Source organism: Macaca mulatta, chromosome 1 (genome assembly GCF_049350105.2).
Source record: "Macaca mulatta isolate MMU2019108-1 chromosome 1, T2T-MMU8v2.0, whole genome shotgun sequence".
In the NCBI taxonomy this organism is placed as follows: Eukaryota; Metazoa; Chordata; class Mammalia; order Primates; family Cercopithecidae; genus Macaca; species Macaca mulatta.
In genome coordinates this window covers 231,557,788-231,841,446 of record NC_133406.1, presented here as the reverse complement: position 1 = coordinate 231,841,446, position 283,659 = coordinate 231,557,788, and the positions used below count along the sequence as shown (strand labels likewise).

At 49.5% G+C, this 283,659-nt stretch overlaps 5 protein-coding genes, 5 long non-coding RNA genes and 2 other non-coding genes across 58 annotated transcripts; 6 read left to right on the top strand and 6 right to left on the bottom strand.

Annotated features, from left to right (window-relative positions):
* The first annotated feature begins 2,161 nt into the window (after positions 1-2,161).
* LOC144336617 (uncharacterized) lies at positions 2,162-4,845 on the top strand. The gene is made up of 2 exons (XR_013408586.1): positions 2,162-2,595; positions 4,710-4,845. It is a non-coding gene; the product is annotated as an uncharacterized LOC144336617 (long non-coding RNA).
* Positions 4,846-8,371: 3,526 nt separating this feature from the next.
* Positions 8,372-47,517, top strand: CA6 (carbonic anhydrase 6). 14 transcript variants are annotated; one of them, XM_077975864.1, is made up of 11 exons: positions 11,959-12,530; positions 14,028-14,096; positions 14,231-14,371; positions 17,654-17,833; positions 27,653-27,801; positions 29,413-29,505; positions 33,578-33,647; positions 39,249-39,406; positions 43,092-43,206; positions 46,690-46,873; positions 46,963-47,517. In XM_077975864.1, the coding sequence occupies exons 3-10, from the start codon at positions 14,281-14,283 to the stop codon at positions 46,842-46,844; spliced, it is 1,011 nt and encodes a 336-aa protein (XP_077831990.1). In that variant the 5' UTR covers positions 11,959-12,530; positions 14,028-14,096; positions 14,231-14,280; the 3' UTR covers positions 46,845-46,873; positions 46,963-47,517. The 14 variants fall into 14 exon arrangements, with proteins under 14 accessions (XP_077831986.1, XP_077831981.1, XP_077832018.1 ...); XM_077975903.1 differs by having other exon boundaries at positions 46,690-46,877; XM_077975874.1 differs by lacking the exon at positions 11,959-12,530 and adding an exon at positions 13,170-13,342.
* LOC144336611 (uncharacterized) lies at positions 14,251-27,211 on the bottom strand. The gene is made up of 3 exons (XR_013408578.1): positions 27,153-27,211; positions 17,351-18,418; positions 14,251-14,415 (listed from the first exon to the last, which is right to left on the bottom strand). It is a non-coding gene; the product is annotated as an uncharacterized LOC144336611 (long non-coding RNA).
* LOC144336624 (uncharacterized) lies at positions 36,763-37,800 on the top strand. The gene is made up of 2 exons (XR_013408605.1): positions 36,763-36,885; positions 37,664-37,800. It is a non-coding gene; the product is annotated as an uncharacterized LOC144336624 (long non-coding RNA).
* Positions 47,518-52,965: 5,448 nt separating the features above from the next.
* SLC2A7 (solute carrier family 2 member 7) lies at positions 52,966-100,654 on the bottom strand. Of its 7 annotated transcripts, none has more exons than XM_077975698.1 (13): positions 100,494-100,654; positions 99,167-99,265; positions 97,128-97,288; positions 93,395-93,519; positions 92,405-92,557; positions 89,170-89,295; positions 88,733-88,920; positions 87,585-87,695; positions 83,597-83,698; positions 80,772-80,847; positions 77,924-78,051; positions 64,723-64,946; positions 52,969-53,195 (listed from the first exon to the last, which is right to left on the bottom strand). In XM_077975698.1, the coding sequence occupies exons 1-13, from the start codon at positions 100,542-100,544 to the stop codon at positions 53,114-53,116; spliced, it is 1,626 nt and encodes a 541-aa protein (XP_077831824.1). In that variant the 5' UTR covers positions 100,545-100,654; the 3' UTR covers positions 52,969-53,113. The 7 variants fall into 7 exon arrangements, with proteins under 7 accessions (XP_077831875.1, XP_077831824.1, XP_077831834.1 ...); XM_077975708.1 differs by having other exon boundaries at positions 53,031-53,244; XM_077975728.1 differs by lacking the exon at positions 52,969-53,195 and adding an exon at positions 53,665-54,451.
* A 10,538-nt stretch (positions 100,655-111,192) lies between these two features.
* On the bottom strand, positions 111,193-146,524 carry SLC2A5 (solute carrier family 2 member 5). 7 transcript variants are annotated; one of them, XM_077975796.1, is made up of 12 exons: positions 146,390-146,524; positions 132,697-132,799; positions 132,001-132,161; positions 121,761-121,885; positions 116,120-116,272; positions 114,254-114,379; positions 113,990-114,177; positions 113,755-113,865; positions 113,046-113,147; positions 112,648-112,723; positions 112,117-112,244; positions 111,193-112,012 (listed from the first exon to the last, which is right to left on the bottom strand). In XM_077975796.1, the coding sequence occupies exons 3-12, from the start codon at positions 132,156-132,158 to the stop codon at positions 111,809-111,811; spliced, it is 1,371 nt and encodes a 456-aa protein (XP_077831922.1). In that variant the 5' UTR covers positions 132,159-132,161; positions 132,697-132,799; positions 146,390-146,524; the 3' UTR covers positions 111,193-111,808. The 7 variants fall into 7 exon arrangements, with proteins under 7 accessions (XP_077831922.1, XP_015002100.1, XP_077831900.1 ...); XM_015146614.3 differs by having other exon boundaries at positions 132,701-132,799; XM_077975774.1 differs by having other exon boundaries at positions 111,193-112,009; positions 132,701-132,799.
* LOC144336628 (uncharacterized) lies at positions 143,638-146,719 on the top strand. The gene is made up of 2 exons (XR_013408611.1): positions 143,638-144,866; positions 145,573-146,719. It is a non-coding gene; the product is annotated as an uncharacterized LOC144336628 (long non-coding RNA).
* A 13,638-nt stretch (positions 146,720-160,357) lies between these two features.
* Positions 160,358-160,527, top strand: LOC114675118 (small Cajal body-specific RNA 16). Its single transcript, XR_003726215.1, has one exon.
* A 12,525-nt stretch (positions 160,528-173,052) lies between these two features.
* On the bottom strand, positions 173,053-207,089 carry GPR157 (G protein-coupled receptor 157). Of its 21 annotated transcripts, none has more exons than XM_077976023.1 (6): positions 206,453-207,053; positions 189,732-189,945; positions 184,087-184,281; positions 182,043-183,249; positions 180,706-180,812; positions 178,609-179,201 (listed from the first exon to the last, which is right to left on the bottom strand). In XM_077976023.1, the coding sequence occupies exons 1-4, from the start codon at positions 206,833-206,835 to the stop codon at positions 183,034-183,036; spliced, it is 1,008 nt and encodes a 335-aa protein (XP_077832149.1). In that variant the 5' UTR covers positions 206,836-207,053; the 3' UTR covers positions 178,609-179,201; positions 180,706-180,812; positions 182,043-183,033. The 21 variants fall into 21 exon arrangements, with proteins under 21 accessions (XP_077832128.1, XP_077832210.1, XP_077832143.1 ...); XM_077976011.1 differs by having other exon boundaries at positions 180,706-180,802; XM_077976037.1 differs by having other exon boundaries at positions 178,609-179,215; positions 182,056-183,249.
* Positions 207,090-223,038: 15,949 nt separating this feature from the next.
* Positions 223,039-258,749, top strand: LOC144336590 (uncharacterized). Its single transcript, XR_013408488.1, has 3 exons — positions 223,039-224,549; positions 244,662-245,373; positions 257,146-258,749. It is a non-coding gene; the product is annotated as an uncharacterized LOC144336590 (long non-coding RNA).
* On the bottom strand, positions 227,194-227,303 carry MIR34A (microRNA mir-34a). The gene has a single exon (NR_032030.1). It is a non-coding gene; the product is annotated as a microRNA mir-34a (primary transcript).
* On the bottom strand, positions 230,841-276,347 carry LOC114674205 (uncharacterized). Of its 2 annotated transcripts, none has more exons than XM_077975508.1 (4): positions 274,380-276,170; positions 259,985-260,103; positions 258,363-258,651; positions 230,841-231,425 (listed from the first exon to the last, which is right to left on the bottom strand). In XM_077975508.1, the coding sequence occupies exons 1-4, from the start codon at positions 274,447-274,449 to the stop codon at positions 231,397-231,399; spliced, it is 507 nt and encodes a 168-aa protein (XP_077831634.1). In that variant the 5' UTR covers positions 274,450-276,170; the 3' UTR covers positions 230,841-231,396. The 2 variants fall into 2 exon arrangements, with proteins under 2 accessions (XP_077831634.1, XP_077831628.1); XM_077975502.1 differs by lacking the exon at positions 230,841-231,425 and adding an exon at positions 235,386-236,979 and having other exon boundaries at positions 274,380-276,347.
* Between the last annotated feature and the right edge of the window lie 7,312 nt (positions 276,348-283,659).

Genomic DNA, 283,659 nt, shown 5'->3' with positions numbered 1-283,659 from the left:
GTTCAGTTATGCACGTTCACATTGTGGTGAAACCAATCTCCAGAACTCTTCATCTTGTAAAACTAAACATTTAAGCCACTTATTTATTTATTTATTTATTTTTTGAGACCAAGTCTCACTCTGTCGCCCAGGCTGGAGTGCAATGGCACAATTTCAGCTCACTGCAACCAATGCCTTCCCGGTTCAAGCGATTCTCCTGTCTCAGCCTGCCATGTAGCTGGGATTATAGGCGCCCACCATCACACCCGGCTAATTTTTTGTATTTTTAGTAGAGACAGGGTTTCACCATGTTGGACAGGCTGGTGTCGAACTTCTGACCTCAAATGATCCACCTGCCTTGGCCTCCAAAAGTCCTGGGATTACAAGTGTGAGCCACTGCACCTGGCCTTAAAGCCACTTTTAAGTGTACAATTTGATGGCATTAAGTCCAGTCACAATGTTGTGCAACCATCACTGCTATCTAGTTCTAGAACTTTTTCATCATCCCAATCTGAAACCCTGTATCCCTCAAAAAATAACTCCCCATTCCCCTCTGTCTCCAGCACCTGTTAACCACTATTCTACTTCCTGCCTCTATGAATATACCCATTCCAGGAACCTCATATAAGTGGAATTATGTAACGTCTGTTCTTTTGTGCCTGTCTTATTTCACTTAGCGTAATATTTCCAACTTTCGTCTTCATCATGGCATGCACCTCTCCGAATCCCATTAGCTCAAAGTGCATGACATGTCTGCCTTTAGCCACAGAGGGGCTGGGAAGTGAGTGACCACTTTATTTTTTATTTTATGTTTATTTATTTATTTTTTGAGATGGAGTCTCCCTCTGTACCTCAGGCTGGAATGCAATGGCACGATCTCAGCTCACTGCAACCTCCATCTCCCAAGTTCAAGCGATTCTCTTGCCTCAGCCTCCCAAGTAGCTGGGATCATAGGCACCCGCCACCATGCCTGGCACATTATTTTGTATTTTTAGTAGAGACGGGGTTTCACCATGTTGGCCAGGCTGGTTTGAACTCCTGACCTCAGGTAATAAACCTTGGCCTCCCAAAGTGTGGGATTACAGGTGAGAGCCACCATGCTCTGCCATGAGCATTCTTTTTTTTTTTTTTTTTTTTTTTTTTGAGACGGAGTCTTGCTCTGTCGCCCAGGCTAGAGAGTGCAATGGCCGGATCTCCGCTCACTGCAAGCTCTGCCTCCTGGGTTTATGCCATTCTTCTGCCTCAGCCTCCCGAGTAGCTGGGACTACAGGCGCCCGCCACCTCGCCCGGCTAGTTTTTTTTGTAGTTTTTCGTAGAGACAGGGTTTCACCATGTTAGCCAGGATGGTCTCGATCTCCTGACCTCGTGATCCGCCTGTCTCGGCCTCCCAAAGTGCTGGGATTACAGGCTTGAGCCACCGCGCCCAGCCGAGCATTCTTATACATGTCTGTTGGCACCCAAATGTACAGATTCCTGTTGGGTATATACCTATGAGCAGAACTGTTAGGTCATAGGATTTGGATGTATCAACTTTAGCAGATAGTGTTTTCTGAAGTGGCTGAACCTATTTCCTGCACCCTCACTAGCAATGTATGACAGTTCGCATTGCTTTGCAATCTTGCTCACATTTGGTATTGTCAGTGTATTAGTCCATTTTCACACTGCTAATAGACATACCCGAGACTGGGTAATTTATACATGAAAGAGGTTTAATGGACTCGTTCCACCTGGCTGGGGTGGTCTCAAAATCATGGTGGAAGGCAAGGAAGAGCAAGTCATGTTTTACATGGATGGCAGCAGGCAAAGAGAGTTCGTGCAGGGGAACCCCCTCTTATAAAACCATCAGATCTCATGAGACTTATTCACTCTCCTGAAAACAGCACAGGAAAGACCCTCCTCCATGATCAATTACCTTCCACTTGGTCCCTCCCACAACACATGGGAATTGTGGGAGCTACAATTCAAGATGAAATTTGAATGGGGACACAGCCAAATCATTATCAGGTAGCTTTTTAAATTTTTGCCTGCAGGGTGAGGGTGACTTTGTAGTGGTATCACTATGGTTTCAATTTTCATTTCTCTTGTCACTAAAGAGGTTGAACCTCTTCAGATGTTAATTGGCCATCTGGAAATCCTCTTTTGAAAGGTACTATGAGTCTTGGCCTATTTGACTATGAGCTGGATTTTTTTTTCTCATTTATTTGTAAGTGTTCTTTATATGTTCTGGATATGGGTCATTTGTTGGTTATATGTACTGAAAATATCTTCTCCTGCTATAGGGCTTGACATCTCACTTGGTATGATATGTTTTGATGAACTAAAGGTTTTAGTTTTTCTTTTTTGGGGGGTAGAGTTGGGGTCTTGCTATGTTGTCCAGGCTGATCTTGAATTCCTGGCATCAAGTGATCTACCTTGGCCTCCCAAAGTGCTGGGTACAGATAAGAGCTACCATGCCCCTCGAGTTTTTAACTTCTGTGTTGCTCATATAATCTCTCTCTCTCTCTTTTATTTTTTTTAAGACAGAGTCTTGATCTGTCGCCCAGGCTGGAGTACAGTGGCACGATTTCGGCTCACTGCAAGCTCCACCTCCATGGTTCACACCATTCTCCTGCCTCAGCCTCCTGAGTAGCTGGGACTAGAGGTGCCTGCCACCACACCTGGCTAATTTTTTGTATTTTTATTAGAGATGGGGTTTCACCGTGTTAGCCAGGATGGTCTCAATCTCCCGACTTCATGATCCACTGCCTTGGCCTCCCAAAGTGCAGGGATTACAGGCATGAACCACCATGCCCGGCCCATAATCTCTTTTTTTAATATCCTATTTAAGAAATTCTTTTTTTTTTTTTTTTGACAGAGTCTTACTCTGTCTCCCGGGCTGGAGTGCAATGGCATGATTTTGGCTCACTGCAACCTCTGTCTCCTGGGTTCAAGCAGTTCTCCTGTCTCAGCCTCCCAAGTAGCTGAGGTTATAGGCATGCACCACCACACCCGGCTAATTTTTGTATTTGTAGTAGAGATGGGGTTTTGCCATGCTGGCTAGCCTGATCTCAAACTCCTGACTGCAGGTGATCTGCCGCCTTGGCCTCCTAAAGCTCTGGGATTACAGATGTGAGCCACTGCACTCAGCTCTGTTTAAGAAATTCTTTTTTCTTTCTTTTTTTTTTTTTTGAGATGGAATCTCACTCTGTCACCCAGGATGGAGTGCAGTGGCACAATCTCAGCTCACTGCAACCTCCGCCTCCTGGGTTCAAGCGATTCTCCTGCGTCAGCCTCCAAGTAGCTGGGACTACAGGTGCGTGCCACCACACCCTAATTTTTGTATTTTTAGTAGAGACGGGGTTTCACCGTGTTAGCCAGGATGGTCTCGATCTCCTGATTTTGTGATCTGCCCGCCTTGGCCTCCCAAAGTGTGCTGGGATTACAAGCATGAGCCACTGTGCCCAGCCAAGAAATTCTTTAAAAAAAAAAAGAAATTCTTTAGTAGCACAGAGACTGAAGAAAAAAATTCTTGCCAATTTCCTCATTTATTCAGGTATTGAATTTCTCTCAATAATCTTTGGCCAGGTGTGGTGGCTCGCACCTGTAATTTCACACTTTGGGAGGCTAAGACAGGCAGATCACTTGAGCGCAGAAGTTCCAGACCAGTCTGAGCAACATGACAAAAACCCATTTGTACAAAAAATGCCAAAAAATTAGCTGGGTGTGGTGATGCATGACCATAATCCCAGCTTCTCAGGAGGCTGAGGATTGCTGGAGCCGAGGAAGTAGAGGCTGCAGTGAGCCAAGATCATGCCGCTGTATTCCAGCCTGGGCGATAGAGTGAGACCCTAAAATAATAATAATCTTTTATTAGTTATTCATGGGCATCTGATATTTTCTGATGCCATTGTAAAATGGTAGAAGTTTTTAAAGAGAGACTTAATTTTAGTATAGTTTTAGATTTACAGAAAAGTTACAAAGACCGTACAGAGATCCTGTAGTGGTATAATTTTTAAAATTAAAAAACTTTACATTTCATTTTCTAATTGTTGCCGTTTTGTAGAAATACAATTGTATTTTGTATATTGACTCTTTTTTTTTTTTTTTTTGAGACAGAGTCTCTCTCCCTGTTACATCTTTTTTATTTTTAGATCAATATAGTGAAAGTTTGCTGGGTGCAGTGGCTCAGGCCTGTAATCCCAGCACTTTGGGAGGCCAAGGCAGGATGATCACTTGATCTCAGGAGTTTGGAACTAGACTGGGTAGCATAGTGAGACCCCATTTCTACAAACAATTAAAAATTAGTTGGGGATGGTGGTGCAAACCTGCAGTTCCAGCTACTTGGGAGGCTGAGGCAGGAGGATCACTTCAACTTGAGATTTTGAGGCTGCAGTGAGCTTTGATTGCACCACTGTACTCCAGCGTGGTTGATAGAGGAAGACTCTGTCTCTAAGAAAAAAAAGTATGGGGCCAGGCACAGTGGCTCATGCCTGTAATTCCAGCACTTTGGGAGACTGAGGCAGGCGGATCACGAGGTCAGGAGTTCGAGACCAGCCTCGGAAACATAGTGAAATCTCATCTCTACTAAAAATACAAAAAATTAGCCTGGCGTGGTGGCGAGTGCCTGTAATCCCAGTCATTTGGGAGGCTGAGGCAGGAGAGTCGCTTGAACCAGGAGGTGGAGGTTGCAGTGAGCCAAGATCACGCTACTACACTCCAGCCCTGGTGACAGTGCAAGGCTCTGTCCCTAGAATAAATAAATAAATAAATAAAAGAAAAAAATATGGTAGAAGTTTGTGTGGGCACTAAGTAAAAGACTGTATATTTCTTTTTTCTTTTCTTTTTTTCTTCTTCTTTTTTTTTTTTTTTCCTTGAGACGGAGTCTCACTCTGTTGCCCAGGCTGGAGTGCAGCGGTATGATCTTGGCTTACTGCAACCTCTGCCTCCCAGGTTCCAGCGATTCTACTGCCTCAGCCTCCCGAGTAGCCGGGATTACAGGCGCATACCTGGCTAATTTTTGTATTTTCAGTAGAAACGGGGTTTCACCACGTTGGCCAGGCTGGTCTTGAACTCCTGACCTCAGGTGATTTGCCTGCCTCGGCCTCCCAAAGTGCTGGGATTATAGGCCTGAGCCACCGCGCCCGGCCACAAGACTGTATATTTCTGATGCGGAGCTTCCCTCTACATGCCAAACTGTGATTCAGCCAAAAGTTGACTCTTGTATCTTGGGTGAGGGAGGCCACATTCAAGGAGTGCTGGTCCCACTAGCTCCCGGCAGGCTGACCACATTTGGTCTTTTTTTTTTTTTCTTTTTCTTTTTTTGAGACAAGGTCTCACTCTGGTGCCCACACTAGAGTGCAGTGGCGTGATCTTAGCTCACTGCAACCTCTGCCTCCTGGGCTCAAGCGATTCTCCCACCTCAGCCCCACAAGTAGCTGGGACTACAGGTGCAAACCACCACACCTGGCTAGTTTTGTTTGTTTGTTTGGTTGGTTGTTTTTTTGAGACGGAGTCTTGCTCTGTCACCCAGGTTAGAGTGCAGTGGTGGTGATCTTGGCTCACTGCAACCTCCAACTCCTGGGTTCAAGTGATTATTCTGCCTCAGCCTCCCGAGTAGATGGGACTACAGGTGCGTACCACCACGCCCAGCTAATTTTTGTATTTTTAGTAGAGATGGGGTTTCACCATATTGGCCAGGCTGGTCTTGAACTCCTGATCTCATTATCCGCCCGCCTCGGCCTCTCAGAGTGCTGGGATTACAGGCGTGAGCCACCGCGCCCAGCCCCACCTGGCTAATTTTTGTATTTTTTGTAGAGATGGGTTTTCACCATGTTGCCCAGGCTGCTCTTTAACTCCTGAGCTCAAGTGATCCACCCACCTCAGTATCCCGAAGTGGTAGGATTACAGGCATGAGCCACTGAGCCCGGCTCACATTGGGTCTTTGACCCTGCTTCTCTCTTTACTGTTGTGCAGGTTACCAGGACTTTTCCAGTCTGGTCAGCTGACTCTGGTCATATCACTGTGACCATTAAGAGCTCAGAAAGGCCGGGCGCGGTGGCTCACGCGTGTAATCTCAGCGCTTTGGGAGGCCGAGGCAGGTGGATCACGAGGTCAGGAGGTTGAGACCATCCTGGCTAACATGGTGAAACCCTGTCTCTATTAAAAAATACAAAAAATTCGCCAGGCGCAGTGGCGGGTGCCTGTAGTCCCAGCTACTTGGGAGGCCGAGGCAGGAGGATGGTGTGATCCCGGGAGGCGGAGCTTGCAGTGAGCCGAGATCTCACCACTGCACTCCAGCCTGGGCAACAGAGTGAAACTCTGTCTCAAAAATAAAATAAAATAAAATAAAATAAAATAAAAAAGAGCTCAGAAAAGTTCCTGGCAATAGTACATTCTCTGGACAGGCTAACCCTTGTTCATTTGGCTCCTCTATGACCCTCTTCATTCCTGGTATATTTCATGATATTGCTGGGTTATTACTTCGTTCTCTGAAGTCTAAATCCAATTTTCAGCAACTCATGGTTTAATTTATCTTGGTAATTCCCAATATCTTTGTGGCAGGCTGAATAATGACCCCCCAAAAATGTCCACATCCTAATCCCCCGGAACCTGTGTACGTAACATTACAGGGCAAAGGGGACTTGCAGATGTGATTAAGTTAAGGCTCTGGAGACGAGATCATCCTGGGTTATCTGGGTAAACCGTAAACGTAATCACAAGGACTGTAATACGAGGGAGGTCAAGAAGACCAAAGGAGGAAGTGAGGGAGGGGGCAGTTAGGGGCTGGTTAGGCAGATAGAGAGGGAGGGTCTCTGGAGAAGGACAGAGAGAGACAATGTTCACAGGAACAACTGAAGAACAGCTGAGGGGAAGAAATGTGGTTAACAATTTCCCCTTGTGCCAGGATGTTGCTCAAAAGTGACTGTCCCAACTAAGGCGCAGGTGCAATAAATCAACCCAAATGTCCTTCACTTAACCCAGCTCATTATAATGTCATTAACATAACATTAGCATTGTGGTTTTAGCCCCCCTTTGTTTAGGCCCTCATGGATAATAGCCAGGATGGAGTCGCTCTGGCCAACCCCAGGCATAGGTAGATGCAACACTCCTAGGAGGGAATTTTACCCCTCCCATTGGAGCAAAGCCCACGGAAGACTTCCTGGCTGTTGCGGCATAAAAGACACAGAACTCAGTCCTGTTTCTGGCAACCTGCTTTTGTTGCAGTAAACTGAGGAACGGAGAGACCAATAGGAGAGAGACCGGAGGATTGTTTATTTTAGGTATGCACTGGCTCAGCGGACTCACATCCAAAAAGCTGAGCATTGAACAAAGACAGAGCGGGGTTTTTTATAAGTGGCCTTAGAGAAGCAAAACAAAAGCAGTTAATCATATGGCGGCAGATCACGTAATCTATAGCATAACATAACTTGTGACCTTGCATAGCTGCATTGTAGCAGCTTTGAAAGAAAAACAAGAACTGGCTAAATACAGACATTTGTAAAACATAATAATGCTTAAGAAGCCTGAGAAAAGAGTAACAGTAAAAGAATCTTTCTGTCTCTTTTTTTTTTTTTTTTTTTTTTCCTTCAGCCTTGCTCTGGAAGCGGGGGAGTGTCTGGAGCCCATTCCTTTAGCCTTGGCTATTTCAACAGCATTATAACTGTCCTTGAAATGAGCTTGCTAGGCAGAGGAAAACTTGTTCTTTTCTTTTTCTTTTGAAACCTTGCCTTGCCACATTCTGGGCCTTAGCTTTTGCTTTTCTTGGAGTGAATAAGTGCAGTACTTATTATTAATATTATTTTTAAATTTCTGCCTCACTTTCAGGACCCCTCTCTTTGCTGAGAGTTTTCCTTTTGTTTAATAAATCCTGTTCTATTCTACTCCCTCTCCACTGTCTGTGTGCCTTATTCTTCTTGGTTGCAGAGTAAGAACTCAGACCTAGCTGCACTAAGGACTAAGAAAACTACAAAGGAAGCAAGAGATTGGAGTGATTGAAGGAAGAGACCATGAGCCAAGGAATGCAGGTGGCCACTAGAAGCTGAAAAATGCAAGGGAACCAGATGGTCCCCTCAGAACCTCTGAAGGAGCCAGCTCTGCCCACACCTTGACTGTAGCCCAATGAAACTGATTCTGAATTTCTGACCTTTAGATTTGTAAGAGAATGAACTTGTGTTGCTTTAAGCACTGAGTTTTTGGCAATTTGTTACAGCAGCAGGAAACCAATATAGTCCTCTGCTTGCCTAATGGGTCCCTTAGGCATGAGGGGAGGGTGAGGACTCATTATGGATTTGACCAGGAAGGGTAGATTTGACCTGCTTATTGACCAGAGCTGAAAGACATACGAACCTGCCTTGCAGATGTAAACTAGGGGTGGAGCATGCTGAAGAGATATAAGCAAGACTCTGGTCTACTCTAGGAAGTAGAAGGTAGTGCCAGCAGGAGATACAAACAGAACATCCAATTCTCGTGGCAGGAGGACGGTGAGTTTGCACAGAGAAGGGGCACAGGATGTTGATGGCAGGCTGAGCTGTAAATATTTTTAGGTATTTGGTTCCTATTTTGCTTATACCTAAATTAATGATAGAAAAGAGGATTTCCACTAGGGTTTTGGTCTGATTGTTTTTGGATGTGGGTTACTGGTACCCAGTGGGGAAGAGGATTGAGACACAGGAGGAGATGCCTGTTGGGAGACACCCCTACCCGACAGGTGCTGAATTCCAGGAGGATGTGTGAGGCTGGAGATGCTCTCTAAGACTGCGAAATTCATCACCAGAAGGCTAGTGAGAGAAAGCAAGGGTACCCCCATGGAGTTGGACCTGACTGTGGCTGGATATTCTGCAAGTGGGTTAGTTCACACAATGACTTACTCATGTTGATGCTCCATTTATATGGATATAGCTGAAAGTCAGAAAGGAAATAGAAATCTGTGAGTTTAGCATCGAAATGCCGAAGGCATGTCAGAGTGTGTGTACTTTAGGTAGAGGACAGTCTCTGGGCTGTTGACTTAGCTCTCTCCATTCTTCTTGTATATGTAATTCTAAGAAGTGTGGTCATCTGGTTTCTGCCAAACAGATGAGGAAGCCAGGAGATGAGAACGGACAGACAGACAACCCTCAGAGGCAACAGCTGGAAGCCTATGTTAGAAATGCTAACAGTGGGCCGGGCACGGTGCCTCACACCTGTAATCCCAGCACTTTGGGAGGCCAAGGCAGGTGGATTACCTGAGGTCAGGAATTCGAGACCAGCCTGACCAACATGGTGAAACCCTGTCTCTACTAAAAATACAAAAATTAGCCAGGCATGGTGGCAGGCGCCTATAAACCCAGCTACTTGGGAGGTTGAGGTCAGAGAATCACTTGAACCTGGGCAGTGGAGGTTGCGGTGAGCTGAGATCATGCCATTGCACTCCAGCCTGGGCAACAAGAGTGAAACTCCATCTCAAAAGAAAGAAAGAAGGAAAGAAGGAGAGAAGGAAGGAAGGAAGGAAGGAAGGAAGGAAGGAAGGAAGGAAGGAAAGCAAGCAAGCAAGCAAGAAAGAAAGGGAAATGCTAACAATGAAAAAACAAATCAATACACACACAATAGTACCTCCAGCTGCTCCTGCCACTCAGCCCTTCCCAAGAACTTCCCAATCTCCCTACAATCCACCAATCCAGGGTTAACTCCTGGCAGAGCAGGGAGCTTCCAGACTCTCTTCCACACCAAGTCTGGCTTCTGTTGTGATTGGTTATGCCCCGGCTCTATGGATACCCGTGAGCATAGATGTGCATTACTTTAGTAATCAATTAAGTTAGCTAACTTTCCCCTCTCAATACCTGGTAAAAGAAATCCAAAAACATCATAGTTAGGGGTCTTTTCTTTTCTCTCTCTCTCTTTCTTTCTTTCTTTCTTTCTTTCTTTCTCTCTCTCTCTCTCTTTCTTTCTTTCTTTTTGAGACGACAGAGCCTCCTTCCTGAGCCTCCCAAGTAGCTGGAATCACAGGCACATGCCACCATGCCTGGCTAATTTTTGTATTTTTAGTAGAGGCGGGGTTTCACCATGTTGGCCAGGCTGGTCTCGAACTCCTGACCTCAGGTGATATGCCCCCCGCCCCTTGGCCTCTCAAAGTGCTGGGATTACAGGTGTGAGCCACTGTGCCTGACCGGGGTCGTTTCTTGCCCGGAGAATTATATATATATATATGTTATAGGCCCAGCGGACATCAATATATTACAATGCAGGAGAATAACTGATGTTCATATTAGTGGAACTCAGTCATTAAGAAAAGTTTAATAACATTCAGTTTTATCTATTTAAAAATGTACCATGCATTTTAGAGGTTTTAATCATTTTGGTGCTTACAAAGGATTGAGCCTGTAACCATCAGAACTTACTTGTTCAGAGTGACTCATTCTTCAGGATGAGCTCACACTCCTGCATGAAACAGAACAATAGCCTTTGTGTGTTACTTACAGCCAAAATATGCATATTCTTGTGTAGCCAGACTCATTCTTTTTTGTTTGTTTGTTTCTTTGTTTTTATTGTTGTTTTTGAGACAGAGTCTCGCTGTGTTGCCCAGGCTGGAGTGCAATGGCACGATCTCAGTTCACTGCAACCTCTGCCTCCCGGGTTCAAGTGATTCTTGTGACTCGGCCTCCTAAGTAGCTGGAATTACAGGCACACACCATCATGCCCGGCTAATTTTTGTATTTTTAGTAGAGACGGGGTTTCACCATGTTGTCCAGGCTGGTCTTGAACTCCTGACATCAGGTGATTCACCCACCTCGGCCTCCCAAAGTGCTGGGATTACAGGTGTGAGCCACCGCGCCTGGCCCACCAGACTCATTCTTTTATGCTGGTCCTGTGCAGCCTGGGCTAATGGTGCCTCCCTAGTCATTGGTTCATCATCTGTCCTTGCTCACCTGGGCTGACAGTGCTTCCCTGCTCACCTGGGCTGACGGTGCCTTCTTGCCCACCTGGACTGGCCATGCCGCCCTGCCCCCTTCTTTTTCCTTGCCTCAGTGGGCCTTATCAAGGGGCAGTGGTAGAACCAAGGAAGAACAAAGGCTCCTTTCTCCCTTTGACCTTATGTTGTAATAATGATACGCTTGTCAACTCATCTCGGACAGCCAATCCAACCATAGGCCCTAGAAAAATAGGAGTTTAGAATTAAAAAAACAACCTTGATCAGCCAAGGATGTGGTTGGATGAAGGCAGAAGGAAGCTCATAGCATAGAGAGACTCACTAAAAATAAAAGCAACAAAAACAGAGCGGACATAGGGCATGCACCTGTTGTCCCAGCTACTTGGAGAGGACGAAGTGGGGGGAGGTTGCTGAGGCAGGAGGATCACCTGAGTCCTGGGAGGCTGCAGTGAGCCATGATTGCACCACTGCACTCCAGCCTGGGCAACAGAGTGAGACTGTGTCTCAACAAAGAAAACAAAACCCAAAAAACAAAAACAAAAACCCACCACCACCACCACCAACAAAAGCAAACCCGAACAAACAACGTGTCTTCCAAATCCAAGAAGACTCACGTTCAAAGGTGATGGAAAATTTCAGGGTTGAAGTAGACAAGGAGTCAGAAAATAGGCAACCCTACTTACCATACCCGATTCTGGGTCCAGCATGTCCTTGGCAGGGTGCTGCACGGTCAAGGGACGTGAGTGACCCTCTCTCTAGAAATGTGCCCTCGCTGGCAGATGGCCTTGCTACTCCAAGAGTCTATCATCTGATCTGACCCCCTTATTGCCTTAATCACTCACTTTCACACCAATTCTCAACACCAGCCAGGTCAACAGGTTGCCAGCCAGCCCAGGCTCTTGCCTGAGCGAAAGACAGGCAGAACCAGGGCAAAGCGTCAGATGTGATGGGTGGATACGCTGCACAGCAGTTCTGCGGCAGGGCTGCTGTCATCATAGCCACACAGATGCAGTATGTGCACTGTGTTTTAAGGAGCTGTGTGAGGCAAGGAAAGTCCCAGGGCCCTCCTGGGAAGCCAGCCCCAAATGCCTGCGGCAGGGCAGTGAGACCCATGGGGCTGGGAGCTGCCAGGAGTGGTGGGCCCTCTCCATTTCACTGTGCTCTTCCCGGAGCACTCCTCTCTCTGACTCTCCAGGGCCCTTTCCTTCCTCCCTCCCTCTCTGGGCAGTCTTCCCCTCCCCCGTGGCCCAGGCTTTCTCTGAGCTCCTTCCTGCTCCAGTCCCCCTCGCCTGGGCTCATCCAGTCCTCCCAGGCTTCCATGACAGCCTGACATTTCAGTCTCTGCCCGTCTGCTGCTCCCTGATTCTTTCTGGGTCTCCCAATTCAGATTCCCAAGAAAAAATTCAGATGACCGAGTTTGTGTTTTCCTGCCAGTTCGATGTCAAGGGTCCCGCCCGGGCTTGTAAAGGGTCTTGCTCTCCTCAGCAGAGGTGGGGTCTCGTGATTTACAAGGTAGCCCTTTCCCCAGGGCTGGGAGTCAGCAGGTGTGCGTCACTGATTTAGCAAGGACAGGTGAGTGGGTTTCTCATTTTTGCAAAGAAATGGTCCATAAGCTGGAGATTGCAGCATTTTTCCTCCTGTTCCCTCACTAACCAGCTGGGTGGCAATGGTAAGTCACTTCCTTTTCCTGTAAAATGAGGGGTCTGAATAGATGCTAATGCCATTTGCTACACACCAGGCACTGCTCCAACTACTGCAGGCACATTTATTGATGAATTTCCACAAAGGAGGTGCTATCACTAACTCCTTTTAAAGAAAGGAGGCGGGCAGGTGCGGTGGCTCACACCTGTAATCTCAGCACTTTGGGAGCACCAGGCGGAAGAATCGCTTGAGTTCAGGAGTTTGAGGCCAGCCTGAGCAACATGGTGAAAACCTGTATCTACAAAAAATACAAAAATTAGCAGGGCGTAGTGGCATGCGACTCTGGTCCCAGCTACTTGGGAAGCTGAGGCAGGAGGATTGCTTGAGTCCAGGAGAAGTGAGCTGAAATCGTATCACTGCACTCCAGCCTGGGTGACAGAGAGAGACCCTGTCTCAAAAAAGAAAGAAAGAGAGAAAGAAAAGAAAGAGATAAAGGAAGAAAGAAAGAGGAAAAAAAAAAAAAAGAAAAGAAAAGAAAGGAAAGCTGAGGCACAAAGCACTGAGTAACTTGCCCAAGGTCACACAATTAGCAGGTGGCAGAGATCCGGTCTAGTTTCAGAATTCTTGCCCTTGACCATGCTTTGCTCTCTCTCTGAGATTCTTTCAGCTCTTGAGCTTTAGAAATTGAAGTTTCCAGCAAGTTCTTTGCAGCAGCTGATGTTCTCTGTTAAATGACAGCGGGGAGTCTTTGAAATATTCAAGAGAGCCTGGGTTCACTGCTAACATCCTTGTTGTGAAGGCCTGCTGCCGTTTGCCATTCCAGGACCAAGTGGATAATGAGTTAAGCTAGGCTGGGAGGGGGTTCAGCTCCCCACAACAAGGCAGGGGCAGCCCTTTGTGTCCGGCAGCATGGTAGTCCCCGTGCAGGAGCTCCAGCTGCCCTTTGTGTTTGACCTTGTGGAAGGGCATGGGAAACGCTGGCCTGTCAGCAGGCATAAACTCAAAAGTTTCTCCTTCAGCTAGTTTCAGGGACGGTCTAGCCAAGTAGATACACAGGATGAGGTAATCCATGGATCCTGTGAGGGAAGTTGGCTGATTGACTTAGGTGTGCCCAAGTGCCTGTAGGTGTCAGAACAAATCTATGCAGAAACGCGGACGCCCACACCAGCTCGGATGGCCTAAAGGCACGCATTGGAATGTGGCTCATGAGCTGGGACCCGGGATCAACCGCTGGTTTAAGGAGAGGACCGTGAAATGCCCGAACGTGGATTCCAGGCTGTCTCCCCGGGTGCCTGGCTGAGGGCAGCCACGTGTCTGCAGCGGTGGCATGTGTCCACGACTGAGACAGGCAGAGTTTGCAGGCAGCGGTAATCCATCAGCAGTCCCCAGATCTCTAACGTCAGGCGAAAGGGCATAGGAAGTCCCACTGTCCAGGAAAGTCCTTCATCCTGCTTCTCCCTGCCTTGGGCCTTTTCCCATTTCCGCGGTCACCTGTCCACAATGGCTGCACTGTGCGGCCCTGCAGGTGCTTCTGACACTGAACAACCAGACCCATGGACTGACCGGATATGAAACTGACGTGGGAGGAGATCAGGCAGGTGCTGGGGCTGCCTGGCCCAATGCACAGAGCCAGAAGGGCTGTTGTGGGGAGGGTGTTATTGTTTTAGTGGGTGCAGCAACGAGTGGCTTAGCCAGTTGGGCGGATCACTTGTAAATTGTTATTTACAGTTTCTGATCCTTTAAAAGAAGAGCTTCGCGGGAATCAGTCTTCATTCCAGATGTGCAGCACCATGAGGGCCCTGGTGCCTCTGTTGTCCCTGTTCCTGCTGGGTGGCCAGGCCCAGCATGGGTCTGACTGGACCTACTCAGGTAAGCCCCTAGCCCCTGCACGCTCCCTCAGTTACCCTCACACCCTTACAACAGGACAAGCGCCCTTCTTTTTTTTTTTAGACAGAGTCTCACTCTGTTGGCCAGGCTTGAGTACAGTAGCGTGATCTCCACTCACTGCAACCTCCGCCTCCCGGGTTCAAGTGATTCTCCTGCCTCAGCCTCCTGAGTAGCTGGGATTACAGGCACCTGCCATCATGCCTGGCTAATTTTTGTATTTTTAGTAGAGAGAGGGTGCCACCATGTTGCCCAGGCTGGTCTCGAACTCCTGATCTTAGGCGATCTGCCCACCTCCCAAAGTGCTGGGATTACAGGCGTGAACCAGCACGCCCAGCCAAGACTCCTCCTTTAGGGCATTTCCCAGGATGGCCAGGGAGCCCACCTGCCATCTGTTGGGGATCTGCTCATTGTGGCTTCAGATGTTATCTTTGCAGTGTCTCAGAAGGTATGGAGAACAAGCTGAACTGAAACTTCAAATAAGGAAAAGAAGGAAATAGCTTTCCCCTTCACAAACTCCTGATTTATTTACAGGCTTTTTGCTTTTTTTTTCCACTCACAGTGTTGGCTGGTTCGAAAGCACACTCACTGCTTCTCTTCGTAAAGACATTTGCTTTGTTGGTCTGTGTAAGTGGAAAATAAAGTTCTTAGAAAAGACTCTCGCTAACCTCACGGAAGGTGCTGTGGGGTTTACGAGACCTTCTTTCTTGGAAATTTCATGGTAGGCAGTTTACCTAGAACATCTTGACATAAGAACCCAGTTCCCTTTGGTCTGTGGGAGGCCAAAACCAGACTTTTTTTTTTTTTTTTGAGACAGAGTCTTGCTTTGTTGCCCAAGCTGGAGTTCAGTGGTGCCATCTCGGCTCACTGCAACCTCTGCCTCCTGGGTTCAAGCGATTCTCATGTCTCAGCCTCCCAAGTAGCTGGAATTACAGGCACTCATCACCATGCCTGGGTAACTTTTATATTTTTAGTAGAGATGGGGTTTTACCACGTTGGCTAGGCTGGTCTCAAACTTCTGACCTCAAGTGATCTGCCCACCTTGGCCTCCCGGAGTGCTGAGATTACAGGTGTGAGCTACCACACCAGGCCCCAAACCAGACTTTTAAAATGTGAAATGTAAAATCCTGGCATTCAGCATGGGTTCTGGTCCACATGTGAGCCAAAGCTAGAAGGCTGTGTCTGTGGGGTGTGTGGACACTAAATGGCCCTTTCCAGGGGCAGTGAGGAGAGCTTCTTCCCGCGTCCCCCTCCTTTCTGTACAGGACCATGGACTTGGGTCCATGAGGAGGCTGGTGGCCACTGGCCGATGCAGGAAGTGAGACAAACATCTGCTTCCTGCAGAGTCCGCCCCAGCTCAGCTGCTCCAGAAGCATTCCTTCAGGATGAAGGGGATGATCTGCTAAGTCAAGGGCAATGGAATTAGGGACATCCTGGGAGGTTCAGAAAGTCCAGCCAGCTCTGACCAACCGCTGTGTTCCTGAGCACAGTGATCTTACACATGGCAGTGCCTCAGAAGCCTGGGGCATTCTGCTTCACTTGGCCAAGCAGTGCAGGCAGGTGGTTCAGAGGTGAAAGAAGAGAGAATTCAGACAATGAAGTCCTTGTCCTCCCCACGCTCTGCCCAGCCTCTGAGACAGTGGGCTTCCCGGAAAGCTACTAGGGACTCTGGGAGAACCTGAGAGTAGCGTAGCTTTTGTAAATGACTTTCAGGGATACCTGAGAGATGTTCCAGTATTGACAGTGGCCTGGGCCAAAGCATCTTGCTCTGAGAAGGGGTTGTGCTAGAGGCCTCTTGCTTGATTACAAACCAAAAAGCGCTGAGAGGCCCCGGTACAAACACCTTTTTTTTTTTTTTTTTTTTTTTTTGAGAGTTTCACTCTTGTTGCCCAGTCTGGAGTGCAAAGGCACGATCTCGGCTCGCTACAACCTCTGCCTCCTGGGTTCAAGCGATTCTCCTGCCTCAGCCTCTCAGGTAGCTGGGATTAAGGGCTTGTGCCACCACGCCCGGCTGATTGTTTTGGATTTTTAGTAGAGACGGGGTTTCTCCATGTTTGTCAGAGTGGTCTCGAACTTCCGACCTCAGGTGATCCGCCCGCCTCGGCCTCCCAAAGTGCGGGGATTACAGGCGTGAGCCACCGCGCCCAGCCACAAACACCTTTCTTAAAACAAGCTGTGTACTCACCACGCAGCTACCCCCGCACAGGGAGCAGCGGAGAGATTCTCCATGCCACATGGCTGACACCAAGCTCCACAGCTGGTTGGGGGCCAAGTCACCTATGATAATGACTCACCTGTGTTACTCTGTCCCCTATGATTATCAATCCTCTCTGAAAAGATCAACTTTCTCCTTATGAGTTCTAAAAAAGTACTCACTCTGGGTTGTCCTGGAACCTGATGCTTCCCTAGTTTCCCTGAATCCATAAGTGTAGACACCTAGATGGTCTTTACCATACTGGGAATCCATAAAAGGGCTGGAGCAAGAAAATAGTGGTGGGGGGTTCCTGCAGCATGGGGAGGTGCGGGCTATGTTCCTGTTGGGGGCATGGAAGGACAATGGGGCCCTTGAGAGGAAATGAGGAAGAGGCCTCAGGAATAGCACAGGAATGGCAAGCCAAGGATCCCTCCATGCATTCATCAGCTGGAAATAAGTCAAAGGAGAGCAAAACGTTCTGTATAAAAGATTCTCAGGCCGGGCGCAGTGGCTCACGCCTGTGATCCCAGCACTCTGGGAGGCCAAGGTGGGTGGATCACCTGAGGTCAGGAGTTAGAGACCAGCCTGGCCAACATGGCAAAATCCCGTCTCTAATAAAAACACAAAAATTAGCCAGGAGTGGTGATGCATGCCTGTAATCTCAGCTACTTGGGAGGCTGAGGCAGGAGAAGCTCTTGAATCTGGGAGGCAGAGGTTGCAGTGAGCCAAGATCACACCACTGCACTCCAGTCTGGGTGACAGAGCGAGACCCTGTCTCAAAAAAAAAAAAAAAAAAAAAAAAAGACTTTCATTGATTTCAAAACACTGTCTTGCTCCCAGGGCCAGCAGTTGCCACAGGAAAGTTAGAGGTTAGGACCAAAGCCCCTCAAACACCAGAGTCCTTGGAGTTGACCTCGTTGTCTTTTTGGCCTCCTTCTGGGGGCCCTGCTTCCGCTTTCTGGAAGGTGCTGCCGTGGGTCCCTGCCCAGCGGGCCCTGGCCTCTGGCCCGGTGAGGTTCCTGCAGAGTGGGCTCAGCCAGGCAGCCCCTTGAACTGTCTCTCTCCTGTCTCAGAAGGAGCACTGGACGAAGCGCACTGGCCACAGCACTACCCCGCCTGTGGGGGCCAGAGACAGTCGCCCATCAACCTGCAGAGGACGAAGGTGCAGTACAACCCCGCCTTGAAGGGGCTCAAGCTGACGGGCTATGAGACCCAGGAGGGCGAGTTCCCCATGGTCAACAACGGCCACACAGGTAAGGGGAAGCGGTGGCGAGGGGCTCCAATCCACGGGCAGCCCCTGGCAGCCTGCAGGGGAAGGCAGGCGACACGTGTCCCTGCCAGGAGTGGCTTACACAGAGACACAAAGCATGGCCTCAGAACTGGAGGCCTCGAACATGAGGGTCGAACATGAGGGCTGAGCGGCCGGGAAACCTGGTGGCTCTTCCAGAGAGGGCAGCATCTGTCTTTCCACTCAGCTCCCTGCTGGTCCCTTCCTGCCATGTTATCCTCTTACTCGAGCTCACCCAACCCACGCAGCAGGCGACAGGCAGGACAGGCCGTGCTGCTGAAGCCACTTTTCCCACGGGGACTCTCTGTCCATCAGCTGGGGTCAGCTTTTCCACAGTTCCTATTTCAGTCTATTCAGCTCAAAGCACCTGACAGGTAGGACCAGGGTTTCTCAGAGTTTTAAGAAGGAAGCTCTGGTTTTCTGCTCCCTACAAGAAAGAAGGTGAAGGTCAGACAGAAAAAGCAGGGCCGTGGGGATGCCCCACTTCAGGAATCCAATATGAGAAACTGTTAATTTTTTTAATTTTTTTTTTGAGACAGAGTGTCACTATCTTGCCCAGGCTGGAGTGCAGTGGCATGATCTCAGCTCACTGTAGCCTCCACCTCCTGGGTTCAAGCGATTTCCCTGCCTCAGCCTCCTGAGTGGCTGGGATTACAGGCACGCACCACCACGCCCAACTAATTTTTTTTTTGTATTTTTAGTAGAGACAGGGCTTTCACCATGTTGGCCAGGCTGGTCTGGAACTCCTGACCTCAAAGTTATCTGCCCACCTCAGCCTCCCAAAGTGCTGGGATTACAGGCACGAGCTACCACGCCTGGCCTGGAAACTGAAATCTGTGCTTTACTTGTACAGAACATCCTCCTGATTTTCCAAGTTGGCTCGACTCCTCTGAGCCTTATGACCACCCCAGGAGGGGGCATTTTTCAGACAGGAAGTCTGAGGCCTCAGGAGGTCGAGGGACTCACCCAAGGCTACACGGTGTCTGACGGCCAAGATGGGCTCACACCCCCAGATGTCAGGTTTCTTGGCCACATCCTTCTTAGGTATTGCACTCTCTCACTCCTGCCTGGGTTGAGACAGTTCCCTGCCTGCCACACAGCAATACAACAGTCACCGGACTTGGCCAGGCATGGTGGCTCACACCTGCAAACCCAGTACTTTAGGAGGCTGAGGTGGGAGGATCACTTGAGGTCAAAGTTTGAGACGAGCCTGGGCAACTTGGTGAGACTCCATCTCTACAAAAAATCAAAACGTTAGCCAGGAGTGGTGGTGAGTGCCTGTAGTCCCAGCTACTTGGGAGGCTGAGGTGGGAGGATTACTTGAGCCTGGGAGGTTAAGGTTGTGGTGAGCCGAGATCACCACTGTACTTGAACCTGGGCAACAGAGCGAGACCCTGTTTTTTTTTTTTTAAAAAAAAAGGGTCACAGGACTTAGTTTTCTTATCTTGAACCTGGGCAACAGAGCGAGACCCTGTTTCTTTAAATAAATAAATTAAAAAAAGAAAGGTCACAGGACTTAGTTTTCTTATCTTGCACAATCAAGAAAATAAAACTGGCCTGGTGAGATGGCTCATACCTGTAATCTCAGCACTTTGGGAGCCCGAGGTGGGCAGATCACCTGAGGTCAGGAGTTCGAGACTAGCCTGGCCAACATGGTGAAACGTTGTCTCTACTAAAAATACCAAAATTGGTTGGGCGTGGTGGCGTGTGCCTGTAATCCCAGCTACTCGGAAGGCTGAGGCAGGAGAATTGCTTGAACCCAGGAGGCGGAGGTTGCAGTGAGCCAAGATCATGCCATTACACTCCAGCCTGGGCAACAAGAGCAAAACTCCACCTCAGAAAAAAAAAAAAAAAAAGAAAGAAAAAAAGAAAGAAAACCAATTGTCCTTTATAGGACTGGTGAAAGTAGCAAATTGGAGAATGAAGCTTTGTCTGTAAAAGGACTCAGGTTTATGTGGCCAAGAGCCCTGAAATACACAAAGAATGAACAAAAGCTTCATTTTCATTATAACATCAAGCTCTTGTTTCCAAAATTACTCTCGGACGCTTCCAGATTGGCAGGCTGAACTCTTCCTCCTCTCCTTGTCCTCTCCTTTTTTTTTTTTTTTTTTTTTTTTTTTTTTTGAGACGGAGTCTCGCTGTGTCGCCCAGGCTGGAGTGCAGTGGCCGGATCTCAGCTCACTGCAAGCTCTGCCTCCCGGGTTTTTACGCCATTCTCCTGCCTCAGCCTCCCGAGTAGCCGGGACTACAGGCGCCCGCCACCTCGCCCGGCTAGTTTTTTTTTTGCATTTTTTAGTAGAGACGGGGTTTCACCGTGTTAGCCAGGATGGTCTCGAACTCCTGACCTCGTGATCCGCCCGTCTCGGCCTCCCAAAGTGCTGGGATTACAGGCTTGAGCCACCGCGCCCGGCCTGTCCTCTCCTTGTGGAGAAAGGGTGAAGCACAAAGGCCAAAGGCAGTGGCTTTGTTCACCCTCCCTGGACAGCGGGCGGGAAGCAATCAGTGATGGAGGGATCTCCACGGGCAGCCCCTGCTGAGTGCGGGGTTCGTGCTGAGGGCCCGGGAGAGGGAAGGCATAAGGAAGAGAAGAGCCCAGCTTCCCAAGGGGCTTGCAGTGGCTCGCTCCTCCCAATTTCCAGAGGACCCTGTCCTTTCTTCCTTTGGGGCTGTGCTCAAATTTCTGTGGTCTAGAAGCCTGTTCCTTTGGGGTTCTCACCTCACACGACAGCATGCCGGACATTAGAGTGGACCCAAAGTTCACGTTAATTATATATATATTTTTTTAAAATTTTCTTTTGAGACGGTGTCTTGCTCTGTTGCCCCAGCTGGAATGCAGTGGTGCAATCTTGGCTCACTGAAACCTCCACTTCCCAGATTCAAGCGATTCTCCTGCCTCAGCCTCCCCGGTAGCTGGGACTACAGGCGTGTGCCACCATGCCCACCTAATTTTTGTATTTTTAGTAGAGATGGGGTTTTGTCATATTGGCCAGGCTGGTCTCGAACTCCTTACCTCAAGTGATCCGCCCATCTCAGCCTCCCAAAGTGCTAGAATTATAGGCATGAGCCACCGTGACTGGCCATAATTCTATTTTTTGATGTAAAGGGTTTTTTTTTTAGATGGATCTGTCACCCAGGCTGGAATGTAGTGGCATGATCTTGGCTCACTGCAACCTCTGCCTCCTAGGGTCAAGCAATTCTCATGCCTCAGCCTCCTGAGTAGCTGGGATTACAGGTGTGTGCCACCACTCCCAGCTAATTTTTGTATTTTTTGTAGAGATGGGGTTTCAGTATGTTCGCCAGGCTGGTCTTGAACTCCTGGCCTCAAGTGATCCACTAACCTTGGCCTCTCAAAGTGTTGAGATTACAGGCGTGAGCCACTGCACCTGGCCTGATATAAAGTATTTTGAAAGATTTTTATAATTTAGCTTTTGAAGTTATTTGGCTATACTGCCACTGGCTACTTTTCAGCAAGCTCCAAGCACATTCAGGAATTCTACTGAAGGGGAAAAAAAAATAACCTACAAACTTTGATTCTAATGAGAGTTTGATGAATACTAAGCTTAACAATAAAGTTGACGTGATGTATTAAAGATTTGTTGATTTTTGGTTTTGCAAGATTCTTTTATTTGAGACGAAATCTTGCCCTATCGCCCAGGCTGGAGTGGGGTGGCACGACCTCGGCTCACTGCAACCTCTGCCTCCCTGGTTCAATTGATTCCCCTGCCTCAGCCTTCCCAGTAGCTGGGATTACAGGCACGTGCCACCACGCCTGGCTAATTTTTGCATTTCTAGTACAGATGGGGTTTCACCATGTTGGCCAGGCCGGTCTCGAACTCCTGACCTCAAGTGATCCACCTCCCAAAGTGCTGGGATTACAGGTATGAGCCATCACGCCTAGTCAGGTTTTGACAGGTTTCTAATCACATGTATGGAGCAATCGTTTCAGTGTCATGAAAACCCTGTGGTCCACCTGTTTCATCTCTCCCTTCCTTCCTAAACCCTGGCAATCACTGATCTTTTTATTTGACCTATAGTTTTTCTTTTTCCAAAATGTCACATAGTTGGAATCATACAGCATGTAGCCTTTTCACACTGGCTTCTTTCACTGAGTAATATGCATTTAAGGTTCCTCCATGTCTTTTCATGGCTTGATAGCTCATTTCTTTTTAGTGCTGAATATTCTATTGCCTGGAGGAACCACAGTTTATCCATTCCCCTATCCAAAGGCATCTGGGTTGCTTCTCAGTTTTGGCAGTTATGAATAAAGCTGTTATAAAACCTGTGTGCAGGCCAGGCATGGTGGCTCATGCCTCTAACCCTAGCACTTTGAGAGGCTAAGGTGGGAGCATCACTTGAGCCCAGGAATTCGAGACCAGCCTGGGCAATGTAGTGAGACCTACAAAAGTAATCAAAAAATTAGCCTGGCATGGTGGCTCAAACATACAGTCCTAGCTACTTAGGAGGTTGAGGTGCGAGGCTCGCTTGAGCCTGGGAGGTCAAGGCTGCAGTGAGCTATGATTGCACCACTACACTCCAGCCTGGGTGACAGCGAGACCTTCTCTCAATCAATCAATCAGTCAATTCCATGTGCAGGTTTGTGTGTTTTCAATTCATGTGGGTAAATACCAAGAGCTTGCTTGATTGTATAGTAATGTCAGAGGCGTTTGAACCAGACTGACCCATCTTTTACAGGGGGTGGGTAAAATAAGGCTGAGACTTACTGGACTGCACTCCCGGGAGGTTAAGGCATTCTAAGTCACAGGATGAAAGAGGAGGTTGGCACAAGACACAGGTCATAAATCTTGCTGATAAAACAGGTTGCAATAAAGAAGCCCAACAAATCCTACCAAAATCAAGATGGCCACGAGAGTGACCTCTGGTCGTCCTCACTGCTACACTCCAACTAGCACCATGACAGTTTACAGATGACATGGCAACGTCAGGAAGTTACCCTATATGGTCTAAAAAGGGGAGACATGAATAATCCACCTCTTGTTTAGCATATAATTAAGACATAACCATAAAAATGGGCAACCAGCTGCCCTTGGGGCTGCTCTGCCTATGGAGCAGCCATTTTTTATTCCACTACTTCCTTTTTTTTTGGAGACAGAATCTTGCTCTGAGGCTGGAGTACAGTGGTGCTATCTTGGCTCCCTGCAACCTCTGCCTCCGGTTCAAGTGATTCTCGTGCCTCAGCCTCTCAAGTAGCTGGGATTACAGGCGTGCACCATCATGCCCCCGTTAAGTTTTAGTAGAGACGAGGTTTCGCCATGTTGGCCAGGCTGGTCTTGAACCCCTGACCTCGAGTGATCTACCTGCCTCGGCCTCCCAAAGTGCTGGGATTGCAGGCATGAGCCACCGCGCCTGGCCTATTCCTTTACTTTCTTAATAAACTTGCTTTCACTTTATTCTGTGGACTCACCCCAAATTCTTTCTTGTGTGAGATCCAAGAACCTTCTCTTGGGGTCTGGATCGGGACCCCTTTTTGGTACCATATAGACCAAGTTGGAAAGAATGGACGTTGAAATAGTATTAAGTCTTCCTATCTGTGAACATGGAATATTTCTCCACTTATTTAGTTCTTCCTGATTTATTTCATTAGTTTTATGATTTTCTGTATATAGATTTTGTCCATATTTTTGGGCAATTTTTGTATTTTTAGTAGAGACGAGGTTTCTCCATGTTGGCTAGGCTGGTCTTGAACCCTTGACCTCAGGTGCTCTGCCTGCCTTGGCCTTCCAAATTACTAGGATTACAGGCATGAGCTGCTAGGCCTGGCCTCCTCATTTTAAAATTAAATTTAAATTAGATTCAACATTTCAATAAAGAGAAATTCAAATTGAAACACAGGCTGTTGAGACACACAAATTGCTACAAAATTTCTAAAACTAACTCCCAATTGATCTGTTTTGCTGTAGACTAGTAACAGTTGGTGGGCCGGCACTGATCCATTAATACATATTGCCCAGGTGTAGTGGCTCTCCTATAATCCCAGCACTTTGAGAGGCTAAGGCAGGCAGATTGTTTGAGCCCAGGAGTTTGAGACCAGCCTGGGCAACATGGTGAAATTCTGTCTTTACAAATAAACTTAAAAATTAGCTGGACATGGTGGTGTGTGCCTGTAGTCCTATCTACTTGAAGGGCCGAGGCAGGAGGATTGTTTGAGCCTGGGAGGTAGAGGCTGCGGTGAGCTGAGGTCACGCCACTGCACTCCAGCCTGGGTGACAGAGTAAGACCCTGTCTCAACAACAACAAAATATATATTTAAATTTTCCAAAATACATTTGATAGGCTCCAGAAAAGCTTAAATGCCTGAGGTACTGGGCCTCTAGTGTTCAGTGTTTTCTTAATATATACTATTTTCTTAATAATTGCTATTGGCTACTTCTTTTATGAAGTTCCTTGAAGATACAGATAATCGTGTATTCATCTTTTCATCACGGTATTTCCCACAGATCCTGACAGAGCAAATTCAAAATGTTCACTGAATGGTGCATTTGAGCAGAAAAGACCTGAATATAAAAGGATAAGTCCTCAAACAGGCACCCATGAGTGACACAGAATTCTACACAGGTTTTGATTTTTTAATGCTCCACAGGGAGGCAGGAGGCTGGTTGTTCCTTTCTCTTTTTCAATTTTATTTATTTATTTTTGAGATGTAGTCTCACTCTGTCGCCCTGGTTGGAATGCAATGGCCATGATCTTGGCTCACTGTAAGCTCTGCCTCCTGGGTTCAAGCGATTCTCCTGCCTCAGCCTCCCGAGTAGCTGGGATTACAGGTTCGCACCACCATGCCCGACTAATTTTTGTATTTTTAGTAGAGACGGGGTTTCTTCATGTTGGCCAGGCTGGACTCGAACTCTAGACCTCAAGTGATCTGCCCTCCTTGACCGCCCAAAGTGCTGGGATTACAGGTGTGAACCGCTGTGCCCGGCCTCAACTTCTAGTGAAATAGCTTTTCACTAGAAAAATTTCAAAAGTAGTACAGAGATTTTCCACATGCTCTTTGCCCACTTCCCCTAACACTAATATCTTATAACCATAGTACAATTATTATTATTATTATTATTATTATTATTTTGGAGATGGAGTCTCATTCTGTTGCCCAGGCTGGAGTGCAGTGGCACAATCTTGTCTCACTGCAACCTCTGCCTCCCAGGTTCAAGCAATTCTACTGCCTCAGCCTCCTGAGTAGCTGGGATTACAGGCATGCACCACCATGCCTGGCTACTTTTTTTTTTTTTTTAGTAGAGACAGGGTTTCTCCATGTTGGTCAGGCTGGTCTCGAACCCCCAACCTCAGGTGATCTGCCCATCTCGGCCTCCCAAAGTGCTGGGATTACAGGTGTGAGCCACCACGCCTGGCCACCATGGTACAATTATTATTGAATTTAAATGATATAACACAGTTAACTCCAGACCTCATTTGAATGACATGACTTTCTCACTCCTATATTTTTCTGGTCCAGGGTCTAACCCAGGATTCCACATTGCACTTCGCTGTCAGGTCTCTTTAAGTCTCTTCCAATCTCAGTCAGTTTCTCAGTCTTTGACTTCCACGACCTTGACAGTTTGCTGATTGTTTCTTGAGCACAGCAAATTCTTGGATTATGTGGCTTTTCTCTTCTGATAAGAAACTGGTTACATTGGGTTCCCATAAAGGGGAGCAGCCTCTTCTGGAAGTTGAGTTGATTTGCAGATCGGAAAGTTTCAGCCAGTTGACTTTTGGGAACAGCCAGTTAACTTTTGGCCTTGCCTTTTCAAAAGCACAGCGATGGCCAGGTGCGGTGGCTCATGCCTATAATTCCAGCACTTTGGGAGGCTGAGGTAGGTGGATCACCTGAGGTCAGGAATTCAAGACCAGCCTGGCCGACATGGTGGAAACCTGTCTACACTAAAAATACAAAAAGTAGCCAGGCATGGTGGCGGGTGCCTGTAATTCCAGCTATTGGGGAGACTGAGGAAGGAGAATCGCTTGAACCCAGGAAGCAGTGAGCTGAAATCTCACCGTTGCACTCCAGCATGGGCGACAAGAGCAAACTCTGTCTAAAAAAAAAAAAAAAAAGCACAGCAACAGGCTCAGGTTTGTGGCTCTTTTCCAACTGGGCCTGTGTGGGCCTGTCAGTGTAACCAGAAGTAACACATTCTGTCTCCCGGGGGCTGTGTTTTGGGGAAATTGTGAGGACCTCTCTCATTTCTTCTGTGGTGCTGACTGTCCATTTAGGGAGCTCTGCTCGGGTCCTCAGTTCCTCAGCTCCCATCCGCTTTTAGCATTGCTGACCTTGCATGCCTCCTTTTCTTGCAAGCATTGATTTTTGAGGCCAGCCACATCTCAAGCTCTAAATACCAAGCACTTGTTCTGCCAAACGGCCGGTGAAAACCTTTCAGGCCAGATTACTGCGTTACAGCACATTACGTTATGAATTTAATCATAGCTCCCTGCTCCTTTAGACAATTTGGAAAGGAAGAAGGGGGGCATCTGACGGGTTTCAAATACCTCATATTTGCTGTCTTTTAAGAAAATGTTCTTGTTTACAGCCACCACTGATGACTTTAAATAGGAAGATCTTGCCGGGCATGGTGGCTCATGCCTATAATCCCAGCACTTTGGGGGGCTGAGGAGGTCGGATCATTTGAGGTCAGGAGTTCGAGACCAGCCTGGCCAATATGGTGAAACCCCGTCTCTACTAAAAATACAAAAATTGGCCAGGCGTGGTGGCATATTCCTGTAATCTCAGCTACTGGGAAGCCTGAGGCAGGAGAATCGCTTGAACCCAGGAGGCAGAGGTTGCAGCGAGCCTAGATCATGCCACTGCACTCCAGTCTGGGTGACAGAGTAAGATTCTGTCTCTAAATAAATAAATAAATAAATAAATGGGAAGAGCTTGCTCATGAGACACATGCTGCCTGGCCGTTTCCAATGCCAAAGTTCTATCCTCATGGGTATTTTTCTTAGTCACTTTTCTTAGTAACTGAGTCCATTTTTCCTTTTTGTGTAGTTCATTCCAAAAGACAGAGATTTCAGCTGGGTGTGGTGGCTTACGCCTGTAATCCCAACACTTTGGGAGGCCGAGGCAGGTGAATCACTTGAGGTCAGGAATTCGAGACCAGCCTAACCAATATGGTGAAACCCCATCTCTACTAAAAATACAAAAATGAGCCAGGCGTGGTGGCGGGCACCTGTAGTCTCAGCTACTTGGGAGACTGAGGTGGGAGGATCCCTTGAAGCCAGGAGTTGGAGGCTGCAGTGAGTTGCTCCAGTAAGTCATGATCGTGCCACTGCACTCCAGCCTAAGCAGCAGAGTGAGCCTGAAAAAAAAAACACCAGAAAAGAAAACAGTTCTAAGAGGCCCCATTTCCTATTCTTATACCTTCGGCAAATTCCAAAATCGACCAGAGATAGAGAGTAGAATTCTAGTTTCCATGCCCATTGACCGTAATTTTTCAGGACCTTCCCTTTCTCTGGGGCCAGCAAGCCGGACCTGCCACTATGTGGTCGTGTCTTTGGCCTGTTGGTTCTGAGCGGGAAGGTGTGTACTGGGGAGAGGCACTTACCCAGTCTGGTTTACTCGGTGCCTGGCCTCCATCCTGACCTCACCCTGTGCCCTGCGTGCAAACGCCTCTTCTCCTTTGGCGACCCTGCTCATGGCATGCTAAGCCAGTCTATGGTATTGACTTGCCCTAGGCTCAGACAGGTGGGAGGTGAGCAGAGAAGCTACCCAGCCTGTAGGCCTGACCCCTCTGTGTTCACCTACTCTGCTCTCAGCCCCACCTTTTCTCTCCAGTGCAGATCAGCCTGCCCTCCACCATGCGCATGACAGCAGCCGACGGCACTGTGTACATAGCCCAGCAGATGCACTTTCACTGGGGAGGAGCATCCTCGAAGATCAGGGGCTCTGAGCACACTGTGGACGGGATCAGACATGTGATCGAGGTACCTGAGGACTCCCACTGTGTACTCTTTCCTTCAAACCCTGTAGTCACTTTCCTTTTTATTTATTTATTTTGAGACACAGTCTCGCTCTGTTGCCCCGGCTGGAGTGCAGTGGCGCGATCTCAGCTCACTGCAACCTCCACCTTCTGGGTTCAAGCAATTCTCTTGCCTCAGTCCCTTGAGTAAATGGGATTACAGGTACCCACCACCATGCCCGACTAAGTTTTGTATTTTTAGTGGATATGGAGTTTCACCATGTTGGTTAGGCTGGTCTTGAACTCCTGACCTTAGATGATCCATCCGCCTTGGCTTCCCAAAGTGCTGGGATTATAGGCGTGAGCCACAGTGTCGGCCATCACTTTTCTTATTAAAATAGCCAAGGCTGGGTGCACTGGCTCACACCTGTAATTCCAGCACTTTGGGAGGCCAAGGCAGGGGAATTGCTTGAGCCCAAGAGTTCTAGATCAGCCTGGGCAACGTAGCAAGATCCTGTGACTAAAAAAAAAAAAAAAAATTAGCCAGAGTGGTGGCGCACACCTATAGTTCCAGCTTCTGAAGAGGCTAAGGTGGGAGGATGGCTTGAGACCAGGAGGTTGAGGCTGCAGTGAGTCCTGATCATGCTGCTGCACTCCAGTCTGAGTAACAAAACAAACAAAAACAGCCAAAAGACTTTGTGCAAAGGTAGCAGTTAAGTTATCCTGAAGTTGAGTTTATTTTTTATTCACTCAGCAACTGTTGATGGATCACCACTTTGTGGCAGGGGTTCAGGCAAGGTCCTGCCCTTACAGGACTCAGGTGGGCAGGACTTCACAGCCCACAGGGTGTGGCAAGCCCTCCTTTGTTTCAGCTGGATTTTTATGTGTTTGATTTTCTTTTTTTATTTTTTGAGACGGGGTTTTGCTCTTTTGCCCAGGCTGGAGTGAAGTGGTGTGATCTTGGCTCACTGCAACCTCTGTCCCCTGGGTTCGAATGATTCTCCTGCCTCAGCCACCCAAGAAGCTGGGATTACAGGCACCTGCCACCATGGCCGGCTAATTTTTGTATTTTTAGTAGAGACAGGGTTTCACCATGTTGGCCAATCTGGTCTCAAACTCCTGACCTCAAGTGTTCCACCTGCCTCAGCCTCCCAAAGTGCTGGGATTACAGGCATGAGCCACTGCGCCTGGACTGTGTTAGATTTTCTGAGTTCTCTCTTTTGCCGGAATCCATCCAAAGGATGACTACACGTTAACAGTGGTTGCCTGGGACAAGGGGCACAAGCTCACTCTCCCTGCAAAGTCCCCAGACACCCCAGGAGAACCCTATGTCCTCATGTGACCCCTTCAGACTCTGCCAGCTTGTCTGCCTGGAGGGAGGGTGTGGTTGGGAAATGGCCTGAAACTGCCATCTTCCAGAATCCCACTCTTGCTCTTTCCATTCTTTGGGAAGTTTCTGCTCTTGATTCATGGGATTTGCAGCCCAAGTGGAGGGAGATAGAGGTCCAAGTTGCTTGTGTGGAACAGTCTGAGGCCTCAGATGGAGCACCTTCCTTTCTCTTCCTTCTTCCCTGGAAATCTTAAGCATCCAAATTTCTATGAACTGCCCTTGACGCACCCTACCTTGCTCTTACAGATTCACGTTGTTCACTACAATTCTAAATACAAGAGCTATGAGACAGCCCAAGATGCGCCGGATGGTTTGGCTGTACTGGCAGCCTTCGTTGAGGTAAGCAGAAACTACCCACGTGTGTCTGCAAAATCTAGTTGAACAGTCTTCTTCATTATCACTCTCCATCTTTTCCTGAGCTCACAGTTCTTGGAAACATTGACTGGATGGAAGATCACTGTGCTTCTGTGCTGTCAATCTCCAGACCTTAGTTACCATGGACAAGCTGACTTACAAGAGCTGGAATCCCAGAGGGGTTGCGTAGACACAAATTGTTCGAAGGGCAAGGGGAAACCTGCAACCCAATCAGACAAAGGCAACACCTCTGCATTTCCTTTATTTATTTATTTATTTTTTTTGAGAAAAATTTCACTCTTGTCGCCCAGGTTGGAGTGTAGTGGCACGATCTCAGCTTACTGCAACCTCCGCCTCCCAGGTTCAAACGATTCTCCTGCCTCAGCTTCTCAAGTAGCTAGGATTACAGGTGCCTGCCACCATGCTTAGCTAATTTTTGTATTGTTAGTAGAGATGGGTTTCACTATATCGGCTAGGCTGGTCGCGAACTCCTGACCTCAGGTGATCCGCCCACCTCGGCCTCCCAAAGTGCTGGGATTACAGGTGTGAGCTACCATACCCGGTCAACACCTCTGCATTTCTAAGAAAATCTAGACGGTGGGGCTGGGCGCGGTGGCTTACATCTGTAATCCTAGCACTTTGGGAAGCCAAAGTGGGTGGATCACTTGAGGTCAGGAGTTCAAGACCAGGCTGACCAACATGGCAAGACCCCATCTCTACTAAAAATATAAAAATTAGCTGGGCATGATGGCGGGCACCTGTAACTCCAGCTACTTGGGAGGCTGAGGCAGGAGAATCACTTGAACCCAGGAGGCGGAGGTTGCAGTGAGCCAAGATCACACTATTGCATTCCAGCCTGGGCAATAAAGCTAGACTTCGTCTCAAAAAAAAAAAAAAAAAAAAAAAAAAAAAAAAAAAAAGCTGGGCACGGTGGCTCACGCCTGTAATCCCAGCGCTTTGGGAGGCCGAGGCAGGAGAATAACTTGAACCCGGGAGGTAGAGGTTGCAGTGAGCTGAGACTGTGCCATTGCACTGCAGCCTGGGCAACAAGAGTGAAACCAAAACCAAAACAAAACAAAAACGCCAGGCATGGTGGCTCATGCCTGTAATCCTGGCACTTTGGGAGGCCGAGGCAGGCGGATCACCTGAGGTCAGGATTTTGAGACCAGCCTGACCAACACGGAAAAGCCCCATTTCTACTAAAAATGCAAAATTATCAGGGCGTGGTGGCGCATGCCTGTAATCCCAGCTACTGCGGGGGCTGAGGCATGAGAACCACTCAAACCCAAGAGGCAGAGGCTACAGTGAGCCAAGATAATACCACTACACTCCAGCCTGGATGACAAAGCGAGACTCTATCTTAAAAACAAAACAAAACAAAAGTTGGGCATGCAAAGAAACAGGAAAATGTAATCCATATTTAGGAGGAAAAAAATAAATCAATCAACAGAAACTGACCTGAGTGGACCCAGAGCGATTAGGCAGACAGGACTTTAAAACAACTATCAATGCTGTGGCTAAGTTAAAAAAAAAAAACAAAAAAAACCCAAAAACCACCAACTATCATAAATGTTTGAAGAATGAAAGGAAACTATGTTCAAAGAATTGAAGGAAAATATGATGACAATGACTCAAAAAGGGAATCTCAATAGAGAAATAGAAACTTTAAAGATGCACCAAATGGAAAGTCTAGAGTTGAAAAGTATAATAAACAAAATGAAAAAAATCACTAGATGGGCCCAAAGCAGATGTGAGGCAGCAGAAGAAAAAAAGAATCAGTTCATTTGAAGATAGAGCAATGAAGTTATCCAATTTGAAAAACAGAGAAAAAAGACAGAAGAAAAATGAACAGCCTTGTAGACTCATGGGGACAACATCAAGTATAGCATCACACACACACACACACACACACACACACACACACACACATATATATATAATGGGAGTCCCAGAAGGAGAGGAGAGAGAGAAAGTGGAAGTAAAAAACCAAACAAAACAATAGCCAAAAAGCCTCAAATCTGAGGAAAAACATAAATTTACCAATCCAAGAAACTAAAAAAACCCCAAATCTGATAAATAAACCCCAAGTCTAGATACATCAAAAATTAAACTGCTGAAAGCAGCAAGAGAAAAGGGATTTCTTATATGTAGAGAAATGACCGTCCAATTAATGGCTGACTTTTCAAGTCATCAGAACATGGTGGAATGACTGTCAATCAACAATTCTATATCCAATCAACCACCCTTCAACAATGAAGGTGAAACAAAGACATTCCCAGATATACAAGAACCAGTATAATTGCTAGCAGGCCTGTCTTACAAGTCATATATAAGGATGCTCTTCTGGCTGAAAGAAAATGAGGCCGGGCGCGGTGGCTCAAGCCTGTAATCCCAGCACTTTGGGAGGCCGAGACGGGCGGATCACAAGGTCAGGAGATCGAGACCATCCTGGCTAACACAGTGAAACCCCGTCTCTACTAAAAATACAAAAAAAACTTAGCCGGGCGAGGTGGCAGGCGCCTGTAGTCCCAGCTACTCGGGAGGCTGAGGCAGGAGAATGGCGTGAACCCGGGAGGCGGAGCTTGCAGTGAGCTGAGATCCGGCCACTGCACTCCAGCCTGGGTGACAGAGCGAGACTCCGTCTCAAAAAAAAAAAAAAAAAGAAAATGATACCAGACAGTAACTCCGATCCACAGAAAGAAGTGAAGAGTACTGGAAATGGAGAACAGAGAAGACTACACACATATATTTTTTGTGTTTTCTTCTTTCAATTTCTTTTTAAAAACCATCAAGATTATTTAAAGCAATGACTATACCACTATATATACCACTGGCTTATAATATATGTAGATGTAATGCATATGACAAAAATAGAAGAAAGGACAAGGAAGAAATAGAGCTCTTTTGAAGCAAAGTTGCTATATTTTACTGAAATTAAATTAATATTAACCTGACATAGATTGTGATTGAGTTGTATATGGTAATCACTTGAGCAACCACTAAGAAAATAACTAAAAATGATTAAATGGTACATGAAAAGTATTTGCTTAACACAAAAGAAGGCAGTAAAGGTGGACCAATGCAACAATAAAGGCACGAGACATCTAGAAAACAAATAGCAAATGCAGTCAGAAAGCCAAGAAAGCCAAATTCATGCACAGTGAAAGAGATCAACCACTTGACTGAAAAGAACCATTGAAAATAGACCTTTTTCACCCAAAGCAACTTTTCTGACTTTTAAAGCCAATACTCATTCAGAAAGAGTGATCTGGTGTTGGGGGAATTGTAGTCGTTCTGCCTTGGACATTTGGCTCTCTGTCGGAAGTCCTGAGGATGAAGAAGTGAGCTCGTGAGATCAAGCCCTCCTCATCACAAAGAATCTGACTGTGGCTGACACTGCCCAAAACAAGCACACAGGCTGGGTGTGGTGGCTCACACCTGTAATCCCAGCACTTTGGGAGGCCAAGGTGGGCAGATCACGAGGTCAGGAGTTCGAGACCAGCCTGGCCAACATGGTGAAACCCCGTCTCTACTAAAAATACAAAAAAATTAGCCAGGCGTGGTGGTGAGCACCTGTAATCCCAGCTACTCAGGAGGCTGAGGCAGGAGAATAGCTTGAACCCGGAAGGCGGAGGTTGCAGTGAGCTGAGATCACCCCACTGCACTCCAGCCTGGGCAAGAGAGAAAGACGCCCTCTCAAAAAACAAACAAACAAACAAAAAACCCACAAACAAACAAACAAAAACAAGCTTGCAGGGGACTTTTTTAGAGTAAGTGTTGGCCATTTCTGAGGGCATCACCAATGCCTGAGAAGCTTCTTTCCCTGGAAGCTGCCAAAATACTTAAGATAGTGCCTTTCTGGAGGGACTCCTGAACCTGTGTGGTTGGTAGCAAAGAACAGTCAGACTGTCTCTGCCAAAACACAACAGGGCACAGGCTGCCTCTCCTTACTCTCTAGGCTCGGCCCAATCAGCTAGAAAGCTGAGCGGCTGGATGAGTAGAGATGGCGCTGGGGCCTCTTCTTCACTTATGCTCAGTGCTCTGCGCTTCGTTGCAGGTGAAGGATTACCCTGAAAACACTTACTACAGCAGCTTCATTTCTCATCTGGCCAACATCAAGTACCCAGGTAAGGGAAGCCAACTGTGGCTGCAGGAGGGAAAGGGAATGAGTGTGAGTGTGAGAGTGAGGTGTGCCCAGGGGGCAGGGGATTGATGCTGGTGGGGAGGGTGGCCAGTGGGCCCTGCCAAGGGAGTCCACCCCTCCCTGTGCCAGATGACTTGTTCCAGTGATTTCTGCTGTTGGCTTAGGCAGCAAACCTCTCTGAAAAGGCTGTGCATAAATTCGATGTGTCACTTCCTATGATTGGAACTTCTGGCTGGAGTTGCACTAAGTAGGGATATCCTCGCTTCGATGACTGTCACCTCAGCTGGCAGTGACAGTCCTGGCGGCTAGAGAGATGTCCACCTGGCTCCAGGCTGAGATGAATGTCAAGAGGGAAGCCCTCGTCATCCCGCTTGGACATACAGACACTCAGGGTGTTCTTCCGTCCCCTCTGCCTCCAGAAGGCAGCATTCTTGTAAGAGCCATCTCCCGCCCAGGGTCAACCCTTGACTTTGAGCTATAACCACATCAGCTCTGCATTCTCGACTTCACGTGTCCCATTCCGCCCGCACCTCCCAGCCTCCCAGGCTCCCAGTCCTCTGACTTCAGCACCCAGCCCCTCCTGCAACTCACCTGACCCGAGTCCTCCAAACCTGGGGCTTCCACATTCTCGCTCCTAGTGACGCCTGTGTTCTTTCATCTGTCTCCCAGCTGAGATTCCACCCCAACACTCTGAAGTCTCCCTCAACACTCCCATGCAAACACCCTCTATGCCATCACTCCTCTACCCCTCCACAGACTCACTGGCAAAGCTCCAGACCAACTCAGAGCTGGCAGCCAAAGAGCTGGATGCAGTTGGACAGGAATCCATAGACATCTAACTGGTATTATTATCGCTATTATTTTTGAGACATGGTCTCGCTCTGTCGTGCAGGCTGGGGTGCAGTGGTGGGATCATGACACAGTGCAGCCTCGACCTCTGGGGCTCAGTTGATCCTCCCACCTCAGCCTCCTGAGTAGCGGGGACTACAGGTGCACTACCATGCTTGGCTGGTTTTTTGTATTTTTAGTAGAGACAGGGTCTCACCATGTTCTCAGGCTGGTCTTCAACTCCTAGGCTTAAGTGATCCGCCCGCCTCAACTTCCCAGAGTTTTGGGATTATAGGCATGAGCCACTGCACCTGGTCAACTGGTATTATTTTTTTATTTATAGCTACAAATATGAACAGTGCCCAGAAATCCTAAAGTACCACCCTGGGCATTTTCTTTCTGACCTCCCAAATTCTTGTCACATGCTTTCTCCTCTCTCCTGAAGCCCCTGTGCCCGGGCTCCAGCAACTCCCCTGGAGCTGATGCTCCCACGCTCACTCCATTGAGAAGGCAGAAGCCACAGGCCAGAAACACTCCACTCCTTAACCCACGTGCATCTGGACCAAATTCCACGTCCCTTCTTTAGCTGCAATGGATGACAAATCCCTGCTCTTGTCAACACCACCCCTCCCATGTGGGCCCCAACCCCACTCCTCTTCCACGCTCAGGGCCTCCTTTCCTGCCATTCTCTCCCCTCTCTTCTGCATCACTGATTTCTCTTTTTTCTTTTTTGAGATGGAGTCTCGCTCTGTCACCAGGCTGGAGTGCAGTGGCACGATCTCAGCTCCCTGCAACCTCCGCCTCCCGGGTTCAAGTGATTCCCCTGCCTCAGCCTCCTGAGTAGCTGGGATTACAGGCACACACTACCACGCCTGGCTAATTTTTTGTATTTTAGTAGAGACAGGGTTTCACCATGTTGGCCAGGATGATCTCGATCTCCTGACCTCGTGATCTGCCCACCTCAGCCTCCCAAAGTGCTGGGATTACAGGCGCGAGCCACTGTGCCCGGCCTGCATCGTTGATGTCTTACTCTTTATTAAAGCCTACTGTTCAGGCCGGGCGCGGTGGCTCAAGCCTGTAATCCCAGCACTTTGGGAGGCCGAGACGGGCGGATCACAAGGTCAGGAGATCGAGACCATCCTGGCTAACCCGGTGAAACCCCGTCTCTACTAAAAAATACAAAAAACTAGCCGGGCGAGGTGGCGGGCGCCTGTAGTCCCAGCTACTCCGGAGGCTGAGGCAGGAGAATGGCGTGAACCCGGGAGGCGGAGCTTGCAGTGAGCTGAAATCCGGCCACTGCACTCCAGCCTGGGTGACAGAGCGAGACTCCGTCTCAAAAAAAAAAAAAAAAAAAAAAGCCTACTGTTCAGCACACACATCTGCCCTAATGCCTCCCACCTCCAAACACAAGCAAACAAACGTATCTCCTGACTTTACCATTCTCCAGTTGCCCCCCAGTTCTCTGGCTCCCCTTGAAAAGGTCATAGAATAGTCCTGTTCTCCTTTCTCACCCACCCCACCCTGAGCTGCCCCTGCTCCACCGAGCCGGAGTGGTGGGCAGATCTATGGGCCACTCTTCTTCTCTTGTCTTAGTTTACCTTCAAAGGGTGGTCCGCAGCACCCCAGCTCCGCCCTCTCACTCTCTGGCTCCTGCTCTAAGTGTTGGGTGGAGTCAGGCTCTGTCTCATCTCAGTGACTCCACGCAGTCCCACAGCCTGAATTAAAACTTACCACTTAAGGCCGGGAGTGGTGGCTCACAACTCCCAGCACTTTGGGAGGCTGAGGCGGGCCCATCACCTGAGGTCAGGAGTTTGAGACCAGTCTGGCCAACATGGTGAAACCCCGTCTCTACTAAAAATACAAAAATTAGCCAGGCGTGGTGGCGGGTGCCTGTAATCCCAGCTACTTGGGAGGCTGAGGCAGGAGAATCGCTTGAACCTGGGAGGTGGAGTTTGCAGCAAGCTGAGATTGTGCCATTGCACTCCAGCCTGGGTGACAGAGTGAGACAACATCTCAAAGAACAACAACAACAACAAATTTACAACTTAAACCATTTTAAATGTACAGTTTAGTAGCATTAAGTACATTCACATTGTGGTGCAACCATCACACCCCTCCATTGCTGGAACTTTTGTCATCTTCCTAAACTGAAACTCTGTACCCGTTCAACAGTAACTCCCCATCTCCCCTTCCAGCTTCTAGTAACCACAGTTTCTGTCTCTAAGAATTTGACTATTCTAGGTACCTCATATAAGTAGAATCATACAGTATTTATCTTTTTTTTTTTTTTTGGTCTGGATTATTTCACTTAGCATAATGTCTTTTAGGTTCGCCCACATTATAGCATGTTATCAGAATTTCATTCCTTTTTAAGGCTGAAGTGGCCGGGTGAGGTGGCTCACACCTGTAATCCCAGTGCTTTGGGAGGCTAAGGCTGGCGGAGCACTTGAGGTCAGGAGTTTGAGACCAGCCTGGCCAACATGGTGAAACCCCATCTCTACTAAAAATACAAAAATTAGCTGGGTGTTAATGGCAGGTGTCTGTAATCCCAGCTACTTAGGAGGCTGAGGCAGGAGAATCACTTGAACCCAGGAGGCGGAGGTTGCAGTGAGCTGAAATTGCGCCACTGCACTCCAGTCTGGGGGACAGAGTGAGACTCTGCCTCAAAAAAAAAAAAAAAAAAAGGGCTGAAGGGAATATGATATTTTGTTTATCCATTTATCTACCGGTGAGCATTTGGGTGGCTTCCATCTTTTAGCGAGGTGACGCTGCAATGAATATGAATATGGGTGTACAAGTATCTCTTTGAGTTCCTGCTTTCATTTCTTTTGGGTAGATAGGAGTTGAATTGCTGAGTCATGTGGGAACTTATGTTTTTTTAATTTTTTTTTGTTTGTTTTGTTTTGTTTTTTGAGACAGAGTCTCTCTGAGGTGGGAGTGCAGTGGCTCGATCTTGGTTCACTGCAACCTCCGCATCCCAAGTTCAAGCACTCCTCCTGCCTCAGCCTCCTGAGTAGCTGGGATTACAGGCACGTGCCACCATGCTCAGCTAATTTTTGTATTTTTAGTAGAGATGGGATTTCACCATGTTGGCTAGGCTGTTCTCTAACTCCTGACCTCAAGTGATCCGCCCGCCTTGGCCTCCCAGAGTGCTGGGATTACAGGTGTGAGCTACCACACCTGGCCGTATGTTTATTTTTTGAGGAACCATTATACTATTTTCTATAGTGGCTACATCATGATTCTGGAATTCTTGGCTTTCACTTAAATACGTTAGAGTTACAAAAATAAATCTCTACCACAGAGTCCTTTTGGAGGTTATGTCTTGAAATCTTCCAATAATGATAAAACTTAGAACTCTTTTGCCTACTCATGGGCTTGTGCACCCTGAGACATTGTGGCCTTGGTTGAACAGGCCTATCTACATATGTCTCAAAACTATATTCTCTGCCTTTAAGAAGCGCAAAAGCGCTCGGGGAAAGTGAAGCAAAACCCAGCTCAATCCTGTGTTGCCTCGAGAGTCTCGTGCTGAGCTCAGGGGCTCAGCGTCGTTGACATGAATGGAACAAGGGCCACTCTAGAGCAGGAGCAGATGTGGCTCCTGTAGGAGCTTTGCAGGCCCTGGTGGAAGTGGCCCCTCCCTACGCCCCACCTATGGCTGGGCTTGGTTCCCAGCAGGCGTGGCAGGAGGAGCTCAGGACCAAATGCCTACACCTGGACCCTGGCTTGGTTCTGATTCTGCATTTATTATTATTATTATTATTATTTTTTTTTTTTTTGAGACAGAGTCTCACTCTGTCGCCCAGGCTGGAGTGCAGTGGCCGGATCTCAGCTCACTGCAAGCTCCGCCTCCCGGGTTCACGCCATTCTCCTGCCTCAGCCTCCCGAATAGCTGGGACTACAGGCGCCCGCCACCTCGCCCGGCTAGTTTTTTTTGTATTTTGTAGTAGAGACGGGGTTTCACCGTGTTAGCCAGGATGGTCTCGATCTCCTGACCTCGTGATCTGCCCGTCTCGGCCTCCCAAAGTGCTGGGATTACAGGCTTGAGCCACCGCGCCCGGCCGTCTGCATTTATTATTTTAAAAAAAAATGTTTTTTTAAACTTATTGTAGAGATGGGGCCTCCCTGTGTTGCCCAGGCTGGTCTTGAACTCTTGGCCCCAAGCAATCCTCCCCGCCTTGGCCTCCCAGAGTGTTGAGATTCCAGGCGTGAGCCACTGCACCCGGCCTGATTCTGCATTTACAACTGCTGTCTACCCACTTCTCAATGAGCCCAAACCAAGGCATTTTGGTCTTTCTTTGTGGGCACTTACCCAGAAGTCTCCAGGGGCCATATTTATTTCTTTCATTAATCATAAAATGTGTCCTCTGCCTAGCCATGATAATGGTGACCGCAGCAGTTACACTTAGGAGTCCTTCCCTATGTAGTGGTTCAATGCCAGCTGCTTTCCAGACGTTACCTCCTTACCCTCACAGCAATCCTGCCGACTGTTCCACAGATGAGAAAACAGCCGCAGAGCGAGCACGCAGCCAAGAGCACTCAGCCAGGAGGAGGTGTCTGAGTGCATCTATCCCCAAAGTCTCTCCCCTCAATCCCTTCCAGGGAGAAGTAAACTGGGAAATTGTTTCCTAATCATCAGCTTCTATATTCTGCTGAACTCGAGAGATTGGAACCTGGCGAGGCCTGGGCCTGAGCTGTCCTCCTGAGGGGCAGCGGTGGTCCCTGACATTCTGTTACCTTCTGTCTTCTTGGTCAGGACAAACAACAACCCTGACTGGCCTTGACATTCGGGACATGCTGCCCAAGAACCTCCAGCACTACTACAGCTACGACGGCTCACTCACCACGCCTCCCTGTACCGAGAACGTCCACTGGTTTGTGCTGGCGGATTTTGTCAAGCTCTCCAGGACACAGGTAACGTATGGCATCGCTTTGCCGAAGCCTTCCCATTTGACTGCCTGGTTAACAAGGGTGCTCCCCAGCATCTCAACGAACGTCAACAACTGGGGGGTCCTACGGTGTTTTCTGTGTGCAGGGCTACTGTGCCTCATCTATCCAACCTTTTTTTTTTTTTTTTTTGAGACAGAGTTTCACTTTGTCACCCGGGCTGGAGTGCCATGGCACAGTCTTGGTTCACTGCAATCTCCGCCTCCCAGGTTCAAGCAATTCTCCTGCCTCAGACTCCCAAGTAGCTGGGACTACAGGCATGCACCACCACGCCCGGCTAGTTTTTGTGTTTTTTTGTTTTTTTTTTTTTTTGAGACAGAGTCTCGCTCTGTCACCCAGGCTGGAGTGCAGTGGCGCAATCTCGGCTTTTTTACGTCATTCTCCTGCCTCAGCCTCCCGAGTAGCTGGGACTACAGGCGCCCGCCACCTCGCCCGGCTAGTTTTTTTGTACGTTTTAGTAGAGACGGGGTTTCACCGTGTTAGCCAGGATAGTCTCGATCTCCTGACCTTGTGATCCGCCTGTCTCGGCCTCCCAAAGTGCTGGGATTATAGGCTTGAGCCACCGTGCCCGGCCCTAGTTTTTGTTTTCAGTAGGGACAGAGTTTTACCATGTTGCCCAGGCAGGTCTCAAACTCCTGGGTTCAAGCAATCTGCCTGTCTTAGCCTCCCAGAGTGCTGGGATTACAGGTGTGAGCCACTGCGCTTGGCCATCTCCTTTTCTTAAACTTTTCATTTCCTTAGAGAAAGGTGGAAGAGACCCCTGCTCAAGGACACCCACACCCCACAATGTTGCCAGTCAGGCTGGAAGTGCCCCCAGACACCTGACAAGCAAATGGTAAATTATCTCTGGAAAAAATGAGCTTAAATCCAGACCTGGAAGAATTTTCACAAAGCAAGTTACCTGAAATTAGCTCAATTAAGAAAAAAAATACAAAACATATGAGAAAAAAAGACATTATAAATGAGAACCAGCAGAATCAGACCTACAAAGATTTCACTTAGTGGAATTATCAGACAATTAATAGGACATAAGAATGTTTAATATGTATAAATAAATAAGAGGTTTAAATATGAGCAAAGAACAAAAAAGTCTAAAAATGGACATCCAGACTTGGTACAAAAACACAAATAGAATTTCTAGAAATGGAAAATCAGTATCAAAAATTAATAATCCAGGTCACTCGCGGTGGCTCATGCCTATAATCCCAGCACTTTGGGAGGCTAAAGTAGGTAGATCACCTGAGGTCAGGAGTTTGAGATCAGCCTGGCCAACATGGTGGAACCCCATCTCTACTAAAAGTACAAAAAATTATCCAGTCGTGGTGGTGGGCGCCTGTAATCCCAGCTACTCGGGAGGTGGAAGAATCACTTAAACCCAGGAGTTGGAGTTTGCAGTGAGCTGAGATCGCACCACTGCACTCCAGCCTGGGCAACAGAGCAAAACCCTGTCTCAAAACAAAAACAAAAACAAAAACAAAAACAAAACAACAAAAAATTGGCCAGGCATGGTGGCTCAACGCCTGTAATCCCAGCACTTGGGGAGGCCAAAGCAGGCTGATCATGAGGTCAGGGGTTCTAGACCAGCCTGGCCAACATGATGAAACCCTGTCTCTACTAAAGATACAAAAAATCAGCTGGGCGCAGTGGCGCGAGCCTATAATCCCAGCTACTCAGGAGGCTGAGGCAGGAGAATCGCTTGAACCCAGGAGGCAGAGGTTGCAGTGAGCTGAGATCACACCATTGCACTCCAGCCTGGGTGACAGGGCAAGACTCCATCTCAAAAAAACAAAAATACAAAAACAAAAAATAACCCAATGAATGGGTTTGATAGCATGTTAGATACAGTTTGAGAGAATTAGCAAATTGGAGACGGCCAATAACACCATCTAGAATGCAGCACAGAGAGAAAGAGAAGGAACTATGAAAAGAAGTGAAGAGACATAGTGTACTGGAAAGGTCTAGTAAATGTCTAATCGAAATCCTAGAAGGAGAAGAGAGGCAGAACAGGGAAGAGTCGTGATTTGACAAAATATGGACTGCCAATTTTCAGGAAGAGATACCAAGTCATATATTCAAGAATGCCAATTAGTTTCTCTCTCTCTCTCTCTAGGTGTGTGTATATATATATGTGTGTGTTTGTGTACACAACACCCTGTACTAAACACATCACAGTGAAATCATCAAAGACAAAGAAATAATTTAAAAATTAGCCAGAAAGAAAAGACAGATTATCATGAAAAGAGTCTTATTAGACAGAGAGTTGATTCAACATAGCAACAGTGAAAGTCAGAAGGCAGTGGAAACATAATTTCAAAGTGCTGAGGGAAAAAAATAGCCAATATAGAATTGTATGTGCAGCAAAAATGCCTTTCAAGGATATAGACAAAATACGGACATTTTCAGGCCAGGTGAGGTGGCTCACACCTGTAATTCCAGCACGATGGGAGACTGAGGAGGGTGAATGACCTGAGGAGTTTGAGACCAGCCTGGCCAACATGGTGAAACCCCATCTCTACTAAAAATATAAAAATTATCTGGGTGTGGTGGTGGGTGCCTGTAGTCCCAGCTAGTCAGGAGGCTGAGGCAGGAGAGAATAACGTGAACCCGGGAGGTGGAGGTTGTAGTGAGTTGAGATTGTGTCACTGCACTCCAGCCTGGCGACAGAGCGAGACTCCATCTCAAAAACAAACAAACAAACAAAAAAACCCTGATATTTTCAGAAAAACAAAAATTGAGTTTGCCACTTGATATATTTCTGCTTACTTCTTTCTCTCCTTTCTACTATTGGACAAATACTCATATAAAAAGCTGAAAAGAGATTCTGTTGGAAGAATGCACGGATAGATTAGTTCTGGAATAATGCCTGACACAGCACCCAGAACCTCCCCTGGACTTGAGATCTTCTTACAGTTGCTTCATCAGGGTTATATAAATCCGAGTTCTAGCCCAGTTGTTAATTCTTTTTCTTTTTTTTTTGAGACAGAGTTCCGCTCTGTCTCCCAGGCTGGAGCGCGGTTGTGTGATATTGGCTCACTGCAGCCTCTGCCTCCCAGGTTCAAGTGATTCTCCTGCCTCAGCCTCCTGAGTAGCTGGGATTACAGGTGCACATGACCATGATCAGCTAATTTTGGTATTTTTAGTAGAGAAGGGGTTTCACCATGTTGGCCAGGCTGGTCTCTAACTCCTGAGCTCAAGTGATCCACCCACCCTGGCCTCCCAAAGTATTGGGATTACAGGTGTGAGCCACTGTGCCCAGCCAATTGTTATTGCTTTTTTTTGTTTGTTTGTTTGTTTGTTTGTTTTTGAGACAGAGTCTTGCTCTATCGCCCAGGCTGGAGTGCAGTGGTGCGATCTTGGCTCACTGCAAGCTCCGCCTCCCAGGTTCACACCATTCTCCTGCCTCAGCCTTGCCAGCATCTGGGACCACAGGTGCCCGCCACCACGCCTGGCTAATTTTTTTGTATTATTAGTAGAAACGGGGTTTCACCATATTAGCCAGGATGGTCTCCATCTCCTGACCTCGTGATCCGCCCGTCTCGGCCTCCCAAAGTGCTAGGATTACAGGCGTGAGCCACCTCGCCTGGCCAATTGTTATTTCTTTTAAATTACCCAGTGCCTCTTCCCCTCCATCATGCACTCATGTTGCCCCCAGGTTTGGAAGCTGGAGAATTCCTTACTGGATCACCACAACAAGACCATCCAAAACGATTACCGCAGGACCCAGCCCCTGAACCACAGAGTAGTGGAATCCAACTTCCCAAATCAGGGTGAGTGAGACTGATTCTGGATCATGTTCTGCAGTTTAACTCCTGTTTTGCTCCTTCCTCTAGGTGGACCCATCTCTTCCGGCAATAGTAAGGGAAGGAGAGTCATTTCAGTAGCGGGAGGCTCAGGTGGGCCAAGCTGCACGGGGCTTGGGCAGAGGGTGATCACTTTTTCCCAGTCCAGGCAGGGATGCCAGTGAGTAGAACACAAGAGACGATCAGGAGAGACAGCTACGTGATTTATTACCTACATAGCCTTGGCTAGAGACAGCAGGAGAAGCAAAAAGACCACAACATCCAGAAGCTCTCATAAGAGTGTAGGTTCAAGTTAACCTTTTTTTTTTTTTTTTTTTTTTTGAGACAGAGTCTCGCTCCGTCACCCAGGCCGGAGTGCAGGGGTACAATCTCGTCTTACTACAACCTCCGCCCCCTGGGTTCAAGTGATTCTCCTGCCTCAGCCTCCCCAGTAGCTGGGATTACAAGCACCTGCCACCACACCCAGCTTTTTTTTTTTTTTTTTTTTTTTTTTTTTTTTTTTTTAACAGAAATGGGGTTTTTCCATGTTGGCCAGGCTAGTCTCAAACTCCTGACCTCAAGTGATGTGCCCACCTCGGCCTCCCAAAGTCCTGGGATTACAGGCGTGAGCCACTGCACCTGGCCAAGTTAACCTTATTAACCCCACTGAGATTATTTCCTGCACCGCTTGATCGTAGTCTGTGTTATGAACCCACCCCCAACGCCTCCTATACATTCTCTCAAGGTGGAGTTAACTAGACCACATATTGTTCACGGCATCTGCCTGAGGCGCAGGCCCCAGACCCCAGCGTGCTGGAAGTAGGTGCAGGCAGGCCAGCCTCTGCTGCAGCCTCCAGTTCCTTGGATCAGGCTCCAACTGTGTCCTTGGCTCACCTTGTTTCTGTGTTGGCAAGAATGTAAATATTTCACAGCCTCCTCATCTTTATTTTGTCTGCTTTCTGTAAAGTTGTGGTGAATCCATTGTCTTTATAGCCCATTCTGTTAACCATTCCTGATACTTTTATATTTTTCAATACAGTAGAATCAGTATCCTATCAATATTGTTTTCTCAATATTATCCCACTTTTTTTTTTTTCTTTTTTGAGACAAGGTCTTACTCTGTTACCCAGGCTGGTGCTTAGTGGCACAATCACAGCTCACTGCAGCCTCAACCGTCTAGGCTCAAGCGATCCTCCCACCTCTGCCTCCCCAGTAATGGAGACTGCAGGTACACACCACCACAGCCAGCTAATTTTTTTTGTATTTTTTGTAGAGATGAAATCTTACTATGTTGCTCAGCCTGGTCTCAAACCCCTGGCCTCAAGCAATCCTCCCCACTCAGCCTCCCAAAGTGCTGGGATTATAGGCACGAGCCACCTCATTCGGCCTTATCCCACCCTTATATGTACCTTTTAAAACTTAAATTTCCGCCGGCATGGTGGCTCATGCTTGTAATCCCAGCACTTTGGGAGGCTGAGACAGGCGGATCACGAGGTCAGGAGATCGAGACCATCCTGGCTAACACGGTGAAACCCCGTTTCTACTAAAAAATACAAAAAACTAGCCGGGCGAGGTGGCGGGCGCCTGTAGTCCCAGCTACTCGGGAGGCTGAGGCAGGAGAATGGCATGAACCCAGGAGGCGGAGCTGCAGTGAGCTGAGATGGCGCCACTGCACTCCAGCCTGGGCGACAGAGCAAGACTCCGTCTCAAAAAAAAAAAAAACTTAAATTTCCACCCCCCACCCCAATAAGGCCTATTTGTGATTTTCTCCCCACCTTTCCTTCCTGGTTCACTTATTGAATTAACAGGGGATATAGGTGTTTTCTATATTGTTTCCTCCAACACAGTTCACTCCTCCAATACAATTCACTCCTCCAATACAGTACTAGCAGAGGAAAAAAACTGACGTCAGCTATAGTGATCATTTCTCCATACTGTACTATATACAACATTAACAGCAAGAATTCTTTTTTCCAAAGGCAATGTCGTCTTTAACAGGTCCAACTGCAAGCAGGCTGACCAAAGGGAGCTTAGACTCATGCATCTGTCTCCTAATTCTTTTGGAGTCTCTCACTGTGTCGCCCAGGCTGGAGTGCAGTGGCACAATCTCATGGGCTCACTGTAACCTCCGCCTCCCGGATTCAAGCGATTCTCCTGCCTCAGCCTCCTGAGTAGCTGGAATTATAGGCATGCCCCCCGACACCAGGCTAACTTTTGTATTTTTAGTAGAGATGGGATTTCACCATGTTGGTTAGGCTGGTCTTGAACTCCTGACCTCAGGTGATCTGCTTGCCCTGCCTCCCAAAGTGCTGGGATTACAGGTGTGAGTCACTGTGCCTGGCCTGTCTTCTTGTTCTAAATGTTGCCACGTTTCCCCTGCTTTCCCTAAAACAATTTTACGCTATTCTGGCAATAGGCACCAACAGACTGCGTAACTTTCAATATGCCACATCTGAAATGCTTTCTCCATTAGAGGGTCACTCTAGCGTCTCCTCACGAGGGGGCTCAGATGTTCTAGGTACCGGCCCCAGACTGAGGTACTCCATGTGGTGATTTGTCTGTAGGTCCACTGAGAATCGCTGTTCAGGATTTATTACTTCAACTCCCAGTTCAGCATCAGAGGGCTTCCTTACCCCCAGGGAACCTGAATTGTGGCCTCCCTTTGCTCATTATAGAACAGAGAACTGGGCATCATCTTGGCCCACCTTCCCTCAGACCCAGATTTCCTTTCTTCTCTTTTCTTTTCTTTTTTCTCTCTCTCTCTCTTTCTTTCTCTCTTTCTTTCTCTCTCTTTCTTTCTTTCCCTTCCTTCCTTCCTTCCTTCCTTCCTTCCTTCCTTCCTTCCTTCCTCCCTCCCTCCCTCCTTTCCTTCCTTCCTTCCTTCCTTCCTTCCTTCCTTCCTTCCTTCCTTCCTTCCTTCCTTCTCTCTCTCTTACTTTCTTTTTCTTTTTCTTTTTTTTTTAGCAGAGTCTTGCTCTGTTGCCCAGACTGGAGTGCAATGGCTCCATCTTGGCTCACTGCAGCCACGACCTCCAGGGCTCAAGCAGTCCTCCTACCTCAGCCTCCCAAGTAGCTGGGAGTAGCATGTACCACCACACCCAGCTAATTTTTGTATTTTTTTGTAGAGATGGGGTTTGGCCATGTGGCCCAGGCTGGTCTCGAACTCCTGAGCTCAAGCAATCCACCCACTTCAGCCTCCCAAAGTGCTGGGATTACCCGGCATGATCCATCGCGCCTGGCCAGGCCCAGATTTCTATGTAGCGGTGATTGGCTCTGGTCAATCCAGCTGCGTGACTCATGGTATTGCACTGCTCTGTAGAGAACTGTACCCCAGTGGGGTTGATAGGATTCACCCGTCCGGAAGGCATGACCTGAGAAACCAAAGGTCAGCTACAAAAACAAGACGATGGCCAAATACGGACCTCTTGCAATTTATTTACTAGAAAACACCTCTATACTATATCCCCTCAGGCAAGGGCCACCTGGCATCACGGGAGAAAACAAAATCCAAGAGTAAAGCTCACGTCAACACGCCACCCCTTGGCTCCCGGCAGCCTAGAAGCCTGAGTTCAAACACAGTGAAGACGCATAAAGACAATGTACTGGGCACACGGAGAGCATTCTAAGGAATCAAAAGACTTCCCAAAAATACGATGTGGGTATGGTAACTGGCCGTCCCCCTTCTCTGTTTTTGTGAGGACTGTACAAGGTTTAACCATTTCCAACTAACTCTTCTTTTCACAGAATATACTCTAGGCTCCGAATTCCAGTTTTACCTACGTAAGATTGAGGAAATTCTTGAGTACTTAAGAAGAGCATTGAACTGAGGAAAGCTAAGAGGAATATTCAATATTAACTAGCTTGAAGTCCGACCTAACCAGAAGAGGCGCCTGTCCCCTGCAGCCACACCCTGCCCTGTCTAAGAGACCATGTGTGTCTGGAACAGGCTGCTCCCCCTGGGGCAGCTGTTGAGCTTCTGATTAAAAGAGGGGAAACTGTCATCCTGGACAGGAAGTGAGATGCTATCATCCTGGACAGGAAGTGAGATGCTATCGTCCTGGACAGGAAGTGAGATGCTATCATCCTGGACAGGAAGTGAGGTGGCTTCAGTTCACGAGAAGGGATCTGAGTTAGACATCACCAGTGGAAATTGATTGGAATAAAAAGTTAAAGGAAATAGAACCCTAACTATTCTCCTATCAAATCATATATGTTGACCTGTCTAAATTATAAACCAGCCTGACCTTTCCTTTAGCATTAGACGTAATAAAATAATTTTGGAAATTTGTCATTAAAAAATTTCTATTATTTTGTATCACTTCAAATATCCCTTCTTTTGTCCTGCCCACCTCCCACTGCCCCCCTTCTCCCCCCCACTCCCTCCCCACTTCCCCCCCTCCAACACCACACACAGGTGAAGGCATAGAGATCAAGGTGGGAGGGATTAATAAAGATTAATAAATTAATAAGATTAATAAAAAGGAGAGAGGTGTTTTTTGTTGCTGTTGCTTATTTTTTTGAGATGGAGTCTCACTCTATTGCCAGACTGGAGTGCAGTGGCACTATTTCGGCTCACTGCAACCTCCACCTCCTGGGTTCAAGCAATTCTCCTGTCTCAGCCTCCCCGAGTAGCTAGGACTACAGGTGCGCACCACCACGCCCAGCTAATTTTTTGTATTTTTAGTAGAGATGGGGTTTCACCATGTTGCCCAGGATGGTCTTGATCTCTTGATCTTGTGATCCGCCCACCTCAGCCTCCCAAAGTGCTGGGATTACAGGCGTGAGCCACTGCGCCCAGCCTTTTTTTTTCTCCTTTGAGACAGAGTCTTGCTTTGTTGCCCAGGCTGGAATCCAGTGGTACAATCTTACTGCAACCTCTGCCTCCTGGGTTCAAGCAATTCTCCTGCCTTAGCCTCCTGAGTAGTTGGGATTACAGGCGCACACCACCATGTCCAGCTAATTTTTGTATTTTTAGTAGAGATGGGGTTTCACCATGTTGGCCAGGCTGGTCTCAAACTCCTGATCTCAGGTGATCCTCCCGCCTTGGCCTCCCAAAGTGTTGGGATTACAGACATGAGCTACTGCCCCTGGTCTAGGAAGAGATTCTTACATTGAGAATTTATCAGTGGGGGAGTTTGGAGCAGGGGCTGTTAGTCAAAGAGAAACAGGAGATGAGAAAGAAGAAGGGCTCCCAGGACAGAAGGAAGGAAGAGAGGGGACCTCACTGCAAACCACCTTGTTGGTCAAATAGTGCCTGGGCATTGTTACCAGACCCAGGTTCAGGAATCCCATTAGTTATGTGGGATGATAACATGACCCCACAGGGCCCATAGGGCTGTGGCTTCATTAAATAACACTGAGAGTGACCAATATTTTTTATTTTTAGTTTTAGTTTTTTGAGACAGGGTCTAGCTTTGTTGCCCAGGCTGGAGAGCAGTAGTGATCCTAGCTTCATGGTAGTCTCAGCCTCCTGGGCTCAAGCAATCTTCCTACCTTGGTCTACCAAGGTGCTGGAATTATAGGCGTGAGCCACCACACCTGGCTGCTACTATTTTTCTTGGTCACTTATGCATTCCCTTCATCGATGCCCCTTCCTTACCCACGCCCTAGCTTCCTCCTCGCCTCTGATTGAGATCGCTCTGGCTCTTCTGAATTTCTTCTGCTCTTGTTACCACCTTTATTTTTCCATGTCATTATTTATGATATCCTAAGCACTTCCACCACATGTGACTGCCCTCAGCCCCAACGGCCACCCTCAGTGAACTTGCATTATCCCCAGTTTACAGAAAGCAAACCAAGATGTCGACTTGCCCGAGATCTCCTAGGTAGCAGATGAAAAGCCAGGACTTGAACTCAGGTCTTTTGTACCCACATTGTTTTAACTATAGGAAGCCTCCCTTTCATTTTCTCAACAAGCTTTCTTGTGCACCTGCTCTGAGCCCGACATAGCACTAACTGCTGGGGGTTCCAGAGGGGTGAGGACAGCTCCCACACTCCTACAGCTCAAGTCTGGTGAGCAGGACAGACACTGAAATAAGCAATCATCGTATCTCTGTACGGTGGAGGGAACGCCTACGTTTAAAATCCAGGTGCTTGGCCTAGGTTTTGAAGGCTGAAAAAGAGTTCACCTGGGGAACCAAGTCAGAGAGGGGCGGGGTTATTGTAACCCGAGAGTGTAGCATGTGCTGACGGAAAGGGAAGTGGAAGCGATTTGGCGTGGTCAGAGGACCAAGTTCAAGGATGCTGGCACGGAAAGCGGGGGTGTGGCCAGGGGAAGTCAGGCCATCACTAGTATCTTCTGTGCCACTAAAGGGTTTCGGATTTTACCCTGTGGGTGATGGCAGAGACTGCAGGGTTTCTGCAGGGGAATGACATGGCGAGATTCATTCTTTCCACCAGATAATGCGTGTCTATAATGAATGAGAGATGCAAGAGTGGACCGTACAGCCAAAGAGCTTACTTATATTCCTGTGGGGAGGGAGACAAGGAAATGAAGATGAACATGGGATTACACTCACCTGCGCTCAGGGATCCAGCCCTCCCACCCCTGAAAGTCTATCCTTAAGAGAGAATTGTGGCCGGGCGCGGTGACTCACACCTATAATCCCAGCACTTTGGGAGGCCGAGGTGGGTGGATCATGAGATCAGGAGATTGAGGCTATCCTGGCCAACATGGTGAAACCCTGTCTCTACTAAAAATACAAAAAAATTAGCCGGGCATGGTGGCAGACACCTGGCAGTAATCCCAGCTACTCGGGAGGCTGAGGCAGGAGAATCGCTTGAACCTGGGAGGCAGAGGTTGCAGTGAGCCAAGATCGTGCCACTGTACTCCAGCCTGGCGACAGAGCGAGACTCCATCTCAAAAAAAAAAAAAAAAAAAAGAAAGAAAGAAAGAGACTTGCAAAAAAGCCATTCATGCTGACCTTATTTACAGGAAAATACAGGAAACACTGCAAATGTCCATCAGCTGGGGATTGGTTGACTAAACCAGGGCTATTCACACAGCAGAGAACTGCATAGGGAATAATCTCTAGGCTACAATTTTTTTTTTTTTTTTTGAGATGGAGTCTCGCTCTGTCACCCAGGCTGGAGTGCAGTGGCGTGATCTCAGCTCACTGCAACCTCTGCCTCCCAGGCTCAAGTGATTCTTCTGTCTCAGCCTCCTGAGAAGCTGGGATTACAGGTGCATGCCACCAACGCCCTGGCTAATTTTTGTAATTTTAATAGAGAAGGGGTTTTGCCATGTTGGCCATGCTGGTCTCGAACTCCTGACCTCATATGATCTGCACACTTTGGCCTCCCAAAGTGCTGGGATTACAGGCATGAGCCACTGCGCTTGGACTGTAGGCTACATTTTTAAGCCTGCAAAAAGCAATTTTACAGATGGCACAAGAAGAGTTAGGAGTACGAAAATAGTTAAGTATTTGTTTATGTTTTCAAGCACAAACAAGGGAGAAAGAAATCAAAAATAACTTAAAATGGTTTCCTAAAAAGAGAAGGCAGGGGAAGGTGCGGAGGGTGGGGTGGGAAGGTAGAGTTTTCTGGATGTACCCTGTTTGGTAGTTTTGACTTTGGAACATTAGGCTTTATGTAATTGCAAAGCAAAATTAAGTAAGTAAGGAAAAAAGCATTCCTGAAACATAAAACGCGAGTTATGTTTCAACATAAAAATATAGCGGAACAACTGAACAATTGTACTTAGGGCTGGTGACAGAAACACTGAAGGATTTTTTCATGTTATTTTAGACACAGTAGTTTTCATCTACCTACCTGGTGCAGTGTATCCTAAGGACAAGAAGAAGTACCAAGGAATCTTAAACAGTACTTAGGAATCCTCTTTATAATTATATTGGTATTGTTATTTTGAAATTGTGTGTGTGTGCAGTTACTATCCTCTACTACTATATGTGCACAAACAATGATGTTAATGTCCTTACTAACAAGATTTTCAGCATAAAAAACAGAGATCCAAATTTAAAAACCAGGCTGGGCTTCATGGCTGACACCTTTAATTCCAGCACTTTGGGAGGCTGAGGTGGGAGGATCACTGGAGTCCAGGACTTTGAGACCAGCCTGGGTAATACCATGAGACCTCATCTCTACAAAAAATAAAAATTTAGCCAGGCATGGTGGCCCATGCCTGTGGTCCCAGCTCCTCAGGAGGCTGAGGTGGGAGGATTGCTTGAGCCGGGGAGGTGAAGGCTGCCGTGAGCCGTGGTTATATCACTGCCCTCCAGCCTGGATGACAAAACAAGACCCTGTCTCAAAAAGAAAAAAAAAATTGACAAAGCTAGATAAAAAACCCTGTAATCATAAATTTAGGAATATCAGTATAAATATATAAAGTCTTTTTTTTTTTTTTTTTTTAGGGACAGAACCTCGTTATGTTGCCCAGGCTGGAGTGCAGTGGCTATTCACAGGCATGGTCCCATTACTGATCAGCACAGGAGTTTTGACCTGATCCATTTCTAACCTGGGCTGGTTCACCCCTCCTTAGGCAACCTGGTTGTCCCCTGCTCCAGGGAGGTCACCATATTGGTGCCAGACTTAGTGTGGACACCCCATTGGCACAGTGCACTGCAGCCCAGAACTCCTGGGCTCGAGCTGTCCTGCCTCAGCCTTCCAACTACCTGGGACTACAGGCATGCACCATCGCACTTGGCAATAAATTCTTTTTTTCTTTCTAAAAAGCATGTATTTCCTAAGTCTCTTCACTGAAATGTCCTACCAACAAAAACAACCTACAAGCAATGAACACCTTATAACCAGATAACGGCTCCCGTTTTTTTTTTTTTTTTTGAGACAGAGTCTTGCTCTGTTGCCCAGGCTGGAGCGCAGTGGCACGATCTCAGCTCACTACAATCTCCACCTCTCGGATTCAAGTGATTTCTCCTGCCTCACCCTTCCAAGTAGCTGCAGTCACAGGCGTGCGCCACCAAACCCGGCTCATTTTTGTATTTTTAGTGGAGACGGGGTTTCGCCATGTTGGTAAGGCTGGTCTTGAACTCCTGACCTCAAATCATCCACCTGCCTCGGCCTCCCAAAGTGCTGGGATTGCAGGCGTGAGCCACTGTGCCTGGCCCAGATAGTGGCTTCTAAATACCATTTTTCACTATGAGGAATCAGGGAACCTTGGAGAAATGACTGATTCCAGACGTGGAACAAGAATATAAAAGATGGGCTGGGCACAGTGGCTCACTCCTGCAATGCCAGCACTGTGAGGATCATTTAAGACTGGAAGTTTGAGATCAGCCTGTGCAACAGATCAAGACTCCTGTCTCAAACAAACAAACAAAAAAGCATATTTGGAAAGAACCTGGGATATCTTTTTAGGCCGGAAAACAAGAAATCTAAGTACTGGATTTATGTCAAAAAACACTAGGGCCATCCTGAAGGGCCTCCTGGGTCAACTTAAGCAACCGAAAGAACAATATCATAAAAAGAATAATAACTGCAATGGATTGAAAATTGAAACACTAAATATATAGAAATATATGAGTTCATTATGGTCCTAAAAATAAGCGAAAGTAAATGCACTGGTCAACTTTGGAGGTTGCTAGGGAAACCATTTATTTTTCTGTAAATTGGCAAATGAAGGAAAGGGTCAAGTATATGTCCTGCCTTCCCTGTGTGCACTGTAGCTGAGAGAGCTCATAGTTGGTTGCATCAGTTTCCTGTGGCTGCTGTAATAAATGACCACAAACTGCATGGTTTAAAATATCAGAAATTTATTTATTTTCTCACAGTTCTGGACACGAGAAATTTGAAATCAGGGTGCTGGCAGGACCAAGCTGCCCTCAAAGATGCTGGGGGCTTCCCTTGTCTCTTCCAGCTTCTAGTGGTCACGGGCATTCCTTGGCTTGTGGCTGCATCACTCCAGTCTCTGCTGCCATCCTCACGTGGTCTTCCCCCTTTTCTCTGTGCCTTTGTCCATCTGCTTTCCTCTTATAAGGTCATTTGTCATTGGACTTAGGGTCCTTTTGGATAATCCAGAACTTCATCTCAAAATTCTTTACTTGATTACATCTGCAAAGATCCTTTTCTTTGTTTTTTCCTTCCTTCCTTCCTTCCTTCCTTCCTTCCTTCCTTCCTTCCTTCCTTCCTTCTTTCCTTCCTTCTTTGCCCTTCCCTTTCCCTCCCTCCCGTCTTTCTTCCTTGCCTTTCCCTTTATCTCTTTCTTTCTTTTCTCTTTCTTTCTTTCTTTCTTTCTTTCTTTCTTTCTTTCTTTCTTTCTTTCCTTCTCTTTCTTTCTTTCTTTCCCTCCCTCCTTCCCTCCCTCCCTTCCTTCCTTCCCTCCTCCTGCTTTCTCAGTTTTTCTTTTTTTTTCTTTCTTTCAAGATGTGGTCTCCCTCTGTTGCCCAGGCTAGAGGACAGTGACACAATCGTATCTCACTGCATCCTCAACCTCTCAACCTCCCAGGCTCAAGTGAGCCTCCCAAATCAGCCTCCCAGGTGACTGGGACTACAGGCACGCTCCACCACACCCAGCTAATTAAACCAGTTTTTTTTTTCCTTTTTCTTTTTTTTTTTTTTTTAATAGAGACAGGGTTTCACTTTATTGCCCAGGCTGGTCTGGAACTCCTGAGCTCAAGTGATTTGCCCTCCTTGACCTCCCAAAAGCTGGGAGTACAGGCATGAGCCACCCCACCCAGCCCCCTTTTTCCAAATAAGGTCACATGCACAGGTTCTGGGGGGACACTCTTTTGGGGTGGCCCCTCTTCTACCCTATACAGTTGGTGAGGATGAGTTCTTCTCGGAGGAATTCCAGTTAGTGTATTCTGAAGGAGTCATTTTGCAACCTCAATGAAATAATGGACCCAGAAAATGATCATGATTGGTTTCCAACACTGTTAGATGGGAGATTGATGGGATCTTTACACTATATTGCATTCTGTTCTATCCTATCCTATCCTATCCTATCCTATCCTATCCTATCCTATCCTATCCTATCCTATCCTACTCTATTCTATTTTATGGATCAGGGACAACCTTTGGAAACACTGAGCAGCGTTAACATCACTGAACACAAAATACGAGTACACCCTGTGCTTCTGGAAACTCAGGCCACAGAAGAATGTGTAATTTGCCATGAAGCAGTAAGCTCCATGAGGAAGACGGGATTTTTGTTTTCTTTTTCACAATAAACTCCAACACTCTGAGAAGACTATCTGGTACGTACGATGCTCAGTGAAAATGTGCTGAATGAATGAATTAGCATTCATATGAAGAAATGCTAAAAATCAAAAAGAAAACAATTAACAACCCAAGAGAAAAATAATAAGGAGCAGGGAATGGACAATTTACAGGAGGAGAAATAGGAATGACCAATAGTAATTAAGGCAGTGAAAATGAAAACCACAACGAGATACCATTTCACAACCTGGGATTGGCAAAAACTTTAAGGTCTGATGCTACCAAGTGCAACTGAGGATGTGAAAAATGAAGCAATCTTCATCCAGTGCTGGGAGTGTGAACAGGTACAACCAACCACTCTGAAAGCAGTTTGGCAAGACCTCATGAAGTTCAATGGGGCATCTCCTAAGACCCAGAGATTCCACTCCTAGGTATTTACTTTACAGAGACTTGCATGAATGCATAAGAAACAAATATGCTCATCGCAGCATTACTTGTAATGGAATAATACAGGAAACAACCTAAAAGTTTGTCAATAGGTGAATGTAAAATAATGATGTTTTAGAGATCATATTATGCAGCGGTAAAGACAAATGAACTAGAAAATGAAAATTAGAAATATTAGCATGAAGCCGGGCACAGTGACTCAAGCCTGTAATCCCAGCACCAAAGTGGGAGGCTGAGGCGGGTGGATCACGAAGTCAAAAGATCAAGACCATCCTGGCCAACATGGTGAAACCCCGTCTCTACTAAAAATACAAAAATTAGCTGGGCGTGATGGCGCATGCCTGTAGTCCCAGCTACTCGGGAGCCTGAGGCAGGAGAATGACCTGAACCTGGGAGGTGGAGGTTGCAGTGAGCCAAGATCGTGCCACTGCACTCCAGCCTGGCGACAGTGCAAGACTCCATCTCAAAAAATAAAAAAAGAAAAGGAAAGAAATATGAGCATGATAGAAATTTACAAACATGGCCGGGCATCGTAGCTCATGCTTGTAATCCTAGTACTTTGGGAGGCCAAGCTGGGCCGATCTCTTGAGCTCATGAGTTCGATATCAACATGGAGAAACCCTGCCTCTACAAAAAATACAAAAATTAGCTAGGCGTGGTGGAGTACGCCTGTAGTCCCAGCTACTCAGGAGGCTGAGGTGGGAATACAGCTTGAGCTGGGAGGCAGAGGTTGCTGTGAGCCAAAATCGCACCACTGCACTCCAACCTGGGCGATAAAGCCAGACCTTGCCTTGGAAAACAAAACAAGAAAACAAAAAACAAAAAAAGAAAGTTACAAACATGTTGAGCAACAAAAGCAAGTCCAGGAAAAGTAGCATAGCATTTATAAAAAGTTGAATAAAAAAAAATGATGTACATACACAGGTGCCAAATCACAATGTTTCAGTCAATGATGGATAGTGTAGTCGACGGCGGTCCCATAAGATGATAACACTGTATTTTCACTGTGCCTTTTCCATGTTTAGATATGTTTAGATATAGGAATACTTAACATTGTGTTACAGCCGCTTACAGTCTTCAGTAGAGTGACATGCTGTGAAGCTTTGTAACCCAGGAGCAGTAGGCTACACCACAGAGCCTAGTGTGGGGAGGCTATGCCATCTGGGTTTGTGCAAGTACACACTACAGTGTTCACACAGTGACTCATGACACGTTTCTTAGCACATATCCCTATTGTTTACTGACACATGACTGTATAATGTCAAGGAGACACAACACATAGTGAAGGTAATTAATAAGAAAAATGCCAGGCAGGGGGAAGTGACTCACGCCTGTAATCCCAGCACTTTGGGAGGCCAAGGTGGGAGGATCACTTGAGCCCAGGAGTTCAAGACCAGCCTGGGCAACATGGTGAGACTCTGTACAAAAAAATACAAAAATTAGCTGGGTGTGCTGGCAGGCACCTGTAGTCCCAGCTACTTGGGAGGCTGAGGGAGGAGAATCACCTGAGCCTGGAAGGCTGAGGCTGCAGTGAGTGTAGTGAGATCACACTTGGGCTACAGAGTGAGATCCAGTCTCCAAAAAGGAAAGAAAGAAAGAGAGGGAGGGAGGGAGGGGCAGAGAGAGAGAGAGAAGGAAGGAAGGAAGGAAGGAAGGAAGGAAGGAAGGAAGGAAGGAAGGAAGGAAGGAAGGAAGGAAAGAGAGAGAGAGAGAGAAAGAAAGAAAGAAAAAAGAAAGAAAGAAAGAGAAAGAAAGAAAAGAAAAGAAGAAAGGAAAGAAAGAGAAATAAAGGAAGGAAGAAGAAAGAAAGAGATAAAGCAAGCAAGCAAAGAAAGACACGAAATTAAGTGTCATATTACTATTTATCCCTTCAAAATAAAAATCTGATTACATCATTTTCCTACTTCAAAACTTCCGGTGTTTCCCATTACACTTTTTTAAAAAAAATTAATCTTTTATTCAATGTTATAATATAGGTAGTATTAAAAAGTGTGCTATAATTTCTCTCTCTCTTTTTTTTTTGAGACTGAGTCTCACTCTATTGCCCAGGCTGGAGTGCAGCAGCGTGATCTCGGCCCACTGCAACTTCCACCTCCCAGGTTCAAGCAGTTCTTGTGTGTCAGCCTCCCGAGTGGCTGGGATTACAGGCATGCACCACCATGCCTGGCTAATTTTTGTATTTTTAGTAGAGACAGGGTTTCACCATGTTGGTCAGGCTGGTCTTGAACTCCTGACCTCAGATGATCCACCCACCTCGGCCTCCCAAAGTGCTGGGATTAGAGGCGTGAGCCACCACCCTTGGCCCTCATTACACTTTGAATGAATTCTGAAGCCCTAGCTGTGGTCTGCCTCATTGGCCCTGGCCGCTTTCTGGGCATCCTCTGTTTCTGCCCTCCCTTTTCTCACTGAGCTCTGGCTGCAGCGTTCCTCAGAGACACCACGTGTGCTCTGGCCACAGGGCCTTTGCACATGCCATTCTCTGCACTGAACACAGGGCACTGATCTCTCCTCCTTCTTGCTGTGTCCTTCACCCACCTCACAAAGGCCACCCGACCATCTTCTGTTTTACCCCAGGGATGACAATGAGCTCGAGAGGATAGCCTCTTTACTCTTGTGCCCTGAGCTGTGAGCCCAGAGCTGAGCCAACTACTCCCATTATGCTCCTGTTCAGGGACGGCTCGCCTATGGAAGTGGCTGCACCATGGCTCTAGAAAGAGTGTGTCCAGTAGGAGGGAAGGGCTGCCCTCTGGGTGGAATCATGGTGGTCTCCAGAAATCTCCTCCACTGGATTCCTGGGCTGGAGGAGCCACGTGCTCCCTGCAGCCACCTAGGGCCACCGGGAGATTCTGGTCTGAGGCAGGAGTGCAGCTGCAAATGCAGAAAGCGAGGCTGGGTGTCTGGGATGAGGCAGGCGGGAACTGGGCTCGGCACCAAGCTAGCTCTTGGGATGTTTTATTTACCAGGGTCACTCACATTTATGTTGTGCTTCAAAAGTTCCTGAAAGTTCTTGGGCATGGTGGCTCATGCCTGTAATCCCAGCACTTCAGGAGGCCAAGACAGGAGAATTGCTTGAGCCCCGGAGTTCAAGACCACCTTGGGCAACATAATGAGATCTTGTCTCTACGATAATGAAAATAAAAATAATTTAAATAAACATTCCCGAAAATTCCCATGGATCAGCAACGCCATGAGTGGGGATCTCTGATCGCCAAGTTACAGGTAGAGAAACTGGGGCCCAGCTTTCATTAGCAACAGAGCCAGGATTTGAACTCAGGTCTCAGACTCTAAGCCGGTCATCTTTCCACCATTCTATGAGTCCTCCCTTTGCGTTGAAGGAGGAGGACCCAGGCAATACTCCCATATGACTAATGGATCCAGAAAAACCATTACTTTCAGCACTTACAAAAATAACTTTGAGGACAAAAAGCTTGGGTTTCTGAAGCACCCTCAGCCCTGAGCAATCCTAGCACTTTAGGAGCACCGAGCAAGCTGTCATTTTCCCTGCACTTCTCGAAGACCTGGAAGCACAATTGTTCCAACGGTGACAGTTTACAGGGTGTTCACCGGCACTCAGTGTGGTTCTCATGGAGGAATGGCGGGTCTGACGCTTAGCCTGGGAGAGTCTGCTTTCTGGAAAGGCAAATATGAGCCAGGAAGCTGCTGGTTGGACTGAATCATGCAATGTGAATTTCCTGGGGCCAGGCACGGTGGCTCACACTCATAATCCCAGTACTTTGGGAGGCTGAGGCAGTACGACTGCTTGAGCCCAGGAGTTTGAGACCAGTCTGGGCAACATAGCAAGACCCTGTCTCTATAAAAAATAAACAATTAGCTGGGCATGGTGCTGCACACCTGTGGTCCCAGCTACTCTGGAGGCTGGGGTGGAAGGATCACTTGAGCACTGGAGGCGGAGGTTGCAGTGAGCTGAGACTGTACCACTGCACTCCAGCCTGGGTGACAGAGCGAGACCCTGCCACAAACAGACAGACAAACAAACAAACAAACAAACAGTTTCCTGAGGCGCTACTGTGGCAGACACCCCTCCTGCAGGTCAGGGTTGGGCAGGAGGCAGGTGGTCCCTGTTACTGCCGTGTGAGTGCCTCCAGGTGTGCATTCTGGGAGTGGGTCCCACCTGGGGCAGCAAGGAGGGGGAGTCTAGGGGAACAGCAGGTATTTCCCAGATGCGGAGGCTCAAGCAGGATGAGAGAGAGGTGGGGAGGCCAGGGCAGGTGGAGCAACAGGAAGTGAACAAGGGCTTTTTTTTTTTTTTTTTTTTTTTTTGAGATAGGATCTCACTCTGTCTCCCTCACTGGAGTACAATGGTATGATCACAGCTCACTGCTGCCTCAGCCTCCTGTGCTCCAGCAATCCTCCTGCCTCAGCCTCCCGAGCAGCTGGGACCACAGGTGCACACCACCACGCCTGGCTAATTTTTGTATTTTTCATAAAGACAGGATCTTGCTATATTGCCCAAGCTGGTCTGGAACTCCTGGGCTCAAGGAATCCTTCCCACCTCGGCCTCACAAAGTGCTGGGATTATAGGTGTGAGCCACCATGCCTGGCCCTGAATTTAGTTTAAAAACTAAAACTAAGGGACCGGGCATGGTGGGTCACTCCTGTAACCACAGCACTTTGGGAGGCTGAGGTGGGAGGATCACCTAAGTTCAGGAGTTTGAGACCAGACTGGCCAACATGGTGAAGCCCCATCGCCTCTAAAATTACAAAAATCAGCTGGGCGTGGTAGCGCGTGCCTGTAATCCCAGCTAATCGCGAGGCTGAGGCAGGAGAATTGCTTGAACCCGGGAGGTGGAGGCCGCAGTAAGCCAAGATCGCGCCACTGTACTCCAGCCTGGGCGACAGAGAGAGACTCTGACTCAAAAAACAAAAAACAAAAAACTAAAACTAAAAGCAAACCCAAGAAGAAACAGAAGGCCTTCCAGTGCTATTACTTTTGGGCAAACGTTCACTTTAGAAACTACATTGCTGAGGCCAATTTTGTTTTCTACAAACCTCCTAGAAGCTGGAGGGCTCGCGTGGGCCCCCAGCCACAACGGGGCATCCTCTCCTAGGGACAGCAGAAAGAATCGTGTTCTTTAAACAGCCACAAAACCACGTTGTCAGTGGGAAGGAAGTCACTGAGCAACGGCTTCTGGGGGGCAGAAGCTGGGCAGACCCTAGCGGGACCTGGGATCTTGATGCTCCAGTATTGGTTCCTGCAAATTCATGTTGCTCAATAAACGTTTTGAGAAACAAAACATCCCTTAGAAACAGCCGTTAGCTGTTCCATGGTGCCGGCAGTGGGTGTTCCCCTCACTAGTGCCAGAAATTCTCTGAAAGACCTTCTTTGTTGGTGCCATTTTGTAAAGAAAAACAAAAAAACCCCCAAAACCTAAAGCAAGGAAAGTTCTTAAACAGATTGGAGGGGCGGAGCAGAACCCGCAGCCCGGACAGAGGAGGTGCTGCCCTCCAGTGGCCTCTGTGAGGACAGCAGGGGCTGTGCCCAGGAGACCTAGGAGATCCATCCAGTCCACCCCCTCCCATTTTTCATATTGGTAAACTGAGGCACAGAGGATCTATAGAGCTCTCCAGGTAAGTTAATAGCATATCAAGGACAAAGGTCAGATTGCTTGTCCCTGGACTGTTCCAGTGGGATGTGGGGGGCTCTGGACATGGGGATGTTGGTCCCTGTTGCCTCTATGCACTGCTTAAGGAATTTCCAAGCACCCTCACACCTGGATGATGGGGGTCCCCCACCCCACCCACAGCTGAAGGGACGGTGGGCCAGCGGTCACTCAGGTGCCCCCTCTCAGGCCTCAGTAAGTGACATATGAATGCCAGGGCTGTGCAGAGGGGACCACGATTGGCACCTGGCCACCCTAAAACTCACACAAGTGCACGCTGGGGAGCAGGCGCTCAGCCCTTCCCAGGAGCACTGCTGTCCAGGGAGAGGGATGCAGGGCTGGAGAGAAGCAGAGGAGGGCCTCTGGGCTTCAGAGGGGGTCGGCGTCGCGGGGCTGGTGGACGATGACCTGCTGACGAACACTGGACCGGGCTGTACGTCCTGCCCTTGACTTCCACAGAAATTCCCTGCAGCCCTTGCTCGCTTTTCTGCTTTTCCACAAATACACAGTTCCCAACTAAGACAGCACGCCTTTGATTTTGTTGGAGCCTCAGGGACAGGCTTTGCTATCTCCACGTCCTGACAAGGACACTGGGACAAGACGGTGTGCCTGGATACAGCCTCTCAGCGGGGTGCTGGGACCCAGCTCCAATTCCTGCTCTCCCATCCGCCCCTCGGCGCTCTGGAGCTGGACTATGGGACACATCAGCAAGAGGTGGAGGGTGGGGTGCATTTTCCAGGTGGCTCCAGGTAGTCTCAGCTCCACCAAGGCAGGCCCCAGGGCTGAGTTTGAGGGTATCAGGACCCTAGCATCTTCCAAACATGGGGCAAATGCCCCCGCAGTCTCTGTGTCAGAGCTTCCCACCCTCCCCTGACGGCATATTGGGCTTCTGTGGGTGGAGGCTGAGAGAGGCCCCGGACGGCACCGGGCTCAGGGGTGCTGCTCACGCGTTGGCCTGTCTTTGAGAGGGGCCCTGAGAGATGCCTGCTTGTGTGCGTCTTAGAGGCAAAGATCCAGATGGTTGGGCACGCTGGCTCACGCCTGTAATCCTTGGGGGGCCAAGGCAGGTGGATCGCCTGAGCTCAGGAGTTTGAGATCAGCCTGGCCAACATGGTGAAACTGTCTCTACTAAAATACAAAAATTAGCCGGGCGTGGTGGCAGGTGCCTATAATCCCAGCTACTCAGGAGGCTGAGGCAGGAGAATCACTTTAACCTTGGAGGCTGAGGTTGCAGCGAGCTGAGATCCCACCACTACACTCCAGCCTGGGTGACAGAATGAGACTCTGTCTTTAAAAACAAAATCCTTTATGGCCTCTAAGCTTCTCTTTGAAAATAAAAACACTACAGGGAAAGTTAATTGATGAAGCATTATCACTTAATTAAATCTTAGTGTGAATTAAACAACGGATAGCAAGCAGTTTTATTGTGATGCCTTTCTTTTGGGTTTAGGATGGTGGATGTGATAAGGAGGAAAGGAGTATTAGAGGCAGCTGACTGAGGGAGGCCTGAGATTGTTGGCTGAGTCACTGTTTCATCTGGGGTAGGCCAGGACCTCAATGCGAAACCAAGTGTTTGCAGAGCCCAGTGGGCCATGTGGCTGCATCTGAGAACTGCTGGGAGCTGCGAATTTGCTGGGGCATCAGCCCAGCTGTCCCCAGGAGGATGGTGGGGGCGGAGGAGGGACACAGAGGAGTGTCCCTCCATGTAGCAATGACACGGGACATCAAGGTCAGCCAGCTCAGGGACTGTGCTCCTTGGGGAGAGGAAGGGCTGGCTCTGGGACCTCTGGGCTCCCTGGGGAGAGGCAGGGCTGGCTCTGCGACCTCTGGGAGCCTGCGTGCAATGGTCAACCTGTGGGGCCCCCCATCACAGGAGGACGGAGCCATACCAGGGATTCCTAAGTACCAGCAAGGGTCTCCAGGGCTCCGTAGGCAATTATTTTTTTCTTTTTTTCTGAGACAGAGTTTGGCTCTGTCACCCAGGCTGGGGTACGATGGCACGATCTCGGCTCATTGCAACCTCCACCTCACAGGCTCAATCACTTCAAACTCCAGAGTAGCTGGGACTACAGGCACAGCCCAGGCACCATGCCCAGCTAATTTTTGTATTTTTTGTTGAGACAGGGTTTCACCATGTTGCCCAGGCTGGTCTCGAACTCCTGACCTCAAGTGATCCTCCTGCCTTGGCCTCCCAAAGTGTTGCGATGACAGGCGTAAGCCACGATGCCCAGCCTGTAGGTACTATTAATAAAATACAAATAGAATGTAAAACCTCAAATCATGGATATAAAAATTAAGCAAAGTTAATCAATACAGCCAAAGAAAAGAAAAATTAAAAAATAGCAAGAACATATAAGAAAAAAGCATAAAATAAGATGAAGAAGAAAAAACATCAATTTTAAGACATAAAAATGGATTAAACTCTGCTATTCAAGGGCAAATATTCTCAGATGGGATCAAAGAATAAAAAACTAGGGCACAGCTAAAACAAGCTGGGTGTGGTGGCTCATGCCTGTAATCCCAGCACTTTAGGAGGCTGAGGCAGGAGGATCTGTTGAGGCCAGGAGTTTAAGACCAGCCTGGGCAACATAGTGAGACCCTATCCCTACAAAAAATACAACAATTAGGCGGGGATGGTAGTGTGTGCCTGTAATCCCAGCTACTCAGGAGGCTGAGGCAGGAGGATGACTTGAGCGCAGGAGTTGGAGGCTGCAGTGAGTCATGACTGCACCACTCCCCTACCCAGTCTCCAAAACAACTAGTACAATACAACAGAGAGGTTAATGCAAATGAAACTGTCGCCAGGCTGAAGTGCAGTGGCACGACCTCAGCTCACCGCAACCTCCACCTCCTGGGTTCAACCAATTCTCCTGCCTCAGCCTCCTGAGTAGCTGGAACTACAGGTGCATGCTACCACATCTGGCTAATTTTTGTATTTTTGGTAGAGAAGGAGTTTCACCATGTTGGCCATGCTGGTCTCGAACTCCTGACCTCAAGTGATCCACCCGCTTCAGCCTCCCAAGGTGCTGGGGTTACAGGCAAGAGCCCCTGTGTCCAGCCAACATCAACATTAATGCAGAACCCAAGACTAAGAGTAGTAAAGATAGGCTGAAAGAGCAGAAATAGCACACCTTTGGGATGTGGAGGTTTGATCAAGTTGACATTTCAATGGCACTAAGGATGGCAAGAATACCCAAATCCTAACCTGGAACACCCTTTTCTCCCAGATCTCTGTGAGGGACAGCAGCTGCTCTCCATCCTCCCCAGTTCTCAGTCCGTGTGCTTTGAGTGGGATGTGTCAGCGTGCTACAACCTGTTAGCTACAAGGATTGTTTTCAGGGATAGATGTGATCAAGGAGCCCTATCAGGTCCCATCCCAGAATGTGGGAGGACTCAACCACAACATGCACAAAACTAAATGCATGGTTTTCCCAAAAAGCCTGGTACTTTCCCTGTGACCCCAGATTCAGTAAGTGGTACCACCATCCATCCAATGAAGGAAGTAAAAACCAGCAAACATTTGTAACCTCTCCCTCCCCATCACCCACTCTCCAGTCCATTACTGAGCTCCATTGATTTCACCTCCTAAACGTCTCTCAATTATAGTCTTAACAATCTCCAGCAATCTCCATTTTTCACTGATCTCTCTGTCATCAACCCACCAGCATCTCTTCCCTGGTCTATGGAAGTGGCCCACTAACTCATCTCCTTACTTCCACACTTGCTTCTCTCTACATTCTCTACATTTGTCTATTCCAGCCCATTAACCAAGCTGGGGTCACAGTCATCTTTTTTTTTTTTTTTTTTGAGACAGGTCTTGCTCTGTTGCCCAGGCTAACGTGCAGTGGCGTGAACTGCACTCAACCTCCTGGGCTCAGGCGATCCTCCCACCTTAGACTCTTGGGTAGCTGGGAGTACAGGCACATGCCACCACACCGAACTAATTTATATATATATATATATATATATTTTTTTTTTTGTAGAGATGGGGGTCTTGCTATGTTGCCCAGGCTAGTCTCAAACTCCTGGGGTCAAGTGATCCTCCTGCCTTGGCCTCTGAAAGTGTGGGGATTACAGGCTTGAGTCACAGCACCTGGCTCTTTTCTTTTTTCTTTTCTTTTCTTTTCTTTTCTCTCTCTTTCTCTCTCTCCCTCTCTTTCTTTCTTTCTTCCCATTAACCATCCCCACCTTCCTGCTGCTTTGTTCTTTAATGAACTATTTTATTCAAGACCTTTGTTTTCAGAGACAGAAAACCCAGAACACACAGGTTTTAGCAACACAAGGAACCCATTGTTTCACCTACCGGAAGAATCCAGGGGAGGCCTGGCTTCCAGTACAGCCGGAGCCCAGGATCCAGAGCGCAGCGTCAGATGTGCGGTCAGCCTGTCTTGGCTCTGCCTCCTGTCTGCAGGCTTTGCTCTCAGGTGACCAATCCCCTGAGTGGGTCCCTGAAACTCCAGGATTCCAGCCTTGCAGCCCAGCCATCCAAGAGCACTGGCATAGAGATCCCTTCTCTGAGGTGGGACCCTGAAGACAGTACCATGGGTAAAAGATTAGGGAAGAAGCCTACCCAATAAAGGGAGACGGCAAGGAAACCTGACATCAGGTTGCAGATCTGGGTAAAGCGCGCTGCTGATAAAGACGTACCTGAGACTGGGCAACTTACAAAAGAAAGAGGTTTAGTTGGACTTACAGTTCCATGTGGCTGGGGAAGCCTCACAATCATGGTGGAAGGCAAGGAGGAGCAAGTCACATCTTACATGGATGGCAGCAGGCAAAGAGAGAGAGCTTGTGCAGGGCAACTCCTCTTTTTAAAACCATCAGATCTCATGAGACATATTCACTATTATGAGAACAGCTTGGGAAAGACCTGCCCCCATGATTCAATTACCTCTACCAGGTCCCTCCCACAACATGTGGGAATTCAAGATGAGATTTGGGTGGGGACACAGTCAAACCATATCAAGGGAGAAAGGTAGCCTTTGAGCATTTGTAAACACCAGCTGGTCCTTCCCTGGCTTTAGGGTTCAAATCCACATGGCTGCAATTTAAAAAGGGCATAAAAACAAACCCTAAACTAAAACCTCAATGGCACCTCCTGGTGTCTAACAGAAGCAATCACAAAAACATTTTGGGGCTGCTGTAGATATTTGAATATGATGGGGCTATTAGATGATATTAAGGAATTATTTTAACTTTTGGTATGTGAAATGAAAGTATTATATAAAAACATGACTTTTTATTTATTTATTTAGAGACAGAGTCTCACTCTGTTGCCCAAGCTGGAGTGCAGTGGCGTGATCTCAGCTCACTGCAACCTCTGCCTACCGGGTTCAAGTGATTCTCCTGCCTCAGCCTCCTGAGTAGCTGGGATTACAGGCATGCACCACCACGCCCGAATAATTTTTGTATTTTTAGCCTTGTGATCTGCCCACCTCAGCCTCCCAAAGTGCTGGGATTACAGGTGTGAGCCACTGCACCCAGTCCATGACTTTATTTTTTAGAGATCCATAGTAAGATATTTAGGGATAAGATGTCATAATGTCTATGACTCACTTTACAGTATTTGAGCAAAAGAGGAGGATAGGGAGAAGGGGAGGAAATATGGCACATTTCATTTTTTTAATTAAAAATATGTTTTTAAAAAACGAGATGGGATCTTGCTATGTTGGCCAGGCTGGCCTTGAACTCCTGGCTGCAAGCAATCCTTCACCTTGGCCTCCCAAAGTGCTGAGATTATAGGAATGAGCCACTGTGCCCGGCCCAAAATGTTTCTAAGGTTTGGTTTTTAAAGGAACCATTACAAAGAGCAGGTTTTCATGAAAGGGAAGTTTCTAAGAGCTTGAGGAGACTGGGGCCTTTTGAAGCCTGAGAAAAGAGGCCAGCCACAGGTAAAAAAGACCAAGAAATGAAGTCTGGGCTGAGTGTGGTGGCTCATGCCTATAATCCTAGCACTTTGGGAGGCTGAGGTGGGAGGATCGCTTGAGCTCAGGAGTTAAGACTAGCCTGGGCAACATAGTGAGACCTTGTCTCTACAAAAGATACAAAATATTAGCCGGGTGTGGTGGCACGTGCCTGTAGTCCCAGCTACTCAGGAGACTGAGATGCAAGGATGGTTTGAGCCTGAAAGACAGAGGCTGCAGTGAGCTGAGATCGCATGACCGCCTCCAGCCTGGGCCACAGAGCGAGACCTCAAGTGGCGTGTGCCTGTAATCCCAGCTACTCGGGAGGCTGAGGCAGGAGAATTGCTTGAACTGGGAAGGGGGAGGTTGCAGTGAGCTATGGTGGCACCACTGCACTCCAGCTTCGGCAACAGAGCAAGGCTCTGTCAAAAAAAAACAACATATATATATATATATATGTATATGAGAATGTTGAAAGAAGTATTCCTACTGGAGGCAGAAAATAAAAAACAGCTAAGGTCTCTTCCAATGTTGAAACCCAGGATCTTCTGAAGAGGCAGGGGGGAGTATCTGAAAAGTGACTGAGTCAGTCAACCCAGGAGGCTCTGATGCCAGAAGTTTGGGGGAGTTCCCTGAAAGAAACCTCCACTGTGTGGGATCTACCAGTTCCCTGGGCACATTCCCCACAAGCTCCACGGAGGACTCACCAAGCAGCTAACTGACATGCAGACTGGCTTTCTGAGTGGCCTGGCCGCCAGCCAGGGAATGAGGGCTGCCTCATCCAACCTGGAGGGGGCTGCCCATTAGAGCGCAACAGCCCCAAGGCCCTGCTCCCTACCCCTTCCTGACCAGGAGGCCTGTCAGCCTTGGCAAGGCTGGGACTGTCGGAAACCTGCTGGGCAACACGGCTCCATCGAATTCCAGGGCTCAGGCTCTTCATCTGCAAAATGGGGTGGTGATGCCATCGCCCCTAAGGCTCCTCCACCACCCAAGTGCTGTAACTGTGGATTTCAGACAAGGAAGTGGAGGCCAAGCCTAGAACAATCTAATCACTAGAACTGTTCTAGAACAGCCCAATCACTCTGGGTGGAGCTGAAAACAGCACAGTCTGGATGACAAGAAAGCCTGAATTATATCGTAATTACACTCCAGAGAATGTTTTCTTTTTGTTTTTGAGACGGAGTCTTGCTCCGTCATCAGGCTGGAGTGCTCACTCTAACCTCTGCCTCCCAGGTTCAAGTGATTCCCCTGCCTCAGCCTCCCGAGTAGCTGGGACTACAGGTGTACACCACCATGCCCGGCTAATTGTTTGTATTTTATTAGAGATGGGGTTTCACCATGTTGGCCAGGATGGTCTCAATCTCCTGACCTTGTGATCCACCTGCCTCGGCCTCCCAAAGTGCTGGGATTATAGGCACGAGCCACAGTGCCCAGCCACCCAGAGAATGTTCTCTTTATTCAAGGATGCAACTTATGGCAAATTAATTGTTGATCAAGTTATTCGCAAGAAGAGGTCCTATGACTCCTGCATTAATATATACTGAATTTTCAATCAGCACTATTTTCTTCTATGCCTGAAAATGGAATTGCTCTGGTTTTTTGAGTGACGTTTTCACTGGAGGGCCTTCCAGTCACTCCTGCAAACTGCCTAACCTGGCACACCACGCCCAGGTGTAATCGTGAATCCGAATGAGCGGGCTGAACTAAGAGAACGCCACCAGGCCTCGCCCTGAGCCCAGGCTCACGCTTTGCCCTCCTGGGAACCTTGGCCTGTGCATCTTTCCTTATCTGTGGAGTCATGTCTTTGGAGCACCTGCGCTTAGGAAGAACGATTAGTGAATCGGTGTGAGCCATGCTAAGTTCAAAGACCTGCCCAGTCTTCATTTCCAAACAATCTCATATCTATGAGACTGTGGCCGGCAGAGTGACTCAGCCTGACCCCAGCCTCAGTAACAAACTCTGACAAAGACACGTGGAGAGAGGCTGCAGCTCTCAGAACTTGGAGCCATGGCCACCTGACCCCCAAAGGACACCCGATAAACAAGCATTTAGTGAACACCCACTGGAAGTGCTTACAAGGCACTAAGCTGAGCACCGTCAGGAACCTTGATCTCCAAGGCTGCACCACCTCTGTGGTAGGTGACGGAAGGGAATGCTTTTCCCATGCAACGGCCTAGGAAAGAAATCCCAGAGACATTTGGGGACTGGCTTTAAGGTCATGATCACTGTGGCCAAGCGGAGACCAGATTTCGGATCTCCTGATTTTCTTTTCTTTTTGTTTTGTTTTGTTTTGAGATAGAAGTCTTGCTCCATCACCCAGGCTGGAGTGCAGTAGCATGATCTCGGCTCACTGGAGCCTCTGACTCCTGGGTTCAAGCGATTCTCCCCACCTCAGCCTCCCAAGTAGCTGGGGTTACAGGGACTCACCACCACGCCCAGCTAATTTTTACATTTTTAGTAGAGATGAGATTTCACCATGTTGCCCAGACTGGTCTTGAACTCCTGACCTCAGGTGATTCACCGGCCTCAGCCTCCCAAAGTGCTGGGATTACACGTGTGAGCCACCACACCTGGCCAGATCTCCTGATTTTCAAGGTCACATGTCTCCCCACTAGGTGTACAAACGCCAAGAGACAGCGTGGCTTACTAGCATATATTTAAAAAATATTGGCCGGGTGCGGTGGCTCACATCTGTAATCCCAGTACTTTGGGAGGCCCAGATGGGTGGATCACGAGCTCAGGAGATGGAGACCATCCTGGCTAACACTGTGAAACCCCGTCTCTACTAAACATATAAAAAATTAGCCGGGCATGGTGGTGGGCGCCTGTAGTCCCAGCTACTCAGGAGGCTGAGGCAGGAGAATGGCGTGAACGCAGGAGGCGGGGCTTGCAGTGAACCAAGATCGTGCCACTGCACTCCAGCCTGGGCAACAAAGTGAGACTCTGTCTCTAAATAAATAAATTTTTTTGGCCAGGCGCAGTGGCTTATGCCTGTAATCCCAGCACTTTGGGATGCCAAGGCAGGCAGATCACAAGGTCAGGAGTTCGAGATCAGCCTGGCCAACATGGTAAAACCTTGTCTCTACTAAAAATACAAAAATTAGCCAGGCATGGTGGCAGGTGCCTGTAATCCCAGCTACTCAGGAGGCTGAGGCAGGAGAATCGCTTGAAACCAGAAGGTGGAGGTTGCAGTGAGGCGAGATCGTGCCACTGCACTCTAGCCTGGGCAAAAAGAGTGAAACTCTGTCTCAAAAAAATATATTTTTTTGTTTAATTAATTTATTTTTTTAGACACACAGTCTTGCTTTGTGGCCCAGGCTGGAGCACAGGGGTGTGATCATAGCTCACTGCTGCCTCAAATTCCTGAGATCAAGGGATCCTTCAGCCTCAGCCTCCCAAGTAGCTGGGACTACAGGCGTGTGCCATGACACTCTCCCAATTTTTAGATTATTTGCAGAGACAGGGTCTCATCATCTCAGCCAGGCTGGTCTTAAACTCCCAGGCTCAAGTGATCTGCCCGCCTCAGTCTTCCAAAGTGCTGGAGTTACAGGTATGAGCCACCATACTTAGCCTAGAACATATTTTTACAGTTTTTTTCTCTAATTTAAAATGTACGTGTGATATTGACATATACACACGTTCATGAAATGATCACCTCAGCAAGATAATAAACATTTCATTGCCCCCAAAAGTTTCCCCAGAGAAACACTGATTTGTTTTCTGTTACTGCAGATTAGTTTGCATTTCCTGGAATTTTATACAATTGAAATAATATAGTGGGCACTTTCGGGGGTGTTTCTCCTTTCCCTTGGCAGAAGTGCTTTGAGATTCACGCAGGTTGCAGAGCATGTCAATAGTTCATGTCTTTTTATTGCTGAATACAATTCTCCCGTGTGGCTAGACCACTGTTTGTTTATCCATTCACCCTGATGTACTCTGGTGGTGCTTCCAATTCTTTGGCTATTCTAAATGAAGTTGCTACGAGCATTTGTGTACATGTCTTTGTTTAGACATCTGCTTTGGTTTCTTTGGGTTAATACCTAGGATTGGAATGGCTGTGTCATGTGGTAGATGTACACTTAACTGTTTAACAGACTGGCAAGCTGTTTTTGGAAGTGGTTGGACCATTTTACGTTTCTACCAGCCATGGACCCACGTTCCAGTTGCCCCTCATTTTTATCAAAACTTGTAGTCAGTATTTTAAATTTTAGGCATCCTATAAGATATGCAGTGGTGTCTTATTGTGATTTTAATTTACATAATTACATAATTACTAACAATGTTGAGCATCTTTTTTTTTTTTTTTTGAGATGGAGTTTCACTCTTGTTGTCCAGGCTGGAGTGCAATGGCGCAATCTTGGCTCACTGCAACCTTCGCTTCCTGGGTTCAAGTGATTCTCCTGCCTCAGCCTCCCGAGTAGCTGGGATCACGGTTCCCCACCATCAAGCCAGCTAAGTTTTGTATTTTTAGTAGAGATGGAGTTTCACCATGTTGACCAGGCTAGTCTCGAACTCCTGACCCGGTGATCTGCCCGCCTCGGCCTCCCAAAGTGCTGGGATTACAGGCATGAGCCACTGTGCCCGGCCAGCTTTGAGATTTTCTTATGCATTGTACATTTGTACTTCTAGATACTAGTGCTTCCTCAGATATGTGATTTGCAAATTTTTTGTGCCTGTCCGTGGCTTGTCTTTTCATTCTTATAACAACTTTTCAAATAGAAAATTTTATTAATTTTGTTGAAGTCCAATTTATCAACTTTTTCTTTTATGGATTGTGCTTTTTAGTGTGTTGTGTAACCTAAGTTCACAAAGATTTATCTCCTATTTAGAAGTTTTATAATTTAAAGTTTTAATTTGGTCTCTGTTCCAGTTTGTGTTCATTTGTTTGTATGATGTGAGGTAGGAATCACAGTTGATTTTTTTGCATATGACATAATCAATCCAGCACATTTGTTGGATATGCTATCCTTTCACCACTCAGTTGCTTTTGTTGGAAAATCAGTTGTCTGAGGCCGGGTGTGGTGGCTCACACCTGTAATCCCAGCACTTTGGGAGGCCAAGGTGGGTGGATCATTGAGGTCAGGAGTTCAAGACCAGCCTGGCCAACATGGCGAAACTCTGTCTCTACTAAAAATACAAAAAATTAGCCTGGTATAGGGGTGGGCAACTGCAATCCCAGTTACTCAGAAGGCTGAGGCAGGAGAATTGCTTGAACCCAGGAGGTGGAGGTTGCAGTGAGTCAAGATCATACCACTGCGCTCTAGCCTGGGCAACAGAGCAAGAGTTCGTCTCAAAATAAATAAATAAATGAGAAAATCGTTGTCTGTATAGGTGTGGATCTATTTCTGGATTCTTCCTGGCATTCCATTATCTATTCACTATTGTTGCACTAATACCACAAATGGTTTTGATTACTCTAGCTTTACGATAAGCCTTGAGGTCAAGTAATATTATTCCGCCAAATTCAATTCTCTCAAAGTTGTTTTGGTTATTCTAGTTTCTTTGCATTTCCATATAAATAATAGAATCAGTTTGTCAATTTCTAACCCCACCATCCACCACCTCCCCACCCCCTGCCAAAAAAAGCCTGCTGGAATTTTGATGGAACTTGTTTTTAGCTGGAATAGATCAATTTGGGGAGGATTAAGCCAATCTTGCATTCCTGAGATAAACCCTACTTGGTTAAGATATATTATTGTCCTTATATTATTGGAGTCTGCTTGCTAAAATATAGTTACTAATTTTTGTATCTCTGTTCATGAGTGATATTGGGTTGTAGTTTTCTTGTAATGTCTTTAGTGCCATTTTGGTATCAGAGTAATTCTGGCTTCATAGAATGAATTGAGAAGGGTTCCTTCCTCTTTAATTTTCTGGTAGAATTTGTGTTAAATTAGTATTATGTCTTCTTTAAACGTTTGGTAGAATTTACCAGTGAAGCCATATGGGCCTGAAGCTTTCTTCCCTTCTGGGAAGGTTTTTAAATTATAAATTCAATTTCTTTAACTGACTTAAGACTATTCAGGTTATCTATTTATTTTTTGTTTGTTTTTTTGCCCGGCTAATTTTTGTATTTTTTAGTAGAGACAGGGTTTCACCATGTTGGCCAGGCTGGTCTCGAACTCCTGACCTCAAGTGATCCCCAAAGTGCTGTGATTACAGGCACGAGCTACTGCACCCAGCCCAGGTTATCTACTTCTTACTGAGTAAGCTTTGGTCCTCTGTGTTTTTCAAGGAGTTTGTCCATTTCATCTAGATTGTCAAATTTATCGGCATTCCAGTGTTCATAACATCCGCTTACTATCCTGTCCCCTGGCTGTATTCTACTGGGCAGAAGCCAGTTAGCTTTGTCCAGGCCCAGAACCTATTTCTCCACTCACACCAAGTACAAAGACCACCAGATCATCTTGTTTTACTCCAGAGCGCAGCAAATGTATTTGGGTGGCCCTGGGCTCACTCAGCCAACACTCTGGTGGTGACTTCTTCACTGATTTGCTCTCATACCACTCACTGGGTTACTATGAGACCTGGACATTCCCTTCTGTGGACTACAGGAAAGGCTGTGGGAACAGACGTCCAGCAGGGTATGTGACCCAGGAGGGAGGCATCCTCATTCGGGAGAGGAATCACATGGACTCCTGGAATTCCTGGATGAAGACACCTAGGGTGCCTCAGCCACAGGACCTGCTGGGGACTCAGTCATTGGTGCAGGGCTCTGTACAGATCCAGACAGAGAACGGGCCCAGTGGAGACTCTGGAATGATCATGCAGGGGACACAGCTGTCAGATCCATTTCTAACAGCAGCCATGAAGATGAACCCTGACCTTTGTGAAATGCTTCATACTTACCAAGCATTTCCACCTGGTTTATGTGAGGCAAAGATTATTGGCCTCAATGAGAAATGTGCAAAGTGAAATTAAAAGACCTTAAGTAACTTAGGGACTGAATGGGTGAAAAATGTGAGACCCAAAGAAAGATATTGAGATGGTTTCAACTATCTCTGCAAATTCTTTTGACACACTCCTCTATTCAAAAGAGGCCAGGTGTAGGGGCTCACTCCTGTAATCTTCAGTGCTTTGGGAGGCTGAGGTGGGAGGATCGCTTGAGCCCAGAGGGTCGAGGCTGCCGTGAGCCATGACTGTCACTGCACTCCAGCCTGGACAACAGAGTGAGACCCTGTCTCTAAAAGGGGTGGTCTAGGCTGGTCGTGGTGGCTCATGCCTGTAATCCCAGCACTTTGGGAGGCCAAGGTGGATGGATCACCTGAGGTTGGGAGTTCAAAACCAGCCTGGCCAACATGGTGAAACCCCATCTCTACTAAAAATAGAAAAACTAGCTGGGCATGGTGGTGCACACCTGTAATCCCAGCTACTTGGGAGGCTGAGGCAACTGAATCACTTGAATCTGGGAGGTAGAGGTTGCAGTGAGCCGAGATTGTGCCACTGTACTGCAGCCTGGGCAACAGAGCAAGACTCTGTCTCAAAATAAATAAATAAAAATAAAACAAAAGGGGTGGTCTAATTCTCATCACAGCCATCCCCCCTGCCACTATTGTGGGCTGGAGTGACCAACTAGCATCTAGCAAACAGCATGTGACTTTCTTGGTGTGTGCGTGACTCTGTCTCCCCTGCCCCGTCACCCCCAGGAATGCAGCTCCCCAGGTGTGAGGAGCCCAGGCTGAGTGTCAGTTTCGCTGCCCTCCAGCACCAGCGATCAGAAGCAGAAGGAGCCTCTAGACAGCTCTGCTCCTGGGCTTCCAAGTCTTCCAGCTGAAGCCCCAGATGTCAAAGGGCAGAGACAAGCCATTCCCACGGAGTCCTATCTGAATTCCTGACCCACAGGAACCAGGAGACACAACAGTTGTCATGTTTTAAGCCACTAAGTTTGGAGGCTACAGGGCAACAGCTAGACCTACAATATGCAAAGTGACAAGCCCGCCAATGGGAAAAGACGCACAGTGATTCCAGAGCCCAGAGGTGAGAGGACCTCCCACTGGACAGGACAGGAGACGTTCTTAAGGCTCATTCGAGCTGGGGTTTGAAGGCAGGGTAGGGCTGTGATTGTTTGGAGGAAAGGCATATGAAAGCACCCCAGGGAGAAAGGCACAGAGGATTGAAAGTACTTGGGGTGGTGGCGGGAAACCCACGTTATGACAATGGGGTTCCAGCCTTATCATCTCAAGTGACAGAGTCAGCCTAGGATTCCAGCAGAGAGTGACATGGTCAGGCCAGAAGGCAAGTGCTTTTTTATTTTTATTATTATTATTTTTTGAGACAGGGTCTCACTCTGTCACCCAGGCTGGAATGCAGTGGCATTATCATGGCTCACTGCAACCTCTGCCTCTCGGGCTCAAGCAATTCTCCTGCCTCAGCCTCCCCGAGCAGCTGGGACTATAGGTGCACATGACCGCGCTGGTCAATTTTTGTATTTTCAGTAGAGACAGGTTTTCACTGTGTTGCCCAGGCTGGTCTCGAACTCCTGAGCCCGGGTGACCCACCCACTTCGGCCTCCCAAAGCGCTGGGTTTACAGGTGTGAGCCACCGCACCCAGCCCTGCAGCTTGTTTTCAAGGAAGATATCATCTGCCCCGTCGGAGGGAGAGGAGGAGAGAGAGTGGACTGGGAATGGTCTTACTCCCTTGCCTGCGGCCCCCGTTGTGGGGGAAAGAAAGACAGATCAGACTGTTACTGTGTCTATGTAGAAAAAAGAAGACATAAGAAACTCCATTTTGTTCTGTACTGAGAAAAATTATTCTGCCTTGAGATGCTGTTAATCTGTAACCCTAGCCCCAACCCTGTGCTCGCAGAGACATGTGCTGTGTTGACTCAAGGTTTAAAGGATTTAGGGCTGCGCAGGACGTGCTTTGTTAAAAATGTGTTTGCAGGCAGTATGCTTGGTAAAAGTCATCACCATTCTCCAGTCTTGAGTACCCAGGGACACAATGCACTGTGGAAGGCCGCCGGGACCTCTGCCCAAGAAAACCTGGGTGTTGTCCAAGGTTTCTCCCCACTGAGACAGCCTGAGATATGGCCTCGTGGGAAGGGAAAGACCTGACCATCCCCCAACCCGACACGTGTAAAGGGTCTGTGCTGAGGAGGATTAGTGAAAGAGGAAGGCCTCTTTGTAATTGAGATAAGAGGAAGGCATCTGTCTCCTGCTCGTCTCTGGGAATGGAATGTCTTGGTGTAAAACCCGATCGTACATTCTATTTACTGAGATAGGAGAAAACCGCCTTATGGCTGGACATGGAGACGTGCTGGCGGCAATACTGCTCTTTACTGCACTGAGATGTTGGTGTGAAGTCAAACATCAATCTGGCCGATGCGCACATCGAGGCACAGCACCTTTCCTTAAACTTATTTATGACACAGAGCCCTTCGTTCACGTTTTCCTGCTGACCCTCTCCCCACCATTACCCTATAGTCCTGCCACATCTCCCTCACCAAGATAGTAGAGATAGTAATCAGTAAATACTAGAGAACTCAGAGACCAGTGCCTGCGGGTCCTCCGCGGGTCCTCCGTATGCTGAGCGCCAGTCCCCTGGGCCCATTGTTCTTTCTCTATACTTTATCTCTGTGTCTTGTTTCTTTTCTCAGTCTCTTATCCCACCTGACAAGAAATACCCTGCAGGTGTGGAGGGGCTGGCCCCCTTAACCCTGTGATCGACAGGACTGAGCTAGGCACACGGGCTGGGATTCACGGTGCAACCTGCAACCACAGGGTGGAGAAAGGAAGCCACGTCGCCAGGAAGGCAATAGCGTTCAGAGCCTTGGACTCCCTAATCGACGCCACGATGGCAGTTTGGGTCTCCACAGCAATTGGGGAACTTGAAAAGTTTTACTTTAAAAAAGTGCCTCTACACATCATTTAAATTTCGGTGCCAATGTAGAATTGGAAAATCAAGTCTTAACCAATCAAAATTCACATACCTGCCCCTTCCCCCAGGTCATTCGTCAGCGGTTAGCCTTGGAACTTCTCAGCTAAATGTGCATGATTGCGGGTATTTAATAATATCCATAATTAAATTAAATGGGGGCAACAACAAAAGCCTCAGTGCTACTATCCTCCCCAGAGCCTGGGGCTAGGAGGTCCATTCTCATAGAAGGAAGCCTGAAATATGGGCTCCCGTCCGTCAGTCATGCAGGGCCACTAAAAGAGAGTTTCCTTGGCAGGAGAGAGTGTGGGAGGCCCAGCATCAATGGTTTCTTCTTTCTTCTCCTCTGGAAGCTTCACCCTGTTTCTCTTGGCAAAAATGCGGTTTATCTCCACAAATGTTTTGCCCTTGGTCTCAGGAATAACCATGTAGATGTAAACCGCAGTGAGGAGGCAGATGCCGGCAAATATGATGAAACTGTAGGCACCGATGGCCTCCTAGACCAGGAGACGAGAAAGAGAGGAGGGGGCAGAGAAAGACAGGGCTGATCCAGCCGGGCACGGTGGCTCACGCCTGTAATCCCAGCACTTTGGGAGGCCAAGGCAGGTGGATTACCTGAGGTCAGGACTTTGAGACCAACCTGGCCAACATGATGAAACCCTATCTCTATTAAAAATACAAAAATCAGCTGGGCCTGGTGGTATACACCTGTAGTCCCAGCTACTCGGGAGGCTGAGGCAGGAGAATCGCTTGAACCCAGGAGGTAGAGGTTGCTGTGAGCCAAGATTACGCTATTGCACTTCAGCCTGGGCGACAGAGCGTGACTCTGTTCCCAAAAAACAAAAACAAAAACCCTCAAACAAACAATGACAAATAACCAGTGCTGGTCGAGGCCTTTGTGAGTCCATAAAGGAGTTGCTTGGTGGCCAGTTTTGTTTCGCTCCTGGAGGAATGATATTGCTAGAAAATTGTGATAACTAAAGATTGTTTGCAGAAAAAAAAAAAATCTAGAAAATTGGATCCCCCTCACCCTATTATCAAAAAGAAGCTGGTCAGGTGCCATGGCTCACACCCATAATCCCAGTGCTTTGGAAGTTTGAGACCAGCCTGGGCAATATAGCAAGACCCCATCCCTAAAAAAAAATTAAAACAATAGCCATGTGTGGTAGCCCATGCCTGTGGTCCCAGCGACTTGGGAGGCTGAGGTGAGAGGATCACTTAAGCCTGGGAGTCGAGGCTGCTGTGAGCTGCGTTTGCACCACTGCATTCCAGCCTGGGTGACAGAGCAAGGCCCTGTCTAAAAAAAAAAAAAAAAAAAAAAAAAGACTGCTTAACCTTTTGACAATAGGAGTTTAAGGCCTCTGTGCCCTGAAGGTGCTGAGAGCGCAGAGTTTGTGGCCCAGCTTGTCTTTGGAACGAGGAAGGAGGCGGTGGGGGATGTGCTCCCTGGCTCTGGCTTTGTTTGCTTTCTGCTACCTTTGAGCTCCGCGGACCAGAGCCCCTAAGCAACAGCCCTTTACAATTTCAGTGGGGGATCACCCTTCAGTAACTGGGAAACTCGTGTCTTCAAGCGTTTGGAGGCAGTGGGGCCACGTGTGTCTGTGGACCCTTGGATGTGTCTGAGAGCCCGTCCCCACCTTGCTGGATTCCAGATGTGCTTAGCGGAAGGGGAATACAGCTTACTCCCTGGAGGCCGGGTGGAGCGGACTGGGGAAGGGGCCCTCGCTCACCTGGATGGACGGGAACAGGAAGCCCACGATGAAGTTGGTGAGCCAGTGCACCGCCCCGTCCACCATGAACGCTGCCCGCCGGGAGGACTGCAGGAAGATCTCGGTCCTCACCACCGAGGGGACAGGACCTGGAGGTCGGAACAGGTTGGGTGGGGCGGAGAAGGACCCAGGGGTCCCCCAGGGCCGGCGGGGCGCGGCCCACTCTGGCCTCAGACCTAGGTCCCTTAAGAGCCCCAGCTGGGATTGCGGACTGGAAAAGAACTCTGCCTTTACCCACAAAACCAGGGTGTGATCAGGGCAGGAGCTGGAAAGGTCCACTTTGCAAAGGCTGGTTGGAGAGCCTAGAATTGAATTTCCATTGCTGCTGCTTCAAGGCCAATGACCTCCATGAAGGTTTGCAGAAAGTTAATGGATGGGAAGCTTCGTGGGAGCAGCGGGAGTGAGGCGGCTCCAGCTCACAGACAGAGCTTTCTCAAAGAGCTTCCTCTGCGCCGGCGTCACTGTGGCTTCAGACGGCCCGCGCTTGGGAAGTGCCGCCCTCCTATGGCGGATCTGGGTATGGCAGTGCCTGCGGCCTACACCTTTTCTTGGGCAACTGTTTTTCATTATCGCCTCCTTAAAAAGCCTTGTCTAGGCCGGGCGCAGTGACTCACTCCTGTAATCCCAGCACTTTGGGAGGCAGAGGCGGGCGGATCACGAGGTCAGGAGATCGAGACCATCCTGGATAACACGGTGACACCCCGTCTCTACCAAAAAAAAAAAAAAAAAAAAAAACCTAGCCGGGCGTAGTGGCGGGCGCCTGTAGTCCCAGCTACTGGGGAGGCTGAGGCAGGAGAATAGCTTGAACCCGGGAGGTGGAGCTTGCAGTGAGCCGAGATGGCGCCACTGCACTCCAGCCTGGGCGACAGAGTGAGACTCCGTCTCAAAAAAAAAACAAAAAAAGAAGCTTTGTCTAGAATGTCTAAAGCCATTTTTGTTCCCTAATTGCCACTCCCATGACATTTTAATACTGTGTGTCTGTTTAGGTCCTGCATATATACATATCTGTAGCTTTACGCAAAGAAAGAGGAAGATTCTGTCCCTCCTCTTCCAAGCTTCCCACCCACGGTTAGGTGGTGAAATGGCCTCATTGAAAAGGCCAGGTCTCACAGATCACTTGAGGTCAGGAGTTTGAAACCAGCCTGACCAACATGGTGAAATCCTGTCTCTACCAAAAATACAAAAATTAGTACAGCGTGGTGGCGTGCGCCTGTAGTCCCAGCTACTCAGAAGGCTGAGGCAGAAAATCCCTTGAACCCGGGAGATGGAGGTTGTGCTCCAGCCAGGGCAACAGAGTGAGACTCCGACTCTAAAGAAAAAAAAGAAAAGAGAAGAAAAGAAAGAAAAGAAAAGGCCTGATCTCCCTGGATGGCCATGGAGAAGAATTCAAAGCCCCTGAATGAAGCTGGGAAATCAAAAGCAAACTCCTGCAGCCCAGTGAGGTGGGGCCCGGGCCCCTTCTCCAGGGCCCTGCCCCCAAGGGATGCCATCTGTCCTGCCTCCCTCCTGTCCACCACAACAGCAGCAGCCAATAGTCCTTAGGCCTAAGTTGAATGTCAGATCAGCCCATGCTCTGACCTCGTATCTGCTGGCACACCTGATCACCCCTGTTCTTGGAGAAGAATCATGGCTTGCTCCAGGTGACACACAGGCAGTGGGGGCAGAATGGCTTGGAACCCGGCCAGGTCTCCTACACACACTAGCGCTTTTCCTTCGAGGTTCTGCTGCCTCCACGTTTGAGGTACACTGGGAAGGCATCTTGCTCTAAATCCCACCCCCGCAACACTTTTTTTTTAGACGGAGTCTTGCTCTCTTGCCCAACCTGGAGTGCAGTGGTGGATCTCAGCTCACTGCAAACTCTGCCTTCTGGGTTCAAGTGATTCTCCTGCCTCAGGCTGGGACTACAGGCGCCCGCCACCACACCTGGCTAATTTTTGCATTTTTAGTAGAAACAGAGTTTCACCTTGTTGGCCAGGCTGCTCTCGAACTTCTGACCTTAAGTGATCCGCCTGCCTCTACCTCTCAAAATGTTGGGATTACAGGCATGAGCCACCGTGCCAGGCCTAAATCCCACTTCTTAAATACCCTTAAATATAACTATGTGGTCTCGTTCATGTGCCTGACACAGCACAGTGTAAAGAGGTATTCCGCCAATGGGTGTTGAATGAATTAATACCTTCATTTTGGTTTATGGACAGTGCCTTCAAAATGAACATTCTTCAGGGAATGTTATTAGAGTCTTCACAGTCAGGGGTGTCTCTTCCCAGGCAGGGAGAAGGAGGTTCAAGTCTCAGGACACACTGGGGAAGGAGTCTGGAGTCTCAGAGGCTGCCCAAGAGGTGGGCCCAGGTGGAAGCCCGAAGCCACTGGCAACAGGACATTGGGGACAGTGTAATAAGGGACTGTAGCTGGCGGTCAGCAGGGACAGAAGGCAGTTGAGGCTTGGGTGTGCTGTGGGCTTGGAGGCTAAAGTGAGTGTCTGGAGGGTATGGATGTAAACGGAGGTGCCCCAGGGGGGGTCTGGACGGCACAAGCTCCCTCTCTGCAAAAGCTCATCTCCTTGTTGGGTGCCAAACCTGAGTCTGGGCGCCCCTGGGAGCCACAGATGATCAGTGGGGCACTGGCCTGGCTGACGCTGGTTGAATGAATGAACATGGCCTGGAGTGCCATCAAGGCTTAGAGCTAAGAACGGGTGGGATCTGCATGAGCACGTGCATTCACTCAGCAAATATGTGTCGAGCACCGACTGCGTGCCAGGCCCAGGAATGGACCAGGATGGCCGGGGCGAGGGCAGCATGCAGGTACTCACTGGGCCCAATGGAATGTCCCGCGATGTAGGCAAAGACACAGATGATGCCGAGATAGGACAGCTCGGAGAGCTTGTTCTGTGGGGAGAGGTAGGGTTGTCTGGGCTGAGGCCAGGAGCCCCACGTGCGGAGGGGTCCACCTGCAGGTCCCACCTTCCTGCCCCAGGGAAGAGCCGCACCTAGATGTCTGGGCACCTACATGGACCTCAAGGGCTCTGTGGGCAAGAGAGGAAGGCCAGTGAGAACCAGGCCTTCTTGCCTCCCAGAGGGCTCCCTCCAGCCTCACCTGATGAGCGTCATGGAGAACGAGGGACACCTACCTTTGAGTTATTTTCCTGCCAGGTGCTATTCTCTGCACTTTACAAATCACAAATATTAACTCATCTCATCTTTGTGATACTCCTCTGCCCTCTGAGTGACTCTGATTATTTCTTATTTCTTCTTTTTGAGACAGACTCTCACTCTGTCGCCCAGGCTGAAGTGCAGTGGCGCAATCTTGGGTCACTGCAGCCTCAGCCTCCTGTGGCTGGGACTAGAGGCATGCACCACTACGCCCGGCCTATATGATTGCTTCAATCCCACAATCATGGAACCAGAGCACAGAGGGCTCTGAACACAGACTATGAGGAACCTTAGTCCCTCAGGGATCAAGCAACGGCTGAAGTCACCCAGTCAACATAAGTGAGCTGAGGTCCGGACTTTCTCTACCACTCTCTGGAGACTCCTAGGACCCCCGGACCAGTGGAGCCGGCAGATCACCATCTCTGCTCCCAACTGCTGGGAGAACAGCCAATGCAAAACCAGGTCAACGGACTTCAGCCAAACCAACCAGGCGCCCCCAGATGAACTTCCCAGGGAACCCTGTAGTCACAGTTATGAGACAGCCTCAAGGGACAAGCTGGCAACAGAGCTGGATGGTGAGGTGAGAGAGGAGGCCCTGGGAGCTTCCAAGCAGAGAAGCAACACGATCTGATTCATTTTCAACAGAAAGAGAAGGCGGGTGGGTTGGGGGCCATTCAACACATCAAACAAAAGCGAGGCTGGCTGGGTTGGTGGGGCCACCCTGGACCCAGTGTGAAGCCGGCAGCTGCTGGTGCATTTTCAGGCAGAGCCCCTGGTCGGACAGGAGTGAAAGAGCCACTGGGGATGTCCCTAGGTTTCGGAAATGTCACTGACGGTGGTCTCTGCAGGTGGCGCTCAGTCGTGATCACCTCTTTTCACTTCCTAGAATCCCTATCTACTAAGAACTTATATATATATATATATATTTTTTTTTAGATAGAGTCTCGCTCTGTCACCCAGGCTGGAGCAGTGCTGCGATCTCGGCTCATTGCAACCTCTGCCTCCCAGGTTCAAGTGATTCTCCTGCCTCAGCTTCCCGAGTAGCTGGGATTACAGGCACACGCCACCACACCCGACTAATTTTTGTATTTTTAATAGAGATGGAGTTTCACCATGTGGCCAGGCTGCTCTCGAACTCCTGACCTTAGGTGATCCACTTGCTTTGGCCTCCCGAAGTGCTGGGATTACAGGTGTGAGCCACCGTGTCTGGCTGAGAACTTACACTGGTTTTAAAATTAGAGAAGGAAGTTCTTTCCAAGGGAAACTTTAATTAAATTGATTTATGAGCGTCACTAACACTGTTCCTCTCCAGGCCTTGCTTTCCTCACAGGCCCTGGCCTCCTGGTGATTCCCTGAATCCTCCCAGTTCTTTGCTGCATGAAGCTCTCTGCACTCCCTGGTGGTTAAGGACAAAGTCATTGCAGAGAGGGCAGCTTGGAAAAGAAGGAAAAGAGCAAAGATTTTGTCTCTAAATGACAGAATGAGCTCCTCACACATTCTTGTACTCATGTGCAATTGCATTGCTGATATATTTTCCATTTGAAAGGGTTCAGGGCAATGCTGCGGTTCCTGCACAAGCAACAAGAGCAGAGAGGCTGCCTCAGAGACACGGAATGCTGATTGCTTTTTAAAGATTTTGTATCATGCCACACCATGTATTTTCCTCACTTCCGTAGAACGTGGCTAATACATACAGGCTGGGAACACTGCAAATTAAAATGATGTACTTCTTGTTTGGGTGGTCTGCTGTGTTTTAGTCTTACTGAAATATGATCCCCAGTTTTTTGGGTTTTTTTGTTTGTTTCTTTGTTTTTGAGACAAGGTCTCACTGTCTCCCAGGCTGGAGTACAATGCTGTGATCATGGCTCACTGCAGCCTTGACCTCCCAGGCTCAGGTGATCCTCCCACCTCAGCTTCCTGAGTAGCTGGGACTACAGGTGCACACCACCACACCCAGATAACGTTTTGTATTTTTCGTAGAGATGGGGTCTCACCATGTTGCTCAGACTGGTCTTGAACCCTTGGGCTCAATGGATCCTCCTGCCTTGGCCTCCCAAAGTGCTAGGATTGCAGGAGTGAGCCACTGTGCTCAGCCTCCTTCTACCTCTTGAATGGGATGACTTCTGGTCTTACCTCTCCTCAATCCACACCTGTTCACTGCCCACAGATGTTTTCTAATGCAATTGAACCCTTGCATGTATGCATTGAAGCACGTACTTTATTGCACACTGTCCTCCTTGTTTCTCTTTCCCATGACAGCTGGACCATCTATCTAGTTACTTATTTGCATGTGCAGGTGTAGGTGAGTGAAGCCACCTGTGACATTCACTTCAGGATGGGGCATTGCAAAGTACGTTTCCAGGCAGGACGCACGCCATCAGTGGGACTCAGAACCAACCACTTGGTGCAGCGGGCGCAGTTCAGTCAGGGGATCTCCCACCCCCGCCATGACTCCCCACCCAGGGGGCAGGAAATGAGGTCAGACCTGGAATAGGAGCACCACCGTCAGCACCAGGCAGGCAGAGCCGCAGATACCGTAGCCGGCCAGCAGGAGGCGCCGCCGTCCCAGTCGCTCCACCAGGACAGCCTGGAGGGGAAGGGGGGCGGTGAGGAGCTACGTTGGCCTGGCGCCCAGGATTCTTGGGCAGAGCCTCCACTTCCTCTTGCAGGCCCCTCTTAGGTGACCCTTTCTTTTTTCTTTCTTTCTTTTTTTTTAAACGGAGTTTCGCGCTTGCTGCCCAGGCTGGAGTGCAAGCAACAGCACGATCTTGGCTCACTGCAACCTTCGCCTCCGGGGTTCAAGTGATTCTCCTGCCTCAGCCTCCCAAGTGGCTGGGATTACAGGCAACTGCCACCACGCCCAGCTAATTTTTGTATTTTTCGTAGAGACGAGAGTTCACCATTTTGGCCAGGCTGGTCTCGAACTCCTGACCTCAAGTGATCCTCCCGCCTCAGCCTCCCAAAGTGCTGGGATTACAGGAGTGAGCCACCTCGCCCCACCTTTTAGGTGTCCCTTTCTTACCCCTGCTGCCTGCATGTGGGATGGAGGCTGCTCATTTGACACGGGTCAAACATTCATGCTCTTCACCGCCACCCTTCCTTGTTCTGGTCATTTCCAGATCTCCTGGATCGTGACTCCCTGCACCTCTGCCACCCACTGGAATAATCACATTTTCTATTTTCTGTGTTTGATGCTTTGACATCCTGGGACCTTGATGGCCCTGGAGGGACTACCCTTCCCACCGCACCGATAGCAAACAAACCGCTGTCTGGGAGTGCCTCTTTCATCTGCAAACCGACAATGCAGGCCCACACCCCAGGCCCTCCTTTGCTGAACTTTCACACTCAAGGCCAGCACCACTTGCCCTAACACCCTGGGGGCCCGGGGCCAGGCAGCCGGGACAGCCCCTGTGGCCCCAGCCTGAGGAAATTATTCACACCAGCTACTCCTAAACCCGCTCACCCTGCCTCACCCGTTCCTTTCTGTGGGAACCACAGTAAACGTTCATCCTCACACTTCCCCTTCATGCCTCTGCTTCCTGACCAACCCTGGGGCTTCCCCGCAGGCCCTGCATGGCGTGGACTGCGCCCTCCTCATGGGATCTGTGAGGAACAAACTGTCTTTCCAGCAGCAGCCACCTCCTGATCTATTGGCCTCACCACACCTGAATAGGAATAAAATCTACATTTAAAAACAGCCCCTGGGCTGGGCACAGTGGCTCACACCTGTAATCTCAGCACTTCGGGAGGCCAAGACAGGAGGACTGCTTGAGCTCAGGAGTTCGAAACCAGCTGGGTCAATACAGTGAGACCCTGTCTCTCCGTTTAAAGAAATATATAAATAGGCCGGGCGCGGTGGCTCAAGCCTGTAATCCCAGCACTTTGGGAGGCCGAGGCAGGCGGATCACGAGGTCAGGAGATCAAGACCATCCTGGCTAACACGGTGAAACCCCATCTCTATTAAAAAATACAAAAAAACTAGCTGGGCGAGGCGGTGGGCGCCTGTAGTCCCAGCTACTCGGGAGGCTGAGGCAGGAGAATGGCGTAAACCCAGGAGGCGGAGCTTGCAGTGAGCTGAGATCCGGCCACTGCACTCCAGCCTGGGCGACAGAGTGAGACTCCGTCTCAAAAAAAAAAAAAAAATAAATAAATAAATAAAAATAATAAGAATAAAAATAGCCCCCTCCTATTCACTGAGGCTCGACATTGAGGCCATCTAGAATCTGGGCTCACATCATGGGGGGCCCCTCATCTCCCCACTTTTCCTGATGGACTGGCCCCTCCACTCAGCCAGCTCCTTCTCCAACATCCAAGCCCAGGCCACACTCCCTGTGACCAGCATTCTTTCGACTTCTTCCTTCCTTTTCCATTTCTATTTTTTTTTTTTTTTTTTTTGATGGAGTCTCACTTTGTCACCCAGGCTGGAGTGCTGTGGCGCAACCTTGGCTCACCGCAACCTCCACCTCCTGGGTACAAGCAATTCTCCTGCCTCAGTCTCCCGAGTGGCTGGGATTACAGGTGTGTGCTACCACGCCTGGCTAGTTTTTGTATTTTCAGTAGAGATGGGGTTTCACCATGTTGGCCAGGCTGGTCTCGAACTCCTGACCTCAGGTGATCTGCCCACCTCAGCCTCCCAAAGTGCAGGGATTACAGGCATGAGACACCGCACCCAGCTTATTTTCTATTTCTAATACCATTTCCATTCTACTCCATCCCTAATTGCTGACCCAGTGCCAGCCCTGTACAGCCCCTTGACTCATGTTAGCTGACTCATGTTCTCCCACCATCCCAACAGACAAACTATCACTGCCATTCAGGAGGGCCAGATGGGAGCAAAGTGCACCCCCAAAATCGGAGAAATCTGTCAATTTCATGCTCTACGCCTGGTTCCCAGACGCTGTTCCTTCAGGGAGAGGGAAAGTGTATTTTTCTGGCTTGGGTTGCTCCAGGTAGGATGATGGGGAAGCAGGTCCTGGTTATGGTCATTTATCCCCAAGGAGGAGGACTCTGAGGATAAAGGACGAATCCTGCCCCAGAGGACAACCGAGGATGGGGCCACGGAAATCCAGCAGTAGGAAGGGGCTGAGACTTCAGCCTGGGGACCTCCGTCCTCTTCCCTTAATTTTCCTATAGGCCTCTCCTGCTATTTTCCTTAACTTCTCCCTCCCTGCCCTTCTAAATCTTCTGAGAGTTGATTGGAACTTAAACTAGCTCTGGGGAAAATACAAATAATAGATAACTTTATTAAAAATGTTTACCATCACTGGCAACTCAAGAAACAGGAATCAAAATAATCAGAAGATAACTTGAAAATGGTCTAGAGAAAGGAATGCCATGATCATCTCACCCTTTTCTTTCTTTCTTTTTTTTTTTTTTTTTTTTTTTGAGACGGAGTCTCACTCTGTTGCCCAGGCTGGAGTGCAGTGGCACAATTTCAGCTCACTGCCAGCTCCGCCTCCCGGGTTTACGCCATTCTCCTGCCTCAGCTTCCTGAGTAGCTGGGCCTACAGGTGCCCGCCACCTCACCTGGTTCATGTTTTGTATTTTCAGTAGAGACGGGGTTTCACCGTGTTAGCCAGGATGGTGTTGATCTCCTGACCTCGTGATCCACCCACCTCGGCCTCCCAAAGTGCTGGGATTACAGGTGTGAGCCACCGTGCCCGGCCCATCTGACCCCTTTTCATACAACATATATATCAAAGCATGAGTAGCTCAGATTTTAAATACTGAACTCTGAAATAATGATATTGCACCAACAAAAAGTGGTATCTGCATTCGAATACCATGTATTGCAGTCACCATAATGATTTCTACAAAGGAAGAAACTTGGATCTGAAGGTTTGTTGTTGTTGTTATTTTTAAGACAGAGTCTTGCTCTTGTCACCCAGGCTGGAGTGCAGTGGCGCCATCTCAGCTCACTGCAATCTCCACCTCCCGAGTTCAAGTGATTTTCCTGCCTCGGCCTCCCAAGTAGCTGACATTACAGGTGCCTACGACAATGCCTGGCTAATTTTTGTATAGAGATGGGGTTTCACCATGTTGACCAGACTGGTCTAGAACTCCTGACCTCAAGTGATCCACCCACCTCAGTCTCCCAAAGTGCTGGGATTACAAGTGTGTGCCACCACACCCAGATACTTTTTTTTTTTGTATTTTTAGTAGAGACTGGGTTTCACCAGGTTGGCCAGGCTGGTCTCAAACTCCCTGACCTCAAGTGATCCGCTCGCCTTGGCCTTCCAAAGTGCTGGGATTACAGGTGTGAACCGCTGCGCCTGGCCAGATCTGAAGGAATTTTGAGTTTTCTGGTCAAAGTCATGCAGGTAATTAGTATGTGTGCATCCTAAAGTCCATGTCCCTTAAGTGACCCCGGGACCAGGGCCACCGGCACTCAGTTGACTCTGTGGGGCTCCTGTCTGCCGGGGGGCACCTGCCCAGAGACCCTCCTGCAGGAAAGACGCCTCCTGCTCACTCACCGAGGTAAGGGTCATCACTATGTTGACCACGCCAGAGCCCACTGTTACATACTGGGAGTAGGCGGCCTCCACGCCCGCAGATGCATAGATGGTGTCCGCATAGTAGTTGATCTAAGCAAAAACACAGGGCTGTCAGGAGAGGCCTGAAGACCCAGGACACTGGCTTAACTTTCTCAACCCAAGCCACACACAGTTCTGCAAGCCTGGGTTGGGGACCCTGGGACAGGAAGGAGGCAGCAGGTGGTGGGAGAAAGAGGCCTGACCTGGAGTCAGGACACCAGGGTGGAGCCCAGCGCTGCCCCGGCATCCGGAGTCACAGCTCCTCCCTCTCTGAGTCTCAGGTTCCGCATCTATAAAACGGGAGTCGGACCACACGACCTCCAAGAGCACTTGTCCCTCCATCATTCAGTTACTCTAAGAGCTCACATCCCAAAGCATGACTTCTTACCTCTCACTCTGGGCCAAGCCAACTGTAAGTTCCGTCTGTCTTCTGGCTCAGTGCCAAGGACACTGGTATACACAGCCCTTTGAAAAGCCACGTGTGCCATTCCACATCTGGTGGCTCCCACCTGGGCCGTCTACCCTCCCATGATCACGGGTTAAACATCCATGAATCCCTGGGGCCAAGGCCACCTCTTCCTGACACGCCACTGGAGTAACTGGGTCACCCACCCAATCTCCAGTGGTTTAGCTTCTGCCAGATCTCCACCCTTCCCCCACACTATGGTTAGATACAGTTATGGCCAAAGAGCCACAGTCGCAGAAAGCGATGCCACAAACATCACAGCCAAGCGGGCCCAAGGTGGGCTCCTGACCCAGGCTGGGCCTACCAACCCTGGCCTGGTGACCTGAGCTTGGACCCAGGAGACCTCAGCTCATCTCAGTCTAGTTGGTCTCTTGTATATAGGGGAAAGGACTATTGGCAGGAGGCATTCCTTCTGGGGAAACAGAGAAAAATGAAGGTGGCATGTGGGGAGAGGCAGAGCACGGAGGCAGAGAGGACTGAGTTTTCTTCCTGACATCTGGCCCTGCCTGGGCTGATCCTGGCCCTGCTGCCAGGCCAGGCCTCTGTGGGTGGAACTGTGTTGCTATCCAGGAAGCCTGGGTCTGCTTCATCTGTCTCCCCGCCTGGCCACCGTCCCACGTACCGCGTTGATGCCCGACAGCTGCTGGCCGGCCATGAGCACGATGATGGAGAGGAGCTGCCAGCGCAGGGACTGCAGGGCACAGAGACGCAGCACAGACAGGTGGCCCTCAGCGCGCTCAGCCTGGGCCTCCGCACGCATGTCCTCCACCTCGGCCTCCAGGTCCATGTGGCCTCTCAGTCTCCTCAGGGCTGCAGAGAGCAGAACCACCCCATCAGAGGACCGTCTCCCTGCAGACTGGGCCCCAGGCCCCGATGCTGGCCCTGAGCTCACCATTCCCTGACCTGACCTTGGCCATGCCCCCCATTGCCACCCCCATACCCTGTTCAGCTCCCAGCTCTCACCCCTGACCCATGGCGACCCTGCCTCTGGCCCTGACTGTGGCTCTGCCCGGCCCCTGGGGTGGGCAGGGCCTGGGAGAGTGGCCTGCGACTTCATACCTTGTCGTGCTGCGGCTTCATCTCCTTTCTGAATCAAGGAGTAGCGAGGGCTCTCGGGGAAGAAGGGCAGGGTCAGCAGCTGCAGCAGGGCGGGCACCCCTGTGAGTGCCAGAAGCACCGGCCAGCCTGCAAGGAGCCAAGGACTCAGGATCCCGGGGCCTGGGCACCCACTGGCCCACCCACCACTGTGCTTGGAAAGTCACGCTCCTATGTGTGAACCAAGGACTGTGGGGACTTCGTTCCCACCAGGGTCCTCCTACAAACGGGTTCCACATTCAAAACAGAGGAAATCATTATCGTTATAAAAATTTATGTGTCATTAATTATTTTGCAGGAAGAACACCGTTTCTCTAAAGAATAGGCAATGATTTAAACGCTTGAATCCCGGAGAAAATGAGCTCAGTCTTGTTCCTACTTTTATAGCTGGAAAGGGGATAATCTCTGCCTCATTAGGGCCATGGTAGGGCAGGGCCATGGTAGGGCAGGGCCTGGACCCTGCGCTGGGTCTGAGTGAGCTCCTTCTGGATGGCTTGGGCTAAGGAGGGGAACTGAGATTCCACTAAGAGAACAGGGTCTCCATCTGCCTCCCACCTGCTGGTATGGTGGGAAGTGGACAAGTTCTTTTTTTTTTTTTTTTTAGACAGGGTCTAGCTCTATCAGCCAAGCTAGAGTGCAATGCTGCGATCATAGCCCACTGCAGCCTCAATCTCCCAGGCTCATGCGATCCTCTCACCACAGCCTCCTGAGTGGCTGGAACTACAAGCATGCATTACTGCACCTGGCTGGGTTTTTTGTTTGTTTTTTTTTTTTTTAATTTTTAGTAGAGACAGGGTCTTGCTATGTTGCCCAGGCTGGTTGTGAACTCTTGGGCTCAAATGATCCTCCTGCCTTGGCCTCTCAAAATGCTGGGCATGAGCCACTGCACCCAGATGACAAGTTCTTTAACATCTCTGAGCCTCAGGCAAGAAGTGGCGAGGGATAAATGAGACACAGGCACTAAGCGTCGTGCACCATGCCTTCCCCAGCTGTTGTCTCTCTAATTGACAGTTTCATATTCAGTCGCTCTGGGCGGTTTAGGAATCATTTCTGCTAATGATCTTTCATGGAGCACCCACCAGGTTCTGAGTCTCTGAACCTTTTCAGGGTACTGTGGGGATCACAAAGACATAAATCCGCCCATTAAGGAATATGTGCAGAATTTGGGTCACTCAGAAATGTGTATAAAAAACCCCGGCCAGGCACAGTGGCTCACGCCTGTAATCCCTTCACTTTGGGAGGCTGAGGCAGGAGGATTACTTGAGCCCAGGAGTTAGAGACCAGCCTGGACAACATAGTGAGACCCTTGTCTCTACAACAAAAATAGAAAAAAAGAGCTGGGCATGGTGGTGCGTGCCTGTAGTCCCAGCAACTTGGGAAGCTGAGGCGGGAGGATCGCTTGAGCCTGGGAAGTCAAGGCTGCAGTGAGCTATGACTGCACCACTGCAGTCCAGCCCAGGTGATAGTGAGACCAAGAAGGAAGGAAGGAAGAAAGGAGGGAGGGAGGGAAGGAGGGAAGGAGGGAAGGAAGGAAAGAAGGAAAGAAGGAAGGAAGGAAGGAAGGAAGGAAGGAAGGAGGAAGGAAGGAAGAAAGAGAGAGAGAGGAAGAAAGGAAGGAAGAAAGGAAGGAAGGAAGGAAGAAACAAAGAAAGAAAGAAAGAGAGAGAAACAGAGAAAGAAAGAGAAAGAAAGAAAGAAAGGAGAAACCCCACTGGGTTCATGGGGCTTTTATTGCTGGCTGCACTCATTCAGGCCTGCTTGGTGGTCCATCCTCTTATCCTCTTTCTCTCCACCCTCCATGAGTGTCTCTCACTTTCTCCTGGTGGGGCTCTAAAAACAATACCCCAAAATGAAGGCCTCAGCTGCACCCTCAGAAGGAAAATTTTTCTCTGACTTTCTCCTGTCCCCCTGTCTCAGTCCCATTTCCCCTGAGGCTAACCCTAGAAACCAGCATCCCTAGTCAGGATTCCTGGACAGGTCATACAAACCAGATTCCCTTTCCTCAAAACCAGTTCCATAAAACCTAAAAATATTCTATGTAAAAACTGGCCATATGGGTGGATCACCTGAGGTCAAGAGTTCGAGACCATCCTGGCCAACATGGAGAAACCCCATCTTTACTAAAAATACAAAATTAGCCAGGCGTGGTGGCTCATGCTTGTCATCCCAGCTACTCAGGAGGCTGAGGCAGGAGAATTGCTTGAACCCGGGAGGCAGAAGTTGCAGTGAGCTGAGATTGCACCACTGCATTCCAGCCTGGGTGACAGAGTGAGCCTCTGTCTCAAAACAAGAACAAGAACAACAAGAACAACAACAACAACAACAAGAACTGGCCGGAAGGAAGATCTCTGACCAATGCTGTTGGCTGTAGGTCATAAGAGGCCCCCGTTCTGCAGAGGGTCCGGCCCCACACCCAGAAGGAAGGCAGGCTGCACAGAGACCAAGAAGAACCTACACAGACTGGCCCCGAGGGGTCTCCCCACTCGTCCATTCACGTCGGATCAGACCCTTTTTGTCCAATTCTATTTCTACTTGGCTGTCCATACTGTGTTGAGCCTGGACTAAAACAGACAATTTCCCCTCTGTCTCTGGATCTTCACTCTGAAGGCTCCGCGAATCTGGTTAAATACGTTTGCATGCCTTTTCTATTAATCAATCCGCTTCGTGTCAGTGATTTTTCAGCAGACCTTTAGACGGCCACGTACCTCTCTCCTAAATCTCCACCACGACCCCCACTCGCTTTCAGGCATCGGCCTTGCCTCCTAATTCACTGGGAAGATAGAGGGTGCCAGAAGAAAACAGCCACCCAGAGACAGGGATGGCGGCTGCGAACCTGCTTGCCCCCCATTGACGTCCCTCTGTACCGGGCCATTCCTATGGCAGCCGAATTACGCTGACATTTTTCGCGGCTTGAAAGAAACCTGTTCTCTCGACCTCGCTTCCCCAACTTCTCTCCTTCCCTTTATAGCAAAACCTCTACCTGCCTGGAAGCCCCTGATTCCCATTCCCAAGCACCATTCGTCCCTATCACTCACCAAAACAGCCCCGAACAAGATCACCCATCCCGTTGCCCACCACACTACCCAACGCCTGACCCTAAAGTCACCTCTCAGGCCTCATCTGACTCAATCCGTCAGTAACACCCGGCACAGCTGAACGAGGGACTGGACCTAGCGTGACCTCTGCGGCTGCCGGTTACCTTCCGGGTTGCCCAGGATGACCTGGAGGCTGAAGATCTGTGCTAGGAAGACTCCAATGATGACGAAAACCTCGGTCATTGTTCCCAACAGGCCTCTCAGGTTCTTGGGGGCCAGTTCTCCCAGGTACATGGGAAGGGCGCTGTAGGAGATGCCTGGTTTGGGCACAGCAGAAATCAGGGCAGGCAAACCGCAAACACGGGAACCTGAGATGCAATTCAATTCCATTTCCTAATCCCAGGGCTTCTCCGTGCTGTCAGCCTCTCCGTGGAGATGGAGCTAGGCCAACCTTGACTGTTTAGTTTGGTCTTATACCAAAATCCCTCCAGAATCCTCAGCCCCCATGGAGGCATCACCAGGATGTGATGAGGAGACCTTCTCCTTTCTAGCCGCCGGGCTGGGCCGCTTGTTACAGGGGAGGAGCCTAGGCCTCCGTGTGTCCCTGGCACTTAACGATCAAACTTCTGCTTTGGTCTATTTTCTGATTTTTCTAAAGCACAGACTGCTTGTCTAACTTTTATTAATAGAAGAAATTACTGTAGTTAAGAAACTACTGAGTTTAAATTGTCCATCTTGCTTGGAAGATACCTTGTAAAACCTTATTGGTTATTTGTACTTCAAGGTGAAAGTGTGTTTCTAAAGATCCTTAAATAAAGGGAAGGGGCCAGTAAGCATGAGGCTTGTCCAGGTACAGTGTCTCATACCTGTAATCCCAGGACTTTGGGAGGCCGAGGCAGGAGGATCACTTGAGCCCAGGAGTTTGAGATCAGCCTGGGCAACGTAGTGAGGCTCTGTCTCTAAAAAAAAAATTATTTAATTAATTAACAAAAGCAAGCACGAGGCTTGCAAGGTCCTGGGAATGCAGATGGGAGGATGTCTTGAAATGAAAAGAGGCAGACAGAGCCAGCCAGACACCTCGTCTGCTCCTGCTTCCAGCCTTGGCCAAAGAGACCCTTCCCCCAAGGCTGAGCCAGAGCCTGGGCCCCGGGTACCTGCACAGACTCCCAGCACCACTCGGGAAAAGATGATCAGCTCAAAAGCCTTGGCCACTTTGCTGACTCCCATCAGGATGGCGGGGACGATGGCAAAGATGTTGTTGATCAGCAGGGTCCCCTTTCTGCAAAGACAGCGAGCCCAGAGGGCAGGGGTGCGTGGACGCCGTGGAAGCTCTCCCAACACCAGCTCCTATTCCACAGGCGGTCATTACAGAGGCACGGGAATGTGCCCGAGAAAGAGCTGAAGCAGGGGGCTGTAGACTGAAGAGTGTCCCCCAAATTCCTATGTTGAAGGCCTTAACCCCAGTGTGATGGGATCAGGAAGAGGGGCCTCTGGGAGGTGAACGGGTCATGTGGGGCCCTCACCATGGTATAGGAAGAGACATATAAGAAACCACTCTCTTTTTCTGCCCTGTGAAGACACAGCCAGGCTGGGCGTGGTGGATCAAGCCTGTAATCCCAGCACTTTGGAGGCTGAGGCGAGCGAATCACTTGAGGCTAAGAGTTCGAGACCAGCCTGGCCAACATGGTGAAACCCCATTTCTACTAAAAAAACAAAAGTCAGCCAGGCATGGTGGCACATGCCTGTAATCCCAGTTACTTGGGAGGCTGAGGCAGGAGAATCACTTGAATCCAGGAGGCAGAGGTTGCAGCGAGCCGAGATCGTGCCACTGCACTCCATCCAGAGCCACAGAGCAAGACTCCATCTCAAAAAAGAAAAAGAAAAAAGACACAGCGAGAAGAAAGCTGTCTGCAAGCCAGGAAGAATGCCCTCCCCAGGAAACAGATCTGCTGGTACCTTGATCTTGAATTTCTATCCTGCAGAACTGTGAGAAGATAAAAGTCTGTTTACGTCTGTGGTTGTAGCAGCCGGAGCGGATTAAGACAGATTGGGAAGAAAGGGCGAATGGGCAGACGTCCCAGGAAGGAAGACTTGGGGTCAGCGGGGGTGGGAGTTGGGGAGGGGAGCATTCTAACGATTGGAGCTGCCTGAAAAGGGGAGGGCAGGAACAAAGAATGGGGCTGCCCCGGGAGGTAGAGAGCTTCCCGTCACTGGTGGTATTCAAGCTGTCGCTGGTGGTTTCTAGACTAGACACGATGACTGTCAGGAATGTTGAACAGGGAATTCCTACAACGAGTGGGGTGCAGAATGGGACTACGTGATTTCTAAGATCCCCTCCAAGGCTGAAAAACCACAAGCCTGAGAAGGGCAGGGAGTGCCTGAAAAACAGCACTACGCTGGGTGCGTCCTGCTGCCTCCACGATCCACTCATCTGCTGGACTCCATGCTCTAGGTCCTATGCCAACCTGCAGCAATGGCTCCCGTGCCCCCCTCCCTTGCCTTTGGCTTGGGTTTTGCACAGGAGAAGAATGGCAGTGGACCAGAAAGAGGGCAGAGAGCTCCTGAGCTGTGGGGTTGCTGGCTGGTGCATCCTGATATTCTTTTTTTGTTTGTTTGTTTTTGAGATGGTGTCTTGCTCTGTTGCCCAGGCTAGAGTGCAGTGGTGGGATGTTGGCTCACATGATATGGTTTGGCTGTGTCCTCACCCAAATCTCATCTTAAATTCCCACGTGTTGTGGGAGGGACCTGGTGGCAGGTCTTCCCAGTGCTGATCTTGTGGTAGTGAGTAAGTCTCACCAGGTCTGATGGTTTTATAAGGAAGAGTGTTTCTGCACAAGCTCTCTCTTTGCCTGCTGCCATTCATGGAAGATGTGGCTTTGCTCCTCCTCTGCCTTCCACCACGACTATGCCTTCCGCCATGACTATGCCTTCCGCCATGACTCCTCCTCTGACTTCCACCTCCCCAGCGACGTGGAACCGTGAGTCCATTAAACCTCTTTCTTTTGTAAATTGCCCAGTCTTGGGTATGTCTTTATCAGCAGAGTGAAAATGGACTAATACACTCTGCCTCCTGGGTTCAAGCAATTCTCCTGCCTCAGCCTCCCAAGTAGCTGGGATTACTGGCACGTACCACCATGCCCAGCTAATTTTTGTATTTTTTAGTAGAGACGGAGTTTCATCACATTGGCCTGGCTGGTCTCGAACTCTTAGCCTCGAGTGATTTGCTCACCTCAGCCTCCCAAAGTGCTGGAATTACAGGTGCAAGCCCCCGTGCCCAGCCTGGTATTCATTTTTTATTTCCTCTCTCCACCTCCAGGGGGAGGTGCTCCCTCCTTGCACCCCGACAGGTCTGGGGGTGATGAAGCTGTCAGCAACCCCAGGACTATCTTTGTGATTGTGTCACACTTTGCACACATCTTTGAGGGCCGCTGGGACCCTGAGTGAGTGTGCTGAGTGAGCCAGCCAGGAAGGTGGGGTTCTGGTGCCAAGAGGAGGGAGCGGGTGGTGAGGACTCTATGAAAATATCCCAGGTTGGCAACACTGAAGACTGGCCAGGGCGTCCACAGATAAGCAGGCTGCTGTTCTCAGGCCACTTTTCTCTCCCTGGGGCTGCCACAGCCTTCAGGAGCAGCCACCAGAGCCCAGGCCCTGATGGGGGAGAGTCAGCCAGCCAGGAGGCCCAAAAAGACTAAGCAGCCCAGACACGTTCCCACCCTTCTCCGGACTCCCAGCCCTTCCTGGTGACTAGGAGGGGAGGCTGGGGCTGTCAGGACCCCACTGGGCAAGGCTGGCACCACCACATTCCTGGGCTCAGGCTCCTCATCTGGAAAATGGGTTCAGACAAAGAAGTGGAGGCCAAGCCTGGGCTTCCAGAACAGTCCAATCACTCTCGGTCTAGATGAGGACATCACAGTCTGGATGACCAAAAAAAAAAGCTTGAATTATGGTATAATTACATTAGAGTCAACAGTTTCTTCATTCCAGTGCATAATGTATAGCAAATTAATTGTCAATCAAGTATTCGCAAGAAGAGATCCTGTGAGTCTTGCATTAATTAATAGATAATTAATTTTCAATCAGCACTATTTTTTTTCTATGCCCAAAAATGAAATTGCTCTGGTTTTTTGAGTGACTTTTTCACTGGAGGGCCTTCCAGTCACTCCTGCAAACTGCCTAACCTGGCACACCACGCCCAGGTGTAACCGTGAATCCGAATGAGTGGGCTGAACTAAGAGAACGCCCCAGGCCTCGCCCTGAGCCCAGGCTCACGCTTTGCCCTCCTGGGAACCTTGGCCTGTGCATCTTTCCTTATCTGTGGAGTCACGTCTTTGGAGCACCTGGGCTTAGGAAGAACGATTAGTGAATCCGTGTGAGCCAAGCAAAGTTCAAAGACCTGCCCAGTCTTTATTTTCAAACAATCTCATATCTATGAGACTGTGGCCGGCAGAGTGACTCAGCCTGACCCCAGCCTCAGTAACAAACTCTGACAAAGACACGTGGAGAGAGACTGCAGCTCTCAGAACTTGGAGCCATGGCCACCTGACCCCCAAAGGACACCCGATAAACAAGCATTTAGTGAACACCCACTGGAAGTGCTTACAAGGCACTAAGCTGAGCACCGTCAGGAACCTTGATCTCCAAGGCTGCACCACCTCTGTGGTAGGTGACGGAAGGGAATGCTTTTCCCATGCAACGGCCTAGGAAAGAAATCCCAGAGACATTTGGGGACTGGCTTTAAGGTCATGATCACTGTGGCCAAGCAGAGACCAGACTTCAGATCTCCTGATTTTCAGGGTCACACATCTCCCCACCAGGTGCACAAATGCCCAGAGACAGTGTGGCTTACTAGCGTGAATTGTAAGTGGGAGCAGTGAACCTTCTGTTTACCTGCCACAGCTGTCAACCAGCAGGCCCACGACCAATGACCCCAACAAGCCGCCCAGAGGAAACATGGAGACGGTGCAAGACCATAGAAGCAGCATGAGCTTCCCGTCCATGAATGTTGCATGTCGCTCAAAGTAGGTTTCATTGTAAAATGACTTGAAGACCTGCAAAATATTGCCCCATCCACAGCTAAGAATATTGGGCAATTCATGAGAACGAGAAAGTGTTCTCAGTGGCCACCTGTCATTGTACAGAGAGGTTTTTCTGCTAACAACTGTTAAGACACAGTTAAACCCGCTGATTCCCTACTATTACCTGAGAATCAAAAAAGCTACTGTATGGTGGATTGAGATGAGAAACTAGGCTAAACAAAAAGATTGTTACAAATTCACTGTTAAAAAAATTTACTTTTGGCCGGATGCGGTGGCTCACGCCTGTAATCCCAGCACTTTGGAAGGCCAAGGTGGGCGAATCATGAAGTCAGAAGATCGAGACCACCCTGGCAAACACGGTGAAACCCCGTTTCTACTAAAAATACAAAAAATTAGCAGGGCATGGTAGCGGGCGCCTGCAGTCCCAGCTCCTTAGGATGCTGAGGTAGGAGAATGGCGTGAACCTGGGAAGCGGAGCTTGCAGTGAGCCGAGATTGCAGCACTGCACTCCAGCCTGGGCGACAGAGCGAGACTCTGTCTCAAAAAAAAAAAAAAGAAAAAAATTTACTTTTGGCTGGGAATGGTGCCTCACATCTGTAATCCTAGCACTTTGGGAAGCCAAGGCGGGAGGATTGCTTGAGGCCAAGAGTTCAAGATCAACCTGGTCAACATAGGGAGACCCTGTCTCTATTAAAAAAATAGAAAAAAAAAAAAAAGAAAAAAATTTAAATTTACTTTTGAGAGACTTACTCTGCCAGAGGCACCATAGGAAATATTCTTCTTCTTTTCTTTCTTTTTTTTTGAGATGGAGTCTCGCTCTGTCACCCAGGCTAGAGAGAATGGCGTGATCTTGGCTCACTGCAACCTCTGCCTCCTGGGTTCAAGTGATTCTCCTGTCTCAGCCTACTGAGTAGCTGGAATTACAGACACCCGCCATCATACCCAGCTATTTTTTGTATTTTTAGTAGAGATGAGGTTTCCCCATGTTGGCCAGGCTGGTCTTGAACTCCAGATTTCAGGTGATGAGGTGATCTACCCGCCTTGGCCTCCCAAAGTGCTGGGATTACAGATGTAAGCCACCACGCCCAGTCCAGGAAATATTTTTACTAATTGTGTGACTTCAGGCAAGTTATAGAACCTCCAGAAACCTTAATTTCCTCATCAGTTATGGAAATAAGATGTACCTTATACGGAATGTGTTAGCATCAAATGTGATTAAGTCGATGGTACATTGCTTGACTTAGAGGTTCCATCCATGGTAAAAATTGTAAGTACACTAATATATGTATCTATATGTAATACACACATAAATATAATACAGTGTATGTAGACATGCTAATATATGTATGCAAGCTTAAGCATATACACATACCAAGGTTAAGCCTGTGGTCAGTTCTCAGTCCCCATCTGAACTCATCAGCACAGGCTGTCCCTCCCTCCTTAACTCTCATCCTTTACTAGACTTTGGGGACACTCTGCCCTCAGGTTCTTCCACACCTGACAAGGGCCCCTTCTCTTTTTCCTTTTTTCCCCTTTGCCCCAATCCTTAAGTGCCACTGAGTTCAACCTTTGACCCCATTCTCTTTCCAATCAACAAGGGGCCTACCCAAGGTGAGGGCAGTGGGACCTGAGGCCCAAAAAGACTGGGCTGGGAATCCAGGTCCCCCAGCATCCCAATGTGCCTGGAAAGGACTACACTCCAGGGGGAAACACCTCCTGCCACACCCTGGTCTCCAGGGGTGGGCATCCAGGGTACTAGGACAAGATGGCTGCTCCCAAAGGCAAGATGGCACCTCCTAGAGGCAATATGGCGGCCTCCACAGAGGAATATGGTCGCTAGCTTCCACCCACAACCACAGTCAGTTGCTGTCCGGTCCACCTTGTGCCCACCTTGTGCGGAGTGTTGACCACAGAGAGGTTGTAGCCGTACTGGAAGGCTGAGCCAAAGGCGGCGCTCAGTGTCGCCAGCAACAGCGTGGGCTGGAGCCGCTGTGGGAGACAAGTCCAAGGTCGGGACGCTGTGGGCTTGGGCCTCAGGAAGTGGAGTGGCTGGGCCTCCACCTCCCTCCAGCCTGGGCTGGAAGTGGGGGACGGGAGAGCCCAGGCTGTGCCCCAGAAAAGAGGAGGAGGTGGCACAGAGCTGGGGCTTTTCAGGGCTGAGAGGCATGAGGTCTCTGCGTGCATTCATTCCCTCCTTGAGGATGTATCTGAGCATCTCCTATGTGCCTGGCCCTGTGCTAGGCCCTGGAGGCCAAGTGTGAAGTAGGAGATGCTTTAGGAAAAAGGCCCAGCAAAGCACTGCCTTTGAGAAGCTCACTTTCTAGTGAGGGGAGCCCACCCTGTCTGAAAAAGACAAAGATGGTAATTCCAAATAGCTAGAATGCTGTGAGGATAATAAAACAGGGTGATGGATGGGGTAGCAGCCTGTGGGAAATGAGGGACTATGTTCAATAGAGTGGGCAGGGCAGGGAACCCTCTCTGAGCAGATGCCCTTTGAGCCGGAACCAGAGTGGATGAGAGGGAGCAGCCGCGTGAGCATGGTGGGGAAGAGCATCCCAGACAGAGAGACTCACTGCTTGCCTCTGGCTCTAGAACAGACCCTTAGGAAAACCCAGGCAATCCCCTGTGATCAGGGCCAGGGCTTTCCATGGTTGCCACAACACCCAGGGCAGCTTGGAGGGGAACTGGCCTGAGGTCCAAAGTCTGAGGAGTAGGTGGGTGGGGTCGGTGACCATATCCTAGAGCCAAGGCCCTGGTGCATGCCCCGCTGCACTGCCCCCTCCACCCCCAACTCCTGTGCCACATGTCCTCACCCAATCCTCACACTTAGCTCCCTGGCTGCCCACAGCCCATAGCTCTGCACACCCAGGAACAACCAGACTGAGAAGGGCAGGATTCGGGCATTCTTCAGAGGCCATCTCCCCTCGATCTTTAAGGGTGGGGGAAGTGGAGGGGAACAGGGGTGGAAGGGAGAGAGGTATCTCCAGCGCCATCCGCTCTCCCAGCAGTCACTAAGCCACTCTGGCCCGTGTCTGAGCCATGAGGTTTGAGCACAGCTGCTTCTCCACCTGGCTCGCCCAGGCCTGGTTATCCTGCAGGAAAGGGAAGCACGCTACCCCCTCCTTGCTAAAAGCATTCCAGGGCCTTCACCTCCCTCCACAGGTCTGCACAGCTGGTGGGAGAGAGACAGTGACAGTTTCCTAGTCTTGGCACTTACCCCCTCCCTGGATGGAATGGGTGGAGGGGTTCCCGCCTCTTTGTTCTCCATCCTTGTTCAGGTGGGAGAACAGGTGTGCTCTACCTCCCAAGTGACACCTGCTCGGCACCAGCCACCTAAAGACCGACGATTTCTCCCCTGGGCCTGCCTGGCTTTATGATTCTTTTGCTCTCTGGACCCTGCTGACTTTCCCCAGGAGCAAATTCTCCTTGGAAGTGTTGATAAGACACACGTTGCCAGTACACAAATCATACACAGCATGAATTTCATCTTTGCACTCACCAAGCCCCAAACCAAAAGCTCCCCAGTTGCACCAAGGAGAGAGAAAAAGCATTGCCTGACATTGGTCCGTAGAAGTGAGGACTTTCAGAAACCCAGTGAGGCTGTGACCTGGATCTAGGATGCTGCTTCTGGGCATTTTTCCATGTATGCCTCTTTTTTTTTTGAGATAGAGTCCTGCTGTGTCGCCCAGGCTGGAGTGCAGTGGCGCAATCTCGGCTCACTGCAACCTCCGCCTCCTGGGCTCAAGCTATTCTCTTGCCTCAGCCTCACGAGTAGCTAGGATTACAGGCATGTGCCACCACACCCAGCTTTTTTTTTTTTTTTTTTGTATTTTTAGTAGAGATGGGGTTTCACCTTATTGGCCAGGCTGGTCTACAACTCCTGACCGCCAGTGATCCGCCTGCCTTGGCCTCCCAAAGTGCTGGGCTTACAGGCATGAGCCAAAGTACCTGGATTTTTTTTTTGTTTTTACTTTTATTTTAGGTTCAGGGGTACATGTGAATGTTTGTTACATAGGTAAACTTGTGCCACGGAGGTTTGCTGTATAGATTATTTCATCACCCAGGTATTAAGCCCAGTACCCAATAGTTGTCTTTGCTGCTCCTCTCCTTCCTCCCATCCTCCAGCTGGAAGTAGACCCCAGTGTTTGCTGTTTCCTTCTGTGTGTTCGTAGGTTCTTCATGTATGCCTCCTCTTGTGCATTTGGACTAATTGTCCATTTGGGGGAAAGAACAAATTAGACACTTTCAGAGAAATGTAGTTATTATTTCGAATTACACTTAATAGTGTTAAATAAGTCAATAAAATATTGGACAAAGGTGCTCATTTCAGAATCATCTCTACTAGCGTTATTTAAAAAAAAGTAGAGAATGACTGAATAAATAAGAGTAGCTAACTGATTGGAATGCCAGACTTCTGTTTCAAAGGATAATTTTGAAATGTAAGAACATGGAAACATTAATATGTTTTTTAATTAACATGACCTTTAAGAGAAGTGATCAAAGCAGAATACATATAGTATACCTGGGGAAGGCCGGGGTGCAGTGGCTCATGCCTGTAACCCCAGCACATTGAGAGACTGAGGTGGGTGGATTGCTTGAGCTCAGGAGCTCAAGACCAGCCACGGCAACATGGTGAAACCTCATCTCTACCAAAAATACAAAAATCAGCTGGGCGTGGTGGCATACTCCTATGGTCCCAGCTACTTGGGAGGCTGAGGTAGGAGGATTACTGGGGCACAGGAGGTTGAGGCTGCGGTGAGCCATGATCTCACCACTGTACTCCAGCCTGGGTGACAGAACAAGAACCTGTTTCAAAAAAAAAAAAAAAGGATACCTGGGGAAAAATGTGTTTGCCCATGGATGGTAACAGGTGGGGTACATGACAAGACTGAGAGAATGAGAGGTCTTTATTTATCTTTATCCTGCTCCTGACTATGTTGTAGGTATTCTCTCTATCTCTCTCTCTCTTTTTTTTTTTTTTTGAGACAAAGTCTTGCTCTGTTGCCCAGGCTGGAGTACAGCGGCATGATCTTGGCTCACTGTAGCCTCCGGCCTCCAGTGTTCAAGCAATTCTCATGCCTTGGCCTCCCAAGTAGCTGGGATTACAGGTTTGTGCCACCATGCCCAGCTAAGTTTTGCATTTTGTTTGTTTGTTTGTTTTTGTTTTTTAGACAGAGTATCACTCTATCACCCAGGCTGGACTGCAGTGGCCAGGAAGAGGAGGTGGCGCAGGGCTGGGGGCTCTTATGGCTGAGAGGCATGTGGTCTCATATGCCTTGTCTCACTGCAACCTCCGCCCCCTGGGTTAAAGTGTTCTCCTGCCTCAGCCTCCCGAGTAGCTGGGACTACAGGCATGTGCCACTATGCCCAGCTAACTTTTGTATTTTTAGTAGAGAGGGGATTTCATAATGTTGGCCAAGTTGGTCTTAAACTCCTGACCTCAGGTGATCTACCCACCTCGGCTTCCCAAAGTGCTGGGATTACAGGTGTGAGCCACCTTGCCTGGTCATGTATTTTTAATAGAGATGGAGTTTCACCACGTTGGCCAGGCTGGTCTTGAACTGCTGGCCTCAAGTGATCTGTCCACCTCAGCCTCCCAAAGTGCTGGTGTTAGAGGTGAGAGCCACTGTGCCTGGCCTATTGTAGGTATTCTCTAAAGGGAGAGGCATTTTCTCCACTCTGCTCCTCCGTCCCTTCTGAGTCCTCATCAGCAGGGTCATTAACATTCATATTTTTACTAATAGCCTGTTCAAGGTAATGTAAGCTTTTTATAGCATGCTTCTAAAAATTCTCCCAGCCTCTTCTCATTGTGCAATGCTAAAGCCATTTACATACTTTTAAGTATTTAGGTGTTAACAGCAGCACTCCACTTCCCAATACCAAGATCTCTATATTAGTTTTCTATGGCTGCTCTAACAAATTGCCAAAAAATGCAGTGGTTCAAAACAATACAAATTTATTATCTTAGGGGTCTATGTATCATAAATCTGACGTGGGTCTCACTGGGCTAAAATAAAGGAATCTGCCATATTATGACACAGCAGGAAGGTCCTCACCAGATGCAACTCCTCAATCCTGGACTTCCCAGCCTCCAGAATCATGAGCCAAATACACTTCTGTTGCTTGTAAATTCCCTAGTCTGTGGTATTCTGTTATAGCAACATAAAATGAACTAAGACATCTGGCAAGAGCAGGGACCCCAGCCAAATTTTCAGAGATGGCTCTGGTGACCCACTTTGAGTTCAAGGGTGCAAAAAGGGAAAAGGCATGGTGTTTATCTTCCTGGTTACACTGTAAATTCCTGAAGACAGAAGATGCCATATATGTATCACTTGCATGTCCCAGTGCTGTGCAGAATGTAGGATGACAAGAGCAGCCCCTCAAAAAGCACTGTTAGGGTCAGGTGTGGTGGCTTATGCTGGTAATCCTAACACTTTGGGAGTCTGAGACTGGTGGATCACTTAAGTTCAGGAGCTCAAGACCAGCCTGTGCAACATGACGAAACCCTGCCTCTACAAAAAATACAAAAATTAGCTGGGTATGGTGGCACGTGTCTGTAGTCCCAACTACTAGGGAAGCTGAGGTGGGAGGATTGCTAGAAACTGGGCGTCGTGGAGGTTGCAGTGAGCTGAGATGATGCCATTGCACTCTAGCCTGGGTGACAGAGTGAGACCCTGTCTAAAAAAAAAAAATGGAAACACATAAGAAAGGGGGAAAAAAGCAACCAATTCACTGCAGAGTAGTAGGAGGGGAAAAGGAAAGGTTCAGATGAGAGTGTCAGGATCCCAATTACCTGCTTTCTCATTCTTCCTGCAGGAACTAAAAAACAGCCCTTGAGAAAGCAGATTGAAGGAGACAAGACTCAGTCTAACTAACATTCCAGATTGGAACTTCAGCTCTCCTTTCTGAGAGCCCTTCTGTAATGGAAATGGCTAGTGTACCATGCACTGCCCTGCCCTGCCCTTGTTTCTGATGTTTCTGTCCTAGTGGTTAAGCCACTGAGCAATACCAAGACACAGGGCAATGGAGTGAGATTTTCACAAAGAAAAATCTATTCAATTTAAAAGACTGAAATTTTTTCCATGATTACGTCCTGTCTAGATAGCAAAATGCCCTTTCTTTTAAAACATTGTTTCCTCATTTTGATTGTTGATAGTTCATTTTTTAAAAAAATTATATATATATTATATATATATATATATATATGCGCAAATTAGAGACAGTGTCTCACTTTGTTGCTCAGGCTGGTCTCAAATTCCTGGGCTCAAGCAATCCTGCTGGGATTATAGGCATGAGCCACTGCACCTGGCCTTTTTAAAAAATGTTTTTATTTGCAAAATAGAGGCAGCCCAATGTTAGTCTACCAAATTTTGGTATGTGACATCTGGAAGTGTGAAAAACGCTGGTCAAACCTACCTTCCAACTGCCTAATTTGGGTTATGAATATGTCACCTGGGGACTGACAACTCCTCCCCAGATTCACTCTTTCTTGCTCTGTTGTCAACCATTTAAAATCCTCCTCACTAAGACTCATTCATTCAAAAAACCCTGAATGAACCCCTACTCTGTGCCAGTCACTATTCCAGGCACGGTGGACACAGTGGTGAGCAAACAGGTCTGAACCCTCTTCAGCTGAACTGTCTTCACCTCCATCTCTCACCTCCCAAGTGTCCTGACCTTGATCCCATCCTAGGGACTTAGCATTGTTATCTGATCTTTGAAGTGTCGATTTTCTGGCCAGAAACCTCTGTGGCCAGTGGTGCCTTTGCCTGAGTTCTTGTCCTGCATCCAGGAAGAAGGAGGTATGCAGACAAGTGGAGGGTGAACAAGATGAAGAAGCGCTTTATTGAGTGTTAGAACAGCTCAGAGGAGACCCACAGTAGGTAGCTCCTCTCTGTAGGCAGATTGTCCCAAGAAGTGTTCAGCTCTCAGTAGAGAGGAGGCCCTGGAGGGGGTAGCTCCTCTCTGCAACTGGTCATCCTGTCGTCTCTCCATCCTCTGCCCTGTTCTGGCTGAGCCCGGGGCTTTTATGGACCTCAGAGGGGAGGAAGTACATGCCGATTGGTCCATGGGGGGCCATAGATGGGCCCAGAAAAGGCATCACAAGTCCACAGTTCAGTCCACAGGACCGGCAGCCCAGCCCCCAGCCTTTAGGCCCTCCCTGGCCTGAAGGTGGGGTCTTACAGGGACCCATCCACTTCCACTCAGGAACCTGTCTGCCCCCCACAGCCATCTGTGGTGCCCATGTTGCTTGCAGTAAGGGGCACCTGTAGGCCAGCACCGAGCCACCCTCAGCCCCCCTTAAGCTTCCCCTCTTACGCTCCTCAGTGCCCAAATTCCAGAGGGGACCAAGGCAGGAGGGGGCTGGCATGTCGGCACTTCCCAGGTTGTGTGCACACCCAGCTGAGCTGTGACAGTGCCCCGGCTCAGCCCCAACCCATCTCCGAGATTGGAGTGGGTGCCAGGCAGTGGGAGCAGACACCCCCGAACCTCTGGGAACAGAGGGGAGGGGTGGGAAGGCCTTGCTGGGCCCCTGGAGGTGCAGAATGCAGAGACACCCAGGGCCTGCAACTGGCAGGGGGGCAGGTGGCGGCTGCAGCTGCCCCTGGGGAGCTCCCACCCCCGTGAACTCAGAAGGGGCGGGGCTCCTACTTGTCCCTAGCTCCTGCTGGCTCTGGAGCATGCAGTCCTGGCAGTGCCTCCGAGATCAAAGTGGGCGCTGACAGCAGGGAGAAGCGAGGCAGCAGAAGCAGGAACTTCCAAGCCTGTGAGGGCGGGGGGTTCTTTCTGGGTCCCCAAGAGTGCGGGGATGCCTGAGTCTGTAGCCACGGTTTGGGTGGCTGCAGCGCTTTGGGAGGTGGGGTTGAGGTGCCTCCTGCCTGCTCCATGGAGCAGAAGGTTAGGGTCTACAGCTGTAGTTTGGGTGGCTGCAGCAGCACCCGGGGAGCTCCTGCCTGCTCCATGGAGCGGAAGGTTAGGGTCTACAGCTGTAGTTTGGGTGGCTGCAGCAGCACCCGGGGAGCTCCTGCCTGCTCCACGGAGCGGAAGGTTAGGGTCTACAGCTGTAGTTTGGGTGGCTGCGGCAGCACCCGGGGAGCTCCTGCCTGCTCCACGGAGCGGAAGGTTAGGGTCTACAGCTGTAGTTTGGGTGGCTGCGGCAGCACCCGGGGAGCTCCTGCCTGCTCCACGGAGCGGAAGGTTAGGGTCTACAGCTGTAGTTTGGGTGGCTGCGGCAGCACCCGGGGAGCTCCTGCCTGCTCCATGGAGCGGAAGGTTAGGGTCTACAGCTGTAGTTTGGGTGGCTGCGGCAGCACCCGGGGAGCTCCTGCCTGCTCCATGGAATGTGCAGCCCGGGCTGCACCTCCCTGCTGCCGCTGGTGTGATGGCAGCGACAGGCCGTCTGGAGTGGCTGCTGCCATCACAATCCCCTGACATTGTCTCATTCTCCCAAAGTGTCATTTCTCAGCTTTCACTGATCTTTGCAGGCAGCTTGGCCCCCAGTGGTCTCCAAACTTTTAAAATCATGCCTCCCCATCAGTAAGAAAATGTTGCCTACAAACCTCCAATATATGTCTACTTATTTATTTTTAATTTTTTTTTTTTTTTTTTTTTTTTGAGACAAAGTCTCGCTCTGTCGCCCAGGCTGGAGTGCAGTGGCGCCATCTCAGCTCACTGCAAGCTCCACCTCCCGGGTTCACGCCATTCTCCTGCCTCAGCCTCCCTAGTAGCTGAGACTACAGGTGCCCGCCACCATGCCCGGCTAACAGGGCTTTGCCTTGTTAGCCAGGGTGGTCTCGATCTCCTGACCTTGTGATCCACCTGTCTTGGCCTCCCAAAGTACTGGGATTACAAGCGTGAGCCACCGCACCCAGCCTATGTCTACTTCTTTTTTATGTTATATATGTGTATGTGTTCTGTGAGTGACATAACACCCACTCAAGCAGGAATAGCAAAGGGAAGAAAGAAGAGTGAACAATAACTAGAGCTCCCATTCTTTCTTTTCTGCCTCAGTTGCAGTCTTCACCCTAGCAGTCTACCTTCTGCCCCCACACTACCCCTGCCAGCACTCCCTGAGGTCACTGAGTCATTGAATCCAAGGAGGACTCTTTTTTGGGTCTCAGCAAATGGCAGAGCTGGGCAGCTCAGTCCTCTCTGCTGGCTTTCCTGTACCCCTTGTTGGATGGTGCTCCATCTCCCACCTTAAAAAACAGTTATTCATTTATTTATTTATTAGAGACAAGGTCTTGCTCTGTTGCCCAGGCTGAAGTACACTGGTATGATCATGACTTCTAGGCACAACCGATCCTCCTGCCTCAGACACCTGTGTTGCTGGGACTACAGGTGTGCACCATCATATTCAGTTAATTATTTTTATTTTTACTTTTTGTGGAGATGGTGGGGGGCGAGGGTGTCTCATTATGTTGCCCAGGCTGGTCTCCAACTCGTGACCTCAAGCAATCCTCCCACCTCAACCTCCCTAAGTACCGAGATTCGGGCATGAGCCAGCACACCCAGCCCACCTCCCACCTTTCATCCTCTCGGTTGGCAAACCTGGGTCAATCTTATACAAACATGAGGCTTTAACCTATTCTCAGATCTTTTGTAAGGATCTGATTTCCTTGCTGTCTCCTGGGCTCCTTCAGACTCTTTTCCGGAGCGGCTGGAATGATTTCTTAAATTGCAAATCAGATCAGGATACTCTCTGGCTCAAGTGAGACAGTGGCCTCCCGACACAATCAGAATAGAATCTCTGATGCTCCTGGGGGCCTACTGAGTGTCTGCGCAGTGCCCCCTTCTGCCTCCCCAACCCTCTATTTGCCCCAGCATCACTTGCCTCCCGTCATTCCCTGAACCATGGCCAACCCTCTCTCACAAGACGTTTGAATCTGCTGCCCCCCAGCCAGCCCCACTCCTCTTTCTGTGCAGCTGCTCCTCCACCTGTCACCCCTTGGGCTAATCTACTTTTCTTCACTGCGCCTCTCACTCAGGACCTGGTCCCAGGGCCTGGAGCTGTGCCTGGCACACAGTAGGTGCTAACATATATATAGTTTCCCCAATCCTATGTCCCTGCTCCCCTGAGCTCCAGAGCCACATGCCACCTTCCTTCTAGATATTTTCTGTGTGTCCCATGATCTCCTCCATCTCAACATGTCCAAAAAGTATATATGACCTTCTCCTAAAACCTGCCACTCAGCTCTTCCAGCCATTCCCCATTGGCCCATATTAGAAACCTGGCAGGGATGCCTGACTGCTCACTGCTGAGGGCTGAGTGGACCCCAAATCCTACTGACTCTCTGAATGCTCCCTCAGATTCATCCCTGACTACTGCTGGCTTTGCTGGGCCCTCATTATTTACCAGCTTGTCTCCCTATCTGAGCCCCACCCCTTCACATTAATGCCAGGTGCTCCTGGAAGCTCGGTCATCACATAACCCCAGGTTGTCTTGACAATGAAGTTCAACTTGGCTCCTGGGACCCACAGGATCCACTACAGCTCTCCCACCCTGCACCCCTTGCCACCTCTCTGGCTTCACTTTCAGACCAAATAACTTGTAGCATCCCTCAATGCCTCCACACCTCTCTGTGCTGTCTGCTGCCTGGAATGCCCATCCCTCACCTTCCTATCATACCTTCTCCAACTGGAGAAATCGTACTTGTCTTTCCAAATTCCTCACCTCCCTTCTATATTCCCACATCTCTCCTCCTGCTGTATTTTACTAACCCATGTGTAGATGCTTATCTGTAAATATTTGTATATGTAGCCTGAATCTATATTAAACTGCATGTGAGTTCATACCAAGGTCTCCAAGTCTACTTGGAGTAGAGAATGATCTACTACCACATGGATCATTCGTGCTCTCTCCCTGCTTATCTGTAACCTCCCACTGCAACTGTGAAATGGCCCCACCATCTGCCATCCATTTACTGGATTGCTCAATCCTAGTATACATGCATAGTGGTCTCTCACTATATCTTATTTGTGAGTTTATTTGTCCTCAAGATTAATGCTTATTCCCAAGCACTTAAAAGTACTTAAGAAAACTAAATACATGCCACTGATCCAAACACCATAAACATATAAAGTCATTTAATTCTCACAATGGACATGTGAGACATTTATTATTAGTGCCATTTAACAGAAGAGAAAACTGAGATACAGAAAACATAAGTAACTTTCCCAAGTTGCACAATTAATGTGGCAGAATCAAGGTTTGAACCCAGGGAGCAGACATCCAGAACCATGAACTTCACAGCCTCCCCTGTGTTAGAGGTGCTGCAGTTTCTTGACTTCTGATATTCTAACCTGGCCTCTCCTCAGTTCTGAGAGCCTTCATCTTTGATTGTTTCTGTGCCCCTTCCAGCCTGCAGAACCTTGCCGCAGAAAGCCAAGGATGGTTCAATCACAGTATTCTATTTACTTCCTCTGGGCCCGCTTGTGAGTGGGTTAGCTTGTTGCTGGTGGAATCTCCATTCCATACCCACAAAAGGTGCTCCCAAGTCCCACTGATGTCTTTCCTGGCCACCACCTGTGCCACCCAACTACAACTACAATTGCCACAGGCCATTCAGCACTTTCAAGGTTTTATCCATATTTTTGCACATACACACACTCACACTCACACCCTTTATTCATATTTCTAAGAAACGCCTCCAGCTCTCTATATTTTTGGGGAGAGACCTGTGTTAGTCCATTTTCATGCTGCTGATAAAGATATATCAGAGACTGGGTAAATTGTAAAGAAAAAGAGATTTAATAGACTCACCATTCCACATGGCTGGGGAGGCCTCACAATCATGCCAGAAAGCAAAAGGCATGTCTTACATGGTAGCAGGCAAGAGAGAATGAGAACCAAGCAAAAGGTGTTTCCCTTTATAGAACCATCAGATCTCATGAGGCTGATTCACTACCATGAGAACAGTATGGGGGAAACTGCCTCCATGATTCAATTATCTCCCACAGGGTCCCTCCCAGAACACATGGGAATTATGGGAGCTACAGTTCAAGATGAGATTTGGGTGGGGACACAGCCAAACCATATCAAGACCCCACTCCTTCTCCCTTCCTCCCCTACCACAGTCGAAAGATTGTAAGACTCTTCAAGATTTCACTACATACCTGAGGACATTTGGAAGCTTCCTCAATCTTACATTTATTTATTTACTTGAGACAAGTTCTCATTCTGTCATGCAGGCTGGAGTGCAGTGATGTGATCATGACTCAGGGAAGCCTTGACCTCCCAGACTCAAGTGATCCTCCCATTTCAGCCTCCCAAATAGCTGGGACCACAAAGGCATGTCACCATGCCCAGTTAACTAAAAAAAATTTTGAAATGGGATCTTACTGTGTTGCCCAGGCTGGAGTATAGGGTGCAATTTCAGCTCATTGCAACCTCTACCTCCCAGGCTTAAGCAATCCTCCCACCTCAGTCTCCAGAGGCCCTCTTCTAGATGCTGGGGATTCAGGCATAAACAAAACTGACCAAGCCCCTGACCTCAAGGAACTGACACTCGTGCAGTCAAACTGCCTGAAGTAGCTGGGCATGGTGGCTCACGCCTGTAATCCCAGCACTTTGGGAGGCTAAGGTGGGTGGATCATGATGTCAGGAGATAGAGACCATCCTGGCCAACATGGTGAAATCCAGTATCTACTAATAATACAAAAAATTAGCTGGGTGTGGTGGCAGGCGCCTGTAGTCCCAGCTACTCAGGAGGCTGAGGCAGGAGAATGGTGTGAACCCGGGAGGTGGAGCTTGCAGTGAGCCAAGATCGCACCACTGCACTCCAGCCTGGGTGACAGAGCAAGACTTTGTCTCAAAAAAAAAAAAAAAAAAGCAAAAACAGAAAAAAAAACCTGCCTGAAGGAGCAGGGAACTTCCTCCTGCCTTCCACTTGCTCACAGAACAACAGCACATCTTGTTGAAAAGTGATCAGATTCATTTTATTGACTACACAGAAGCAATTCCATTTTCCACTAACAATATAATTTATGATGAAGAATTCTGACTCAGTGTCTCCACAGGAACCTCTTCCTCAGCTTTCTGGATGTCATTGTTTCTGCATTACACCTTCCTAGACAGGTATTTCTGGAAAAGGATCTGGTAAGAGGATGAATTTGGCTCTAAACAAATGCCCATGGCCCCGGAAGACCTGTCGGGGCCACTGAGTTAGTTTCTCTGGCAAAATTTGATTCCTTCCATCTCGCCACTATAGTAACTGCTTTTGTTATGTTACCAAGAGCCACACAAAGGCTGACCCAGCAAGGTGGAGCCATGTTACCAGGAGCCACACAAAGGTTGATACAGCAAAGTGGAGAACCAGCTGTTTGCTTGACTTGGGGCTGGTGACAGGCCAACCTGGAGAGAGACAGCCCAGCTTTGCACAGTTCCCACTGGGGTGGGAGGCTGGAGATGAGGACTGCATTCCACATCAGAGTCATTTTATTTCTGGATATTCACAGACAGCTAGAAGTCAGAAAAATAAGCCAAAGGGGGAAGCCCCTGGCAGACCCGCTCCACTGGCTTCCTCTCCGGAGTCACTGTTCCGAAGTGACAGGTGGAAGCTCTTTCAGTTCCTCCTTTTCCGGGTGCACTTCAGACACCTTATTCATCTTGGTGAAAATCTGGTTGATCTCTATGAACGTCTTGGCCTTGGTCTCAGGGACAATCAAGAAGATGTAGATGGTGGTGAGGAGGCAGATCACAGCGAAGACAATGAAGCTGTACGGGCCAAGGCCCTCCTGCAGGAAGAGGGGCAGGTGACAAGTGTGGGACACAGTTCGCCCACAAGCTCGCACTCTACTGCATGGGGATCTGCTGAGTGTGGGCCCCGGGCCCCATTCACCTGAATGAATGGGAAGATCAAGCCCACGGCGAAGTTGGAGAGCCAGTGCACGCTGCCCCCCACCATGAAGGCGGATGGCCGAGAGGACTGCAGGAAGATCTCAGTGATGAGCAGCGCAGGTATGGGACCTGTAGGGGAAGGAGAGCAGCCTCCCTGAAGGCAGAGTGGGCCCGAGTATCCCAGGCCTGGCCATGCAGACCCATCAGGTAGCTGGCCCCGGGGCAGCAGCGTCTCTAGGACTCTTGGCCATGTGGGGCAGCACGTAGGTAAATGGCAGTGTACACGGACGGCAGGCCAGCAACCACCCGTGAGGCCCACTCTGCTGCCTGCACAGTCTGTGTGTTCCTACCCACACCACCATTTTACCATTTCACTTTCATTATGTGCCACCCACCCCCTTGCAGTGGGCATGGGAAGAGATGCCATTTCCGGGCTGCACTGGCCAGACCTGGTGTCTCTAAGGAGCTCCAGCCAGGAGCTTCTGGGACCGGAGGGGGTTGTGACACCCTGAGGCCAGCTTTGGGTACGTACTGGGCCCAAGGGCATGTCCTATGACGTAGGCGATAACACAGACGATGCTGACGTATGGCATCCAGGACACCGTGTCCTGTGGAGAGAAAGCAGTTGGTTCACCTGGAGCAGATAAGCTAGGACGGGACCCCAGGGGGCCGCCAACCTGCCCTGGTGGGTGGAGGATGGCACCTGGCTCCTCCCCCAGCAGTGCCACCTCAATGAGCCACTGGGAAATCAGCTGAACGTGGGCTATGAGCTGGCAGGACACATGGTCCCCAGATGTCTGCCAGGTGGTATTTGCTAAAACAGCTCATTGTGACCCCTTTTCCTTTTAAGGCAGGTGGAGGCGCAGGGTGGGAGGGGCACTGGTCTTCCTGGTACAACTCCGGGCTCCTGGGACCCTGGCCCGTCCTCACCTGTAGTGCCAGAGCCGCAGTGAGCACGCAGCAGGCTGTGAGGCAGATGGAGAAGCCCAGTAGCAGCAGCAGCCTCCGACCCAGGAGCTCCACCACGAACACCTACAGGAGGGTGGCAGGGCCGGGGGGAGGCCCAGCTTCACTCCCGCCAGCCCCCTCCAATGGGGCAGCTATGAGGAGAGCTGGGCAGACCGGGTGCCCACCCGTGTGCTCGCACACTCACACTCACATGTGCAAGACATGCCCTTGGGCAGCCAGCGGGAAGTCGGCTGTGGCTGTGATGCGGGACCCTAGCTGCCCACCCTTGAGACTCAGCTCTAGGACCTCCTAATCCCACAACCCTGAGCCTCAGGATTCCTGCCCTCTGGAGGCCAGATGTCTGCATGCAACGGAGACGGAGCCTGCTCCCATCCCCAGGTGGCCGAGCCTCACTCCGGGTACCCTGGGCTCGGAGCCACCTAGCAGTGGGTGCTGCCCGGTCCAGGCGCCCCTACATCCCCGTCAGGTGGTGGCCCTGGGCCCGGTACGGCTCGGCAGCCCCAAGTGTGAGGGGCCGGTGCGGGGCCACCTCCCACGCGGAGTTTCCGTAGTAGGGGCTGGGCCTCCACGTTTTGGGGCCACCGGCTGCCTTCTTGGCGGCGCCGAGGCTGGGGCGTGGGGGCCCCAGGGGCCTTGGGTGGAGGCTGCGGGCCACTCCCAGGACACTCACGGCGCAGATGGTCATGACCACGTTCACGGCCCCGGTGCCGGCCGTCACATACTGCACGTGGTCCTCCTGCACGCCGGCGCTCAGGTAGATCTGGTCCGCGTAGTAGTAGATCTGCAAGGCAAGCGCGGGGCTGGGCGGCTGCCCGGAGGAGGCGGCCTCGGCGCCGGGACCCACGCCCGGCGCCCCAGGACCTGCGCCCCGCGCCCCCGGAGTCCTCCCGCAGCCCAGCCCATACAGCGTTGACGCCCGACAGCTGCTGGCCGGCCATGAGGACGATGACGGACAGCAGCTGCCAGCGCAGCGAGCGCATCCGGAACAGCTTCAGCACCGAGATGAAGCCCGCGGCCTTCTCTGCCTCATCCTCCTGCCGGATCTCGGCCACCTCCCTGTCCACGGAGTCCCAGCCGCGCAGCCTCTGTAGGGCTGGGGAGAAGCGGCACCGTCGAACCGGGGCTGGGGGGCAGAGCCTGGAGGCCGCCCCCGTCCGAGCCCTCGTTACCTTTCTTGGCGGCCTCTTCGTCTTTCTTCTGAATCAGCAGGTACCTGGGGCTCTCGGGGAAGAAGGGCAGCAGAAGGAGCTGCAACGCCGCGGGGACCCCGGTCAGCCCCAGCAGGATTGGCCAGCCTGGGAAGAAGGCAGCAGCGAGCTGGCACCAGCGGCCTCCCCACCACCCCGAAGGCGCCCTCTGCAGAGCCGGCCCCAGCGCCGTCATCCTGAGTGGGGCGCAGCCTCCAGGAGGGCACAGGCTTCCCAGCCCTAAGAACAGCAATTCCCGACGGTGGACACTCGGGAAACACCTGCGGCAGGGCTCAGCAGGGACGCACCCCTGAGCGCATCAGACGGACCACACCGATGAGGCCGGCAATACCAAGTGCTGGCGAGAACGTCCCTGTGTCCTTCAGACGACAGTCTCGCAGGGGCTGGAGGAGCTGGGCACACCTGGCCTGACCCAGCTGCCCACTCCCAGCTCTATGTCCAGAGAAGCCAGGCCACCAGGATGCCTGAACTGGAATGGTCAAGGCAGCTCTGATTATAGAAAGGACACCGGAAACAGTGGTAATGTCCTTAACATTCCACGTAGAGGGGACACATGGGCTGGCCGCACTCAGGAGTGGAATTTGGTACTGCAGTGAATGCTGAGCAAGCCTCGGCGTGGACGCATCTCACAGACCATGTGTTGAGGGTTGTAAGGGCCACACACTGTGAGGCCCCCTTACAGAAAATTCGGAAATGGTAATATTAACCCTGCCACTGCCAAAAGCAAAACTAGAGGCAAAGCAAAACAATGAAGCCCAGAGCTACACAAATGCCTAGAGTGCCATGTGTGGTTCTGAGTCTGGCTCTGGAGCTCCCTGAGACAGGAACCCAGCTTATTCACTTCTGGTCCCAGCTCCTGATGAGAATGTGGCACCTTGGCATAAGTGTCCCCAACACATGCAGGAGTGAAGGAGAGGCCGGAGCACGTGGTACTTAAACAGGGACCTAAGTCTGTGCCGCTGGGCTTGCATCCTCATAAGACCTGGGACCAGTTTTCCAATCTCTCTGTGCCTGTGATGCACCTGTACAGTGACTATGATACTGGTACAGGCCTCATAGGGCTGTTCTGAGGAATACATGAGTTACTAAAAGAGACTTGGCACTTGGCCCACGAGAAGCACTTTCTACAGACAGTGTCTAAGCAGCACAGAGCTTGATGATCCACTTGACTGACTTGCAGGCAGTGTGTGGAACCCTGGCAGGAACTGGCTTGTGTTTTGACTGATGGGATGACTGATGATAGTTTAAAGGGAAAGTCATGCAAAAACAACCCTGGTTACAGGTGTCTGTGCACCTGCCACAGGCCAGGCCCCGGGCTGTCTTTGGGAGGGTGGAGGTAGGGTCTGGGATGTCCTCACAACCTCCCCCACGGGGCCAGGCCACCCTGACTCCTGCTACTTCTCTTTCTGGTCTGCAAAATGGGATAATCACCGAGCCCCAGGCAGCAGCGTTGCTGGGAGGGTCCTATGAACTGATGCTGGGGCCGCCCCAAGCACAGAGCCTGGCACACTGGTGGCTGTCATTGCTATGCCACAGGCCTCCATATGGACAGCCACTGAGCAGGCAGAGAAGCCAATTACTCAAAGCCACCTCATCCATCTCCTAAGAGGGACTAGATAGTAAACACCGGCCAGTCCATCATTGCCCCTTTGTCCAGGGCCTGCTGTGTGGACTCAGGACAGCATGGGCCCCCCAAGGACATCCAGCCTGTTAGAAGAGACCAGTCTGCAGAAAGTCCTGTCCTGTGGTGGTAGCTTTGGAACACAAGGAGGGGGCCAAGGGTGGTGGTGAAGGGGTGGGGGTGGTCCCGAGATGTCCTGAACTCACCATCTACGTTTGCAAGGAGATTCCGAAGACCAAAGATCTGGGCCACAAGGATGCCAACAGTGATGAAGAGCTGGGGCACCACGCCGAGAGCCCCCCGCAGGTTTTTAGGGGCCAGCTCCCCTAAGTACATGGGGACCACGTTGGAAGATAAACCTGGGAAGAGGTGAAATAGAAACACCATCAGGAAAAATGAGTCTGGCAGGGACAAGCTGTCTTCAAGTATATTATTCTTAGCAATAACATTATTTGGGAACTCTCTCAAAACTGCAAAGGAGAAAGCAAACACTTCTTTTCTCAGCCCTCTTTTCTCAGTACTTTAAGGAAAGACAAACAGATCAAAGGAGCTCATGCACAGGGGCCCTTGCTTTGGCCCGTATCATCTGCGGACACCGGCCAACTGGATTTATGGCCTTCCCTGCTCCCTGGCCTGAGTCTAGACCAGCTCACATTTCTGCTTTTTGAGGAGGATCTGTTTAGTAAAAGGCAAGGCAGCGGCCGGGCACGGTGGCTCAAGCCTGTAATCCCAGCACTTTGGGAGGCCGAGATGGGCGGATCATGAGGTCAGGAGATCGAGACCATCCTGGCTAACACGGTGAAACCCCGTCTCTATTAAGAAATACAAAAAAAACTAGCCAGGCGAGGTGGCGGGCGCCTGTAGTCCCAGCTACTCGGGAGGCTGAGGCCGGAGAATGGCGTAAACCCGGGAGGCGGAGCTTGCAGTGAGCTGAGATCCGGCCACTGCACTCCAGCCTGGGTGACAGAGCGAGACTCCGTCTCAAAAAAAAAAAAAAAAAAGGCAAGGCAGCTGGGTGTGATGGCTCATGCCTGTAATTTCAGCACTTGGGGAGGCTAAGTGGGGAGGATAGATTACTTGGGGCCAGGAGTTTGAGACCAGCCTGGGCAACATAGTGGAACCCTGTTTCCACTAAAAATACATATATATGTGTGTGTGTGTGCACGTAATATATATATATAGCCTGTGTGTATTTACATATGGCGTGTGTGTGTATGTGTGTATGGCCTCTGTGTGTGTGTGTATAGATATACATATATATGTGGCCTGTGTGTGTGTATGGTCTGTGTGTGTGTGTGTTTATGGATATGGCCTGGTGTGTATGTGTGTGTGTATATGGCCTCTGTGTGTGTGTGTATGTGTGTGTGTATATATATGGCCTGGGTGTGTGTGTATGTGTATGTGTGTATGGCCAAGGACCCCTGGCCCCCAGCTTTACCTAATAGGAACAGTAAATAAACCAATGCAGAGATATTTTCATATACCTTTAAGAACAAGTTATAGGTCTTACTAAGCATTAAAAATGTCAATACCTATTATAGAATATCTGCATTTCTGGGATTTCTGTAATGCCTGGACTACTTTCAAATCCCCAGTATTTAAACTTATAAATTTTCCCATCGTACTGGAATCTGGTGGAGGGAAAACTTACTCTATTTTATAGAATGAGGTGTTGCCTGATGTTAATTAAAAAACATAGGCAGAATTTAATTTTACAGTTTCCAAAGTATTTTCACATATATTGTCCTATTTAATTATCCTAAAAGCACATCCAGAGGCTGGGGATGGAGAGGAAGTTTCACGAGTCCAAGTATCAGGTACCAAATCCTGAGTCAAACAGAGGCTCAGGGACATGGGTCTCTGAAGGGAGACTCTCAGGAACAGAGTTTGGAGTGAGCAGAGGTTGGAGCTGCTGTTGATGGCAGGGTATTTGATAGCACTGAGATAGGAGGGTACCTGAGGCCATGTTTTCCAACTTGGCAATTCTACCCACAGACGTCTCTGCTTAGTATTTCAAAAGAGACATCACAGTTCATTAATACCGATTCTTCCTCATTTTCAGAGCAAAGACGGGCTGTCGTTAAAGCAGCTCTTAGCATGTCTAGGTGGGAAGAGGGAGTAACACCTCAAAGGCCCAGGGCAAAGGGCCGCAGAGGAAGGGAAGGCCTCCTGGGAGCTGAAGTGGGAGGCTGTGTCCTCACCACTTAACAAGAGCCACTTAGCAGCAAGAGAATCTTGGTGAAGGACATAAATGAAGGGTGAAACCTCAGGAGGTTTGTGAAGAGATGGGGTTACCTGTATGTTGGTGGGAAGCAATCTCTATTTTTGTCTTTAAAGTGACTCCACTAGGACCTTTGAGCCAGCCAGTTCTGATACTAGAGTCAGAGCAAAGTGGCTTTTTTTTTTTTTTTTTTTTTTTGAGATGGAGTTTCGCTTTTGTCTGTAGTCCTAGCTACTCAGGAGGCTGAGGCATAAGAATTGCTTGAACTTAGCAGGTGGAGCTTGCAGTGAGCTGAGATCGCGCCACTGCACTCTCCAGCCTGGGCAATTAAGCAAGAGTCCATCTTAAACAAACAAACAAACAAACAAAAAGTATAAATTCCTCTGAGCCAATGAATACCTTCAGTCTTCCTGCCAAGAAGTTAATTAATAACAAATCAGTGAGCTGTGAGCATGTTCCAGTCAAAGTCATACTCGTCTTGGCACCCCCCTTGTCAAGGTAGTTGTTACTTCATTTTAGAGTGAGCAATGTGGTTCTTGTTCATATGAGTGGTTTTATTTTTGTGTTGGTTTGTTTTGTTTTTAAGACAGTCTTACGCTGTCTCCCAGGCTAGAGTACAGTGGTGCGATCTCAGCTCACTGCAACCTCCCCATCCCGGGTTCAAGCTATTCTCGTGCCTCAGCCTCTCTAGTAGCTGGAATTACAGACCTACTCCACCATGCCCTGCTAATTTTTGTATTTTTAGTAGAGACCGAGTTTCACCATGTTGGCCAGGCTGGTCTCACACTCCTGACCTCGAATGACCCACCTGCCTCAGCCTCCTGAAGTGCTGGTATTACAGGCATGAGCCACTGCACCTGGCCATATGGGTGGTTTTAAAATGAGTGTCTAAGCAGCACATAACTTGATGATCCACTTTGCTGACTTGCTGGAGGTATGTGAACAACTGATGAGAAATGAATTATGCACCCAATGGCCACTGTTCTCCAACTGTGATCTGAGGACCCGGGGATCCCAAGACCTTTTAAGGGTATCTGTGAGATCAAAATTATTTTCAAATAATTCTGAGATGATATTTGCTCTTCATTCTCTTTCTCTCATGAGCATATGGGAGTTTTCCAGAAACTTCCTGCCAGGCCACATCACAACCGACCTGACCCAGAGTATGTCTGAGAATTCAGCTGTCCTCTATTAAACCAGACATTAAAGAGATTTGCAAAAATATCAAACAAGGCCACTCTTCATGTAACAGGCTTATTTTAAGAAAATGAATTAATATGTTTCTTGGTTGCCATTTCTAATACAGTAAACATTGATCAATGTAACCCACATGAGCAAAAGCTCTTTGGAGCGCTCAATAATTTTAAGTGTGCAAAGGGGTCTGAGACAAAAACTTGGATAACTACTGACTTCTGAGTAAAGGCTGGGATTTTTAACTGATTTGTTGTCTATTGGAGCCTAATATTTCTCTGCTGGAAACAATTCTGTATTGTTAATGGTCAATAGAAAAGTGCGTGGACCTGCTCACTGCTGGCAACTTTTAGGAATCATCTGTTTTTCAAAATGTTGAGCCCACTGCAGAAAAACCCCACAGGTCAGGGCAAGATGGCAGAGACCAGCCGGGCATGGTGGCTCACGCCTGTCATCCCGGCACTTTGGGAGGCCAAGGTGGGTGGATCACCTGAGGACAGGAGTTTGATACCAACTTGGCCAACATAGTGAAACCCCATCTCTACCAAAAATCAGCTGGGTGTGGTGGCAGGCGCCTGTAATCCCAGCTACTCGGGAGGCTGAGGTAGGAGAATCGCTTGAACTCGAGAGGCGGAGGTTGCAGCGAGCTAAGATCACGCCACTGCACTCCAGCCTGGGCGACAAGAGGGAAACTCTGTCTCAAAAAAAAAAAAAAAAAAAAAAGATGGCAGAGACCCAGCCAGGTGCTCTCAGGGAAAGCCGAGCACGAAGGGAAGTTTGCCGTGGGGCTCACCATCCTCCCTTTGGTATGACTTAGTCTCTGTTTGGGAAATGTCTTCTCATCTTTTTTTCATGTCTCTGTTATTGCCAATTAATCCCAGCTGAGGGGTTTGTGGACAGCCAGCCAAACTATCCATTTGTCTCTATCCCTACATTTGGAAGGAACAAATGAGAGTTCCTTGGCAATGTCGGGACAGTGACTGGAGGGAGGCAGTGAGGCACCTAGGAGGGGCTCCCTCAAAGGACCCACCCTCTACCTGTAGGACCCTGAGAGTTTCCACCCTAGATGCCTCTCCCCGCCTGACCCTGAGAAATATTGCCTACTAACGATGCCAACTCAGGGAACGCCACTGGCATGGCTGTACCCTCATCTCTCTTCAGTGTGAAGCAGTTACGGGAGTTTTCTAAAATCACCACTGTGCAGCCTGGCAGCCTAGGCTTGGAAGCAACAGAGTGGGATTAGGAAAAACTACCTCCCAGGTTGTTAGATGAGAGGACTCAGCGAGTCAGCACCCGCTCAGCAGGTGGGCATTTCAGGAAGAACACTCGGGATGCCCTTGGCAAACTTTAAATTGCCTTATAAAACTTAAAATGTGGCATTGTTAGCACCTTTCTGGTAGTGGAATTCATATATTAGATTGTTTCTCAAGCTTTTTTGGCTCTCACCCACAGTAAAAAATATAGAAATACATTTTTCACTGCAACCTGATTCTCGTGTGTGTGTGTGTGTGTGTGTGTGTGTGTGTGTATCTGAAACAGAAGTGGGCAATACTTATCTTTACTACACATAACACAGTCTCTTCCATTTCATTTATTGGTTTATATATATATTTATTTATCTTTGAGACAGGGAATGTGGTTTGGCTCTGTGTCCTCACCCAAATCTCATCTCGAATTGTAATCCCCATGTGTCAAGGGAAGGACCTGATGGGAGGTGACTGGATCATGAGGGCAAGTTCTCCTGTGTTGTTCTTGTGATACTGAGTTTTCACAAGATTGGATGGTTTTATAAGGCAGTTTCCCTTCTCTCCCTCTCTCTCTCAGCTGCTGTCATGTAAGACAGGTCTGCTTCCCCTTCCATCATGATTGTAAGTTTCCTGAGGCCTCCCCAGCCATAGGGAACTGTAAGTCAATTCGACTTCTTTCCTTTGTAAATTACCCAGTCTTGGGGAGTATTCTTTACAGCAGTGTGAAAACAGACTAACACACAGGGTCTCACTGTGTTGCCCAGGCTGGTCTCAAGTGATCCTCCCGCCTCGGCTTCTAGAGTAGCTGGATTGCAGGTGTGAGCCATTGTATCCAGCTATTCTATTTTTAAAAAGAAAATGCTGCTTACTAAACAGGTATCACCACCCACTAACTGGTCGTGACCTGCAGTTTAGAAAATATCAAGATAAAGGATTGGATTGGAAGGACCTTTCCCAGGTTAAGATTCTGCATTTCAGTCTTTCAAAGACGTTTCTTTGTAGGAAGCATCACAGTAAAGCTCTAAACCTGAGAACCAGGTAGGGCTCAAGCATCTATTTCACAGTAGAGGCATAGGAACAGCTTTCTATACATTTCAGAGAGCACAGATTGGTTCTAGTCCCTGGGAACCTGTTGTCCTCCTCCTCGATGGCCCTCACAGAATGGCAATATAGCATAGTATTGTTTACCTGCACATATTCCCACCAAAAGTCTGGAAATAATGATAAGCTCAAATGACTTGGCGACTTTGCTGCATCCCATTAAGATCGCAGGCACGATAGAAAATATGTTGTTGAACAGCAAGGCCCCTTTTCTGCAGAGGACAAAATATCAGTTAGTTTGGCTTAAGTATTCACTCATTCATTCAGGAAATGTTTCTGGAGTGTCTCCTCTGCATAGGCTCCAGCAGTTACAGCAGTGGCTTTACTGCTGTGCGTTTAGCTCTCTGGGACCTGAGACTGATACAGGTCAAGTGCATGGCCTGGTGTGGGAATACTCTCCGTGTGGGGAGCAAATGGAAATGACCACAGTCCAGAGGGCATCAGTGGTGAAAATGGAGGGAAAGGGCTCTGTATTAAGATATAGTAAAAGGTTTTTGAAATCATTAGCTAATTTATAATTTTGGTGTAATCTTGAAAGCCAACCCCAAAATTGTCCCGGATAAGGACATTAGAGGAAAAGAAAAGTATAGATCCATCTCACTTATGTCAACATAGATGCCACAATCCTAAATGAAATCTTAGTAGATTAAATTCAACAGCATATACAAAAATATTTCAATGTCTTTCACCATAGTAAAGATTATATTGGGGCCAGGCACAGTGGCTCACGCCTGTAATCCCAGCACTTTGGGAGGCCGAGGTGGGCAGATCACTTGAGGTCAAGAGTTCGAGATCAGCCTGGCCAACATAGTAAAACCCCGTCTTTACTAAAAATACAAAAACTAGCTGGGCGTGGTGGCAGGTGCCTGTAATCCTAGCTACTCTGGAGGCTGAGGCACAAGAATTGCTTGAACCCAGGAAGTGGAGGTTGCAGTGAGCTGAGATCGTGCCACTGCACTCCAGCCTGGGTGACAGGGCGAGACTCCATCTCAAAAAATAAATAATGAATAAATAAATAAACATTATATTGGAAGAAAACATTGGATTATCTCAATAGAAGCAGCAAAAGAAGTCAATAAAATTTAACACCATTGGCCGGGCGCAGTGGCTCAAGTCTATAATCCCACCACTTTGGGAGGCCGAGATGGGCGGATCACGAGGTCAGGAGATCGAGACCATCCTGGCTAACACGGTGAAACCCCGTCTCTACTAAAAAATTCATAAAGCTAGCTGGGCGAGGGTGCCTGTAGTCCCAGCTACTTGGAAGGCTGAGGCAGGAGAACGGCGTGAACCCAGGAGGCAGAGCTTGCAGTCAGCTGAGATCCGGCCACTGCACTCCATCCCAGGCGACAGAGCGAGACTCCGTCTCAAAAAAAAAAAAAAAAAAAAAAATTAACACCATTATGATTTTTAACTTTTTATTTGTTTATTTAAAAGTTGGCCTAAGTTTCTTTCTTCCTTGCTTTTTTTTTTGAGACAGTCTCGCTCTGTCACCCAGGCTGGAGTGCAGTGATCGTAGCTCACTGTAACCTCAGTCTGCCATGTCTAAGTGATTCTTGTGCCTCAGCTTTCCAAGTAGCTAGGATTACAGGCATGTGCCCCCACACCCAGCTAAGTGTTTGTATTATAATAGAGATGGAGTTTCCCCATGTTGGCCAGGCTGGTCTCGAACTCCTGGCCTCAAATGATCTGCCTGCGTCAGTCTCCCAAAGTGCTGAGATTATAGGCATGAGCCACCGCGCCAAGCCATTTTTTTTTTAAACCAGCCTTAACAAACTATACATAGAGGACCTTCTTTAAGCTGATAAAGGAAATCCACCTTAAACCTATATCAAACACCACACTTAATGAAACTTGGAAAGCATTCCCATTTAAGTCAGGAACAAGCCTACCCTGGAGATCCTGACAGAAGCAAAGCAAACTTCTCTGCAGGGGCCTCTCACAATGGAGCCCTCATGATGAGGACCCTCATGATGGACGAAGCCGTGAGCGAGTGGCGCTCCAGCATTCCTAAACACTGAGAAACTCGCCACACGTGAGAGCCGCTTACACTAACAGCACACCTTCAGACAACAGAATCAGACTGTGACTATAAAATGTTTAAAATGATTAGTGTCATAAAATAAGGAATCCAAATGGTACTATATTGGAGAACCGACATTACCTGACTTCAAGGCTTACCATAAAGCTACAGTAATTAAGACAGTGTGGTGCTAGTAAATGAACAGGCAAATGGGCCGGGCGTGGTGGCTCCCGCCTGAAATCCCAGCACTTTGAGAGGCCAAGGCGGGCGGGATCACATGAAGTCAGGAGCTCAAGGCCAGCCTGGTCAGCATGGTGAAACCTCGTCATCTCTACTAGAGCCGCGTGCCTCTAATTCCACCTACTCGGGAGGCTGAGGCATGAGAATCGCTTGAACCTGGGAGGCGGAGGTTGCAGTGAGCCGAGATGGCACCACTACACTCCAGCCTGGGTGACACAGCGAGACTCTGTCTAAAGAAAAAAAAAAAAAAGAATAGACAAATAGATCAATGGAACGGAACAAAGAGTCCAGAAATAGACCCACGTTAAGTCTAGTCAACTGATCCTTGACAAAGGGGCAAAGGGAACACAATGGAGAAAAGACAGTCTTTTCAAAAAAAATGGTGCTGGGCTGGGTGCAGTGCTCATGCCTGTAATCTCAGCACTTTTGGACACTGAGGTAGGAGGATCACTTGTGTACAAGAGTTCCAGACCAGCCTGGGCAACATAGTGAGACGCCATTTCTAGAAAAAATAATAAATTGGCCAGGCACAGTGGCTCACACCTGTAATCCCAGGACTTTGGGAGGCCAAGGTGGGTGGATCCCCTGAGGCCAGGAGTTTGAGACCAGCCTGACCAACAAAACGAAACCCTGCCTCTACTAAAAATACAAAAAAATTTAGCCGGGTATGGTGGCACACACCTCTAATTCCGGTTACTCAGAAGACTGAGGCTAGAGAATTGCTTGAACTCAGGAGGCAGAGTTTGCAGTGAGCTGAGATTATGCCACTTGCACTCCAGCCTGGGTGACACAGCAAGATTCTGTCTCAAAAAAAAAAAAAAAAAAAAGAAAAAAAAAATCAAAAATTAGCTGGGCACTACTGGTGGTGCACTCCTGTAGTCCCAGCTACTGGAGAGGCTGAGGCGGGAGTACTGCTTGAGCTAGGAAGTTTGATGCTGCAGCAAGCTGTGATTGTGTCACTGCACTCAGCCTGGGTGACAGAGTGACACCCTGTCTCAAAAACAAAAAACAAAAAACAACAAATAAAAAGAAAAGAAAATGGTGCTGGAACAACTGGACATCTATATGCAAGAAAATGAATCTAGACATGAACCTTAGAATTTTCCCAAATTTTAATTCACAGTGGTCACAGACCTAAATATAAAACGGAAAACTATAAAACTTCTGAAAGATAGCATAGGAAAAAAAAATCTAGACAGTCTTGGGTTTGGCGATGACTTTTCAGATATAACACCAAAGGCATAATCCATGAACGAAAGAATTGATCATTAAAATGAAAGACAGAAAGTTAGAAAATATAAAATCTTTAGCCAATAAAGACAAAAAGGGAAGTTGGGTAATAGTCTTAATACCTGACAAAATATAATTTGAGATAAAAATATCGTAAAACACAGAGGTGTTATATGCATTATAAAGAAGTAGAAGAAATAACAGCAAAGAAGATGTAACTGTCATAAACAGAGACGATTCCAACACAGCCACAAAATACATACAGCATCAACTGGACTGATTAAATGCCAGGGAGGAATAGGTAAACCAACAATTTTAGTCTGAAGTTGCTAACGTGATCCTCTCAAAATAGTAGGTCAATTCACAAAGAACAAGCTAAAGATAGGAACCAGTGGCATTATCAAGGAGGGAGGTGGACATTTTAAGGTAGTACACCCCTCCTGAGCAATTGTCTGTAATTTTATAACAATAATAAGTCACAATAAAGTTTTATTGCAAAAAGAAAGAAAGAAAAAGAAAGAAAAGAAAGAAAGAGAAAGGAAGGAAGGGAGGGAGGGAGAGAGGGAAAGAAAGGAAGGAAGGAAAGAAAAAGATAAGCTGGTCTTCATTAAAATTAAAACTTCCTGCTCTGTGTAAAACACTGTTAAGAGGAGGAAAAGACAAGCCACAAACTAGGAGAAAATATTTGCAAAAGACATACCTGAAAAGCACTGTTCTCCAAAATATACAAAGAACTCTTAAAACTCAAAAAGAAAACAAACAACCCAATTTAAAAATGGGCCAAAGATCTTAACAGACACCTCACCAAGATACGCAGATGAGAAATAAGCATATGAAAAGGTGCACCACCTGATGTGTTATCAGGGAAATGCAAATTAAACAATAAGGTACCACCTGTCAGAAGAGCAAAAACCCAGAACTCTGACACCACCAAATGCTGGAGCAACAGGAACCCTCATTTGTTGCTGGTGGGAATGCAAAATGATATCTCGCAGGAGAATGGCGTGAACCTGAAAGGCGGAGCTTGCAGTGAGCTGAGATCCGGCTACTGCACTCCAGGTTGGGCGACAGAGCGAGACTCCATCTCAAAAAAAATAAATAAATAAATAAATAAAAATAAAAGACAGTTTGGCAGTTTCCTATAAGACTAAACATACGCTTATCTGTACTCATATGATCCAGCAATCACATACTCCTTGGTATTTACCCAAAGGAGTTGAAAACGTATATCTACACAGAAACTTACACGTGCATGGATGTTTACGGCTGCTTTGTTCACAATTGCCAAAAGTTGGAAGCAACCAAGATGTCCTCTGGTAGTGAACGGATAAAGTGTGCTACAACCAGACAATGAAATATTCAAGCCATGAAAAGACATGAAGAAGCCTTAAGTACATATTAGTAAAAGAGGCCAATCTGGGCCAGGCGTGGTGCCTCACGCCTGTAATCCCAGCACCTTGGGAGGCCAAGGTGGGTGGATCACGAGGTCAAGAGATCGAGACCATCCTGGTCAACATGGTGAAACCCCATCTCTACTAAAAATGCAAAAATTAGCTGGATGTGGTGGCGTGCACCTGTACTCCCAGCCTCGGGAGGCTGAGGCAAGAGAATTGCTTGAACATGGGAGGTGGAGGTTGCAGTGAGCTGAGATCGTGCCACTGCACTCCAGCCTAGCGACAGAGTGAGGCATCATCTCGAAAAAAAAAAGAAAAAAAAAAGGCCAATCTGAAAAGCCTATCAGAGTGCAAGAAGGAGGGAAGGAGGGAGGGAGGGAAGGAGAGGGAGAGGGAGAGGGAGAGAGAGAGAGAGAGAGAGAAAGAGGAAGGAAGGAAGGAAGGAAGGAAGGAAGGAAGGAAGGAAGGAAGGAAGGAAGGAAGGAAGTCCTACATACTCTATGATTCCAACTATATGGCATTCTGGGAAAGGCAAACTATGGAGATAGTAAAAGCATCAGTGGTTGCCAGGAGTTAGAGAGGAGGGAAGGATGACTAGGCAGAGCATAGAGGAGTCTTAGGGCAGTGAAACTACTCTATATGATACTATAATGGTGGACACAAGTCATTACCCATAGAATGTACAACATCAATAGTAAACCCTAATGTAAACCCTAATGTACACTATGAACCTTGGGTGATGATATATGTCAATGCAGGTTTCACCATTTGTAACAAATACACAAATACACCGCTCTGGTGAGAGATGTTGATAAAGGGGGAGACTATGCATGTATTGGAGGAGAGGGTATATGGGAAGTCTCCGTAGCCTCTTCTCAATTCCGTGAGCCTAAAACTGCTCTTTAAAAATAAAGTCTACTTTCAATGGCAGGATATGGTGGCTCATGCCAGTAATCTCAGCACTTTCAGAGGCCAAGGTGGGAGGATAGCTTGAGGCCAGGAGTTCAAGACCATACTGAGCAACATAGCAAGACCCCATCCTTGTAGTCTCAGCTACTAGAGAGGAGGATCACTTGAGCACAGCAGGTGGAGTCTGCAGTGAGCCATAATCGGGCCCCTGCGCTCCAGCCTGGGTGACAGAGTAAGACCCTATTTCTATATATATATATTTTGAGATAGGGTCTTACTCTGTCTATATTTTATATATATTTATATATTAAAATATATATTAAAAATACATATGTAATTTTTTTTAGGCAGGGCGCAGTGTCTTATGCTTATATTCCCAGCACTTTGGGAGGCCAAGGCAGGCAGATCACTTGAGGTCAGGAGTTCAAGACCAGCCTGGCCAACATGGTGAAACCTCATCTCTACTAAAAATACAAAAATTGGCTGGACATGGTGGTGGGTGCCTGTAATCCCAGCTATTTGGGAGGCTGAAGCAGGAGAATCACCTGAACCCAGGAGGTAGAGGTTGCAGTGAGCCAAGATAGCGCCATTGCACTCCAGCCTGGGTGACAGAGCGAGACTCTGTATCAAAAAAATAAATAAATAAAAAATAAAATAAAAAATAGTACTATAGGAAAGAACAAAAAACTATAAAACAAAGTTATGTAAAACAATGATGAAAATAGATTTTAAAAACAAATAGAACTTATTGAAATGAAAAATATAATCATTAAAATTAAAAACATAGCAGTTTTATTATATCTGAAGAGAAAATTAGTGAATGGGAAGGTAGACCTGCAGAAATTACCTAGAAAGCACCCGAGAGAGATAAGAAGATGGGAAATATGAATGATTCAAAGACATGGAGGAACTTCATGGAGTTCTAGAAGCAAAGAATATAGAAAATTGGGGAGGGGCAATATTTGGCTGAAAAATTCTCAGAACTGATGACAAAGACATGAAACTTCAGACAGGGAACCACAGTGACTCCCAGGATAAAGAAAACTAAATCCTTGGTCCTTTACGATGAAACTTTATAGAAGGACATGTAAAAAGACCTGAAGACAATGGAAAGCTCTAGTTTGCTCATGAGTGGGAAAGGTCAACATTGGAGAGATGTCAGTTTTCCTCAAGTTAATTTATAAATTCAGAGCAATGCCAATCAGAATCTTTCTTCAGGGATTTTGAGAAGCTGACTTAAAATTTTAAATGGAAGAGTAAAAGAACATGAATAACTAAGATAAACTTGAGAGCAACTGACTTTCCACTTGGAAAAATAAAATAAAATTAGTTCTTTCTCATCACTCAATATATACAAAATAAAACACCAGATGTATCTGGAAAAACAAAATTGTGAAATAAATTTTAAAAATATAGAAGAGGCTAGGCGTAGTGGTTCGTGCCTATAATCCCAGCACTTTGGGAGGCCAAGGTGGGGGGATTGCTTGAGCCCAGAAGTTTGAGACCAGCCAGAGCAACATAGTGAGACCCTGTCTCTATAAAAACTAAAAAATGAGCTGAGCATCATGGCACACCCTGTAGTTCCACCTGTTTAGGAGGCTGAGGCAGAAGGATCTCTTGGGCCCAGGAGTTCAAGGCTGCAGTGAGCTGTGATCGTGCCACTGCACTCTCACCTGGGTGACAGAGTGAGATCCTGTCTCACATACATATATTTATAGTTTTTGCTTTGTAAGTGTCCCCAGTTGAGAAGCAAAATCTATAAATTTGACCACTTGAAGACTTTAAAATTTTGCATAAAAAAGGTACTATATGTATGATTAAAAAAATAAAGCAACAGATTGAGAAGATATTTTCCCTAAATAACAGAAGTAGAGTGTAGATGTTACTTGCTCACGCTCAGAAGTGAAATGTCCTGGGTTAGACTCCTGGCCACCTCCCAGCTGTGTGATCTTGGGTAAGTTACAGTGTCTCTCTGCACCATTTCCCCATCTTTAAAGTGGAGTGGGGATTAGCCAGGTGCGGTGGCTCACACCTGTAATCTCAGCACTTTGGGAGGCCGAGGCAGGCGGATCATGAGGTCAGCAGTTTGAGACAGCCTGGCCAACATGGTGAAACTCCGTCTCCAGTAAAGATACAAAAAATTAGCTTCATGTGGTGGCGTGCACCTGTACAGCTACTCGGGAGGCTGAGGCAGGAGAATCCCTCAAACCTGGGAGGCGGAGGTTGCAACGCGCTGAGATCGCGCCATTGCACTCCAGCCTGGGTGACGGGGCGAGACTCCGTCTCAAAAATAAATAAAAATAGGCCGGGCGCGGTGGCTCAAGCCTGTAATCCCAGCACTTTGGGAGGCCGAGACGGGTGGATCACGAGGTCAGGAGATCGAGACCATCCTGGCTAACACGGTGAAACCCCGTCTCTACTAAAAAATACAAAAAAACTAGCCGGACGAGGTGGCGGGCGCCTGTAGTCCCAGCTACTTGGGAGGCTGAGGCAGGAGAATGGCGTGAACCCGGGAGGCGGAGCTTGCAGTGAGCTGAGATCCGGCCACTGCATTCCAGCCTGGGCGACAGAGCAAGACTCCGTCTCAAAAAAATAAATAAATAAATAAAAATAAAGTGAGGATTGTAATAGTACTTCTAAACCCAGTCAGGATAGTGCCTGGCACATAGGAACTCATTAATAAAAGTTAGTTGCTACTGTTATTTAAATAACACCAGCCACATGCAGTGGTTCACCCCTGTAATCCCAGCACTTTGGGAAGCAGAGGTAGGTGGATCACTTGAGGCCAGGAATTTGAGACCAGCCTGGCCAATATGGTGGAACCCTGTTTCTACTAAAAATACAAAAATTAGCTGCGTGTGGTGGTGGCCACCTGTAATCCCAGCTACTTGGGAGGCTGAGGCAGGAGAATGGCTTGAACCCAGGAGATGGAGGTTGCAGTGAGCCAAGATCGCACCACTGCACTCCAGCCTGGGCATCAGAGCAAGTCTCTACCTCAAAAAATAAAGAAATAAATAACACCCACAAATACTTAAGAAAACGGCAAATAGCCAAATAGTGTTTATCAGACTCCTAACTAGACAGCTCAATTAGCAACCTTTAGCACCACCTGTGGACCAAACAGCATGCTCTTCACTCAAGAAGTGTCCCGTAGGTCTGATTCTGAGTGGCGGGATGTTCTGCTCCATGAAGGCCCACAGGGAAAATTGTGGGTTCAACACTAACCTCTCAAGAAGATGTTAGATCCCAAAGCTGCGGCAGTGTTTTTTGTTTGTTTGTTTGTTTTTTGAGATGGAGTTTCGCTCTTGTTGCCCAGGCTGGAGTGCAATGGTGCGATCTTGGCTCACTGCAACCTCCGCCTCCCGGGTTCAAGCGATTCTCCTGCCTCAGCCTCCCGAGTAGCTGGGAATACAAGCGCCCACCACCATGCCCAGATAATTTTTGTATTTTTAGTAGAGATGGGGTTTCACCATGCTGTCCAGGCTGGTCTCCAACTCCTGACCTCAGGTGATCCGCCTGCCTCGGCCTCCCAAAGTGTTGGGATTACAGGCGTGAGCCACCGCGCCCGGCCGTGTGTTTTTACTCTCAGATTCTTTTCTCGAAACACTGGAGGAGGAGTCAGAGTCTGGGTTACTCTGGGCTCACTAGATCTGTGACCTCACTCAGCCCCATGTCTCCTCATCCCTGGAGGGGTTGGACGAGGGGACCTCTAAAATTCTGTTTCTAACTAGGTCTTCCATAACGTCCACGGAATTTACACGGGGGAGCGTGATATCTTAAGGACACTTTTTTGGAATAAAATACGGCATTTCTAATGTTTCCAGAAATAGGGGCAAAGACACAGCCCTGACCCCTTTGTTCAGGAGGCTGGTGTCACAAGAGAGATGTCCTAGACAACACTGTGGGGACAAAAGCGCAGTATGAGCCGAAGCAAGTCCTGGGTCTCCACAAGCACACACGGCTCCTTCCGGGTCTGCCTGAGAGCCTGTAGATCCCCGGCCACCCCTGCTTCTAATCCCCGAGACCCTGCCTAGGTCCCCAAACACTGTCAATATCTGGTCTTCTTTTCTGACCCCATTAGAAAATAAAAATGACCAGCCAGGCGCAGTGACTCACGCCTGTAATCCCAGCACTCTGGGGGGCTGAGGCGGATGGATCACCTGAGGTCAGGAGTTTGAGACCAGCTTGACCAACATGGTGAAACTCCATCTCTACTAAAAATACATTAGCCGGGTGTGGTGGTATACACTTGTGATCCCAGGATCAGGAGGCTGTGGCAGGTGAATCGCTTGAACCTGGGAGGCAGAGGTTGTGGTGAGCCAAGATTGTGCCATTGCATTCCAGCCTGGCTGACAGAGCAAGACTCCATCTCAAACATTTTAAAAAAAAAGAAAAAAAAGAAAAAGAAAAGAAAAATGATCACAGTGGTTATTATTCTAGTCTCATGATAAGGATTTCAGTTTTAGGCCTATGTTTTAGCTCTGATAGGGGTCTATGAGCTTCAGGGAATTAAAAATTCACCTTCCCTTACCTGCCAAATTTATTCACCAAGGGGCCGACCAGGAGGGATCCGATAAACCCTCCGAAGGGAAACATGGACACGGTTACAGACCACAGCAACGTCAAGGGGAAATCTTCTATGAATTCACCGGTCCTACTGTAGTAAGTCTCATTGTAAAATTGTTGCATGAGCTAGGAGACAAAGCAAAACAGAACACCAAAATAATTTGCTCCGGTTTTGCAGGAAGAATACTAGCTGTTAGGACACCCAGTGAAATAACCTGGGCACACAGAGACCAGCCTTATTAACCGGGGGGTGACAGGAGGCAGGACAGAGCTTCATGAGCAGCAAGCAGGGTGGGCACCCACGGGGAGGACTGGGAAACCTCTGAGCAGCAAACCACCCTTGGTATTTCTCAGCCAGAAAGAGATGACTCCAATTTTCCAATCAGTTGGGAGACCCCTGCCCGCTCTGGATTCCCTCTAAACCGCAAGGCCACAGAAGATCTGAGCCCTGTCCTGGAGCCCAGCCCACTGTGTGTCCATCCAGACCTGGCCCATCCCAAGAGCCATGTGCCTGCGAATTCCCTCGGGTCTGTGCTGTCTGGAGGGTGTTTTCCTCTCCCTTTGCTTGAGGACAGCTGTGTGAACAGCCCCACACTGGCCAGTCCCACCCAGGCAATGGGCTGCTTCAAACGCCCTCCCACATCTTGCTCACCACGGTGACCTACCAGGGCTGGAGAGTTGACAGCAGCCACGTTGTACCCATACTGGAAGGACGATCCGAAGGCAGCTATCAGGGTTGCCAGGGCAAGCACAAGCGTCAGCCTCTGCAGAGATTGCAGCTTAGGTCAGGAAGCAGCCCCAGGGTTCCAGGGCCCTCCCGCTTTACTTCGGTTTCATAGAAAGATGTAACAGAATCTGAAGATCTGTAGTCTTGAGACTACTCCATTCCTTGAAACCTACCCTCAACCCACCTTGGGTTACAGCAGGCTTTCTCAACCACGGCACTTTTGACACTTGGGGTCCAATAATTCTTTATTGTGGGGGCTGTCCTGAGCACAGCAGGATGTCTACAGCATCCCGTAAACATGGTGCCAGTAGCACCCCTCTCCCCAGCTGCGACAACCCAAATGTCTTCTGACATTGCTAAGTGTCCCCCGGTGGGGAAGTGCCCCATTTGAGAACCACTGGATCAGAAAGAAGCTGAAACCTACTTCTCTAACACTGCAGCTACTACTGCAGCTGATGTTTGAATTGCTCCTGTGACATTCCTGCCACGTGGTGGCATTTGTCAACTGCAGCAAATGTGCTCTTGCACCATCTCAAACATAAACTCCCGGAAAAATCAAACAGAAAAAAAGAAATTTTTAGCTATTTAGGGCCACTGAAAATTTCCTTTCAGACAATCTGTAATGACAAGAGGAAATTCATTAGTAATGAAGAGCGGGAGACAGACATGGAGAGAGCTGTGGGCTTAAAATCTACAGGCCTCAGTTTTGAATCTACCCATTGCCACTTTTCAGCTTAATTTCCAGGATCTTCAGTTTCCTCATCTCTAAAATGAGGACAATCACACTCCCTCGCTGGGTGTTTGCCAGGATTAATTACGACCATATCTAGCTGCAGAGGTGACTCTGCTGTCGGAGAGAGCTTAGGACGCTGCGCTGCTCTCTGACTTGCCATCAAAAGACCTTCTTCCACCTACTCTGATGGAGAGCCCCCTTTCTTCTTCTTTTTTTTTTTTTTTTTGAGATGGAGTCTCACTCTGTTGCCCAGGCTGGACTGCAGTGGCACAATCTCGGCTCACTGCAAGCTCCGCCTCCCAGGTTCACGCCATTCTCCTGCCTCAGCCTCCCGAGTAGCTGAGACTACAGGTGCCTGCCACCACGCCCGGCTAATTTTTTGTATTTTTAGTAGAGACGGGGTTTCACCGTGTTAGCCAGGATGGTCTCGATCTCCCGACCTCGTGATCCGCCCGCCTTCAGCCTCCCAAAGTGCTGGGATTACAGGCATGAGCCACCGTGCCTGGCCAGAGAGCCCCCTTTCACAGGTGACACAGGTTCATGCTCGGCCCTCCAGAGACAAGATGAGCACTATCCCACTGAATCTAAATCTACAGAGATTCTTTTTTTTTTTCTTTTTTTTTTTTTTTTGAGACAGGGTCTTGCTTTCTTGCCCTGGCTGGAGTGCTGAGATGCTATTATAGCTCACTGCGACCTCAGCCTCCTGGGCTCAAGTGATCCTCCCACCTCAGCCTCCCGAGTAGCTGGGACTACAGGTGCATGCCATCACGCCTGGCTAATTAAAAAAATTTTTTTATAGAGACAGAGGTCTCATTATATTGTCCAAGCTGGTCTCAAACTCCTGAGCTCAAGCGATCCTGCTGCCTCGGCCTCCCGAAGTGCTGGGATTGTAGGCATGAGCCACTGTGCCCAGCCTAAAGAGGATGTCTTGGCAGGGGTAAGTGAAAAGCCAGATAGGGAGAGAAACAATGATCTTTCCTGCCTTGTCACGGGGCCCAGATGGGGTGGAATGAACCTCTGAAGAGCACGCCTGCAAGGAGCCCTGGTGAAGAGCAAAAACACACTACACACACACACACACACTACACACACACACATACTACACACACACACTACACACACACTACACACCACACACTACACACACACACACTACACACACACACACACTACACACACACACTACACACACACACACTACACACACACACACTACACACACGCTACACACCACACACTACACACACACACTACACACACTACACACACACACAACACACACACTACACACACACACTACACACACACACTACACACACATACACACTACACACACACACTACACACACATTACACACACACTACACACTATGCACACACACTACACACACTACACACACACCACACACACTACACACACTACACACACACTACACACCACACACCACACACACACAACACACACACGACACACACACACTACACACACGACACACACACGACACACACACACTACACACACACTACACACTACACACACACTACACACTACACACACACACTACACACACACTACACACTACACACACTACACACACACTACACTCACACTATACACACACACTACACACTACACACACACTACACTCACACTATACACACACTACACACTACACACACACAACACACACTATACACACACCACACACTACACACACATACACACACTACACACACTACACACAAACACATCCACACTACACACACATTACACACACACACTACACACACTACACACAAACACATCCACACTACACACACATTACACACACACACTACCCACACACAAACACACCCACACTACACAAACACTACACACACACTACACACACTACACACTCACACACTACACACACTACACACACTACACACACAAACAACACACATTACACACTACACACACACTACACACTACACACACTATGCACGCACTATGCACATCATGCACACACACTATGCACACACACTACACACATACTACACACACACTGCACGCACACTACACACACCACACACACTACACACACACTACAAACACTACACACACACTACATATACTACACACACACTACACACACACCACACACTACACACACTACACACAGGACACACATACTACACATGTACTACACACACACAAACACACACATTACACACACTATGCACACACACTACACACACACACTACACACTACACACAGTACACACACTACACACACTACACACACCACACACACTACACACATACTACACACACACTGCACACACACTACACACGGACACTACACACACTACACACACCACACACACTAAACACACACTACACACACTACACACACACTACACACGTACTACACACACTACACACACTATACACACAATATACACACTACACACACTACACACACACTATACACACACTACACGCACTATACACACTACACACACACTACACACACTACACACACAGTACACACACATACACACACTACACATATACACACACTACATACATACTACACACACACTACATACACACTACACATACACATACACCCACATGTACACACCCACACTACACAGCCACACCCACACACACTGCACACCCCACACCCCCACATGCCCCTACTACACACACACATGCCCCCCGTGTACACACACAATACACACACATGCCTTCCACATATACACACTACACACACACTCCCCACATGTACACAAACACTACACACACACCCCCCACATGTACACACACACTACATACACAAATACATGCCCCCCACATGTACACACACTATACACCCCACACCCCCACATGCCTCCACTACACATACCCCCCCCACACCACACACACACCCACCCCTCACCCCCCACACACATAGGCACAAATACACACATCACACACACCACACATACAGACATACAGCCCACACATCCCCCCACACACACGCCTCACACCCCCCCACACACCCCCCCCACACCACATAACAGCCTACCCCACACACACACAGCCCACCCCCCCGACACACATATGCACACACAATAGACTTGGCTCACCTCCCATCTGACTGGCTCTGTATATTCATTCATTCACTCATCTATTCACCATTCAACATACTGAGCGCCCAGTGTGAACCAGGCATTGCTCTAAGTGTCAGGGATATAGTGGTGAACAAACAAGACAGACAAAAATCCCTCCCCTATAGCTGTTCTACCGCTTGATTGTGTTACAGAAGAGAGAGGGGTAGGGGTGGGGGGAAGAAAGGGAAGAAAATGTTGATTAAAAATTTTTCTTCTGGGCACGATGGCTCATGCCTATAATCCCAGCACTTTGGGAGGTTGAGGTGGGTAGACTGCTTGAGCCGAGGAGTTCTCGGCCAGCCCGGGAAACATGGTGAAACCTCGTCTCTACTAAAAATTCAAAAATTCGCTGGGCGTGATGCGCATCTGTAATCCCAGCTACTCAAGAGGCTGAGGTGGAAGGATCACTTGAGCACGGGAGGCAGAGGTTGCAGTGAGGTGAGATCTCACCACTGCACTCCAGCTTGGGTGACAGAGCGAGACCCTATCTCATCAAAACAGCAAAACAAAACAAAACATCTGGGTGTGATGGCAAATGCTCGTAATCCCAGCACTTTGAGAAGCTAAGGTAGGAGGATCGCTTGAGTCCGGGAGTTTGAGACCAGATTGGGCAACATAGGGAGACCTGTCTCTACCAAAAACAAAATTAAAAATTAGCTGGGTGTGGTGGTGAATATGCCTGTGGTCCCAGCTACTCAGGAGGCGGAGGTGGGAGGATCGCTCGAGCCCAGGAATTCAAGGCTGCAGTGAGCTATGGTCGCACCACTGCACTCCAGCCTGGGCAACAAAGCGAGACCCTATCTCAAAAAAAATAAAAATAAAAAGTTCTTTCCTAATTCGCTTCTCAGTAAGATGAAACTGCAACCAGCTTCATTCACACAGCCAAGTGCAGCTCTTGACCACTCCCTCAGCCTGATGCGGGCCCTAAGGTTTGAAGTCCTTTGGGGTCAGGGGTGGGGTTCTGGCCAGCAGCACAGTCAACAAGCACAGCCCAGCTGGTGGAGCTGGCTGGTTCCCAGGGCTCATGCCCCAGAGTTGGGGGTTCTGCCAGGCACCATGGATAGCCAGCTCCCTGACTGCTTTGATGGGATCCCGGCAAAAACGATCAGAGAGACTATGGAGGAGAGATCAGAGCGACTAAATGATCAGGCTATAGAGTCTCTGAGGATAGAGCATTCAATTCACCCTCCATTCTTTCACTTCCTCCCTGAATTCAAGCCACAGGCACATTCTGTGGGCGCCGCAGGAATCATGGCTCACTCTCCTGAGGGCAGCAAAGTTATTCTGGGTGGGTTCTCACTAACCCTGCTGGTCCAACCGTCTTCATTACACAAACACGTATGGCCAGCTAACTGGACTCCAGGAAGCACAGTGCCCTCCAGTGAGCAACACAGCTGCCCCCAGCAGACTATTGTCCAATGGTAAAGACACACATTAAGAAACTACATGAGAATGTAATAAACTGTAACTGTAGTAAGTACTAAGAAAACACAGGAGTGGTTAAAAAGGTCTGTGGAGCAACATCTCAGCTGAGGAGAGGAGGGGGAAGAAGAGAGTGGTTCAGAGAAAGGGAACAGCCTGTTGGAAGGCCTGCGGCAGGCGGAGCTCAGAACCTTTGAGCATCTGGAATTTGGCCAGTGTGGCTGGAGCGTGGGGAAAGGAGGGCAAGCCGGGGGGAGCGTGGGGAAAGGAGGGCAAGCCGGGGGGAGCGTGGGGAAAGGAGGGCGAGCCGGGGGGAGCGTGGGGAAAGGAGGGCAAGCCGGGGGGAGCGTGGGGAAAGGAGGGCGAGCCGGGGGGAGCGTGGGGAAAGGAGGGCGAGCCGGGGGGAGCGTGGGGAAAGGAGGGCGAGCCGGGGGGAGCGTGGGGAAAGGAGGGCGAGCCGGGGGGAGCGTGGGGAAAGGAGGGCAGGCCGGGGGGAGCGTGGGGAAAGGAGGGCGAGCCGGGGGGAGCGTGGGGAAAGGAGGGCAGGCCGGGGGGAGCGTGGGGAAAGGAGGGCGAGCCGGGGGGAGCGTGGGGAAAGGAGGGCAGGCCGGGGGGAGCGTGGGGAAAGGAGGGCAGGCCGGGGGGAGCGTGGGGAAAGGAGGGCAGGCCGGGGGGAGCGTGGGGAAAGGAGGGCAGGCCGGGGGGAGCGTGGGGAAAGGAGGGCGAGCCGGGGGGAGCGTGGGGAAAGGAGGGCGAGCCGGGGGGAGCGTGGGGAAAGGAGGGCGAGCCGGGGGGAGCGTGGGGAAAGGAGGGCGAGCCGGGGGGAGCGTGGGGAAAGGAGGGCAGGCCGGGGGGAGCGTGGGGAAAGGAGGGCGAGCCGGGGGGAGCGTGGGGAAAGGAGGGCAGGCCGGGGGGAGCGTGGGGAAAGGAGGGCAGGCCGGGGGGAGCGTGGGGAAAGGAGGGCGAGCCGGGGGGAGCGTGGGGAAAGGAGGGCGAGCCGGGGGGAGCGTGGGGAAAGGAGGGCAGGCCGGGGGGGGCGTGGGGAAAGGAGGGCGAGCCGGGGGGAGCGTGGGGAAAGGAGGGCAGGCCGGGGGGAGCGTGGGGAAAGGAGGGCGAGCCGGGGGGGGCGTGGGGAAAGGAGGGCGAGCCGGGGGGAGCGTGGGGAAAGGAGGGCAGGCCGGGGGGAGCGTGGGGAAAGGAGGGCAGGCCGGGGGGAGCGTGGGGAAAGGAGGGCAGGCCGGGGGGAGCGTGGGGAAAGGAGGGCAGGCCGGGGGGGGCGTGGGGAAAGGAGGGCAGGCCGGGGGGGGCGTGGGGAAAGGAGGGCAGGCCGGGGGGGGCGTGGGGAAAGGAGGGCAGGCCGGGGGGGGCGTGGGGAAAGGAGGGCAGGCCGGGGGGAGCGTGGGGAAAGGAGGGCAGGCCGGGGGGGGCGTGGGGAAAGGAGGGCAGGCCGGGGGGAGCGTGGGGAAAGGAGGGCAGGCCGGGGGGGGGGAGCGTGGGGAAAGGAGGGCAGGCCGGGGGGAGCGTGGGGAAAGGAGGGCAGGCCGGGGGGGGCGTGGGGAAAGGAGGGCAGGCCGGGGGGAGCGTGGGGAAAGGAGGGCAGGCCGGGGGGAGCGTGGGGAAAGGAGGGCAGGCCGGGGGGAGCGTGGGGAAAGGAGGGCAGGCAGGGTGAGGGCCACAGAACAGACTGCTCCCTCCATGTGCTCTGTAGCCGGGGAGTGGGATGGAAGGATTTGGACTTTTAAAAAATTATTCCAGGCCGGGTGCAGTGGCTCATGCCTGTAATCCCAGCACTTTGGGAGGCCAAGGCGGGAGGATCACTTGAGGTTAGGAGTTTGACACCAGCCTGGGCAACATGGTGAAACCCCATCTCTACTAAAAATACAAAAATAAGCAAAGCGTGGTGGCACATGCCTGTAGTCCCAGCTACTAGGGAGGCTAAGGCAGGAGAATTGCTTGAACCCAGGAGGTGGAGGTTGCAGTGAGCCGAGATCACGCCACTGCACTCCAGTCTGGGAAACAGAGCAAGACTCTGTCTCAAAAAATAAAAAATTACTCCAGCTGCTACGTGCAGAGCAAAAGGGAGACCAAGGATCGGGTTACTACAGAAGCCAGCAGACAGCAGATGGGCACTTGGGTAATGGAACGGGCCGCGGCAGGGGTTAAAAGTGCCAGCTTTGACGACTATTGAGGATGAGAATTAAAAAGACTTGGTATCCCATGAGGAAAACGCAAATAAAAATCAGCATGCGATACCACTTCTCAGCCTGTGAGTTCCACTTAGAGAGTTCAACTTTTTCAGATTCCACATGTAAGATGATGTGGCGCGTGTCTTCCCATGCCTGGCTTATTTCACTCTGGTGATAAACTGTATACTTTTATATACTAATATGTACTTTGTGTGTGTGTGTAGAGACAGAGTCTCGCTTAGTTGCCCAGGCTGGTCTCTATCCTCCTGCCTCAGCCTCCCGAAGTGCTGGTATTACAGGTGTGAGCTGCCACGCCCAGCCTGTATACTTTATTTATTTAAATTGTTTTTGTTTTTGTTTTTGTTTTGGAGATGGAGTCTTGCTCTGTCATCCAGGCTGGAGTGCAGTGGCGCAATCTCAGCTCACTGTAGCCTCCACCTCCTCAGTTCAAGCCATTCTCCTGCCTCAGCCTCCCGGGTAGCTGGGATTACAGGTGCATGCCACCGCGCCTGGATAATTTTTGTATTTTTAGTAGAGACAGGGTTTCACCATGTTGGCCAGGCCGGTCTCAAACTCCTGACCTCAAGTGATCCACCTGCCTTGACCACCTAGAGTGCTGGGATTACAGGTGTGAGCCACCACACCAGGCTATTATTTACATTTTTTATAGAGACAGGGTCTCGCTATGTTGCCCAAGCTAGTCTTGAACTCCCGGTCTCAAGCAATCCTCTCACCTCAGCCTCCTAAAGTGCTGGTTTTATAAGTGTGAGCCACAGTGCCAGCCGAGGCCTGTGTACTTTAGAGGGGAGAAATTGTATGGTATTGAGTTATAGTCTCAATAAAGATGCACATAGTAGAAAGAAGGCTTAAGCCCTCTTTCTTTCTTTTTTTGCTTTCCTGGAGGGGGAACAAAAAGAATTTGGTACCGGGCTGGATTAGGGCATAAGGAAAAGGGAGGGGATGAAGAGGATGTGTGGGTCTCTGGCCAGCCTGTTAAAATGAGAGACCCCAGTGATCCCCAGCCATGACCGGGAGGGGCTCTCCTTAGAGGCTAAGGAGGTTGCCATGACTCTGAGCTGTGCTTCAGGGAGAAACCAGAAACCACATTCCTCATGCTGTCAGTAAACCAGTTTCCTGCCTTGCATAATGCAGAGAACATTTTGAGACTTTAGTAATAACCACCACCCCAAGAAAGAAAAGAAACTTTTGGGGGGATGTGCACCCCTTTAAATGACCGGTCCAGCAAAGTTCTGAAATACGGCAGCAGTCACATCTCATTCCCATGTGAGCTAAGTCATCTGCCTGCTATGTGGACTCTACACTGAGTGTTGCCACCAAGTAGCTGTAAATTAGCCTAATAATGCCATACACCAGACACCATAGCACATACCCTACAGCCAACAATGTAGGCCGGGCGCGGTGGCTCACGCCTGTAATCACGGCACTTCGGCGGGAGGCCGAGGTGGGCAGATCATGAGGTCAGGAGTTTGAGACCAGCCTGGACAACATGATGAAACCCCGTCTCTACTAAAAATACAAAAAGTTAGCCGGGCATGGTGGCAGACGTCTATAATCCCAGCCACTCGGGAGGCTGAGGCAGGAGAATTGCCTGAATCTGGGAGGTGGAGGCTGCAGTGAGCTGAGATCGCGCCATTGCACTCCAGTCTGGGTGACAAGAGCAAGATTCTGTTTCAAAACAAAACCAATGCATAGCCTGTCACTACATCAATGTCATTTCTCTAAACCAGTGAGAATTCCTAACAAACAACCAGTAATCACTCCTCTCCTATTTTGTCCTTTTTTCTTTAAAAACTTGAACCTCTCCTATGCTCTCCAAAGTACTTCCCAGTGTTTTCCAGGGCTCCAGTCCTCAACCTTGGCCCCAATACAATCTCTACATCAATTTTGCTTCAGTTTCTTTTTTTAGGTCGACGATCCTCAAGGCTGACCTTCTGACAGGGTGCGATTCAGTCACTGGGAAGGAAGCCCAAACCATCTCCCTTAGAAATCCATCTTGAAGTTTCTGTTGTCAGAGAGACATTCTTTCAGTTCCAAACTTTTCCTTGTTAGGAATCTCCAGTCAGAATGCAAACACCCCTGGAATAGTTAGCGCTCATGGAGGATCAGTACTTCAAGCTCTGTCACCTTATCGCACTGTTGAACTCAGTTTCACAAACAAGTAGTGGGAGGGACAGGGAGAGATGTTAGCTGCTGTAGTGGTTTGGAGCACAGCTTCTGGAGCCCAGGAGTGTGGGATCGAAGCCTGGCTCTGCTGGGCTGTGTGGCCTTGGGCAACTCCCTGAACTTCTCAGTTCCTTCACCTTTAGAATGGGGATAATGGGCCTGGCCTGGTGGTCCACGCCTGTAATCCCCGCAATTTGGGAGGACGAGGCAGGAGGATGGCTTGAGCCCAGGAGTTTGAGACCAGCCTGGGCAACATAGTGAGAGCTCATCTCTACAAAAATAATTTAAAAACAAGGCAGGCATATTGCTTGAGCCCAGGAGGCTGCAATGAGCCATGATTGTGCCACTGCACTCCTGCCTGGGTGATAGAGCCAGATCCTGCCTCAAAAAATAAGTTTTTTTGAGGATAATGATACCGCCACAGGAATAAATGAGTTCACAGATATAGAACACTTAGGACCACCCCTGGTCTGCAGCAGGTGTTACAAACGGGTTAATTAATTAATCTATTAATTACAAATGATTATCAATGAGGACCCAGAGAGCACGGAGGGGTGTTAGTTGCTCTAGGATACTCAACTAGTTACTGGTGGAGCCACTCCACAAAAATGTGTCTTTATTTTCCAAAGCATTTTGGCGTCTTTTTATTGAGGTGGGGAACTTTATTCAACAATCCTTTGGTTTTTTTTAGACGGAGTCTCACTCTGGCTGGAGTCACTGGAGTGCAGTCGCTCTATTTCTGCTCACTGCAACCTCTGCCTCCCAGGCTCAGGCATCCTCCCACCTCAGCCTCCAGAGCAGCTGGGACTATAGGCGCAGTCACCATGCCCAGCTAATTTTTATATATTTTGTAGAGACCGAGTTTCGCCATGTTGCCCAGGCTGGTCCCAAACTTGTGGGCTCAAGCAATCTGCTTGCCTCAACCTCCCAAACTGATGGGATTACAGGCAAGAGCCATTGCACCTGGCCCTCAATTCTTATGTAGTTGTAAAGTACCTTGTTGTATCTTTTTTTTTTTCCCCTAACCCATTTATTTATTTTTTTCTTTCAGACCACGAGTCTTTTTTTCCTGGCAGAAAGTCCTTGGTGCACATCTGACAGATGTCAGTGTTTGCCCTCTACGTAGGAGAAAAGCAGGGCTGAGTGCAGTGGCTCAGGCCTACAATCCAAGCACTTCGGGAGGCCTTGAGCCCAGGAGCCCAAAACCAGCCTGGGTATAAGGAGACACCGTCTCTTCAAAGTATTTAAAAATTAGCCAAGCGTGGTGCCGCATGCCTGCAGTCCCAGCTACTCTGGAGGCTGAGGTGGGAGGATTGCTGGAGCCCAGGACTTCAAGGCTGCAGTGAGCTATGATCCCACCATTGCACTCTGGCCTGATCAACAGAGTAAGACCCTGTCTCAAAATTTTAAAAAAATAAATAAATTTAAAAAAAAAGAGAAAAGAAAGAAAAAGAAAAGGCCAGTGAGGCCACTGCCACACACTACTGAGGGGTAGGGAGTGGCTCCACACACTGCCAGACACCCTTCTCCCCAGACGGCGCAGCCTCTGTAGCCTTCGCCTGCCCCCGCATTTCTCCTTGGCTCCTACATCCCCTCTCGGCTGCACTTAATGGTTTCCCAGATTCTTACAGACTATTGGAATCGCTTCCTTTGGAGTGTTTCAGGAAGCCTAACACGCCCTGGCTTTTTCCCCAAAGGGCAGGCTGCTCTCAGGAGGGGGAGCCCATCTCCACCTTCATCCCTCTGTCTCAGAAGAGGCTTCCTGTCCTGGAGGGCTGAGGCAGCGGGCAGCTGGGGTCAGCCCACGCCTCTCGCATGTGGCCATCTGAATCATTTCCTTTCGCAATGTGTTACTCAGTTTCAGGGCCTGCCACGTGGGGGTGCTTCCCTTCCTTTCTACAGCGGCACATGGGGGACGTGGGGAACGTGGCAGTCGTGCCTTGCTCTGGACAGCGGAGGACCTCCCTGACCCCCAAACACCTAAGTCCTCATCACCTCTGCTTCTTTTCTATAAAATGGAGGTGATAACACTTGCTTTGTCTAACACTTTCTTAGTCGTGAGACAAACAAGATGACCCAAGTGAAGGGGCTGAGTAGACTCCAAAGCAGTGACTCTCAGTTGAGGGCTGGGAGTTGATTCTGCCCTCTCGGGGACATTGGTTGTCACTCCTGGGGGAGGGTGCTACTGCATCTAGAAGGTAGAGCCAGGGAAGCTGCTAAACATCTTGTAACACACAAGACAGCCCCTACAACAAAGCATTAGCCAGCGCCAAATGGCAATCATGCGGAGGCGGAGAAACCAGCTCTAAAGAATGATTGAAAAGTAGTAACATTTACAAAGGCCAGGCATGGTGGCTCATGGTAACCCCAACACTTTGGGATGCCAAGGTGGGTGGATCACTTGAGGCCAGGAGTTCTAGACCAGCCTGGCCAACATGGTGAAACCCCGTTTCTACTAAAAACACAAAAATTAGCTGGGTGTGGTGGTGCATGCCTGGAATCCCAGCTACTCAGGAGGCTGAGGTGGGAGGATTGCTTGAGCCCAGGAGGTGGAGGTTGCAGTGAGCCGAGATTGTACCACTGTACTCCAGCCTGGGTGACGGAGCGAGACTCTGTGTCAAAAAAAAAAAAAAAAAAAAAAAAAAAAAAAAAAAAAAGAGAGAGAGAGAAAGAAAAAAAGAAAAGTAGTAACATTTTACAGGGAACTCAGTCTGTGCCAGGTACTTTACATGCATTGTCTCATTTAATTGCTCCAGCACCATATGAGGCGGTATGGTTATTATTCCCATTTTACAGATGAGAAAACTGAGACACAGAAGAGTTAAAGAACTTGCCCAAGTCCCACAGCTAGAATAGGATGGAGCAGGAATGAATCCTGGGGCTTCTACTTCCCAGGCCCACTTTTTTTTTTTTTTTTTTTTTTTTGAGATGAAGTTTCGCTCTTGTTGCCCAGGCTGGAGTACAATGGTGTGATCTCAGCTCATTGCAGCCCCTGCTTCCCGGGTTCAAGTGATTCTCCTGCCTCAGCATCCTGAGTAGCTGGGATTACAGGCATCCGCCACCATGCCCGGCTAATTTTTGTATTTTTAGTAGTGATGGGGTTTCACCACATTGGCCAAGCTGGTCTCGAACTCCTGACCTTAGGTGATCCACCCGCCTCGGCCTCCCAAGACCCAGTCTTAATCTATGTGCTACAGAGCATGTTTCCAGTCTGCCTATGGTGAGGGTCTCACACCCATGCCTGAACAAATGCTGTTTTGCAAAAATGTGCACTGCTTTCCTCCACTCCAAATATAAGCAGATGCTATTGTGATGAACAAATGCAAATTCTTTTAAAGTGTTAATAAGTCAATGTTACTTTTCTGACATTATGCATTTTCCTCAATCAAGGGAATCTAGAAAGTAAACTGCAATTATGTTGTGGGAGTCCATGAAAATCTTTCGTCTCTAAAACAAGGGACCCTCAGTATCTAAAAGGCAGGAAACCTACGTGACAGATCTGAACTAAATTCAAATCTAGCAACGCCTTCTCTGAGTTTGGCTTGCTTTCGTGCAGCTCAGCTATGTTACTTGCTGAAAAGGTTAACTAACTGCCCTGAAGCCAAAAGCAAAACAAAAGCAGAGCAAAACATCTCACCAAACATAGACGGATTTTGCAGCTAACATGTTTGGTTCAGGTTGGGACAAATGAATCCTTTGGGTCTCTTCCATTCAGTTACAGATCCTGCTTTTAAAGGCTGTTCCAGTAGAATGATTTCCACAGAGCATTGGTCTCTAAACCTCTCTCCTCCCTATAAAAGACCACCTGCTGGACAAGACTCCCCCTTGCCCCACCATGATCCCTCCCAACACAGAGTTCCTTCTGCAACACCAGGAGCCCCCCAGCGACTCTCCAGGAAGGCTGAACAGGACCTGGCAGCCAAGCCTGCTCTTGGCCCCTTTCCCTGAGCAACACACTCACCCCTTCTTCTTTCATGCTCTGATCCTGTTGCTCCATGCTTGCTCTGGAAGGGCAGAGTGCCGCTCACCTTCTTTTAGCCAAAGTAACGCGTGCACTGAATGGAGAGAGAAGACATTCTGGGTGCACTTTGGCCACGCCAAATAACAGCCAATAGCATTTTTATAGCCAGACTAAGTCAGAATAACCCTTTCAGGAACCTGGTCTTCCTTTCACTTCTGCTTTTAAATGAAACGTCTGGGGTTTGGCTAAGCAAGTGGGTGCCCCCTGGGGACTGCAGGCCCAGCATTGTCCTGATGGAACAGTCTGCGGTATTTCCCCATTGCTAAAGTCTCTACCAGTCAGGCTCATGGTGAGTGACTGGAAGGGTTATTTCTGTCAGGAACGCGTGGCAAACAACAGCTGTCATCCACCCTACACGACACCAGGTAATACAAGGGCAACAGATTGGGCCACTAGAGACCTCATAGACGCTGTCCCTGCCAGGAAAGCTACAGTCAAGTCTCTCTGGTGGAGAGTCAGTTTTGCCCAAGTAACCGTGCAACACTGGGGAAAGTTTCTCATTTTCCGTTTTTTTTTTTTTTTTTTTTTTTTGAGACAGAGTTTCGCTCTTGTCCCAGGCTAGAGTGCAGTGGCGTGATCTCGGCTCACTGCAACGTCCGCCTCCCGGGTTCAAGCGATTCCCCTGCTTCCACCTCCTGAGTAGCTGGGATTACAGGCGTGCACTACCACGCCCGGCTAATTTTTGTATTTTTAGTAGACACAGGGTTTTGCCATGTCTCGAACTTCTGACCTCAAGTGATTTGCCTTCCTTGGCCTCCCAAAGTGCTGGGATCACAGGCATGAGCCATCGCGCCCGGCCTCTTATTTTCCATTTTAAGGAGCTCAGAATGACCTAGAGATGTTACTTTCTGTGTATTCATCACTACTGGGAAGGTGGTAAATACCTCAAACCCCTTTCCAGGCAGGGCAGGGAAAGTGAGTCACAGTTGCTGGTCCAGGTCCGGCCATCTCAAGGCCAAGCCACTGTCAGTCCCCTGTGCTTGGCACTCATTCAGCTGTCACAGGGCATGCCAGAGTAAGTGGCCAAAATCCAAAGTCTCACAAGCCCCACAGGTTTTCATCTTTACAGGACATACTCCCTGTTTTATTTGCTGTGGCGTAAATCCAGTTACTTTAGTGATTCACTCCAAATCTCATGCATCTTTAAACAAGCAGAGACTGGGAGCCTGTGTTGGGCACTGTTCCTTACATTAGCAGCAAACCCCCAGGGTTGCTCAGGGTGGGAGACTGTGAAAAGCCTAGCAGTGTGGCCGTGTGTGTGTGTGTGTGTGTGTGTGGGTTGGTGGGGGGTGGGGGAGGTCCCTATTCACAAGGGAGAACTCAGCATTCCGTTTCACCAGCTTCACTGCATTTTTCTTCTGTGTACCACTGTCCTAGCGCACTGACTTGTGACTAAGGCATAGCAAGACCAGAGGTTTCCAATTATTTCAAAGATTTAGAAAAAATTTCCAAAGAAAATGCACTTTAACTGCAGGGATAGGATGGGAAGAGGAAATCACCGATGGGGGAGTGAGGAGACGGGTACAGGTGAGCAATCCAACAAAACGAAGCATCCAGGCCGGGCGTGGTGGCTCACGCCTGTAATCCCAGCACTCGGGGAGGCCAAGACGGGTGGATCACCTCAGGTCAGGAGTTCGAGACCAGCCTGACCAACATGGTGAAACCCCGTCTTTACTAAAAATACAAAAAGTAGCTGGGAGTGGGGGCAGACGCCTGTAATCCCAGCTATTTGGGAGGTTGAGGCAGGAGAATCGCTGGAACCCAGGAGGCGGAGGTTGCAGTGCACCGAGATCATGCCACTGTACTCCAGCCTGGGCGACAGAGCGAGACTCCATCTCTGTCCTCCACCCTCCCCTCAAAAAGAATCGTCCAAAGTTTGCAGTCATCAGTCACGTCAAGTGCATGACACCTGCTTCTATCTAGGCCCAGATCTTCCACTTCTCCCTGCCTCTGGGCGAGGGGGTAACTAAAAACGGGGGTCGCTGGCCGGGATGCGGGGACAGTGGGCCAGGCCCTCGGGCCCAGAGGGGATCATCCCGGGAGCTGCAGGCCGCAGTACCTGGTTCCTGCCAGTGACAGGGCGTCGCAAGCACAGCCATGGATGACGTCACCAACGCTCGACTCCTGCTTCCGCCCTGGAGGGAGCCGAGCGCAGGGAAGAGGGCGCGGCGCGAGGCAGTCACGACGCCAGGCTGCGGGCCGCTCAGTCAGTCCCTCTGCCCGGTGGGCCTGCGGGCTCCGGGTAGGTCCTGTCCCTGCCCAAGACCCCTCTGCCTCAGCCCGGATCCCCCTCGGCCTCTGCCTCAGCCTCGGTCCCCCTCTGCCTCGGTCCCCCTCTGCCTCAGCCCAGATCCCCCGCAGCCTCAGCCCGGGTTCCCCTCTGCCTTTGCCCGAGTGCCCCTCAGCCTCAGCCGGGGTCCCCTTCAGCTTCTGCCGGAGTCCCTCAGCCTCGCCTGGGTCCTCCTTCTGGCCACGGACCCCCAACCTTTGTGGCGGGGGGGATCTGCCTCCAGGCCCCTGCCTCAGGCCGCCATTAGACCAAGGCCTGCAGGTTCCGAGAGCAGGGCGGGGTGGGAGACTGTGAGAAGCCTCGTGGCTCACAGCTGGAGGAGGGGGATGGGGGCCGTGGGGTGGGACTCGGGGGAGGAGGGTGGTCCTGGCAGACCTGAGGCAAGGGGATCGCTTGAGCCCAGGAATTCGATCATGCCACTGCACTCCAGCCCAGGTGACAGAGCAAGACCCTGTCTCTAGAAATAAATAAAAATTAAATTAAAAATTAAAGTTCCCTCGGTCTGTCCAGAGGTGAACTGAGGAGGGGACAAGAGACCGCGGGATTGGGGAGTGGGGAGAAGGAGCAGTGGAAGGTCTTTGCCATAGCCCAGGTGAAAGAACAATGTGACTTGGACCAGCATGGGGATGGAGAAGACAGAAGTAGATACACTTGAGGGATATTGGTGATACGATGGGGGAGAGGAAATAGGAGCGTTTCTGTTACTGTTAATAAAAAAACAGAACTAGGCCAGTCGCGGTAGCTCATGCCTGTAAACCCAGCACTTTGGGAAGCCAAGGCAGGTGGATCACTTGAGGTCAGGAGTTCGAGACCAGCCTGGCCAACATGGTGAAACCCCGTTTCTACTAAAAATACCAAAAAAAAAAAAAAAAATTATCCGGGCATGGTGGTGCACACCTATAATTCCAGTTATTTGGGAGGCTGAAGCAGGAGAATCTCTTGAACCCGAGAGGCGGAAGTTGCAATGAGCTGAGATCGCACCACTACACTCCAGCCTGGGTGACAGAGTGAGACCGTCTCCAAAAAAAAAAAAAATGTAAAACAGAAAAGTTACCTTTCTGAATCAGAATGAAAAGCAAATGTTTTATATAAGAAAAATTTAACCAGGGCAAAATACTGTGTTAGCACCACACCACAAAGCAGGCAGGCACATCTCCGGGTCGTTCTGTGACCAGATAATGATACCAGCACTTCAGTCACTACTGGCCTCACCTCTGCTAGGAATGTTCTAGAATTTTAAAGTTTTGCCATGGGCCTCTTTTGTACATGCTGCTAATGACTTCTCCTCATCCATAAATCCATTTGGTCAGTGCCTCTTCTGTAGTAATAGAATTGGGAGCAAGATCTGTGGCTGCCCAAAATAAAGACATTTCTCCATTGCTCTTGCAGTCAGTACAGACATAAAGTTCCGCTTAATGCAATGTATGCAAGATGCCATATGGCAGGCAGCTTCCAGAAACTTTGCTCTCTTAGCTTTGCCTGTTTCTCCATCCTGCTTCCTGGAATGGAGATGCCACCAGCTTGGGCCTTGAGATTGAAACCACATAGGACAGAGCACCAAGCTAGGAGAAGCTGGGGCCCCTTCCCCTGTGGAGCACCATCCCAGCTCCCCACCACCAACCTGACTTAGTAGGGAAGAAGAATACTTCTCCATTTTGTTTTCCGTTACTTGCAGTTGAAACTGTTTCCCCCTGGTCAAACTATTAAATGCATGCCTGAAAATCTGTTAGGACACAAAACAGGAAGATATTCTACCAAAGCCCCTGGTGGTACAAATGGCGGAGTCTGTTCTGCCTCACTCGGTAAGTGCTTCTGCGCTGTGAGTTAGTTAGTTCATTTGCAGATGGTAAACAAGAGAATGCTGGCCGGGTGCGGTGGCTCACACCTGTAATCCCAGCACTTTGGGAGGCCAAGGCAGGCAGATTACAGGAGTTCAACACCAGACTGGCTAACATGGTGAAAACCGGTCTCTATTAAAAATACAAAACTTGCCGGGCGCGGTGGCTCAAGCCTGTAATCCCAGCACTTTGGGAGGCCGAGGCGGGCGGATCACAAGGTCAGGAGATCGAGACCACAGTGAAACCCCGTCTCTACTAAAAATACAAAAAATTAGCCCCGTCTCTACTAAAAATACAAAAAATTAGCCGGGCGCGGTGGCGGGCGCCTGTAGTCCTAGCTACTCAGGAGGCTGAGGCAGGAGAATGGCGTGAACCCAGGAGGCGGAGCTTGCAGTGAGCCGAGATCGCGCCACTGCACTCCAGCCTGGGCAACAGCGTGAGACTCCGTCTCAAAAAAAAAAAAAAAAATACAAAACTTAGCCAGGCTTGGTGGCGGGAGCCTGTAACCCCAGCTACTCAGGAGGCTGAGGCAGGAGAATCGCTTGAACCCAGGTGGTGGAGGTGGCAGTGGGCTGAGATCGAGCCACTGCACTTCAACCTGGGTGACAGCGCAAAACTCCATCTCCAAAAATAAAAAAAAAAAATGAAAGAAAATAATACTGTCAGTAGAATGCAGAAACTGTGTTTGTATTCTTAGCAGCATGTTCATATAATAGTTCGAGGTGGTGGTGGGGCGGAGAAGGGCAAGCATTGTGTCAACGAAAGAGCAAGGCTTAGCAACGGTAAACCAAAAAGTATCTGAGACAGGTCTTGATCAATTTAGTAGTTTATTTTGCCAAGGTTAAGGACATGCCCAGAAGAAAAAAGCAGAATCTCAGAAACAGTCTGTGGTCTGTGCCTTTCTCCAAAGATGAGTTTGAGGGCTTCAGTATTTAAAGAAAAGCTGGCTGGAGGGGAAAGAGAGTATGGTAATCCACATGTTACAAAAGAAAACGTACAAGTAGAGGAATCATCATTTATATGTCTGTCTCTTGCTCAGTAAATCAGCACTTTACATAAGTAAGGTGAACACAAAGTAGCTCCTTGTGGGGATATTTAACCTTTTATTTGTCGCTGTCTGCTTAGGAACAAAAGGAAAGACAGCTCCTTGCATGACTCAGCTTTCAGCTTAATTTTTTTTCCTTTTTGGCAGAGTGAATTGGGGTCCTGAGTTTTTTATTTTCCTTTCACACAACGTATGAAGACCTTAAAGAGAAAACGGTGCAAATTCTGCAGGGCTCTGGGCTGGTTTTATGATTTCAAGAAGCGCTTTCTCCTGTAATCCCAGAATTTTGGGAGGCTGAGGCAAGAGGATCGCTTGAGCCCAGGAGTTCGAGACCAGCCTGGGCAACATAGGGAGACCTTATCTCTACAAATAATAAAAAATTATTCGGGTGTGGTGATGTGCACCTGTAGTCCCAGCTACTCGAGAGGCCGAGGCAGAAGAATTTCTTGAGCCAGGGACTTCAGGCTAAAGTGAGCTGTGACTGAGCCACAGAACTCAGCTTGAGCAACAGAGTGAGATCCTGTCTCAAAAAACAAAACAAAAAAAGAAGTGCTTTCCAGGCTTTCTGTGGAGTCCTAATTAGGGAAATGGAGTCAGGTTGGCAGCACCAGGGGAAAGCAAAAGGGAAAGCAAATAAGCTATAAATCTGCCTTTCTTCATGGTCCAGGACAGATAAACAAAGAGGAAGCAGATGAGTTATAGGTCTGTCTGTGTTTATGTCCCAGGAAGTGTAGCCCTCCTGAACAAATAACACACATAACTCACAAACTTCCCGCTTAACATCAAACGCCTTAATTTATCAAACATCCCGGCTGACAGAAGAAGGCAGGTTAGCTCCTGCAGCCGTGGTGTTATCCATCATCCTAAGAACCGTCCTATAAAATCTCCAGCAAGCCTTTGTTTCCTTGCAGTCTGCTCCTCTTCTGCTGATACCGCCCGTTGCCTCCTTGCAACATATTTTCCTACTTTCTCTAACAAATCTATCTTTCTCTACCTACAACTGTCTTGGTAAATTCTTTTACTCCCGTGCCACTGGTCCAGACAGTTGTCACTGCCCTGTGACCCTTTCAATAATCTTAAACTAAATGGTGGAGTTAAGAGGACAGCTGAAGACATTTTAATATGTAATTTGTTTGTTTTAACTGATTGTAGCCTGAATTGGATTTTCAATTCTTTTTTTTTTTTCTGAGGCAAAGTCTTGCTCTTGTCCCCCAGGCTGGAGTACAATGGCATGATCTCAACTCACTGCAACCTTGGCCTCCCGAGTTCAAGCGATTCTCCTTCCTCAACCTCCCGAGTAGTTGGGATTACAGGGGCCTGCCACCATGCCCAGTTAATTTTTTGTACTTTTAGTAGAGACAGGGTTTCACCATGTTGGTCAGGCTGGTCTCCAACTCCTGACCTCAGGTGATCTGCCCACCTCGGCCTCCCAAAGTGCTGGGATTACAGGCGTGAGCCCTGTGCCTGGCTTTTTTTTTTTTTTTTTTGGAGATGGAGTCTTGCTGTGTTGCCCAGGCTTGGGTGCAATGGCACAATCTTGGCTCACTGCAACCTCCACCTTCCAGATTCAAGCGATTCTCCTGCCTCAGCCTCCCGAGTAACTGGAATTACACACACGTGCCACCACGCCTGGCTAATTTTTGTATTTTTAGTAGAGGCGGAGTTTCGCCATGTTGGCCAGGCTAGTCTTGAACTCCTGACCCCAAATGATCTGCCCTCCTCGGCCTCCCAAAGTGCTGGGATTACAGGTGTGAGCCACCGCACCTGGCCGGATTTTCAATTTTGATGAAACAGCTCTACTAGGAGTGAAAGACCCAAAGATCCTAATCTGAGAAGAGAAAGCTGTCCACCCCATGGCAGTGGAGATCTGCCCTAGCTGCTGTGCTTATCAAGACTGCATTTATACTTGTTTGTGTTCAGATTGTAAAACTGCATAGGATTCAAATGGTCCTTGCCAGTCCTTTCTCCCCTTAAGCCCTGTTATTTTTATGTGTCACTTGGCAGAATGTCTTGTTCTTTAGGAACATGTATCTCACGTGATAGCAGAAATGCCTACATGTGCCTTTGAGGCATAAAACAGGGTTGTTATCAAGGTGGTATCTATATTTGCCTTGCTTGATTGATGGGGAGAGGAATGGCTCTTGGCCACACCCACATATTAATCTAAAGGAAAAAACTGAGGTGAAATCCATACAAGTAGAGAGTTTATTTGGGCCAGGTTTGAGGACTGCAACCCGGGAGCACAGATTCAAGTTGCCCTGAATGTATGTTCGTATCAGCAATAGTTACAAGTGTGGTGGTTTTTTTTTTTTTTTGAGATGGAGTCTCACTCTTGTTGCCCAGACTAGAATGCAGTGGCATGATCTTGGCTCACCGCAACCTCCGTCTCCTGGGTTTAAGCAATTCTCCTGCCTCAGCCTCCCTAGTAGCTGGGATTACAGGCACCTGCCACCACGCCTGGTTAATTTTGTATTTTTACTAGAGATAGGGTTTCACCATGTTAGCCAGACTGGTCTTGAACTCCTGACCTCATGATCTGCTCGCCTCGGTCTCCCAAAGTGCTGGGATTATAGGTGTGAGCCACTATGTGCAGCCTTACAAGTGGGTTTTTAAAAGAAAAAAGGAAGGCTGGACACAGTGGCTCATGCCTCTAATCCCAAGCACTTTGGGAGGCTGAGGCAGGCAGATCGCTTGAGCTCAGGAGTTCAAGACTAGTCTGGCCAAAATGGCAAGACCCCATCTCTACAAAAATACAAAAATTAGCCAGGCATGGTGCTGCACGCCTGTAGTCCCAGCCACTTGGGAGGCTGGAGTGGAAGGATCGCTTAAGCCTCGGAGGCGGAGGTTGCAGTGAACTGAGATAGCGCCACTGCACTCCTGCCTGGGCAACAGAGTCAAAACCTGTCTCAAAAAAAAAAAAAAAAAGAAAGAAAGAAAAGGCCAGGCGCAGTGGCTCACGTCTGTAATACCAGCACTTTGGGAGGCTAAGGTGGGTGGATCACCTGAGGTCAGGAGTTCGAGACCAGTCTGGCCAACGTAGTGAAACTCCATCTCCACTAAAAATACAAAAACAAAGAAAAAAAATTAGCTCGGCGTGGTGGCGGGCACCTGTAATTCCAGCTACTTGGGAGGCTGAGGCAGAAGAATCATTTCAACCTGGTTGCAGTGAGCTGAGATTGTCCCATTGCATTCCAGCCTGGACAACAAGGGTGAAACAGGGAAAGAGGGAGGGAGGGAGAAAGGGAGGAGGGAGGGAGGAAGGCAGGAAGGCAGGCAGGCAGGAAGGAAGGCAGGAAGGAAGGCAGGAAGGCAGGAAGGAAGGCAGGCAGGAAGGAAGGAAGGCAGGAAGGAAGGCAGGCAGGAAGGAAGGCAGGAAGGAAGGCAGGAAGGAAGGCAGGCAGGAAGGAAGGCAGGAAGGCAGGAAGGAAGGAAGGCAGGAAGGAAGGCAGGAAGGAAGGCAGGAAGGCAGGCAGGAAGGCAGGCAGGAAGGCAGGGAGGCAGGGAGGCAGGGAGGGAGGCAGGGAGGGAGGCAGGGAGGGAGGGAGGCAGGGGCAATGGGAATGTTGGTCCTGATCCAGACCCCAAGAGAAGGTTCTTGGACTTCGTGTGAGAAAGAATTCGGGGTGAGTCCATAGAGTAAGGTGAAAGCAAGTTTATCAAGAAAGTAAAGAAATAAAACAAGGCTACTCCATAGGCAGAGCAGTGGTCTGGGCTGCTCAGCTGATTATACTTGTAATTAGTTCTAGTTCTTTGCTAAACAAGGGGAGGATTACCCACTAGTTTTCTGGGAAAGGGGTGGACAATTCCCCAGAACTGAGGGCTCCTCCCGCTTTTAGACCATATAGGGTAACTTCCTGAGGTTGCCATGGCATTTGTAAACTGTCATGGCACTAGTGGGAATGTCTTTTAGCAGGCTAATGTATTATAATTAGCATATAATGAGCAGTGAGGAAAACCAAGGTCACTTTCATCACCATCTTGGTTTCAGTGGGTTTTTGTGGCTTCTTTACCACATCCTTTCATCAGCAAGGTTTTTGTGACCTTGTGCTGACTTCCTATTTCATCCTGTGACTAAGAATGCCTTAACCTCCTGGGAATGCAGCCCAGTAGGTCACTGCCTCACTTTACTCAGTCCCTATTCAAGATGGAGTCACTCTGGTTCCAATGCCTTGGACAGGAGGAGGGTAAGGGATACAAGACTACATATTGGGCCGGGCGCGGTGGCTCAAGCCTGTAATCCCAGCACTTTGGGAGGCCGAGACGGGCAGATCACGAGGTCAGGAGATCGAGACCATTCTGGCTAACATGGTGAAACCCCGTCTCTACTAAAAAATACAAAAAAACTAGCCAGGCGAGGTGGCGGGCGCTGTAATCCCAGCTACTCGGGAGGCTGAGGCGGGAAAATGGCGTAAACCTGGGAGGCGGAGCTTGCAGTGAGCTGAGATCCGGCCACTGCGCTCCAGCCTGGGCGACAAAGCGAGACTCTGTCTCAAAAAAAAAAAAAAGACTACATATTGGGTGCAGTGTACAGCGCTTGGGTGATGGGTGCACCAAAATCCCAGAAATTACCACTAACGAATTTATCCATGTAACCAAAAACCACTTGTATCCCCCAAAACTATTGAAAAACATTTTATTTAAAGAGGAGACAGTTCTTTACCAAGAATTTACATCAAAACCATGTAAACTGTAGATTGACTCTACATTGTTCTTTGTACCATGAATTCCAAAACCCTGAAGAAAATGGGCGAGGCAGCTATCAGGAGCAAAGTATCTTCAAATAACTGCCCTGGACGTGGGTGGGGAAATGACTCAAGTTCCCACTCACATCTCTCTGGGCCTAATAAATTTTGCGAACCTCACAGGGCTCACACTGCTCGGCTGTTTTTCTTTTCATTCCAGGTTTAGATAAGGGAGGAATCATTAACAGGTCAGGTGGACCTGACCACCCCACAGTGCTCTTGTTTTGCTTTTGGCACAGGCAGTGTTTCTTGTCTGGGGAAGGGAGAGGGGTGCATCCAGTTGGTTGACACAGGACCTCCCAACCCTGGTGCCCACATGTGGTGTCTCCCTCTTCCTCTTTTGTGAAAAGCCACACCCCACCTTGGGCATGCCACCTGGCCGCGGGAACCCAAGTCTGCAGGGAGGGGCCAGAAAACGTGCATCTTCGAGTGTATCTTCCTTCAGGAGCCAGTTCCTTATTCTGTCCTCACTTGAGCTCCCTTCCAAGCTCCTACTAGATGGCCCCGAGGCAGAGAGGTTGCTGATCACACTTTGACATGCCTGGGGTGTAAACTTCAGAGACATGACAAGGTGCCTATGTGTTTTCTTACCAAAAACAGAATTTGACCTCGCCTATCAGAGAGTGCACGTGCCCAGGAAGGGCGTGCTCCTGGAGAAGCACAGGCAGAAGGCGTGAAAGCTGGGGCAGCAGAGGCTCTTCAGGACTCAAGGGGCTTCTGTCAGTTACACATTACCCTGAATAGACACTCCTCTTTTTATTTTTGATTTATTTGTTTATTTTGTTGAGACAGTCTCATTCTGTTGCCCAGGCTGGAGTACAGTGGCGTGATCTTGGCTCCCTGCAACCTTTGCCTCCTGGGTTCAAGCGATTCTCTTGCCTCAGCCTCCTGAATAGCTGGGATTATAGGCGTGAGCCACCATGCTCAGCTAATTTTTTGAATTTTCAGTAGAGATGGGGTTTTACCATGTTGGCCAGGCTGGTCTTGAACTCCCAACCTCAGGTGATCTGCCCGCCTTGGCCTCCCAAAGTGCTGGGATTACAGGTGTGAGCCACCATGCCCAGCCGATACCCCTCTTGTTAAAAACACCATAACATAATTTTAACTTATCATTTTAACTGTGTTTTTTAAAATAAATGTGCAGTTGATCTGTGGTAAGTATATTCACATTGTTATGAAACAGATCTCCAGAACCTTTTCATCTTGCAAAACTGAAACTCTATCCCCATTAAACAACTACTCCCCATTTTCCCTCCCCAAAGCCCCTGGTAACCACCATTCTACTTTTCTGCTTCTGCGAGATTGGGCACTCACGATACCTCATGTAAGTAGGATCATGCAGTATCTGTCTTTTTGTAACTAATTTCTGAAGACTTAGAGCATGTCTTCATGAGTCCTTCCTGTTGTAACATGGAACAAGATTGCCTTCCTTTCTAAGGCTGGATCATACTCCATTGTGCACACACCACATCTGGTTTACCCATTTATCTGTCAGCAGTCACTTGGGTTGCCTCTATTAATACCTTTGGCAGTTGTAAGAAATGCAGCTATGTGCATGGGTATACAAGTATCTCGATGAGCCCCCACTTTCAATTATTTTGGATATGCACCCAGAAGTGGGATTGCTGGATCACATGGTAATTCAAATTTTTAATTTTTTTTAGGAATCACCATTCTGTTTTCCACAGTAGCTACACCATTTTACATTCTCACCAACAGTATATAAGAGTTTCAGTTTTTCCACATCCTCACCAACACTTGTTATTTTCTGGGTTGTTATTGTTGTTGTTTTTGGTAGTAGCCATCCTAACAGGTATGAGGCGATCTCTCATTGTGGTTTTGATTTGCTTTTCCCTAATGATGAGTGATGTTGAGCATCTTTCCATGTTCGTGTTGACCATCCGTACATCTTTGGAGAAATGTCTATTCAAGTTCTTTCCTAATGAGACCACTCTCTTGGATCACAGAAAATGAGACCAGGCAGGCCATAAATAATATCCAGTGGTGTGCAGGAGCCAGCTTATGTATAATGTGAAAATAAATAATTCAAAATCAAAGTTGTTGGAAATTGGAATTATTTTGAGTCTTAAAGGAAGGTGCTTATAGGACCTTTAACCCCTCTCGCCTGGGCCGACAGGTGTGAGTCACTCCGCCTGGCCATGAATACACTCCTTTCAACTGGATTCTGATTCTTTAGATCATTTCAGGTTGCCAATAACCTCATCAAAATGAAAAACCGGCAGGCGAGGTTGCTCACGCCTGCAAACTCAGCACCTCAGAGGCTGAGGTGGGCGAATCACTTGAGCTCAGGAGTTAAGACTGGCCTGGGCGATGTGGTGAAACTTCATCTCTACAAAAAATACTAAAAAAAAAAAAAAAAAGCTAGCTGAGGGTGATGGCACATGCCCTTGTTCCCAGCTCCTCAGGAGGCTGAGGTGGGAGGATCACTTGAGCCTGAGTGGTCAGGGCTGGAGTGGGCTGTGATCATACCACTGCACTCCAGGCCGGGCAACAGCATGAGACCTTGTTTCAGGAAAAAAACAAAAAACAAAAAACACGACCAGAACAAAACCCACACTTTTGTGCCTCAAAAGACATTGTCAAGAAAGTAAAAAGATGAGCTGGGTACAGTGGCATGTGCCTATATTCCCAGAGACTTGGGAGGCTGAGGCAGGAGAGATCAGGAGTTCAAGTCCAGCCTGGGCAATGGAGATAGACTCCTTCTCTTAAAAAAAAAAAAAAAAAAAAGTGAAAAGACGAGACCAGAAGAAAAATTTTTGCAAATCATATATCTTATAAGGGTCTGGTATCCAGAATATATAAAGACCTCTTACAACTCAACAACAAAAGACAAACAACCCAATTCAAAATGGGCAAAACACTTTTGAATAGATTATTTTCTCCAAAGAAGATATGCAAATGACCAAGAAGCACTTGAAAAGATACTTGGCATCATTACTCACTAGAGAAATGCAAATCAAAAACAAAATGAGGCATCATTTCACACATTAGGATGACTATCATACATAAAAAAAAAAAAGGAAATTAACTAGAGTTGGTGGTCAGGTGAGGTGGCTCACACCTATAATCCCAGCACTTTGGGAAGCTGAGGTGGGTGGATCACTTTAGCCCAGGAGTTCAAGACCAGCCTGGGCAACGTAGCAAAACCCTGTCTCTACTAAAAATAGAAAAATTAACCAGGTGTGGTGGTGCACACCTGTAATCCCAGCTACTCGGGAGGCCGAAGCATGAGAATTGCTTGAACTCAGGAGGTGGAGGTTGCAGTGACCTGAGATTGCACCACTGCTCCCCAGCCTGGGAGACAGAGCAAGACTCTGGGAGACAAAGCAAGACTCTGTCTCCAAAAAATAAAATAAAACAAATGTTGGTTAGAATGTGGAAAAATTAGAACCCTTGTACCTTGCTGATGGGAATGTAAAATGGTTCAGGTACTGAGGAAAACAGTTTGGTGGTTCCTCAAAAAGTTAAACATAGAATTACCATATGACCCAGCAATTCTACTCCTAGATGTATACCCAAAAAGAATGAAAAACATGTACTCAAGCAAATACACGTGCATATATGTTCATAGCAGCAGTATTTACAATCGCCAAAAGGGGGAAACAGCCCAAATGTCCATCAGTGGATGAACAGATAGGCAAATTGTGGCACATACACAATGGAATACTATACAGCTATAAGAAGAAATGAGCCAGGCACAGGGGTGCATGCCTGTAGTCCCAGCTCCCCAGGAGGCTGAGGTGGGAGGATCACTTGAGTCCCAGAGTTCAAGTCTAGCCTTGGCAACATAGGGAGATCCTGTCTCTAAAAAGAAAAACAAACAAACAAACAAAACCAGAAGTACTGATACGTGCTACATGAGCTTCAAAAACATGCTGAGTGAAAGAAGCCAGACAGAAAAAGGTTGCATATTGTATGATTCCATTTATGTGAAAAATACAGAATAGGTAAATCCATAGAGAATGCAGATTGATGGTCTGGGAAAAGGCTCCTATGTTGTTGAACCTGCCCAGTTGTGGGTGTGCAGCCCAACTCTGACCTAAGTAAATTCCCAGAAGTCTTTCCTGTATTTTGAATTTGTAGTAATAGCTGTGGGCATTCTAGCAGCAGTTCGATGATCATATATGATACCGCAAACAGGACAAAAAAATGCAGATTGGTGGTTGCTAGGGACTGGGGGCAGGGGTAATGAGAAGTGACAGCTAATAGGCACCTTTTCCTTTTGGGGTGAAGAAATAGATGAAGTTATTCATTAATTGTGCAACCCTGTGAATATAGTAAATGCTGCCTAATTGTTCACTTTCAAATGGTTAATTTCATGTTATGTACATTTCACCTCAATAAAAAAAAGAAATCAATACTAGCCTGGGTAACACAGCAAGACTCTGTCTCAAAAAAAAATTTTTTAAAGACAACTATTTTGCTGGGACATCATTTATCTACAACTTACAGAACTGTAAGCTCAAATGCAATGCAAGGGCAGGGCCCTGCTGAATCGGGAATAATATGCTTTAAGCAATGCAGTTTTCCATGAAAGTGCACATTTTTCTCCATGGTTTGAACTCTGCCGTGGTGAAAATGAGACAGGAATAATACAGGGTGATCGCAGGAGAATAGAAAATTCCAGGCAGCAGTTTTGCATGACTAGCAAAAGGAAACCATTGAAATAGCTGCAGAAGTAGGGGCCCTGAAAAACAGGATGTGGGCCAAGCTGGCTAAAGCCAACTGGAACCAATATAGCGCTGGATTTGACCTAGGTTTCACGTAGGACCTCATTATACGCTCATTAACATACTAAACCCTGCCAGGTTTGGTGGCTCACGCCTGTAATCCCAGCACTTTGGGAGGCTGAGGCGGGCGGATCACCTGAGGTCAGGAGTTCAAGACCAGCCTGGCCAACGTGGTGAAACCCCATCTTTACTAATAACACAAAAAAATTAGCAGGACATGGTGGTGCATGCCTGTAATCCCAGCTACTCGGGAGGCTGAGGCAGGAGAATCGCTTGAACCCAGGAGGTGGAGGTTGCAGTGAGTTGAGATCGCACCATTGCACTCCAGCCTGGGTAACAAGAGTGAAACTCCATCTCAAAACAAACAAACAAAAACATACTAAACCCACATCCACCAGTGCCATGACAGTTCCTGGGACATCCATATTTGGCATAAAAACAGGTAACACCACAATTTTGAGAAACCCTCACCTTTTTCCAGGAATCTTCATAAATATCCCACCCCTTGGTTAAAGAAACCCAGAAAGGTGGCAGCTCCAAAGCCCGCTGCATGCAACTCTCTTGCGTAGGCCCGAACTCTCCTTTCTTGAGTGTGTACCTTTTGCTTTGCAATAAATCTCTGTACTTTCACTATTTTCTGACTTGTCCTTGAATTCCTTCTAGCAAAGGGGTCAAGAGCCTGGACACCGCCTGGGGTTAAGGTCCCACTGGCGTTTGGGGACCTCCCCTAGCCCACTGGCATCAGAAACATTACACAAATCAGCTCACACTATAAATCAGCACCCGGCCCACCATCCCAGCCTGTTGAACATTTTCCAGCACATCACGGACTCTGGTACTACATCGGGCACCAGGTCCAGATAACACATCTTGCATCTCACCTGGGATCTTGAGGAACATGCTATGGAAGCCAGCAGCCCTATGGGGGCAGCCACACCACGTGAGCATCGGCCACACCCTTGGCGACCCTGGAACCAGACCATCCTCCAGCCCCTGTTGGTCTGGAAACCTGCAACGGCCCCATCACTTGGGAACTGGTTAGAAAAATGCAAAATCCACTTGATTCCAGATCTGCTGAATCGGAACCTGCATTTTGGCCACATCCCTGGTGGTTCAAGCTCACATTTAGTTCAAGAAGCTCTGCTGTGGGCTTTTCCTGAATGCGGCACACCAGTGATTCCTCCTGGCTCCAAGGCCTCTGTGCCCAACCAGGGCTGACTTACCCCTGGCCTTGCACAGCACCCCCAGGGCTCTCCTTGGTGTTGATGTGGGCGCTGGCTGACTGCCGACAGCACTCCGTGCCTGCTCTCCGACTCTGTCCCGCGTCTGCTTTTCCTCCTGGGATAATGTGGTGCTGGTGTTGATGAAAAGAGTCAAACTGTAAAATATTTTTAGAGATTTATTCTGAGCCAAATACGAGTGACCACGACCTGTGACACAGCCCTCGGGGGTCCTGAGAACATGTGCCCAAGGGGGTCAGGGTACAGCTTGCTTTTCTACATTATAGGGAGGCATGAGACATCGATCAAATACATTTAAGAAATACATTGTTTTGGTCCAGAAAGGTGGGACAGTTCAAAGGTAGGGGAGGGTTCTTCCAGGCTATAATAAATTTAAACACTTTCTGGTTGACGGTTGAATTTGTGTAAAGACCTGGGATTAAACAGAAAGGAATGTCTGTAAGATAAGAGGTTGTGGAGACCAAAGTTTTATCATGCAGATGAAGCTTTTAGCTAGCAGGTTTCAGAGAGAATAAGTTGCAAAATGTTTCTTATCGTCTTTAAAGTCTGTGTTGTTCATGCTGGAGAGATTTGATGAGGTATGTTCGAACCCCACTTCCACTATGGCCTGAAACAATCTCTCAGGTTAAGTTTTAAGAGCCCCGCCTGAGAGAAGTTCATTCAGATGGTTGTGCGGGCGGGCGGGGGTGGGGGGAACTTAGAATTTTATTTTTGGTTTACACTGGAGTGACAGTGGTGCAGGATGGGGCAGGTTTGTTCCCCTCCAGGCGAAGACAAGTGCTGGCTGCAGAGAGGTTTTATCTGCTGGTATTTGAGAAGCTTTCCCTGATGCAACAGGCCCAGGCAAGTTCAGGGTTCTGCTTTCTGCCAGGGAGAAAAGCTAAAGGGAGGGAGGGTCTGATCCCATCTCTGGCATCATGGTCCTACGAAATTGCTGGAAATGTTTTCCTCATTAACAGGTACTGCCCAACAAGAATAAATCTTCCCTCCCAGGTCTCCTATTGACTGCTGAGGGTGGGCCTGGGTTCCTGGGAACAAAGGAGGGGTGAGGTGGGACAGGGAGTTCAATCTTCATGATCACTTGGGTAATGCAAGAAAGGCTAACTAGCAGGGATAATGACAGCTGGGCTTTCTCTAGGGCTCTTTCTCCAGCTTAGTCATTGCCTGAAGTGTAATTGCCCGGATGGGTTCTTCCTGCCGGCTACACTGACAAAGTCAATTGACTGAAACCATGGCATTGCAGTAAAGAAAGAGTTTAATTGCTGTGAGGCCAGCCACGCCCTAAGGGAGAGGGAGTTACCCCTCAAATTAATCTCCCTGAAAGCTCAGAGGCCAGGGATTTTCTTTTTTTCTTTTCTTTTTTTTTTTTTTTTGAGTTGAAGTCTCACTTTGTTGCCCAGGCTGGAGTGCAGTGGCACAATCTCAGCTCACTACAACCTCTGCCTCCCAGGTTCAAGTGATTCTCCTGCCTCGGCCTCCTGAGTAGCTAGGATTACAGGCATGTACCACCATGCCTGGCTAATTTTTGTATTTTTTTAGTAGAGATCAGGTTTCACCAAGTTGGTCAGGTTGGTCTTGAACTCCTGACCTCAAGCAATCCACACACCTTGACCTCCCAAAGTGCTGGGATTATAGGCGTAAGCCACTGCACCTGGCCAAGGTTAGGAATTTTCAAAGACAGTTTGGTGGGCAGCAGACTAGGGAATGGGTGCTATTGATTGGTTGGGGAATGCCATCATAAGGGTATGGAAAATGGTACTGGTGCTTGACAGAGCAGGAGCATCACCATCTTGAACAAACACCACCATCCTAAGTTCCACTTAATTAAAAAACCCCTAAATCCAGCCCCAAAACATCAGCCTAATGGCTAACGTCAGCATAACCAGAAACATTAACCCTAAGATAAATCCCTCTCTGACCAGAAACATGCCAACCCCAAGGTAGTCTCCCCTGTGACCATAGACATTCCAACCCTGCAATAAACTTTCCCTCACATAGAAACATTCTGAACCTATGATAAGTCCCCTTTTTCAAAACCCTTAAATATTCTTAGTCTGTAAGAGAGAAGAACTCTCTGACCTAACTTGTCCAGAAGCCCCTCTCAGGTTTGTTTTCTCTAAAATAAACCTGTCCTTAACTGTCAAGCCACATTTTGTGTTTCTTTCTTCTTTCTTTAAGTCTTACATTTGGTGCCACAACCCGGGATGGGTGCTGGCAGCAGAGGCTCTCTTGCAACCCAGGAGGCAGTGGGCAGCAGCAGCCCTCATCCTGAGCTAACTCCTGGATCCTGAGAGCCTCTGGAAACCCACCCTGTCTTTCTCTTACTTCACTTTTCAAGCGATTTGTATAAGGAGGACAACTAATCTGAAGGAGAGTGCAAGGCTTGGGCCAGAGCTACTCTCTGATGGGCTCTCAAAACCCTCGGGTATCAGGAATCCACCTCCAACTGCCCACAACAGGTATTTCACTCTCTAGCCCTTGTTCCCTCTTCCTTCCTCTTCTCTCTCTCTTCCTCATGTCGCTCCAGTCCAGGAGGCCCTCTGCCAATTCCAACTGGAACATCCAACATTGGACAGTCATCCAGCCAACTGGGAAAATCTGCCTTCCCCTGGCTTTCTTGCAGTACCTGGGAAAATCAGATCTGCCGTCCTGGTCCTCAGAGGGCCAATGGGACTAAGCTAGAGGAAATCCTGGGGATGTCCAGTTTCTTCTCAGCTTAACTGTCCTCTTTAGAAAGAGGATACTGGATTTCTGTCTTTTGTCTGGGGATGCCTAGAACAAAAACAGACACACTCAGTTTCCTCTTACCAGCCCACATGGCTGCCAAAAAATCCCACATTCCTAGATCCTCCCCACTGGGCTGTCTCCTTTGGAACCTCACCAAACTTGGCTTACAGGGGAACCTAAAGCCAAAGCATTTAGTTTTTTATTGCAACACAGCCTGGCCCTAATACAAATGAAATAATAACAGTTGATGGCCTGAAAATGGCACCTTTGACTTTCAAATTCTCAGGGACCTTAACAACTTTATAACCAAGAATAGCAAATGGCAAGAGATTCCCTATATTTGGGCTTTCTTCTATCTTAGATCCCAACCCTCCCTATGCCAAGCTTGCACCCCTCATGAAATCCCTCTTCTTAATGAAAATCCTCCCTGAGTCTTTCCTTCCTCTGGAATTCCTTCCTCCGAAACCCCTTTTGACCCTGCAGATAAACCCCCGCCCCGTATTCACAACCCTCTGCATCTGCTCCTCACCCACCCAAACCCTCCACCCAGCTGGCCCCTCCTGCTCCCAAGCCTTTAACGCCAAACCCCCTCCCTCCTCCTTCTCTACCTATTACCTGTTTGAAAACTACTTCAGCCCCTTGGATGGCTGCAGTTTGCCAGCCACCCCGGGTGGTGGCTCAGCATCTGGCCAACTGCCGCTCTCCCCTGCGTTCTTCACCTGTTACCCACTCAAAAACTACTTCAGCCAGGTGCAGTGGCTCATGCCTGTAATCCCAGCACTTTGGGAGGTCAAGGTGGGCGGATCATGAGGTCAGGAGACTGAGACCATCCTGGCTAACACAGTAAAACCCCGTCTCTACTAAAAATACAAAAAAATTAGCCAGGCGTGGTGGCATATACCTGTAGTCCCAGCTACTCGGGAGACTGAGGCAGGAGAATTGCTTGAACCCAGGAGGCAGAGGTTGCAGTGAGCCAAGATTGCGTCAACTGTACTCCAGCCTGGGTGATAGAGCGAGACTCTGTCTCAAAAATGACGACAACAACAACAAAAACTACTTCAGCCAGTCCAGTCACCCCTGCCATTCTTCCTCTCTGGAAAGTGGTTGGGATTAAAGGCATTGCTTGCATTCATGTCTTTTTCTCTATCTCTGATTTGTCACAAATCAAACAGCATCTGGGATCTTTCTCTGAACATTCCTCTCATTATCGCAAGAAATTCCTGCCCATAATTCAATCCTTTAATTTAACTTGGCATGACATTTATATAATTCTAACCTGCACCCTCACTTCTGATGAAAAAGAGTGCATCTGGAGTTTAACTGAAACACACACAGATAAACTCCATAATTAAGCCCCCATACAAAATCCAGTGGCTAATGATGCAGTTCCCCACCATAGACAAAAATGCCCATAAGGCAACTAATTATGAAAAACTTAGAGGAATTACACAAGAGCTCCAGGAAAATCCTGCCCTTTTCTTATCACACCTCACTGAAGCGATGCTAAAACATACCATTTTGGACCCAGAATCTAGAGAAGGTCAAACTTTTCTCCACCTCCAATTTATTTCCCAATCTGCCCCAGATATCCAGAAAAAATTACAAAAATTAGAGGAAGGTCTCCAGACATCTTTGTGGGACCTCGTAAATGCAGCCTTTCATGTCTTTAACAACAGAGACGAGGAACAAAAAATTTAAAAAGACAAGCATCTCTGTTTAAAATACCAGATGCTTGCCCCTGCTGTCCAAAAGTCAATTACACAAAAGCCTCCCAACCACCCAAAAGAAAACTTCCCCACCTCTCTGGGAGTCTGTTTCTGATGTGGCAATCCTGGACACTGGCCAAAGGCTTGTCCTAACTCCCGGCTGTCCACCAAACTGTGCCCAACTTGCAGTCTTTGGGGACACTGGAAAATGGACTACCCACAACAGGAACACCCTCCCTGTTTGGGTGCCGCTCATAATGAAGCCCCTTGACCATCACGGGAGGAAATCTCTTCACTGCTGGTGCTGCCCACGGAGGACTGAGGGTGCCCAGGATTCTTCACCCCGACATCTAGTGAGTCCGTGGAACCCAGGGTAATTTGGATGTTATCCATTAAGATTATTTCCTTTCTTTTAGATACTAGGGTGAGCCTATCAGTATTAACTGAATATGAAGACCCATTAGAACATTCATTCGTTTCTGTTGGCATGAAGGGCATACAAGAAACCAAACACTGCCACTATACTCCTCATTTCAGTGAGTCACCCTCACTAACTGTTTTTTGGTCATTCCTCACTGTCCCACTCCTTTATTAAGAAGGGACATTCTACACAAACTAGGGGGAATCATTCATTTATCGGTCCTACACCAAAGCCACTCTTATTTATTATTATGTCAAGAACAGAACCCCTCCTCAGACATTCAACATCAAACAGACTTAAATCCCAAATTCCTCAGCCAAGTAAACCCCATAGTATGGAACACTGACTTCTCCATAATAACTACCCACCATTCTCTAATCCAAATTTCACTGAAGAATCCTAAGCATTATATAGTGGTCCCACAATATCCCCTCAATCCTGAATGGATTACGGGGACTCAAGCCCATCATCTCCCAACTTTTGGTTGCCAATATTTTAATCGCCACCCATTCTCCCCACAATAATCCTATTCTCCCAATAAAAAATGGGATGGCTCCTATAGACTGGTTCAGGATTTATGACAAATCAACTCCGCTGTTGTTTCTGTTCATCCTGTTGTCCCAAACCTCTATACCCTCCTATCATGAATTCCTCCCAACACTAGCCACTTCTCTGTATTAAGCCTTAAAGATGCCTTTTTTTACTATCCCTCTACATCCCTGCTCTCAAAATCTTTTTGCTTTCACTTGGACTGATCCTGACACAGGCTGCTCCCAACAACTCACCTGGACTGTCCTCCCCCAGGGGCTTAGGGACAGCCCTCACTATTTTGGTCAGGCACTTCAGTTAGACCTCTCCCAACTACCTCTACAACATAGCATTTTGCTTCAATATGCGGATGATTTACTCCTTTGCAGCCCTTCCCTAAAATATTGTATTCAACACACCACCAAGCTTTTAAATTTTTTGGCTGAATGTAGGTACTGGGTATCCAAAAGAAAGGCCCAATTAACATCTCCAAACATTTCATACCTAGGACTAATCATAAGGCCAAATACCCAGGAAATTCCGTCAGCACGAAAGCAACGTGTTCAACAAATCCCATTTCCTAAAACAGAAAGGGACTTACTTTCCTTCCTCGGATTAGTGGGATATTTCTGAATATGGATAGCAAATTTTGCCATTATCGCTAAACCCCTTTATTAACACAATAAAGGAAATTTTGACCAATTACTCACTCCCACCCCAGACCTTTTATCATGCTTTCTTGCACCTAAAATGTGCCTTATTAGAGGCTCCCGCTTTAGGCCTTCCAAGCCCCCTAAGACCTTTTCATCTATATTTACAGAGTTCTCATAATCAGGCCCTCAGGCTACTAGCCCAACCCATGGGAAACTCCCTCCAACCAGTGGCATATTTTTCAAACAACTAGACCCCATTTATAAAAGCTAGCCCCTTTGCTTAAAATTTTTGGCCACAGGCCAGGCACAGTGGCTCACGCCTGTAATCCCAGCACATTGGGAGGCCAAGGCGGGTGGATCACGAGGTCAGCAGATCGAGACCATCCTGGCGAACATGGTGAAACCCCGTCTCTACTAAAAATACAAAAAAATCAGCCAGGCGTAGTGCCGGGCGCCTGTAGTCCCAGCCACTCAGGAGGCTGAGGCAGGAGAATGGCGTGAACCCGGGAGGCGGAGCTTGCAGTGAGCCGAGATCGTGACACTGCACTCTAGCCTGGGTGACAGAGCAAGACTCCGTCTCAAAAAAAAAAAAAGAAAATTTTGGCCACAGCTTCAATAATTAGGCACAAAAGCTCATATTCTATGAACCTCTTCAGGTATTTCCTCCTTCTCACAGTCTACAAGATATGGTCAGCCATAAGTCGCTCACCCCCATCTCATCCTCTCATGTGCAAGCCCTGTATTCAACTCTCCTTTAACCCTCTATCTCTCTTCATGATACCCCCTGCCAATCCCACCACTCTTACCTTTAACGCCAATTTAAAACCCCGACCAACACTCATGCTCTAATCTAATTGAAAGTTCTCTCACCATGTTTACCACCTTACTTCCACTCACATAAAAGGAGCCCCAGATTAGTTTATAGATGGGAGTGCATCAAAAAACCCTCCCTTCAAAGCAGGATATGCCATCATTGAAGGGTATCATGGTAATATCCACTTTCTCCCACCTAGAAAAGTCACAGAGGCTGCTCCCTTGCCTCTGGGCACATCCTCCCAACAAGCAGAACTAGTTGCCCTAACAAGAGAACTAGCTCTAGCAAAAAACACACAAGTTAATATATACACTGATTCTAAATATGCCTACAACATTCATTCCAATGCTCAAATTTGGAGTGAGTGGGGCTATCTCACGGCTCAGGGAACCCCTATCATTAATGGAAAATCCATCCATCGTCTATTAACGGCAGCTCTACTTCCAGGAAAGGTTGCAGTTACCCATTGCAACAGACATCAATCAGACAAAAGCCATATTTCTTTAGGGAACTATGAGGCTGACTTGGGGAAAACATGCCTCAACCAATCACCTAATTCCCCAATATCTATTTCCCCTCATACAACATATTCCCTCTTTTTATCCAGAACACCAAACACAACAACTAATCATGGTGGGGGCAAAATTCAACCCCCCCCATACTAGTTCATACAAAACAAATTAGTCCTACCTGACCCTGAATGAACAACTCTTCTATGGGACATTCACAACCTCTTCCACACTAGCCATTCCTCTGTACACCATTTCTTAAGTTTCCATATACTCTTAACCCCAGATATAAAGGAAGAGTTAAAAGCCATTTCCCATCAATGCTCTATTGAACAAAAAGTTTCACCCCGCTCCAATACTAAACCCCCTTCTTTCCCAACCCAGCAAGCCAGGGGACACCTTCCAAGACAGGACTGGCAAATTGATTTTACCCATACGCCCCCAGTAAAAAGGGTTCAATTTCTTTTAGTTCTGGTTGACACCTTTTCGAGATGGGTTGAGGCCTTTCCCACAACAAAGAAGCTTCTAATGTCGCTTCCAAATTAATAACAGAAATCATCCCTGGGTTCAGGGTGCCTCTTTCTTTTCAATCTGATAATGGTCCTGAATCCATTTCTCAAATTACTCAAACACTGGCAGGAGCCCTACAAATCACCTGGAAGCTATGCATCCCCTACCGACCTCAGTCTTCAGGAAAGGTTGAGAAAATGAATGGCATTCTAAAAAACACCCTTACCAGGTACTCACTCCAGACACATAAAGACTGGGTTACACTTTTGCGTTTAGCCCTTCTAAAAATTTGAGCGCTCCTATGTAAGCCTCTAATGCTCAGACCCTTTGAACTCATGTATAGGAGACCACTGCCCCTTTTGCTGCACGTCAGGGTCAAGCCCCACCTCTACCAACCCCTCTCGCTTCCCCTCTTCTGCATACCATCCACCATTTCATTTGGGAACATGCTGACAAATACCTGCCACAACCCATCACCAACTCCTCTAATCCCTTCCTACAGCTAGGAGACTGGGTTCTAGTAAAAGATCTCAGCCCTACCCCCAATCTCCATTTCACACCTAAATGGAAGCGACCTTATCAAATCATCCTTACTACAGCCACAGCATCAAAACTCCAGGGACTCCCCAACTGGTTTCATTTCACTTCTCTCAAGAAAACAGACTTCCCTTCACCACATACCCAACCAACCAAATCTAAAACCTCTTCAGCCTTCTCTTGTAGCTCCATGACACTGACTTCCGTTCGCCTCACCCAAATCCCAGAGGAAAACGAGGAGGAGTCCACATAAGCCGCTTATGTCTCTTTCTCTCCCAAACTTCCATCACTTCCTAACCAGCCTTACTACAGACCTTCAGTGGTACCCTTATGAAACTCCCATTGTACATCCTGATCAGCTCCTCACTGTTCTGTGGGACCTATGGCTTCAAGGAGCTTTCTAGCACTTTACTCCCACCCAAATAACTTTTTTCTCTTTTTGCTTGTTTCTTTTCTTTTCTTTCTTTCTTTCTTTTTTTTTTTTTTTTTTTTGGTTGTTGTTTTTTTGTTTTTTGTTTTTTTTGAGATGGAGTCTCGCTCTGTCCCCCAGGCTGAAGTGCAGTGGTGCCATCTCGGCTCACTGCAAGCTCCGCCTCCCAGGTTCACGCCATTCTCCTGCCTCAACCTCCCGAGAAGCTGGGACTACAGGCACCTGTCACCACGCCCGGCTAATTTTTTGTATTTTGTAATTTTTGTATTTTAAGTAGAGACAGGGTTTCACTATGTTAGCCAGTATGGTCTTGATCTCCTGACCTTGTGATCCGCTCACCTCAGCCTCCCAAAGTGCTGGGATTACAGGCGTGAGCCACCGCGCCTGACCTACTTGTTTCTTTCAATATAAATTTCCTGATCACATCAACCTCACCAATACAACCACTCCCCGCTGCTCAAACTAGAATGTGCTATAAACCTTACACAATCTCTCTTGCAGCAAACTAACTGTTCCTTTGCTTCGGAGTCCCGGATGTGCTTACTACTGTCTTCTCCGGCTTACACAGCCCTTCCTGCATCCCTTCATGACCTTTTAACAAGAAACATAACCCTAATCTATCAACTCCAAATGGAGCTTCCTTTTTGGAAAAAGCTGACGTGCTGGTCGGCAGTTATCCCATTTCCAGGGCAGATCATGCCAACAAATTATTTCAAACCTGTTACAACTCCCTACCACCCCTGAAGTCCCAAGGCCCTCGCATTGAAGGGCCCATAACTGAACACACCCCCCTTTTACAACAAGACTCACTTTGCTTTTCAGCCTCTGGGGGAAGTTTCCCTGTAGGGTCCTTAACGTCTAACCAATGCAGCCACATTATCATTGTTAAGCACCCCTCTGACCATCAAATTAACCGGGTTGACTACTAAGTACTGCCTGAAGCAAACGGAGCATTCCTGCAATGGCTTGTTTTACAGCCTCTCCCCTGACCTAACCTCTGCTTCCCCTAGTGCCCACCTTTTTCTGTGGCTCAGTATCAATGGTGCAACATCCAACCGGATTAAATGTGTAAAAAAAACTCCTCCGGACGGGCGCAGTGGGTCACGCCTGTAATCCCAGCACTTTGGGAGGCCGAGGCGGGTGGATCACCTGAGGTCGGGAGTTCAAGACCAGCCTAACCAACACGGAGAAACCCCATCTCTACTAAAAATAGAAAATTAGCTGGGCATGATGGTGTGTGTCTGTAATCCCAGCTACTCGGGAGGCTGAGGCAGGAGAATCACTTGAACCCGGAAAGCAGAGGTTGTGGTGAGCCAAGATCACGCCATTGCCCTCCAGCCTGGGCAACAAGAGTGAAACTCTGTCTCAAAAAACAAAAACAAAAACAAAAACAAAAAAAACCCTCCTCCTGTACTCCTCCTATATCTCTACTATAATAGGTGTATCTCCTTGGTCTCCTCCTTGTCCACCTGGAGTAAAGAACCACAGGAAAGAAAAAATATCCCATCTTTAATTCACTTATTTTCTTTTTTTTTTTTTTTTTTTTTTTTTTTTTTTTTTTTTTGAGGTGGAGTCTTCACTCTGTCGCCCAGGCTGGAGTGCAGTGGCACCATCTCGGCTCACTGCAAGCTCCGCCTCCTGGGTTCACGCCATTCTCCTGCCTCAGCCTCCCGAGTAGCTGGGACTACAGGCGCCCGCCACCGCGCCTGGCTAATTTTTTTTTTTGTATTTTAGTAGAGACGGGGTTTCACCGTGTTAGCCAGGATGGTCTCGATCTCCTGACCTCGTGATCCACCCATCTTGGCCTCCCAAAGTGCAGGGATTACAGGCGTGAGCCACCGCGCCCGGCCTAATTCACTTATTTTCTTTCCATATCTTTGCCTGTATTTATGACAAAGGCTTATTCTTTTTGTGTGGCACCAACACATATCTTTGTCTCCCCACCGACTGAACCGGAACCTGTACCCTAGTTTTTATTTCTCCCTCCATTGGCCTAGTTCCTCCTGATCAGCCTTTACCCATCCTATCCATCCAGTATGTTAGAAAAAGGAGGGCCATCCAAGTCATTCCTTTAATGGCTGCCTTAGGTATAACCTCTGGGACTGGGTGGGGAGCAGGAGGATTAGCCACCTCCTTAACATACTTTAAAGCTCTGTCAACAAAACTGCAGAATTCATTAGAAGACATGGCCCAAAGCCTTATACAAGTCCAAGACCAATTAGACTCCTTGGTTGAAGTAGTCCTCCAAAATAGACAAGGATTAAATCTTATAACGGCTGAAAACTGAGGCCTCTGCCTCTCACTGGGTGAAGAATGTTGCTTCTGTCTCAACCAATCGGGTCTAGTAAGAGACGCTGCTAAAAAAACTTAAAGAAAGGGCTAAAAAGCTAAGAGAATACCAAGACAGCCAAGTAAATTCTTCGTTTAAACACAAAATCCTAACATGGGTCATCCCATTCCTGGGCCATCTCCTAATAATATGCCTAGGACTAACGTTCTTACCCTGTTTAATTAACCTTTTTCAAAGATTTTTTAACCAACAGGATCATGGCAATCTCACAGCCAATTACCCAAAAACATCTACAAACAGAGTTACTCCTGTAATCAATCCAAAATCAAAGAACTCTCTGTCTCCCGTGCCCCAGCCCCAGCCCTCAGCAGGAAGTAGCCAGAAAGAACACACCACCCCTCATCCTTTTTATAACTATAGGGACTGAATTGACAGAGCAGGAGCATCGCCATCTTGAACAAACACCACCATCCTACGTTCCTGTTGATGCATGAAAAACTGCCTAAATCCAGCCCCAAAACATCAGCCTAATGGCTGATGTCAGCATAACCAGAAACATTCCATTGCTAAGATAAACCCCTCTCTGACCAGAAACATGCCAACCCCAAGATAGGCTCCCCTCTGACCAGAGACATTCCAACCCCACAATAAACTTTCCCTCACATAGAAACATACCAAACCTATGACAAGCTCACCCACCTTCCAAAACCCTTAAATATCCTTAGTCTGTATGAGAGAAGGGCTCTCTGACCTAACTCATCCAGAAGCCCCTCTCAGGTTTGTTTTCTCTAAAATAAACCTGTCCTTAACTGTCAAGCCACATTTTGTGTTTCTTTCTTCTTTCTTTAAGTCTTACAGTGCTGAGTCCTCCTCTGGGTGGGGCCACAGGATGGGTTGAGTCATGAGTCCAAGTAGAGTTAGCCATCATCAGAAATACAAGTCTGAGACATCTCAAAAAGTGAATTTTAGGTTCTACAATAGTGATGTTACTTATGGGAGTAATTGGGGAAGTTATAAATCTTGTGACTTCTGGAAAAATGGCTGGTAATCATTTACCTGTGCCTACATCTTAGCAGAATTCAGGCCCCTCTCATAATCCTAACCTTGCGGCCTTTCATTAGTTTTACAAAGACGGTTTAGTTTTGAGAAGGGCTATTACCATCCTTGCTTTAAGGTTAAGCTCTAAACTAAATTTCTCCCAAAGTTAGCTTGGCCCATACTCAGGAATGACCAAGGGCAGCCTGGAGTTTAGAAGCAAGACAGAATCAACGATGTCAGATTTCTCACACTGTCATAATTTTTGCAAAGGCAGTTTTAGAAGCACTGGATCTCATTTAAGCCTCAATATCACCCAATTTTAGATGAACCTGCAGCTGAGTGAGGTCAACATTTTCTCAGAGTAATATAAGGATAAATAATGGGCCAGTGCAGTGGCTCACGCCTGTAATCCTGACACTTTGGGAGGCCGAGGCAGGCGCATCACCTGAGGTCAAGAGTTCAAGACCAGCATGGCCAACATGGCAAAACCCCATCTCTACTAAAAATACAAAAATTAGCCAGACCTGGTGGCACGTGCCTGCAGTCTGAGTTACATGGGAGGCTGGGGCAGGAGAATCACTTGAACACAGGAGGTGAAGGTTGCAGTAGGCCAAGATCACACCATTGCACTCCAGCCTGGGTGAGAGAGCAAGACTCCATCCCCCACTCCCCCAAAAAAGGAGAAATGACAGAGTCCACTTATCAGCCTTCTGGCCAAGATCAAGTATAATAAACAATGGAGCCATAGTTGGAACCCAGTCTCTCTCTTTCCAGAGTCTCGTCGTTCACAAACCTGGTCATCGGGACCCACCTTCTTCTCCTTTCCTTGGAGATTCAAAGCCATCCCCTTGGCTTGTCTACCATAAGATGACTTGATAAACACACAGATGCCTTCATCAATATCACTTCACTATGCCCAGGAGATTCTTGTCCTGCAAGACAAATGCTGCAAATAACTTTATGGTTCACTCCAGGAACTTCCTGGAAAGATTCATCAGCTCTTCAATAAAAAGCATCCAATGATAGCTTAGACTCAAAACTCATTCAACTCACCACCAGCAAATCCTCATCATGCTGTGTTCACTTATGTGAAAGGATTACATCATGACTTGCTAATTCCAAGGAGGCTGAAAGACTCATCTGAAACTACATGTTTTGATCTTCAAAAATATGGACTGGGTGTGGTGGCTTACACCTGTAATCCCAGCACTTTAGGAGGCAGAGGCAGATGGATCACAAGGTCAGCAGTTCGAAACCAGCCTGGTCAACATGGTTGAACCCTGTCTCTACTAAAAATACAAATATTAGCCAGGTGTGGTGGCACATGCCTGTAATCCCAGCTACTGGGGAGGCTGAGGCAGGAGAATTGCTTGAACCTGGGAGTTGGAGGTTGTGATGAGCCGAGATTGTGCCACTGTACTCAAACCTGGGCGACCGAGCGAGACTCTGTCTCAAAAAACAAACAAATAAACGAAAAAGAATAAATACCCCAATGTTGTTCTCTCCTACTCTGAGACCCTGCTAGTGAAACCGCCACTGCAAAATTATGACTGAGATGGTGAAAGAGATCTGATCTAACCAACTCCATCTTCCCTTCTGACCTCCAAGCTGTTCTTGTTCATTCCTGGGCAAGGGCTTTGAACTAACCTGGGGAGGAACTTACAGTTTATAGTTTAGAAAAAAGAAGATAACAGTCCTTTTCTCAAGGTAGACCCCCTTCTTGTTAGCCAAAAGATTAGAAATTATGGTTGAGCAGTCATGCAGCTGAGGATTCAAGATTGTGACCCTCCCCAAACTGCTCCTAGGCATAACATCACTGTTGTAAAACCTAAGGTCAGTGCCTGAGACATTTGCAGACCCCACATCTGATGGATCAGCTGGCACCACCCAGATCGATAAACTGGCTCATCTCATCTTGTGGCCCCCACCCAGGTACTGACTCAGCGCAAGAGGACAGCTTTGACTCCCTATGATTTCATCTCTGACCCAGCCAATCAGCACTCCCGACTCACTGGCCCCTCCCCACCCACCAAATTATCTTTAAAAACTTGATCCCCACATGCTCGGGGAGACCAATTGGAATAATAATAAAACTCCGGTCTCCCACACAGCTGGCTGTATGTGAACTACTCTTTCTCTACTGCAATTCCCCTGTCTTGAAAAATTGGCTCTGTCTAGGGAGCAGGCAAGGTGAACCCACTGGGAGGTTACACTAGGGCCCTGCAATAGGAGTGCCTTTCACTCCCCTGGTAAGCACCAACTTTGTCTTGTGTACAGGCAGTGCCAACTCCATGGGCCTGTGACCTGTGCAGGTTCCAGGATCCTGCCCACAGAAGGGCAACTTCATATCTGGCCTGGCACAGGGTAAGCACTCAGGAAATGCCAGCTATTAGCTAGTGACAATGTCCTAACCCCACCACATCTGGCAAATCCTTTTCCTCATGGAGCCTGGATTCTGGACTCTCCTCCAACAAGTGAGTAATTGTTTCTAGACCCACGTGCTTCATTCAGAAAGTGGTCCACCTTTCCCCCAAAGCTTCCCCTGCTATAGCTTTTCCTATGTGCAAGGCCTAAGCCTCAGCTGTGTGCTGAGCTGACCCTTGGATACAGCCTGACTCTGTGCCAGGAGCCTGGCAGGCTCTGGGGAAAATGCCTGGTAGAGTGGTCCCTGGAACTTACGATCTCTGCAGAGACTGTGGCATCCCAAAGACCCGCTTAGAAGGCTATAGGAGCAGAAGGAGGTGACCTTGTGGGGTGTGGGCTGCATACAGGCAGAAGCAGGAGGCCAGGCAAGAGGGAACGGTGTGGAACAGTACGGAACATGGAGCCTGGATTCTGAACGCATGCTGCATTTGCTGGGGTGAGGAAGGCGAAGAGAACTCTGGAAAAGAGGTCAGGGAAGAGGTGACCAAAGGTCACTGAGGGGAGACAGATGGAAAGGGAAAGGCGCATGGCGGTTAATGAGTGGAGGGTCACAGGAGAGGGCTGGGAGGGGATGCTTCCATTTTCTCCCAGATAAGCACATAGCATCAAGTTTAGAGATGCAAAGACAAAGACAGGAGAGAATAGTTAACAAACTTCAGGATGGTCACCTCGAAGAAGCAGGACCAGGCACTGCCATTCTAGCATTACTTGTGTATATTGTACCTTAATAACCAAATTCAAGATGCCACTTCTAGGGGCTATTCAATGCAGTTTTTTTTCATTATTGTTGTTTTGTTTTTTGAGACGGAGTCTCGCTCTGTCACCCAGGCTGGAGTGCAGTGACGTGATCTGGGCTCACTGCAATCTCTGCCTCCCGGGTTCAAGCCATTCTCCTCAATGCAGTTTTAACTGCACAAAATCCAGAAAGTAGAAGAAAGTTTAGGAGCTTTTGGCAGCAAAATTCCCCAGGTGGAGCAGTTTAAAGAAAAATATGACCGCAAGGTGGGGCTGCACGGCCAGTGCAAACCTTCAAGTCACAAAGCAAGGCAGCCACCTCCGATAGATGCATTTGGAAGGCTGCTCCCTTCCAAGAAGAGCCCCTGGTGTCCCAGCAGTCCCTGACCACCAGGAAGCCTGCAGCTGCAGCTGCAGTGGGTCACCATGTGCGTGATACAACTATGCATGAAGGGTGAAGGGGTTGGCAGCTCAGCCTGGAGCATCTCTCTTATTCAAGTTCAGCCCCAAGTCATGGGTGCTTGGAACTTGGACCTGTTGACCCTCATCGGCTCTATCTAGGCAGCAGGCAAGGTGAACCCACTGGGCGGTTACACTAGGGCCCTGCTATGAGTGGCTTTCATTCCCCTCTTAAGCACCAACTTTGTGGACAGAGCCCAGGAATCTGTATTCTAACACCCTCTCCCTATCTCTCCACCCCCATGGTGTTTATTAGGCAAACTCAGGGGAAGCTGGCTATGCCAACAGGGCGGCTGCCTCTTTAGCTACATTTGCCAAGAGAGAAGGGCAGAGCTGTCTTCTCCAGGTCTCAGCCTCATGGTAGGCTCTGGAACCGCAGCAACACAGGCCAATGTGAGCCACCTGTGCAGCAACCGCTCCCTCCCCACCCTGCACAACACAGCAGCAGGCAATCAGTTTACCGAATATATAGGAGAAAAATAATGTATTTATTTAATTTAAAACAGTAAAACTTCAGCTTCCCCCCCCATCAGGGCTTGTATGACAATTCTGCAGATGCAAAAACTCACACTTTTGATGCCACGACTAGAAGTTTGTAAAAACAATTTTTCTTGTTGTGGACACGTGAAGAGTTCTGTCTGTACCTTCAGCCTGGGTCAAATAATAATCTTTATTTAAAAACAAAACAGAACAAACCAAAAACATCTCAAAAGCACAAAGAGGCAGACAGCGGCTGGTAAACCTAGTTAAAAGACCAAAGTTCAGAAAGTGCATGGGAGAGGGACGCTGAGCTGAGGACACTGTTCCGGCTGCAGAACGTGTTATGGCTGAGCTTACACTTGGGTGACTAGGGGATGCAGGCAGATAAACATTAACCACACTAACAGAGGAGACAGAAGCCCACTGGGGCTGTGCAAAGTGTCCAAGGAGCACAGCCCCTTTTGCCCTCATCAGATGTAACAGCCCTTCACTTGAGCCCAGGAGTTCGAGATCTGTCTGGGCAACATGGCAAAACCTTGCCTCTACAAAAAATCGAAATTTAGGCCGGGCGCGGTGGCTCAAGCCTGTAATCCCAGCACTTTGGGAGGCCGAGATGGGCGGATCACAAGGTCAGGAGATCGAGACCATCCTGGCTAACATGGTGAAACCCCGTCTCTACTAAAAATACAAAAAAACTAGCCGGGCGAGGTGGCGGGTGCCTGTAGTCCCAGCTACTCGGGAGGCTGAGGCAGGAGAATGGCGTAAACCCGGGAGGCGGAGCTTGCAGTGAGCTGAGATCCGGCCACTGCACTCCAGCCTGGGCGACAGAGCGGGACTCCGTCTCAAAAAAAAAAAAAAAAAAAAAAAAAAATCGAAATTTAGCCACCCCTGTGGTCCCAGCTACTCGGGGAGCTGAGGTGGAAGGATCGCTTGAGCCTGGGAGTTGGAGGCTACAGTGAGCCATGACTGCATCACTGCATTCCAGCCTGGGTGTGGTGCTCCAGACAGCAAAACCCTGCCCCACAAAAATAAATACATTAAAAAGAAGTAACAGAAGTAACACCCCCTCCTGGACTTGTTTTATTTTTTGAGATGGAGTCTCACTCTGTCACCCAGGCTGGAGTGCAGTGGTGTGATCTCGGCTCACTGCAACCTCTGCCTCCCCGGTTCAAGCAATTCTCCTGCCTCAGCCTCCCAAGTAGCTGGCACTACAGGCACACGCAACCACGTCTGGCTTTTTTTTTTTTTTTGTATTTTTAGTAGAAACAGGGTTTCACCATGTTGGCCAGGCTGGTCTCAAGCTCCTGACCTCAGGTGATCCCCCACCTTGGTCTCCCAAAGTGCTGGGATTACAGGCGTGAGCCACTGTGCCTGGCCCCCTCCTGGACTTTTAGGATGTGACTTCCTTCCCATCCAGTCTGTCTGTCTGAGCACTACCCACCCAGCTAGACTGACTTGGTAACTGGATCTAAGGAGGAAGCGATATTGCTGTTTTCAAGGTCGGTGGGCCAGAGGCCTGGGCTAAGGCACTCAGACAAGCCCCTGCCCTGCCCACCTGGTCACCACCATTCACGGTGATCATTCATCTGTGGCAAGAGGTGGGCAGCAGAGGAAGCTGAATTAGATACCCGACGTGTAACTTTTTGGAGGTTTTTACAGAAGCAGATAGAGTGGCCAGTGGCATCAAAGAAACGGAATGAGAACTTGAGCCCAGGCACCCAGAGCAGGTGTTTTCTGAGCCCTCAGCTCCCTCTACAGGCCTTTCCTGACCATGGCCAGCCCGTTTGGGGAGTCACGTCTCAGCCCTGGCTTGGGTACAGCAGGGAGGGCTCTGGAGGCCCCTGCTGAGCAGGGTTGATTCTAACACTATTCCTCTGTGTCCTAGTATTGTCTTTTCTCTTTTCTCTGTAAATCATGTTCTCTTTTGCCGCAAGCAAATTCCTGAATTTTTGCTGCCTTCTAGAAGCTCAAGTGAGGGTCTTTACCAGAGACATACCCAGAGATTTGCTGTAATGTCCTTAGGGGAGTCCAGAATTCACTTACAGAGGCTATCTCTGCCGAGTGGCTTTCCCTGGAGCAGCCCAGAGCTCTCTTTCAATCCTAAGGGGATGTTTGTCTCGCTAATTTCCATCAAGAAATCTGTTTTCTTGGACAGGCACAGTGGCTCATGCCTGCAATCCCAGCACTTTGGGAGGCTGAGGTGGAAGTCAGGAGTTCGAGACCAGCCTGACCAACATGGTGAAAACCCATCTCTACTAAAAACACAAAAAAATTAGCCAAGCATGGTGACAGGTGCCTGTAATCCCAGCAGCTTGGAATTGAGAGGCAGGAGAATTGCTTGAACCCTGGAGGCGGTGGTTGCAGTGAGTCAAAATCACACCCCTGCACTCCAGCCTGGGCAACACAGTGAAACTCCATTTCAAAAAAAAAAGAAACAGAAATCCATTTTCACAGGAAACCAAAAATCAGCATTTTGGACTCAGTCTGCTAAATGATTATTCCTTTCCTGATACAGATTTTGGTTTTGAGAGTCAAACAGGGATCAGCAGCACAATGTGACTTCGGTTTTGATCCAGAACCATTTTACTAAGCTCAGAAAAGCATGCTTTGTCGAGTTCCGATGGATTCCAAGGGAAACCACCTATCACAGGTAAAGCTGTACTTTCTCTCGCCAAGCCCCTGGAGGTAGCATCTCCACTTCCCATTCTTTGCCAATGGCTCCTGTGACTAAACAGAGCAGCTTTTTCTGAAATAAGACAAAAGCGTTTGTGGAAGAGCCACAGAATAAAAATAGAGATACAAGTGCTTACTTTCAATTCTTTTCTTTTAAATGTAAATAATTGCTCCATGATCCATGCTGCCACTTACCCCAACTGAATACCAAAACAGCCGAATCCTTTTGAATCCTTTTTTTTTTTTTTTCCCAGAGACTGTCCTGCTGTTTCCCAGGCCAGAGTGGCAGTGGTGCCATCCCAGCTCACTGAAGCCTCAAACTCCTGGGCTCAAGGGATCCTCCCGCCTCAGCCTCCTGAGTAGTGGGGACTACAGGCACGCACCACCACATAAGCTCTAGGCGAAAGAATGAGGCTCCTTCTCAAAAAACAAAACAAAACAAAAAGCTGAATCTCAATCTTAAAACCTTCACCTTTAGGGAGGAATGTTTGTTTGAGACTGAGTTCACTCTTGTTGCCCAGGCTGGAGTGCAATGGCGTGGTCTTGGCTCACCGCAACCTCCACCTCCCGGATTTAAGCGATTCTCCTGCCTCAGCCTCCCAAGTACCTGGTATTACAGGTGCGCATCACCAAGCCCGGCTAATTTTTGTATTTTTAGTAGACAGCAGGTTTCACCATGTTGGCCAGGTTGGTCTCGAACTCCTGACCTCAGGTGATCTGCCCGCCTCGGCCTCCCAAAGTGCCGGGATTACAGGTGGGAGTCACTGTGCCCGGCCTGAGGAATCATATTTGGATTACTCATCTCTCCGGCCACTTTAACTTACAAAAAACTAAACTAAGAAGTAAATAAGCCAGAATCCCTCCCCGCTCACCCACTTTGGTCTCCCCAAGAACAGGAGGATTATAAGAAAGGAGCTGGGGGGACAGTGGGGTCTTCAGGGGTTCCCTGAGACGCCTCTTCCTGCCCTTGTTCCAGCCTTGGAATCGGAAGGAGGGAACCTGTGTCTGAAGCGGTTGACAGGTGGGGGCAGGAGTGTGGATTCTGGCCTGTGCTTGACACTCAAACCCAAGCTACAGCAAGGGTTAGCAGCCCACAGAGGGCGAGGCCAGGAGGCGCAGGGAGACTGCTGTCCCTAAGCAGCTGTGCTGGGCTGTGCTCACCCCTGGTGACCACCACGCAACCTCAGGGGAACCTTCAACCCGGTGAATGGCAGCTGGTTCCTCTGTTGAGCAAACTGTCCAAGGAAAGCTGGGCTCTCCAGAGAATCTCAACACCCGGATCATGATGTCTCAACACCATGATGTCTGGATGGGGACACATCTCTGGGGCCCCCGACAGCTTATTTAATCACACGGAAGACAGGTGCACAGGTGTGGACCCCTCAAATTGTAAACAGTGCTGTGCAGTGCTGTGTGGCCCTCAGGACACCAAGGTCCACTGGGTGGAGGCCCCGTGGCTGCAGTCGTGGACCACTGGTTTCCCTGAATCTCACTGCTACCCTTATGCAGATGAACGCCCACCCCAGTGCGCCAGGACACTGGCACAGGTGGAACTTGCTGCCTGAGGATCCAGGAGGTAGAAGAAGCTGAGCTGGCGGCTGCTCTCCCAGTGGAGCCGAGAGCATCAATACCCGGGGCTTCCGGTGCAGCAGACATGCACTTCTGCCCCTGCAGCAGGGACGCACAGAAGCGCCCACCCCCAGGAAGGCGGCACCTATGCACAGAACTAGAAAGGACAAAAGCTCAGGTGCTTGGAAGTTCCCCTGGGGTCCCTTGGAATTCCTGAGACTCTCCTGGCTTGGAGGGCGTGGGCGCCTTGGGAGTGCCGGCCGGGCTCTTGGTGGGAGGCTGAGAAGAGCAGCACCAGCAACAGAGAGAGAAGAGCCGGGTTCGGACGGCGCGGGTGCAGAGGACGAACATGATGCAGTTGGCACCTCCCTGAAACGTGTTCCCGATACCCTGTCAGGAGAAAAGGAGCTGTGAGCATGGGGCTGGAGTTGGTCTCAGAAACACACGTTCTCTTAATTCTTCCAATTAAGAGAAACGGCTAGGCTGGGCACGGTGGCTCACGCCTGTAATCCCAGCCCTTTGGGAGGCCGAGGCAGGCAGATCACTTGAGGTCAGGAGTTGAAGACCAGCCTGGCCAACATGGTGAAACCCTGTCTCTACTGAAAATACAAAAATTAGCTGGGCGTGGTGGTGTGCACCTGTAGTCCCAGCAACAAGGAGGCTGACACAGGAGAATCGCTTGAACCCAGGAGGTGGAAATTGCAGTGAGCCGAGATCCCACCACCACACTCCAACCTGGGTGATAGAGCCAGACTCTGTCCCTGAGCCCCCCCTAAAAAAGAGAAATGGCTGAGAAACACACACACACACACACACATGCACACACATGCACACACATGGGGTGGCTGGGAAGTGCTGTGTACCCCAGCACCTCCCCCCATCCTCCCTGCCATGGCTGATCTGGGATGACCTTGGCAGTGGGCCTCCAGCAGGGCTCCAGATCTTCTGGGCTGGGAAGGACCCAGGAGCAGTCAACTCTCCTGGGGCTACTCCTAGGCCACTGGTGAGCACCTCCCCACCCCGGACCACACTGATCCCACTCTGTCTCCTCTCTTCAAGGTCCTGTCTGGGGCAGAGAGGAAGGCACAGCACAGTGGGGCCGAGTTCCCTCCCTGCAGCTGTGCCTTGGCCGACACTGGGGTGCAGCCACTGTGCTGCGGGAAGGAATCAGGCTGTGCCTCCTCTGGGGGCCGGGATGACAACAAGGGCCAGGGAGGGCAGACCTACATGCAGAACGACCAGCACCGGCGTCTGCACCGCGGGGGAGTCACAGAGGGTCAGCACGAACCGCACAGTGCTCCAGACCCGGAGGCAGATGAAGATGAGCGGGATGAGCACCAGCTTCTTGTCCGCCACGGAGCAGCGGCGCGGCAGGCGGTGCTCCTCGGAGAGGATGGGCCGGTACTCAGAGAGTGCCATGTGCTGTGTGGGGACAGCGAGGGCAGACCTGAGCGGATTGGCACCCTCCCGTCACATCCACCCGGGGTGCCCAGGTCTTCCCAGGGACCTGAACTAGCTCAGGGAGGTAGGGGAGATGGGCGGTGGAGCCCGGATCCTTTTCCTGACCCCTGACTGCTAGATCCTCCGCCCAGTCCCCATCTCCATGTGGAGGTCTCAAAGTCATCTGAAACAGCTCAGGTCCAAGACAGAAGACAGATCTTGACCCCTGAGGCCAATGCTCCCTTCCTGGTGTCAGCTCATGGAAACAACAGCTTTCCAGCTGCCTAGGCCAAAGCCTTGGGGCTCTGCTTTGAGCCCTTTCTTTGTCCCACAGCCCACATCCGACCCCAGCAAGTCCTGTGGCCCTCTTTGTTTGTTTAAAATAGATACACGGTCTCACTATATTGCCCAGGCTGATCTCAAACTCCTGAACTCAAGCAATCCTCCTGCCTCAGCCTCACAAAGTGCTGGGATTACAGGTATGAGCCGCCACCGTGCCGACTTCTAACTTCAAAACAGATCCAGACTCTGGGTACTTCTGCCACCTTCTGCCACTGCCCCATGTCCAGGCTGTGTCACCGCTTCTCTGGATGGGCTCCCTCCTCCACCCCTGCCACCCCGTCCTGCTCCCCACTGCGGTCCATTCTCAACACAGAAGCAGCAGGGCTGCTTGAAAACCGGTCTGCTCCAGCGAGTCCTCCACTCGGAGCTCTTCAGTGCTCCCCACTCCACACGCTCCTTATGGTCACAGCGAGGTCAACCCTTATGGTCACAGCGAGGTCAACCCTGCAGCCACATCGACCTCCTTGTTATACTGCAGACGCACAGCACCCACACCCCAGGGCTCCACACTGGTTGCTCCCTTGCTCTGGAATGCCCATCTCCATCTGTCCCTGGGGCTCCCCCCTTGCCCACTTCAAGACTTTGCTTAAGCAGCACCTTCTGGATAAGGCCCGATGCCCCTATTTAAACTGCACAGAGGCCAGGCATGAAGGCTCATGCCTGGAATCCCAGCACTTTGGGAGGCCGAGGCGGGCAAATTGCTTGAAGTCAGGAGTTCGAGACCAGCCTGGCCAACATGGTGAAACCCCATCTGTACTAAAAATACAAAAATTAGCTGGGCGTGGTGGCACATGCCTGTAATCCCAGCTACTTGGGAGGCTGAGGCAGGAGAATCGCTTGAACCTGGAAGATGGAGGTTCAGTGAGCCGAGATCGTGCCACTGTGCTCCAGCCTGGGCAACAGCAAAACTCCAGCTCAAAAATAAATAAGAAAATAAATAAATAAATAAATAAATAAATAAATAAATAACTACACAGGCACTTCCTAGATAGTCCCATCCTCACGTTCCGCTCTTTATTTTAGTCTGTTTCCGATAGTTTGTCTCACCCTCAGTCCCAGGACATCATTCATCCTTGTTCCTCCCGCTTACTGCTTATCATCGTCCTCCCCTCCAGAATGCAAGCCCCTTCCCTGCACAGGGAGGGCCTGCTGTGCCCCCCGCCCACCCACCTCTCCAGGAGGAGAACAAAAACGTGATCTTGAGCCAGTCTTGGCTTTCCTCCTCCTAGAGAATGTCTTTCATGAGAGGAAGGAGGAGATTCCTTCCAGATCAAAGCTGAATTTGTAAAAATAGATGAAACTACTCATAATGAAGATGTGCTTTTTTTTGGCCGGGAGTGGTGGCTCATGCCTGAAATCACAGCACTTTTGGAGGTCAAGACAGGAGGATCGCTTGAGCCCAGAAATTTGAGAGTAACCTGGGCAGCAGAGTGAGACACTGTCTCTACAAAAAATTTAAAAATTAGCTGGGCATTGACCAGGAGCAGTGGCTCATGCCTGCAGTCCCAGCACTTTGCGAGGCTGAGGTGGGCAGATCACTTGAGGCCAGGTGTTCAAGACCAGCCTGGCCAACATGGTGAAACCCCGTCTCTACTAAAAATACAAAACTAGGCTAGGCACAGTGGCTCACGCCTGTAATCCTAGCACTTTGGGAGGCCAAGGTAGGTGGATCACTTGAGGCCAGGAGTTCAAGACCAGGCTAGCCAAAATGGTGAAACCTGTCTCTACTAAAAATACAAAAAAATTAGCCAGGCATGGTGGCGCATGCTTGTGGTTCCAGCTACTTGGGAGGCTGAGGCATGAGAATTGCTTGAACCCGGGAGGCAGAGGTTACAGTGAGCTGAGATTTGCCACTACACTCCAACTTGGGCAACAGAGCAAGACTCTGCCTTAAAAACAAAAACAGAATTAGCCAGGTGTGGTGGCACACATCTGTAGTCCCAGCTACTTGGGAGGCTGAGGTGGAAGAACAGCTTGAATCCAGAGGTGGAGGTTGCAGTGAGCCAAGATCGTGCCACTGCACTGCAGCCTGGACAACACAGTGAGACCCTGCCTCGAAAACAAAAAATGCATTTTTGAGCTGGTCCTGTGCCTGGGACGCTGAAGGCCCAGGGGAGGGGAAGTGCCCAAGGTTTTCTGCCAGCACCTGGTGTCCTGTGGAGTCACTGGTGCATCGTGGCATCTCTGAGCCCCCAAGCTTCTGCAACTCACCTGCTCAGAGCCTTCCTCCTCCTCCTCCTCCTCCTATGGCTTTTAGCAGCAGCCCAGTGAGCTGGACTTCCCGCTGCACCCCTCCGAAACAAGTACGGGAGCTACAGGGTGGGACTGCTGCACGAACTGCCCACTAGCTTGGCTGCAGTCTGCTCCTAGCGGTGCCTGTCCCAGCTCACCGACTCTTGGCTCTTTCCTAGCTAGAGGCAACTAGCACATTCTCAGCTCCCTGCCCACTGCTACCCCGTTTTTCTGAAACACTTGCTGATTTGGAAAAGAGGACCCATTGTCACCCGCAGGGGTCAGCCTCAGCCCCGCAGGCTTCCTGCCCTGCCAAAGGAAAGGCAGAAAGAAAGACACACAAAGGGCATCTGTAGAGGAGAGTCCTGGGCAGGGCCTGGCGGAACGCCTGGGAGCCTTCATCGGGGTCCCGGAAACTTCCCAGGGCAGTGGAAAAGAAGAGGAGGTGAGAAGGGCATCCATCACCCAGGCAGGAGACCAACAGTTAATAAAAGGCTATAAGAAGACAAAAGAGGATTTCTTTTTTTTTTTTTTTTTTTTTTTTTTGAGACAGGAATCACTCTGCCACCCAGGCTGGAATACAGTGAACTCCCAGGCTCAAGCGATCCTCCTGCCTCACTGTCTCAGACTCTCAAGTAGCCAGGACTATAGGCATGCACCAGCACACCAGCTATTTTTTTTTTTTTTTTTTGAGATGGAGTCTTGCTCTGTCGCCCAGGCTGGCGTACGATGATACAATCTCGGCTCACTGCAATCTCTGCCTGTTGGATTCAAGTGATTCTCCTGCCTCAGCCTCCTGAGTAGCTGGGATTACAGGCACCTGCCACCATGCCTGGCTAACTTTTATATTTTTATCATAGACGGGGTTTCACCACGTTGGCCAGGCTGGTCTCGAACTCCTGACCTCAGGTGATCCACCCACCTCGGCCTCCCAAAGTGCTGGGATTATAGGTGTGAGCCACTGCGCCCAGCCTTAATTTTAATTTTAATTTTTTTTTTTTGAGGTGGAGTCTCACTCTGTCACTCAGGCTGGAGTACAGAGGCGCAATCTCGGCTCACTGCAACCTCCATCTCTTGGGTTCAAGCGATTCTCCCACTTCAGTCTCCTGAGTAGCTGGGACTACAGGCGTGTGCCACTATATCCAGCTAATTTTTGTATTTTTGGTAGAGATGAGGTTTCACTATGTTGGCCACGCTGGTCTGGAACTCCTGACCTCACGTGATCCACCCACCTCGGCCCCAAAAAGTGTTGGGATCATGGGCATGAGCCACCGTGCCCAGTCCAAAAAGGATTTCAGACCAATTGGGAAGTCCCACAGCCATCTCCAGCAAGGAGTCCAACTGAGGCAGAAGAAGGGTCTAGGGCGGGTGAGAACTGGTTAAATTTCCAAGTAAAAAGAAGAGAAAACTAGAGGTCTTGATGCGAGAAGACACAATGGGAGTGGAGGGCGGGGATTAGGTGTCCAGATGGCCACAGCTGCAAGGTGCATCCTGGCTCAGAAATGGCTGCTGGGTGGACAGAATGGCCTACAAGATGGGTACACACTCTCCTACAATTTCAGCCCTGAAAACTCAGAGGGCAAAAAGAAACACAGGAACTCACACCAGCAAGCCTGCAGGATGAGCCCGGAAGTCTGAATTTAGAGCATTTCCTCTGGACCTATCTTACTGCCCCAGCCACTCCTCACATTGAATCTTTGCCTGTAGTTACTTGCACTTCTGCCTCACTCCGGGAGGGCGAGATCCATGTCCGAGTCCTCAAGATAAACCCCCATGCTATACACAGTTTGGTGCTAGTAGATGCTCAGTAAAAACATACTGAATGAGGCTGGGCACGGTGGCTCACACCTGTAATCCCAGCACTTTGGGAGGCTGAGGCAGGCAGATCACTTGAGGTCAAGAGTTCGAGACCAGCCTGGCCAACATGGTGAAACCCCGTCTCTACTAAAAGTACAAAAATTAGCTGGGCATGGTGGCACGTGCCTATAATCCCAGCTACTCGGGAGACTGAGGCAGGAGAATCACTTGAACCTGGGAGGCAGAGGTTGCAGTGAGCCAAGATGGTGCCACTGCACTCCAACCTGGGCGACAGAGCAAGACCCTGTCAAAAAATAAATAAACAAAACTAAAGTAACATACGGTATGAGTGGTCGAGTGGATCAATGAATGGGTTAATCTGTGGCCTTTTGCAGGAGTTTGCTTGTGGCCAAGAGGAAGCCCCTAGTTCACATATGCAGACTGGGAGGCAGGAACAAGGAGGAACTGGGCCAAGGTGTCAGAGGAAAGCCTGCTTTCTTTCCCAGGCTCTCCAGCCAGCCCAGCCTACTGATTTCTGAATTCTGGAAAACTCTGCCATTTAGGATATAATAAATCACTAAGCAAAGTTAGGTGAGTTATTTGCATCACTGATTGTGAAATTCCACAGTCCTCCCTTCCCTGGGGCAGCCCGGTCCTGGGTCCATCCTCCCCTTTTAGCTAAATTTCTCAAGTTTAAGCAGCCACTACAGGCCGTCCACCAGGGGGCAGGAGAGGGCTGTGACCGAGGACACGGCAGCCCTGTCCGCAGGAGCCCTGCGCCCCGGCAGGCCCTTAATCAGCTAAGCCTCCCTTTCCTTATCTACAAAGGAGCAAAAGGACCCGGCTCCTAATGGGGCAGCAGGAACCGATGCACTATCCATGTAATACAGCGTGTTGCATGGTGTCTGGTGCACAGTAAGTGCCTGGTCCCCTCCGGCCCATCACTGGTTCTGTCCCCAGAGACGCAGCCTGTCCCCTCGGGTGGTCAAACTCAACACCAGGCCTTGCACCTGGGCATAGAGGCCATGAGGAGGGCCCTGAGTTCTGAGGGCAGCGCCTACCGCTCTGTTGATGTGCTTCCGGACCAGGAGGTACAGCAGGGGCAGCAATATGTATGCCAGCATCTCCCACAGCTTCCCCGTCAGCAGCATCCACAGGACGTGGTCCTTGGCCTCTAAGTCAATCCAGCACCAGCCCACAGACACGTCCGAGGCATCGTAGCCAATCTTCTTCAGGGCGACGGCTGCCACAGTGATGACAAGCGGGATCCCCCAGCTGAGGAAGGAGGAGAGAAAGAGGCATTGGGGTCAGGCCATGGCTCCCAGCAATGTCAGCCCTCACAAAATGACAGAGGACGCCCTTCAGAAAGGGAATGGTGCTCTCCGGAGCCCGGATGGCACAGTAGCCCTGGAAAATAAGGGATAGGTGTTGCCCCAGGAGTCTGGCTCTACTTTAGAATTCTTCAGGGACTGGCATTAGAATGGAGTGATGTGGGACAGCCAGCTCCCAGCGTGTGCCCAGCTGCTTTTTCATACACGTGTGTACAGAGTTCGAGACCAGGCTGGCCAACATGGTGAAACCCTGTCTCTACTAAAATTAGCTGAGTGTGGTGGTGCACGCCTGTAATCTCAGCTACTTGGGAGGCTGAGGCAGGAGAATCTTTTGAACCCAGGAGGTAGAGGTTGCAGTAAGCTGAGATTGTGCCATTGTGCTCCAGCCTGGGTGACAGAGCGAGACTCCATCTCAAAAAAAGAAAAAAGTTTTGTATACATGTGTGTACAGAGCACATGGCCAGGCAGGTGTGTGTGTGTTTGCTGCTGTCATGACTGCTGTGAGTCACGTCCTGCTGTCCCAGGGTTCAGGCCCGTGGTGCAGACACTGGTGCTGCGTGGGGCCTGTCTGGTTTCTGTTCCGGGAAGCCTTGGGCACCAGCGTGTGAACACCTGTCCATGCTCGTGCAAATGTGCCACAAACCATCAGCGCCCCTTGGTCAGCCCTTGGGTCTAGAGGTGCACACGTCAGGGGCTTAGGGTTGCCTGGGCGGGGAATTCCAGGGTTCTGCTTACCTTCGGCCGGCTCTAGGAGGGGGAACGTGAGCTTTGAGCAGCACGTCCCTTCGGCCTTGAGGACTTCTTACGCAATGGCGGGGAATGGAACCTGGCAAGGGTCAACGGGGACCTCTGAAAGCATAAAGCTCAGGTAGGGGCCCCTCCAAGGGCAGTGTTGGGCTCAGTTATCTTTTTTCTTTTTTTGAGATGGAGTCTCGCTCTGTCACCCAGGCTGGAGTGCAATGGCACAATCTCAGTTCACTGCAAACTCCACCTCCTGGGTTCAAGCGATTCTCCTGCCTCAGCCTCCCAAGTAGCTGAGATTACAGGCGTGCACCACCACGCCCAGCTAATTTTTGTATTTCTAGTAGAGACAGGGATTCACCATGTTGGCCAGCCTGGTCTTGAACTCCTGACCTTAGGTGATCCACCTGCCTCAGCCTCCCAAAGTGCTGGGATTATAGGCGTGAGCCACCATGTCCGGCCCAGGCGCAGTTTTCTAGAGTGCTCTCCCACAGCCAGCCACACAGCCAGGGGTAGGCCCCTTCCCTGTAGTCCCTGAACCAGACTGTTCCTTACACAGCAATGGAGCACACAAAGGCTACAGGGTTCCTGAGAGAGGCAGCCAGTGGGGTGGTTAAGAGCTTGGATTTCAGTGTAGTGGGCTGGATCCAAGTCCCAGCTCTGCCCCTGCTCGGGAAAGTTATTTAGCCTCAACACGCCAGGTTCTCTGCAAAGTGTGGATGACCACAGTGACTGCAGGGTGTCATTGTAGGGTCGTTACGAGAATAAACAAATACATGTGTGTACAGAGCACATGGCCAGGCAGGTATGTGAGTGTTTGCTGCTGTCATGACTGTTGTCACGTTCTGCTGTCCCAGGGTTCAGGCCTGTGGTGCAGACACTGGTGCTGCGTTGGGCCCGTCTGGTTTGTCCGAGGAAGAAGACACAGTACCCCTGTCCTAAGTCAGGTGCCTGGAGGGCAAAGCCTTAGGTAAACAGGAATGATACTATGATAACTATGAGATCAAAATTCAACGTGAATCTGAGGCCAGAATGAGGCCAGGAGAATTGTGCTTCAAGGGGTTCTCCCAAATGCTGCAGGGCTGGCAGAGGAGGCAGGGCAGGGACGAAGATGACAGGGAAAAGTCAGTTCCCTGGGACTGGGAAGGCCTCATGCAGGATGCTTCCAGAACAGAGGGGCTCTGGCCAACCATCCCCTCTGCAGCGCTCTCCAGTCCCCACTGGCCTCTGTAGGGAGGGGCAGGAGTGCTGATGGCAGAGTCACGTCACCCTCAGTGGCCTCGGTGGCAGGAGGCAGCGTGTCCTGTTGGCAGTCACAGAGACACTGGAGCAAAAAGACCACAAAAGGCCAGGCACGGTAGCTCACGCCTGTAATCCCAACACTTTGGGAGGCCAAGGTGGGCGGAACACTTGGGGTCAGGGGTTTGAGACCAGCCTGCCCAACATAGTGAAACCCCGTCTCCACTAAAAGTACAAAAATTAGCTGGGCGTGGTGGCGCGTGCCTGTAATCCCAGCTACTTGGGAGCCTGGGGCAGAAGAATCACTTGAACCTGCAAGGCAGAGGTTGTGAGCCGAGATCACGCCACTGCACTCCGGCCTGGGCGACAGAGCAAGACCCATCTCAAAAAAAAAAAAAAAAAAAAAAAAAAAAAACAATTAAAAAAACCCCACCCATAAAAGGTAAGAAAGGGTTGTTTTAAAACTCATGATGGGCGGGATGAGGTGGCTCATGACTGAATCCCAGGACTTTGGGAGGCTGAGACGGGTGGACCACCTGAGGTCAGGAGTTCGAGACCAGCCTGGCCAACATGGTGAAACTCGTCTCTACCAAAAATACAAAAATTAGCCGGGTGTGGTAGTGCATCCCTGTAATCCCAGCTTAGTGGGAGGCTGAGGCACGAGAATCCCTTGAATCCAGGAGGTGGAGGTTGCAGTGAGCTGAGATTGTGCCACTGCACTCCAGCCTGGATGACGAAGTGAGACTCTGTCTCAAAAAAAAAAAAAAGCAAGTGGCCTTTAAAGTGCCACCAAGCCAATCCTCCAGTCGTAATGTGCTGTTCCTCATTACTTTACAGTTGCAGGATTCCGCTAAGGAATTCTGGGAAGGGGGTGAGCACTGTATGTAGGAACAGTCTCCCTGGAGGGGGCTGGGGTCACTCAAATAGGGGATTCCCCTCTGAGTTGGGCCTGGGAGGGTCACAGTCGGCACATCACTCCTTTGGGCTCCCTCTACATCCCCGACAAGCCGTATGGGAAACCGGGGGACCACACAGACCCACACTCTGTAACTTTAGGGTTGCAGTACTAAAGCTACACAGCGGTACATTTCTTCTGTGATACTGAGTTTGTGCTGGGAAATAACCAAAGGGAAGGTCAAATAGGCAGTGGGTTTTGAAAGGGTTAAGAATGTGGGTTTAAATTAGCTGGGTGTGGTAGTGCACACCTGTAATCCCAGCTACTCAGGAGGCTGAGGCAAGAGAATCATTTGAACCCGGGAGGCAGGGGTTGCAGTGAGCTGAGATTGTGCCACTGCACTCCAGCCTGGGTGACAGAGCGCAACTCCGTCTAAAAAAAAAAAAAAGAATATAAGAATGTGGGCCTGATCAACAGGGAGGGGTTGTTTGAACACACAGGAGGAGCAGCTGTGTGAGGGCCAGAAGCTGCCGGGGCGGGAGTGGTATTTAAGTGAGAGGAGGTAAGAGGTAGAATCAGGGAGCCGGTGGGAATGAAGAGAGTGGAATGGTCCAATGATCCTGCAAAGCAGGCTGGGCCAGACTGACTCATGTACAGGCATGGACAATGGTGTGTTGGGAACATTTCACAGCTGGCTCTCCAGAAAAACAAAGACGTATGCAGGTGTGCATGTATGCATGTTTACACAAACACATAGAAATGTATAAATTTCACCCGCAGGATGTGAAGCATACAATTTATAAATAATAATAATACTCCTTCTTTATCGTCCATTCCATGCAGCCAACTGATTCTCACAGAATGCTTTTGTTGATTTCAGCCAAACCCTGGATTTTGCCAACCTGTGGATGCAATCAGCAAATGAGAGAGCTCCGTGGCATGAAGTTAATTGATGCTTTCATTTCCCTTAACAAGATGAAAATGAAATAAGGAAGAAATAGAAAACAAGACATACGTTGTCACCAACTAGTGACATGAGCAACTTCTTGGTTGAATCAGGTATGAGTTTTCTTCCCCCCACACTGGGAGAGTGTTTCCTCAATTTTTTTCTGCTTCATGATCCTGTCTCTTCTCATCTCTTCTTTCCATACTGGCTTTTCTGCCTGCCCCAACACAGCTGCCATCTCTTCTTAAGCTCAGAGATGAGTAACACTTAAGTTTAATCTATACCTTTAACGTCTTCTCCATTACTTTTTTAAGTCTAGATCAGGGGTCCAGCAAACTATGGCTCTCAGGCCAAATCTGGCCCACTGTTTGTTTTTTTTAGATAAAGTTTTATTGCAACACAGCCACACTCAGTCATTTACAGATTGTCTACCGCTGTTTTCAGGCAGAGTTGAGCAGTTACAACTGAGGCTGCATGGCCCAAAAAGCTGAAAACACTTACTTTACAGGAAAACTTTGCTGACCTCTGCTCTACACAATCAACAAAGCAATAAATCAAGCCATCAAGCCTTGATTTGTAGTCTTTGCCAACTTCCATGTGTAAATACTTCCACCATGGCCAATTTCCAGCCACCAACACGTGTAGTTGGAAACAGATGCACGCAGCACACCATTAAATAGTATTTTCACCACACAGATTTGATAGATGCAACAACCTCAAGTGTGTAAAGAGTAAAATAGCTATCACATGATGAGCTTTGAATATTTATGGCTTTTTAAATTTTTATTTTATTATTCCCAGCACTTTGGGAGGCCTAGGCAGGCGGATCACGAGGTCAGGAGTTCAAGACCACCCTGACCAACATGGTGAAACCCCGTCTCTACTGAAAATCCAAAAAATTATCTGGGCATAGTGGCGCATGCCTGTAATCCCAGCTACTCAGGAGGCTAAGGTAGGAGAATCAATCGAACCAGGGAGGTGGAGGTTGCAGTGAGCCGAGATTGTGCCACTGCACTCCAGCCTGGGTGACAGAGCGAGACTCCATCTCGGAAAAAAAAACCACCATTATTATTTTAGAGACAGAGACAGGGTCTCGCTCTGTTGCCCAGACTGGAGTGCAGTAGCACAATCATGGCTCACTGCAGCCTCCAAATCTCGGGCTCAAGTAATCCTCTCACCTCAACCTCCAGAGTAGGGGGTACTACAGACACATGCCACCATGCCTGGCTTATTTTTTGCTTTTTGTAGAGACAAAGTCTTGCTTTATTGCCCAGGCTGGTCTTAAACTCCTGGCTTCAAGTGATCTTCTCACCCTGGCCTTTCAAAGTGCTGGGATTACAGACAGGAGCCGCCATGCCTAGTCTATTATTTTTTAAGATGGGATCTCACTATGTTTTCTCAAGTGATCCTCCTGTCTCAGCCTCCCAAGGAGCTACGACTACGGACAGGAGCCCCAGGCCCAGCTTTGTTTTTAATATAATCTAGTTTTTAGTACTGGTCGTATCTAACAATCAGCTCACAAAACTCCCTAAAATGTAACAATCGTGTCTCTCAAACTGGCTCCACGACACCACCAGACGTAGGATGAAAACGATAAGGAGCTGACAGTGCTCTGGGTTCCTGACTACAGGGTAAGGAGAAAGTTGGTGTTTCTGGAACTCTCAGAAGGATAAACAGAGCAGTTCTCCAGCCAGGGGGCCATTCCGAGCTGCAGGTAGTCTAAATCTGATAGGTGCTCCACAAACACATGTGTGGCATAAATCCTGCTTTCTAGAAATGCGTATTGCAGTTCTGACATGTAGGCACGCACGGTGGCTCATGCCTGCAATCCCAGCACTTTGGGAGACCGAGGTGGGCAGGTCACCTGAAGTCAGAAGTTTGAGACCAGCCTGGCCAACATGACGAAACCCCACCTCTACTAAAAACACAAAAAATTAGCCAGCTGTAGTGGCGGGCACCTGTAATCCCAGCTACTGGAGAAGCTGAGGCAGGAGAATCACTTGAACCTGGGAAGTGGAGGTTGCAGTAAGCCGAGATCGTGCTTGCAGTAAGCCAAGATTGGTTTGAGACAGAGTCCCACTCCAGCCTGGGTGACAGAGTGGGACTCCGTCTCAAAAAAACCAAAAAACAACAAAAAAAACCACCGTACTGACATGTAACACCTAACAGTTTTTCCCTCCTTCATAAGGGAAGCCACCACCCCCAAAAAATAAAGCCAGAACAAGTAACACAGGGCTTAATAACTGCACACATGAAAAAGACCAAGGGATTTAGTTGATTACAACCTAGAAATTCATGTGGTTGGAGGGGTCGTCCTGCTGCTCAGATGTGGGTGGCTCAGAACAGCCAATGGCTGCTGCTGTCTGCCTGTGAGTGGCCATATGCAGCCCACATTCTAAACCTGAGACTGGCAGGCTGGCACCAGTGCCAGGGCACCTCAGGAGCATGTGAAGAGACGCTGGGCCTTGAGCTATCCTCAAATGGTTAAAAAGTCTTGAAGAGGACCTGGTGGTGGAGAAGTGGTTAGATGCCGGAGGAATGGGCGGGGTCCTGCCCAATCCTAAACCTGGGGGCTGAATAGGCAGCTTCCACCGAGAGAAGGTGAGTGCCCATGTTTAGGGGGTGCCATGACAGGTGCTGGGTGGGGGTGCAAGGTGGGGATGTGGGTTAGAACAGGTGACCAATAAGGCCCCTCCTCTCTCAACCTGTGACTCTCAGGCTGGGAGGAGGCCAGGCTGAGCCTGCCTGGATGGAGGAAGGTAACTCTGTAACTTGAGTGTAACTCTGATGTGGCAGGGGCACCACAAGCTTCTCCCAGAGGTGTCCAGGCCCCAGCTCCAACTTGTATTTGCCTAGAAACAAAAGCCAGACTCCAAGTCGGCTTCCTCCCTACTCAGAGGCTGTTAAGGGTTCAACTGCGTCCCCTACAAATTTCATCTGTTGAAGTCCTAATCCCAAGAACCTCAGAATGTGAGTGTATTTGAGAGACAGGGTCTTTCAAGAGGTGATTAAGTTAAAATGCAGTCAACAGACTGGAACCTAACCTAATGTGACTCTGCTGTCATAACTTATAAGAGGAAAGGCCGGGCATGGTGGCTCACACCCATAATCCCAGCACTCTGGGAGACCAAAGGATCGCCCGAGCCCAGGAGTTTGAGACCAGCCTGGGCAACAAGGTGAGACCCTGTCTCTACAAAAAAACATAGAAATTAGCCGGGTGTGGTGGCACACACCTGAAGTCCCAGCTACTCAGGAGGCTGAGGCGGGAGAACTGCTTGAACCCAGGAGGTTGAGGCTATAGTGAGCTGTGACTGTGCCACTGCACTCTAGACTGGATGAGAGTGAGACCCTGTCTTTTCTTTTCTTTTTTTTTTTTTTTAGATGGAATGTCACTCTGTCTCCAGGCTGGAGTGCAGTGGCGTGGTCTCAGCTCACTGCAACCTCCGCCTCCCAGGTTCAGGCGATTCTCCTGCCTCAGCCTCCCAAATAGCTGGGATCACAGGCACCCACCATTATAGCCGGCTAATTTTTGTATTTTTAGTAGAGACAGGGTTTCACCATGTTGGCCAGACTGTTCTTGTACTCCTGACCTCAGGTGATCCGCCCACCTCAGCCTCCCAAAGTGCTGGGATTACAGACGTGAGCCACAATGCCCGGCCATGACTGTCTTAAAACAAAAAAACAAACAACAGCAACAAAAACAAGAAGTGATGAGCACACAGATCTTTACAGAGGGAAGACCAATGGAAGACCCAAGGAGAAGATGGCCATATACATGCCAAGGAGAGAGGCCTCAGGAAGAACCAGTCCTGCCCTCACCTGGACCTTGCACTTCAGCCTCCAAAACTGTGAGAAAATAAATTTCTGTTGTCTAAGCCCCCAGGCTGTGGTACTTTGTTAGGGAAGCCTGAGTAAACACTGCAGAGGTTTTCTACAGACTAGACAGAAGAGACACGTGTCCCGGCAGCGGGTACCATCCCAGCTCCTAGGGCCCCCAGTCTTACAGGTCACGGATGACCTGGAAACTCCCTACCCCCACAATGCCCAGATTGGCAAAGCTGGGCCAGGACCCTCCACCAGCTCATGGAGGAGAAACCGACAAAAAGCCATTCATACTTGTCAGGAGCTTAGCCCTTTTTGGAACTCGACACCTTTTGTTTTTAAATGTCCTCCAGAGAAAGGAAGTGGAAGTACTGCCGGGGATTAGCCAAGCAGTGAAAAAACCACCTGCGAGACCTGAATTCCCCGCCGGCCTAGTGTCAGTCAGACCAGGCCACTTGTCCCCAGGACAGCAATGCTCTCGGCTTCCCTGCCTTTCAGAGCGGGTCCTTGGGAGTTCCCAGCCCTGCCCAACTGGGGATCTTCAGTTGCGTGGTTCTGGAACCTGTCCCCACCAGAGTCAGGGTGGGGACACCTGCAGACAGGGAGACACATTTCCACTTCACACACAAATGCACAGTTATACTGAAAAGCGGCCCACTGGTTTTCAAAGACCCTTAGAACGCCATCCCCGCTGCCCGGAAGGGGTCAGAGGTTAGACTGAAGCGGGCTCAAAGCAGGGTCTGCTCAATCACCAGCTCCAACCCTGGGATTCCTGTACCTTTTCCCCACCTCAAACCTCATCCTTCCTACAGATCTCTGGGGGCTGGCACCTGCTGGGGGAAAACAAGCAGGCCTCTTCTCTGGGCCAAACACACCATGCCTGGTGTAGGTACCATGAGGCCTGGGGATGTTAACATAACTCAGAAAATGCTTTGAGAACCAAACTCTTGTGCAACAATATGCCAGTTTAAAAACCTCAGGACACAGCAGGGCTGGGGGAAGCCCAGCCGTAGGGAGTGAGGCCTGGTGAGAGGCTGCCTGGAGGAGGTTTCTTCCCTGAGAATAATGGACACTTATTGTCCAGCTCCAGGGGCAGAGGGTCAGGGACTTGGGAGAAGTTCAGGGAGTCAGCCACTGGGCCAGGCCACCACAAGGTCACCCTGCAGAAGGGGAGAGGAATGTCCAAAGGAACTCTCAGATACACACTCATGCCCTAGTGTTACTGTCTGTAGCCCTCAGCTCAGGGATGGGCAGCTCGGCTGAAGGTCAAGGGGCAGCCTGAGCTCTCACACCTCCTGCCAAGTTGCTGGTGCTCAGGCCCCTGCCATGGGCTTCCTGCTGCACACAGGGCAGCACTGCCACCTTCACCAGTCACCTCAGAAAACTTATGGGGAATAACGAAACCAGTTCAATGATTGTTATTTTGGATATATACATGGATGTGGCCACTGCATCCATCCCTCATTCAGATGCCACTGCCTGGGGAGATGGGCCAGCTCTGCCACTGGCTCGTCCTTGCAGTGCCACGGTGAGCTCATTTCAAATTAGAGAACTCAGGCCGGGTGTGGTGGCTTACACCTATAATCCCAGCACTTTGGGAGGCCGAGGCGGGTGGATCACGTGAGGTCAGGAGTTCGAGACCAGCCTGGCCAACATGGTGAAATCCCGTCCTTACTAAAAATACAAAAATTAGCTGGGTGTGATGGTGCACGCCTGTGATCCCAGCTACTTGGGAGGCTGAGGCAGAAGAATCACTTGAACCTGGGAGGTAGAGGCTGTCATGAGTAGAGATCACACCACTGCACTCCAGTCTGGGCGACAGAGTGAGACTCTGTCTAAAAAAAAAAAAAAACAAAAAAAAAAAACGGGCCAGGTGTGGTGGCTCATACCTGTAATCCCAGCACTTTGGGAGGCCGAGGAAAGTGGATCATTTGAGGTCAGGAGTTTGAGACCAGCCTGGCCAACATGGTGAAACCCCATCTCTACTAAAAATACAAAAAAATTAGACAGACATGGTGGTGTGTGCCTGTATTCCCAGCTAGTTGGGTGGCTGAGGCAGGAGAATGGCTTGAACCTGGGAAGCGGAGGTTGCAGTGAGCCGAGATCGTGCCACTTCACTCCAGCCTGGGTGACAGAGCGAGACTCCATCTCAAAACAAACAAAAAACAAATTAGAGAACTCCGAGAACCTTCCAGCTCCAGGCCCAGGTTTCCCCTTTTTGCTACATTGGGACTTCCCGCTCCCCCCAGAGCAGGGTTTTTATAGTAAACATGGGGGTCACAGACTCTTGCTTCCTCTGTAACCCTAAGCAAACTCCAAAGGGTGGATGAACATGTGTGTGAGAGGCACAGGGGCTGGACCCTGCTGGAGTCATACCCACACCCACCTTTAGCTTGGCGGGGCCAGAAGAAACTCAGAGACGCCCGAGGAAAACCCGGTCGGCCAGGACCCTTCCTTCTGACCCCCAAATGAGCTGCCCCGACCCTTTGGCTGCCCCCCCATGCTCACAGGTCACACAGCTGATGCCTGGCACCATAGAGGTCCTGGTGGAGCGGGTGGTCACCTCGCCCCTGCTGACCCTGATCTGGCATCACGCAGGCACCCACCACCGTGCGGGGAGGAAGGGCTGCGCCGCTCTTGGAAAGGAGGTCCCCTTATATGGGAGGCGGAGAAATGACCCCTCCCAGCAGCTCTGGCCTCCCTCAGGTGGGCGTGGTAAACACACAGCCACTCAGGCACACCACATGAAAGTCAAAGATGGGACGTCTGTGGCAGCCGCCTCACCAGCCAAGACACAGTATAAAGGGACTTCTCAAACACAGGGACTTCCCCTGAACACTGAGTATCTCACACAACCTTAAAAAAGCGACTGCCGGCCAGGCACAGTGGCTCACGCCTGTAATCCCAGCACTCTGGGAGGCCAAGGCAGGCGGATCACAAGGTCAGGAGATCAAGACCATCCTGGCTAACACGTTGAAACCCCATCTCTACTAAAAATACGAAAAAAAAAAAAATTAGCCGGGCGTGGTGGCGGGCGCCTGTAGTCCCACCTACTGAGGCAGGAGAACGGCAGGAACCCAGGCGGCAGAGCTTGCAATGAGCCGAGACTGTGCCACTGCACTCCAGCCTGGGCAACAGGGTGAGACTCTGTCTCAAAAAAAAAAAAAAAAAAAAAGCAACTGCCACCAAAAAATTCAAAATGCTGTCAGAATCAATGGACACAGGCCGGGCGCGGTGGCTCAAGCCTGTAATCCCAGCACTCTGGGAGGCCGAGACGGGCGGATCACGAGGTCAGGAGATCAAGACCATCCTGGCTAATACGGTGAAACCCCGTCTCTACTAAAAAAATACAAAAAACTAGCCGGGCGAGGTGGCGGGCGCCTGTAGTCCCAGCTACTCAGGAGGCTGAGGCAGGAGAATGGCGTAAACCCGGGAGGCGGAGCTTGCAGTGAGCTGAGATCCGGCCACTGCACTCCAACTCGGGCGACAGAGCGAGACTCCATCTCAAAAAAAAAAAAAAAAAAAAAAGAATCAATGGACACAAAACCCTTGGGTGAAAGCTGGAGATGTGACAGGCTGTTTCGAGCCACCAACGCCTCTCAGCAAGACACTTCTTAACTACAAAAGGAAAACTAGTAACTTGCAGTGCAGGAACTTGGCAGATAACGCCTGAGCCCAGTGATCAGAGTTAACATCACCAGTAAGGGAATACGTCCAAGTTGCTGGCCACCAGGTAGAAAGCAACGAGAAAAACGTGTTTCTGGGATATCCTGCCAAAAATGCAGAACCTGAACCCGTTATGAGGAAGTACCAGACAAACCTGAACCGAGAGGCATTCTATAAAATAACGGGCCTGTACTCTTCAAAAATGTCAGCATCATAGAACACCAAGAAAGGCGGGAGAAGTGTTTCAGATGTAAGGAAAATAAACATATATTAAAATTAAGTCAACATACAAGCCAAGATTTTCCTTTGCTATCACGGACACTGTTAGTCCATGGACAAAAATCTCAACAAAGGCCGGCCACAGTGGCTCACGCCTGTCATCCCAGCACTTTGGGAGGCTGACATGGGCGGATCACTTGAGGTCAGGAGTTTGAGATCAGCCTGGGCAACATGGTGAAACCCCATCTCTACTAAACATACCGAATTAGCCAGGCATGGTGGCGCATGCCTGTAGTCCCAGCTACCTGGAAGGCTGAGGCAGGAGAATCACTTGAACGTGGGAGGTGGAGGTTGCAGTGAGCCGAGAGATCGCGCCATTGTACTCCAGCCTGGGCAACAAGAGTGAAACTCTGTCTCGGGTGGGAAAAAAAAAACAAAAACAAAAACATATATACACACACACACACACACACATATCAATAAAGTCCACCAATCAGGTAACAGTATTGTTCAGTATTAATTTCCTGCTTGGGTAGATGCCTGCGGTTCAGTAAGAGATTGTGCTTGTCTTCTGGAAATACATACTGAAGTATTGAGTATGTCACTCTTATTTTATGTTTAAATTTTTTCTCTCTCTCCTTTTTTTGTAGAGGCAGGGTCTCAGTATACTGGCCAGGCTGGTCTCCTGGCCTCAAGTGATCTTCCCACCTTGGGCTCCCAAAATGCTGGGATTAAACCACTGCACCCAGGCCCTGTCACTTACTCTTAAATGGTTTCAGAAAAAAGTAACTGGAGAGGATAAAGCTGATATGGTAACATTTAGGAAATCTGGAAAGCTAAAAATAATTTTTTAATTTTTTTGAGATAGGGTCTTGCTCTGTCGCCCAGGCTGGAGTACAGTGGCGCAATCTCAGCTCACTGCAACCTCTGCCTCCTGGGCTCAAGCGATCCTCTCATCTCAGTCTCCTGAGGAGCTGGGACTACAGCCGCACACTACCACGCTCCGCTAATCTTTTAAATTTTTTGTAGAGACAGGATTTCGCCATGTTGCCCAGGCTGGTCTCAAATTCCTGGGCTCAAGTAATCCGTCCACCTTGGCCTCCCAAACTGCTGGGACTACTGGCGTGAGCCACCGCGCCCAGCCTAAAAATAAATTATTGTTGAAATTGTATTTCAGTTTTTAAAAACTGTTACAGCCAAAAGACAACACAGTCTCCTAAAAGGAGTCTTGGGCTGGGTCAGAAGTAGATTCTAACCCTGAGCCTCTCCCTTACTAGCTATGTAGCTCTGGGCCATCACATCTGCAACGAGGGTAATCGCCCCACCCATCCATTCTGTTGGGTTACTTTTTTTTTTCTTTTTCTTTCTCTTTTTTTTTTTTTTTTTTTTTTTGAGACGGAGTCTCGCTGTGTCACCCAGGCTGGAGTGCAGTGGCCCGATCTCGGCTCACTGCAAGCTCCGCCTCCCGGGTTCACGCCATTCTCCTGCCTCAGCCTCCGAGTAGCTGGGACTACAGGCGCCCGCCACCTCGCCTGGCTAGTTTTTTTTTTTTTTGTATTTTTAGTAGAGACAGGGTTTCACCATATTAGCCAGGATAGTCTCGATCTCCCGACCTCGTGATCCACCCGCCTCGGCCTCCCAAAGTGCTGGGATTACAGGCTTGAGCCACTGCGCCCGGCCTCTTTTTCTTTTCTTTTTTTTTTTTTTTTGAGACAGGGTCTCACTCTGTCACTCCAACTGGAGTGCAGTGGTGGTCTCGGCTCACTGAAGCCTCAACTTCCTGGGCTCAAGTGATCCTCCTGCCTCAGCCTCCCAAAGTGCTGGGATTACAGGTGTGAGCTACCACCTCTGGCCCTGTTGGGTTATTGGTGATTAGTGGGCTAATGAATGGAATAGCACTCTGCAAACATCAGGGGCTAGACACAGCTCATGCTGAAATATGGTTTCCTGAGGATGAGGTCTAAACTGCCTCCTCTCTCTGGAAAGGGGGCCACGGTAGGTATAATGATGGGGCCCCAGGCGGCCACGCAGGTGCTCTCCTAGGAACTTGTGCGTGTGCAGGATTCTCTCTAACCTCCTGCCTTTATGTGACTGTAATCAGTTTTAGCGATGGTTTCTGTCACTTCGCATTGTATCATATCATTAAAAAAAAAGACTTAACAGAATTCAAAACCAGTATCTAAGAGCTGCATACCATTTCAGAAGGGGAAGGTAGACTCTTAACTTCCTGTTCCCCCACTGCTGGACATTGAGGTTACTTCCAAATTCTCACCATGATAAGTGCCTCACAAGCAGCTTTGTACATAAAGCTTTGTATGTATTTTAGATTATCTCCTTAGACTAGGCTCTGGTAAATAGGATTACTGGATCAAGGGGTATGAACCGAATACTTTCTACAAAGACTATTTCAATTCACACCATCAATAATACTGTAGAAAAATGCCAGTGAAACTGGCATTTATCATGTTTGTATTCTGCCTTACTTTTTTTTGATATGGAGACTTGCTCTACCACCCAGGCTGGAGTGCAGTGGCACGACTGTGGCTCACTGCAACCTCCACTTCCCAGGTTCAAGCGACTCTCCTGCCTCAGCTTCCTGAGTAGTTGGGACTACAGGCATGCATCACCATGCCTGGCTAATTTTTGCAATTTTAGTAGAGATGGGGTTTCCCCATGCTGGCCAGGCTGGTCTCAAACTCCTAACCTCAAATGATCCGCCCACTTTGGTCTCCCAAAGTGCTGGGATGTACAGGCATGAGCCACCACGCCCAGCCCTGCCTTACTATTTTTTTCCTCCTAATTAAATAAGGAAATGGTACCTTATTGTTATAACTTACACTGCTTTGAATATTAATGGTATATGATATATATTTATCAACTGCTGTTACTATTTTGCTTGAGTATGTCTTTTGTCCATTTTTCAGGATATTTGTGGGTTTAAAAAAATTGAATTCCTAAACGCACATTAGAATAGGGATATCAACTTTTGTGTTGTCATATTTTAAAATACTTTCCAAAACTGAAAGCTTTGAAGAGGACTGAATTCCAGCAGTATGAAATGGTTAAAAAGTGGATAATCACGTATCTATGCCTGAAGGTGGTATTTCTCACATCAATAGATCCTGCAAACAATAAACTAATATTCCAAAGAAATTTTACTGGAAATACATTGGAGAGTCCTTAGTAAGGTCATTGGCAATACAGTCTAGGAAGATCTAGGTCAACAGATGAACCTGTTAGACAGGTTTAACCAATTCCCTTAGACTAGTCTGAATGCTGAGAACTCCAGAGAATAAATTGTCAAACTCCCTCTCTAGCTTGGATACAGGTAATTTTATTTTCTTTTAAGAGGCAGGCAGGTCACATTCAACAGACAAGATGAATAAGTTGCTTTTCTTTTCTTTTTTCTTTCTTTTTTTTTTTCTTTCTTGTTTGAGACAGGGTGTTGCTCTGTCTGCAGTCATAGCTCACCATAGCCTTGACCTCCCAGGTTCAAGCGACCCCCACAGGGTCCCTAATGAGAACCAAACAGAAAAACCCCCAACTCAGGTTTGTTGGGCAATCCTTCTTTTCCACAGAAGCTGGACCAGGTTCTGTTATCGTTTAAAAAATATACTATGTTGAATATTTTTAAAGACAAGAAGGGAAAGAGAACAGGTTCTTGCAAAGATAGGTACAGCCTCGACTCCTTTCAAGTACACGCGATCTCCCGAGTACTCGCTGCCCACACCCAGCCAAGTCATCACGGGACCCAGACAGTGTCAGACGGGATGCTGCCGGGAAAGCAAGGCGGGGCCCTGTTCCGTGGGGCCCTGCAGCATTTGAGCCACAGTTTGAATGATGTGTTGCAAAGAGTTTTTACTTGCATAGCTGAGAAGCAGGTCACTTCGTTTCTCAAGAACCAGCCGGCCTCAGTGCACAACTGAAGGTCAAGCGACTCTTACAGCCCTGTAGCCTCACCGTGTGACACCCAGGTGACCTGTCTCTGCCAAAGTGCTGACTGTGCTCGCAGTCCTTGGAAGGCACTTAAGTTTTTAATAGAAAGGACCTATAATTAGGGCAGTATCTGGTGCTCTGATCTGGGAGTAGGAGAAAAGGAAAACAGCCCCTAGGATTCCTGCCCACAGTTCAGCACAGGACGCCAGGAGATTTTCAAAACCTGACATTCCCCAGAGATTTTCAAAACCTGACATTCTTCAGCGAGGCTTATGTGAAAGATGCTTGAACCGCAGAGTAAGGTCTCGGCTCTTCCCCACTCTCAGAGAGCCTCCAGGAGGACTCCGAGACTCCCAGACCAGCCCTCCGCCCCCGACCTCAATCTCAGAATAACTGAACTCTGGAAAGTCAAGATCACCAAGAACAGAAATACAAGAGGCTGGGGCCTGAGTTTAGAAACGACCAAAGACAGAATAAAAAGGACAGTCCTTTGTAAACTGTACAGCAGACACAGGGCAGCTTGGGAGTGGCGGAGTGCACCAAGCTCACTGTGGCTTGGGGTGGGGTGGTGGGGTGTGACTAGGAGTTGCCGGCTCTCCAGCCCGGGACAGTTACCCAACTCGTCTCCCAGCCTGTTTCCCCATGGGCAGCCGAGACGGCCAGGACATAGTGAAGCAGGTCACAAGGGGCTCAGAGTGTCCTCCCCTGCCCCGTCCAAGGAAACAGGGCCCGGCTCTGGGGGCGAACTCTGACCCCAGTACCCCAAGTGGCTGTGCCCTGGGGCAGGCACAGAGGAGCTCCCTCGGGAGCGAATCTCGGGTAGTTCTGGCCTCCTCCCGCTGGCCCAGGGCTGCCCCGGGGGCGCCAGCAGGCACTGCTCGCTGTGGGTAGGGGGGTGCAAACTAGACGCGGCCTCCGGGAGGGCAAGACCGGGAGGGGTCGGCCTGTGTCGGGGGCTACTGGAAAAGCAGCGCCACCGCCACCCACCTGACGACATGGAAGGCCCAAAGCAGGCGGTCTGTGCGGGGCCCGCGCGAGGCGCGGACGATGCTGAGATACAGGTAGAACGCAATGGCTACGGTCCAGAAGAAGGAGCTGGTGTTGGCGAAGGTGGACAGCGCGCCCTGCAGCACGCAGTCCCACGACGGGCCCGCGAAGTCCTGCAGCACTCCGTAGAAGTAGGAGGCGGCCGAGAGCAGGTCGGCCAGCGACAAGAAGAGCAGCAGGCGCCGTGCCCGGCTGCGCAGGTCGGGCCACAGGGCGTGCGTGGCCACCAGCAGGCCCGAGCCGAGCGCGGAGAGCGCGCACGACAGCAGCACCACGGTGCGCTCCGACGGCACCAGCTCGGTGGGCGGCGCGGCCTGCGGCATGGCGTGGGGGACCAAGAGCCAGAGCGCCGCGAGGGCAGAAGCCGGGCCGCGCGTGCGGCCACCGCCGCCGCCGTCTGGGCAGCTAGACGCCCGAGGCTCGCGTCTAGGCGCCCGCCCCACCCGCGTCCGGCCGCTCCCCGCCCATCTGGGCTCTGGGTCCTGAGCCCCGCCCACGCCCAGGGCCTCGCCCCTATATCCCGGTCTGAGCCCCGCCCAGGTGCCCCTCCTCGTCCCGTTTCTCCGGGCCCTGAGCCCCGCCCCCTCCACGCCCGTGTGGCTTCCAAGCTCCACCGGGTGCCAGAGGCTCCTGAGCCCCGCCCACGCCCTCACACCACGTCCCTAAGCCCCTAAGCCCTTAAGCCCTACCCCCTGTCCCTCCACACTCTGCCAGGCCCACCCCTGCTCTTGCCAGGTGTCTGGGACGTCCAGTCCTGTGAGAGGAAGGACTGGCATTTTTAGGGCTCGTATTACTTTCCCTCTTTTCAGCCAGCATTCTGTGTGTGTTGTGAGTGGAAGGGCGTGAGGATCAGAGGCGTTCTTTCCACTAGCAACAGAAGCAACTCTCGGGTGTGATCCTCATTCCTTAAGCCGTGATCCCGACGTGTTCACAAGTTGGTGGTGATGACTTGGGGAAGCCGGTGTTTCCAACTTTTCTTAAAATAAACATGCTGTTTTTAAAAAAATAGCGAACTAGGTGTGATTTTTAAAAAATGAAATGCTAGGCCGGGCGCGGCTTTTTCTTGTTTTAGAATTTCATACTTTTCAATTAAGATGTAGTTCACATACCGCAAAATTGGCCCTTTTAACTAAACAATTCAGTAGTATGTTCACAAGTTTGTGCAACCATCGTTATTATCATTATTATCTAATTCTACAACATTGTCATCACCCCAAAAAGAAATCCTTATCCCTTAGCCGTTAGCCCTTAGTCATTCTCCCCTAAGCCCTGGCAACCACTCTTCTACCGCGGATTTGCTTGTTCTGTACATTTCCTATAAGTAAAATCGTATGCTCTGTGTCCTTTATGTCTGACTTTTTTCACTTAGCACGTTTCTGAGGTTCATCGTAGCATATAGCAGTGCTTCATTCCTTTTACTGCCCAATCATATTCCATTATATGGATATACCACTTTTTTTTTTTTTTGTATAGACCGAGTCTCCCTCTGTCGCCCCGACTGGAGTGCAGTGGCATCATCTCGGCTCACTGCAACCTCTGCCTCCCAGCTTCAAGCAATTTTCCTGCCTCAGCCTCCCGAGTAGCTGGGACTACAGGCACATGCCGCCACACCCGGCTAATTTCTTTTCTATTTTAGTAGAGATGGGGTTTCACCGTGTTGCCCAGGCTGGTCTTGAACTTCTGAGCTCAAGCGGTCTGCCTGCCTTGGCCTCCCAAAGTGCTAGGATTACAGGCATGAGCCACCGTGCTCAGCAGGATGTACCACATTTTACTTAGCTATTATTCATTAGCCCATGGACATTTGGGTTGTTAACACTTTTTAACTATTATGAATAATATCACTATGAAAATTTGCATACAAGTTTTTTGTGATGTATGTTTTCAGTTCTCCTATGTGTATACCTAGGAATGGAGTTGCTGGGCCATATGCAACTTTATATTTCACCTTGTGAGGAACTGCCAAGGTGTTTTTCAAAGTGACTGTACATTTCATTTAAATTTGCACCAGCAATGTATGAGGAATTTCTCTACATTCTTTCAACACTTTTTTTGAGACAGGGTCTCTGTCACCGAGGCTGGAGTGCAGGCACAACCACAGCTCACTGCAGCCTCAAATTACTGGGCTCAAGCAATCCTCCCAAATTGGCCTCCCCAATAGTTAGGACTTCAGGTGCATGTCACCATGCCCTACTAATTTTTTTTTTTTTTTTTTTTTTTTTTTTTTTTAAGACTGAGTCTTGCTCTTGTTGCCCAGGTTGGAGTGCAGTGGTGTGATCTAGGCTCACTGCAACCTCTGCCTCCTGGGTTCAAGCAATTCTCCTGCCTCAGCCTCCCGAGTAGCTGGGATTACAGGTGTACACCACCACGCCCTGCTAATTTTTGTATTTTTAGTAGAGACAGGGTTTCACCATGTTGGCCAGGCTGGTCTCGAACTCCTGACCTCAGGTGATCTGCCCGCCTTGGCCTCCCAAAGTGCTGGGATAACAGGTGTGAGCCACCTTGCCCAGCCCCCACTAAATTTTTTTTTTTGGAGATGGGGTCTCACTATGTTGCCCAGACTGGTCTCAAACTCCTGCCTTGACCTCCCAAAGTGCTGGGATTACAGGTGTGAGGCCACCTCACCCAGCCTTCCAACATTTTTTATTATTTTTGTGATAATAGCCATCATAGTGGGTGTGAAGTTGTTCCTCACTGTGGTTTAGATTTGCATTTCTCTGATGAATAATGACCTCAAACATCTTTCCATGTGTGTATTGGACATTTGCATATCCTCTTTGGAGAAATGTCTATCCAACTAACTTTCTCTTTTCTTTCTCTCTTTCTTTCTTTCTTTTCTTTTTTTTTTTTTTTTTTTTTTTTTTTTTTCTCAGACTGAGTCTCACACCGTCACCCTGGCTGGAGTGCAGTGGCGTGATCTCAGCTCACTGCAACCTCCACCTCCCAGGTTCAAGCAGTTCTCCTGCCCCAGCCTCCCGAGTAACTGGGATTACAGGCGCCAGCCACCACACGCAGCTAATTTTTGTATTTTTAGTAGAGACGGGGTTTCACCGTGTTGATCAGGCTGGTCACAAACCCCTGACTTCAAGTGATCCACCCGCCTCAGCCTCTCAAAGTGCTGGGATTACAGGCATGAGCCACCACACCTGGCCAATTTTCTTTCTTATTTTTAAATTGGTTTGTCTTTTCGTTGTTGAGCTGCAAGAGTTCTTTATGTATTCTAGTTATTACCCTCTTACCAGCTGTGTGATTTGCAAATATTTTCTCCCATGTTGTGGGTTGTCTTTTCACTTTCTTGATAGTGTATTTCAAAGGAAAAAAGTGGTTTTTGACGATGTCCAATTTGTCCATTTTTTTCTTTGGTTGCTTGTGCTTTTGTTGTCACGTCTAAGAAACCAGCACCTATGCCAAACTCATGAAGGTTTGCATCTCTGTTTTGTTTCTTTCCAGCACCTCACTTTTATGGTTACTGTAGCTTTATAGTAAGTTTTGAAATTGGGAAGTGAGTCCTTCAAGATTATTTTTTTCTTTTTTTTGAGATGGAGTCTCACTCTGTTGCCCAGACTGGAGTGCAGTGGTTTGATCTCAGCTCACTGCAACCTCTGCCTCCCAGGTTCAAATGATTCTCCTGCCTCAACCTCCCGAGTAGCTGGGACTACAGGCGCCCACTACCACACCTGGCTAATTTTTGTATTTTTAGTGGAGGCAGGGTTTCACTATGTTGCTCAGGCTGTTCTCAAACTCCTGACCTCAAGTGATCTGCCCGCCTCAACCTCCCAAAGTGCTGGGATCACAGGCTTGAGCCACCATGCCCCACCCTTCAACATTGTTTTTCTTTTCCAATATTGTTTTGGCTATCCGATGCCCCTTGCAATTCCCTATTAATTTGAGAATCAGTTTTTCCATTTCTGCAAAAGAAATGGAAAAGATTGATAGAGATTGCTTTGAATCTGTAGATAAAAGTGGAGAATAATGCTATATTAATAATATGAGATCTCCTTATCCATGGACCAAGGATGTCTTTCCATTTATTTAGCTTTTCTTTAACTTCCTTCAGTGATATCTTATAGTTTTTGGTGTACATTAGGTTTGATTTCGCATTTGGTTCATAGAAAGCAAATATTATCTTTGTATATCTAACTTTAAAAAAATTGTTTTGGCCGGGTGCAGTGGCCTGTAATCCCAGCTCTTTGGGAGGCTAAGATGGGAGAATCACTTGAGAGGCCAGGAGTTTAAGACCAGCCTAGATGACTTAGTGAGACTCCATCTCATACAAAAATAAAATAAAGGCCAGGCATGGTGGCTTACGCCTATAATCCCAGCACTTTGGGAGGCCGAGGCAGGCAGATCACCTGAGGTCAGGAGTTCCGAGACCAGCCTGACCAACATGGTGAAACCCCATCTCAACTAAAATTACAAAATTAGTTGGGCATGGTTGCAGGGTGTAATCCCAGCTCTTTGGAACCTGAGGCAGGATAATCACTTGAACCTGGGAGGCAGAGGTTGCAGTGAGCCGAGGTTGCACCATTGCACTCCAGCCTGGGCAACAAGAGTGAAACTCTGTCTCAAAAAAATAAATAAATAAAAATAAAAATAAAATTGTTTTATGAAATATTCATATTGAAAAGTGCCTAAAATACAAATGTACAATGTATTAGATAATTATAAACAGCCATCCAGGGCAAGAAATATAACATTACCAGCATACCACAAACCTCCCACAAACCCCTTCCCCCTCAGTCATTTCCTTGCTTTTTTTTTTTTTGCCCAGGCTGGTCTTTAACTCCTGGGCTCAAAGGATCCTCTGGCCTCAGCCTCCTAAGCAGCTGGGACTACAGGTAGGAGCCACTACTGGAGGCTCTTGCTCTTACCCATCCATGTATGCATCCCTGAACAAAACAGTGCAGTTTGCCTGTCATTGAGCTTTATGTAAGCGGAATCATACTCTCTGTTCCCTTTTGTGTTTTCTGTATTTTGTTCAACCTTATTTTTGTGAGATTCATCCAACCTCTTACTATTTGCTACATGCAATTCATTCATTTTCACTACTGTATAGTACTCCACTGTATAAATAATTCCATTGTATAAATAATTGTGTATTTATCCATTCTATTGTTTTTGGACATTTGGGTTGTTTCCGGGTTTTGGCTATTAGAAGCAATGCTGGAATAAGCATAGATTCTTTTTTAATCAGAAAACAAGTTACTACAGGCAGTTCTCAGCAGTGCGAGCAAACGTATTTGTGGAGTTTGTTCTGCAGAGAGCTAAGAGCGGCTGCCTTCCTTCCAAGTCACTTGTGATCGTTCAAAAGACCCCTGACCTCCTCCTGAGAGGACCCCAGACCATAAACAGAACCTGGCTGAGAGTTCTGTCAATGAAGCCTCTCAGCTTTTCTCTGATGGAAATAGCTTTAAGTTTGGCTTTTGCAATCAGCCTGGGGCTTTGGACTACGGCAAGGCAAGAGTCTGGAATGGATTCTGCCTCCCCAGAGCTCGGTCATTTAATCCTTGGGGTATCTGGAGGAGCGGGGAGGAGATGGGGCACATGAGAGGTCTTGTAGCAACCTGCTTCGTCAGCAGATCAATTTTGACTAGATCTTTCCTGCTTTATTGAGATTGAAGTGCTTTGCCTAAATCTCCAGGTGAGCAGCTGGCTGTTTTACAAGCATTTATTTTTATGTTTTTTTCCCCACCTCCCACCCTCGCTTATAGACCATTTTCATCAGGAAATTGCTTGGCTTTTTTTGCACTGGGAAACAACATTCAAAGAACTTTCATACTTCCTACACCTAGGGAAAAACTGTGAAAGACGTGCAATGATATAGCTTCAAATTGCTTAGATTTAAATGTGAAGCTAATTTTACACTGTCCAGGGTCATGGATGTTGTCTAGATGGGTCCAGGCATTTATCAGGAGGTGGGAACTGTGACTCCCATCGCAGCTGGGATCTGAAGTAGCCCAGCATGGTCTCCACTAAAGGGAGTTTGGGGTTCCTGACCCTGGGACTCTCAGAGCTCCTGGGGCTCCGCTCCTCCTTGGGGGACTCTGGGGAGGTCTGACTGAGAAGAATAAGCCTAGAGAAACCCCAGGCTCTGAGCTGTCTCTAATGATCCCTGCCCCAGATGGTGTGGGATGTCCCATTAGCCACATTTTCAGTTTCCGGTCTTTCAGGACCCCCTCTCCTGCCTCATCTTTGGGGGAACTGGTAAGAAACCCAGATGCATCTTCTTTGGACCCTGAGTTGTTTCTCTAGTAGCTGTGCCAAGCCAGCTGGCAGTTGTCTGCTGCTCCATGTCCAGTGTCCAAGGGGGCCGTGTCCCATGTCCTCACACATCATCACAACCTCGCTTCACCCTACTTGTCTGGCTGCAGAGCTAGGGCCCAGACCCAGAGAGGCCCCATCACAGTGGCGAGCAGCCCCCGGAGAAAGCTAGTTTTTGGGTTACTTTCTCCTCCTCCTCCTCCTCTCACCCCAGGAACTGGCACAAGATTCTCCTCTGACAAGCACAATAGAGGTGACAGTTTGGTGTCTCTCATTTGGAGGAATCTGAAATGATTTTTCTGAGGTCAACTCAAACGTAAGTCACAAGCCACAAACGTAGTTTTAAAACTGGAACAGAGGAGGGACTTTCAGCTCGGGCTGGCCACCTTCCTCATTTCCCTGTTTGAAAGGTGAGTGTGGTACAGGCTCTGCCACTGATCACTGCCCGAATCATGAAGGGAGGGAACTCATGCTGCTCCTTCCTGCCTGGGGACCATGGTGAGTGTCTTAGTCAGGGCTCTCTAGAGAGCCCGAACTAATAGCATAGATGTAAATATAAAGGGGAGTTTTTTGTTTTTGGTTTTTTTGGTTTGTTTTTTTTTGAGATGGAGTCTCGCTGTGTCGCCTAGGCTGGAGTGTGGTGGTACAATCTCAGCTCACTGTGACCTCCGCCTCCTGGGTTCAAGTGATTCTCCTGTCTCAGCCCCCTGAGTAGCTGGGCCTACAGGTACACGCCACCATGCCCGGCTAATTTTTGTATTTTTAGTAGAGACAGGGTTTCTCCATGTTGAACAGGCTGGTCTTGAACTCCTGTCCTCAGATGATCCACCTGTCTCATCCTCCCAAAGTGTTGGGATTATAGGCGTGAGCCACCACGCCCGGCCAAGGGGAGTTTATTAAGGAGTTTTTGTTTGTTTGTTTGTTTGTTTGTTTTAGGCAGAGTCTCACTCTGCCACCCAGGCTGGAGTGCAGTGACGTGATCTCCGCTCACTGCAAGCTCCGCCTCCCGGGTTCACGCCATTCTTCTGCCTCAGCCTCCTGAGTAGGTGGGACTACAGGTGCCCACCACCACGCCCAGCCAATTTTTTTTTGTATTTTTAGAAGACACGGGGTTTCACCATGTTAGCCAGGATGGTCTTGATCTCCTGACCTCATGATTCACCCGCCGCGGCCTCCCAAAGTGCTGGGATTACAGGCGTGAGCCACCGCGCCCGGCCAAGGAGTTTTAACTCACGCAGTCACGAGGTCCCACAATAGGCTGTCTGCAAGCTGAGGAGCAAGGAAGGCAGTCTGCGTCCCAAAGCTGAAGAACTTGGAGTTCGATGTTTGAGAGCAGGAAGCATCTGGTAAGGAAGAAAGATGTAGGCTGGGAGGCTAAGCTGGTCAATCTCTCCACGTTCTTCTTCTTTTTTTTTTTTTTTTTTTTGAGATGGAGTCTCGTGCTGTCGCCCAGTCTGGAGTGCAGTCACACCACTATGTCCGGCAATTTTTGCATTTTTGGTAGAGACAGGGTTTCACCATGTTGGCCAGGGTGGTCTGGAACTCCTGACCTCAGGTGATCCACCTGCATCAAACTGCTGGGATTATAGGTGTGAACCACCTTGCCTGGCCTTCTCCATGTTCTTCTACTTGCTTTTATTCTGGCCGAGCTGATAGCTGATTAGATGGTGCCCCCCAGATTGAGGGTGGGTCTGCCTCTCCCACCCCACTAACTGAGATGTTAATCTCCTTTGGCAACACCCTCACAGACACACCCAGGAACAATACTTTCCAACCTTCGATCAAGTTAACATTCAATATTAACCATCACAGTGAGCAACGGTGAACCTCCAGCATCCCCAAGGAGGCCCTGCAACCCCTTGGCATGTTCACGTGACCATTGGGCCACACAGATAGAGAATAGGGCAAGCCTGGCCAGCACCGTTGCTGGAATCAGGAGTCTCCTCTTCAAGGGACCCCATCTGGTGGGTGTATTTTCCTTCAGGAGCCCTCTGATCTCAGTGGGATGTGTTTAACCTCTCCCTGATCACCTTGAGCCTTGCCCCTCCCTACCCCAACACTGAAGGCTGCTGCCCCCGCTTGCTGTGCACCCGGCCCTCTGACCTGCACACATCTTAGAAAGAGCCTGGTCCTGGCTGGGCGTGGCGGCTCACGCCTGTAATCCCAGCACTTTGGGAGGCCGAGGCGGATCACGAGGTCAGGAGATCAAGACTATCCTGGCTAACACGGTGAAACCCCGTCTCTAGTAAAAATACAAAAAAATTAGCCGGGCGTGGTGGCGGGCGCCTGTAGTCCCGGCTACTCGGGAGGCTGAGGCAGGAGAATGGCGTGAACCCGGGAGGCGGAGCTGGCAGTGAGCCGAGATAGCGCCACTGCACTCCAGCCTGGGCGACAGAGCGAGACTCTGTCTCAAAAAAAAAAAAAAAAGAAAAGAAAGAGCCCGGTCATGGGAGCTCTTCCACTGCAGCAGCTCCCGGCGTGGCCACTGCCCTGCAGTTCCTAGCTGCCTGGGTGAAGAGGAGCCGGACTAATGAGAGAACAACCTGGCCAACGTGGCGAAACCCCGTCTCTACTAAAAATATAAAAAATTAACCAGGCATGATGGTGGGTGCCTGTAATCACTGTGGGAGTTTGCACTGAGCTGAGATTGCACCACTGCACTCCAGCCTGGGCGACAGAGAGAGACTCCGTCTCAAAAAAAAAAGAAAAAAGAAAAAAGAAAAAAAAATATGGATGGGGATGGGGGACAATTCAGCTCACAACAGGGATCTTTCTGGACACTCAGAACCAAGCTTTAATAGCTTGACAATGTCTTTCAGTCTGAAACGCAGAGACACTGCCAACCCAGGGCCTGCCCTCCATCACAGGAAGAAGCCACACCATGAGCCTCGTGCCAGCAAAATGTGGCTGTGGTTGCTTGCTGAAGGGCAAGGCTGATGGGTGTTACTTCACTCTGGCTTTCAGAGTCACAGGAAGAGGCTGCGCAGGGAACAGGAGTCAACTGTTCCCCAATTCCTGTGGCGCCTGAGCAAGAGAATAGGAGTGTGAGCCCAGGGCTTGGGGCAGACATGGGCAGATGCTCATGTGTGTGGGAATGGCTGCTGGAAGCCCATGCGTGGTCACCAGGGGTCTGGGAGGCAGGGGCCAGGCTGTGACAGTGGTTCCCAAACAGCCGGGGAGCTCTGTAAACTTTAAGGCTCTGATCGCCCATATAGGGCAGGGCAGGCATCTATATCTTTAGAGGGCTCCCAGGCGGATGCAGAAATGACTTGGGTCCCCAGACAATCACTGCAGTCGCTGATGGCTCTCTGTGGGGTTCATATACTTTTGTATGCTTGAAATTTTTCATAACAAAAAGTTAAAAGGGAGGAAAAAAGGAAGGAAGGAGGGAGAGGGAGAAGGGAAGGAAGGAAGGAAGACAGGAGGGAGGGAGGGAAGAAGGAAGGAGAGGGAAGGAAGGAAAAAAGAAAGGAGGGATGGAAGGAAGGGAAGGAAAGAGAAGGAAGGAAGGAAGGAAGGAAAGAAGGAAGGAAGGAAGGAAGGAGTGGCTGAGCATAGTGGCTCATGCCTATAATCTCAGCACTTTGGGAAGCTGAGGTAGGAGGATCACTGGAGGTCAGGAGTTCAAGACCAGCCTGGCCAACATGGTGAAACTCTGTCTCTATTAAAAATACAAAAATTAGCAGGTGGTGGCACGCACCTGTAGTCCCAGCTACTCTGGAGGCTGAGGAAGGAGAATCAGTTGAACCCAGGAAGCGGAGGTTGCAATGAGCTATCGTACCACTGCACTGCAGCCTGTTGGCTGGGTGACAGAGCAAGACAGTGAGACTCTGCCTCCAAAAAAAAAAAAGGAAGGAGGGAGGGATGGAAGGAAGGAAAAAAGTCTCCCAGAGGATTCTGATGCCAGCCCTGGTTAGGATGAAGACGGGAGGGAGGAAGCCCTAACCTGCCCAGGACTTTCTGTGACTCGGGTGAAGCAGTGCCTCCTGGTGGTGAGAAGGCAGTACTACTGGTATAAACCGGTCTTGACGTGCAGACTCGGTGTGAATGTGGGGCCAGGACAATGTGTGTCCTGGAGTTGACTGTGCACGGGGAAGCTAGGCAAGCCTTTGGAGCAGGCCCATAACCTTTGCCACAAACCCCTTTGCCAGTCTAGTGAACTCTCTGGATTCTCAGGATAAAAGCATAAATTACATGGGATTACAAAGCTAACCAATCATAGTGAAATACAATGATTGAAATACTTGATAAAGCCAAATTTGGTATAGCGTGGCAGATATGACAATAGTAGTATGTCATAGTAGATAGTAGTAATGTGCCAATGAGAGTGTTAGCACATTAAGTAATATCTAATAACAACTGGTCAAATAATAATTTTAAAAGTAGTGAAGAGAATTAATGATATTTTGCAACAACTCCAACATGTAAAAATAGCTGCAATTTCTATTGTTAACAGAATCACACATACTACTATAACAAACAACAAAAACCTCCCAAAGGCCAGGCATGGTGGCTCACACCTGTGGTCCCAGCACTTTGGGAGGCTGAGGCAGGAGGATCCCCTGAGCCCAGGAGTTCGAGGCTGCAGAGAGCTATGATCGCACCATTGCACTCCAGCCTGGGTAACAGAGCAAGATCCTGTCTCAAAACAATGCAAACAAAACAAAACACCCTCCTGAAACTTATTGCCCATCTTTATTCATGAATAAAGGAAATGGGCAATTGCTATGAGAAGTCAGTAAAAACAAAGAAGTGCCTGGTTGCCCTGCAGGTGCTGCACCGCCAGCTGAGAACCTGCCTTAGAAAGGCAGCCAAGGGCCCACTGCACTCCTGTGTCATCTGGCTGCTCCATATTCCCACTATGTGTTCTACAAAGATTGATTGAGGGCCTACTGTGTGTGGCAGACACTGCACAATATAGACCAGGTACCTGCCCTTAGCAAGCATGCATTCTACAGGGACAGCCGATAAGCCAACAATACACAGAACATAATCTACCAGCTCAACTTTTTTTTTTTTTTTTTTTTGAGACAGGCTCTCACTCTGTCACCCAGACTGGAGTGCAGTGGCACAACCATGGCTCACTGCAGCCTTGACTGCCCAGGCTCAAGCAATTCTCCCACCTCAGTCTCCTGAGTAGCTGGAACTATAGGCATGTGCCACCAAACTTGGCTAATTTTTTTTTTTTTTTTGAGATGGGGTTTCACTCTTGTCACCCAGGCAGGAGTGCAATGGCGTGATCTCAGCTCACTGCAACTTCCACCTCCTGGGTTTAAGCGATTCTCCTGCCTCAGCCTCCCGAGTAGCTGGGATTACAGGTGTCCACCACCATGCCCAGCTAATTTTTGTATTTTTAGTAGAGATGGGGGTTTCACCATGTTGGCCAGGCTGGTCTCGAACTCCTGAATTCAAGTGATCCGCCTGCCTCAGCCTCCCAAAGTGCTAGGATTACAGGTGTGAGCCACTGCGCCTGGCTAATTTTTAAAATTATTTGTAGAGAGGGGGTCTCACTATGTTGCACAAGCTGGTCTCAAACTCCTGGGCTCAAGTGATCCTCCCGCCTTGGCTTCCCGAAGTACTCAGATTGCAGGCAAGAGCCACCATGCCTGGCCTAGCTCAATGTTTAGGTAAGATGTTCCTATTGAATACATTATGTAATATGTAACAATGTTTTGTGCATAACTGATATATAGTGCTTATTGAAAGTTTCCTTTTAATCCCATTTGCTTTAAAGTCAAGAGTTTTCAGCCTAGTTTAGCCGATGTGCGTTCAGTCCGCTTTTACAAAGCAAAAGAAATCTCACATCCTCTGGAAGATTCTGAAGGGCTTCTGGGGAGGGGAGATGCTCATTCCTGTTATCTTTCTCCCCAATCAGTATTAAGAGCCACTGCTTATTCACAGCAGCGCTTTTCACCATAGCCAAGAGGTGGAAACAGCCAGGTGTCCGTGAACAGATGAATAATAAACAAAAGGTGGACTATCCACACAATGGAATATTTTGTGGCCCTAAGAAGGCATGAAATTCTGACACATGCTATAAGATGGACGAACCCCAAAGACATTATATTGAGAGAAATAAGCCAGACACAAAAAGAACAAACACTGTAGGATTCCACTTATATGAAACATCCAGAATAGGTAAATTCATGGGGACAGAAAGTAGAATCAGGGTTACCAGGGGCTGGGGGGCGGAGACCATGGGGAGTTATTGCTTAAGGAATATGGGATTTCTGTTGGAGGTGATGGAAATGTTCTGGAAATAGATAGTGGTAATGGTTACACAATATTGCGAATGCCATCAACACCACTGAATTGTATACTTTAAAGTGGTTAAGGCCGGGCGCGGTGGCTCATGCCTGTAATCCCAGCACTTTGGGAGGCTGAGACGGGTGGATCACGAGGTCAGGAGATCGAGACCATCCTGGCTAACCCGGTGAAACCCCGTCTCTACTAAAAAATACAAAAAACTAGCCGGGCGAGGCGGCGGGCGCCTGTAGTCCCAGCTACTCGGGAGGCTGAGGCAGGAGAATGGCGTGAACCCGGGAGGCGGAGCTTGCAGTGAGCTGAGATCCAGCCACTGCACTCTAGGCTGGGCGACAGGGCGAGACTCCGTCTCAAAATAAATAAATAAATAAATAAATAAATAAATAAAGTGGTTAAAATGCACCGGGTGCAATGGCTCATGCCTATAATTTCAGCTTTTTTTTTTTTTTTAGATGGAGTCTCACTCTGTCGCCCTGGCTACTTTTGTAGCCAGCCCACGCCTGGCTAATTTTTGTATTTTTAGTAGAGATGGGGTTTCACCATGTTGACCAGGCTGGTCTTGAACTCCTGACCTCAGGTGATCTGCCTCCCTCTGCCTCCCAAAGTTCTGGGATTATAGGCATGAGCCACCGTGCCCAGCCATACTTTTAAAAAAATTTTTTGTAGAGATGGAGTCTCACTATGTTGCCCAGGCTGGTCTCGGCCACCCAAGGTGCTGGAATTACAGGTGTGAGCCACCATGCCCAGCCCCCGATTCACATTTTGAGATCTTAGCCTCCAGTACCACAGGATGTGACTGTATTTGGACAGAGGGTCTTTAAAAGGCAACTAAGTTAAAATGAGATTGTTAGGGTGCACCCTAATCCAGTATGGTTGTATCCTTAAGAGGAAACATGGGCCCGGTGCGGTGGCCCACACCTGTCATCCTAGCATTTTGGGAGGCCGAGGCAGGCAGATAGCTTGAGTTCAGGAGTTGAAGACCAGCCTGGGCAACATGGTGAAACCTCATCTCTACTAAAAATACAAAAAAAAAAAAAAAAAAAGCCAGGCCTGATGGTGCACGCCTATAGCCCCAGATACTCGGGGTGAAGTAGGGGGTCAATTGAACCCGGGATGTTGAGGCTGCAGTGAATCCAGGTCATGCCACTGCACTCTAGCCTGGGCGACAGAGTGAGACCCTGTCTCAAAAAAAAAAAAAAAAAAAAAAAAAAAGAGGAAACAGGGACACAGATAAGAACCCAGGGAAGACCAGTGGAGACACAAGACGACAGCACCTCCAAGCCAAGCAGAGAGGCCTGGGGGTCCGCGGGCAGTGGCTCACGCCTGTAATCCCAGCACTTTGGGAGGCTGAGGCAGGTGGATTACTTAAGGTCAGGAGTTTGCGACCAGCCTGGCCAACATGGTGAAACCTCGTCTCTACTAAAAATACAAAAATTAGCCGGGTGTGGTGGGCCACACCTGTGTTCCCAGCTACTTGGGAGGCTGAGGCAGGAGAATCACTTGAACCTGGGAGGTGGAAGTTGCAAATGGTTGCAACTCACCAACCAGTAAGATCCCTTCCTGCATCCTGAGGAACTACCTGTAGGAGCTTCTGACCGGGACCAGAGGCAGCCCGTATACAGGGCCTGGGGCTCTCTCTGTGTGTGTGTCCCCGGGCAGCCCTGGGTTTGGTGAGAGGGAGGATTCTGATCTCACTCAGCCCTACTCACCCCCACCCTCTTGGGAAGTGGGTACCAAGTCCCGATCCCATCCGGGTTGGTGCAGGATGGTAGGATCCCCGTGGCCTGCAGCCGAGCCCTGTGGAAGGCCGCTGGGCAGAAACAGCTCCTCCATTCACAGGACCCTCATCCAAAAATCCTCACATATTTCAACATAGCCACACCCCAAACATGGACCCCTTAGGCACCGGGCCCTGTGTGGCCATCCAGCCTGCACACCCACGAAGCCAGCTCTGCTGCTGGGGGACAGCAAAGAGAGGAACAGGCAGGCCGAAGGGTGTCCAGGGCACAGTGACGTCACCAGGAGCCACTGAGTCATCAGGAGGGCTGCCTGGTCTGATCTGAGCGGGGTGGAAACTTCCAAGACCAGACACAGGGAGAGTCCATGAGGCTCCCACATTGTTCATCGTTTCTTCTCATCTCTCCTCTCCTAACCAGATTCATTTCAGGAGTAAGTGACTCCAGGCAGAAAAACACCTCCCTCAAGGTTACCAATTTAAAGACAGACAGCTGTGATCTCAGCTGGGATTTCAGTCGCAGTTATGAAAATTAGAGCCAGGTGTGGTGGCTCCCACCTGTAATCTCAGCACTTTGGGAAGCTGAGGCGGGAGGATTGCTTGAGTCCAGGAGTTCGAGACCAGCCTGGGCAACATAATGAGCTCCCCCTTGTCTTTAGAAAAAACGTAAACATTTGCCAAGTGTGACGGTGCACACCTGTAGTCCCAGCTACTTAGGAGGCTGAGGTGGGAGACTCGCCTGAGCCCAAGAGGTCAAGGCTGCAGTGAGCCATGATCGCACACTGCACTTCAGCATGGGCAGCAGAGCAAGACCCTGTCTCAGGGAAAAAAAAGGAAAAGAAAATGAGACTGAGACATGCTTTGTTTTGCAATGATGCAGCATCAAGGGTCCTGGCAGGGGAGAGGTGGCACCAGCCTGCACCACTGCTGCAGAAATACTCGGGAGTACACAAAGCACTTCTCGACTGGAGTCCAGAGGCCTTCATATTTGGTAGTTTACTCTGATGTTTTCAGTTCCAACAGAGGAGGAAGACGCCGGTCCACAGTGGCTTCAGGTAATTCTCTGCCTTGGGGGATGATGAACACAATGAGGGGCACTTGGGATGAAGAGTGAGCGTCCATTTCTCCTTCTTGTCCTCCTCCTCCCCCCTTCCCCCTCCTCCTCCTCCTCCAGCTCCTCCCGCTTCTCCCCGCTCCCTTCCCCACACGGGAGGTGTATCAGTGAGTTTCAACCTAGTGCAGTGGCTCACGCCTGTAACCCCAGCACTTTGGAAGGCTAGACCAGGCGGATCACTTGAGGTCAGGAGTTTGAGACCAGCCTTGGCAACATGCTGAAACCCTGTCTCTACTACTAACAAAGCTACAAAAATTAGTCAGGCATGGTGGGGTGTGACTGTAATCCCGGCTACTTGGGAGGCTGAAGCAGGAGAATTGCTTGAACCCAGGAGGCGAAGATTGCAGTGAGCCTAGATCATGCCACTCTACTTCAGCCTGGGCAACAGAGACTCTGTCTCAAAAAAATATTATCACTTGAGGTCAGGAATTCAAGATCTACTAAAAGTACAAAAAAATTAGCTGGGCAATCTGCAATCCCAGCTACTTAGGAGGCTGAGGCATGAGAATCACTTGAATCTGGGAGGCAGAAGTTGCAGTGAGCCGAGACTGCACCACTGCACTCCAGCGAAACTCTGTCTCAAGCATACATACATACAGCAAGTTCTCAATGGGGCCAGTGAGCTGTGAGCATGTTTCCTCTGCACGCTAAGCTCTTGATAACTCACATTCCATCACGAAGTTGGGGTCATCTTGACCAGGGAAGGGCAGGCATCTTGGTGGGGGGCCCCTGAACTGTACCTGATAGTGTATCAGGTGCTGCTAGGAGAGGAATGGAAGCTGGGCAGCAAAAACCCCTGATTACTAGTCCTGAGCATCCCTGGAAGCATCCTGCCAAACGCAAGGCACAGGGTAAGTGCTGAATTAATACTTGGCATTTTGCCTGGATCCCCACCCCATCCACCAATTTTAACCACGGATCCTGAGGAGTGCTAACAAGAGCACCAAAGGTCATTTCCATTTTTTTAAAAAAATGTATCACAGCTACTACAATTTGTATTTTGTATGTTGCAAGCACACGTTTGGAAAACAGAAAATAATTTGGTTTTAAATATTCCAGGAAATTACAATCTAATTGCATCAGCTCCCAACTGTGCCTCAGTTTCTAGCCTGGAAAATGGGGTTGTATTACAATTAACTCTCTCTGACGTGTGATCAGTGTTCCTTTTTTTGTTTGTTTATTTTTTCTTTTTGAGACGGAGTTTTGCTCTCATCGCCCAGGGTGGGGTGCAATGACGCTATCTCGGCTCACTGCAACCTCCGCCTCCTGGATTCAAACGATTCTCCTGCCTCAGCCTCCCAAGTAGCTGAGATTACAGGCGCCCGCCACCACACCCAGCTAATGTTTGTATTTTTAGTAGAGACAGGGTTTCACCATGTTGGCCAGGCTGGTCTCGAACTCCTGACCTCAGGTAATCTGCCTACCTCGGCCTCCCAAAGTGCTGGGATGACAGGCGTGAGCCACCGTGCCCAGCTCTATTTGGTTTTAAAAGCTCTCTAGGGTTCCCTCAGCCCAGACAGCCACATTAGGGAGTAACATAACCTGCAGCACCGCTGTCAAAGCGGCCCTTAGTTATTCACCCACCCCAGAGGCACCGTTTGGAGAAAGTGTCTTCTTTAAGGGCACTGGCTGCCTAGATGTGTTCAAATATAAATGTGTGCGTGTATCCTTACGTTTTTAATAGACTTTTATTTTGGAATAATTTTAGATTTACGGAAAAGCTGCAAAGAGTAGTACAGAGAGTTCCCTCAAATTCTTCGCCCGGTTCCCTCTAACGTTCGCATCTTACACAGCCATGGCACATTTGTCAAAACGAAGAAATTAACACTGGTATTACTTTTAACTAAAGGCTTTTTTGGATTTTACCAGTTTTTCCACTCATGCCTTTTTTTTGTTCCAAAATCCAACCCAGGATATCACACTGCATTTAATCAAATGTAAATATGTATGCTTTAACTTTTTTATTTTAAAATAATCATAGATTTACAGGAAGTCGCAACAACAACAAAAAAAGTACAGAGATTCTGTGTACCCTTCCCCTAGTTTCGTTCAGTGGTAACTCCTTGTATGACTACACAATATCAAAACTATGAAATAGATATTGGCACAATCCATAGATGGTATTAAATATACATGCATATATATATTTTAAGCCAAAAATATTTTTAAATCTCGCTTTGCCTCACAGCCAAGAAGATCAAATACTTTCCCCAAAAACATAGAATTTGTATCTAACTCCACTTGCTTCCAAACTCAAGTCCAACCATGAAATTATTCATCCCTCTCTCTAACCCTCCAACTACAGGCAAGAATCTGCCCATACAGTCCCCAAAGCAGGAGTGCACTCTGCCACAGGCCTGGATGCCGTCTACCTCCTGGACCTTGAACTCCCTAAATTGATGGCCTTTGTGTGTATATGTGTAAGCAGCCCCTCTCTGTCCCAGTCCATCCTAAAATCACTCCCTTGGAGCCACCACTGCCCCTCTCATCTTCTAGAATTTCTAGAAAGATAAAGAGCCAGATATGTATCCAAGTACCTTTATTCTGCTGTTAGCGCTAAAGACAACTGAATATATCCTAGCTAGGATGTACTCTAAGGAATGCAGAAGTAGGCCGAGTGCAGTGGCTCATTCCTGTAATCCCAGTGCTTTGGGAGGCCGAGGTAGGCGGATCACCTGAGGTCAGGAGTTGGAGACCAGCCTGGTCAACATGGCAAAACCCCGTCTCTACTAAAAATACAAAAATTAGCCGGGCATGGTAGCGGGCGCCTGTAATCCCGGCTACTCGGGAGGCTGAGGCAGGAGAATCATTTGAACCCCTGAGGCAGAGGTTGCAGTGAGCTGAGATGGTACCACTGGCCATTTCAAAAAAAAAAAAAGAATGCAGAAGTTAATTAAATGACCACAAAGACATTACTTGTTGTTGTTGTTGTTGTTGAGACAGGGTCTGGCTCTGTCGCCTAGGCTGGAGTTCAGTGGCGCAATCTCAGCTCACTTCAGTCTGTGCCTCCTGGGCTCAAGCCATCCCCCGACCTCAGCCTCCTGAGTAGCTGGGACTACAGTTGCCTGCCACTATGCCCGGCTAATTTTTGTATTTTTTGTAGAGATGTTGCCCAGGCTGGTCTGAAACTCCCGAGCTCAAGGGATCCACCCACCTCGGCCTCCCAAAGTGCTGGGATTACAGGCATGCACCACCATGCCCAGCCCAGACATCATTTTTATCTGAAGCAACAACTGTCTGCTGTTTCTGTTTCCTTACTAATTATCCAGGAACTTTTACAGGTGAACTCTGAGAAGGACAATTTTTATTGTTTGTATGTCAGCATAACTAAAAGCAAAGCTGGATAGGAAGAGTTTACCCAAATGATTTCACCTGAACTCAAATGAATAGGCTGGCTACTGCATAAAGCAACAGAGGGGTCCTTTTAATTTAAAAGCTCAGGACTCTGAATCAATTGCTGCTTGGGAGAAGGCAGAGATATTCTTTACTTCTGCCTAAAACTGGAGAAATGGTGTACACTTCTGCTCTGAAGCCGTCCTCAGTGCTGCTTCGGTCAGAACTCCCGAGAGGCATGAGTGCTGGCCTGTCGCTGCGGCTGGCATTCCAGGCATTTCATTGGCTCCACTTCAGCCCACGCCTGGCTCCACGGGGCTGGGCAGCTGAGGGGAGTTTGTGGCCGAGTGGGCATGGGGCACGGCCCGTGCAATGTGCGTTACAAAGGGGCTCTCTCTGAAGCAAGTCCTCTGCACTCCAGTCTATTTGAGGAAAAAAAGAACAATTCCCGTAGGGATGGGGTTTGCTGAAGCATCTAGCTGCCTGTTTCCTCTGGAGAGGGAGGGAGGGCTGGCTTAACTGGGGGATGGCCTTCTCAGCCGGACTGTGTCAAGACCAAGGTTAGGCTCCAAATCCCGAAAACCTCTGTGCGGGGCCTCTGACTTTCAGAGTGGTGAGAATGGAGGCCGGCTCCCTTCCCCTCCAGCGCCAGGGAGCCCCGCAATCGGTGAGGCAGAAAGAAGGATGGGCCCAGGCAGGGGGGCGGGAGCAGGGGAGGTGCCCAGGGCAGTGGCTGGAAGGGGAATGGGAGAAGCAGCAGAGGCTGGGGGCGGGGGTCACAGCAGGTGCTATCCCTGGCCTGTGTGAAAGGTACTAGAAGACCCCATCCTTGGTGCCACATGGACCCCAGAGGCTTGTCTCAGTCCATGGGGTCCAAGGTATAAGCCACTGACATTTGGCGTCACCTCTTAAGTTTGGATGAATTTTGGAAAGTGCTAGACTGGAGAACAGTGGGAAAAATCAGTAGAACGAGATCTGGAGCACTCACTGTTCAACGTCACTGTCAGAGAGTACAACGACACCAATGGGAGGAGGGTGAGGACCAGAGGCTGATTGCGTGAGCTGTGTCGGAGTGCAGGACCCACTAACGGGTTCTCTCAGGCTTTCTGGAGGCCACGGCTGTGCCTTGTGGTCCAAGACCTGGGGAAGCCACCGCTCTGTCTTCCCTCTCCATCCTCCGGTAACTTGGGTCCAATTCCTGTTGCCATGGCAATCAGTCCAGCTGGCCTCACAGTTCACTGGCCTCAAAGTTGGCATCTGTAGGTGAAGCCAGTGGGACTTCAAGACTGAGCTGTCTTGGAGGAACTTTTCTCATCAGCCGCTGGATCAGAGAACGTCACCAGCGTCTCACTGACGTCAACATCCTGGGCCTGGCTCTAGCTGAAAAGGAAAATTCTCCCCAAGGCAGACACATCTCCTGAAGCCCACACAGGCACTTTCTATGATTGCACTGGAAATCTGTCCTCTGGGGACAGGAAGCGCGTACACTCATGATCAAGTCACAATGTGGAGCAGGCTCCAGGACACCACGTTCATCTGTAAGAACAGGAGCCGGTGGTTGGCCGCAGATTCTTGAGCCAGATTGATTGGGTTCAAAACCTGGTGCCTTTTTATTAAGTGCATGCTTAGTTACATTTTCTGTTTGTACTTCTGTTTCCTTCTCTGCAAGACGAGGCTAATCACAGACACTTGTTCATGATGTAATACACTTAGAATGCTTAGGACAGGCCTTCCTGCATAGTAAGTGCTCTGCAAACACTGGCTACTATTCTCCCTACGTGCAAACTTCTCCCAGCCAAAAGCCGCCCACACCAAGCCCCCTGTGCCTTTTTCCTTCCGCACCCACGAGCAGGCTGCTCCCAGGGCCCTGGAGCTCACTTTCCCAGCCGCCCTCACCACCCACCGTGGCGCAGAAGAGCTTCTGAAGTCCTGGCGTCTCCCACTGGTCTGGGCATCTCTCGCCTCATCTTCCCTCTCAGGCCCCACAATGTGTAGCACTTCTAGGGCAGTATACTTGCTGATTGCTTCCTTACTATTGCTCACAACAACCAGCTAAGACACTGCCAAAGAAACACTCACAGCTGGCCGGTCCACGGCATCCGGAGGGGACTCGGGGGACAGGCCTGTCCTGCCTCTCCCCAGCACCTGTTGATAAGAAGGAAATGTGGGGAGGAAAGAAAGGATGCAGGAGGCTGAGGCGGGAGGATCACTTCAGGCCGGGAGTTCAAGACCAGCCCAGGCAACACGGCAAGACTCCATCTCTACAAAAAAAATTAAAAAATTAGCCAGCAAGGTGGTATGCGTGCCTGTAGTCCTAGCTACTGGAGAGGCCAGAGCAGGAGGATCACTTGAGCCCAGGAGCTGAGGCTGCAGGGAACCATGATTGCACCAGTCTGGGTGACAGAGTGAGACCCTGTCTCTAAAAATAAAAATTGGGTGGTGGCTCACACCTGTAATCCCAGAAACTTTGGAGGCCAAGGCGGGAGGATCACTTGAGGCCAGAAGTTCAAAACCAGCCTGGTCAACATAGCCAGACCCCACCTTCAGCAACTGTCTCTACAAAATGAAAATAAAAATAATGAAAAAGAGGGGACGGAGGAGAAGGCTGAGACCAGTAACAGATCCCAAAGGGGCTAGTTGACAAGGAGAAAAAAAAGTCAGCACTTCCCTGGAAGAGAAAAAATTTGAAAAGGACAGTGGTTGAAAAGTCAGCATGTCTGTGTGAAAGGGAAGCAATGAAGTAGCGCCAACTCCTCCCCCGTCCCGGGCACCGTTTAGGGAGAGGATCTGCCAGAGAATCAGAACCAGAAGGAGATATAGATTAAGTTTATTTCAAGGAATCGGCTTACGTGATTGTGGGGGCTGGCTAGGCACGTCTGAAATCCAGAGGGCAGGCCAGCAGGCCGGAAGCTCCCCGGAGGAGCTGACACTGCAGTCCCCAGGCAGGATTTCTTCTTCTTCAGGGAAACCTCAGTTCCGCTCTTGAGGCCTTTCAACCGATTGCATGAGGCCCACCCACCTCGCAGAGGAGAACGTTTTACTTCCAGCCCGTGATCGTCAGTGCTGACCGCATCTACAACGCAGCTCACAGCAGCACCCAGGCGAGCGTTTGGTCGAAACGTGGGTATCAGAGCCTGGCTAAATTGACAAGGAAATTACCCATCACAGGGTTTAAGATCTAGTGCTTTAAGATCTAGTGACTTCTTGTTATTTTGTTGTTGTTTTTATAGAGATGGGGTCTTGCCATGTTGCCCAGGGTGGTCTCAAACTCCTGGGCTCAAGTGATCCCTCCGCCTCAGCCTCCCAAAGGACTGGGGTTATAGGCATGAGCCACCATGGCAGGCCAAGATCTAGTGACTTTGGATACGGACCACCATGGAACAGTTCCTCTTCCATGTGGGTGTGGGAGCATGAGGGCTGTTTTCAGGAGGATCAAAGTCACCTCTACCCCGGCATGGCAAGTCACAGAAACTTGAGTTCCAGGTAAGGTAGTGCAGAAAAAAGGCCCATGAGCCAGTGCTCTCTCTCTGTGCAAGGGGAAAGAGCCCCGCTGAGGCCTCCACACACATGCAGCAGGACACAGGACACAGAGGTCAGCCTGTTGTGGCCACTGAAATGTCCCGTTGGAGTTGACAGGAGCCCGCTCTGACCTTAGTCCTCCTCCTCCAAACAGGTGACCCTGTAATGCTGTGTTTAAAAAGCAAGCTAGCTGGACTGTGTTATCTTTTAGTGTGGGAAAAATGCTCTTAGGCTGGGTGTGGTGGCTCACACCTGTAATCCCAGCACTTTGGGAGGCTGAGGTGGGTGGATCACTTGAGGTCAGGAGTTCGAGATCAACCTGGTCAACACTGGTGAAACCCCAACTCTACTAAAAAACAAAAAACAAAAATTAGCTAGGCATGGTGGCACGTGCCTGTAGTCCCAGCTACCCAGGAGGCTGAGGCAGGAGAGTTGCTTGAACCTGGGAGGCAGAGGTTGCAGATCATACCAGTGCACTCCAGCCTAGGCAACAAAGCAAGACTCTGTCTAAAAAAAAAAAAAAAAGTTCCTGGCTCCTAATATGTCAGATTTTAACCCAAAGGTAAGTTCCAGCAGGGCATGCCCGTCAGCTAGACTGGCAGGTCTCAGCTTCGCTGTGGAAGCGTCGGCTGGGGAGCTTTTAGTAAAACGCTCACACCTAGAAGTTCAGACTCAGCAGCTCTGAGATGGGGCCAAAGGTACATCCTACAGTTGCTGTGTCCCCAAGTCAGCACAGAGACAAGCAAAAACTCAAAGTTGCCTCCTTCCCTCAACTCTCAGCCAAGACTGGACGGGGCGGGGGACCCCGGAATCGTGAAAACTGACAGCCACGTGGAAATAGTAACCACAGCACACTTGAACTTTGTGAGCACAGCAGAAGTGTGTGGGATGGGCTGGCCCATCCAGAGATGGGGTGCGAGAGGCGGGAAAGTGGCCTCATGGTGGCTCCTGGCTTCAACCCCAGCACTACCCCCAGAGGGAGGGCAAAGGTCATTGGGGACGGTGGGAGGGCCGTGTGTTTTCAGGGGTGGGCATGGCAGGGGTCTCAGGCAAACACTAACACAGTGAAGCGCAAATGCCAACTCCTCCAGCCAGCCCGCTCCTCAGGCTTGGAAACGGTCCCATAGGAGAAGATGGTTCAGAAGAGAGAGAAAGATCCTGGGACATCCGAGCCAAACCACACGCACCTTCCACTGCTCAGCAGCCCCTGCCCCAGACTTCCAAACAGAATTCCATTTTCTGAATCCAGGCAGCCACCTGGGTGAAGACATCAGCCCATGAAGGCTGCTGTCCCAGGCACCAGGAGGTCAGGAGGGGGCCCTTCCTCTTCCTCCTGAGTCAGGACCCTCAGATGGAGAAGAAAATCCTCCCAGTCAGAAAGAGGAGGCTCTGACTTTAGGGACAATCTTTCCAGTCAGAGAGAGAAGGCCTGGACTTCAGGGACAATTTTTTCCAGTTAGACAGAGGAGGTGGTGGTGGTAGCGCATGCCTGTAGTCTCAGCTACTCAAGAGGCCAGAGTGGGAGGATCACTTGAGCCCAGGAGTTGAGGCTGCAGTGAGCCACTGCGCTCTAGCTTGGGTGACAGAGCAAGACCCTGTCTCTAAAAACAAAAATAAAAAACTGGGTGGTGGCTCACACACGTAATCCCAACACTTTGGGAGCCCAAGTGGGGACAGTCACTTGGGGACAGTCTTTCCAGTCAGAGAGAAGAGGCCTGGACTCTGAGGACAATCTTTCCAGTGAGAGAGAGGAGGTCTGGACTCTGAGGACAGTCTTTCCAGTCAGAGAGAAGAGGCCTGGACTCTGAGGACAGTCTTTCCAGTCAGAGAGAGGAGGTCTGGACTCTGAGGACAGTCTTTCCAGTCAGAGAGAAGAGGCCTGGACTCTGAGGACAATCTTTCCAGTGAGAGAGAGGAGGCTTGGACTCTGAGGACAGTATTTCCAGTGAGAGAGAAGAGGCCTGGACTCTGAGGACAATCTTTCCAGTGAGAGAGAGGAGGTCTGGACTCTGAGGACAGTCTTTCCAGTCAGAGAGAAGAGGCCTGGACTCTGAGGACAGTCTTTCCAGTGACAGAGAGGAGGTCTGGACTCTGAGGACAGTCTTTCCAGTGAGAGAGAGGAGGCCTGGACTCTGAGGACAATCTTTTCAGTCAGAGAGAGAAGGTCTGGACTCTGAGGACAGTCTTTTCAGTCAGAGAGAAGAGGCCTGGACTCTGAGGACAATCTTTTCAGTCAGAGAGAGGAGGTCTGGACTCTGAGGACAGTCTTTTCAGCCAGAGAGAAGAGGCCTGGACTCTGAGGACAATCTTTCCAGTCAGAGAGAGGAGGTCTGGACTCTGAGGACAATCTTTCCAGTCAGAGAGAGGAGGCCTGGACTCTGAGAACAGTCTTTCCAGTCAGAGAGAGGAGGTGGTCCAGACTCTGAGGACAATCTTTCCAGTGAGAGAGAGGACGTTTGGACTCTCAGAACAGTCTTTCCAGTGAGAGAGAGGAGGTCTGGACTCTGAGGACAGTCTTTCCAGTCAGAGAGAGAAGGTCCAGACTCTGAGGATAGTCTTTTCAGTCAGAGAGGAGGTCCAGACTCTGCGGACAGTCTTTCCAGTCAGGGAGAGGAGGTCTGGACTCTGAGGACAGTCTTTCCGTCTTTCCAGTCAAAGATTCTAGGCCTGGACTTTGGGGATAACCTTCTCTGTCAAGAGAGAGGAGGCCAGGATTTTAGGCAATGGGGAATAATTAATCAACACATGAAATTTGATTGTGTTCCACAAAATACAAAACGCATCAAGTCAGCAGTCTTTAACCAAGTCAGACTTCCCTGGAATCACAACCTGAGGACAGAGATTCAAATGATGTTCCTTGCTACAAACAGGCCTTCGCTCTAAGTATCAGGCAGACCCAGCTTCTGCTGCGGTAAACGTAAGATGTATAAAGCCCCAGGCCCGACGTGTCTTGCTGCCCAGCCAGCCCTGCTGGTCCAGCAAACCGGGAGGAATTCGAGAAAACCAGAAGCCATCTTTAGCAGGGAACAGAACTCTAGGGGGGTTGTCAGCTCCTTCAGCACAAAAGAAAACGTTGATTCTGGCCGGGCGCAGTGGCTCACGCCTGTATATCCCAGCACTTCAGAAGGCTGAGGTGGGCGAATCACTTGAGGTCAGGAGTTTGAGACCAACCTGGGCAACATGGTGAAACCCCTGTCTCTGCTAAAAACACAAAAACTAGCCAGGCATGGTGGCAGGTGCCTGTAATCCCAACTACTTGAGAGGCTGAGGCGGAAGGATTGTTTGAACCCGTAAGGCGGAGGTCACAGTGAGCCAAGATGGTGTCACTGCACTCCAGCCTGGGTAACAGAGTAAGACTCTGTCTCAAAAAAAAAAAAAAAAAAAAAAAAAGAAGAAGAAGAAGAAAAGAAAATGTTGGTTCTGGTACTGATGCTGTTGGATGGTATTATTCCCAGAGACACAGGAGCTCTCGCCATCACTGGGATGTGGAAATTCACTCAGGAAACCTTCCTGGCCCCACAGCACATCTCCGAGAGGCACGACGGTCCCTTCCACATCCAACACACAGCCAGCGAGAGCCTCTGACCCGCGGACACCGTGCTGGGTGTTCACAAGTCATGGCAGGGGGACAGACAAGTGTCCTGGGCCTTGGAGAATCGAATGTCCATGGGGACGGACACAGGCAAGAAATCACAGCTGGGCAAAATTACAATGGGGAGCAGTGCTAGGGAGGAAGGACCCCTCGCTTCTCTTCCAGAGGAGAAGGTCGTCTGGGACGTTGTCCCCACGGCCTCATCAAGGAGGTCAGGGAAGGGCAACAAGGAACACGCCGCACCACAGGCATCAGGGTGGGTGAAGCAGGGCTCGGGGAGGGAGGACCCGCAGCCGGGAGGGGCTTGTGGTGGCTGAAGTTGCCAAGGAGGCCACGGTGTTGAAGCAATGAAGAAGGCGGGGACAAGTGAGGCGGGAGAAGTGGGTGACCTCGCAGGCCTCCGCGAAGAACCCACCTTTGTTTTAGGAGTAATGGGAAGACACAGCATGTTTAGGGGTGGAGGGATCTCTTGCCAGAACTGTTCTAGAAGCCCGGTGGCGGGGACTGGTAAATACATTGAAAACCAAACCAAACAAAACGAAGCCCCATACACTCACCCCCACGGCGGGCACGCTTCCACCACAACAGCAAACAACAGGCTGGGGGTGTGTGGGGTCACGACCTCATCCTCTGCTCCCATTTCCTCAACAGAATCTAATCCACAGTGGACACGTGGCAGACCCTTCATACGTGAACTACGTCCCAAGGATCTTTATGTGTTGGAGAGGCCTGCTTTGGAGATCACCTGGACCCAAAAGGCACAGCTTAGCTGGCACCGTCTGCATAAGCAGACAAAACCTCAGACGTCCCTCTGATCCAAACACAATATGACTATAGGACAGCAAAGAGATTGCTTTCATGTCCTCCAACAGGTTAAAGGCCAGCACAGGTAAGGCAGGGGCCACAGGAGATGGATTCAGACAGAAAAGCCGCTTTCATGACAGAAACTGGCTAAGGTTGTGCCGGTATCTTTTCATTTAAAAGTATATCCTGGCCTGGCGCGATGGCTGACCCATATAATCCCCAACACTTTTTGGGGCTGAGGAGGGAGGATCGCTTGAGGACAGGAGTTCAAGACCAGTCTGGGCAACACTGCAAGGTGCTATCTCTACAAAAAATTAAAAAGTGAGTAGTGGTGCATGCCTGTGAGGCAGGAGGATCACCTGAGCCTGGGTGAGTCGTGATCGCACCACTGCACTCCAGCCTGGGTAAGACAGAGTGAAACCTTGTCTCTAAAAAAATAAATAGGCTAGGCACGGTGGCTCACACCTGTAATTCCTGCACTTTGGGAGGCCGAGGTGGGCAGATCACCTGAGGTCAGGAGTTCAAGACCAGCCTGGCCAACATGGTGAAACCCTGTCTCTACTAAAAATACAAAAAAATTTAGCCAGGTGTAGTGGCACTTGCCTATTATCCCAGCTATTCAGGAGGCTGAGGCGGGAGAATCGCTTGAACCCCGGAGGTGGAGGTTGCAGTGAGTCAAGATCACACCATTGTACTCCAGCCTGGGCTACAAGAGCCGAAACTCCGCCTCAAAAAAATAAATAAATAAAATAAAATAAAAACCAAAAATATCTCCAGAAAGCAAAGTCCTCCTGTCTCCCTCTGCAAGGCAGTTCAACGGTTTCCTCGAATCCCCTCTAAACCACGAGTGCTAGTGAAGGGCCCGTCCTGGTGGAAGGAGGACAGTGCTGTGGAGGGCCAGGGTCCCAGGCCTCGAGAGGAAGCTGTGGATGTTTAACACCAGCTCGGAGTCCCCTTGAAAGAATTGTTCTGCCCCTGTGTCATCTCCTCTTGAAACCCTGGCCTGGACCAGGTGCAGTGGCTCACGCCTCTAATCCCAGCACTTTGGGAGGCCAACGTGGGCAGATCACCTGAGGTCAGGAGTTCGAGACCAGCCTGGCCAACATGGTGAAACCCCGTCTCTAAATATACAAAAATTAGCCAAGTGTGCTGGTAGCCACCTGTAATCCCAGCTACTCGGGAGACTGAGGCAGGAGAATTGCTTGAACCCAGGAAGCAGAGGTTGCAGTGAGCCAAGACTGTGCCACTGCATTCCAGCCTGGGCAACAAGAGTGAAATTCCATCTAAAAAAAAAAAAAAGAAAACGAGATTCTCAATGCAGTGGTAATTTCCAACAATCCTAGCATCTACTCTTCACCTTTCACTGCCCAGGGAGACCCCTCTTCCCAGTAAGTAGCTAAGCTGCTGGTTTTTAGGTGTTTGAGCCTTTTTTCCTGTGTTTTTTTTTTTTTTAAATCTGCTGCCTCCCAGAGTTGGCTGCTTAAGGCTCCATCCATAAGAACCAGAAAAAGGGAAACACAGAGTCTTAAATATTAAGAGGTGTGAGATGAATGAGTTTCTCGCTCTGCAAATGGCAAAGGCAACAGGCTTTTGGCTGGTGGCCCCAAAGAGCCAGCAAGACTCTCTGCTATTTGGCCAGGGACACTGCGGGAATGAGCAGAGGGACAGCATCAGTAGGGCAACTAGCAACCTGCTGCAGTTTTCTCCTGTCTCCTGGGGACACAAGGGTGGTGGCCCCCCACCCCCCACAGCCAGTGAAAGCTTGTTCCAGTAGCCATGGACCTGTCAGTCATTTTTGAGGCTCAAAACTTCCAAATCCATCTTTTTGGGCCCGTCCCCAAGACAGCCACTTTCCTCTCTGCCATGGCTCCAACCCAGACAGAATCAGCTGCAGATCTGGATGGAGTCTCTGAAGCCCCTTTTAGCCACCAGCTTCTTCCAGGCCAGGCCAGAATTTCTTTTTTGAGACGGAGTCTCGCTCTGTCGCCCAGGCTGGAGTGCAGTGGCCAGATCTCAGCTCACTGCAAGCTCCACCTCCCGGGTTCACACCATTCTCCTGCCTCAGCCTCCCGAGTAGCTGGGACTACAGGCGCCCGCCACATCGCCTGGCTAGTTTTTTGCATTTTTTGGTAGAGACAGGGTTTCACCGTGTTAGCCAGGATGGTCTCGATCTCCTGACCTCATGATCCACCCGTCTCGGCCTCCCAAAGTGCTGGGATTACAGGCTTGAGCCACCGCGCCCGGCCTGTTGCTGTTTTTCTTTGAGACAGAGTCTTGCTCTTGTCGCCCAGGCTGGAGAGCAGTGGCGTGGTCTCAGCTCACTGCAACCTCTGCCTCCTGGGTTCAAGCGATTCTCCTGCCTCAGCCTCCTGAGTAACTGGGATTACAGGCATGCGCCACCACGCCTAGCAAATTTTTTGTATTTTTAGTAGAGGCGGAGAACAGATAGAAGAAGGCACAGCCTGGTTCAAGGAAGAGGACAAATGCATTTTCAATGATGTCAAACTGGGCAAAACTAGTTCTACTTTCAGGTGGGCTGTCCTGGGCTTATTCTTCACTGAAACAGACCTGGGCTCCTTTTCTTCCTGTCCTCAGGCCAGAAATCCCCCACAAATTTGTCTAAGGGAAACATTGCTGGCCAAGATACAGAGGAGGGAAGAGCGCAGGAGGCGGAGTCTTCTTACCAGGAAAGGTGATTTCAAAACTTCAATCAATCTCCAAGTAAAATCCAGCCCCAGTAAGGGACTGTAGCATAAATTTGAATTTTGGAGGCAGTCCAGCCCTTCACGTGTTTCTCTGAGTAGGAACTGGGAGACCTTCCCCCATACAGCCAAGTCCTGTTGCGGAGCAGTCCTCTGACCACCCTGTCTCCACCCCAACCACTCCTTATGGAGGCAAACAGGCTACCTAACTACAGCCTCCCACTTCGTTCCATCGGCAGTCACAGGAAAACCCTCACGGCTTCTGGGCGTTGCCTCCCCGATTTGCCCCCCAGCACGCAGGCCATAAGAAACCTGCTTTCAGAATCAAAAACCTGAAAATCAGAAATGCTTTTCTAATGCTGAGGCCAAATTTCCTCCACACAAAACACCACAAATCCCTCTCCAAACAAATTCGCGATTTCCCTCCAATCCCGATGGCCTTTTTCTCGGGCTGTAAATTTCCCTAAAGTTGTCAGTGAATTAAATCAGCAAAAGAAAAAAAAGAAAGAAAGAAAGAAAAGAAAAAAAGAAAAGGGTGGGTTACCTGCTCTGTGGGCCAAAGAAGGACCTTGGATTGATCGGATGTCAGCTCTGGCCCTGCAGCTTCCCTGGGCTGGTTCCACCTGTCTGACCTGTTCGGCTCGCCGCCGCCTCTGGGCCTGGCACAGCCGCAGGGAGCTGGGCTCACTGCCAGCACCCAGGCCCCTCCATAGGTGTGCATTCACCTGCCGAGAGGTGCCGGCGCACAAGTGCCCTCCCCTCTCTGCTCCCACCACGTGACCTGCCCCCCAGCTGGACAGACACTGGAGCATCTCTCCTCGGTGTCACTGGAATTTCAAACCTGAAGCTGGCAGAGAGAAAGAAGAAAGGGAAGAAGAGGGGAGGGGGACAGAGGAAAACTCCTGGCCCCCACAACTAACCAACAGTCCTTCCATGATGTCGTGAAGGTCAGGCCAGGTGGGGCCAGCAGCCCCGTCACGGTGATCGTCAGGGTCAAATTCCAGGGCTGCTCTTTCCCTCTGGGTGGCTATTTTGGGAAAGCGGTTTTCCTCCAGCCGTCGACAGACTAGCTACCATGGACGCTGGAATCCGGAAGACTCAGAGCTCTGCCAGGGCCCAGCACAGGTAAAGGCACGGAGGACAGCCCTGGGAGCAAAGAAATAGTTCCAGCTGCTACAGGTGCCCCAGAACTCCGCTCTGAGCACACACAGGCCCACGGGTCCCTCCTGTCCCTACCCTTCAATAAGGATCACCCAGCACTTGGGGTCCTATCTGGCTTGGAAGAGGACTTGGGGCTTGAGGTATTACCCAAGGTGTTGAGGGGTACAGCTGGAGGGGCAGGTGGCATCAGGTCTAGTGGCAAGGCCACTATTTTCCTGCCATCCAGGACTGAGAGCCCTTAGCAGCCGGATTTGGCTTCTCTTCCCTTTCACTCCCTGGCCGCTGATGCCCGTCAAGCTCAAGTCGATACTGAACAACTGAGTACACAGCACAGCTTGGGTGTGAGGTCACAGACTCTGTGCCTGGGATAGGGGCGGCCCAGGCATCTGACTCTGGGTTTCAACCACTGCTCAAGTTCAATCATGTGCTTCTAAGCTGCCCAATCAAGCCAGACTCTGGGAGCCACTGAAGAATAGAAACAGCAAGGCCAAGAGGAGGGTTGTGGTGCCCTGTGGTCTTGATAACTTGGGTTTTGAATGCAGGGTGGATGTTAAGATATAAAGCCCTTCCTAGGAAACCAGAATGCATCCTCCTACAGAGGCAACAAAGCAGGGCAAGGAGCCCAGGAGAGGACCCGTGATGGAATTCAGACAGAGCCCAACCTCCTTCCTCCCAGGGTACAGCGTTGCTCACAGAGGGCGGGAGGAGAAGGCTAACTGCTGCTGACTGTGGCCAGGCAGGTCTTCAGCTACCGACCTCAGGGCTGTGTCCACCCCTCGGAGCCACACTGAGCTTGAAAGTGAAGCCCTGTCTCAAAGCCAGCACTTGCTCTGCTGCCCCAAGAGGGTCCCGCAAACATACAGGCCTTGCCCAAGGGGCCTGACATGCAGGAGAGGGGCAGGGCCCAGGACAGTGACCCTGAAGGGCTCCATCCTGGGACCTGACTCCTCCTTGCTCATAAACAACCAGGCCTTTGCCTTCCTCCCACACCAGCCCCTGGGTCAAAGGCTTTAAGAAAATCCCCCGTGCACTAGCCAACTCAGACCGCCCTGGCCCTTAGATCATCCGCTAGTCACTGGGCTGAGACCCAAACGAGTCAGAGGGAAATGTTTGGCGATTTTGGGGAACTGAACTGCAAAGGTGTTCACAATGAGACCACCAGCAAGAGTACGGCACACCCCTTAAACATTTTAAGGAAGTATTTACCAAGGCTGCTAAAACAGAAGTTGAGGATTTCTGCCTCCGATTTAGTAGAAAAGAATCTTTGAAATTTACATACAAAGTCCCATGATAAGTCATTTGGGATCCCCCAGAGGAGGAAGGCTGCTTGTGGTTAGACTGGGTGAGTCAACGAAACAAACAAATGGGCCCGATGAGGTCAGCTTTTTGGAAAAGGAACAAAGAAAAGTGCACCCCAGTGAGAGGCAGCTTACAATGGTGAAGCAGTGGTCACAGAAAATCCATTTCCAAAGCCTCTAATCCAGCAGTTTGGGGGATGATTTTGTCACCCAGGGGACATTTGGCAATGTCTAAAGACATTTTGGGGGCCGGGCGTGGTGGCTTATGCCTGTAATCCCAGCACTTCAGGAGGCCGAGGCGGGTGGATCACTTGAGGTCAGGAGTTCGAGACCAGCCTGGCCAACATGACAAGACCCCCATCTCTACTAAAAATACAAAAACTAACTGGGCTTGGTGGCGCACACCTGTAATCCCAGCTACTTGGGAGCCTGAAGCAGGAGAATCACTTGAGCCTGGGAGGCAGAGGTTGCAGGGAGCCGAGATCGCCTCACTGCACTCCAGCCTGGGTGACAGAGCAAGACCCTGTCTCAAATAAAAAAAAGAAGAAGAAAAAAAAAACCCAGACATTTTTGATTACCACAGTTGATGGGTAGGGAGTGCTCCTGGCGTCTAGTGGGTAGAAGCCAGGAATGCCGCTAAACATCCTACAGTGCACAGGGCAGCCCCCACCACAAAAAATTATATGGCCCCAAATGTCAGCAGCACTGCCACTGAAAAACTGATCTCATCCACTGAGAACTCTCTCTCTTACTTGCAAGTCTTGGGCAAATGGTTGTTTTTAGTCACTGACATGACTCGTAGCCCAGAGAGCCATGATGGTGACAGCTCCTCCCTGGGCGATGCCAGGCTTCACAGGGTCAGCATCTTTGGATGGTCCTCTGGGCATAGACCCCAGCTTGGGCAAGCCATCTGGTTGCCCCTGCATGGGTGACCCTGCCCAGCTGCCCCTGCCTGCAACCGCCCCTTGCCGAGGCTTCTAGACCCTCAGAACCTCCCCTCTGCTGCTCTGGCTCTCAGAACAGACTGGTAGGTGCTTTACAGGTGACAATAAGCTTTCACATTCATTGTCTCAGCTGAATACATAAAAGCCTCACCCACTGTTAAAGCAATCTTTCTGAGTTCTTGACCTGCCAGACCCGTGGAACATGCAGAGGCCACCTGTTCCTGATGACAGCCCAGGGGAGAGGGAGCTGTGCTTTCATCTGGGGAGCCCCCAGAGTCCAGAGCTGGGCAGAGGTGACAGCAGCCTGTCTAGGGAACCTTAGGGAAGCCAGGGTTCTGGCTGCTCCATGGCAGGCCCTGAGGTGGAGGGTCTAGACCCTGACCAGGCACCAGTCCTGCTGAAATGAGGCTCCGGAAATGGACGCACATCACACTCCCTGGAGTATTTTCTGGGCAGCCACAAAGTTCAGCAAATAGTCAACAGAAACCATCTCCAAGAAGTGGGTGAACCGGAAGGACACCATGCCCAGGGCTGATATGGGACGTGTTTGGGGACTTGGGGAAGAAGCAGGACAGAAATAGGCCCAGCTCATTAACTGCATCTGCATATGAATTGCTTGACTTTTTTTTTTTTTTTTTTTTTTTTTTTTTGAGACAGGGTCTGGCTCTGTCCCCTGAGCTGGAGCACAGTGGCATGATCACAGTTCACCAAAACCTCGACCTCCTGGGCTCCAGCCATCTTCCCACCTCAGCTTCTCTAGTAGCTGGTGTGCACGACCATACCATGCCCAGCTTTTTTTTTTTTTTTCTGAGAGACGGAGTCTCACCCTGTCCCCCAGGCTGGAGTGCCGTGGTATGATCTTGGTTCACTGCAACCTCTGCCTCCTGGATTCAAGCAATTCTCCTGCCTCAGCCTCCCGACTAGCTGGGATTACAGGTGTGCGCCACCGCACCTGGCTAATTCTTTGTATTTTTAGTAGAGATGGAGTTTCACCATGTTGACCAGGCTGGTCTCGAACTCCTAACCTCAGGTGATCCACCCATCTTGGCCTCCCAAAGTGCTGGGATTACAGGCATAAGCCACCACGCCTGGCAACCTGGCTAATTTTTAAAACAAATTTTTTAGAGACGGAGTCTTACTATGTTGTCCAAGCTGGTCTCAAACCTCTGGGCTCAAGTGATTCTCCAGCCTCAGCCTCCCAAAGTGCTGGGATTACAGGCATGAGCCACCACATCTCGCCTGTTTGAGTTTTTATGAGTATTATTACTTGTTTTATAAATCTAAAAGAACATTAGGAAAAAATAAGAATAAGGGCAGAATATCCCATATCCACACCCACTTTCTTGGGAAACAGAGCCTTACCCGCTTGGGAAACTCCTGAACTGCAGTCTGGGTTGCAACTCCATGTGTCATTCATCCTGGTCACCAGACCTTGGAAAACTGACCCCAAGTGAGACTCTGAATTAGCCGAAGGACAAAGACCATAGGAGATAGCTCTCGGCACGAAGCAAACGCCTGTCTCCAGCAAATCTCAGGAAATGAGAGAAGCAAGTCCACGCTCCAGCCAGGAGCCCCTGCGGGAAGGAGGCTGCCCATCTGACACCGCTAGACCTCCTGCCTGCACTCCCCCTGAGTAGGTGGCACCCTGCCACTGCTGGTCCCCTCAGACCAAGGCCTTCCCTTGGGAGAGAGGGTGGATGTGGGGAAACACCAGCTCTTCAATGTACCCTGGGAAAACAGAACCTGGAATCCCCTTTTGAAGTCTGAGCAAAGAATAGGAGGATGTGACCCACCAGGCAGGCAGGAGCCGCTGACTCCAAGGCGAAAATATAAACTGCTTCCCTGTAGCTTGGATGCCATTGCGGCTGGCACACATAGAGGCTGCTAGGATCAAGACGAGGTTCTGGATCCAGTGCCTGCCTCTGAGGCTGCTGACAAGGAGGAAGGTCACTGCAAAAATGCTTGGCCCAGGCCGGGCATGGTGGCTCATGCCTGTAATCCCAGCACTTTGGGAGGATGAGGCAGGCGGAATCACCTGAGGTCAGGAGTTCAAGACCAGCCTAGCCAACATAGTGAAACTCATGTCTCCAAAAATACAAAAATTACCCAGGTATGGTGGCACACGCCTGTAATCTCAGCTACTCGGTAGGCTGAGGCAGGAGAATTGCATGAACCCCAGAGGTGGGAAGTTGTAGTGAGCTGAGATCGTACCCCTGCACTTTAGCCTGGGCGACAGAGCAAGACTCCGTCTCAAAAAAAAAAAAAAAAAAAAAGGGAAAAAAGAAAAAGAAAAAAGAAAGAAAGGCCGGCGCAGTGGCTCACACCTGTAATCCCAGCACTCTGGGAGGCCGAGGCAGGTAGATCACGAGGTTAGGAGTTTGAGACCAGCCTGACCAACATGGCGAAACCCTATCTCTACTAAAAATACAAAAATTAGCCAGGCGTGGTGAGGCACGCCTGTAATCCCAGCTATTCAGGAGGCTGAGGCAGGAGAATCACTTGAACCCGGGAGGCAGAGGTTGAACCCGGGAGGCAGAGTTTGCAGTGAGCTGAGATCACGCCACTGCACTCCAGCCTGGGCAACAGAGTGAGACCCGTCTCAAAAAAAAAAGCTTGGCCCCACCTGGCAGCTTTAAACTTGGAGCCTCCTGGCCACCCGACCTGCTCTCAGTGCACAGGAGGCACAGCCTCCTGGAACAGCCCCTGCACACCCACTTTATCACCCACTTCCCAACCCGCAAAACTGCCATCTAATTTTCCATTTACAACTGTTCCTCCACCTCAGGCTTCAGCATTGTTTCTGCGGCTTCAACTCCTTACTCCTCTCGGCCATGAGCGCTCTGTGCTCCCACCCCTGGCTCTGTCACCCACAGCCAGTGTGGATAACTTACAAAGTGTTACCAAGACCTTCCACCTCCCCAGGCTCTCTGTTGTGCAAAAGGGACTCAGACACTTAGAGATAGGGCTGGAGCTGGGTGGCCTGGGGCTGACCTAGAGGGACAGCTGATATGCTCCACCATTCTTAAGGGCATCTATTTCCCAGCTAACATGTAAAGTAAGAAATTCAGACCTGGCGCAGTGGCTCACACCTGTAATCCTAATGCTTTGGGCAGCTGAGGTGGGAGGATCTCTTGAGCCCAGGAGTTTGAGACCAGCTTGGGCAACATAGGGAGAGGCCATCTTTAAAAAAATATTTTAAAATCATCCAGGTGTGCACCTGTAGTCCCAGTTACTCAAGAGGCTGAGGAGGGAGGATCGCTTGAACCCAGGAGTTCGAGGCTGCAGTAGGCTATAATCACACCACTGTACTCCAGCCTGAGCCACAGAGCAAGACCCTGTCTCTAAAAATAAAATAAATGCAATGTTTGGGCATAACATCATATTTTGAGGACATAGTATACATTGTAAAATGTCAAGGAAAATGGATAGGTTGATAATATTAAAAATAATCTAAAGTGTGTGTGTGTGTGCATGTGTGTGCGTGTCTTTAGCTTAAGAATATACGGTGCAGGGCTGAGCACAGTGGCTCATACCTGTAATCCCAGAACTTTGGGAGGCGGAAGCCGGCGGATTGCTTGAGCCCAGGAGTTCGAAACCAGCCGGGGCAACATGGTGAAACCCTGTCTCTTAAAAAATATTTTTAAAAAATTGGCCGGGCGCGGTGGCTCACGCCTGTAATCCCAGCACTTTGGGAGGCCGAGGCGGGTGGATCACAAGGTCAGGAGATCGAGACCACGGTGAAACCCCGTCTCTACTAAAAATACAAAAAATTAGCCGGGCGCGGTTGTGGGCGCCTGTAGTCCCAGCTACTCGGGAGGCTGAGGCAGGAGAATGGCGTGAACCCGGGAGGCGGAGCTTGCAGTGAGCCGAGATCGCACCACTGCACTCCAGCCTGGGCGACAGAGCGAGACTCCGTCTCAACAAAAAAAAAAAAAAAAAAATTGTTTAAACATATGGTGCAAAGACAAATAAAAGCAATGTTTCCAGTGGGCTAGATGGAGAGGTCTCTTTGCTGCTTCTCTGGGTCACATGGGAGAAGGACAGTTCCCTGTAGCCCCCATCTGGGGTCCTGGTACTCTGTAAAGGCTGCCAGGCCTGGGGGTGAACTGGTGATCTGGGATGCAAGGGAGCAGGCAGTGGAAGAGGCACAGGAGCCAAGCAGACGCAAATTCACCGCACTGAGCCATGCATTCCCGGAGGAAACCTACTTCCTTCCATCCACCGGGAAGGGACTCAACACAGACTGTTATAAAGAGTGTCACGACTCAATGTCTGAATGTGGTGGGAGAGCCCATGGCTGGCCCAAGGAACATGTGGGGACCACCAAGTGCTGTCCTCTCTCTTCCTGTCCCCACATAGAGATGATCTGCTTTCCAACCACATCTACAAGTACTTGGTGTCTTTGGACCTTGCCTGACCCCTGGTTCACGGCAAAACCTGCCTTTGGGTGAATGCCAGATGCCCTGACGTGGAAGGGGTTGGTGCTGTAGGAGACTCATCTTCAGTGGATTCTGCATTTGAGTATGGAATACATTTTCTTTCTTTCTCTCTTTCCTTCTTTCTTTCGACAGAGGCTCGCTCTGTTGCCCAGGCTGGAATGCAGTTGTGTCCGGAATTGGTGGGTTCTTGGTCTCACTGATTTCAAGAATGAAGCCGCGGACCCTCGCGGTGAGTGTTACAGTTCTTAAAGATGGTGTGTCTGGAGTTTCTTCCTTCAGACGTTCAGCTGTGTGTGGAGCTTCCTCCTTCTGGTGGGTTCGTGGTCTCGCTGTCAGGAGTGAAGCTGCAGACCTTCACGGTGAGTGTTACAGCTCTTAAAGGCAGCACGGCTGGAGTTGTTCGTTCCTCCCAGCGGGTTCGTGGTCTCGCTGGCTTCAGGAGTGAAGCTACAGACCTTCGTGGTGAGTGTTACAGCTCATCAAGACAGCGTGGACCCAAAGAGCGAAACAACAAACCTTCCACAGGGTGGAAGGGCACCCGAGTGGGTTGCCACTACCTGGTGCCGGCAGCCTGCTTTTATTCCCTTATCTGGCCCCACCCACATTCTGCTGATTGGTCCACTTTACAGAGAGCAGATTGGTCTATTTTACAAATAGCTGATTGGTCCGTTTTGACAGAGTGCTGATTGGTGTATTTACAAACCCTGAGCTAGACACAGAGCTGGTGCTTGTCCCGGGCACCCTCAGTCCTGTTGTTGGATCACAGTGACATGATCTCAGCTCACTGCAACCTCTGCCTCCCAGGTTCAAGCGATTCTCCTGCCCCAGCCTCCCAAGTAGCTGGGATTACAGGTGTGCACCACCATGCACGGCTAATTTTTGTATTTTTGCAGAAACAGGGTTTCACCATGTTGGCCAGGCTGGTCTTAAACTCCTGACCTCAGGTGATCCGCCTGCCTCGGCCTCCCATAGTACTGGGATTATAGGCGTGAGCCACCATGCCAGGACTGGAATACATTTTCTATCTGGCTTAAGCCAAAAGAATGAAGCTCTAATGGTTGAATTTCAGCCACAAACCAGCTCACTGAAGGAGACTGGGTGGAGGCAGGCAGCAGAAGGCGAGGTGTCCCTGAGGTCACAGACCAGGGCCCTCCTCACTCAGATGCTGGCTCTATGCCCCCCCGGCCTTCTGGGGCCAGCCTGTCTGCCTTGAGGCCCCACCGTTCCAGCTTCACCAAGCAACTCTTACTCATCCTTCAGGCCTTGGTTAAGCACCCTACAACCCCCTTCACTCAGCTATGGGCTCCCAGTGACCACCCCAAGCATCACACATCTCCCTGCATCATGGTGGCCAACTCACTTGTACCTCCCCCTCACCAAACTGAGTGTCAGCTTTCTATTCCTTCTCCCAGCACTTAGCCCAGCAGACAGGACATAGTGAGTGCCAGTAAAGGTCTGTTGAGAAAGCATGGGAGGAGGAGTGGGTAAAAAAAGACAGCGCTGCCGGCCAGCCCACGCTCAGTCAGCAGACCACACATTCCAATCCTTTGAGAGCTTAATGATCAGGCTGAGCCTCAGGTATTTAGTCTGTCATCAGCACGGAAAACACAGGTAAGGCAGCAGATGGGAAAGTGCTTTAAAAACTGTAACTGGGGCCGAGCGCGGTGACTCACGCCTGTAATCCCAGCACTTTGGGAGGCCAAGGCGGGCGGGTTACAAGGTCAGGAGATCGGGACCATCCTGGCTAACACGGTGAAACCCTGTCTCCAGGGCCGGGCGCGGTGGCTCAAGCCTGTAATCCCAGCACTTTGGGAGGCCGAGACGGGCGGATCACGAGGTCAGGAGATCGAGACCATCCTGGCGAACACCGTGAAACCCCGTCTCTACTAAAAAATACAAAAAACTAGCCGGGGGAGGTGGCGGGCGCCTGTAGTCCCAGCTACTCGGGAGGCTGAGGCAGGAGAATGGCGTAAACCTGGGAGGCGGAGCTTACAGTGAGCTGAGATCCGGCCACTGCACTCCAGCCCGGGCTACAGAGCGAGACTCCGTCTCAAAAAAAAAAAAAAAAAAAAGAAACCCTGTCTCCACCAAAAATACAAAAAATTAGCTGGGTGTGATGGTGGGCGCCTATAGTCCCAGCTACTCAGGAGGCTGAGGCAGGAGAATGGCATGAACCTGGGAGGCGGAAGTTGCAGTGAGCCGAGATCACACCACTGCACTTGAGCCTGGGCGACAGAGTGAGACTCCATCTCAAAAAACAAAAACAGGCCGGGCGCGGTGGCTCAAGCCTGTAATCCCAGCACTTTGGGAGGCCGAGGCGGGCGGATCACAAGGTCAGGAGATCGAGACCACAGTGAAACCCCGTCTCTACTAAAAAATACAAAAAATTAGCCGGGCGAGGTGGCGGGCGCCTGTAGTCCCAGCTACTCAGGAGGCTGAGGCAGGAGAATGGCGTGAACCCGGGAGGCGGAGCTTGCCGTGAGCCGAGATCGCGCCACTGCACTCCAGCCTGGGCAACAGGGTGAGACTCCGTCTCAAAAAAAAAAAAAAAAAAAACTGTAACTGGGCCGGGCATGGTGGCTCACACCTGTAATCTCAGGACTTTGGGAGGCCGAGGTGGGTGGATCACCTGAGGTCAGGAGTTCCAGACCAGCCTGGCCAACATAGTGAAACCCCATCTTTGCTAAAAATACAAAAAATTTGCCAGGTGTGGTGGCAGGCGCCTGTAGTCCCAGTTACTCAGGAGGTTGAGGCAGGAGAATTCCTTGAACCCAGGAAGCGGAGGTTGCACTGAGCTGATATTGTGCCATTGCACTCCAGCCCAGGTGACAGTGTGAGACTCCATCTCAAAATAAATAAATAAATAAATAAAAATAACTAAAACAAAACTGTAACTGCAAGGAGTCACACTTCCATTTCAGACCATCTTTGAGTACACCTATTTTTTTTTGAAACTGAGACTCGCTGTGTCACCCAGGCTGGAGTGCAGATGCATGATCTCAGCTCACAGCAATCTCCACCTCCTGGGTTCAAGTGATTCTCCTACCTTAGCCTCCCGAGTAGCTGGGATTACAGGCACCCACCACCATGAGCGGCTAATTTTTTGTATTTTTAGTAGAGATAGGGTTTCACCATGTTGGTCAGGCTGGTCTCGAACTCCTGACCTCAGGTGATCCACCCACCTCGGCCTCCCAAAGTGCTGAGATTACAGGTGTGAGCCACCGTGCCCGGCCAAGTACACCTAATTCATAAGTTGACAATGATTTGGACTTTTCACAAGATTATTTGGCAAGTTGACTGCTTGCAACTAGGGATGCCACGCCCCAAAGTCACAATACCATAAATGTGGCAGGTTTGTAGGCTCAGCCAGCAGAGTCCACCGTACTGTGGGACCTCAGATATCCAGAAACATGGGGCATCATCCCCTTGTGGGTCAGTGCCTCACTTCACTTTATCCCCCTTGGCACCTAGCATGATGGGGAGCCAGGGCCGATACCTGGATACCCAGTGAATGAATGAAAGGATGAGAAGTAATCCAAAAACAGCAGCAATAGCAATATCAACAGCAGCCCCACTGTGCGTCAGGCACTGTTCTTGACCGTTTCACTGTGTCACTCATTGCAATGGGCTGAAAAACACCCTGGAGAGATAGCCACGTCAAATCCCTGCAACCAGAGCATGTGGGTCTTTGCAGAGCTGATTGAGATTTTGAGATGAGACCATCTTGGATGATCTGCGTGAGCCCTAAGACGGGTGTCCTTGGAAACAGAGGCAAAAGGAAATTTAAGACAGAAGAGGAGAAGACACACCGAAAAGGCCACTGAAAGACAGAGGCAGAGACTGGAGTGATGCAGCCACCAGCCCAGGAATGCTGGGGCAATCACCAAAGCTAAAAAGAGATAAGGGAGGCTTCTTCCCTAGAGCCTCCAGTGGGAGTACGGCCCTGCTGGATTTCAGATTTCTGGCCTCCAGAACTGTGAGAGAGTAATTTAAGCCATCCAGCAGCCACAGGAAATTATTATACTCCTGGAGTCACGAATGAGCTCATTCACAACTGCAATGGGATTGTTACAGAGAGGCAGGGTAGGAAGGCAGCCTCTGGGCCGGGCACGGTGGCTCATGCCTGTAATCCCAGCACGTTGAGAGGCTGAGGTGAGCGGATCGTTTGAGCCCAGGAATTCAAGACCAGCCTGGGCAACATGGTGAAACCCATCTCTACCAAAAAAAAAAAAAAAAAATTAGCCAGGCATGGTGGTGCATGCCTATAGTTCCAGCTACTTGGGAGGCTGAAGTAGGAGGATGGCTTGACTCTGGGAAGTCAAGGCTACAGTGAGCCGTGATCACCCCACTGCACTCCAGCGTGAGCAACAAAGCAACACCCTGTCTTAAAAAAAAGAAAGTCTCTGAGCAGCTCAAACTCCTGCACCCAAGTTCCTGTCCCTCCTCAGAACATACTGTTAACCCTCAACGTGGTGCTCTGTTAATATCACATATTCTGTTAATCAGTACTCTTCTTGGATAAACACTCTCCCTGCTCCCAACTTCACAGCTGAAATTCAATATCAAGTAAATAGCACAACTAAAGCTAAGCGAAAGGAAAGTGATGAATCACAGCAATACTTTGTTTCCAAATGACCTCTGCCCCCTCATTCTGACACTGGGGTGAGGCCCAGCTTGCCCTTGAACTCCACTGTATTAACTCATTGTTTTTTCTTTTTCTTTTCTTTTCTTTTCTTTTTTTTTTGAGAGACAGTCTCAATCTGTCGCCCAGGCTGGAGTGCAGTGGCATGATCTTGGCTCATTGCAACCTCCACCTCACAGGTTCAAGCAATTCTGCCTCAGCCTCCCGAGTAGCTGGGATTACAGGTGCGCACCACCATGCCCGGCTAACTTTTGTATTTTTAGTAGAGATGGGGGTTTCACCATGTTGGCCAGGCTGGTCTCAAACTCCTGACCTCAGGTGATCCACCTACCTCGGCCTCCCAAAGTGCTGGGATTACAGGTGTAAGCCAGCATGCCCAGCCTGAAGAAACCTCCCTTGTCTCTTTGTAGCTTTGGTGGCTGTCCCAGAATTCCTGGGCTGGTGTCTGCATCACGCCAGTCTCTGCCTCTTTCAGTGGCCTTCTCTGTGTGTCTGTGTCTTCTCCTCTTCTGACTCTCTTAAATTTCCTTCTGCCTCTGTTTCTAAGGACCCCTGTCTTAGGGCTCGCCCAGATCATCCAAGATGGTCTTATTTCAAAATCTTAACCTAAGTAGGAATGAGGGTTCCTGACCCCACAGTAATTTAGAAGCAGCAACTCAGAAGGCAAGGAAAGGTTTGCTGAAATCAGATTCACCAGCAAGAACAAGGAAAGACAAGTGAGAGAAAAAGAACAGGGGAAGAAATGGAAATTATATAAAACACATTCGTGACACTTAAGAAAGCCCCGTGACCTGAGACCAGGGCCTCCAGGAGGTTGCTCCACACGGACACAGCAATACATGTTCAAAGTCACCATTAAGCTTAGCAAGAAAAGGTAAAATTGGGTTTATTCTGTTTTAAGAAGAAGGAAGCATGAGTTATATTCTAGAAAGATTTTCAACCCAAAACAATACAATTGAAAAGTTCTGGTATAGCGAGGAATTTTTTTCTTTTTTTTTTGAGATGGAGTCTCGCTCTATCGCCCAGGCTGGAGTGCAGTGGTGCGATCTCGGCTCACTGAACGCTCTGCCTCCTAGGTTCACGCCATTCTCCTGCCTCAGCCTCCCGAGTAGCTGGGACTATAGCCGCCTGCCACCACGCCCGGCTAATTTTTTGTATTTTTAGTAGAGATGGGGTTTCATTGTGTTAGCCAGGATGGTCTCGATCTCCTGACCTCATGATCCACCCCCTCGGCCTCCCAAAGTGCTGGGATTACAGGTATGAGCCACCGCGCCTGGCCTTTTTTTTTTTTTTTTTTTTTTGAAGCAAGGTCTCACTCTGTCACACCCAGGAGGGAGTGCAGTGGCACAATCATGGCTCATTGCAGCCTCAGCCTCCTGGGCTCAAGTGATCCTCTTGCCTCATCTTTTTGATTTTTTTTTTTTTTTGTAGAGACAGTGTTTCACCATGTTGCCCAGGCTGGTCTTGAACTCCTGGGCTCAAGCAATCCTCTCTCCTCAGCCTCCCAAAGTGCTGGGATTACAGGCATGAGGCACTGCACCCAGGTGGGATGAATCTTTAGCTGTCTAAAACACGCACTGGGTGCGGTGGCTCACGCCTGGAATCCCAACACTTTGGGAGGCTGAGGCAGGTGGATCACTTGAGGTCAGGAGTTCAAGACCAGCCTGGCCAATATGGTGAAACCCCATCTCTACTAAAAATACAAAAATTAGCCAGGCTACTTGGGAGGCTGAGGCCGAAAAATCGCTTGAACCTGGGAAGTGGAAGTTGCAGTGAGCTGAGATCCTGCCATCGTGCTCCAGCCTGGGCGTTGCAGTGAGACTCTGTCTCAAAAAAATTATAAAATAAAATACAAATAAAACACTGAAGGTTTCCCAGGAATCTGTCTGGTTTTGAGGCTCCTGTCCAGAGGTATCTTGTGCCCCAAGGACAAGCCGCTTCAAGAGGTAGCATTCCACTCCCTCCCATTCTCCTAATGAAGTGGGGAGGTAGGAGGGTGCAGTGGCCACTGCTTCTGGCCCCCTACCTGCCCTGAGGCACGACCAAGCCCCTTGGGGTTGCCCCACACCTGCCCTCTGCACCTCTGCACCTCTGCACTCCTACCTGCTGTTCCCTTTGCCTGCTTGTGCCTGCAGTGGACTCCAGGATGGTCCCCACGCCCAAAGGGAATGAAGCCACCCACAATGTCTCAGGCAGAGGTGTCCCACCTGTCCTATCTGTTAACTCTGCCCTGGACACGGTGGGGACACAGCCACATTTGTGTCAACACCAGCACAGTACTGAACACACCATACAGAAGGAAGTCACTGAAGCGTGCAGGACGTATGAACACATGCGCAGACGAATTGAGGAATCAATAAATAAGTGGATGAATTTTAAAGTTTTTACCAAATGCCTAAATTCAACACTGGGCTCTCTCTTCCCTTGCTGCTCTGTCTCAAGATCCCGTGGCTCAGTTCCTCTTCTGTAAACTCCAGGGGACCATTTAACCATAGGAGCGACCCTGACTGTATTAACTCCCCAGAGGGCAGGTCCGTGGAATCCAGGAGGGAATAGAAAACATGTCAGACACGCTGCTGGCATCCTAAATGTTCTTGTAAGTTGTTGACATGACAAGAAACCATCAGGAACACTGTCACTCCCAATGTTCTTTCTATTTCTCCACTGACTTACATACAATTTCTAACGAAGTTCATTTGACACATATTTAAGGACAAGCACAAATGAAGTTAGAAATTGTGGGGGACAAGTGATGAGGTGGCCCCTATGGCTACTGCCTCATGGTGTTCATGCCTTTGTGTGACCCCCTCCTTTAGTATGGGCAAGACCTGTGACTGGCTTCTAGCCAACAGAATATGGCATGGATGGCAGAGGATTGCACTGCATTATATAGGATTCCCTCTCCTGCTAGCAGGCTCGTGCTGAAGACGATTTCCCTCACTGGCTTTGAAGAAGCAAGTTGCCATGCTATGGGAGAGCCTAGGGAGGGGCCACATGGCAAAGGCCTGCGGGTGGACTCTAGGAGCTGAGAGCAATGCCAGTCAACAGCCAGCAAGAAGCCAAGGACCCTGGTCATCCAACTGCAAAGAGATGAATTCCACCAACAACCTGAGTGAGCTTGGAAGAGGACCTTTCCCCAGCTGAGTCACCAGATGAGACCCCAGCCCTGGCTCGGACCTTCACGGCAGCCTTACACAGGACCCAGCTAAACTGTGCCCAGACTCCTGACCCACAGAAACTGTGCGATAATAAATGTGTGTTTCCTAAGCTACTTTGTAGTACTCTGTTACGCAGCAATAGAAAACGAATCTGATGATGATAATGAAGATGTGGCTATGACAACAGTCCCGGAAAAGTGTGCAGTTTGTGGTTCTCGTGCCTGTCACCCTGCACCTTGACAGAAGCTGAGTGATCACGTCCACAGACTCTGGGTCATACTACACATGTTCAAGCCAGGCTCTACCATGATCACACACGTATCCATCAACATAACCCTGTAAGCCTCAGTTTTCTATGGGTAAGCATGGGAACAATAGCAGTCACCTCACAGGGCTGGTATAGGGATGAAATAAGGTAATATGTGTAAACTGCTTATTAGCACTTTACAGTAAGGGCTGGGCATACTGCGAGTGTTCAATCAATGTTGGCTATTTGTGCATTAGTTATTTACCTTCTGTTGTCCTGACCAGACTGTAAAGACCATCAGGGTGGTAATGAGCTGTCTAGCTATTGTACCTGGAGAACAGAACTTTGAACATGAGGGGTATCAGGGAGGATTTGGGAATAAGAACCCACCTTGTGTGATCCTCCTAGCGACTCTGGGAGGTAGGCAGGACAGGAATGATTTATTTTAGGATAAGGAAATGGATTGAGCTGAGGCAGGAGGACTGCTTAAGGCCAGGAATTTGAGACCAGCCTGGGTGACAGGGTGAGATGCCACCTGTTAAAAAAAAAAAAAAGAAAAAAGAAAAAAAAAATTTTTTTTTTTAGACGAAATCTCACTCTGTCGCCCCGGCTGGAGTGCAGTGGTGTGGTCTCGGTTCACTGCAACCTCTGCCTCCTGGGTTCAAGTGATTCTCCTGCCTCAGCCTCCTGAGTAGCTGGGATTACAGGTGCATGCCACCACACCTGGTTAATTTTTATATTTTTAATAGAGACACGGTTTCACCATGTTGCCCAGGCTGGTCTGGAACTCCCGACCTGAAGTGATCCACCCGTGTTGGCCTCCCAAAGTTCTGGGATTACAGATGTAAGCCACAGCACCTGGCCTAAAATTATTTTATTTTCTTATTTAAAAAATAAGAAAATGAATTGAGAGGTGTTATATTCTGGTCTTGCACCACTGAGATAATGAAGGGGTAAAATGAGGACCAGCCTGAGCAACATAATGAGACACTGTCCCTACAAAAAATTTAAAAAATTAGTTGGGTGTGGTGCACATGTAAAGTCCCAGCTACTTGGAAGGCTGAGGTGGGAGGATCACTTGAGCCAGGGGATGTCAAGGCTGCAGTGAGCCGAGATCGCACCACGGCACTCCAGTCTGGGCAACAGAGGGAGACCCTGTCTCAAAAAAAAAAAACAAAAACAAAAATCAAGGACCAACTAACTCCCCGACAATGTTCTTTATATTTCTCCACTGCCTTAAAAACAACCTCTAACAAAGTTAATTTGACACACATTTAAGGACAAGCACAAGTGTGAGCCTCTTGTATGGTAATTGGGCTTAACTGGAAATAATTCACTTAAATGATCACAATGAGTGCTGTGTGTGCCATCAAAGCATGTGTATCTGGCAGCATTTGGAGAAGGTTTGATTCTTTACGAATGGGGAGAGAATGAGAGGCAGGGAAGCGTTTGCTGTTTTTTAAAAAATTCAGTGTGGAATGATGTGGCTTATAAGTGGCTCTAGGGGAATGAAAGTTTTGAAGTATTTTAGGGTTCAACAGCATTTGAAGGGAAAGGACAGTCCTTGTTAGGTGTCAAAGTTGAGGGGTTCTGGAGAGTTACCAGGCCCCACAGTGTAGGCTCAGAGCTGTGGGACAGCGGGCAGTGTTATGCCTGAGACCAAAAGAGAAGGGGCCAAACAAGAATTATACCTGGTCTGAAATACAGTTGTCTCTCCATGTCCCAGGGGCATTGGTCCCAGGACCCCTGTGGATACGAAAATCTGAGGATGCTCAAGCCCCTTTTATACAATTGTGTGGTATTTGTATATAACCTACACACACCCTCCACACACATCTTACTCTGTTACTTCCAGTGGTGCAATCTCAGCTCACTGCAACCTCTACCTACGGGGTTCAGGCGATTCTCCTGCCTCAGCTTCCTGAGTAGCTGGGATTACAGGCACGGGCCACCATCTTTATTTTGAGATGCGGTTTTGCTCTTGTCACCTAGGCTGGAGTGCAATGGTGCGATCTCAGCTCACTGCAACCTCTGCCTCCCAGGTTCAAGTGATTCTCCCGCCTAAGCCTCCCGAGTAGCTGGGATTACAGGCACCTGCCACCACACCTGGTTTTTGCATTTTTAGTAGAGATGGGGTTTCACCATGTTGGGCAGGCTGGTCTTGAACTCCTGACCTCAGGTGATCCACCCATCTTGGCCTCTCAAAGTGCTGGGATTATAGGCGTGAGCCACTGCTCCTGGCCTTTCCACATACTTTAAATCATTTCTAGAGTACTTGTAATATCTAATACCACGTAAATGCCATGTAAATAGTTATTACACTGCATGGTTTTTAAATTTGTACTATTATTTTTTTTTTAATACACAGGGTCTTGCTATGTTGCTCAGACTGGACTCCAACTCCTGAGCTCAAGCAATCCTCCAGTCTTGGCCTCCAAAGTGCTGGGATTAGAGGCATTAGCCACCACAGCCAGCCCATTTATATTATTTTTTATTGTTTTATTATTATTTATTTTTGCTTTCTCGAACATTTTGGACCCTAGGCTGGCTGAATCAGCCGACGTGGAACCCCCAGGTAAGGAGGCTCGATTGCATTACTTTGGGCCTGTCTCACCTTCTCCCTGAAAGGCCACCGCAGCTGTCCTCCAACGCCAGCAGGGTCTCCCTACCTCCCATCCAGCACTATGAGGCTGGGTGTCCAGGGCAGGGGGTGGCTGGTGGTGGCCAGGTTGTGACAAATTCAACAATGTTTTTTTTCTCAGCAAATTACCAAGAACTATTTCTCTGTCTTTCAGGCTGGAGGTGAGGGATTTCTTTTTGTGTTTTTCTTTCAGACACGGTCTCACTCTGTCACCCAGGCTGGAGTGCAGTGGCATGATCTCTGCTCACTGCAACCTCTGCCTCTGGGTTCAAGCGATTCTTCTGCCTCAGCCTCCCGAGTAGCTAGGATTACAGGCACGCACCACAACGCCCAGCTAATTTTTGTATTTTTACTAGAGACAGGGGTTTCACCATGTTGTCCAGGCTGGTCTCGAACTCCTGGCCTCAAGTGATCCACCCGCCGCAGCACCCCAAGGTGCTGGGATTACAGGTGTGAGTCACCGCACCCAGCCCTGGAGGCGAGGGCTTTCTATTTGCTTTGGGGTTTGGGAAACCAGTTCACCACCACTCTCCTTGTGGTGATCATGGACGAGGACTGATCAGTGTTGACCATGTGGCCCAGGATTTTAAACTCGCTTCACCCCTCACTAGTGGTGGATTGCAGAGTAACAGGGGGTGATAGCGACAGTAGTCTTACCCACTTTCAATTCAAGTCCATTTTAATTAATCTTGTTTTGAGATGAGGTGACAGCCTTGGAGGATGTTTAATGCCAGGATTAGGAATCAATTTGGTTCAACAAATCAACAGACATCCCCAGCCCCCACCACTGTCAAGCCGGTTCTGTCTCCTCTGGTGGACCCTCCCTTGCTGCCCCCACTGTCCTATCGACTGAGTATGGAAAACACTTTCATCATAAGGAGTTACTGATCTGGCAAGAGGAGGGTGAACTCTCTGTCCAGAGGAGGCATGGGAATCGGGCAAGAGCTGCTGGGACCGTGCGGGGTGAGGTGGGATGGCTGAGGGCCCCAAATGACAGGACAGAGTAAGAGCCACCTGGCGCCACAGAGGTCAGAGCGGGGCCCTGGGGTGAGCCTGGTGGGTCAAAAGCTCTGCCAGTGGGAGAGGCAGGAGTTTCTGCCAAGCTTTCCCCAGGTGTCCCTACCTGCCCCAGGTGCGGTAACCCACAGCCAGGGACACAGGAGAGGGTGTACTCAAACCGTGTCATGCCTCAGTCAGAATGGATCCCCTTATAGACCCTTATTTTTCCTTTTGGCATCAACTCAAGGCATTTTACTCTACTTAAATATTTGCAATACTAGTTAATGAAAAAAAAAATGTAGGCTGGGCATGGTGGCTCACACCTGTAATCCCAGCACTTTGGGAGGCTGGGGTGGGAGGATCACTTGAGCCCAGGAGGTTGAGACCAACCTGGGAAACATGGTAAGACCCCATCTCAACAGAAAATTTAAAAATTAGCTGGGTGTGGTGACACATGCCCGTAGTGCTAGCTACTCAGGATGCTGAGGTGGGAGGATCGCTTGAGCTCAGGAGTTCAAGGTTCCAGTGAGCTATGGTTGTGCCACTGTACTCCAGCCTGGGTGACAGAGTGAGACCTTGTCTCAAAAAAAAAAAAAAAAAAAAAAAAAAAGCAGTGGGTTTTTTAGGGAGGGGAAGAGAGCAATATTTGCAATGCAAAAATCAAACAAGAAACTCCCCAGACCTCACTAGACTACATGAGCATAGAGGAAAGTTCTGATTTAGTGAACATATAAAATATCCATGAAAGCAAAGTGCTTTATCACTGATGGTACCTAATGGTTGCCACAGCACCCTGCTCCCTGGTTTATGCACCTTATCTAATCATTTTATCCCATGCCTCTACCAAGTAGGTCCTAACATAAGGGCAATTTTTAGAGATGAGGAACCAAAGCCAGGAAAGGAAGTCCTATTTCCAAATTAGCACAGCTAGTGACAGAGATGGAGCCGGAAGGCGGGTCCTTAACTCAAAACCCATATCCTTACTGGAACACTGGGGCCCCAGTGGGGTCCTGAGGTGCCTTACGAATGGAGAGAAACGATTGGCACCAGGTATATCAGTGACCTGCATGGCACTGCCTCCCAGAGCCTGCACTAAACAGTTCATTCTTACAAATATGTCAGACAGACAGCTGTAGCTGCAGTACTGATTTGTGCTGTCTGGGAAGGAAGGATCTGCCAACCAAGGCAAATTTCAGGGGTAGACAAGAAAACTTCCTTGTTTTCATGTGATATTCGTTACCGAGTATCACATGAGCTGATCTTCAGTCTCACCGGCTTTCTTGAAATTTCTCCAACGCACTGAACACACGGCCTTTGCACTTACTAACCCTTCTGCCTGAAGAGCCATCCCCTCATCCTTCTGTAGGTTTCTCCTCCATGACTCATTGCATATAGCAAGGACTCTGTAAATATTTGTCGCATGAATGAATGAGTCCTGCCTAGTTATTTTCTTATGCATAGATCTGATCACCTCTAGCCGGAGGTAGTGTGTCCTATAACCAAGGGCAGCACCTTGTTCATCCTTGCGTCCTCCTACATCCCCCAGCCCAGGGACCAGTTACAAGGGCAGGTGTAGGGCTGGGGTGGCAATTGGGTGACATAATCAATGGGAAGCACTGCATGGATGCTATGATGAGAAAGACCTGGGGGCCTATCTAGGTTTAGCATTATTGATTTGCGATGTGTGCCAAGGGCAGGGGTGGGGTGTAAAAGTGCAGTCCTCATGCCACCATGCCAGCTAGCCAAGGGATCCTGGAGGCCCAAGAGAAAGCTAGATTGGGAGGGGAGAGCAGGACAGTCCTGGACAGTCTTGGCCAGCTTGGGGAAGCTCAGGAGACAGGCCACTAACCCATGTGGCAATAGATGCCACTGGGCTCAGGATACCAACTGATGCTGCCTCCAGCTGCTCCCTCTGCTCCTGGATAGTCCTTCAAGGGGAATGTTGGCAAGTACAGGCACCTCCCCTCTTCCTCAGCTGTGACTGCACAGCATTTGTGGCTTATGCAGGAAGATACACGGGCTCAGGGGAGTGGCCATTTGTCCCAAAGATATCTCAGAACTGGGCAGAGGCAGAACTGGCTAACATAACTGCAGTGGGCCGTTTTGCCCCCTCAACGTGAGCTGGCATCTGCTAGAGTTTCACATGCACGTATGCAGAGAGCCCAGCCACCCCTGGGCTCCAGGAGCCTAGTATGGATGCAACAGGAAGGCCCAGGCTCTGGAACCTTCTGCAGAGCCTAGCTCCTGTCTCCCACCTGACACAGTAACAGGCGCTGAAGCATGTGCCCTGTCGGTACTACAGGCCCCATCCACGTAACCTGAGAGAGGGGACCTCAGGAGCAGTGGCACCTGCTGCTCCAGGCTAGGAGCAGGGAACTCCAGGGACCACCTCCCTGCAAGTCTCCTTCCCCACTGGCGGCTCCCAGGCTGGACAGGGCTCCAGCCAGCAGGGGGCGCGCGCGTTCACCTCGGGGCCAGGTTGGCTGAAGGCCCCTCTCCCGTTCTCCTCTTCTAGAGCAAGTCTTCCAAAGCCTTGACCTCTTAGACAACGCTACTTTAGTGACAGAAGCACTTTTCCTTTCCCTTTCTTGCGAGTTTTTTACGGCCGTGGGTGGCTAGTATCAATCCTTCCACTTTCCAGGTGAGGAGAGGAACTGGGGAGGTTGAGCATTTGCTGCAATCTCACCGTGGCCAGCGGCGCAGAAGGGCCAGGGTCCCCATTTTCCACCCGTGGACCAGTCGGCCTTCCTCGCACCACGCTGGAGATCGAGGAGGGAAGAAAGAAGTAGCCGAGCAAAACCCCAAAAAAGGAATCCTTTCTCCCTAGAGATTATGAAATCAAAGAACATTTTGTTGCTTCTTGGAAAGTCTTCCCCTTATGGAGGCTACACAATTGAACAGGGTTTTCATTATTATGACTATGATTATTAACGTTGTTGGTCTAGTTCCCGCCTCCTTCTTTGCAAACTTTTGCACGGACTGAGAAACACAAGCGTTTACCTGGGTGCACGCTGGGACGGGGCGAGCAGGTAGTGCAGGTTTCCAGGCCTCTCCTGCCCCGGAGCTTGGCTGCAGGACTCCCGCAAAATCTCCAAATGCCCCCGATCTGCGCGGTCACCAAGAAGCAGCCCGGCTCGGAACAAGCCCAGGCAAGCCCAGGCAGAGCCCGCTGCCGGGTCCTCCTTCCTGCCCGTGCCACCAGGCCCCGGAGCCGCGACGCGTCTCTCCAGCCCGGGATCCGGGAAGCTGGGCTCGTCCCAGACCGACGGGACGGCGGCATCTCCTCCACCTGAAAAGGAAAGGGGACCAGGTAGGGGCCAGGCAGAGCGCATGAGGGCGGCGCCAGCACCGCGCGATCCCAATCACGTCGGTGCGGGGGAGGGGTCCGAGCCTGGCCTTGGCCTAGGGCGCAGATGCGGTGCGCACCGCAGGGGGGCGGCGCGGGGACCGCTGCGTGGCCAGTCCCGCCGGGCACGGGGTCCTGGTCCGCATCCCCTTCACCGCCACTGCCAGCCTGGGCTGGCGTTTCCCCAGCAAAAGCGCTTAGTTTGCGCAGCGCCCCTCGCCCACGCCGCTGCTGGGTCCCGGGGCGCGCCTACCCGGAGCCGAGGTCCCCGACTCTCCGGCCATCGCAACCCTTCCGCGGACTCCTGGCTCCTTCGCGGTGGGACCAAGGCCCGGGTGGAGCCGGGGCGGGGTGGGGGGGGGACGGTAAAAAAGCAAACAAAAACCACTGGGGGCTCGCCGCGACGCCCAGTCCGAGGGCCTCTGCCCTGGAAGAGGGAAGAAACCCACGTCCTGGACGCGGGTGTGGGAAATGTCCCGGGTCTGGACCTGTTGTCTCTGCGACGTTGCCAGTCAGGAGAGCTCGGAGGGCCAATGCAGCCCCGGATTCAACAAGATGCGAAAGGACTTCTAAAGCCAGGAACCGGCACCCAGCCACAGCCACCGCCCGCCGGCCCGGCGCCCTGCCCCCACTCACCGCGCCCCCAAGTTCCGGCGCCGCGGGCTGCAGGGGTGACTTGGCTTGGCGTGCCTCGGGGCACGAGGCTTGGCCCTCCACGGCTCTCGGGTCCCGGGGGGCTGGGGTGGGAAGGGACACGGCCGGGGCGCGGCGCTGGGGAGCCGGGTGCGCCAGGCTGGGGACCTTGCGTGGGGCAGGGCTTGGCTCAGATGAGGGGCCGGGGCTCAGCCCCCAGCACCGGCCTTAAAGGTTCCTGGAGACGCAAAGTCCTGAGCGCGGAGCTGCCGCAGGGAGCATAAGGCAGCCCCCAGGCACGCTCCCTGCATTTCCCAGTTTCCAAGCTGCTCTGGGCGCGCGGTGGGGCGCCCTTGGGGTAGGCAGGGAGGCGCTGGCAGGGGCAGCGCTGAAGACCTCCCGCTGCCATGGAGAAGGGGCTCCCCACCCACCCTCCTGCCCCAAACATTACAGATCCCAGCCAGTGCGCCCCAGGGCCCTTCCAGGACAAACTGCCCCCAGGACAAGCTGCCCCCAGGACCACCGCACCCCAGTATCAAGCGGGCAGCAGATCTCTCTGCGCCCTTTGTAGGGGGTTCTGCCCTCAGGGTTGTTACGGGACAGAAATGGTTTCATCAGAAACAAGCCCTCCTCGCACACTCACGGTTTGCAGGACTCCAAACTGGGCCCCCGAGATCTCCACCTGCGCAAAACGAAAGAGCTGATTCTCTTCGGACTCACGAGGCAACCGCTCCCCGGGTGAGAACGGGAGACTCACTCCTCCTGCACTGGGAGAAGGCGATGCTTTAGGAGGATGACAGGGAAGCGAATGCTACCCAGGTGCATAATCACATTTGAGCACTCTCAGGGGCCTGAGAGGAGGCCAGGGGTGACCTTCCCCCATTCTCACAGGGCAGGGGCGGCGAACCCATTCTCACAGGTGTCTGTGATGAGCCCATGTTTTCCAAACTCCTCCGGGATTCTAGGACAGTCCTAGAGAAGCAGTGCGCCAGCCAGCAGGTGAGAACGTCCTGGTGCAGGTGGATGGCTACAGGTCAGGCCTACTTTTCCTACACCTGTTGCTGCGGGGCAATTCCACACCCATCTCAGTCCAGGGTGCCTGTCACCATGGGGCAGGTAGATGAAAGCCTTCTCAGATCCTCAAAGACTCAGAGGGATAAAAGGAGGCAGATGGGTCCTAGAGGCAGCCCATGGCAAGGGAGAGGTCTGCTTTTTTTTTTTTTTTTTTTTTTTTTGAGACACAGTTTTGCTTTTGCTGCCCAGGCTGGAGTGCAATGGCCGGATCTTGGCTCACTGCAACCTCCACGTCCCGGGTTCAAGTGATTCTCCTGCCTCAGCCTCCCGAGAAGCTGGGATTACAGGCGCCCACCACCATGCCCAGCTAATTTTTGTAGAGACAGGGTTTCACCAAATTGGTCAGGCTGTTCTCAAACTCCTGACCTCAGGTGATCCACCCGCCTCGGTCTCCCAAAGTGCTGGGATTACAGATGTGAACCACCACGCCTGGCCGAGGTCTGCTTTTGTGATCAGACAAAAGTGGGTTCCAACCTTGACTTACTACATGGCCTCAGGCAATGTGCCAGCGTCTCCCAACCCCTCCCTGCACCCCCAAGTAATCTCATTCAATCTTCAAAAAGCCCTTTGAGATAAGTCCTAGGACTGCTGCATTTACAGGTGAGGAAATTAGGACCTGAAAGGTAAGACTGGGTTGGCCAACCAACGCAGGGAGGAGAGCGGGGTGGACCCACGACCCAAGGTGGCGCCCGTCGGTTCTCCAAGCCCTCACTCCTCATGTACCTGCCACCCTGCCACAACTTTGCAAATTGCTTATCCATGCCGAGCATGTGTCCTCATGTACACCGACAGCATCAGGCTCCTAGTATGGATGCAATAAGTATTGTGGAATGAATGAATGAATGAATGAATGAATGAATGAATGCACACCTCCCTACCCCTAGGGTGATGATAAGGACTGTGCAAGACAGAGTGGCTGCACACAGTAGGCCCTCTCACGTGTGCAGTCGCTCTTCTAAAACATCTCTATGAAGCACCTGTTGTGTTCCAGGCTTTGAGGGAACACTGGTTCTCATTGGTTCTCTGTTCCTTGCAGACAGACCTGGGAGCATTCCCCTGGAGGTCCCCACCCTTGTGGGCTCTTTTCTTCTTGCTTTCTTTTCAGAGCCACCAAAATGCCTGGACCTGGGCAGCCAACAGTAGGATGAATCTGCTTTAGAGACACCAGACTGCCAGCTAGAGGATTGAAATAACCTGATTCTTATCCACTTTTCCATCCAGAGAGGCCACACCGAGTCTAGGCCTCATTTTTTTTTTCTTCAAACATTTTTGTGTCGACAAAGAATGTTTTACAAAGGCCTCACTGTCTGCCAAACTCTGTGTCACTTCTCCCCAGCCCTGCCAGGCTGAGGACACCGAACCCACCTATATCTCCTCTAAAATCCACCCAACACCAAGATAGCCACATCTCTAACCTACGCCTTTAACGTACAGGCCACAGCCAAGAGGGCTTTGCAGAAAGGGAACCGCAGAGATAGCACGGAGAAGCCTCCGCTGTCTATCCCTGGCACAGCACGCCCACAACCCCAGAAACGGTGCACAAGGCTCCCTCAGGAAGCCTTTCCTGGAGTCCTGCATTTAACCACAGAGGCCCAGAGGCTCAGACGTGGTGGTGACTACCTGCTCGGCCTGCCCCAACCTTTTTTTTTTTTTTTTTTTTTGAGATGGAGTCTCTGTCACCCAGGCTGGAGTGCAGTGGCATGATCTCAGCTCACTACAACCTCCGCCTCCTGCGTTCAGACGATTCTCCTGCCCCAGCCTCATGAGTAGCTGGAACTACAGGCACCTGCCATCATTCCCGGCTAATTTCTGTATTTCTACTAGAGATGGGGTTTCACCATGTTGGCCGGGCTGGTCTCGAACTCCTGACCACAAGTGATCCACCCGCCTCAGCCTCCCGAAGTGCTGGAATTACAGGCGTGAGCCACCATGCCCTGCTGGTCCCCCTCCCTGAGATTACCTTTTCACCTCGGATGAGAAAAATGAACTCAATACAGTGCTTGGGAAAGAAACATCTCGATCCAAGCCAATGGGAAAACCCAGCAAGGAACCCAAGGAGCGTAGATCTCCAGGGAGCCCATGGTTTCATCTTGTTCAAAAGTGAGAATTTAAAAAGGAGGATGAGCTTAAGATCAGCCGGGGCAACATAGTGAGACCCCAGCTCTACAAAAAATTTTAAAAGTAGCCGGACATGGTGGTGCACACCTGTAGTCCCAGCTACTTGGGAGGCTGAGGCAGGAGGATCGCTTAAGGCAGGAGGATCACTTGAGGCAGGAGTCTGAGGCTGCAATGAGCCAAGATCATACCAGTGCACTTCAACCTGGACAACAGAGGGAGATCCTGTCTCTAAAAATTAACCAATTAATTTAAAACATTAAAAATAAATTAATTAAAGGAGGAAAATGTTCTGGCTGGGCACGATGGCTCACGCCTGTAATCCCAGCACTTCCAGAGGCAGAGATGGGTGGATCACCTGAAGTCAGGAGTTTGAGACCAGCCTGGCCAACATGTTGAAACCCCATCTCTACTAAATTTACAAAAATTAGCCTGGCATGGTGGTGCATGCCTGTAGTCCCAGCTACTTTGGGGGTTGAGGCAGGAGAATCACTTGAACCTGGAAGGTGGAGGTTGCAGTGAGCCGAGATTGTGCAACTGCACTCCAGTTTTAGTGACAGAAGCAAGGCTGTCTCAAAAAAAAAAAAAGGATGAAAATGTTCTGGAATTAGATAGTGGTGATGGTTGTACAACTTTGTGAATATACTAAAACCTGCAGAGTTGTATACTTTAAGATGGTGAAATTTATGGTATATAGTTTTATCTCAGTTAAAAGGAAAAAAAAAAGCCATCATTCCAATTCTTCCTTACTGGCTGAAATATACGGTACAAACCCCACTAGTTGCCCAAAAGCCTCAGCACTCTTGATAAACACCAACTCTGCTAACTTAGACGATCTAATTTCGGTAGGGAGTACACAAGATCAGGCATCCTAGGACTGCGGCGGGTCTCTGCAGGGGACTGTAGTGGCCACAGCGGCACATCATCAAGAGGCCTGGGCAACCTGTCTCTTACACCCCCTGCAGACAGAACGATAGGGACACAGGGCCCCAGACTGCACCCTGCAGAAGGAAGGGGGCTCAGAGGAAGAGGCTTTATTCATTGCACCCTGAGATCAGAGAATTGCTTGGTGGCGTGATGGACAGGCCACCGTGTATGGGGGTGTGTGTGTGTGTGTGTGTGTGTGTGTGTGGCGGGGCAGGGGGTGATGCCACATGGCTGGGGGTGCTCCAAAGAGCCCACCTAGTACTTACAAGGCCCCATCTTTCAATAAGGAAGCCCAATTTGTTGTATTGGCGAAGAAATTGCCACCAGATTAAAAATAGCAAATAAATGCAAGAAGTCAAAATGCTGTATAAAGGGGGAAATTACTTTTAGGTGTTTACTTACTGCTTTGCTGACTGGACATTTTAACCAAATGTAGCTTTCAGGTTCTGCTTATTTTCCAGAAGTTTATTTTCCTAAAACCATTCCTTGGCTCATGCATCAAATCAACCTTTTTTCCAATTAAATTAAGGACAGAAAGAGGTCAATGTATTCTTAGGAGATCGACAATCCATAGATGGAATGATATTCAATACATAAAGATGTATTATTTAGCTGTCATATCAAGTCTGTATTGTATATGTCATGCACTGTTACGTATTTTACAGACTTTCTCTTTTGATCCCCCCACAGCTCTGTAAAATCCCTAGTATTATGTCCACTTAGCAGATGGTAAACTGAGCCTCAGAGAAGCTTCAGTCCCACAACCCTGTCTAAGGTCCTACAGTGTGTAAGACGTGGGATTTGGACCTCTGCTGGACCCCAAAGGCGGGGCAGTGAACACTCCCCTCCACTCTGCGCCTCTGCAGAACACACAGGGCACCATTTCACAAAGGCAGCAGGCACAGAGGGAAACTCCTGCATTTTCATCATAATGCACAGAAACCCCCTGACCTCAAGCCCAGAGAAGTGAGATGCGTCCAGGTCTGTTTGCTGCCTGCATGTTTCATAAATACATCTAACACCATTTCTCCAGCTTGAGGTCAAAACAGGCCCAGTTCTCTTACTTTTTCTTTTTAATTTCTTTGAGACAGAGCGTCACTCTGTCACCCAGGCTGGAGGGCAGCAGCTCACTACAACCTCTGCCTCCCGAGTTCAAGCTATTCTCCTGCTTCAGCCTCCTGAGTAGCTGGGATTACAGGTGCCCATCACCAGACCCAGCTGATTTTTGTGGGTTTTTTGTTTTTTTGAGACAGAGTCTCACACTGTTGCCTAGGCTGGAGTGCAGTAGTGTGATCTCGGCTCACTGCAACCTCCGCCTCCCAGGTTCAAGGGATTCTGCTGCCTCAGCCTCCCGAGTAGCTGGGATTACAGGCACCTGCTACCACGCCTGGCTCTTTTTTTTTTTTTTTTTTTTTTTTTTTTTTTTTAATTTTTAGTAGAGATGAGGTTTCACCATGTTAGCCAGGCTGATCTCGAACTGCTGACCTCAGGTGATCCACCCGCCTCGGCTTCCCAAAGTGCTAGGATTACAGGCGTGGGCCACTGTGTGCAGCCCCAGTTTCCTTTTGATGACCAAACTGACTTCAAGCTCCACTCCTAAGGACTGTGGGACGGGCGTTTTCCCTCTCCAAGGATGTTCCCACCTAAAGAACCCTGGGAGCACCAGCTTACCCCAAGGCTGCCAGTCAATGTCCAATAGGATAGCTACCAACTACATGTGACTATTTGAATTAATGAAATAAAATTTAAAATTCAGTTCCTCATTGTATTCGCCCACCTGGCTAGTGGCTACTGTATTGGACAACACAGCTCTAAAGTCTCTGCTACATTAAGCCAGAGCCTCAGAAAGCTGCAAGCCTGGGCTGCACCCCACAGAGACTCACTGTCACTGGTTCCATGGAGGGGCCTCACGAGAAAGCCCCATAACACCACTCTCCACCTGCCATACTTACTCTAGGGGTCTTGAATGCTGTTGATTCCATGAAGTGCAGTAGGTATTGGTAGGGGTCTCCATGACAATTCACATTGGTGGTCTGGGATCCCCAAGCAAATGCAACATAGGATGCAGACTCCTTTGGTCACTAAATCATCCTTTGAACTAGTTGAAGGCTGAAGAAGGTCTTTTAATATAAAGCTGGCCAATGTGCTTTGATTATAATACGGCAGTCTGAGTATGAGCACATGGAAGACAGCTGCAGTGCAGTAGTGTGACTGAGTCTTACCAAATCTTCTGAAAGGTTTGAGGGATCACTTGTGCTGGACAGCTGGTACTGAAAACCTGGCAGCTCACGATACCAGTAGAACTAGTGGCTGGGCGCGGCGGCTCACACCTGTAATCCCGGCACCTTGGGAGGCCGAGGCAGGTGGATTCTTTGAGGTCAGGAGTTCGAGACTAGCCTGGCTAATATAGTGAAATCCTGTCTCTACTAAAAATACAAAAAAAAGTAGCAGGGCGGCTGGCGCATGCCTGTAATTCCAGCTACTCAGAAGGCTGAGGCAGGAGAATTGTTTGAACCCGGGAGGCGGAGGTTGCAGTGAGCCGAGATCACACCACTGCACTCCAGCCTGAGTGACAGAGTGAGACTCCACCTTGAAAAAAAAAAAAGAAAGAAAGAAAAAGAAAAAGAAAAAAAAGACTAGAACTAGATTTCGTTGGTCCCAGAGACCAGGGGCCTGGAGGCATCTCTCTGCAAACACTGGAGACAGAGGACAGGTCCCCAGGTCCTGCAGCTGCTGAAACTTATGGTAGAAGGGACAGGCCTCCACTGAGCCGCTGAGGTCTACAGAACCTGAAGGCTGCCCTGCCAGTGCCACCCAGTTTTGCTACCACAAGCCCCAATCTGAGAGATCCTTGCCTATCTGGGCCCTGGGTCTAGAGAGGCAGCATAAAAGCTTACTTTTGTTCTACTCATATCTTATCAAGGTCTCAAGCTGACCTCCATGTTGCTAAATCCAATGGTCAGTTTCAATAACTGTTAGATGGGCTCATCAACGTAATTTGACACAACGGGCTCCCTCCAGACCTTTAGAACTCCTTTTGTTACTCCTTTGGATCTTTAGGTGCCACTCCTTGTTGGTTCTTACCTACTTCCTTGGCCATTCCTTTTCAGTCTCTTCTGCTGGTTCCTCCTGCAGCCCCCACCCTCTTTGTGTTAGAGGACCCCATGGCCTGGTCCTTGGACCCCCCTCTACCTACACTTCCTTTCCTGGTGATTTCATCCAGCCTCCTAGTTTTGAATAACATCTGTACTCTGATGCCTCCCGAGTTACTATCTGCAGCCACCACTTCTCTGATCTCCAGACTCTGATGGCCAACTGCCAATTCCAAGTCTTGTGGATGTGTGGTAGGAATCTCCAAAGTTGTGTTTCCGAAACAAAAGTCTTGATTGCATCCTGCCTACCCAGATTGCTCCTCTGAAGTCTTCCCCATCTCCATAGGTACCAACTCCAACCTTCTAGTGCCTGGCCAAAAACCTTGCAGGCCATTACTTGGCACCTGACTTAGCCCACATCCAATCCATCAGCAAAGCCTGCTGCCTCCATCTGTAAAATACATTCGGGATCCAAACACTTCTCTGTTTTTTTCTCATCACATTCATTGCTTCTACTCTTGTCCAAGCTACTATTCTCTTTTTTGACACAGGGTCTCACTCTGTTGCCCAGGCTGGAGTACAGTGGTGCAATCTCAGCTCTGCCTCCGGAACTCAAGCTATCCCAACCTCTGCTTCCAGAGCTTAAGCGATCCTCCCATCTCAGCCTCCTGAGTAGCTAATTGCATGCCACTATGACCAGCTCATTTTTTTTAGAGATAGGATTTCGCTATGTTTCCCAGGCTGGTCTCAAACTCCTGGATTTAAGTAATCTGCTCACCTTGGCCTCCCAAAGTGCTGGGATTACAGGTGTGAGCCATCACACCCGGCTCATGATCATTCTCTTGCCTGGATGATTGTCCTGGCCTCCTAGCTGGTTTCCTGGGGCCCTTGCTTCCCAAAGTCCATCTTCCACGTGGCATCCAGGAGCCATGTCACTCTGTTCCCGCCTCCTTGCTGATCTCAGAACACTCCAGGCATGGTCCTATGTCAGGAACCTTTCATTTGCTGTTCCCGGCCAGGACTGCTTCTCTCCTAGATGCCCACATGACTTGTTCCTCCTTTCCTCCTGTTCCCTGATCAAATACCTGCCGATTGACAAGGCCTTTTCAGATCACCCCCATCTGCTCACTTGCTTTCCTGCCTGTCCACATATTTACCATCAGAACAGAATTCTGCCTGTCCGTTTATTGTCCGTCTCCCCCAGCAACCACTAGAATGGAAGCTCCATGTGGGCATGGCTTAGTTTTGTCCACTGCTGGATCCCAGCATCTAAAATAGTCTACCGCCTGGTAAGTGTTGCAGAAACATTGATGAACAACAAACCAGTACTGGCTACTCCGCCTCTGCCTGTGCTCGTCCTATCTTCCACCTGAAAGGTTCTCCCCACTCTAACTTCACCCCGCACCCTTTGACCAGTCAACGATCCCCACACCTTGGCCCACTCCAAACCCCTTAAAATCCCTGGACCCAACTCCTCAGGAGGCAGATTTGAGGTTTCCCCCCCATCTTCTCATGTGGCTGCCCTGATTTAAACTCTTTCTCTGCTGCAGTCCCGGCTGTCTCGGTATACTGGCTTGCGGCACATCAGGCAAATGAACCTATCAGATAACAACAGCAGATCAGATGCCTGAGCATTCAGGAGCAATGGCTGTGGAGTCCCCATGGGTTCAGAAGGCCTAGTTGCCGTCTCCAAAAGCCTGGCTCTCCTCCCTCCTGGGCCCACTACTTTGGCTTCTTGTTCCTGTGTACAAGGAATTGCCGAGAAGGCAACTCTTCCCCTCCCTGAAGCCAAAGGAATGAAACAGACTAGGGCAGGAGAGGCTGCCATCCACCATCATTAGTTGTGACCGTCAGTAACAGCAACAGGACATGGAACCTAAGGCTGTGTCCATCCTGGGCCCCCAGGGAAACCTCAGCGGGAGTGGTACTAAGAAAGTGCTCATTTCTTACAGCCAAAGGACCATGGAGGGGAATAGTAACCGTCCCCTCCCAATGCAGAAAATGTTAACATAAGCACTTCATTTCTCATGCAGATAACTACATTAGTCTATTAATAAAAAAGAAAGAGAGAGAGAAAGAAGGAAAGAAAGGATAGAGAAAAAGAAAGAAAGAGAGAGAGAGAGAAGAAAGAAAGAAAGAAAGAAAGAAAGAAAGAGAGAAAGAGAGAGAGAAGGAGGGAAGGAGAACCCATGCCAGCAGGGTATAGGAATTGGTCTATAGGAGAAAGGGTCACCCACTGAAAGGTGGGCCGAATAGAATTCCTCGCCTGGGCTTTGAGGTCCTGGGATGGAGAAGGCTGGGATGAGTGGAACCCTCAATAAACAGAGTTCTTGTTAAAGAAGCAGAGTCATTGGTGGAATGGACTGCCCATCTAAGTTCAATCTACGCTAAAGGATGGCAGAGATCAAGAGAAAGAGAAAGAGAAAGCACCCATGGCCGGGCATGCGCGGTGGCTCACACCTGTAATCCCGGCACTTAGGGAGGCCGAGGTGGGCGCATCACTTGAGGTCAGGAGTTTGACACCAGCCTGGCCAACATGGTGAAACCCCATCTCTACTAAAAATACAAAAATTAGCCAGGCGTGGTGGCAGGCACCTGTAATCCCAGCTACTCAGGAGGCTGAGGTGAGAGAGTCGCTTGTACCAGGAGGCAGAGGTTGCGATGAGCGGAGATTGCACCACAGCACTCCAGCCTGGGCGCTAGAGTGAGACTCTGCCTCAAAAAAAAAAAAAAAAGAAAGGCACCCAGATCCTAGAACATATAAATACTTCCAACGCGAGGACCGCGGGGTAGCGCCCCCGGGAGGTGCAGGTCATTGTCCTTAGTGGAACCCCTTCTCTACCTGGCCACACCGGCACTAAGCCCTCGATCCTTCTGACGGACATGGCCATGTTTGTGCACATATTTGCAGTCATCACTCCTTTCACTGTAGTAAGCTGTGCACTCAGCATCACCCATGTCGTTCTATAAATAGGAAGAAAGCTCAGAACAGCCCTCAGAAAACGGCGTGTTGACAGCACCCGGAGTCCTGGCTGGAAGAGGGAAGGGCACTCAGCTGCTTCGCTGGAGCTGAGTCTCTCCCACCTGCCTTGAAGGAACCTCTTGGGAAGGCTGCAACTTCTGGCCTCTGGGGACCTAAAGAAGCCAACTGGCAAAGCGGTATGAAAACTAAACCAGTTCTAGGGCCAGATGCACATCAAGGCAGTTTGTGGGCCACCTGGCAGGTCTGCTGAAACACAGTGCCCCTCACCAACCTTCTCTCTCTGCAGGAACCCCCTCTTTTGAGGTAAAAGTGTTGCAGACCCCGGGAAATGCCTGGGAGACCTTGTGCCTCAGCAGAGAGCGCTGTTATGTGCACCAGATCCCCAACATGCTTTGCAAATGTTTGAGGGAGAAGACAGACGTGGGTCAGACACAACACGACAAGGCTCTCGGGCCACCAGGCTGAGTGAAGCTGCTACACAGACACTTCTTGGCCACCTGGGGCCCCTTTGAGCCTATGAGGGATCCCGGGAGGGTAGTGGAGGGAGGACAGCAGAGCAGCACCAAAGACAAACTCCGCCCATTTCACAATGTTATCGTGAGCCAGCCCTATCTTAGCCCTCTCGTTTTGAAGAAAAGCCAAATTTGTATTTTAAAAGATTCTTGTGCCTGATCCATTCCCTATTGTGAAATAAGCACATTTATTGTACAGAAGGAAACCTGATGTCTCTGAGACCTTTAGCAGACTATTTACAACATTTGGGCTACAAGGCAAGGTGACCTTCAGACCACGAAGTGGCAATGGCTTGCCTATGGCAAGGCAGGGTCTCTCAGAGAACATGAGACACACAGGCCACCACCACGTTTTAGGGGACCTGGGATTTTGCAAAGGGAAGAAATAACAAAACAGGTTGGAAAAATGCATGTTTTAAAACATTTAAAATTTAAAAACAGGATGCTTTCACACACACACACACACCACACACACACTGCAACACAATATAATTGTGCCATTTACTAGTAATGATATAAACATATCTGAATGCCCCTTTGAACACAAAGCGAAATGCCCCACCTCCAGCAGACAGACCCTAGAGCAACACACCCCAAGGAAACAAGTCACAGATATAGATGATTAATTGATTGACAGATAGATAGATATTATTTTTTTGAGACAGAGTCTGGCTCTGTCTCAGAAGGGTCAGGTTGCCCAGGCTGGAGTGCAGTGGCATGATCTCGGCTCTCTGCAACTTCCACTTCCTGGGCTCAAGCCAGCCTCCCACCTCAGCCTCCCAAGTAGCTGGAACTACAGGTGCATGTCAGCATATCCAGCTAATTTTTGTAGAAATGGAGTCTTACTATGTGGCTCAGGCTGCTCACTATGAGCTCAGAAGAGCTCAAGCAATCCACCCACCTCGGCCTCCCAAAGTATTAGGATTACAGGCACGAGTCACTGTGCCCGGCCATAAGTGACAGTATACTGACATAAGGCCTGCAATAGGAATCTGAGTCCCAGGATTGGACAGGTCGGCTAGCAATGCTTCTAAACACAAGTGATCTGGCAAGCTGGCAAAATGTCTGAGTTTCATTCTTTACCTTAGATCAAAGTTTCATTCCTGATTTGGATCAAAGAGGAAGGAGAAAAAGGCACAAATTGAACCATCAACTCTGTCACTGAAAAGTTGTACCCAAGAGATCTTAGTGCTTTGCCACCTTCTTGCTAACCCTATAGTAAAATGCTATTGATTTTTATTCTTTAAAAAAAATTACCTTTATTATTTTATTTAAATGGGGTCTCACTATGTTGTCCAGGCTGGTCTCAAACTTCTGGCCTCAAGAAATCTTCCCACTCCAGCCTCCCAAAGTGCTGGGATTACAGACATAAGCCACCATGCCCAACCATGATTTTTAAAGGCAGGCATACTTTATACTTTTTGTACACGCTTACAGCTCTGATTCTTTTTTTAAACATTTTTATTTATTATTGTTGAGATGAGGTCTTACTATGTTGCCCAGGCTGGTCTTGAACTCCTGGGCCCAAGTGATCCTCCTGCTTCAGCCTCCCAAGTAGCTGGGATTATGGGTGAGAGCCACCATGCCTGGTTCAGGCTCTGATTCTTATGTCAGTGAATGCCCAATAAATTCTTGTTGGCTTGAACTGAATTATCAGGAAGGTGCTATCAAGAATTCTTTGAGCCGGGCACGGTTGCTGACGCCTGTAATCCCAGCAGTTTGGGGGGCTAAGGTGGGCGGATCACTTGAGGCCAGGAGTTCGAGACCAGCCTGGCCAACATGGCGAAACCTGGTCTCTACTAAAAAATACAAAAATTAGCTCGGCGTAGAGACACACACCTGCAGTCCCAGCTACTCAGGAGGCTGAGGCAAGAGAATTGCTTGAATGCAGGAGGCAGAGGTTGGAGTGAGCCATGATCACACAACTGCACTCCTGGGTGACAGAGTGAGACCCTGTTTCAAAAGAAGCAAGCAAGCAAGGAAGGAAGGAAGGAAGGGGAAAGAAGGAAGGAAGGAAGGAAGGAAGGAAGGAAGGAAGGAAGGAAGGAAGGAAGGAAGGAAGGAAGGAAGGAAGGAGAAGAAAGAAAAGAAAGAAAGAAAGAAAGAAAGAAAGAAAGAAAGAAAGAAAGAAAGAAAGAAAGAAAGAAAGAAAGAAAGAAAGAAAAAGAAAGAAAGAAAGAAAGAAAGAAAGAAAGAAAGAAAGAAAGAAAGAAAGAAAGAAAGAAAGAAAGAGAAAGGAAGAGAAAGAAAGAAGGGAGGGAGGGAGGGAGGGAGGGAAGGAAGGAAGGAAGGAAGGAAGGAAGGAAGGAAGGAAGGAAGGAAGGAAGGAAGGAAGGAAGGAAGGGAAGGGAAAAAGAAATAGAAAAAAAAAAGAAAAAGAATTCTTTGGCTGAGTATGATGGCTCTCAACTGTAATCCCAGCACTTTGGGAGGCCAGGGCAGATGGATCGCTTGAGCCCAGGAGTTCAAGACCACACTGAGAGGCATGGAAAAACCCCGTCTCTACAAAAAGTACAAAAAATTAGCCTGGGGCAGTGGTGGGCGCCTGTAGTCCCAGTTACTCTGAAGGCTGAGATGAGAGGATTGCTTGAGCCTAGGAGGTTGAGGCTGCAGTGAGCTGAGATCACACCACTGCACTCTAGCCTGGGTGACAGAGCAAGACCCTGTCTCAAAAAATAATAATAGCCGGGCGCGGTGGCTCACGTCTGTAATCCCAGCACTTTGGGAGGCCGAGACGGGCGGATCACGAGGTCAGGAGATCGAGACCATCCTGGCTAACACGGTGAAACCCCATCTCTACTAAAAAGTACAAAAAACTAGCCGGGCGCGGTGGCGGGCGCCTGTAGTCCCAGCTACTCGGGAGGCTGAGGCAGGAGAATGGGGTGAACCCGAGAGGCGGAGCTTGCAGTGAGCTGAGATCCGGCCACTGCACTCCAGCCTGGGCGACAGAGCAAGACTCCGTCTCAAAAAAAAAAAAAAAAAAATAATAATAATTATTATTATTATTATTATTTGGGAGATATAATTTTACATCATCAGAGGGTCAAAAAAACAAAACACCTCTATTTTGCCTATTGGCCCCATTTGAGACGACCCTGGTGAAATTTCTCGGCTAACTTTCCCCACCTCTGTCAAGCTGACCGAGACACCACCTAAATCTCCACGAGGGACCTGGCAGCTTTCCGGCTCTGCAGCATTTTCCCGACGAGTCTGCTGCACACGCGGATGCTGACAACACAGTCTCATGCTTGCCTGAGCCAGGGCACCGACCTAAGTGTACACCGTGTGATCTCTATTTTACCAATGCAGAAGAGAGGTCATCTCCTGACACAAGAAAATGGGCTGTCTTCTGGATCACCACAGCAATTCATCTCTGAGTAGCTGAAGGTCATTGGTATGCATTATACAAGTGGAACCATTTGAGAGGAAAGAGGGAACTCACTGGACACAAAAGTGCACTGAGACTGTGAACAGCAACCCCCGAACAAGGACACAGAGATACATCCCAAAGGGAAAGGCTGGAGGGGGAAGGATGCGACCCAGCCGTGGTGGCTGATCCGTGGGGACTCCTGGCTGGGTTCGTGCTGCCAATCAGTAGCATTCCCCAGGCAAGACGTGGGCGCCAGACCCGACTTGAAACCCAAGGATGGCTTCAAGATCTTGCAACTGGATCAGAATGCTGAGTTCATCGTTGCTGGTGGGCCGCCGCCACCTCTCCTTAGCCACCCTGTTGAAGGATGGCCGGCCTCTCCTGGGAAAATTGCTACATTTCCTCACATAACAGATGCACACATGACTAATCAGGCCTACCCTAAGAAATGAGAGCCAGCAGCAGAAGCCACAGCGCACACTCTGTATTGCGAAAATGGAATGTGGGATGACCTAGGAGATGACACAGATGCCGAACGGCGAACTTTCTGTTTCTATGAGTCTAATCCTGAAAATCTTTTCTGCCTGAACCCGTGGGATCAAATAAAATGAAAACCCCATTCTGCAAACCACTTCGCCCCACGGGAAGCAGCTCGGTTTCCTTCCCGTGTTGTCGGGAGCCCTCTGATGGAGGAAGCCTAAATTACAGAGCTCATAACCTAACAGGCAGCCACGGGCTCAAGTGCCCCCCGATTTTCCAGAATCGAAAACAAGAGGAACCATAAAAGAAGCCTAATGTTTTCTCCCCCTGGCACTTTGCCCAGTGAGAGCTGTCAATCAGAGGTGCTGCAGACCCACTCGAAGGTAGCGTTCAGTGCCCGGGGCACACTGCCTGCTGCCGTTGGTTTCTTCCATGGTTCTTAGGGTGCCAGGTCTCTGTCACCTCCCAGCCCCCAGTTTCCTTACCTTGTCCTTCTGCGTCTGAGTCAGGATGCCTGATGGGTTGAGCGCTGATGATCTCATCCTTGTCCCACATGTCCCAGGGAATCCCAGGTCTGCCCTGAGCTTCCTGTGTCCTTGGGAAAGTCAGTTAATCTCTGGGCCTCACTGTCCTCATCTCTGAGCTTGGAGACTTGTAACAGATGATTTCTAAGTATCTTCCAGCTTTGAATAGAGCATTTGTCTTGGGCAGCCAGGCTTAAAGTTTAAAGGCATAAAAGGAAAATGGGATCTGATCCTTAATCAGAACTGCCAAGAACGAGAAGAGCAGAGCAAACTACCAACTGCATTGGGTGAAAAGTGAAAATGGTCAGTGGGGAGGTGCCACGGTCAGGATCTGGGGCCGATGCGCTAGGATCTTGCCAGTGCCTGGACGCCTTTCTCTGCAGTCTCCGGCCTGCCTCCCTGCTGCTCCCTCTCTTCTGGAGCCTGGTGCTGCCAATTTGCCAGCGTCCCATTGACGGTTCTCGTGGCCCTCAACTTTTCCTTATAGCCTCATCCCTGCAGGAGTCGCAGGACCTCAGCTGGCCAGTTGGCTCTGCTTGCAGGGTGCAGGTCGTGTCCTTGTCAGGGAGACTGGCAGCCGCAGTGCTGTGCCTGTCCCAGGCTGAGCAAGAGGCTCCTGGTGCCGATTCTGGAGCAGCCACAGGCCTGAGCAGGTCTCCGAAAGTGATGACATCAGCACGGTACAGCACAGGCTCTGAGGGCTCCACTGCCGCTGCCATCTCCTCCTCCTCCCCCTCTCCAGTCTCCCTCTCCTCCCAGCGCAGTGCAGCCTCCAAGGGCAGCCTCCAAGGTGGAGATACTCAAGCTAACGCGTGGGGACAGGAAAAAGCAGCCACCAGGGTGGAGGGTCTCCCAGCGGAAGCACAAGGTCTGGGACAGTGAGAGGCATCAGTCACCGAACCACCTCACCACTTCGAACAACCCCAGAAGAGCGGGCCGGAGAGTGCAGTGTGACATCACTTCCCATCTTGCTGGGAGACAGGGCTTTTGCCAAGAATGGGCCCCTGGGGATTCGTTGCGCGACATTTTTGTGCCACTGGCATAAAGACTTGTACCAAAGGCTGCCGCTCTGGGCAGCAGGTGCTGTCTGGACCCCCTAGGGCTGCCCTCTCTGGCCCCAGGCCCCTGGCTCCTACCACCTAAGCCCATCACATCATCCAGGAGGGTCGGCAGCTGCTGGCCCCCACCCACATTCGCTGGCTCTGTTTTCCTCTGCGGGGGAAGCTGGACTTCCTCCACATCCAAGTTCAACTACATGACATCAGGAACACAGCCTTTCTCCCGACACCTTCGAGCCTCTATTTGTCTCCAGTAGCTGTCCCAGAAATCATGGGTGGGAGCATTCAAAAATGTGGTCCCAGAGGTCCCCTTGCCTTAGCCCAAAAGGCTGCCTGAGCTGGGGATCCCTTCCTTACCCCCCAGTCCAAAAGGCAGCCTGGCCTTCCAAACTTGAGTCCGTGGTTCAGAGTAGGAGATCCACAGTCAGGGCCCGGGACACGGCTCCCCCTGGCTGGTCTCAAAGCCTTCCTAATCCTCCAGGGGTCGGTCCTGGTCTTCCACGAAGTTTCCCAAAAGCGCGCGCCACACTTGGTGGGCGCTCAGCCCCGAAGCGCCTATGAACACCGCCCATCCCAGGACGCACGAAGCCAGTTGGTACGAGCACCTAGAAGCAGCACTCCCCATTTGTCATCCTTCCCACGGGGAAGGCTGCCTGCTGCTCCCAGCCCTCAACTCCAATGAAGTACAGTCGTCAAGAAAAGGTGGTCTAAATAAAGCCGGAGACTCACTCACTGCACCAATCAGCACTGCGCGTCCGTCTGGGTCTCGGCGCCGGCTGCGCGCAGCCGCCAGGAGGTGGCCGTCGGGACGCGAGCGCCGCCCGGAGCAGTGGTGCAGGGTCTCCGCATCGCCGGCTGCTGCTGCAGCCCCGCAGCGCTCAGCACTGCTGACTTGGCCTGGGCGGCGGGCAGGCGGGCGGGGAGGGCGGGGGAGGGCCTGCAGCAGCTTGGGTTCTAACTGCCCCTGCGCAAGGAGACCGGGAGAAGCCGGCTGCAAGGGCTGGGCTGGCCAAAGCTGGGGCAGTTGCAAGGGATGGGAGCGCAGCGAGCTGGAGAAATACCCCTGAGTCAGCACTGGTGCACTGGGAGGTGTCCTGGAGAGCCTGGCCCACGGCATGGTCAGGGTGTCCGAAATGTACGCCCCTCTGTGTCACCCCCTAGTCATGCACCCCCATCTAATTCTGAAACCAGCTCTAGTCTCATGTTTTCCCCTCCACGATGATGGACTGTAATGCACCCTGCTCTGAGGCCTTGGGGGAATGGAAAGAGAGAATTCTCTTTCAAGCCCAACCCAGGCCCGGGGAACCCCCTAGATGTTACTGTGGGGTCACAGACAAGGCCATGGGGATTTGACACGTGGGGAGACAAGGACAACCGCAAAGCGAGTGGATCTGACATGGGGGTGACTGGGTGGTGTGGTGGTCATCATTTCATTCACTGCAGTGGATTTGCTGCCTGGGAAATGCAGCCCCCACCGCCCCAGCTCTGCTGTTGTCTTACTAGCTACTTAGCAGCCGACTTCCCTGTTCTGCTGCCTGAGAGATGAAGGTGTCCCAGGCTAAGATCCCTCCATCACCTGCCCATCCCTGAGGGTCTCATGTCACCTTGGCAGCTGCACCTCCTCTTCCCAAACACCCTGTGGTGGCTTTGGCCCAGACAGTGCCTGCCTGAGGGAAGGAGGCCTCCGGCCGTACGAAGACTGTAGAGGCCAGGGCAGCCGTCCCTTGTCATCTCATCCTGTGTAGTTCCTTACACGAGCCCCACTGGAGTCATCTGCTCGTCCCTGGGACCCATTTGTGAAGTTTCTGTCTCCCTTGACCTCCCCGTAGGGGACCAGAGACAGTGGGCAGGGACAGAGTGCTGGGAGCCAACAGTGGCACAGCAGGCCTCTCCCTTGGCTGATTCCAGGCAGGAAGGACACTCGTTTGTCATCCAGGCTGGGAAGGGAGGCACCAGAAGAGAAGCATGTGTCTGGGCAGGCCAGGTCTGTTCTCTCCCTCTCCAGGGTGGAGAGGTCACAGACACCTCCATCCCATGGGTGAGGGCAAACTAAAAGTCCAGAGACAAACAGCTGGTCCTCGCAGCTTCCAGGGCTGGGAGTCAGAGGCTGGGGTGCGTTATGGTTTAGCCTGCTGCATGGGTGAGCCTCCATTCTTAGCATCCTACCATGCTGACTTCAAAAGACCCTGGTGCGTGGGACCCCAATGACTCGTTTGGGTGTGCTGGGCTCAAAATCATTCGTGGCCAGGGACGTTAGTCTGGAAAATTTAAGTTGCTGCAGATTGATGGACAGAAGTCAAAGATGGTTTTCAATATACAGGGAATGTATTTTCAAATGGAGCAAGAGACGCGGCTACAAGGAGGGAACGGGGACTTCGAAAGCAGTCAGTAGAAAGTCACTCCTAATTCTGGGGGAGGGGATTGTGTTCAGCCTGCAGAGTGCTTTTCTAGTCAAGGCAATGTTTTGGTCTAAGACTTCGTAAACCATTTGTCTATGAGCCCAAATTCCCCCAAATGACTGCAGTGTTTGGTATGTGCACCTTGCATGCCCCAAGGAGTTTCAATGCCAGCAGCTTCCTGCCACAGTACAGGCAGGTTCTCTAAGCACGAGCCTTCAATTCACGCTCCTGTCTATAGTGATAACCAGAGCACAATGCAGGGACCCACAGGGCTCATGTGGCTCCAGCAGCCTCAGCCGTTCCCAAGAGCCCAGTTGCTGTTTCAGGGGCTTGCCTGGATAATTTATATCTGAGAGGTTTGCTGCACATCCTTTGAGTGATTTATGGTGAGATCTAAGATTTTTTTGTAAAAAGATACCCTTTTGCTTTAGGAGGGATCACAAGGAGCTCAGCCCTCTAGTGCCCAGGACCACCTGGGCAGATGCCGCTGTTGGCGCTATATAACATCGACCCCCCCCATGCAGACTGATCTGAGCTCTGCGTGTCAGGGAATGCCACTCCAGCAGTGCCAGCCTGGAAGCTCCTCCAGCCGGCACCTACTGAGGCAGCCAATGGCTTTGGGGAGACCCTTTGGCTGGGTGCATAGGAGTCTGGGTCCCAGAGACCATAGCTCACGCGTCTCAGGCTGCTTCTGTATTTCTCCAGAAAGAGCTACTGCCCCAAGTGTGCTGCCTGCCGCTTTCATGCAATCCCATCTAGACGAGCCCCTTATGGAGCCCCCTCCCCTTCTGCCTGGCACCCAATGCTCCCATCATTTAACACCTGCTGCCCACACAGAAGAGGTCCATCCCCTTCTCAAATGCTACAGCCTCTGCCCCGGCGGCCACTAATCATTCTATTTCGAGTTTCCCTCCAAAGCTCATCTCAGTAAATCCGGAAGAAGAAAACCTCCATCCCCAGTGAACAAGACCATGAAGGCTGCATCAGTGTTCCCAGGTTTCAAGCCAGGCTGGAGAAGGATCACAACAGAGACCAGACCCTCATTCTCCGGCCCAATTCCACATGGCTGAAAGAGCCACTTAACCAGACGCAAACACACGCGGCAGGATGGCACGCGACCGAGGCAAGGACTAAGCCTCAACTCATCAGTAAGTCCACGGGGTCTCCGCCCCCGGCATGTGGGAGAAACTAGCCCAAAGTCAACGTCCTGATTGTGCTTTGGATTTGCCCAGGGCTGAGCACTCCCTGGTCCGAGGTACCCAACAAGCTGACCCAAGAGTGGGCAGCATCCCCTTCCCTCCCTCCTTCCCTCCACCTCTCCTTCCTCCTCCTCCCTGTCCTCCTCCTCCTCCTCATCCTCCTCCAGCTGACTCCTCCTGCTGCTGCCTCTGCCGCTGCTGCCTCTGCCGCTGCTGCCGCTGCTGCGGTCTGCAGTCACTTGAAGGAGAAAGATTTCGCAGTACGGCATTCTTAAAGCTGCAGTGTCCAAATTCTCCTTCAAACCCCAACTGTCACCGACATCAGCCAACTTACCGGGGTCCTTTGCAGAGGGTAGGTGGGCAAGGAGATGGGGATGGGGGGCTTGGAGAAGTCAGGCAGGTGGGAACCAGATGCTCAGACTCTGGCAAGGGTAAAGAGGAGAAGCAGGCTGTACCGTGAGAGCCTCTGCAGTTAAACCAGGTTTCTGGGACTGCAGCGGGACTGCAATGGAGTAGATTTTTTTTTTAAATCGTAAAACCTTCACCAAAATCTCCTCCACAAACTTATACCCTTTGTAGCTTAATTAAAATACAAGGTGCAAACATAAAACCAACATGAGAGAGAAACCCAATCTTTAAAAACAAAAAATAAATAAAGAATTCAAACAGCAATTTAAAAATATTCCTAAAAATTTACTCCTGTGAGCAACTGACTCAGCTCTCCCCACAGTGCTCTGCCGGTAAGCCATCGGGGAAGGACCTGGATGGAGTTCCTAGTGCCCAGAGTTTCTGCAAAGTGCAGGCAGAGGACTCCAGCTTCTTAGGGGAGAAAGCGTTTTAAAACCCAGAGGAAAGGGGATCTTTCTGCTGGCTATCAAGGAGCGTGTCAATGAGCTGATCTAGCATCCAGAAACCAACACCCTGAAAGTTACCTCTCTCCTCTGCTCAGCCGCTGCCGTCCTGCCTGGACGCTGGCAAGTTGCAGACTGCTCCTGGAGAGGCAGGACCCGAAGTAAGAAGTGTCAGCTGGGTCCCTGCACCCAAATGGTGCCGGGAGTCAACGCTGCAGGCGGCAGGGATGGTCTCCCCCACCACGCACCCGCCCCCCGCCGGTTGAATTTAAACCCCTGACACTGCAGGATGCTCACTCCTATAGAGACACCTCTCCGTGAGCCTCCTCCCTCCCCACGCTCTCACACAACTAGGTCCAAGGCTTTGCCCCACCTCCCAGATTTGTTCACCTGAAGATGCTTTTCTTGCAAAAAACCAAACCAAAACAAAAACAAAAACAGAAGATTGAGACTCTGCAGAGTCTTTAATCCTTAATTCTGGAGAAGGTGGGACTTGTTCAGAAGTTTGAGAATTGCAGCCTGACGCCCAGGAAGTAACAGAGGTAACGAACCGACAGTCTGCTTTGCACCAGACAAGTCAACACCGTTGTTTTATCAAGAAGGGCAGAGGTAGACCCGGCGTGAAGAGGAGAGGAAAATTCCTCTCCATCCACTGGCAAATTCTCAACAGTTTGGGAAATCTCTATTTTTGTTTTCCTTCAAGAAAACCACTTTTAAAATTTTTTCATGCATGTGAAATGTACAAGATTGCCACCAAGTGTCAATTTTGTCCTGACACGTCTGTGATTCTTAAAATTCCTGTTCCTGCTTCTGTGAAAGTTAATATTCTTTAAGATTAAGGTACGAACTTAATTGAGAAAATTCCAGGAGAGAGAAGCACTTTAAATGCAGATATGGTTAAGATAGCATATTCTAATATAACCCACAAGGGGTTAGGAAGAAGAGATACACTGAGAGGTAGAAGGCGGTCAGGGATGTAGGTATTTCCAGGTTTTGAATTTATCACAAACTCAGAGCCCAAGAAAGGAAAATAAAGGAGGAAGAGTGTGTGTGTGTGTGTGTGTGTGTGTGTGTGTGTGTGTGTCTGAGTGAGGAGACTAAAACTCCCCTTCTAAATAAACTGTTTGGAAAGCCCAATTGCATCAATTCCGCGTACATTTCATTACTGAAGTAAGACCAGGAGTGTGTGACTTGTTTCTAAACAGAGTGAGAGGGGAGGCTCTGCTGCCCGCATCCTGCTTGGGACACAGCCACACTGCTGCAGTGCACCACGACCAACGTGGGCACAGTGTCTTGCGGCTGCCCTCACCCGCCCTCCCTCGAGGGCTTTGGCACACAGGGGAGGCTGTGCAGCCTGCGCTATGCTGGCGGCCAGAGACAAGGGCCAGCCGTGATCAGGCAGTCTTCCTCCTCCTGGCTACACTCAGGCTGAGGTAGGGGAAGACCACAGACTCGTGGAGGGTCATAGTGGGGAAGGCACCCCAGACAGCATGTAACCCAGTCCTTCCATTTCATGGATGGAAGAATAGAAAGGTGAGAAACGACTGGGCCTTAGTCACCCAAGGTCACCTAGCCTGTGACATGCAGCGCCTGGATTAGAATTTGGGCCTTCAGATTCTTTGTCCTGTGATTTTCTCACTGTACCTGTCATTGCACCCTCTTGGGCAAGTGGTCTGCCTCTACTGCTTCCTCCCATGACCTTGACAATTACGTCTCTGCTCTGTGACTCAGTTTCCCCTCCATAGATGATGTGATAGACGATATGCAGACCGAAGCCAAAAAATTTCAACTCTGAAACCAACCTTGACAATTACGTCTCTGCTCTGTGACTCAGTTTCCCCTCCATAGATGATGTGATAGACGATATGCCGACCGAAGCCAAAAAATTTCAACTCTGAAACCAGGAAAAATAGCAAGTCATTTTCTTGTAGCCAGAAGCAGAGAACAGGCACAGGGTTGAAGTCCAAAGCAAGCGTTTCTTTAGTCTTCTCCAATTTTGAAACCCAGAATGTCATCTGCATTCGTTTCCCTGGCTGCCCTAACAACTGACCACAAGCTTGGTGACTTAAAACAACAGAAATGTATTCTCTCATAGTTCTGGAGGTCAAAAGTCCAAACTCAAGGTATGGGCAGGGTTGGTTCCTTCTGGAGGCTCAGAGAGAGAATCCGTCCCAGGCCTCTCTCCAGTTTCTGGGAGTGGCCGGCAATCCTTGGTGTTCCTTGGTTTGCAGACACTTCACTCCAGTCCTGGTGTTCATCTTCCTGTGATGTCTTCTCCTCTGCGTGTCTTCTTCCCATAAAGACACTTGTCATTGGATTTAGGGCCCACCCTACTGCAGGATGATCTCATCTCCAGGTCCTTAATTACATCTACAAAGACCCTTTTTCCAAATAAGGTCACATTCACAGGTTCTAGCTGGACATTTCTTTTTGGGGCCATCTTTCAATCCACGACATCAACCAGTGAAAATTTTCATATGAGAACTGTCTCATGTGGAAACAGCAGTGAAATGTGATGGCCACCAACCCCGTCTAATTTTTTTTTTTTTTTTAAGACAGAGTCTTGCTCCGTTGCCCAGGCTGGAGTGCAGTGGCGTGATCTCGGCTCACTGCAAGCTCCGCCTCCCGGGTTCACGCCATTCTCCTGCCTCAGCCTCCTGAGTAGCTGGGACTACAGGCGCCCGCCACAGGCTAATTTTTTTGTATATTTGGTAGAGACGGGGTTTCACCATGTTAGCCAGGATGGTCTCGATCTCCTGACCTCATGATCCGCCCGCCTCGGCCTCCCAAAGTGCTGGGATTAAAGGTGTGAGCCACCGTGCCCGGCCCCTCCCTATCTTAATTTTTAGAAGGGTTATAATATGGATCCCTTTGGTTATAAGAAGTTAATAGCTACATCTATAGAATGATTGGTCTTTTATAGTTTTTAAATTTGTGTTGACATTTGATTATCATACAACCTTCTCAAGGCAGGTGCTATCAGGATCACCCCCATTTTACAGTTGAGGAAACTGAGGCACAAGGAGGTTTGGGTCACATAGCTAGTAGGTGGCAGGATTTAGGCCATCTGGCTCCAGAATGTGTGCCCTTATCCATGCTTCTGCTTAATCATGCTAGGGCTGCAGATTCTTCTCTGTCTCCACTTTATGCCATTGATTTTCTATCCAACCCAGGTCTCTGATTTGTGTCTCTTGCTGATATTTATTGGACATTTTTGGATGAGTGCTCTGTGCTGATCTAACTTTGGGCATCCTCCTTTGCTGTCCTTACCAGAGATGGTCTCTACTGCCTTTGCATACACAGGGGAAACTCAGCAAACTTACTCGTGTGGATCAGCACAGGAAGTCATCCTAAGAATGGAGAATGGCGGGCATGGTGGCTCATGCCTGCAATTCCATCACTTTGGGAGGCTGAGGTGGGAGGATTCCTTGAGGCCAGGAGTTAGAGACCAGCCCAGCCAACACTGAGAGACCCCCGTCTCCAAAAAAAAAGAAAAAGAATGGAGGAAACTTGTTGTTGCACCTCTAACTTGACCAGAGTGACTAACAAAATGTCTCTCAGGGCATTAATGGAAATGAACATTCATTTTTAAATCAAAAAGAAAAAAAGAAACTGAAGGACACTGGCAGGCTTTTGGACACTGTCAAGGTTGTAAGTCTTTGCTTTTCACCTCCCCTTTCCCAGCCATGTTTTGTCAAACCTGATGATCCTTTCCCTTTCTTCAAGAGCAAATT

Bases quoted from the DNA above. Each gene is read 5' to 3' on its own strand.
- CA6 (XM_077975829.1), top strand. From the start codon at position 14,281: ATGTGCAGCACCATGAGGGCCCTGGTGCCTCTGTTGTCCCTGTTCCTG. The intron at 14,372-17,653 runs GTAAGCCCCTAG...CTCCTGTCTCAG, and splicing joins GTCTGACTGGACCTACTCAG to AAGGAGCACTGGACGAAGCG. The intron at 27,802-29,412 runs GTACCTGAGGAC...TTGCTCTTACAG, and splicing joins GGATCAGACATGTGATCGAG to ATTCACGTTGTTCACTACAA.
- SLC2A7 (XM_077975698.1), bottom strand. From the start codon at position 100,544: ATGGAGAACAAAGAGGCGGGAACCCCTCCACCCATTCCATCCAGGGAG. The intron at 93,520-97,127 runs GTAAACAGAAGG...CTGTCTTTGCAG, and splicing joins CTGGTTGACAGCTGTGGCAG to AAAGGGGACCCTGCTGATCA. The intron at 88,921-89,169 runs GTATGAAGTCGC...TGCTCTCTGCAG, and splicing joins TGAAGCCGCAGCACGACAAG to CCCTGAGGAGACTGAGAGGC.
- SLC2A5 (XM_015146614.3), bottom strand. From the start codon at position 146,425: ATGGAGCAACAGGATCAGAGCATGAAAGAAGAAGGG. The intron at 121,886-132,000 runs GTAAGGGAAGGT...TGTCCTCTGCAG, and splicing joins TTGGTGAATAAATTTGGCAG to AAAAGGGGCCTTGCTGTTCA. The intron at 112,245-112,647 runs GTACGTACCCAA...CTTCCCCTACAG, and splicing joins AGGACATGCCCTTGGGCCCA to GTCCCATACCTGCGCTGCTC.
- GPR157 (XM_077975970.1), bottom strand. From the start codon at position 206,835: ATGCCGCAGGCCGCGCCGCCCACCGAGCTGGTGCCGTCGGAGCGCACC. The intron at 189,946-206,452 runs GTGGGTGGCGGT...CTCCTTCCTCAG, and splicing joins TGGGCCTTCCATGTCGTCAG to CTGGGGGATCCCGCTTGTCA. The intron at 184,282-189,731 runs GTAGGCGCTGCC...GTCCCCACACAG, and splicing joins GGAAGCACATCAACAGAGCG to CACATGGCACTCTCTGAGTA.
- LOC114674205 (XM_077975502.1), bottom strand. From the start codon at position 274,449: ATGTGGGACAAGGATGAGATCATCAGCGCTCAACCCATCAGGCATCCT. The intron at 260,104-274,379 runs GTAAGGAAACTG...CTCCCAGTGCAG, and splicing joins CTCAGACGCAGAAGGACAAG to GAGGAGTGAGTCTCCCGTTC. The intron at 236,980-258,362 runs GTAAACGCTTGT...CTTTGCTCCCAG, and splicing joins CCGTCCCAGCGTGCACCCAG to GGCTGTCCTCCGTGCCTTTA.